The 288,358-nt window shown below is 41.2% G+C and overlaps 1 protein-coding gene across 5 annotated transcripts; it reads right to left on the minus strand.

Moving 5' to 3' along the window:
- Positions 1 to 14,674: 14,674 nt before the first annotated feature.
- On the minus strand, positions 14,675 to 135,966 carry LOC124722108 (AP-3 complex subunit sigma-1). Of its 5 annotated transcripts, none has more exons than XM_047247307.1 (6): positions 135,761 to 135,966; positions 76,959 to 77,050; positions 43,820 to 44,003; positions 43,628 to 43,735; positions 30,445 to 30,543; positions 14,675 to 15,367 (listed from the first exon to the last, which is right to left on the minus strand). In XM_047247307.1, exons 1-6 carry the CDS (start codon positions 135,827 to 135,829, stop codon positions 15,245 to 15,247), a joined length of 675 nt encoding a protein of 224 aa, XP_047103263.1. In that variant the 5' UTR covers positions 135,830 to 135,966; the 3' UTR covers positions 14,675 to 15,244. The 5 variants fall into 5 exon arrangements, with proteins under 5 accessions (XP_047103263.1, XP_047103265.1, XP_047103266.1 ...); XM_047247309.1 differs by having other exon boundaries at positions 135,787 to 135,930; XM_047247310.1 differs by lacking the exon at positions 135,761 to 135,966 and adding an exon at positions 103,634 to 103,897.
- Positions 135,967 to 288,358: the final 152,392 nt, after the last annotated feature.

Consider the following 288,358-nt stretch of genomic DNA (forward strand, 5'->3'; position numbering starts at 1 on the left):
CAGGGCAGGTAGTCAGCCATTGCTTTGGTGAAGAAACCATAATGGCATTTGTCTCAAAAGATTTCGGAAAACCTAAATCAGGATGGCAGGACAGAGCAAATGCCATACTCCCAAATTATGAGGTCAGTGTCTTCACAAAAGCACCACCTCATTCGGTGGTTGTAACCATGCCCAACCAGAGAGATCTAAGTCCAGCACTGCAAAAGCTGGTGATAAAGCATGTTGTTACAATCTGTAAGGGAAGTGCTCTCTTCCACTCAAGCTGTCCTCTTTGGTGCGTGCTCATCATCTAGTGACAAATAATTTGCACAAAAGATTAGGGTTTAATGTACTGAAGATCGTTAGAGATGGGGCACAAGCTCATACCATACAAAGATGTGATAGGAAATTAACTGTGTCCTTCTCAAAGGACCAATTCTGAGACTGATGTTAAACGATTTAAAGAAGTGAGAGAGCATCTAAATCCAAATGATTGACAAAATATTTGAACTTTGGTCCTCCTGAATACAATTTCAGTGTCATACCACTGGCCCACATCACTTAGTAAAAAGGCTTGCACTATATGTTCTAAGTCAAGTATTAGAATTCACTCACTGCAATTTTCTTTGTAGCACTTCATCTGGATGCTAAAAGTATTTGCCCACTGGAAGTACAATTATGTACACAAGTAGCACTACAAGAATACAATGAAAATATGGAAGGTAGGATAAGACATAAACAAATTGAATTAAATTGTTTGATATCACACATTATTCAATCAAATTAGTATTAAGAAAACTGAAAATCATGGAGGCTGATGTAGCATGAATAGGGATGAATAAATAAGAAATTCTTTAATTTCGTATGTTGTACCTCTAGATCTATAACAGACAAAGGAACTCATTTCTCTCTCCATACCCTCCATACATTTCCCCATGCTGAATAATACCTAAATGATTTAAAATATCAAATGCATGTGATTGACAGTTCTTAAGGCGCATTACGTGTAACTGTTTCAGCGTCATGATCAGCCTCATCTTAATGTGGCTGTTAGATGCATTAACATGGGGCTGGAGAGTGCACTGAAGTCAGAGGGCATGGGTCACATTTCAGTGGTGCCAGTTGAGTCTATCAGTACATCGAGTTTCACTAGGCATGGCTTGCACCTCAATAGATGTCATGAGGGGAGGCTGGCAAAGCTTATTCGTAACAGTGTAGTGGGTGGTGGTGGTGGTGGGGTCACTCATGGAAAAATTTCTGTAGTAGTTGGTGTTGGAGCTGCACCTTTTTTTGGACTGAAGTCTGCTCATAGGTATACTTGCTTAAAGGAAGTTGCTCTAACCGAGGGTGCACCTTCAGATGATGTCATGTTTCCAAGTAGAGAACAAATTAGTATATTTCATCAAAATATAAGAGGTATTTGAGATAAATTTAGTGAACTGCTTATAGATGTTGACTCTGAAATTACTGGTATGTCAGAACACCACTTAAATAATTTGACCATTCAGAGGCTTCCTTTACCAGGATACAGATTAGCTGGCTTCTAGAAGTTCCTTGCAGGGTGAGGGAGTGGCTATGTACATAAAAAACAGTATTCCATTTGAGTCCATTGCACTGCACTGCACTGAACAGATATTTGAATGTTGTGCAGGGTCAGTTGAATTTAGTGAAACTAAACATCTAATTGTTGTTGTTTATAGGTCCCCAAACTCTGACTTCAGAGCATTTCTGCTCAAGCTAGAGAGGGTTCCTTAATCACTTTGCAGGAAGTACCAGAAATTAGTTTATTTGCGAAGTGTTCTAGTAATCACGAAAAGTTCATTTGTTTACTTACTGCTGCTTACGCCAAATTTTTCGAGTGTGCATATTTAGCGTTATGTTGCAATTTTAAGTGCATTTGCCATAGTTTAACTGATTAATACGTTCATTAGGGTGCTTTTCAAGATCACCATTAAAGGTTTTTCTATTTGCGTTTCGTTCCAGTAATCGCGAAAAGTTCGTTTTGTTTATATTTCGCGGCTTTGCCTTACTTTCCGAGTGTGCATATTTTTTGCGTTATACCGCAATTAAATACGTTCATTAGTGTGCTCTTCAAGCTTGCCATTGAAGGTTTTTCTTTTGTTTGTGTATTCTTTCAGTAACTGCAAAAAGTTCGTTCTGGTTACATTCGGCTGTTTAGGCCTAATTTTTGATCATGCATATTTAGTGTTATACCACAAATTGAAATGCATTTGGTAATAGTTTACTTACATATTAGTTTCCAAAACATATTTAGTGTCCTTTTGCTTCTGTATTTAATATATTATTGTTATCACTTAGTAAATCTCTTAACTAATTTCCAAACTACCATGGATACTAAGTGTGTGAGCTGCCGTAGGAAAGTTAGTTCACGGGTTTTGTGCAGCTGTTGTGACAGGTGGTTTCATTGGGGAAATTGTAGCGGCATGGGAATTGGGGAAGCAAACCAGACTCTTCCATTCTTTTGCAGGGTTTGCTCAAGAGATAGGATTATAGCTGAACAGGAGGAGAAAATTAGAGCCCTTCAGGCTGATTTGGACAGAGTGGGGGAGGAACTGAAGAGGTTATGCTGGAAGGAGGGTAAGCAGCAGTGGGAAGTGGTAGCTGGGAACAGGGGCCACAGAAAGAGGACAGTGTGTGACAGTTTCCCAATTGGCACAACCAATAGATTTGCCTTGCTACCACAGTTAAGTAAGGAAGAGGCTCCAGTAGAAGTAGATGTAGTTAAGATGTATCAGAATCTCACTAGGAAACCAACTGTTCAAAAAAAAAAAAAAGGAGAAAGTAAGAAGAAAGTTCTGTTGCTAGGTAGCAGCCATGGAAGAGGTGTTGTCCAGATTTTGAAGGAAAAATTAGGTGACAGGTACCAGGTCACAAACTTTTTCACTTTTTCAAGCCAAGTGCATGTCTTAGCCAGGTGGTAGAGGATATAGTTTCCTTGTGCAAGGGTTTCTCAAAGCAGGATCATGTGACGATAGTGAGTGGAGTGGGAAACAGTATTGATAGGGATCAGGGCTACAGTATTGAGTGTGACCTGCTGAAAATAGCCTCTGCAACGACCCATACCAATGTTGGGCTGGTGCCTGCTTTCATGTGGCATGATCAGCCCCAGTTGAACCGCTCTGTCAGGAGGGTAAATACGGAGTTGTATCAGTTGCATAGGCCGGCCACTCTGTCAGACATTGGACTGGTTCCTGTCGAGGCTATTGATAGGGGGATTTCACAAGGCATGGCCTACACCTCAATAGGAAAAGGAAGGGTAAACTGGCAGGGTTGTTAGCAAAATCCATAAGGGGGGACACTAGTACTCATGGATGTATCTTTTTTAGACTAATATCAGTGTCCAATGAGAAGTTCAGGCACGCAGGTGCTAAAGAGGTCCAAAACTCACAAGATTCTCACAACAAGAGAGTAAATAATAATGTTACCGTATTTAACTAAAATATTTGTGGATTAAAGAAAAAAGGTAGATTCTCACAAAAGTACATTAAAAAATAATGTTACCATTTTTCACCAAAATATTCCGAGATTGAAGAATACAGTAGATGAGCTCCTGGTTTGTTTAGATGACATTGAATCTGATAATGTAATAGATATACTATGCCTGTCTGAGCATCACATTGTGTCTGATATGGAAAAGGTAAATATCGGTGGATATAAACTAGCTGCACATATGACTAGAGACAATAAGGTGAGTCAAAAGTTATCACTGTATAAAAAGCTTAGATACAAAAAAGTTTTGTCTAGAGCAACATATAGAAGCATGTGCCTGTCAACTTAAACTGAAGGAGGGCTCTTTTATAATTGTAACAGTTTATAGGTCCCCTTCAGGAAACTTCCATTTACTCCTGGAAAACTTGGATGCCTTGTTATGCTATCTGTCAGATAGGGGAAGGCAAATTATTATTTGTGGGGACTTCAATGTTGATTCACTGAAAGAGTGTAATAGGAAGAATGACCTGGAAGTCTTGCTTGGTTCTTTCAATTTTACATCTGTCATTAATTTTCCTACTCGTGTAGTAAAGGACAGCAGCACATTGATAGATAACACTTTTATAGACCAAGATAAGTTTAAAAAAATAAATTCTTGTCCTGTTGAGAATGGCCTTTCTGATCATGGTGCTCAGCTAGTTACAGTATATGACATAGCTCCATTCAGTAATTCTAAACTACCCTCCAAAGTTGGGCGTTCAATTAATGACTCAACAATTAGAAATTTCAGAGAAAATCTTCAGCAGTTAGACTGGGATGAGGAGTACAAGGAACCCAATGCTAATTTGAAATATAACTTATTTCATGATACACCTGTAAGAGAATTTGAAAACTGTTTTCCCAAGAAAGTAGTTAAATCTAATTATAAGAAACCATGGAAAAAACCTTGGCTTACTAAAGAAATAAAAATATCTTGCAACCACAAAAAGGAACTGCATCTAACAACAAGAAAGAGCAATGACCCAGAAACAGCCGAATATTATAAAAACTACTGTGCTACATTAAGAAAGGCTATTAAAAAGTCCAGAAGCATGTGCATCATGTCTGAGATCAATACCTCTAATAACAAAATCAAAACAATTTTGAATATTATTACAAGGGAGACAGGGCAACCAAGAGTACAGGATGACGGCATTGCCATCAAAATGAATGGAAACTTGACAAAAACAAGCTGGAAGTCGAAAACATTTTGAATAATCATTTTTTAAATGTTGCAGAGAAAATAGGATCTAAATATTCATTAGAAAAAGCAAAGGCAGTTAATGGAAGAGGCCTTACCCACACCATCTGATACAATTGAAATTCCACCCACCTCTCCTTCTGAAATTAGGAAGATAATAAACTCTCTCAAGAATAAAAGCTCACATGGAATTGATGGCATTTCCAGCAGGATAATAAAAGCTTGTTCCCAAGAGATAAGTGGGATTCTTAGCCACATACGTAATAGCTCTCTGGAGCAGGGTATTTTCCCAGACTGACTGTAGTATGCCATTGTTAAACCACTGCATAAAAAAGGGGACACATCTGATGTCAACAACTACCACCAGTCTCTCTTCTGACTGCCTTATCCAACATTCTTGAAAAAGTAATGTATTGTAGAGTAGCTTCACACCTTTGTAAAAATAAAGTTTTAACAAAATGTCAGTTTGATTTCCAGAAAGGTTTATCAATGGAAAATGCTATACATACTTTCACTAATGAAATATTAAATGCTCTGAGTAACCGGAAGTCACCCGTTGGGATTTTTTGTGATCTCTCAAAGGCTTTTGATTGTGTAAATCATGGAATACTTCTAGATAAGCCCTAAGTACTGTGGTATGAATGGGACAGCACTGAAATGGTTTGAATCATACCTAACTGGAAGAGTGCAGAAAGTTTAAATAAGCAGTTCACATAATATGCAAAAAACTGGCGATTTCTCAAACTGGGGAACAATCAAGAATGGGGTGCCGCAAGATTCGGTCTTGGGTCCTCTACTGTTCTTAATATATATTAATGACTTGCCATTCTATATGTTCACAAAGATAAAAAGCTGGTACTTTTTGCCGATGATACACCCAACAGACAAGAATTAACTGGTGAAATTGTAAATGATGATTTTCAGAAAATCATTAAGTGGTTCTCTGCAAATGGGCTCTCATTAAACTTTGACAACACACAGTACATACAGTTCCACACAGTAAATGGAATGACACCATTAATAAATATAGACTTCGATCAGAAATTGGTAGCTAAGGTAGAATATTCAAAATTTCTAGGTGCATGCATTGATGTGGGGTTGAACTGGAAAAAAACACGCTGAAGATCTGCTGAAACATTTGAGTTCAGCTACTTATGCTATTAGGGTCATTGCAAATTTTGGCAATATACATCTCAGTAAATTAGCTTACCAAGCCTATTTTCATTCTCTGCTTTCATATGGCATCATATTCTGGGGTAAATCATCATTGAGTAAAAGTGTGTTCATTGCACAAAAGCGTGTAATCAGAATAATAGCTGGAGCTCATCCAAGATCATCCTGCAGACACTTATTTAAAGAACTAGAGATCTTCACTGTAGCCTCACAATATATATTCACTTATGAAATTTGTTACTAGCAATCCAAACGAATTCAAAAGTAATAGCAGTGTACATGGCTACAACACTAGGAGAAAGGAGGATCTTCACTACTCAAGGTTAAATCTAACTTTGGTTCAGAAGGGGGTAAATTATGCTGCCACAAAAGTCTTTGGTCACTTACCTAGTAGCATCAGAAGTCTGACAGATAGCCATATAGCATTTAAAAGGAAATTAAAAAGAATTTCTTAATGGCAACTCCTTCGACTCATTAGATGAAGTTTTGGATATAATAAGTGGGTAATTTCCCCAATCCCCACTAAAATATATATAAGTGTCATGTAATATTTTGTATAATGTAATATCTTGTATAGACACCTTTTATTAACTTAACACTTTCCACATCATTGCGAAGTGTTGTACTAATGATCTATGGAACAAATACTAATCTAATCTAAGTTATATTTGGTGACTTCAATATAAATTTTGAATATGATGGTGTAAGAAAAAGGATGCTGGTAGATCTCCTAAATTCATATGATCTGATGCAGACTGTGTGGCTATGTACTAGGGTGCAGGGAAACAGTAGCACAGCCATAGACAATATTTTAATTCATTCTTCCTAGATGGGCATTCTGTTAGTAAAAGGGTAAATGGCCTTTCAGACCATGATGCACAAATTTTAACACTAAAAGGCTTTTGTACTCAAACAAATGTCACATATAATTATAAGCTATGTAGGAAAGTTAATCCAACAGCTGTAGAGAGATTTTTAAACCTTGTCAAGGAACAAGAAAATGGCTCTGAGCACTAGGGGACTTAACTTCTGAGGTCATCAGTCCCCTAGAACTTAGAACTACTTAAACCTAACTAACCTAAGGACATCACACATGTCCATGCCCGAGGCAGGATTCGAACCTGTGAGCGTAGCGGTCACGCGGTTCCAGACTGTAGCGCCTAGAACCGCTCGGCCATCCTGGCCGGCAAAGTGTTAGAAGTAGTCACAATCAAGCTACAATAGCCCATTACAAACAGTATTGAAGGCGCTTAAAAATGTTATTAGGAAGGCAAAGAGAATGTGGTATGCAAATAGAATAGCTAATTCACAGGATAAAATTAAAACTATATGGTCAGTTGGGAAGGAAGTGTCTGGTCAGCAGCATAAGGTCGACAATATAAAGTCTGTTCGTAGTAAAAATATTTCTGTTACTGATAAATCAGATATATGTATAGTATTTAAAAAACATTTTCTGAGCATTGCTGGTGAATTAACTAAAAATTTAGTTTCTACAGGGAATCATATAACTTTCTTGGCAAATGCATTTCCGAGATTGATGTCTGAAATACTCCTCTGTCAAATGTTTTTTACTCCAGCCTTTGACCACAATATCAATTCTTTTTACGATGATGGGTTTCAGTCAGTGATGACCATCCTCAGATCTAAAATATAAAAATATATACACCTAGTGAGCAGTGTGTCTTTCAACACAATACAGCATTATGTATCACAATATACTATCATACAACCGGGAAATGTACAGATAAAATACAGTAAATGTAACTTTGCTACACCATGTCCTAAAGTGATAAGACCATAATGGTGTCGCCAAATGATATAAATATACTCAGCACACCATCATCACATAGATCTAAAATAGGTGTACAATAGGCCACATCGTCCACGCAGTCATTTTTGCAACTGCTTACTGAAGTACAGTAGCTACCAGAAATATGTTTGCCTACATCCTACCTACATGTCGCTACTGTGGGCTTGGGTGTAGTAATCATTTACGTAAGAAACATAATCAGATAAAAACACATTAGGTAAAATACATGTAGCAGACTTTTAAATATTGATAACTATTATAGAAACCAATTGTGATACAGTAAAATACGAATACAGCTACCCATATAAAATTATTAAAAGGAAATATGTAAAGATAATAGAACTAACACTTTTATGATGAATTTAGTCAAAAATTACTATATGTAATACATTGCCTGTAACAACCTATAAATTACTTATGAAAGATAAAATGTCTATATGACAGCTGAAGAAAAGACAGATCAATGATCAGCGCACTGTGTTGGGTCAGTCACCAGGACGTTACGTAGGCGCGCACCGATTGGGAGAACTTAATCACTTGAGCGCTTTACATACATTGTGATATGTCTCCCACAGAAAACATTTAAACAACATATTAACAGTCAATAAATAAAATTATCTAGTCCAACCATATAATCCATGAATAGGTAGGACATAATCCATTACAGGATTAGAGCGACGAATGTGTGGAAGTAAGGCAAATACCTACTGTTCTCAACATAAATCATATAGCAATGCTAGGTACAAATACGGGAGGCATTATTTGATTATTGTAGTAAGTTATCAAACAAAGCAACACAGGCATTGGGCACAAAATCGCTTTATCCATTGAGTAACCTAGTGGGCTCATGCTTTTTGGCCTTGTAAATCTCCAACTCCTCCAATAAGACGAGAACGCGACCTTTCTCTGCCCTGTGTAGAATACACATACAACTCTCAATACTGCCTACAGTGAGTCCGGTTTCTGCCAAATGCATTCCAAATGCAGTTTTGTTATGTGCCTGCAGCAAATGCTGCATGAACCTTATTTTAAAAGAACAGCCAGTTTGACCGATATAAAATTGGTCACAACCACACAAACGTTCTTGTAAACACCAGAACTGTCAAATTTATTAGAATCATCACTCAAACTATGTTTTACACGGAGTTTCAGAGTGTTGTTATTTTTATATTTTAGATCTGAGGATGGTCAATACTGACTGAAACCGGTCATTGTCGTAAGAACTGATATTGTGATCAAAGACTTGGGTAAAAAACATTTGACAGTATTAGATCACTGTTCATATACGTGAATATGTCACAGCTGGTGATACTCCTTGGTGATACCGACAACAGGAAGATTGAGTTAATAATTAAATCACTGAAAACTAACGACTCTCAAGGATATGATGGAGTGCCTAGCAGAATATTAAAGTACTTTGCTGCACATGTTATCCCTGTATTTAGCCATATTTATAATTTTTCCTTTAGGAACGGTCAGTTTCTTGAACGATTAAAGTACTCAGTAGTAAAACCCCTTTATAAAAGGGAGAAAGGGATAATGTAGATAATTTTAGACCTATTTCTATGCCATCAATATTTCCGAAAGTTATTGAAAAGGATGTGTATGTAAGGATAATTGAACATTTTATATCCCACGATTTGCTATCATATATACAGTTCAGCTTTAGAAGTCACTTAACAACTGAAAATGCTATATTCTCTTTTCGGTCAAGTCGGGGGTGCCCCAGCAATCAGTGTTGGGGCCACTCCTGTTCCTTATTCCTATAAATGCTATGCCCTCTGGCATTATGGGTAACTCTAAAATATTTCTGTTTGCTGATGACACTAGGTTGGTAGTAAAGGATGTTTTGAGCAACATTGGCTCAGTTTCAAATAGTGCAGTTCATGACATAAATTTATGGCTTGTAGAAAATAAACTAATGCTAATGATGAATTCTTCTCGGGTTATCAGCCGAGTGGTGGCGTCGTCTTGTCGCAATGTTTCAATGAGTTTCGTACCAATCATCTTCTGGCGAAGTCAGAAAATGATGAGTACAACACTCATTGAAATGCTGCGACAATAAGACACCACCACTCGGCTGATAACCCGAGAAGAATTCATCAGTGGAATACCCCGAATAGACAGCAATCGCATATAACAAATGCTAAATCACAGTTTCTAACACACAATTCAACAAAACCTGACGTTTTAATTTCACAGAATGGGCATATGATTAGTGGAACTGAACAGTTCAAATTTACAGGTGTTCAGAAAGATAGTGAACTGTCATGGAAAGCCCACGCTCAGTGCCTTGTTCAAAGACTTACTGCTGCCATTTTCACTATTCAAACTGTATCTGAAGTGAGTGATTGTTCGACATGAAAATTAAGTCTACTTTGCTTATTTTTATTCGCTTATGTCATAAGGTATTACATTTTGGGGTAACTCTTCCCATTCTAAAAGGATATTTTTGGCTCAGAAACGGGTGGTTTTATGTTCCTTAAGCAGCTTTCAATGAGTTAATACTTGACAGAAATCAAACCTGCATTTGGATCGGACTTCCTTAACTCTTGTGCATAAAGGTGTGCAGAATACTGCTGCATCCATTTTCAACAAGCTACCACTCGAATTAAAATATCTTAGCAGTAATCCATGCACTTTCAAATAAAAACTGAGCAGTTTCCTCGGGAGTCACTCCTTCTGACGAGGAGCTCCTTGAAAAATTAAGCTGATTCTTATTGTGTTGTGATTGCGTTTACTTAAACTTATGGACTGACTTTTTTCGGGTACATAAACATTTAATTTTTATCTGTTGTTACTTTTAGATTGTAATTTCCTGTACTGACATGTTCCATGATCTTGGAGATTTGATCCTCAATTTGGTCCTATGGAACTTGACGTGTAAATAAAATAAAATTCAAATATTTTTGCACTATTCTCTTATGAGATAATGAATCAGTTAGAAAATTTGTGGTGTAGATGTAGTATTAAAATTGGTTAAAGAAGCTATATCAGAATTCCCTGCCCTCCTCCCCTCCCCCCTCTCTCTCACACACACACATTCACATACACGGGCACACGCACATGCGCACAGAGAGAGAGAGAGAGAGAGAGAGAGAGAGAGAGAGAGAGAGAGAGAGATTCTGAATAAGCTTGTATTGCAGTTTTATTTTCATTAAGCCTATAACTGTTGGGCAAAAACTAGTTTCAAAAATGGTCGGGCTGCATCTGTAGGACCCAATAAATAACACACTTATAACAAACAAGTGACAAAAACTATATTTACATCAAATGACGAATTTTTATTTTGTTCAGGTAGAACTAAATGCTATCGTGACATTATTTCAACTTTTTGAATTATACAATAATTGAGAAAAAAAATAGATTTCTTTGTAGAAGTGAATGTAATTAAACTGGAAATACAAGTAAATTTGATCGAAAGATGTATATAAATGAGAGTAAGTTGTAGAACTAAGAAACAAAAATGTTGAATTTACATTATATAAATAGAAATTGTGAATATAATGTATAGTTTGAGAGATATCATCCTCTAAAATCATCATTTTTCAAAACAGTCACCGCAAACATTTCAGCATGTGCCAAGCATAAGCACATTTTGCAAACTTGACAAAAGTATTTAGTTTTGCTGTCCTTGCATTTGTAGCATCTTCCCCTTTTCCCTGGTTGTGGATCTTTCCTCTTGCGTGCAGGAGAGGTTACAGGCAAGCCTACGGATTTCTCACCCATGATATGGCCTGGTTGCTCGCATTGTCAAATATGGTGATGTGAGGGACTTTCCTAGTGTTCTGAGGTATTCTCTTTTAACTGAGACACTTGTTTGCTTTGAATACAATGAGAGAGGGGCCATCATCTTGTCCCTCTAGTAACAGTATATTCACCACACACAGCATCAATGACATCCATGCTGCCCCCCCCCCCCCCCACACACACACACACACACACACACACACACACACACACACACACACACACACACACACACACACTTTTTTCGTAGTAGTACATAATAACACTTGGTTCTCTCTTTTTGCAGCTGTCACTGTCAACTTCATCATCTTGATGCACTGACAAAATAAGCAGTACTGATTTGTGCCGTTTTGGCAAATATGTAGTCTTCTTGAAATCCAAACATACTTGAGTAGCCTTTTTTAGATTTTTTTGGGTGAAAACTCAATTGGAATTTAAGGCTTATTTTTTAACTTACCAATAGTAATGTTCTTTTCTTGTACTACTTTTTTGATGAATGGATAAGAAGTAAACCAATTGTCTATTGTCAGATTTCTCCCAAACCCTTCTACTGGGTCTACAAGATGCAAATCACCATAATATACCTTATTACTGACTTTGTATGGTCCTTGTGGTTGTGCAACTGCATAGTCTTGCAAATGTTTCAAACAGTACATTTTAGAACAAGCCAGGATGAAAACCTTGATCCCATACTTGGCAGGTTTATTTGGTATATACATCCTGAACCTGCACCTGCCTCTGTAGGGAACAAGCATTTCGCACAAAGTAAAAGTTTTTTTGAGGGAGCAAAATATGCATGGCACCAGGATTATCTAGTGCTTTTCTTTCTTTATTTGTATGAATGATGTCAAACCTGATGCAATGAGTAAAAAATGTAAACCATTTCACTGACATACAAAGTCGAGAGGTTTCTATTCTGATCCCATATGTATTCCAAAAGTCTTCAGATTCATTTACCACCATGCAATGTCCCATTAAGTAAAGTAGGCCAAAATATGCCTTCAGTTCATCAAAACTTGTAGGCCTAGCTATATTTGGGTCACTTATATATTTGTCTCAAACTGAATCAAAATAGATATTGGTTGATTCAAGAAGTAAATGAATCAATGGATTGCTAAAAAATAACTGCCGTGATTCCAACAGTGAATTTACATCAGTCGCAGCTTGAATACTTCCCGACAAATGCATGGTTACTATGTTGTGACATGTTATTTGAATGCTTTGTGGGAAACAAGTTTTCGTCCATTTAGTTGCTCTACTCCTTCCTTCATAAAAGCACTTAGGGTGAGTACCTGAGTCAGTTACAGAAGTTGTACTTGAATCAATAACAGTAGGTGCATCAGTGCTGACAGAAGGCTCAACATCTTTTTTTTTTTTTTTTTTTTCCACTATTACTGTCATGATTACTGTTTATTTTGAAGTCTGTGTCCACGTCAGAATCATCTACTTCACTCTCATCATCATAAAGAATTCTGTAAATTTCACCATATGAAAGACTTTCTCTTGCCATTTTATATTGCAGACTACTGACAGTGAGAATTCGGTAGTAAGACATCACAATTGGTTTACAAAGTAACTCAATTATAGGCCTACACGGAAATAAAAATGAGATCGCACTGCCAGAAATTAGTTATGTAAAAGGTCAGGCTGGGTCTGACAGACCCATGCGCTTTTTGGAAGACTGCCAAACGATGATTAAACAAAGCAAAGCCTCATTCACAACACGAACAGTTTCCCTCGGATGTTTCAGGAAGCTAGCAGAGCACTCAAGTCAAATCACCAACTATAAAAATACAGATTCAGTGAAACAAAAACCAGTGGGTCTCTCAGATCCTGCCGGCTGTCGCAGGGTTAAAATAGTCTTCCGACATAATTTAATAATGATAAATGTGCAATTCATTCGCATCAGGTAAACTTTAACTGTAATAGTAGGTTATATATTTCAATATTCCTTATGTCACATGCTGCCTGAGAGGTGCCACACGAGTCATCAACATTAGCAACTGCTGAGTTTTTGGATCCTTCTGCACAATGCGGCTCCAAAAGTACACAGCTTTGGATAGGCTACAGATGAATAAAAATTGTACTATTTCCCATCTGTTCTTCACCACTCCATTCATTTACACCAAAATCTGTAGCCATTTAAATCGATGGGCACTGTGCCATATTCTCAGTGTAAAACAGACTGGAAACACATGCAACAATAAATAAGTTTCTGCTTGTCAAAGCGAAACCAGTAGTGGGCACCTTATAACATTGATGCTTGCTGCAGTGGGCAGGGAAGACCTGGGCAGTTGCTGTTTCAAGGGCAAACACTTGTGCACAAAATGTTTCAAGATAAACGGCCAGCCTACAACTCAAAAGTGGAAATATTTTTGAACTCTCCTGTCAGGTAGTGAAATGAATTGTGTTTGTGCTTCTATTAGACACTTACTTTAGGGATAGTGACAAAATATTGTATAAACACACATTATGTCTGGCCTCCTTGACTGATGGACCTTGTGTTTATACTGCAACCCACTTAACACTAAACCACAAGCACATTCTGAAAAGGAAAGCTTGAGAGGGAGAGAAAACTTCCTCTACAAAACTGTCATGCTCCCTTTCACTGGTTTCTGGTCACAGAACTGTGAGAGATGTCAAGTTTCTGTCAAGTTTAGACATCAGCTTGGACTGCACAGACTACCCAGTGGCCTCATAATTTTGCCAAAGCCTACAGTTTCATTTTTTTCCTGTTTAGTAACTGTAAGTGGAATACACATGATCCATAATATTTTCACTACAACAGTTATTTTTTAGTACCAAATGGTAGCCAACACAAGAGATTACAGTAAGTAAAGAGTTATCCAACAGAAATGCAGCCCCTCGGAGATATAACAACAAATAACAATTTAAACAGTGTCTGAAACAAAAGGGACATGGAAACAAATATAAATTATTAGCCTGTAGGAAATTACTGATAGAACAGTAGTTGAGACACTCAAGACAATAACAACACAAGAAGCTGATTCCAGACATTGCAATGTACTTCATCCATCTCAGTCATACTGCACATGTCAGAATGTAATGGAACAAACATATTTATCAGGTCTGTATGTAAGTAATATGCATCAGCACTTGTATTCTGACTGTTCATAACAGTCCCAATTGAACTATCACTGCTCATAAAAATTATATTTCTCACACAATATGACACATGACCTAAGATCTCAGATCCAGTGAACCTCTGAGTCAAGTTCAAGAAATGTATATTAATATTTTTACAAGTTCACTGCTGTGTACTATTTCTTTATTGCAAAAGAAATTTCACAACTTTTTACTCCAACAAAGTATAAAAATCCCTTTTAATGAATTTGCAAAAAGAGTTACAATATCATATATGAAACATTTGTAACATTTAATTGTGTGCACACACACACACACACACACACACACACACACTTGTTGTTCATACAGCTGAAGTTTGGACAAATTAGAATAAAAATAGTTATGGAATTTTACAGGAACTGGAAATTTTAACAGTTTTGTACTAAAAATTACAATCCATACTGGTTAGTCACTTTCTCCATGTATATGTAAGTTCGAGAACTAACTTTTGCTGTAAAAAAAGAACAAAACAATAGTAACAGTCATTTTGGACAAAGACTTTCCATGGCACTTTGTACAAATACATGTCATTTGAAACAAAACAGCATGTGAAGTTCACAGGTAAAAACTTTTTGATAGTGCTCAGAAACAGAAATAAGGGGCCATTATTGATAACTTCATTACTTTTTTTTGTCTTTTCACACATATTATATAAAAATAGCTGGTAACAAAATGTTTCGCACTATTTCTTCTAGTCAAAACTTGAGATCCTTTATCGCTTGAGGCAAATCTGGTAACTTAATGTCTTTGATTTGCTGTGGAATGTTCATGTTCTTCACAGCAGAAACTGCTCGCGCTGGTGCAGCAGCCAACCCAGCCTGAACATTGCGAGAAAATGTTTTAGTGACAAATAGCAATACAACATAAATTCAACCACCACAAAATTCTCTCTCTCTCTCTCTCTCTCTCTCTCTTTCTCTCTCTCTCTCTCTCTCTCTCTCTCTCTCTCTCTCTCTCTCTCTCTCACACACACACACACACACACACACACCACACACACACACACACACTTCCTTTACACCTTATACTCCTTAAGAATAACATGCAAATCTGATTCACATCTGAATATATCTCTCAATGCATGTTGAAAACACATTATTGAATGAAACTACTTATTCACAAAATGTCACTCACAACATTTCTGAATGTAAGACATATGCATGAAGAAAGACCACACTGTAGTACTGTCATCTACTGTATTATTCGGCTGTCTTACTATCTATTGTTAAGTGTCACTGAACTGGAAACATACAATATCAAATAATGTTCTGTTGTTCAAAAAGTCTTACACAAAGATGTTATTGCTGATAATACATTGCTGATAATGACTGTACATCTACATCAATACTCTGCAAGCCACCTGGCACTATGTGGTGGAGGGTGTTTCTGGTAGCATTAACCAGTCCCCCTTTCTGTGTTCCACTCATGAATTGTTCATGGGAAGAACTATTAGCAGCAAGCCCCTGTATGAGCTGCAATTTCTCGAATTTTTTCATCACGGTCATTTCATAAAATGTATGTGGGAAGAAATAATATGTTGTGCTGCTCTTCTCGAAATGTACTATTGAAATTTCAATAGGAAACCTCTCTGTGATGCACAACATGTCACTGTACTGCTGCACATCATTTCTATTCACTGTACTTAAGCATGAAACATTCCCTTTACTTGAAATGTAGATGAAGGAGGACACATTAAGAAGAAGAGAAAACAAGAGAAGTGTTGAAAGACTACAAAATGAGGATTTCAAAAATGCACGATCAACAGGAATCTTACTGGGAATATTTTATATCGAAGGAGACTATTTTCCAGGTAACCAGGAGAACTAAAATTTCAATTTTTAACTATTTCATGAACTTAGTTGAAGCACTTACTGAAGCAGCTATCAAACTAAAAGTTACAAAGATATTTCAATATCCAACAATGAAACTGTATAACTGTGGTTAACTATTAGAGACATTTTGTACCACAGAATCATTTACTTTGTCTGCACTGTGAACAGACCTCTTATTTCCCTAATGAAAGGAAGGATATTTATTCCCATAGCCAGTAACTTCCACAAAAAATGAAATATATACTTTCATTTTATTTATCTCAGCTTCTGTGGGACCACATAAGCCAAAGGTAAATGGTCATGGAACAAGTCACAACATAATTCACATAATACTGACATGAATTTGAAAGTTTAATTGACAATAGTGATACAAACAAACAACGTATTACAGCTAATGCCTTTAAATTAGAGCAAGGAAATCCTTTGCACAACAAAAGGATGTTCCTCAAGGAAGCCTTTCAAATTATATTTCAATATATGGTGCTTATCTTTCAAATTTTTTCATTTCTGCAGAAAGTCTGTTGGAAACAGAGCCTGCAGCATAGTGTAACTTTCTTCCAAAGTGGTTAAGGAGGTGTTCTTCAAGAGCATATTGGATTTCTGTTGTATGTTAACCAAATGACCACCACAGTTCCTTTTGAATGTATTTTCATCAATAATTACAAATCCCATAATAATAAAAGAACTAGAATTTTGAGGCATTCTGACAATGATGAATGTGGTTTTCAGTATCTGAGAACAGGCACTCTGATCACCCTCTTGTGGGCTAGAAATATTCTTTGTGGCAGCACACAGTTCTTCCAAAATATGATATTGTGGGAGACAATACTGGAAGAAGTCACATAAAGAAGGCAACATTTTCGAGTGCCAATGGTAATTATTCTAATAGTGGTGACAGAAGCTTCAGCATTAGCAACAGATTCTGAATGTAATATATCCAAGAAAATTTTACACCCTCTGTAGTCCAGAGATCTTAAAATTTTTAACTTAACTAATGTTTACATTTACAAGTGTTCCTCAGCAGAAACTATATGAGCTACGTTTTGTTACAGTTAAGTGACAATCAGTTTTCAGTACTCCACAAGTTGATTATGTTCCCTACCCGAATTTGCTAATCATTCTGTGTCTTTCACAATTACATCTTGTGAAGCAAAAAACAGACTTTGTGATGTTTAGTGGTGGGTTATGTATATTAACAAAAGCATTGGGCCATGACAAGAAGACTATGGTGTCTCCAATTTACACTCCCCTTAGATTCAAATCTGCTCATTTTGATTAAGTTACAGAAAGACTCTTTGTTTCCTATTTGTTAAATATAAAACTAACCATGAGGGGATTTCAAAAAGCAAGTTGTTACACATTATAATGGCAGACCAATTAACATTTATTGAATGTTGTGCTACACCTAAATGTGACACAGATATATGACACCAGTTTTCAAAAACAGCAGCCAGAAAGATGTACCAATCGTTTAGTTCCTCAATCACAGAAATCTGCTACTTGCTACCAGGGCCTTTAGAGGACCACTGCATGTACATCCTCATCACTGGGAAATATGCAATTGCAGCGTATCAGTTCCTCAATCATATGGACATCATCATCTGTGGCTGATGTCGATGGTTTTCCTTCCTGAATGGCATCACCCACATCTGTGTAGCCTTGGTTAAACATTTGGCACCGTTTCACTACAGCTGAATGTGACACTACATTTTACCCATATACTGCCAGAACTTTATAGTGAATCTGTGTGCAATTTAGATGTTTTGAATTGTATTTACCATGTACTTCAACTTATGGAGTACTTCTCCAGATGTCACACCATTTTACTTCTATATTGTGATGCACTGTCAAGCATGTTGCAGTAGAAATGTGTCTGTAGGAATCCCAGAACGTGCACTCTCTTCTGATAATATGTTCCTCTTGTTGCACAATTGTCTTAGCATAGGATGACATGTGTAATTTATTTTTTAAGTCCCCTTGTATTTGCTCCTGCAATGATTCACATAACCAAATACTTTTGTTAAATTAAGATATTCATACTCAGAAAATTACAACAAAATATATAGCAGTGGGCACTTTTTATTGTACAGTATCTTTTTGTTTCTTCCTGTTCAATTCAGGAACAGAGTGAGGGCAATATGATTGTGCATCTCTATGCAAGCTGTTACCTGATATTATTTTCAGGATCTCTGAGTGGTTATTCACATGGGGCTTGTGCATATTCCAACTTCACCCTAAAATACACTTCTTTTTATTTTCTAAGCAGGTTTTCACATGATTTAGTGTCTTTTTTTTTCTTTTTTTATGAGTGGCTGCATTTAAGATTTTCAATATTTCTGTTACTCCCTCTTGCCCATCAAACTAGCCTGTGATAATTAGCACCACCTTACTTCACACATGTTCAATATCTTCTGTTGGTCCAACATGATATGAATCCCACATACATGAACAGCATTTTAATATAATATGAATATGAGTTTATATGCAATTTCTTTTGCAGAAAAGCTTCATGAATTTAAGCAACTCATCTGCTTTACCTACAACTAAGCAGACCTGATACAGTATTAGGATATAACCTACGCATAAAAGCAATAGTTTATATCAATAACATCCTCAATAACAAATGATAACTTTCAAAGCCAAAATCTAAATCATTAAATAAATTGACTGAAGAACCCTCTTCACTTTGTTTTAGACTTTAAATGTGATACTCTTCTTTCAAGTAGAGGTGGGGGAAAATCCAGTCACATGAGAAGAAGAGTTTAGTAAACCTCCTTTTAACATAAATGTGCCAGAACACTGGCACTCAAGATAAGTGTTATAAGGCTATATCATTTGACATGTTTTAGTCAAATTGGGAAATTTGTAGGGAAACATTTAATTAAGGTACTCCTCTTATAACAGAGAAATGCGTACTTTATAGAAATTTGATGTCCTGAATGGGCTTGCAAGGGATTATCATTACAGTTAACTTTATGACCACTTTCACTAAAAGGGTCATGGGATCTGCCTAGTAGCTTGTCTGGGTAACCTGAGTAACAAGATACTTCCTGTTTTGGTAAATTCTATTGTACTATCACTATGATGGACAAGTGTGCCACATACAATAATAGCATCTGTTTCAAATACAAAAAAAAAAAACAATACATTACTACAAATAAGTTAGCACAAACAACAAGAATGGAAGGAATGTGGGTACTAATAGTCTGAAGAAAACTCAAATAATTAAAATAGCGAACTGGAAATTTGTTAAGTTTTCATTGAGATGCCAGACTTTTCTACAATAATTAAAATCTACCTTTTTTAAAGTAAATATCATAGGTTCACACACACAAAGTGGATCAATATTAAAGATTGGTGTACACTACTTTGCAGGGATGTGCGACAGTCTACAGCAGGTCTTTCAACTCAATAAAATTATTTCAATATGGTCGAGCACATCACAAATACTGCTAATATTCCCTCACACGAATATGTAGATATTGAAATGATATTATGTAGAGAAGCAACAAAATCAGTCATTCCATTCGTATGTTTGTAAAAAAATGTGCTGAAGTACCATGCATATGGGAAATTCTGAAGAAACCTGACAGTATTAGTTTGTTAATACAAAGTATGACTTTACTGGGTGATAAATTTGTAAAACTTTACACTTGTGAAAGGAAGTACCCAGAAATTCAATAAATAAATGACAAAACTTTACAAGCAAGTGTAATATTGAAGCAATAGCATTCCACTGAGTGTTACCTAAATGCTGAAGAAACATAAGGAAAGCACTGTTAAGTGCCTACTCAAAAAAAAGGTTTCCAAGAATATAAAGAGAGATGTTTCTCATTCTTAACAAAGTTAAAATGGCCTGTTAAAGTGCCTACTGAATGAGTTTTTACACAACCATTTCACAGGTTCACAAATACAGTACCCACTTCTAGCGAAGAAAGCAAAATGAAACATTTATGTACACAATGAAATAAATGAAAGAAGATAAACAGAAAGGAGCAATGAAGAGCCTATCAAATTTTACTGTTTGTAGGTTTGTAGGTAATCCATACAGTTTACTCTCAAAGGAATGTTATTACTTCATTTTGATGATAAGTTTCAATTAAAAATTACTATTGAAAGATTTTCTGCCTTTACCTCATTTACAGAAACTCTGAAATGTAGTGGCTGAAACATATTTTGGAGCTTAGACCATTCACTCATCCTGGCTTGATGATTCACTTCAGCAACATGAACTGGGAGTATATAAACAAGGAAACCACTCACGGAGGCAAGGTATTTTACAAACTTGGAAAACATAATTTACACTGAATTGTGTGTGAAATAGCACATGGGACACAGAAAATGCTTCAGATAAAAAGATAGTCCTTAGGAATCCAAATTTACAAGATAGCAGTGTGTGTGTGTGTGTGTGTGTGTGTGTGTGTGTGTGTGTGCGCGCGCCAAAAATGGCTACTGCCATTTCTCTGTTTTTCTGAATGGTAACCTTGAATTGTGAGCCACGTGAAGAAAAGAAGCATCAAACTTTGCATGAATAACATCCAGAAGCACAGTTGTGTTGCTGTACAGAAAAAGTTACAAAAATGACAAGGACACAATGTCAGTGTAAGTGATAAATTGCTCACTACTAAGCTCCTCAAGGTGTAAAAACAAAGCCAACAGCTGCTATTTCATCACTATGGTGCACTGCAGATGGCCTGAATTAAAGTATATGTGCTCGGCATAATTTGTTCAAGGCAAATGCTAGATTAACAGCGAGAGTAATACATAGTTCCAAAACAGTCCTACTTGACAATTTTAAGAAAATAGTCTCACCTGCCACTATCTCAAACTAGGCAATTCTCTACAGCATCCAAACATGTCAATGTTGTTTTGTTATATAGCCACCTGGGATAGGCCATATTACCTCATTAATAGTGGAGTATGAATCAGTAAATTACTATGAATGAGCGTATAAAATGGTTCGTTGCTTTCTCGTCATTCCATTTCCATTCTTTTAAGGATGGGAAACAATGTCTGGATCTAGAGAGACACAAGGGACAAATCAGTAGAGCCACATTATGAGCTACACCTTCTGAGGCCTGCTTGACCATGTAACTAATTTCAATGAACTATTATGTTGACAGAAGTGATCATTAGTGCTGAAAGACTTTCGTATGTTTGAAGACAGAATCTACAATAGCCTCATTGAACTAACTACATCAGTTGGGATAATTTAAGGGTGCTGTTTATCCATAACTGGGATAATCAATATTAAATTTACAGTTTTCCGAAAGACACAAAAGCCTCGAATTTCAAGATATTGTCATCTCATTTAGCAATGAAAACAACCACTACAGATTTTTTGTACATTTTATTTTATTTTTATTGTGATTATGCTAGTAATTTACACGTGACTGAATTTGTACTATAAACCAGACTCTGCGCCAGAGATCCCGCAATGAAATTACAGATTTCAAAATATGTGTCATTAAAGCATTTGTAATGACTTTTTAAGCTTCTAATACCATAATAAATTTTTGAAAGAATACTTCATATAGCAGGATTTTTCAGGGTTCTGCTAAATAGTGCACCTACCTACAATAAACACAAAATTACATTACTTATTAAGAAGAACATGGTTTTCATATAAAATCTCACTAGGGAAGTTGAAAGATAAATCAATAAACAGCAGTAGATAAAATCATTGTGAATAACACAAAATTTAGAACGTGATTTTTAATTGACAAAAACTTGTATCAAAGTTGTCAATGCATGTAAAGCCTTCTGAAACAAGATGGTCATCCTTAACTGGACAAATATCTGCCCTGTGCTTTCTAATCAAAGGAATCCTCATAACTTATGCTTTTTTTTTTTCAGAGCTAACTTTTCTACCTGCATTAATATCTCATATATCCTTCCCACTACTGATGAGAAAATATACAAAGCTTGAAATTCAGAATAATATGCTTTATGTTGGTGTCAGATGATCCATCAAAATCAATGCTCCTATATTGTTTTCAAACTTTGCACTATGCATGGCATCAAAGACTATTCACTTAAACTACATTTACTTATGCACTTACTAGAATCAATATCTACAGAATGTAAAAACAAAATACATTTTAGTCTCCAGCTCTGTGTTTGATCACTATCCTCCTGAACTTACATTTTTAATACTTAGGTAACGTGTGTGTACTTACACAATTCAGGCAATTCACTCTAAATGGTTCATGAAAGCCAAGAAACCTATTTTAAACATATTAACATATAGGGAATAAGTGATTTTTGACATTGATCATCTCCAGTGTGAACTAATGCATTTGTGACTCATGCTCAAGGAAAACAGTTATATCATGAATTATATTGTTGAGGCTTTCAGATGCAATAAATGACGGTCACATCATGGTTCAGGGGAAGAGATAAAGCCACTAGCATTTCCTCTATATTATCGTGCAACACCTAACAAAATACGACAACCACACCAGAAGTATGTCTTAAGTCTGATGTTCCCAACAATTTTGAAGATTCAGGAAATGTTACAATCAGTTAATGACAACATAGGTATTAAAGTGCCAGCTGTGTACCGTACTACTTGTGCATGTGGCGGTATCTATGAGGGACAAACAATTAACAGTGTGAATACATTCACCTACAAAACAAAGGGATCTAGGCAAATCACTGATGTTGAAACAATACCTAAAAAAATAGGCAGAAACTATAATTCAGAAAAATGAGAAGCTTGGCCCATGCAACAATGTCTTGGGGTTCAGTTATAAATAACAGCTGAAATTCAATTACAGTGCAACAATTTAGATCAACAGTATTTACTAGTAAGGCATGGACCAGCTCGGAACACCTGGAAAAAAACAACTATGCTCGAGCATTATAGGGTGAGGGTAATAATTTCAGAGATGGTGCCACATCCTCTCACTTTATCAACTCTCACTGTCACAGTGAGTCAGATTTACAGTGCACTGCTTGATGCTGCTCCTCCTCTTGTGTATATAATTTTGTCCCACCTCTGGAATGTTATGGACTATTTCACAGACCATTTACAGAGGACAATATGCTACTCCCAACAGTTAGTAATTTACATTCTGCAGAGAGGTGTGACAACTATTGAAATCTCGAGAATTTTATTTAAACGGATGTGGGTTGCAATCCAAGAGGATTTCACAACACACACTGGGAACAGAATGCTTAAGGTTTAGCTCCATTCTTATTTGTTCCTATAATTTTAGTACTGCTGGTATTATTTTTTAGTATACCATTATTTTAACTATAAATTTATACTTAGTTTCAAGTATTGGTATGCAAACATTGCTGTAGGGCTGCTACAAAATACAGCAGTTAAGATGCTGGACTCGTACACAATAAGCAGCACTGAAATTCCTGTTTTACAATACTAATTTAGATTATCCACAGTTTCTCTAACTCACTGCTGGAGATTGGTGGAATACTTCTTCCATACAGACAAACAGATTACTTACCTCAGCCTTCTACAATGGAGCAAGTATTCTACTTATTATGATCTAACAGTCAAGCATATTTAACTTCAGCCTTTATTAACACAATGCAGACACCTGTATCTGTATTTTGATAAAATTTGCCACTTATCCTTGGTGAGGTATCTCACTACGTCTACTTCATTTCTTGCATTCATTCTTACAACCACTTATTATTCTTGATACAATTAGGCAATAATGTGTGTATAATTAGATATCATTCTGAAAATTATACATTTAATCAGTGGTTGCATTTTTTTTATCGAGTGTATAGTGGATCGCCCTAATTGACAAACTGGATATTTTTGTCCACATTTTAAATTATAGTTGAGAGGTTCACTATCTAAGAACAGTTTACTACAAGACAAGTGTAAAAAAGTAACAGAAAAACATTATTATTATTATTACTGTTGTTGTTGTTTCAAGTGGCTCAACGGCCTGGTGCAAGTCTTCCTATTGTACATCACCTTAGTAACTTACATGTCCCTAACCTATTGCAGTTATCCAACCGGGGAATGGGGGCCTCCAGTTTCACGTGGAATCTGAACAAGTTGTTTCTGGCGACTCCTCACTTCATTGGGAAGAGAAGGCTAAGTTAAAACAACAACTGAAAAATCCATGGTACAACCAAGATTCAATCATGCAACCTCTCAGTTTGCTGGAATGTGCTTTACCACCACCCCCTTCCTTTTTTTATGGTATTTTCTCTTTGGTGAGATCAGCTCTGAGCAGACATCACATGACGTCTCTCAAAGTGTACTGAAGAAAACATAATTCACCTTTTATAGTTCTGCACCTCAGTTGGTAAAAACAGAACCGCTATATGATCACTCTGTTGTCTAGCTGTCTGTCTGTCAAGACCCTTTTCCTCAGGACAGGTAGAGGTATCAACAAGCTGACTTTTGGGTCAGAGACTAAGGTCTATGGTTCCTAAATTGTTTACACCACCAAGGAACATTACAACTTCATATTTGACATAAATCTGAACTTGGTATCTCTAATCATTCCTGACAAAAAGTTATTCTTAACAGTCAGATGTACAGACAATAAAGTGATCCAACAAGGCTTCCATTTTTACAGACTGATGTACAGAACCCTAAGAAAGGATCCTAACATCAAAACTGTTGCTAAACCTGTGATACAGGCCTTTTCAAGTATGAAAAAAGTATCACGAGTAACTACTAACATCACTAAAATTGAAGCAGAAATTTAAAATACTGAGCGAAAGTTCTTTCATTGTTAGAAAATCAACTGCAAATGCACATATCAAAAAGGTTTTTATTACTTGTATTCTTAAAATTACTTATCCTTATATCTGAAATCTATCAACAGATTGTTCCAATAATTTTACTGATTCAAGAAGATTTCTAAGCAGTTAAGCTTTGTATCTACACAATAGGATTTTATTCACAAAGGCGACATCATAAATTGGATTTTACCTATTCACCTGGGGGGGGGGGGGGGGGCGTATGCTAACAATTGCTTTAGAAAGTAAGCATTAAAAACTGACTGATTTGACAAATTACTGCAGGGAAGATGAAAGACTGAGTTGAGTTGCAGCTTGCATCTTATCCTGAATTTGATTAGAGTTTTTTAGTACCCAGAAGAATACAAAGATATATACAGAATTAATAAAAATTTAACCTATTGAAGGAAAAAAGCATGAGAAGATTATATACACTAAGTGATCAAAAGTATCTGGACACCTGGCTGAAAATGACTTAAAAGTTCATGGCACCCACCATCGGTAAATTTGGTGTTGGCCCACCCTTAGTCTTGATAGCTTTCACTCTCACAGGCATAAATTCAATCAGATGCTGGAAGGTTTCTTGGGGAATGGCAGCCCGTCTTCATGGGGTGTTGCACTGAGGAGAGGTATGAAGTCGGTGATCCAAAACATCCCTAAGGTGTTCTATAGGATTCAGGTCAGGTCTCTGTCCAGACCAACACATTACAGGGATGTTACTGTTGTGTAACCACTCGGCCACAGGCCGTGCATTATGAACAACTGCTCAATTGTGTTGAAAGATGCAGCTGCCATCCCCGAATTGCTCTTCAACAGTGGGAAGTAAGAAGGTGCTTAAAACATCAATGTAGGCCTGTGCTGTGATAGTGCCATGCAAAACAAAAAGGGGTGCAAGCCCCCTCCATGAAAAACACAACCGCAGGGCATTCGCCATACCCACACCCTGCCATCGGATCGCCACACTCTGTACCGTGATTTGTCGCTGCACACAATGCTTTTCCAGTGTTCAGTCGTCCAATGTTTATGCTCCTTACACCAAGCGAGGCGTCGTTTGGCATTTACTGGAATGATGTGTGTCTTATGAGCAGCAGCTTGAGCATTAAATCCAAGTTTTCTCACCTCCCGCCTAACTGTCATATTACCTGTAGTGGATCCTGATGCAGTTTGGAATTCCTGTGTGATGGTCTGGATAGATGTCTGCCTACTACACATTACAACCCTCTTCAACTGTTGGCAGACTCTGTCAGTCAACAGATGATGTTGGCCTGTGCACTTTTGTGCTCTACGTGTACCTTCAAGTTTCCACTTCACTGTCACATTGGAAACAGTGGACCTGGGAATGTTTAGGAGTGTGGAAATCTTGCGTACAGACGTATGAGACAAGTGAAACCCAATCACCTGACCACATTCGAAGTCCGTGAGTACTGCAGAGTGCCCCATTCTGCTCTCTCACAATGACTAATGACTATTGAGGTTGCTGACATGGAGTAGCTGGCAGTAGGTGGCAATACAATTCACCTAATATAAGAAACTTACGTTTTTGGGGGTGTACAGGTACTTTTGATCACATAGTGTATAGCAACAAGAAACTGAGTGCCAGATCAGGACTTGAGCCCAGACACCTGGCTAAAAATTGTGGACTGTCATATAATCAACATAGCATACACTGAAAAACTGAAGATGAGAATTCAATGCACCCAAATTTCCAGAAGTGCTAATTCCACAAAACTTCTACAAAATATAAAGTGAATGGGGGGGGGGGGGGAGACTTATGCAGGTTGAAGCTTTGAGTGAAGAACACACTAGCTGAGCAGATGGTTGAAACATATAAAGCCATTTGTACAGGAATAGCAGAACTGGTTTTCTGCCATCAATTACCCCAATACACTATGTGACTCCCACATCACAATATGTGACTCCCACATCACAATATGCAAACACCAATCCTGACATCACACTTACACTGGTGGTGACACTGACTTATCTCATGCCATTCAGTTGCATTTCAGTTATCGAAATCTGTCAGATAACACGTTATAGCCGGTCTCTGTAGGACTGATTCTGTACATAACAATATTGCACAACAAAGAATCACTTCTAACTTGATGGTTGCCTAGATTCATGGCCTAAAGACACAGGAGCTGACTTTGCTAAGTGAGTTCGGGTCCCCTAACAGTAATTACACACAGATACATTCCAACACTAACTGATGTTGAAATCTCTCAGCTGGCTTGAAATTGGCACTGATTTTTCTGTGGTTGCCCATGAATATAGTACTCCACTTCATATATTGGTAACATTACTGCACTAAACTACACTACATAATTATTCACATTGTGCAACACTATTTGAAGAAAGACAACATTACCCACATTATCATTTGTCAGAGTGTATGTAATCAAATTCCAACTGGAGAATGATAAAGGAATTCTGCTGTAGACTTTCGTAAAAGGCATTTAGTAAATAGGAATACTTTTGTTAGTACTACATTACTTTTTGTGTATCAGTTACACTCATTGATTAAACTTAATACCTCTCAAATCAGACTGCTTTACTAGGACATAACAGAATTCTGCAAATCTTATGAAATCCCAAAAATGAAGCCCTACTATAGTAATATGCACATTTATCACAATAAACCAACACTGACAGACAGAAGGCATATTTTTCATTGTGACCTTATGTCCGAATGTATTGTTTTGCTACGAAAAGCAGTACAGATTATGCAGAATTTGTGGCTCTGTTATTATGCAAAATGCTTTGTTTTCCCCCAGTAGTTTCAACAGGGTTTTTGCCATCTGACTGTTTTTATTTCTGAAACTACGGACACATATCTTTCCATATTTCCTCTGCTTTTAGAATTAAAAACCCATCGCTCAAGAAGTTGGTAAAAGTTGTGAAGTGTTCTACATTAAGTTGTTTTCTGCAGAAACTGGAGAAAATAAGGTGAAGAGCAAAATGTGTGGAATGACAATACATATCACTTCAACATTTTGTTTTGCTTTTGCTGTGCAGCTGTGAAATTATTACTGTCTATGCAAGGACACACACATACATACGTATTATGTATCAAGTGTGATTAACATAGTATGAAAATGTTTCTCAGATACCTTCATAATTAATTAATGTTTTATTTAGTTCATACTGCACACCAACTTTGTCCAAAACAGTTGCATAAATTATCATAACATCTTGGTGCCCTTGCAGGACGTATTTTATACCCAACAAAACTGTGTGTTTACAATGAACAGTACCCTGAGGGAGAACTTTCTAATACGATTAATTGCATCGAATACATTTTAGTGTGTGCCTGGTTTACTTCCTATTTGAAAAATGAAGTGCAGAAAAGTTGTTCAAACAATTCACAGGAGATACTATCTTCTTCTGTATGGGGAGAAATAACATTTCGTGCTACATATGATTCAATCATTGGTCATTTCTGTTCTTGGACTATGTTAATGATCTACCAGTTTATTTTATTAGGAGGCAAAATTAGTCTTTTTCAGACAATACAGTTATTACTGTAAAGTCAAGTCAAGTAGCATTGTGACAGGAAATAGTAATAATGTTTATGTGAAACTTATTCACCAATTCAGTACAAACGGAGTTTCTTAAATTTTGAAAAATCACAGCTTGCCCAATTTTGAATTGTCAAAAACACAGCCTACTTCCAAATAATTGACAGTATAAAAAAAGAAATAATGAACACTGCAGAAAGTTCTAAGTTTTTGGGTGTGCATACAGACAAAAAATAAATTGAAAAAACCACACACAGGCTAAAAAAAATTAGGTCCAGATACATTTTCACTAACAACAACAACTGTCAACATAAGGAACATTGAAATCACTAAGCTAACATGCTTTGGATATTTTCATTCACTCATGTCATTTGGTGTAACATTTTGGGTAACTCATTTATGATCTATGGGATATGTATAACTCAAACCAGCCCACCAACCAACCAACCAACCAGTCATTTTGACAATTCACGCACTGCTATTAATGATGAGAATGATGTAAGGTACATGACAGGAGGCCAGTTTCTTAGACAAAACACCACAGCCAATAAAGAAACGGTACCCACTCAGCAATTTTTGAAGAAAATACCTGCTTTATTGTCAAAGCTTTTTTTTAGTAAAGCAACAGCATCAGTGATGCCTTCAGAACGTAAATGCAAGTTAATTTTTAACAAAAGGTGAATGGTGAAATCTGTCTAAGGCTTAGCTAATGAATTATCCTTTCATTACATTGAAATAGTGTACTGAAACCACAGAAAATAGAAAGTTTTGAATCTGATTCTTCTAAATTATGGATCTTGTGTTTTAACACTGCATTTATTTTATCAGTTTACAAACACGCCTCTGAAAAAAGGTAACTTTATGGAAGTGTTACATGTGGTTAACTAACACTGACCTAGTAAATGGTTTCATGAGCCATGACAGTGCATAGTTCATAACAAGCTCAAACACAATTGCATTCACACTGGGGACACAAAAACTTGCTGCACACTTATTCTTACATGTAATGACATAACATTACTCTCAAATCACACATAGCAAATCCAGACAATACAAGTTGACTGTTTTTACGTTTAAAATATTATAACATTCAATGAGTTAAATCTTTGAGGTCAGCCTGTTATTCCACATCAATATCACTACAAAATATAGGTATTACCTCTTGACACAGTTTTCCATATGGCATAAAATAAGTTAAAACACCATTTCATCTCATACATTAAGCAGAGAGCACTGAACAGATCACAACAATCAGAGTAGTTGGCTGGAGTTTTTGAAAGTACTGACTCTTCCTCTGAAGCACTGCGAACAGAACACAGAGTTATGTGTGCTAACACAGCCACAAAACGGCTCATCAGAACAAATATTGAGAGTGGGGATCGTGTGTGATTAAGGATCTATGCGCCATTTGGGTGAAATTTATTGGGTACCTGCAGGTCCAGGATGAAAGTTGGGTGCCAGAGGGGAAACAAGTTAACCACAGGAGAAATTAAGAACCAAATTAAGGGAGAAACAAATATCTGTGAGCATGGCCGTTACCTGGAGAATATGTTGGGGATTTGAGATTGTGATCAAGAATAAGACGAAATGGGAAAGAATGATTCATCCTACACATATTTTGCATACTGGATTTTCCATGAATGCAATACTAATTGTTATGTACACTTCAACTGTTAGTTTTCTGACCGGGATTCTGTATTCTGGTTCAAAGTTCTAAATTGTGCTCCTATGAAACATAAAGCAAGAAATGGAGACTACTTTTAAAGCAAAATAAAATTAAACACATCATAGTTAACAATTCCTCTAATTTATTACCTGATTATCTACATGCAATGATTCAACAGCCCTCTTAGCTGCACTATAATCAGCAGAGTCCACTGTAAATAGGCCTCTTATTATCAATTTGGTGTGATCCTGTTGATATTAAACCAGCAGCAGAAGATAAATAGTTGCAATTTAATACAAATGACTGCAGCATTTGTGTTACATATACTGTGTTAAATTTAGCTTGCGTAACCACATATAAAGTGTAGAAGTTGAGAAATACTTAATTATTAATGCAGTTTAACAGTAGTTAACACAATTTATTGCAGCTGATTCTCTTGGTGCATAACTTGACTCATTTCACATTCCTGAAAGGAAGGTATCTACGGAACACCATTAATGAATGAGAGAGAATATGCTCAATAATTGTGTGACAGAAAGAGGTGAACGACATAATAGCAGGTATGTGGGTCATATATGGCGGCGGCGTTGTTGTTGTTGTTGTTGTTGTTGTTGTGTATGATATATTTGTCTTCCAGTCAGGGGGACCAGTTCTCTGTTCAAGGGATCTGCAGTAAATTATAGTCAAAAGTGGAGGTAATTCACTTGACTATTCTGTATACATCCTGACAGGAATTTTAATGGTCTCCCTGAATTGTTGCAATTTCAGCTACTTTCCAATGGCACTAATATTATTTACAATGTCACTCATCTCTGTAACCATACAGCAACTGAGTGGTGGCAAAATTGCCCCATTTTTCGCTGTGAATAAATACCATAAGACAGAATCGAGAATTTCAGCTTTCACTCTATCATCATGTATTTTGGTTTTCTCTTGAAAATAAGTCATGTAGACTAATTTTTAAGTCTGCTAACTTTACCAAATCATCAAAAATTTTTAGAATTTCAGGAGACGTCCTAAAACAATCTATCACTTAGGTGACTATTTAAAGGCTTTATTCACTGTCTTTCCAGTAGGCAAGTGTGTTCCATATAATAGCCGATCTGTGGATTTATGCTACACTTTGTACAGCTGACATCATAAATAATGGATGGGGCCAAAATATGAGCTTCTCACAAAGTTACAGAGAAGTCAATCACATAAAAGCATGTGTGACAACGTAAGTATATAACGTGACTTCATAGCATCAGGAGAAACACTCCAAAAACAAACAAGGAAACCCCCACAGAATAATTCCTAGTGTTCCAGATCTGGGAAAAAATTACTGTGGCAAGATGCAGTCAAACAAATGAATAACTGTGGTAAGAAATGCCTTACTATTAGCAAAACCTGTGTAATGTGTAAACAGCTTAGTGGGTCTGTTGAAATGGTGGAACACATCTATGTGTTATCACATGCAGTTCAATCCCCTCAATGGTTTTCTTACTATGTTGTATCTGCACAGAATTAAAGTGAAGAGACTAAAGTGAAGTGATTAAAGTTCCTATCAAAAATTTATAGGTCTTGAGGAGGACAGATCATGTGGTTTCCTTATCAGTTAATATACTGTGCTAAGGCATTCAACTTAAATAACAATCTGCATTCAGTAAGGAAAGGAGTCTATGAGGTGGGTAATAAATGTTCACATTTTCCCACCTACTCCTAGGACTGGGTGGCATTCTAGATATTCTCTTAGGCTCTAGGCATGGAGTCAGGTCAGGTTTCTTCCATCATAAGATTTATCAATTAAAACATTCTAATTCCTAACTTCCAGGAGCATCAGAATCCTTCGCTCACAGAGGCTGTAAAGTTATTTCTTTCTGACGTACCATCGAAAACGTGGAAATTGTGTTTTTATCCAACTGCAGCATTCTGTTTGCACTGTGGCTTAGCGTGGTCAACAGTTCAAATATTTGGATTATTTAGAGCTGTGTTCTACCTATGAAGAGACCAATCTATAATTTTAAAGTATATTTGCATGTATTCTCTTTAAATTTAGAAAACATCACTTGGATCAAAATACAGTGCCAAGGCATTATCTTTATTTCTTACTGCTGTATTACAATTTTTTGGTCAAATGTTTTAGCAGAATGAAAACAAGACTCCCTAGAAATTACACAATGCATTTTTGTCAGAATTTTCATAACAAAACAAAGAGCAGGAAATGGACAAAGAGGATAACAAATTGACTAGCTTGAGGTCTAATTTTGCAAAGAAAGATTTAATCGCTTCAAAGTAAAGAGAGTAACTAAGAAAACCTTAATTCATGATCTGAGGGAAAATTTACACATTTCACGAAGTCACTCTGTTAGTTATGTAAATGAAATGTCAAAACATTCATCTTTTCAAGGCCTAACCATTTTGTGCATAAATGTTATACTGGAGTAGAAATTGTGAATTTTTATTCAAATTGAAAAAGTAATATAATTACCAAATTAAATGATAAATTGAGTCTAGGCATGGAGTCAGGTCAGGTTTCTTCCATCATAAGATTTATCAATTAAAACATTCTAATTCCTAACTTCCAGGAGCATCAGAATTCTTAATAACAAGAGAATACCAATCGATATTTCTATATATAATACTTCATGTGTTCTGGAAAAAGACAAGTCCAATGTTTTGTGAAATGATTTGTCTAAAAGTAATAAATAAAATAAATTTAGAGAAACATTTGATGCATCTCAAACATTTGATGCATCTCATCTGTTGAACACGATTCTGAGTGTCATTCAAAGGAATGTGAAATATTTCCTTAATGTAATTTATTTCGTAGTTTTAGACAAATTATTTCACAGAGCATTTGACATTTCTCAAAATTTTTGATGTATCATCATTTTGCCAGTCTCCATATTTGGAGAAGCCTATGAGCATACCAAGGAAACTCACTCACTGTAGTTCTTCTAGGTTATAATCGCCTCACCACCACCACACAGCCTTTTAATTCCAGTTTTTCAAAATGTACAGCAGTTTTGTTCATTTAATGAGAAAACAGTTAGGTCATTTATTTCCAAGTTGTTTTTATGCATTATCAACCAGAAGTGATGCCTGCTATCTGAAATAAGATCCTATAGGAAAATGTTTTTGGTTTTTGCTTATTTCACTCTCCATCTCACACCAATACACTGCTTTGAATAGCATTATGTACTATTATAACTAATTTAAAATTAAGAAATAACTGCAGCTTCTGTGGATGTGCAAATTTGGGAACAAAGGTACACTACAGCCTACAATGAAATAAATCAAATAATTGTAGATGTGTACGGCTAAACAAAATGAACAATAATTTTAACATAAAATTATGTATGAAGCCAATAAAAAATTATTTTATGACTACTAAACATCAGTATTAAAATCTAGTATGATATTTCAAAATTTCATTGGTGATTGTCTTTTTCCATTCCATTCTCTTCCCCATGACCAGAGATCATGGATAACTTTACTAATTAATCACTAAATTATCGTGTTTCCTCCCAATCTTAATTCTATTTTGACAGATGCAGAGACCTCTGATATTTAGTCCATTTTATGACTGGTTTTCCTGCAACTATCTAGCTGTGCATTTATTTTGGAGGTCCACTTCTTCACCCATGTTCATGCATATATAGCCAAAACCGACTTCAGTAACATTTGAGCTAGTAACAATTTCTATTATGCCATATATTAAAAGATTATTATGTAACAAACAATTAGTGGTGGCAACAACATTTCTCTAGTACGATTTCTTCAAATACAAAAATTAAGCTTGAATTAAAATGATGGTACAATTTTAAGGTCAGAGGTTGAAGTGTGGCAAAATTTTATATCCTGTGAGAATTTTTTTCCGATTCTTCTCTTAACAGCGTGTTTTTATTATTATTATTATTAAGCATCTAGCTTTATCCTGCAATTTCATCTGCTTCGGATGACGAAAATGCATGAATTTTGAAGAATCCTAAAGCTTATTATCAGTGAGAAAAACAGATATAAAAAACTGAAGGTGAAGCTGTCCAAAGGCCACAACCGTAAAGAATTCATGCATTTGTGAGCACATATAAAGATATGTAAAGCATAAAATAACAACAGGGAAAAGCCTAGTGTTGTATTTAACGAAATTACAAAAACTGAAGAATCTGTGCTTACAAACACACCAATTCTTTACTGCTGTGCCCTTTGGACAGCATCAGGTTCAGTTTTTATATCAGTTTTTCTCACTGATAATAAGCTTCAGGATTTTTCGAACTTCATGATGGTTCACCATTCAAGTGGATGAAACAACAAACTTGTCAACGATAATAGTTTCACCATTTAATGAATGAATTCAAGAAAGAAAGAAGTTAAACAAATGAAGACATTAACACAAAATCTCAACAATTATATCACTTATATTGATAAGACACGATGAAAAAACCTCCTAAGAGACGTAGAAAACTGATTTTTAAAGTCAGCTCGACGAACTTATGATCGACAACAGTAGTGTCAACTTGACAAACTTATCAATAATAATAGTACACCAATTCAAGAATGTCTATAGATAATGGAATTAAACTGTTAACATTATTATTATTACGATAAGATGTTCGAAAGTATTACTTTTTGCAGAGTCTATCATTTCTATCCTGGTTTATTCAGTTTAGTTTTATAGAACTACTGCTGTCCCAATTTCTTTCTTCCAATATAATCAAATGATCCTTACACAAAACTAAGTTGATCAATATTTAAAAAGCTAATTTTACTCATTTTCATGGACAACTCACAGTTGACCAATAATCTGATTGTGGTACAACTGTTTTCACAAAAAAAGCAATTAAAGGTTCCTAAGACAGTTTCCCTGCACCTCCTATGGATTCGTATTTCCCCATACTGACCAATTAGGCTAAAGTAAACACACTATACATATACATAACTTGGTCTCCAGGCCGGTATCAAGGTAAAACACATACCAAATTTTAAGTTAGACCTCCAACAATACAACTGTGATAACCGCATACAATTTCGTGTGGTAGTTTTTGCGTGATGCACATACTGTGGTGTCACCGCCAGACACCACACTTGCTAGGTGGTAGCTTAAATCGGCCGCGGTCCATGTAGTACATGTCGGACCCGCGTGTCGCCACTGTGATCGCAGACCTAGCGCCACCACCAAGGCAGGTCTCGTGATACGAGAGTGGACTCGCCCCAGTTGTACGCGAACCTAGCTATCGCCCAGTTGTACGTGAACCTAGCTATCGCCCAGTTGTATGAAGCCTTTCTCTCTCATTAGCCGAGAGTCAGAATAGCCATCAGCTAAGTTAATGGCAACGAACTAGCAAGGCGCCAGTTGTATCAGTGCCTATAGCTTACAAGTATTCAAGAGAGATGTATTCCAAGGCCTCAATAAAAGATAAGTACTAAGCATCTACATACTTTTCTTCTTATTCATTTATAAGTTCTCATGTTCCAGACTTCACGCCCGTCTGCTTTATGCCGTGCGTGCACTATCGGCTACAGCGTTAGTCTAGCATTTTCAGCCATCAACTTCACGGTGTCGGCCCAGCTACCGACACAACATTTATTGGCGACGAAGATGGGATAAGTGAACTTTTTCTGATTGTTTACATTTAATTGTGTCATGGCTTCGCCACATTCTCCAGATGTACTGTCCGAATTTTATCGCTTGCAGAATCAGCAGACGCAGGCGTTACTGGATGCCCTTGGACAGCTCGTCCAGGGTCAACGTGCGCTGCACACCGATGCGGCCGCAGCCGCTTCACCGCTACCGCAGCCACAACCTGCCGTTGCACCGCCTTTTAGGCACTACGACCCGACCCAAGAGACCTGGCAAGAGTGGTCCCGCCAGTTTGCCTTCCACCTCGCTGCCTACAGAATTCAAGGTAATGAGCGGCAGCCGTTTTTGCTTTCTTGTGTCGGTGTGTCCACATACCGTGTGATAGTGAAATTGTTTCCCCGACGAGACGTAGCAACTCTGTCCTACGAGGAAATTTTGTCTGCATTAGATGCCTATTTCAAAGAAACAGTTAATGTGGTTGCAAAACGATATACGTTCTTTCGTACAAAACGTACGGCCGGTCAAACTAATAGGGAGTGGGTAGCAACATTGCAAGGACTTACTAGGGACTGTGCCTTTGAATGTGACTGTGGTCTTTCTTATTCCGATACCATGGTGCGTGATGCAATTGCACAGAACGTTTCTGATGTTCGAATACGGGAGCAAATTTTGAAACTAGTTAATCCCTCCCTTCAACAAGTAATAGACATATTGGATAGACAGGACACACTTGACTGTGCTCAGGAATCTTTTGAAACTTCGCCAGCCATGTCTAACATTAACCGGCCCGCTGGACGCGCTGCGCGGCCCGGTAACCGGGCCTTGCGCACGGCGACACAGCGACCGCCGCGTGCTAACCCAGGTGTGCCGCGCCAGCCCACAAATGCAGTGAAATCATGCCCGCGGTGTGCTACTAAACATTCGCGTGAACATTGCCCATCACGCCAAGCTATTTGCTTTTTCTGCAATAAGAAAGGACATGTTCAAAGTGTTTGCCATAAAAAGCTCAGATCAGACAATCACAATCATTCCAGGCCCTTTGCTTCGCGCCGGAATCGAACCAAGGACACTCAGGCTCGTGGACCTTCGCCTATGGACATTCATGTCGTTAATTCCGCTTCGTCCAGTGACACTTTCTCTAACAGTAACAGTGCTCGTCCCACAAAAACTGTGCGTCGACGTCGCCGGAAATCACGTCACTTAGCAAGTGATTCTGTACCAGTGTCTGTTCCAATTGCACAAAACAGTCGCTCTTGTCGTCAGCAGAACAATAAACTTTTTGTGGACTTAGAATTTGAAGGCAAAGTGATACCATTCCAGCTCGATACCGGAGCTGCAGTTTCATTGCTCAATCACGACACGTACAAACAACTGGGCGCACCTCCGTTGCGTGCCGCAAATGTTAAGCTAACTACATATTCCGGACAGACCATTCCTGTGTTAGGACAGTGCAGCCTTCTTGCAACATACAAGGGACAAACAAAACTTGTGTCATTTTACGTTCTTCGTTCTTCTACGCCAGTGAACTTGTTTGGTCTAGATTTATTTCAGTTGTTTAACATGTCTATTGTAAATCAGGTCCTATCAGTGAATCAGACTGTGCCTACAGACAGTGTTTCTCGGCTGTGTGACGAATTTGCAGACGTTTTTGCACCGGGCTTAGGTTGCGCTAAAAACTATGAAGCACATTTAGAACTGAAGGTAAACGCGCAACCGAAATTTTTCAGGGCGCGCAATGTTCCCCACGCATTGCGTGATGAGGTCGCAAGAACGTTACACGATCTCAAATCACAGGGTGTAATTGACCGTGTGCAAGCTTCTCTCTGGGCCTCACCCTTAGTCATTTTGCCAAAACCTTCCGGAAAATTGAGACTTTGCGTGGACTTCAAGGCCACAGTGAATCCACAGCTAGTGACTGCTACTTTTCCTTTGCCCCGCCCGGAAGATCTTTTTGCTAAACTGTGCCCGGGAAAATATTTTTCAAAGTTGGACCTAGCCGATGCGTACTTGCAAATACCGGTGGACGACGAATCCCAGCGCGTATTGGTGGTTAACACGCATCTTGGATTGTACCGCTTCAAAAGACTGCCTTTCGGGTGTGCATCCGCCCCTGCCTTGTTTCAGCAATATTTACAAACTATTTGTGCGTCGGTCCCTACTGCAGCAAACTATCTGGACGATATAGTGATCTCCGGACAGACAGAAGAAGATCATCTTGCGAATTTACGAACATTCTTTCAGGTCTTGCGGCAAAATGGTCTTCGCTTGAGGAAGGACAAATGTGTGTTTTTTGCTCGTGACTTACCATACCTGGGACATGTCATTAATGCCCAAGGCATACATCCAAGTCCAGAGCACCTCCGTGCCATACACGATTTGCCTTCCCCTCAAAATCTGAAACAGCTACAGAGTGTGTTGGGTAAAATTAACTATTATCATAAATATGTGCGCAATGCCTCTTCCATTTCAGCTCCGCTTCATCGCTTACGCCGTAAAGGTGTTCCATTCGTCTGGACGACGGAATGTGAACGCGCCTTTCGCCAGTTGAAATCGGCGTTGCTTTCTAATACTTGCCTTACGCCATTCGATCCCCAGAAACCCCTTTTGTTGATGGTAGATGCATCGGATTTCGGGATCGGTGCTGTACTTGCGCACAAAGTTGGCTCCCATGATCGCCCTATTGCCTTTGCGTCCAAATTGCTCTCGTCTGCGCAAAGAAATTATTCACAGATAGAGAAAGAAGCTTTGGCTCTCGTGTTTGGTGTTACTAAGTTCCATGATTTCTTGTATGGTCGTCACTTTACCATCATCACAGACCACAAACCTTTGACATCGCTTTTTCATCCGACCAAGCCTGTACCTCCACGTACAGCGCAGAAATTCATTCGCTGGTCTATTTTCCTCTCGCAGTACCGCTACGATATCTTGTATCGGTCCACTGCTAAGCACGGCAACGCCGATGCGTTGTCCCGTTTGCCTGTTGCTGAGGATAAAGCATTCGATTCTTCCGAACTTGCTTGCATGTTCATTGATTCGGAAACCGATGAAGTGGTCGAATCGTTTCCGATTGATTTTCGTCGTGTCGCTACAGCCACAGCTGCTGACCCTGTCCTTGCTACTGTTTTACGTTTTGTTGCTACGCAATGGCCTTTGTCAAAGTCTCGGATCGAGGATCCGTTGGTTCGCCGATTTTTTGCTCACAAGGAGACTTTTTGTTCGACGTGGTGTTTTGTTGTTGCGTTCTGATAATGATCAGTCCCGAGTCGTGGTCCCACGTTCGTTACAGTCCTCTGTTTTACGGCTTCTTCACCAAGGACATTGGGGTATAGTGCGAACGAAACAACTAGCTCGTCAGCACTGTACTTGGTTCGGAATCGATGCTGCGATTACGAATATGTGTTCTTCGTGCCCGGCGTGTGCCGAACAACAATCCGCACCGCCGCGGAAAGTCTTTGCATGGCCGAAAGCCACTTCCCCTTGGCAACGCTTGCACATTGATTTTGCTGGTCCATTCTGGAATGCTCGATGGTTGGTTCTGGTCGACGCCTTCAGTAATTTTCCTTTTGTTGTCCGGATGTCTTCCACGACGTCCTCCGCCACCATCCAAGCGTTGTCTGCTATCTTTTGCATTGAAGGTCTTCCGCAGACTATTGTTTCCGACAATGGCCCACAATTCATGTCCGCAGAATTTCAGTCATTCTGCCAGGCCAATGGTATTCAACATCTGACATCCGCGCCGTTTTCGCCTCAGTCCAATGGTACCGCTGAACGATTGGTCCGGACTTTCAAGTCACAGTTGTTGAAATTGAAAGAGTCGCATTCTCGGGAGGACGCATTGTTGCTCTTTTTGTCTTCGTATCGCTCTCAGTCCCGAGATGGTCGCTCGCCGGCTGAGTTGCTCCACGGTCGTCCTCATCGCACCTTGATGTCTTTGCTGCATCCGCCGCATCAGTTTCCTGTGCAGCGGCAGACTCCTGCTTTTGCTCCAGGCGACGTTGTATTTTATCGCAACTATCGCGGTTCACGGCGTTGGCTCGCAGGGCGCATTCTTCGCTGCCTCGGCCGCGCGATGTATTTGGTTTTGGGGGCCTCTGGTGAGGTGCGTCGGCATCTCAATCAGCTGCGCCTCTGTCGTCGCTCGGGTTCTGCCGCTCCCCGTCTGCTTTCAGCGACGGTGCCGTCCGGTCAGCGCCCTGGGGACCCATCTACTGGCTCGCCTCATCCCCAGGTGTTACCGACGATGCCTTCCATTTTGCCCGATGGCGACGCGCCGTCGCCGCAGCAGCAGCAGCAGCCGCCGCCGCCGACGCCGCTTGTTCTCCCGCCGGCGCCGACCGCATTCGACGCTTCGTTGCAGCCGCCAGGCGCCTCCCAGGGTCACGCGCCGCCGATCGCTTCCCGTGACCAGCTGTCCTCCGCCATGGAACTCCCGCCCGCTCCGGACCACATGACGTCATCGCGCGTCGGCAAACCCGACGCCATGGAAATCGACCCTTCGGTCCCTCCTGTCTCTTTACGGGCGCATACACCGCATGTTGACGTGCACCCTGGACTAGTTTTGCAGGCGTTTCCTAGCTCCCCTCGGACCGGATGGCCGGGTGCGGGTGGCACAGCCTCGCCTGTTGTTAGGCTCCCCACCTCATCGCATACGTCAACATGTGGTCCTCCCCACAGCGGGCGGAAGCCTTATGTCACGACCGTTCGCCGATTTGCGGGGGAGGAATGTGGTGTCACCGCCAGACACCACACTTGCTAGGTGGTAGCTTAAATCGGCCGCGGTCCATGTAGTACATGTCGGACCCGCGTGTCGCCACTGTGATCGCAGACCTAGCGCCACCACCAAGGCAGGTCTCGTGATACGAGAGTGGACTCGCCCCAGTTGTACGCGAACCTAGCTATCGCCCAGTTGTACGCGAACCTAGCTATCGCCCAGTTGTATGAAGCCTTTCTCTCTCATTAGCCGAGAGTCAGAATAGCCATCAGCTAAGTTAATGGCAACGAACTAGCAAGGCGCCAGTTGTATCAGTGCCTATAGCTTACAAGTATTCAAGAGAGATGTATTCCAAGGCCTCAATAAAAGATAAGTACTAAGCATCTACATACTTTTCTTCTTATTCATTTATAAGTTCTCATGTTCCAGACTTCACGCCCGTCTGCTTTATGCCGTGCGTGCACTATCGGCTACAGCGTTAGTCTAGCATTTTCAGCCATCAACTTCACGGTGTCGGCCCAGCTACCGACACAACACATACAACCATATGGACAGATGTATGGACAGACGGACAGACCGACAGACAACAATTTTTTAAATAATTGTTTTGGTTTCTATTACTGTTATGAGGACCCCTCATATTAATTTTTCTTACATATTTCCTATGTACAGATATCTGGCAGTTACAATTTTATTATATTTATAGATGATATTAATTCATTAAGGAGATTCAATGTTTGCTGGATAAGAATACAGTTTCAGACGTCAGTATTTATAAAACGTTATTAGTACTTCTGTTTGCATTTCAAATGTGTTTATAAGCAATTGTGTCACCCATTAAAGTGTTGTTCTTTCCCATTCCAAAATTATATTTCAAAAATGATTTCAAAGACCAGAACACACACAGTATAGTAAGTATAGTTTAAGACCTTTTTTTATTTTTCTCAATTTTTCAGACACTCAATTCTGATTGTCCAATGACTCTGAGATTACAGGTCATCTACAACCAGAACGATTTGCTGCCACCAATTTTACAAACAGTTTACCCTAACTTTTATTTCATATTTGCAACAAAAATTTGGAATCATAGCAGAAAGTGAAACACCTCAGACTCAGGTTCTTCAATTGTTGTTTTGAGTGAAAGATGACCATCATACAGAAAACCCAAGGACATTAACACACAAATATTCAAGTTTCAGACATTACATAAACACATTTTCAGGTGGTAATGTTACACACATGAATTCAACACAATCACATAAATATCTTTTTAAAATTTTTAACGACCACATACCATTGCAAGCAGGCAATTACAGATGACAGTACATAAAATTCTAATGAGAGCCCCTTGGGAACATTTCATTAATAACAAACGGATGGGGGGGAGTAGACAGCTATCAATGAAACGAGACTTAAGACCAGTCTCACAGTTCAAACACTCTTTTGGAATGTAAAAACACTGAAATAATTCGAAGATTTTTCTCCACAAAACCTCCAAGTATGTGATGAAAAAACACAAGTTTCATGTCATCATAAAATAATCTGGAGAACAACCAATGGCAAAAATAAAATGTTTACATTTTGTAACACCACAGCCTTTTACAAACCACGTACATAAGGAAGTAACCATCAGCTGCCTCTCAAAACAGCTACCAATGATCTTTCGTCTGAGCTATCTCTTCCCTTACATAGATTCAAATTTTAATTACAAACACAAAATGGAAGTTTTGGCAAATTTTCAAAAAAAAAGCAAGAAATTAAATTTGCAAGCAATATGCTGTAATACCAAAAGAAAAGGGGGGGGGGAGAGAAGGGAGATGGTCCTCCCAACCGAGTACTTTTAAACTATTATACATCTCAATGAAATGTGTGTCATGGAAAATATTGTTTAACCTTATGCTATAATGTGTCCAATTTCTACTTTTTTTTTTTTTTTTTTTTTTTTTTTTTAATAAAATGTCACATATTTAAATGAAGTGGCTCACACAATTGGGTTCAAACATGTCTGAGACATACAAAAGGTACTAATGATTATGTTTTGAAAACATGATCTGCTATCGAGTTATTTTCACTGTTGTTTAACTACCTCATTACAGCCTCCAAAGGAAGAACTATTAACAAGTTATTGTTTATCCACATGTTTGATGGTTCAAGGAGTACTTTCTAAACCAGGACACGTCAATCTAATTTATCAATTATGAAAATAATACACAATCTAATTTTTAAACCCCCCCCCCCCCCCGAATGGCAGTAATGAAGACAATTACTAGACCATCTCACTTACTAAAAACTATGACGAAAATTATGACCAAAGTTATCTTATTTATTGTTCTTCTACTAGTGTCTAACAAAACACTGAAAACTGTAATGAAACGTGACAAATAATCAACATGATTAAAATGGGGAGGGGAGGGGACAGGGAAGGTAGAGGGGCATGTGGACAGCCGGTGCAATGTAACAACTTACATGTGTGTGTGTGTGTGTGTGTGTGTGTGTGTGTGTGTGTTCTCTAGGTAATTAAAGATTTTGTCCAAAAGCTTGCAAAGTTTTCACTTTTTTTATGTGATTGTATATGACAACACTTCTACTGTCCAGTGAGTGGTCTCCTTTACATGCACTAAAAAGTAGGTCACTAAAAATAAATCCTGGGTTCTGTGACAAATATATAATCTGACAGAAGGCTGTGCAGACAGTAACTGAAGTAAAGCAGCATTACACTACAAGAATAGAATAACTTTCACTTATGCAAATTACCGATGTCTGCTTTCCTTAAAATATACAAGCCACATTCAACAAAACCAACAATATTTCAGAGCAGCTCATCCATGCGTGATTAGTTCCTTGTCATGTGGAAAATTTTCTCTTTATTACAAACAGTACAAATACAGGATTGGGACACCCAGCAATTATAACGTACACTTGAAATATTTACCTCATTTTGCATGCAGTCCTAATTTCATAAACTTCACATGACTTATCTCCCCTGTATTTTCTAAGAAAGTAAAATTACATTGATTACTGTTTTCAGTCAATGCATCAAGTAAAAATGAATACCCACCTCCTGTTTTTCTAGTTTGTTCTGCTCCTCAATCCTCGTTAAAATTTCAGTCATATTGGTCTCTAATACCATGCCGCCCATAACAAGTTCATTCAATATGTAATGAACCTAGATAAAAAAGAAGGCAATTTCAGAATTACATGGAGGTCTATTTCAAAACCACAACAAAGAATTAACATAAACTGTACTTACCTTATCAACATGAAAAATAAGATCAAGTTCACAAACATTTTCAAAACACTTATCCAGTGTTTCCACAAAGACTTGGATCAGATCTAAAATCCCAAGCTCTGACTCAGATGAATCTACACAAAATACAAAATACAACGTCGCATAATGTCGGTATATCAGCTTATAATCTGAGCCACCTATAAGACTGAAACAGAAAAAAGGATGCTTCAGAAATGTCATGCAATATTACTACATAAATTAATAGTTGTAGTCAAATTGCTGTGTAATAAACTAAAAATTTAATAAGAGGAAGAATTTAAGGTTTCTAACATGTCAATAAATAAGATGATTTCCAACTTGATTACACTAAACATTTTAGCAATTGTCAATTCCATGTGTTGCAGAGAAGACAGTGCTGTCTGCTAATTATCACTGGCAGTGATCAGAAAGCTATCAATACTTCAATGTATTTAAGAGTTCCATCAATTTGATTAATGTCATCTGCCAACTCACTGAGTGGTCTTAGAGTACATGTATATTAGTAATTAGTTTGGTCATAAGAACTGCCAAATTAGAAATAATTCAAAATGTTTTCTCACCTTTTCATTCACTTGAATGACCCAGAAGGGGAGGAGGGAACAAAATGAAATTTCACAGCTTGAGAGAGTATGTGATGTTATTTCAGTAATTACAAAACTGAGTCACATTTACAAAGAATTTGGCAACATGAGCCCACTTATCAATATAGCATTGCACCCTCTCTGACCTCGATGAACACCTTGTTTCATTTGGGAAGGGTGTCAAAGTGGCTGTATTCTTTTCCAGAGGCAAGTTGGCCCACAACTGTTGTAATCGGTTCTTAATATCCCAGATACTGACAATGGGATGGAGTTGATGTCAGAACTTGTCCCACACATGTTGGATATAGATCTGGGGAGCTTGCTGGCCTCAGGAGAAGCTCAATACCACACAAACAGTTCATAAACACAGTGTCATGTGTGGACAAGCTTTATCCTGTTGAAAAATGGCACCATTTTCCTGTCACCAGAGAGATAACTCATGAGGATGCAGGATATTCGTGACTTATTGCTGTGTTGTAAGAGTTTCCTCTATCATTACCAGCTATGACCTGAGGCACTTCACCCTATGGCACCAGGAGTAACACCGCTGTACCTCTCCTATACAACGTAATTATCGGATCTCTCCTACGTCCCCAAAATCTTGCTCACGATGGTCATCCTGGTTAATGCAGAACCGTGATTCCTCACTGAACATAATGTGACACCATTCATCAGCAGTCCATGTTTTCCAGTCAGAGAACCACTCCAAACACAGCCATTTGTGTTGTAGTGTTAACAACAGCCTACGCATGGCATGGTAATACCCTAGTCTGGCTCCTACTAGTTTTGGACCAAAGGCGGAAATGACACAGAATATTGCACAGATTCCATTACGGGTTCTCAGATGGAAAGTGCAGATGTGAAGGAGTTTCAATGTGATTTGAGCACAATATGGTAATCCTCCCTAAACACTTTGTCTAAATTTAAAACAAAAAAACCAACACAATGAAGATATCAAGATCTGTCTAGATGAGTTCATAGTAGAATACTCAAAACACACACAATTCCTTGGAATAAGAACCGATGAAATTTTAAATTGGGATAATCACACAGAACACCTAAATGGGAAACTCAGCTCAAGCCTATATGTACTGCACAGACTCAGCTACCTAAAAGACACAATTATTATGAAAATGATATACGTGCTAAGCACTAATCCACCTGACACTATGTTATGGCACAGTTTTGTGGGGAGACACCTCCAAAGAGAGAGAGAGAGAGAGAGAGAGAGAGAGAGAGAGAGAGAGAGCAATAAGAATGATAATCAAGTAGGCCAGCATTTAAGGCTCTTAAAATACTAACAGTACCCAGCGTATGTCTATACCAACTCTTATGCGGGCCAAAATTCAAATAGGCTCCTGATACTCAAGATAACAAGACACAATACAACCATAACACAAAAAGCGGAACATCTTCCACGAGCCCATGAAATAAAGATCAAAGGCATCACATGCAGGACTAAATGTCCTAGAAAAACTTTCTTCAAACTTGAGAGACGTAAACAAATATACTCAAAAAAGTTCTCAAAGCTTTGGTAGAAAATTATTACTGCAAGGTGTGATCAAAAAATTTATGTTCGAAGGCCATAAAGTCCAGAATCGATATGTCAATTGGGCAAAATCATTGTGAGCACTGAAGCAGTCACCCTAACAACACACCAGGTTAAAAATACCCATCTGGTAAAACACTGTATCTCGCTGTGTGAAGAAGGCCGTAACTGCATGCTGCACATACCCATACAACAGGAATCATTGACCCTTCAAGGTCTTTTATAAGGGACTGAAGGCACAACAGCCACCATGGGGAGAGATCAGAACTATAGGGTGGGTGCCTGAGTGTCTCCCACTAGAGTTGGCATAGCTTCTGCATTATGACATTTGCAATATGGGGATGTGCATTGTTATGAAGCAGCAGCAGCAGCAGCAGCAGCAGCAGCAGCAGTCCTTGGTTCACCATCCGCAATGGCTGTTTTTGACAGACATCTTGCCCGAATAACGTTGTCATAGTTCACATTTCTGCATTTACCACATACATGTTGGAAAGACACCTCCATGTCAGTGCTTATACACCTGCAACGAAGTTGTGCTACATTGCATGTATGTATGTATGTGGTTTTGTTTTCATTAAGAAAGTGTATCACTTTTGTAAACCAGTTGATATCACATAATTATGTGGAATGACTCATGAACATTAATATACCTCATTTTCAAATTTTACTGACACTTACTCAAAAATATTATTTATCCAAGCAGTCACTTTGCACGAAATAGAATACAAGAGAAACTGATTTTATTGGCAGTCCAACTTCCCATTTTTATGTTCTCAGATGTCAAATACTTGCCTAATTCTAATAATACTCATTCAAAATAAGAATTACACCTCACTTTAGTTTTCTATAGTCTGATTACAGATTAGTTAGTTCCTCTCTGGCACTGTGGACTGAGAATTTCAATATGTACCAAAAACTAAACACCTGTACCTGCAAATACAATAATAATAATAATAATAATAATAATAATAAAACTATTTTTATGTGAAAATTGAAGCTTAATGACTACCTCTCATATGTGGGAGGAAGAAACACGTTGCCTAACTCTTCTTCGAACATTCACTGAACAATAATGGACCGATATCACACCCTGAAGTTATTTTTTTATCTGACAATTCACCCCATTAAGAAAAACATCCTGGTTTCTATTTGCTAGGTAGTTAGAATTCAATCTCAAAGCTAGTCTGATATTCTGTAAGCTCTTATTTTCTTCACTAAGCGACAGTATGGACCTCTCCAGGGGACACCATGTCGTAGAAGCACTGTCTGTGTTGGTGGAGAGGCTTGTGTCTCCCCAGGACGCTGAGGGCTAAACCAGCAATAGCACAGCTACTGGCAGGGTCTCCCATGCCACAAGGGCCTCAGTGGATGAACCAGACAAAGAGTGCCCCACAATGCATTGTCTCTCCCATATCCAATCCCATAGTCTTTCCCCAATTCCCCAGATACCCATCCCAAGGTGTGATGCATTTCAACCATTTAAGTCACCAGACCCAGGGAGAATTTTTCCAGCTCTGCTGCAACAAGCTGGAGAGAGTTTAATTAGGCTCCTATACACGCTGATTAGGGTTACCCTAGTAGCAAGAATTATTCCTAATTCTAGTAGGACAATGAGGGTTGTTTTCATTCCAAAGCCACAGAGACTGATCAGTCTGTCCTCCTTCCTTTTAAAGACATCAGAAAAACACGTTAATATGCATATTCAGAAAAGGAGGTTAACAGAGGTTTCTCTACATGTAAACTAACATGCATATCAACCAAGCGAATCATTTGAAACAGCATTCCACCAACTTACTGGGAAAGTGGAAGAAGCACTACAATTTAAAGAAAGTGCTCTCTGCATCTTCCTGGGTATCCAATTGGCGTTTAGCAATGTGATCTTTGAATCCATGATTAGAGATGCAAAAGAACATGGTACTGAGACCTTTGTCTGTATGTGGATTGAGACCACATTCAGCAGAAGACAGGTAGAAGCAACCATGATGAATAAACAGTGATGATCAACACCACCACCAGAGGGTGTCTGCAAGGAGGGGTTTTGTCCCTACTGCTTTGGAACCTAGTGGTAAATGAACTTATTGAAGAGCTAAATATTGGAGGCTACTTTTGCCAAGGATAAACAAATGACTTGGTCATAGTAATACTTGACAAATTTGCTAGTACTCTTAGAACAATGGCACAATGTGCACCAAACTCTACTGCAAAACTGGTGCAGGAACTAACATCTAAGGGTCAGTCTCACAAAAACTATTACAATGCCATTCTCAAGGAAGCACATTCAGTACAGTTACTGGAGTCTTAAGCTTCTTGATGAAACTCTACCTGTAGAGGGGGTAGTGAAGAACCTAGGGATAACCCTGGATGCAAAACTATCATGGACCTGTCACATAAGGAATATATGTCCCAAGATGAAAGGTACTCTTATGAGCACTATAATAGCCTGTGGAAAAAAGTGATGTCTAAATCCCAGAAGTATGTACTGGATCTACACCACTGAAGTAAGATCTATGGTAATTCATGGTCTGACAGCATGGTGGAACAAAGTAGGACAGAAGATGGCTGCTAAGGAGCTTGGCAAGGTGTAGAGACTGCCCTGATTAGCCCTAACAGACAGAATTAGCAGCACATCCACTGCTGGGTTGGAGACCATGCTGGACATGCTCCCATTACACTTTTGAGTTATAATGAAGGCAGCGGCAGGTGCATACAGACTAAAAACTGGGAACAATGGTGTGATAAATACAGGAATAGTTGAGAAAATGCATTATGATCATTCCAGCAGCTTCAATAAATCTTTCAGCATAACAATCTGAAGTAGGGAGCAATGGAAGAATGAATCATGACACGGAGCAGGAGATGTAGTCTGGGTTACAGATGGGTTGAAAATAAATGAAGGTGCTGGGGTTGGGATTTATGGTGTACAACCTAGACCAAAGAGAGCAGTCTTGCTACGGAAGCTGGCCACAGTATTCCAGGTCAAAATATCCACCATCAAGCTGTGTGCTGAGGAGAATTTGCGCAGGTGCTACAAAGAGGGTAGCATCTACATATACTCCTACAATCAAGCAGCTCTGAAATCTCTATTAGCCTCTGCAATGAAATCAATGAGCATTGCAAAATGCCATAAAGCCTTTGTGAGACTAGGGGACAACAACAGGGTAAACCTGCTGTGGGTCCCTGATCACTAAGGAAGTAGTGGCAATGAACAAGTTGATACGATGGCTAGGACAGGTGTGATCACTCCATTTATTGGACTGGAACCTGTCCTAACCATCTCTAAGGATAATGGACTATGACCCAAAAACAAAAACATGAAAAGCTAACGATTCCAAAGCCATGTTTTCAGAGAAGTTCTGTAACCCTGCACTCAAACAGGAGACAGACTAAACCCAAGGTAGGACTGATGACAGGCCCTGGGAACTTCAAGGAACACCTAAGCACAGAGGGTATAAATAAAGAAGCCCCTAAGTGTAGGCTGTGTGGTGAGGGTGATAAACTGCACCACACCTAATCTTCCAGTACGAAGTGTTGAAGATCAAAGGACAGAAAATGTTTGGCTTATCAAGTCCTGAAGAGAGAGTGTCAAAGAACCAGGGTGTGAAACTGAACAATAAACCTTGTTTCACACACCTGGTGCCATTGTCTACTACCTTGTGGAACTTCACAGTATCTCTGTTTGCAGAATCCTTAGTGATTTGTACAGAGGAGATTTTCATTTTCCAAAAAGGTCATAATAAGCAAGCCTGCAATGTGTTCCATAATTCCATAACACAATGATATCAGCAACATTTGTCCACAACTATGAAAATGAGATTGACAATACTTTTTTGCAATAGGAATGACTTGCACCTTTTTCCATTTTCTTGGAACACTTGTTACTTCAGTGACCTACAATGAACTGCTGCTAGAAAGACAGCACGTTATTTCCTACATTCTGCTTAGAATCACACAAACATCCTTCCAGATCCTATTTCCTTTCTTCTGTTGTGTAGTTTTAAGTACTTCTCTATTCCGTAAACAGTCATCTCAATATCAGTCACTTTCATGTTCATGCAATCACTGAGTGGAGGACCTGAATGATGATCTTCACGTGTTTTGGAGAATCGAACTAACTATCTCAACAATGTCTGACATCTTCCATTTCCAAGACAGTAAGTTCACTGAGTGACTGATGTGATGATTTTCATTGATTAATGAACTCTATGTATGACATGGAAGAGGTCTGTAGACACTGGAAGGTTTCAGACATATTATATAATAGTAAGACAGCGATTTAGGAACCAGGTTTTAAATCTTAAGACATTTCCAGAGGTAGATATGGCCTCTGACCACAGTCTATTGGTTATGAACTGTAGATTAAAACTGAAGAAACTACAAAACGAGTGGGAATTTAAGAAGATGGGAGCTGGATAAACTGAAAGAACCAGAGGTTGTAGAGTGTCTCTGAGAGAGCATTCGGGAACGACTGACAAGAATGGGGCAAAGAAATACAGTAGAAGAAAAATGGGTAGCTTTGAGAGATGAAATAGTGAAGGCAGTAGAGGATCAAGGAGGTAAAAAGACGAGGGCTGGTAGAAACCCTTGGTAACAGACGAAATATTGAATTTAATTGATGAAAGGAGAAAATACAAAAAAATGCAGTAAATGAAGCAGGCAAAAAGGAATACAAATGTCTCAAAAATTAGATCAACAGAAAACCCAAAATGGCTAAGCAGGGATGGCTAGAGGACAAATGTAAGGATGTAGAGGCTTATCTCACTAGGGGTAAGATAGATACTGCCTGCAGGAAAATTAAAGAGACCTCTGGAGAAAAGAGAACCACTTGCATGAATATCAAGAGCTCAGATGGATGGAAACCCAGTTCTAAGCAAAGAAGGGAAAGCAGAAAAGTGGAAGGAGTATATGGAGGGTCTATACAAGGGTGATGTACTTGAGGACAATAAAATGGAAATGGAAGAGGACGTAGATGAAGATGAAATGGGAGATATGATACTGCGTGAAGAGTTTGACAGAGCGCTGAAAGACCTAAGTTGAAACAAGACCCCAGGAGTAGACAACATTCCATTAGAACAACTGATAGCCTTGGGAGAGCCAGCCCTGATAAAACTCTACCATCTGGTGAACAAGATGTATGAGACAGGCGAAATACCCTCAGATTTCAAGAAGAATATAATTCCAATCCCAAAGAAAGCAGGTGTTGACAGATGTAAAAACTACTGAACTATCAGTTTAATAAGTCTCGGCTACAAAATACCGACACGAATTCTTTACAGATGGATGAAAAAACTGGTAGAAGCCGACCTTGGGGAAGATCAGTTTGGATTCTGTAGAAATGATGGAACACGTGAAGCAATGCTGAGCCTGCGACTTATCTTAGATTAAGAAAAGGCAAACCTATGTTTCTAGCATTTGTAGACTTAGAGAAAGCGTTTAACATTGCTGACTGGAATACTCTCTTTCAAATTCTGAAGGTGGTAGGGGTAAAATACAGGGAGTGAAAGGCTATTTACAATTTGTACAGAAGCCAGATGGCAGTTATAAGAGTCGAGGGGCATGAAAGGGAAACAGCAGTTGGGAAGGGAGTGAGACATGGTTGTAGCCTATCCCCGAGGTTATTCTACCTGTATATTGAGCAAGCCGTAAAGGAAACAAAAGAAAAATTCGAAGTAGGAATTAAAATCCATGGCAAAGAAATAAAAACTTTGAGGTTTGCTGATGACATAATTCTGTCAGAGACAGCAAAGGACTTGGGAGAGCAGTTGAATGGAATGGACAGTGTCTTGAAAGGAGGGTATAAGATGAACATCAACAAAAGTAAAACAAGGATAATGGAATGTAGTCTAATTAAATAAGGTGATGCTGAGGGAATTAGATTAGGAAATGGGACACTTAAAGTAGTAAAGGAGTTTTGCTATTTGGGGTGCAAAATAACTGATGATGGTCACAGTAGAGATGATATAAAATGTAGACTGGCAATGGCAAGGAAAGCGTTCCTAAAGAAGAGAAATTTGTTAACATCGAGTATAGATTTAAGTGTCAGGAAGTCGTTTCTGAAAGTATTTGTATGGAGCGTAGCCATGTATGGAAGTGAAACATGGACGATAAATAGTTTGGACAAGAAGAAAATAGAAGCTTTCGAAATGTGATGCTACAGAAGAATGCTGAAGATTACATGGGTAGATCACATAACTAATGAGGAGGTACTGAATAGGATTGGGGAGAAGAGGAGTTTATGGCACAACTTGACAAGAAGAAGGGACCGATTGGTAGGACATGTTCAGAGGCCTCAAGGGATCACAAATTTAGCATTGGAGGGCAGGGTGGAGAGTAAAAATCATAGAGGGAGACCAAGAGATGAATTCACTAAGCAGATTCAGAAGGATGTAGGTTGCAGTAGGTACTGGGAGATGAAGAAGCTTGCACAGGATAGAGCAGCATGGAGAGCTGCATCAAACCAGTCTCTGGACCGAAGACAACAACAACAACAACAACAACAACAACATGTATGACAAAATCATTCTTGGGTTGTTTGCAACAGCTGTTAACAAAGTTTTATTTTTGAAATCACTTAATGCTTCTTAAGTTCATTTCGACTTATCTGAGCTTTTGTTTGTTGATGAAGGTTTGACTTCACTTAAATATGTGATCAAGTTCCCCCTTCTTCTGTAGCAACTTTCTAATACAGCTAATGGACAACAGTGAGTCTCCTCCAACCCTCACAATCTTTCAATCTTTCCCAGTATACAGATTTCTAAAGCATGTTGTACAAAATTTTTGAATAACCTATCGAGCGATGAATGGTGTTGACTCTTCAAACAACCTGAAATGAGCTTCCTGCCACACTTACTAAGCAATAATTTTTCCTATCACTCTTAGTATTCCTTTCAATACTTGTAGTCACTGGTGTGATTATTGATTATGGTCACCAATTCCCTTTTCTGCATTAACTGATTTTAAAATTTTTGAACTGTTACTAGGATATCATATGATGCCCTAATGAGTCAGCTCCCTAACTACTTGAAGTATCTCTCAGAAAAGATGTTCACGAAATCTTTCGCACATCACTGTTCCTCGCACCTTTTTTAATCGTGCGACACACTCTCTCTCTCTCTCTCTCTCTCTCTCTCTCTCTCTCTCTCTCTCTAGCTGATAAGACGATATCTTGCCTTATTACAACAGCATGAGTAGGTAATTCACAAGTGTTATTCTTTTAAGTTTTATGTGAAGTGTTCTTCCACTACAGCTCATGAAGCAGACAGTCTAAAAACAACATCAGATTATCAAGCTGGACTCACCACTGATGCTTACCATCACCCAGAATCTCTCTTATTTGGAATATCACTAGATATTATAGGGTTCTTTATAGCAATAAATATGGCACCACCATTTGTCACTAGCATACCCTTGTGATAAATATTCTGATCTAGACTTTATATTTCCCTGCTATTCACTTCTGGTTGAAGTCAGCTTTCTCTTCCTGCCTCTAAGTAGTTGCCTTTAATAAATGAGACTAGTTTGGAACATTACCATGTAGCTTTAGTAAGTTTCACCATCTGAAGTACTGAAAATTGCAAGAACACTTCCACTAATTTGTCATCAATCTGGAGTAATGAGACAAAATTTTTTAATGCTGGCCTCAATGAGTGGATATGATTGGATGTGAATGTATTCATATAACCACACCCCTTGAAGGACATACCACATGTACATCCGCCAAGTAATCCACACTGATTCAGAGCTTAGTGGGGGCTGTGTCTGTGTGAGTGGAGCAGTGCAAAGGGGACGATGGTACTCACAGCAGAGAAGCAGGTGTTTGTTGTGGAAAGTTATGTGGTCATTTGTTTGCTGGGAAGTTTAATGGTGTCAAAGTGCCAGCAAAGAGTGCTACGCAATATTTAGTCCAAAAATGGCATCAGGCAGGATCTGTTTTGAACAAGTCAAAAAAACATTCGGAACTGTGCCCACACACCAGAAAATGTGGCTGCAGTTCACCACAAAATGTGTCAGAGTCCTACCAAATCAACCCGACGCCTGTCGCAAGAGACCGCAATATCACATCGATCATGCAGATGAATACTTCACCTGGACCTGCACATGCACCCTATGATGTATCTGTTGTTCAATTAAACCCAGCAGATGCTCCTCAGCACTTCCAGTTTTTTGAGTGGATGTTCACTGAGATAACAATGAATGGCTTGGACATAGATCTGTTCTTTGTGTCTGATGAAGCCTGGTTTCACCTGAGTGATTATGTCAAATCACTGAATCACAGTTTCTGGGCAGCAGAGAATCTGCATAACTTCCACGAAACACCATTGCATGATCAGAAGTTTGGAGTTTGGTGTGCAGCAAAGGCACACCGCATTATTGGTCCCACCTTCTTGCATCAGACACTGACTTCTGTGCATTACACTGCCAACATTCTGAAACCACTGGTGGTAGCATTAATGAAAGAAGATAAGACCTACAGTTACTTCCAAGAGGATGGAGCAACTGCCCATACAGCCAGCTGAACTTTGGAGGACATTTACACAGTCTTCACGTCTAATAGGTTTGTTAGCAGATGTCAGTCTGGTCGCAGTCCTAGCAGGACACCCAGGTCATCTGATCTATCAGTGTGCAATTACTTTGTGTGGGAAGCCTTCAAGTCTAAGGTGAATTGCAACAACAGTCACACTCTTCAAGAACTGCAGCAGAACATTTCAGATGAGACTGCAGCAATTCCAGCTTCGATCTGCCTTCAGCAACTTGCTGACAAGAGCCCAAAAGTGCAAAGTGATGAATGTTGTCACTTTCAACATCTACTATGGTCAGGATAGTACTGTATTTCCTTTCTTCTGCTGTGTTTCTTTGTAACCTTGAACTCTTGTCCAGGCCACTTTTATTTGTGCACCCTGTACAAGTAACATCATCAGTTGCAACTCTCATGTCGTCATCCTTTATGGAACGATTATTCATCAATCTTTAATACTACACCATGAAGCACTGATGTTTTAAAAACTCCCATTGAAGACATAGTGAAATGATACAATACGTTTCTGTAACATGGTTTCACATTTAAATGAAGCCATTCAACAAGTGGAAATTTATCACTGACGAGACATTTCTATCCAATGATGCTGAAAAAAAAAAAAAAAATAGCTATGCTACACACAACATGTGTAAAACAACTTACAGCTGTTGTAATAAACTACTGTCATTTCACTGTCATCGGCACTGAATCTAATCATACCTTCCACCTCCCTAAGGTTTATGTATCTATGCTCTTTACTGATGCATTACAAATAGATCACTTACATAAGAGAACACTAGGTAAGGAAATTGCCAAGGTCTTTGTAAAATTACCCTGGCTCCCAGATGTAATCTGAGCAAAAATTACAGAAAACTTGCCATTATCATGTAGCACAAGCTAAAATTATTCACATGTCACCTCACCACATACTGACATTTTCCTGATACTCTATATCTTCATAAATCAGACAGATCTGCTGTCATTCACACAGTTATTAGTGAGGCCAATGAAGACTTGTCACTGTGGGACTGAACATATCTAATCTTTCCAGTTTACTTACAGTAGAATCTCAAAACACATGTAACAATGCTTGTTGTAGTTCAACAGCAGACTGCTGATCAACAAATTTCACCCAGATATTAACCAGACCTGAGTAAACTTCAACAAAGACCACCGACTGTAAACATTTATCTGAAGGGCAGACAGACTAAAAAATTTGCAATAAACAGTGTTACATTATCAGTGTTGTCCCCCCCCCCCCCCCCCCCCCAACTAGAAAAATTAAAAGGAACCAAAAATTATTGCAATATGTTTTCTACGTGTGATTAGAAGTCTTTCATTGATGTCTCATTAGGGGACAGAATTGTTAGAGAGCACTTCCTAATGGGATATCAGACACCGAGAAACTGGTCTTGATGTTGCGTGGTATTAAGACAGATCTAAGGAGTATGCATAATGCAGAAAATTTATAATCAGTAACTCACTTGAAGTAGAAATATTTATTCAACTTTTGCTGAACAACAGGTGATAAGAGAAGCATGATGCACAAGGATTGAGCAACATATACAATGTATTCAAATAAAGTTATTACATCTTACAAAACCTGTTTTCCAATCAGGTACAAGAAACATGATCCCATTACTGACAGTGAACTAATGTGGATAGCATAAGGCATCAAAATCTCACATCTCACATACAATAAAGTATGATTCTGCTAAGGCATACAGCACAATCAAAAGCTATCTTCAGTACCCCAACACAGCAAATGATATTGCTTTACTGTAGGAAACTGCTAAGTATTTGAAGAATATATATGTCTATGGTTTAAATTTACAAAATCAAATCTACAACTGAATAATATAGCAAATCATGCTCAGAGAAAAGAAGCAAGTCTCTCTCTCTCTCTCTCTCTCTCTCTCTCTCTCTCTCTCTCTCACACACACACACACACACACACACACACACACACACACACTTACTTTTACTTTTACTTTTATAATAATAATTCTATTTGAAAATTTTAGACCAATTAGTGAAGCAGAAGGCAACTTAGACTGAAGTTGGATGGGAATCTCTCATGGAAGGCATATATTCACCATTTCTTGCAGATGCTTAATGATTACAATATTGTTCATAATAACACCCACAATACTTTTCAACTTTGCCTACTTTCAATCCTTGATGTTGATAAGAAATAATACTGGGTACACTGAGTCTGGTCACAAATTTAGGCCAAATTATCACGTCCACAGCACCCCGCAAGCAGATCAGGGATAGAGCTGACAGACACTAATTCCCAGTTAGGAAGTAGGCCTCTCGAACTCCTAGTCCAGGTGCTTGAAATAACGAACTGGTATATTTTTAACTAGGAAACTCAGTGGAACTCTGACCAATAAATGAGACCAAACCAGATATGTAGGATAAGAAACTAACACGTAATTCTAGGAGGCACTAACACACTCCACTGTTGTGTAAACCAGCATCTAGCCTTTGCAAAGAAATGCAACAAGAAACTAAGACCCATTCCTTAGGCAGAGTAATGCAGGAACAGCATATGAGATAATCAATCATTGTAACCTCCAACAGCACTGACTGCACCAGTTATATGGACTCATGCTGTGACACCCATACACCACGCAAGCTTCTCTGTTACCAGCAACATAGCCACACTACCCTGACCAAAAACACACACACACCAATTTCTTAGCATCCTGATTGGCAATGTGTTACATATTTACATTGAAGTGCCAAAGAAAATGGTATATGCATGCATATTCATGTACAGAGATATGTAAACAGGCAGCTGGTGCTGCAATCAGCAACACCTATATAAGACAAGTGTCTGGCATTGTTGTTAGATAGGTTACTGCTGCTACAATGGCAGGTTATCAAGATTTAAGTCAGTTTGAACGTGGTGTTGTAGTCAGCACACGAGCTATGGGACACAGCATCTCCGAGGCAGTGATGATGTGGGGATTTTCCCATATGACCATTTCACGAGTGTACCATAAATATCAGGAATCTGATAAAACATCGAATCTCTGACATTGCTGCAACCGGAAAAATATCCTGCAAGAACAGGATATTTTTCTTGTGATTTTATTTTATTTTGTTGCAACCAGTTTCAATGCTTCAATGTGTTTATATTATATTTTATATATATCAGTCACCAACGTGTTACTGGATACGCACATAATGTGTCAGCACTCCAACTATTAACACCCAACTGGCAGTTGGCAGTTGATGGTTGGAGTGCTGAGACATTATCTGTGTATCCAGTAATGCTGGCAACTGATGTGATGTATATAGTAATCATACCAACCCGTACTGCATCAACAACAGCCTGAAGATAACACACTGAAGTGTTGAAACTGGTTACAACGAAATAAAATAAAATCATAAGGACGGCTGTAGGTGTTTTATTTTGTCACAATAGCAAACAATATGTTGCCTGCATTGTCACTAGTCCTGCTGGGTACTAACAGGGGAACCTCCCCATCGCACCCCCCTCAGATTTAGTTATAAGTTGGCACAGTGGATAGGCCTTGAAAAACTGAACACAGATCAATCGAGAAAACAGGAAAAAGTTGCATGCAACTGCGAAAAAAAATAAGCAAAATAAACAAACTGAGTAGTCCATGGGCAAGATAGGCAACATTAAGGACAATGTGAGCTCAGGAGCGCCTTGTTCCCATGGTTAATATGAGCAGCTGTGGAACGAGAGGTCCTTGGTTCAAGTCTTCCCTCGAGTGAAAAGTTTACTTTCTTTATTTTCGCTGTAATAAGTTTAGTGTGTGTGTTTTGCGACCGCACCACAAAACCGTGCGATTAATAGACGGAAGGACGTGCCTCTCCAATGGGAACCAAAAACATTTGCTCGCAAGGTCATAGGTCAACCAATTCCTCCACAGGAAAACCCGTCTGATATATTCTATACGACACTGGTGACGGGATGTGCGTCACATTACAGGAGTATGTTGTCGACCCACCTAACTTGTACACTTGCCAAATGGGTAAAAAGATTCTTCTACCTTGCCCAATTTAGGTTTTCTTGTGGATGTGATAATCACTCGCAAAAAAGTGATGAAAACATAAGAGTTTGTCACATAAACTGCAACAAATGAATGCAACAGTTTCACAATCGCACATTTTTTCCCTGTGCTCTGTCAAAACATATGTTTTTAATGTTTTCAAATTTTTCCGTGTGTAGACCGTCAAATCCTGCATATGTCCAAGCAAATCTGAAAATGTACTGGAATTTTTGAGAGCAAAGTTGATTATGTGTGAGTGCCTGAACTTTGATAACTGTCTGAAAATCAAAAATAAAACTTTTCACTTGAGGGAAGACTTGAACCAAGGACCTCTTGTTTCACAGCTGCTCACACTAACCACGGGACCACAGCGCCCCTGAGCTCATATTGTCCTTGATGTTGCCTATCTTGCACATGGACTACTCAGTTTGTATGTTTTGCTTATTTTTTTCATAGTTCCACACAACTTCTTCCTGTTTTCTCCATTGATCTGTGTTCAGTTTTTCAAGGCCTATCCACTGTGCCAACTTATAACTAAATCTGAGGGGGGTGTGATGGGGAGGTACCCTTGTAAGAGCCCACATGGAATGGAGTATGGCACTCCTGAACCCATTTTTGTGTATTTATTTACAACATGCCCCATTACAGTATTTGTAATACTAAATGTACGTCCTGTGTGTGTGTGAGCTTTGTGTTTGATGATGATGATGATGATGATGATGATGATGATGATAGGAGAGGGAGAGAGAGGGAGAGAAAGGGAGAGGGAGAGGGAGGGAGAGGGAGGGGGGGGAGGGAGAGAGAGAGAGAGAGAGAGAGAGAGAGAGAGAGAGAGAGAGAGAGAGAGAGAGAGACCCACTGCCTACTCCTTGTGAATAGCACCAAGGGAACTGCCAAGCTTAAAGTTCCCATCCAACATACGGATCACCATCAACAGTGTCCATGCCCTCACTCCATGAGACACTGTGGTGAGGTTTGGTATTTAAATCAGGACATTGGCAGAAAGTCCGGTGATCAGAAACCTTACACCACCACCTCCCCTCCCTTGCTGACCAATTACTGCCACTGAAAATTTTTTTCCACCACCAGGATTCGAACCGGCTTATTCCAGGCTCCTGCACCCATTGTTTCCATATCTGCATGACACTCATGGGATCCCAACCAATGTGAGCAGCACAATCAAGGAATGATAAACCAGAGTTTTGACAGGCCAGGATCCAACTGCTGTCAAATTCTGACACACACTGGTAGATATTTCCTGCTTATCACACAAGGCCTAACATAATCTCCTCACAAACAAACAACATTCAAATGTGACTTTTGAATTAGAAACCCACTGAGTAATCTTTGCTTATATCCACAACATAAATGGCAATACTCCTAGCTATTCTGAGCAGTTACACTGAAATGATCATCACTTGCATATCCGATCATGCTATTTAGCATGTTTCATACTAATTTGACATTTATTGCATGCTGTCTTCTCCGTGTTATTTTAATTGCCAGCAGTGTATTTTATTGTACTAAAATTGCTTTCAAACTCACTAATTTCTTTACATCCAGAAATGTGGCAAATACAGTGGACGTAATAAAAATTTGTTCTTCAAATCTTAGTAGGAAATTGCTGGAATACCTATGCCGAGAGATGTATCTTTCTGAAGAAACAGTGTTTTTTCCCCCTTTCACAACTTGGGCCACCTCTCACATATTTTTTCATTGATCCTTTCTCTCATATTTTTTTCATTCAGTTGTTGTAGAAGACTTTGTGGGTATTCCACAGTTACTGTTGCACCCTTCTCTCTGCCAATCTCTTTTGCATTTCAGAAAACACTAGCCATTTTTTTGACACACGAAATCATCTTCCTAGTTTTTGGCACAGGGTAGCTGACTGCCATCATTTATTTTACAGCTGGTGTATTTCTAATGTGATGTGGAAGATCGATGTCTCATTAACAGAAAATAAATCAGTGCAAAAATTCAGTTTCACACCCTGTACAACGGTCCAAACATTTACAAGAGATGTGACTTCGCATTTTCTTTTTGCCAGAACTCAACAAATGTGGCACTTATAATGCACAAAGCTTTAAGAACTGAATGCTGTTGTTGACATTATGCACTATTAAATACAAGTTGTAGAATTTTCTTTCAACAGATTCTAATTCTCTGCAGGAATGCTTCATACCTCCATATTCACATTACGGGAACATCATCAACTGAAAATAATACAACAGTAGAATATACTGTCCACATATGAGGACTTCATGTCTGCACGATTAAGTCATGGTGATTATAACTCACTATAAGGAATCATGAAGTATGAGAGACTGTTAATGTAAAAAGGATAAAAGTGTATTTTATGTAATTGATCCAGCCATTATGATTTGGAATTTTCCCCCCAGATAATTTTATGTAAATGCCATGCTAGTTCCCACCAGTAACACAGCCACAACTTCTTTTCTTTCTTCCATTATTAAGGCAAAATTACACAAATTCTTAAGTTACACGATTATGATTGTAGTAGTTATTTTGTTGTTGCCATTGTCATTTCTTTGCGCATATCTCGTGGCGTGTTTTCTCATTTTCTTTCAATGGTACAGAGATCTCTCTGAAGAAAAATATTAACCATAATCTTACTGGAATTTCTCTCAGCCGTCAAGAACAGGCATTTAAGCTTGTCACTTAAAAGAAAGAGAGAATATCTGTACTTAATTGCAAGAGATGACACAAGATACAGCATTTAAAAAAAGTAAAAACCAATAACAAGCTCCTGTGGTTCACTATGAAAGCTGTGCACTTTGCAATAAAAATTACCACAATAGTATTATGAAGGAAGTATGTAAGTGATTTAGTTAGTCTGTTTATAATTTAATACTGAGGATATTATACACTAAGCCCTATCCCAGTCAAACAAGGATGGGGTAGGAATTTTCTGTACTCTGTTAAAAAATCACTCGCAATTATTTGGGAAAACCACAGAAAATATGAACTGGTCATTGATGGGAACAACCAACTCACTCAGTTGCAATTTTACATATTCATTGAATTATTCATTCATTGTTTTGAGCAAAACCAGTCTATGGGAACAACTGAATGAAAATAACTGATACCATCCATTGCAGTTTTGCACACTGATTCAATAGCTCAGTCCTTATTAACATGTGACTTGATTAACTTGCTTCAGATGCAGATAACACACAACTAATCTACCTGATGTATAATTGGGATACAAGGTCGAGTGAGAAAGTTCCCTTAAGGGCACATGAAGAAGAAAGTAACACTGCCAAATTTTAGTGACAGTTTACATTTCATTTTACTGAAAATGGTCTCCATAAATTAAAAATCATTTTAATATAGCCCTTAAACACTCATTCCCTCACTCATTTGTTTGGGAGGCAAATATTTTGTACAGAAAATTATGTCACTGACTATGTAAGCACAAATTACACACAAGCATACAAACGTGTTTACATTTCACAGCCTGTGAAAAGTGGCTGGTATAGTAATTCACAGGTATGAAAAAGTAAGCTTGCACATATTGGTATTTCAGTTTCACAATTCATTTGGTCTCTAACAAACACTGTTTAATATAAACAGTCCGCAACAAAACTGGCACCCCTCAGGAATCCTAGGGGCAACAATTCGACTCGCCTGACCCCAGGTGCATTCAATTCTGAGTGGAAAATTGATTGTTTTGGTGTCATTCATTGCCCTCTATTATCGCTTATTGTCACTGTTATTGTCATTCAGATATTTGCTTTTTATCTTGTGCCAATAACTAGCTTTTAGTTCACTTTTTTGTCCACATTTCTGAATAGTGTGTTTGTTTACAGTGAGCTTTCTGTCTGGATAAAACTGTCAAAACACTCAAGTAGTGTGGGAATAGGAGAAATCATATGTCGGGATAAAAAGTGATGTTCGAAATAAATTCAATTTATATACAGTATCTTAAAGGATGATTCATATTCTGAAACTAGATTACTTAATGAAATTTGAAGAAAATTAACGACAGATAACGAACATTTTTTGAGAAAAAATACTTCCGACAAGTGACAGTATGTGCTTCAATATCCAGTGATTAAGTCACCAACAATTTTTAAAAAATTGTATACTATATGCTTTAAAAGCAAGACAGAGCAACAACAAATTTAAATTTAAAAAGTAGCTGTTCATTTACTTAAACATAGATGTATGATGTAGTGCCAGTTAGTAAAGTTATATAGCCAGACGAAAATTGATATATAATATCAGAACTACAAAAAATTTGTATTTAAATACATAAATACATACATTTTGAAAATACTTGACTTTTAGAAACGTACTTTTATTTACATTTTCTTGAAATGACATATGTCATTTGTCTCTAAAAAAGTTGGCAACCCTGGTTATAGTTCATATATAGTTGAAAAGGCTGAACTAGTACGTAAATGAAACTACTCAAACATGGAGACTGAGTGAAAACATACACATAACTGATCTGTCAGAGACTAGTGTCAGACAGTTGTTTAAAAACCCAACTGAAACAGAAAAAACATTTTGACTGGTACATTGGTTGTTAAAACCTGCTGACTGTTCCATCAGTAAAACTAATACTGGCATGATGTGAGATTTACATCTAACTCCTCACGACGGGATCTCTCTAGTTTCATTATAGCAACATACCGAAACATATCAATCATTCTGTCATGTGACAACGTATTGTCAGTTCTTACACACCCACCAACAGGAGATGTAAAAACTGAGCAGCAGAAAGCTTCATCTTTCCACAATTCAAGCAACAACATTGTAAGGTTGGTAACTTTTCCACTGATGAGTTGGAAAGTACATTAGGTATCACAAATTAAATTGGACATTTACATTCACGTCAGTTTTCAAGCTCTGTTAAATTTTCATTGAATGCTTAATTCAAAATAGTGATATGAATTTTATTAAGAGATTGCAAGCATGGCTGCATATTAGTAGGGGCTCCGACAGTTCTCACAGTGGCACACTACTGCATACAATGTTCACACTGCCACTACAGTTTCTGACCTGAGGGGTGGAGACGCTAAATCCTGTATGGACACTAAGCCACAAGTTGGAACAAGTAGAGAGAGGCACCTATGTGTAGGTGTCAAAGCTTTACACAATTACTTTTATATTTTAAAAAAGGTGGCAACAGCCAAAAGCACAGATTACAGATAAAACCTATGGATAAATTCTTTGAAACATGAAAAATTTCATAGCAACAAACAGTTTGTTATATACACTCACGCTCATAAATTAAGGATAATACTGATACATGGTGAAACAACACTCTGGTGGGCAGTTTGTGGGTTTAAATCACCTCAGGGTATGACCATGCGGTGCATTTGACCTGCAGTCATCGCACGGTGGCGCTGACAGCAGTCCACATATGGAGAGGTGTGGTGGTGCATGTCAGAGTACGGTGCAGTGAGTAAGTGTGCAGACGTTTTCAGACAGGCTTGTGTGTTGAAAATGGCTCAATGAACGCATATTGATGATGTTATGAGGGGTAGAATACTAGAGCGACTGGAGGCTGGTCAAACACAGCAAGTCGTAGCACGGGCCCTCCGTGTGCCACAAAGTGTCATCTCAAGATTATGGCATCAATTCCAACAGACAGGAAACGGGTCCGGGTGCTACAGTACGGGGTGTCCACAGTGTACAACACCACAAGGAGACCAATTTCTCACCATCAGTGCCCGCAGACGGCCACAGAGTACTGCAGGTAGCCTTGCTCGGGACCTTACCGCAGCCACTGGAACAGTTGTCTCCAGACACACAGTCTACAGACGACTGAACAGACATGGTTTATTCACCCAGAGCCCTACAAGGTGTGTTCCACTGACCTGTGGTCACAGGAGAGCACATAAAGCCACAGTACATGGTCACTGGAACAGTGGTCCCAGGTTATGTTCACGGACGAGTCCAGTTATAGTCTGAACAGTGATTCTCGCCGGGCTCTCATTTCGCGTGAAACAGGAACCAGGTATCAACCCCTTAATGTCCTTGAAAGGGACCTGTATGGAGGTCGTGGTTTGATGGTGTGGGGTGGGATTATGATTGGTGCATGTACACCCCTGCATGTCTTAGACAGAGGAACTGTAACAGGTCAGGTGTATCGGGACATCATTTTGCACAAATACGTCCGCCTTTTCAGGGATGCAATGGGTCCCACCTTCCTCCTGATGGATGATAACACACGGCCCCACAGAGCTGCCATGATGGAGGAGTACCTTGAAGCAGAAGGTATCAGGCTAATTGAGTGGCCTGCCTGTTCAGACCTAAACCCCATCAAGCATGTCTGGGATGCTCTCGGTCGACGTATCGCTGCACATCTTCAAACCCCTGGGTCGACGTATCACTGCACATCTTCAAACCCCTATGACACTTCAGGGTCTCCAACATGCACTGGTGCAAGAATGGGAGGCTACACCCCAGCAGCTGCTCGACCACCTGATCCAGAGTATGCCACCCGTTGTGCGGCCTGTGTACGTGCACATGGTGGTCATATCCCATATTGATGTTGGGGTACACGCACAGGAAACAGTGGTGTTTTGTAGCACATGTGCTTCGGGATGGTTTTCTGAACTTATCATCAATACCGTGGACTTATAGATCTGTGTTGTGTGTGTTCCCTATGTGCCTATGCTATTAGCGCCAGTTTTGTGAGTGTCACGTTATGTGGCACAACATTCTGCAATTATCCTTAATTTATGACCATGAGTGTAAATTACTGAACTATTGATGTGCAAGAACAGCCTAGTTCTACTGAACATAGATGATATTCTCGCACTGACTTTCTACATGCCCAATCTAGTCAATTGGCACAATCGTACTGTGTAGGCCACACCTCTGCATCAGAATGTAAGAAGAAAAAAACTTAGCAAAGTCAGAGTTTTCAGAGTTATAGTGATTTAACTGGATTACCAGTGCTGCTTTGTGAACGCATGTTGTCTACAAACAGCATATTTTGTGAGTGATAGACCGAGAATCATCAGCTCAAATTAACCAAGAAAACAGCAACCAGTTGATTTAATGAATTAACCTTCATTATCCAAATCCACAAAATAGACAACACTAAGAAGTACCAATTCAACAACTATTCTCTGCACAGTAAAGTAGTGATAAAATCCACCTTGGAAATCACCATTATTACTTTAGCACCTATTCATCATTTGCATATAGGGCTTATGCTTGGGTATTATTTGCCATTATATGAAAGTACAATGTATAAATAGGCAGAAGAAATTTTCTAATGAGATTTTAAAAGCAAATTGCAAAACCTGAACAGTAGTGTTCATAATTGGAATTAAACGAATGAAAAATCAGTTTCAGTCATCACCAAGTTGGTTTTAGATGGTTTATTTCCAAATGAGGTCAGGAAGCTTCTACGTAAAGGTTTTGTGACTATGAAGAGGCTTTCTTTTTTTCACGCAAGAAATATTCTTCAGCTTGTTATTTGTAATTTTCTTCCACATTCAACCTCCAACAGGTAGTAGCAATGCCAGAATGGAGAAGATTCTCCCTATAAATAAGGATAATAGTCAAAAACTAAAGTGACAGACCAACACTGTGTGTCACTCCAGAGATCTAATTGCCATATCATCGGCCACAAAAAAACATACTTCGGTTTCCACGGCACTGCTTTCCTCCACTACAAAAGAGTCCTGGAACTGTAAATTCTGCTACCAAGTCCAACAAATTTTCCCGATTTCTTTCCTTTTTTTTAAAAAATTGCTTACACTATAGCATAAAAAGCATATTACAATTTCTCAAAAAAATACAATTCATTTGTACTCTGAAGGATACAGTACTGTGTACAGTGGAGAATACCTGAATACCTGATGTACTTGTACCTGTATTCAGTATAAGCCATTAATGGCTGGTACGAAAACATAATAATTTAGGAAATGCTCTCCCTAACTCTACTGTCATGATCTTTACAAAACTTGCCTGTGAGAGGTGTTGTTTATGTTATCTTCACAATACTACACTGATGATGTTGGCTGGTTGATTGATTTGGGGGAAGGGACCAAACACTGAGGTCATCAGTCCCATGAGATTTCGGAAGTATGGGGAAGGAAGTTGGCCGTGTTCTTTCACAGAAACCATTCCAGCATATTCTGCACGCGATTTATGGAAACCAAGGGAAACCTACATCAAGTTGGTCGGACGTGGGTTTGAACCGTCAACCTCCCAAACGCGAGTCCAGGGTGCTAACCACTGTGCCACCTTGCTCGGTACTACACTAATGAGCCCAAAAATTATGACCATATGCTTTATAGCTCGTTCATCCACCTTTGGAACAAAATAATTTTCACAATACTACACTGATGAGCTAAAACATTATGACCACCTGCCTAATAGCTTGTTTGTCCATCTTTGGAACAAAATACATCACCGATTCTGCACATCAGGGATCCGAAAGTTTGTTGGTAGGTTTGTGGAGGTATGTGGCATTAAATGTCTACACACAGATCATGTAATTCGCGTAAATAAAGGGCCACTGAACTGTGTATGCGATGACAGTCCTTGGTAGTGCCCCATATGGGTTCCAGAGAATTTACATCAAGTGAATTTGGTTGCTAAGACATTAATGAGCATTCACTATAATGCTCCTCAAACCACTGTTGCACGGTTCTGGCTCCGAGACATGGACAATTTTACCGCCACTGTCATAAAGGGAGACACCAAGCATGATGAGATGCAGGTGGTTCACAGCTGTAAGTGTGTCTTAGATTACTACCACAGGTCCCACCTAAGCACAGGAGAATGTCTCCCATAGCATAGAATTGTTCCCACCAGTCTGTGTCCATGACACACTTCACGTTTCTATCCACTGTTCACCTCAGTTATGGCATTTGTGGAGATTACCATCAACCTAGTGTAGCAAAAATGTGATTCCCCAAAAAGCCGGCAGGTTTCCATTGATCAACGGCTGAATCCCAATGGTCCTGTGCCAACTGCAATAGTAACTGACGATGTCGTTGGGTCAACGTGAACATACGGTGGTGGTCAGCTGCAAAGCTCCACATTCAACACTATGATGAACGGTGTGCTCCAAAACACTTGTGCATTCACCAGCACTGCACTCTTTCGACAGAAATAAGACAAATCACTATCCATCCTGGTTTACAGAGCAGACAAGCTTCCAAACTGCACATTCTGTGTAGGGTCATGGACGTCCAACCATTTAGCGTCTTGTGGTAGATTCACTGCCTTCTACCTCTTTTCAGAGATGCTCATGACAGTAGCACATGAACATTCAACCAGCTTTCGCTGTTTTTGAGATACTGATTCACAGGCCCTGCGTAACAATAACCTGTCCTTTGTGAAAGTCACTGATCTCAATGGATTTCCTATTTGCAACACATATCTTTGCTAGGGTGATCCACCATGTTATTGTGTCACATGCATGCAACACCACGAGGTAGCACCGAACATTGTGGTGCGCAGTGGTCATAATGCTTTGGCTTATGAGTAATACTTGCTTCACTGATCTTTGATCAACTGCTCCAAAACGAGGCAAAAATTCAGACGTGCATTAAATATGCAAGCTTCTAAGAATCAAGAACAGCTTCAGGTCCAGTGATCTTGTGACACTCATGTTAATAATTGTTTTACATTTCTGCAAATACACTCCTGGAAATGGAAAAAAGAACACATTGACACCGGTGTGTCAGACCCACCATACTTGCTCCGGACACTGCGAGAGGGCTGTACAAGCAATGATCACACGCACGGCACAGCGGACACACCAGGAACCGCGGTGTTGGCCGTTGAATGGCGCTAGCTGCGCAGCATTTGTGCACCGCCGCCGTCAGTGTCAGCCAGTTTGCCGTGGCATACGGAGCTCCATCGCAGTCTTTAACACTGGTAGCATGCCACGACAGCGTGGACGTGAACCGTATGTGCAGTTGACGGACTTTGAGCGAGGGCGTATAGTGGGCATGCGGGAGGCCGGGTGGACGTACCGCCGAATTGCTCAACACGTGGGGCGTGAGGTCTCCACAGTACATCGATGTTGTCGCCAGTGGTCGGCGGAAGGTGCACGTGCCCGTCGACCTGGGACGGGACAGCAGCGACGCACGGATGCACGCCAAGACCGTAGGATCCCACGCAGTGCCGTAGGGGACCGCACCGCCACTTCCCAGCAAATTAGGGACACTGTTGCTCCTGGGGTATTGGCGAGGACCATTCGCAACCGTCTCCATGAAGCTGGGCTACGGTCCCGCACACCATTAGGCCGTCTTCCGCTCACGCCCCAACATCGTGCAGCCCGCCTCCAGTGGTGTCGCGACAGGCGTGAATGGAGGGACGAATGGAGACGTGTCGTCTTCAGCAATGAGAGTCGCTTCTGCCTTGGTGCCAATGATGGTCGTATGCGTGTTTGGCGCCGTGCAGGTGAGCGCCACAATCAGGACTGCATACGACCGAGGCACACAGGGCCAACACCCGGCATCATGGCGTGGGGAGCGATCTCCTACACTGGCCGTACACCACTGGTGATCGTCGAGGGGACACTGAATAGTGCACGGTACATCCAAACCGTCATCGAACCCATCGTTCTACCATTCCTAGACCGGCAAGGGAACTTGCTGTTCCAACAGGACAATGCACGTCCGCATGTATCCCGTGCCACCCAACGTGCTCTAGAAGGTGTAAGTCAACTACCCTGGCCAGCAAGATCTCCGGATCTGTCCCCCATTGAGCATGTTTGGGACTGGATGAAGCGTCGTCTCACGCGGTCTGCACGTCCAGCACGAACGCTGGTCCAACTGAGGCGCCAGGTGGAAATGGCATGGCAAGCTGTTCCACAGGACTACATCCAGCATCTCTACGATCGTCTCCATGGGAGAATAGCAGCCTGCATTGCTGCGAAAGGTGGATATACACTGTACTAGTGCCGACATTGTGCATGCTCTGTTGCCTGTGTCTATGTACCTGTGGTTCTGTCAGTGTGATCATGTGATGTATCTGACCCCAGGAATGTGTCAAAGTTTCCCCTTCCTGGGACAATGAATTCACGGTGTTCTTATTTCAATTTCCAGGAGTGTATTTACACCCAACTCTTACATATTTAAATCTGCATGAAAGACAACACAAGATAGTGTTTTTTATACAATGCTGTTAGTTAAAACTCAAATTGCAACTAAAAATATGAACACTGCAATGAGAAATATTAAAAGTTTCTAACACACCACCAGTAAACCAACCCTCACCTTCCTTTCACAAACTGACACCTTTCCACACAATGGACTAGAATACCTCTAACACATCGCAAACTGATCTGTTTATTAAAACATAATACTAATCAGATGCTTTGATGAAAATATACATAACTACACAGAGAACACAGCCCCCCCCCCCCCTCTCTCTCTCTCTCTCTCTCTCTCTCTCTAGTCTAGGCAATAGTTTGAGATCCTCGTAAAAGGAAACAAACTTTGAATCTGCACATTTTAACAGTGCAGTGCCAAAGCCTTCACAATAAAGCCCTGAATTTAATAACCTCTGTGGAAACTGTGGTGCTCAAATTGTATTCGGAAATAAGAGATGAATGAAACCCAAAATAGAAAGCTTCAAAACATTTAATGATGTGTGGAATGCATGTGAAAAAAGACAGATTACACTATAAGAGGGGGAGTGTTCACTGCCATCGACAAAAATATTATATCTATCAAGATAGAAATTGAGTCAGTCTGTGAAGTTATCTGGACGTGACTAACCAGCCCAGGTGAACTCAAGATGACACTCAGATGATGTTATAATCCACCCAGTTCAACTGTAACAGTTGTAGAATCATTCAAAGAAAGTACTCCAATCATGCAATACTAGTTGTGGGTGACTAACATTACGAGTATAGACTGGGAAGTTTATGGATTGATTGCAGGTGGTACAGGCAGACAGTCTCGAAGTATTTTTGAACACATTTTTCCGAAAACTGTTTTAACAGCTAGTTCAACAACCCATATGCAGTGGAAATATTTTAGACATATCATATACAAACAGGTCTGCCCTTATCAGTAATGTAAATACAGAGATAGGGATTAATGATAATGATACCATAACAACAATGGTTTTTAACCTACGTCAACACCCAGCAACCATCTGACAGAGCAGGAACTTCTGGAACTGGTAACTGATCCCATCCTCCCTTTTCCACTTACAAATTGCACATGAGAAGAATATTTGTTGGAAAACCTCTGTATTGACTCCAACTTCTCAAATTTTCTCACTGTGGTCAGTTCGCAAGACATACACACATCAAAAAAAGTTTTGCATCACCCTGGTTACCAGAACTCCTGAAGATAGACGTTGAATGTGGATATTGTATCACACACACAGTCCCTTTGACTATTCAGAGATGTCACTAAACCTGCCCAAATATGTAAACAACCATGCACGAGCAGTGCCTACTAGATGGAAGGGTCCACCAGCCGATCAGTTCCAGCCATTCCACCAGGAAGGAGGTACACAGCTTGTGTTATTGGTAATTCAACCATGTCTAGACCGTCAATACCACAGTTAAAATGTGTCTGCATTGTTACTTTGTGCCAGGAAGGGCTCTCAACAATGGAAGTGTCCAGGCATCTAAGAGTTAAAAAGTGATGATGTTCAGAAAAGTAGGAGATACAGAGAACTGTTGATGACATGCCTCGCTCAGGCCACCCAAGGGCTACTACTGCTGTGGATGACCGCTACCTATGGATTATGGCTTGGATGAACCCTGACAGCAATGCCACAATGTTGAATAGTGCTTTTCATGCAGCCACAGGACGTCGTGTTACGACTCAAACTGTGCGCAATAGGCTGCATGATGCGCAACTTCACTCCCGACGTCCCTGGTGAGGTCCATCTTTGCAACCACGATACCATGCAGCGTGTACAGATGGGCCCAACAACATGTCGAATGGACTGCTCAGGATTGGCATCACATTCTCTTCACTGATGAGTGTCACATATGCCTTAAACCAGACAATCGTCGGAGACATGTTTGGAAGCAACCATGTCAGGCTAAACGCCTTACACACACTGTCCAGTGAGTGCAGCAAGGTGGAGGTTCCCTACTGTTTTGGGGTCGCATTATGTGGGGCCAATGTACGCCGCTGGTGGTCCTGGAAGGCGGCATAATGGCTGTACAATACCTGAATGCCATCCTCCGACCAATAGTGCAACCATATCGGCAGCATATTGGCCAGGCATTCATCTCCATGGATGACTATTCACGCCCCCATTGTGCACATCTCATGAATGACATCCTTCAGGATAATGACATTGCTCGACTCGAGTGGACAGCATGTTTTCCAGATATGAACCCTATCGAAAATGCCTGGGATAAATTTAAAAGTGCTGTTTATGGACGACGTGACCCACCAACCACTCTGAGGGACCTACACTGAAGCACGAGTGAGGAGTGGGTCAATCTGGACCAACAGTGCGTTGATGAACTTATGGATAGTATGTCACGCCAAATTCAGGCATGCATCAATGCAAGAGGACGTGCTACTGGGTATTAGAGGTACTAGTGTGTACAGCAATCTGGACCACCAACTCTGAAGGTCTCTCTGTACGGTGGTACAACATGCAATGTGTGGTTTTCATGAGCAATAAAAAAGAGTGGAAATGATGTTTATGTTGATCTCTTTCCAATTTTCTGTACAGGCTCTGGAACTCTCAGAACCGAGGTGACGCAAAACTTTTTTTTTATGTGGGTATTTGGGAGGAAGCTATATGTTGCCTGACTCTCCTGGAATGTACTCTCTGGGAATTTCAAGAGTAAACCTCTCCACGATGCACAACACTTCTCTCATAGCATCTGTCACTGGATTTTGTTGAGCATCTCTGTAACACTCTCATGCTGAATAAGTGAGCCCGTGATGAAACTTGCCACTGTTCACTGGTCTTTTCTATCTCTTCTATTAATTCTACATGGTACAAGTCCCTGACTGAAGAGCAACACTCAAGAGTCAGACAAACATGTTTTGTAAGTCACTTCTTTCATGGATGCTATTTCCTTAAGATTCTTCCTATGGATCTTGTAACGCCTAATTTTGACCTATTTTGTATCTGTATCAATATTTCTTTGTCAATTGTCATATTGCTTATGTATAATTTTGCATCTGTTATGGAAATTCTTTCACTATGTGTACATGTTTCAGTTATGTGAAACTTTTGAATGATGTTGTTTAAATTATGCTTGTGGATTTAAATAACTAATGAAATTATTGTTATATAATGTACTATAAATGACTTGGTCCATAATTAGGGAATGTAGGGTTAAATGTAAAAGATGTGGGGAAGCTGCACAGTTATGAAAGAAGCCTCACAGAGTGGAAAAGGTGTCGCTGGCACACAAGTAGCTTCCTCATCCTATGTGACAGGTAAGGAGCCTGGGCTGAGCATACTGGTGTAGTTTTGTTAATGAGCATGGTTCTTCAAACCACGAAAGTTCAAAGGTGCTTATGTGTTAGGCTAGTTAGTTAATGAAGCAATGCAAAGGCTCCTTCACAGCCAGTGTAGTTAGATTTTCATTCTGTTTAGTTGCTTCAATGCAAGTTTAAGAAATAACAATTTACTGTGTTTTCAATTCTAATGCAAGTTGGTTAATACACAGGCATAGATACCCTGTACTAAGCAGTGAAGTAACGGAGTATGATCATTAACAGAGCCCCTGATTTAAATTCAGAATCATTTCATGCTTTTTCCTGTACAGTATTGCTACAAGTTTCATGTGTGTTGGTAATTGGCTTTGTAAACTGTTGCATCTAGTTCATTTAAGGTACGTGTTGTTGAGAGGCATGTTGATGTTTACTGTCTCATTGGTCATCTGTTTATCTGACTTACTAGTCAGTAGCACATTTATCTGCAAAGTTAGGTTATTGTGAACAGATATAAGGAAAGCGTCTAATGGTTGCTTTTGTGCTGGGAGAATGTCTGTTCTTGACCCACCGTTTACTATTGTTTATACTCTGCTGGAGTGTTTCTGAAACGATTCTCAGTCTGATTGTTCTGTTTCCATTGGGTTATCTCACGGTCAACTATTCAAAAATTCCTCGCAGAGGTATAACGTTAGCATCGATTTCCATTTAAGGTGGTCAGTGGTAGTGTTAGAATCTCAGTCTGACATCTGCTTTCCCTACTATTTGTTTTATGTGGTCATTCCACCTAATGTCATTCTGGATTGTTGCTCCTAGGTATTTTACAGTAGATACTGTTTCCAGAAACGTGTCATGAATAGTGTAGTTGTACAATTAGTTACATTTATTTATGTTTAGGGTCAACAGTGTGTCCCTGCATTCATCATTCCTGTGCAGGCCCTCCTATATATCGCTAATGTCTTCTGGTGCTGCTACCTTCTCACCGACAATTGCATCATCTGGGAACAGCCTTTCAGAGCTACCGACATTTTCTACTACATCATTTGCATATACTGTAAACAGTGATTGTCTTATCATACATCCCTGAGATTTTCCTGAAATTACCTTTATGTCTTTTGAGTTTTTTCTTGCCTTTAGATCTTTTGAGTTTGTTCTGTTAACAGCAAAGTCTCAAATCTGGTTCTATACTCAACAAGATTGTGTGTTCCCCCCCCCCCCCCCCCCTTCCAGTAAATGGCAGTGCAGTACCGTATCAAATGCCTTCCAGAAGTTGAGGATAAGGGCATCAACCTAAATGCTGAAGTCTACTGTGTTGTGGATCTGATGGAGGAACAGAGTGAGCAAAGTTTAGCGATATCGCCATTTGCAGAATCCAAGTTGATTTTTATGGGGAAGCCTTTCATTCTTCTCCAAAAGCGTCATAAAAAATGAGCATAAGGCATGTTCCATCATTCTACAACAGACAGATGACAGTAACATAGGCCTATAATTATATGCACCTGTCACATGACCCTTCTTGAAAATAGGAATGACCTGTACTTTTTTCCAGTCACTGGGTATCCTTCGTTGTTCCAATGACCTATGATAAACTGAATACTGCCAGAAGAGGAGCAAGTTCTTTCACATAATCTGTCTAGAATTTTACAGATATATCATCTGGTCCAGATGCCTTTCCCCTGTTAGGCGACTGAATCCCTGTCTCTGGTGGCAGTTTTGATCACATGGCTCTCCCGTTGTATACCTGACAAGCTGAAATCTCCCACACTTACAAGGTCATGATCAGGACACTTATTCACAAAACTTCACAAGTTCCCTGTGAAGCACTCTACCACTAAAGTTCTTGACACATGCTGTCTACAAAAGCATCGAATTACTTTGACCCATATCTGATACATAACTTCATGCAAATTAATTTATATTTGGGACCCTTGATAACCTCATTAGATATTATTGATTTTTTTTACTGCAATAAAGACACCCCCACTAAAACTCATGAATCAATCAAGACGGCTAGTAGAGTTTTTATGCTAAAAAAAAGCATATAAACAGTTGTTATCAACCCACTTAGATAATGAATATGCATAATTTAGTTCCAATATGATGGACATAGAGGACTTAACAGCAAAATTTTAATGGTTTATAAACAGCGTTCTGGAGAATTACATGCTGAATAAGTGGATTAAGGACAGAAAAGACCCGCTATGTAAGAATAACAAAATTCATAAAATGCTGAGGACACAAAGATTGTTGCATTTTCAGTTCAAAAAAGAATGTTGAACTATAGACTGGCAAAAATTAATAGAAATTCATGCATCTATAAACAGATTGATGGGCAAAGAATACAACTTCCACTGTTATTCCTTACCAAAAGATCTTGCCGAGAACCTGAGAAAATTCTGGTACTACATAAAATCACTAAATGGATTGAAGGCTTCTATTCACTCGCTCCTCAACCAGCCTGGTGTGGCTTTAGAAGGCAGAAAAAGGAGAGCTGGAGTTTTAAATTTCACGTTTAAAAACGCATTCATGCAAGAAGATCGTACAGACAATCCACTGATCTACCACTGCACAGACTCTTGTGACGAGGACATCCCTGAAGTTGAGAAGAAATTAGAAGAGTTGAACACAATTATGTCACCAGTTCTGGATGGAACCCCAATTCTGTTTTACAGATAGTACATTCAGCACTGGTCCCTTATTTAGTTTGTATTTATTGCAAATATCTTGCCCAGTGCAAAGCCCAAACTGACTGGAAAAAAGTGCAAGTGACTCCTATACATAAGAATGATAAAAGAATGGATCCACAAAATTACACGCCAACGGCCTTAACATCAACCTGTTGCACAATTCTTGAGTGTACCGTAAGTTTGTATACAATAAATTTCCATATTGACAGATTTTTGGAAAGCGTTTGACATGGTGCACCACTGCACACTGTTAATGAAGGTATGAGCATACAGAACAGTTCCCAGATATGCAAGTGGCTCAAAGACTTCTCAAGTAATAGAACACAGTCTGTTGTCCTGCACAGCAAGTGTTATTCAGAGAGAAGGGTATCATCTGGAGTGCCCCAGGCAAGTGTGATAGGACCGACCGACCGACCGTCCTACCTACCTACCTACCTACCTACCTACCTACTTCTCTCTCTCTCTCTCTCTCTCTCTCTCTCTCTCTAACACACACACACACACACACACACACACACAAATGATCTGATTGGATAGGGTCAGCAGAAAGCTGTGGCTGTTTGCTCATGATGCTGTAGTGTAAGGGCAAGAAGTGTCATTGTTTAGTGACAGTAGTTACAGGATGATTTAGGAAATTTTTATTTAGTGTGATGAATGCCAGCTTGCTTTAAATGGAGAAAAATGTAAGTTAATGAAGATGAGTAGGAAAAACAATCCTGAAATGATTGATAACCATATCTGTGCTGAACTGCTTGACATAGTCACATTGATTACATATCTATGTGTAACATTGCAAAGTGATGGAACAAGCACATAATGTCAACAGTAGGTACGGCGAATGGTCGACTTTAGTTTATTGGGAGAATTCTAGGAAACTGTAGCTCATCTGTAAAGGAGATCACATAAATAACACTAGTGTGACCTCTTGGGTTAAAGGACACTGACACAATTCAGACGCATGCTTCTAGATTTGTTACTGGTAGGTTCAATCAACAAGTGTGTATTAACGGAGATGTTTCATGAAGTCAAACGGGAATACCTGGTGGGAAGACATTCTTTTTGGGAAACAATACTGAGAATATTTAGAGAACCTGCATTTGCTGCTGACTGCAGTAGATTCTACTGCTGACAACACACATTTAGTGGTGACAAGATAATAGAAATTAGGGACTGTACTGTAGCATATAGACAGCCGTTTCTCCCTGGCTCCATTTGAAAGTGGAACAGGAAAGGGAATGACTAATAGTGGTACAAGGTACCTTCTGAAATGCACTGTATTGTGGCTTGCAGAGGAGGTATGTATAAATATACAAAATATAAACAATTAGGACCAATGTCATGCACAGTTAAACACTTCATTCTGGATATTGTATAACATACCTTCCACCTTCCAAAAAGTTGCAAACATTATCGTCTCTTTTAGAAACCAACTGGAAGGTCTCCTTTATAATTTGTTGCTGCATGTCCTCTGTCTGTAAAAAAATAATCTAAAATTAGAGACTATACTTAGTTTTTGCAGAATTATGAATAACAGAAGACCAACAATCATATGCTTAATGCACACAAAAAAGCAACAGAGGGCACATGATCACTACCTCTACAAAAATCTACATTTTGTCAATGAACCACAGCTGGAATTGATCAATTCACACAAATATCTGAATAGAGCAGTTTGCTGGGGTATGAAATGGAATGATTACACAGGCCCAGTTATAGATAAGGCAGGTGTTCAAAATGGTTCAAATGGCTCTGAGCGCTATGGGACTTAACATCTATGGTCATCAGTCCCCTAGAACTTAGAACTACTTAAACCTAACTAACCTAAGGACATCACACAACACCCAGTCATCACGAGGCAGAGAAAATCCCTGACCCCGCTGGGAATCGAACCCGGGAACCCGGGCGCGGGAAGCGAGAACGCTACCGCACGACCACGAGCTGCGGACTAAAGCAGGTGACTTCGGTCCATAGGGAAATGTAATCAGTCTACGAAGGAGCTTATGAAACACTTTTGTGACCCAACCTAGAATATTGATCCCGTGTAACTAACAAGAGACACTGAAGGTGTTCGAAGAAGGGCACAGCACAAATGGTCACACATCTGTTTGACCCATGGGAGAGCCTCATGGACATCCCAAAGAACTGAACTGACAAAACACTTGATAAACAGAAAGTACCCCCTGAAAGCCTACCTAGGAATTTTCAAGAACCAATGTTAAGTGATTAATCTGGGAACACACTAAAATCTCTTATTTATCATCTCCATAGGGATAACAAAGACCAAATTTGACTACCTGCTCTGTGTATAGAGGCATTTAAGCAATCATTCCTCCTGCATGCCATATGTGACTGGAATGGGAAAAAGCCATAATAACCGGTACAATGAGAAGTACCCTCTGTCATGCACTTCATAGGACTTCAGATGTTTTTATATGCTTTCCCTAGTGCTTTCTGTAACTACTCCCTCCACCTGGAAACCTGTAAAATTAGATTCACAGGACAAGAACCACTTTTCCATTGTTCAGCAGCAAAGGTTTTGTGCGCCTTATGCCACTGATGACTCTCCTATGCGTTCATGTACATGTGCATAATCCACTTTATAGTGTGTGGTGGAGGGTACTTTTGGCACTACTATCTTTTACACCCTTCTCCAATCCACTTACCTATGAGCTGTAATTTCTCTGATTTTCCCACAAGGTCATTTCCCAAGACATATGTGGAACAAAATAAGAAGTGGCCTTATCCTTCTTGGAACATACAGTTTTGAAATATCAACAGGAAGCACTCTGCGATGTGTATCTCTCTTGCAGCACCTGCCACTGTAGTTTGTTGAGCATCTCTAGCACTAACTAAATGATCCCATGATGAAACGTACCACTCTTCATTGTTTGTTTTGTCTTACATTTTCAGCCTTTTATAAAATATTAATAAATGCAATATATTGAGCATTATTTAGGTCTATTAGTGTGAGTGCTGTCTAAAGTGATAGTAAAAAAGAAATCATTTCTGTTTAAGGGCTTGAGCACACAACTCTGAGTACCATTCTGTGCTCTTTCCACTGCACCAACTATTGCCTGGAAACAAGGTTAAATGGCTCATACCCCCACACCAAAAATGGCTACACCCCCCCCCCTCCCCCAAAACACTTGCCTACCTGGAGCTCCAAATTCTGTACTTTCATTTCTGGCCAAGTCCTGCATGTAACACAAATTTAGACAAGGTCCATGATGGCAAGTAAGTGATGCCCCCTACTGAGTTCTCCTGACTGATCCATTCTGCTACTACTACTTCTGTACTGACAACATGATACTCCCCACCTCCTTTTATACTGGCAGGTCCACCTGTCATGACATTTAGTGGTCAGTTCCACTTTCTGTAGGAGTGTAAATAGCAGTAACCGACAGTCCAGTAGAAAGACTGCTTTCCACAAATAATAAATTGGCAGTATGAGTAATTCACAGATTATATTGGCACTATCTACACTAACAGAAAAAAATTGTAACACCAAAAAATAATCAATGTAGAGCTTCTGTTTAGAGTTTTGTCTAGGTAACACATTTAAATGATTAAGATTGCAAGATCACAGGTTAATGTACGCACGTGATAAGTCATTGCAAATGTGAAATGTCGGTACAACATTAATAACAAGTTTGACCACCAAAATGTTGAATGCAAGCATGTATACAGGCACGCGTGTATTGTATCGTACAGGTGCCGGATGTCAGTTTGTGGGAGAGAGTTCCATGCCTGTTGCACTTGGTCAGTCAATACAGGGATAGTAAAAAGCTGTTTTTATGTGACACTGGAGGTGTCATCTGATGATATCCCACATGTGCTCGACTACAGACACATCAGGTGACTAAGCAGACCAAGGCAATATGTCGACACACTGTAGAGCATGTTGGGTTACAACATGCTGTATTTGGTCAAGTGTTACCCCGCTGGAAAACACTCCCTGGAATGTTGTTAATTGCTGCTGCATCACAACACATCGACTCACCAGATTTACACAAAAATTTGGAGTCACGGTGCATGGGATAACGACGAGAGTGCTCCTTCTGTCATACAAAATCGCACCACAGACCTAACCACAGGTGTAGCACAGAGACAGGTTGGTTGCACACCCTCCACTGGCCTCTGCCTAACCAAATCCCTGGCACTGAGGCAGAGCCAGCTTTCATCAGAAAAGCCAATAGACCTCCTACCTGTGGTCCAATGAGCTCTTGCTTAACACCACTGAAGTCACAAGTGACAGTGGTTTGGGGTTAACGGAATGGATGCCACAGGGTGTCTGTCTCAGAGCTGTCCTTGAAGTAACTGATTTGAAACAGTTTGTTGTGTCACTGTGCTGTCAACTGCTGCTAAAATTGCTACTGCAGATGCAGTATGATGAACCAGAGCCATGTGCCAAACACAATGTTCTTCCCCCTTTGTAGAACCATATGGCCATCCAGAGCCTAGTCTTCTTGTGACAGCACATTCTTGTGACCACCACTGCCAGTAATCCTGAACAGTGGCTACATTCCTGCAAAGTCTTATCGTAGTATCACTCAAGGAATGTCAAGTTTCTCGTAACCCTATAACAAGGCCTCACTAAAACTCAATGAGGTGCTGATGCTGGTGTCTTTTACCTTAAAGGTATTCTTGACTGATCAACTCACCACGTCCAATACCAAAGGTAACTAACGATCACGACCGTTACAGCATATATTTAAAACAAACCTGAACTGCATCCTCATAGTGGCACTATTAACACAACTCTTAAGTGGCAGGTGGTAAATATGAATAGACATCATCTTTCAGATGTAGAAACACGCTTACCAACTTCTATTTATGTTGCACACTCCTTCTTGGTGTTGCAATTTTTTTGTTCTGTCAGTGTATCTGGTTGCAGCAACAAGGCACAGATGAAGAGGGTTGCACAGGACAGAAAAAATAGAGTGTTGCATCAAATCAGTTTTCAGACTAAGTGCCAGAACAATGATAGCAATTTATGAGGACATTATTGTGTAAGTATTATATCTTAATTAGCAGAAAAATGGAAAAATGCTACGTTTGTCTGCGAGCTGTTATGGGCAACAGACAATTTCCACTACTTTCTGTATAAACTGCCCCTATGCTCCAAGCCAAACAGGTGAATGCAACACTACTGAGTTCCCAGAAGCTTCTGCAAGAGTGTAATACTTGCTGGAGGTGGTAAATGTGCATGTCTGCACAGATTTAAATTACTTTCAAAAGAGGGAAGGCAGCTTCCCCTTGATTATGAAATGATGAATTTATCTGGAATTGGATTGCACCTAAAAGACTTACTGTGTAGTTACCAGTCCTACACTAATATGTGTTGCACTGTTCTCCATAGCCACTTGGATGGATTGGACTGGTGGGCTTAAAGGGACAAAACTACAATGTCATCAGTCCCTCCATCTTTTATGTGTCAGGTGGAGAAGAGTCCTCAGAGAGAATGAACACAGAAGACAAATCCTGATGAACCTGATTGTAACATGTAACAGAGAATCAATCAAACCAAGAGAGAGAAGCAAGAAGAAGTGAGAGAGGGGTAAGAGTGTGAAGGTGGGTGCGTTACTCCACCCAGAAAGCAGGTGGAAGCCTCCAGACATGTTATGTGGTGGGAAGCACACCCTCTGCATCTGACACCCCCCCCCCCCCCCCATTACCACAAAAAAACTTACAACATAGAAAAGTTTATAAAATCTGAGGAAAGAGAACAACAATAACAAGACAGTAAACCAGATGTAAAAGAATAAGAACTAAGAATGTGGAATGGGCACGAGCCAGGCCAGATCACCAAGCATGGTCAGCCAATTGTCCCCTGGATCGAAGCAGGGGACGGGGCATGTCTCCAATCCCTCAATCAACCGACAAAGCGAATGTGCCTTGCCTCACAAGGAGGAACAGAAACCACCTTCACACATAAAACCAGATCGGCTAACTTGATAGAGGGTTCGCTAAAAGTGGGCAGATCCAGTCGCAGGGGCTAAATACAAAACGAGGAAGTTAAAACACAGTGTAGAGACCATAAATGGGCAGGCCAAATCTAAAAACTGGAAAAACAGAGGGATAAAAGAGTGGTCTTTGCATGGGAGAGTTGTCATGGGTCCCAGACCTAGAAAACATGAACAGAGGCCTCAACCACAGCCACCCTGCCCTTGCTCCGGAAGTAAAGCAAAACCTTATAACTGAAAACAAAGACCACTTTCACAAAGAAAACTAAGGACCAGTTCAACTCAACTATCCATGAATTGTCTGCCAATATCAAAGGCAAGGAATCTGGAAGGCTATACTTGGTATGATGGTCCAATAGAAGAGGACATTCCGCCAATTATAGGTTACTGTCAGTCTGGCTTCACAGCCATATTATGGGGTTGGCTCATAACGCAAGAGAAAACAATGGATGGGCCTGATATGACACATGCATAGATGGCATAAGACAGTGGACTACTCCTGAGAGGAGCGGAAGGAAGAGCACCACACTGCAGTAGTCTCCTCGATTGTGCGGAGTTTATTACCGAGAGCGTCAGCACACCAGATGTCATTCCAAGACATATCTGCATGTGGAATCGTGAAGGGGAATGGAGGTAAGTATCTGCCTTTCTAGCCAAATGTCAGGTCATCATCTGGGATGCCCTCATGACTTGGGACACAGAGGAAGACAACAGAGTAGGTGGCATGGCTAAGGACAGAGAGGAGGTCATGGATAGCAGAGACCAAAGTGTGATGAGAATAGCTTTGGTCTGTTGCCTGTAAGCTGCTCATTGAGTTAGTACATAGTAAAACAATGGGGAGAGAGGCCTGAGTAACAAACTGAAGGACCCTGTTAATAGCTCGCAGCTCTGCTGTGAACACACTACATGGTCCCAGCAGTAAATGACGTTTCATGCCAGTATGAGATGTAAAAGCTTATCCCACCTTATCTATCATTTTAGAACAATCAGTGCAGAAGATGGTAGCACCCTGGAGCTCTTCAACGATGGAAGTACAAGACACTGGAATACCATAGGGGTGATGGAGACCTCAGGACCCTGGAATAGGCTGGTCCTAATCTGCAGTGGAATACACGGGACACGTTCCAGTGAGTGGAGATGGAGATGCCGACAGGGGAGAGGGGGATAATGAAATGCAGTCCAACTAGCAGGAGGGAGACATCTCTCATTTGCAAAGAGGACGGGGTACACGGGATGATCAGGAAATCATCGAATGGCCATTGCAGAAGGAACCAATAGTTGGCTCCATCGTATTTGTAAAGGGGGAATCCCCACTACTGCAAGGAGACTGTCAACAGGACTAGAGCGAAAGGCACTGACAGCCAGACACATCCCATAGTCATGAACAGGGCCAAGTAGTTCAGAGTGGAAGCAGCTGTTTAGCCACAAACCTGACAACTATAATCTAGTCTGGACAAAACCAGAGTGCAGTAAAGATGGAGGAGAGTAGCATAATGTGCACCCAATGACGTGTGGGCCAGGAGGTGGAGAGCATTAAGCTTCCACATGGAGGTAGTCTTCAGGTGGCGAATGTGGGGCAGCCATGTCAGCTTGTTATCAAAAGTAAGTACCAGGAAACAGGACTGGCGCTGGTTGCCTAAATAAAGTTCTGGATTGGGGTGTATGTGGGTCAACAGCAAAAATGCATGACCCACATTTTGGAGGGAGAAAACTGGAAGCCATGGGAGAGGGCCCACGCAGACACCTGTCAGATGGCGCCTTAGAGCTGGCATTCAGCAGATGCTACCAAGTGGGAGCTGCACCAGATGCAAAAATCATAGACATACAATGCCGGGGTAACCAGGGGTCCAACAGAGGTTACAAGCCCACTGATGGATATGAGGAAGAGTGTGACACTTAATACAGAACCCTGTGGGATACATTCTCCTGGATCCGAAGGGGTGCTGAGTGAAGTACCAACTTGAACCTGAAAGAGCCAGTGAGATAAAAACTCTTGAGTAAAAATCAAAAGGGGGCCACGAAAGCCCCTGCCATGGAGAGTAAGTAAAATAATATGGTACCAAGCCATGTTGTTTGCCTTCTGTAAGTCAAAGAAGACCACAACAAGGTGCCGGTGGTTAGTAAAAGCCTGTCGGATTGCTGTTTCCAATCTGAGTAAATGGTCAGTTGTAGATCATCTTCCCTAGAAGCTACACAGATATGTATGCATCCAACATAATCAGAAGCTAACCATCCTCTCGAGCAGTTTACAAAGTACGTTGGTTAGGCTAATCAAGCAGTAGCTGCAAGAGACGATGGGTTCTTCCCCGGTTTAAGGACGGGAATAACTACGCTGTCTTGCCATTGTGAGGGGAAGGCACCTACGAGCCAAATGCGGTTGAAGACTCTCAGTAGATGTTGCCCCTGGGTAATGTCCAAGTGTTGATCATCTGGTTGTGGATGGAATCTGGTCCAGGTCATGTGAAGAGGTAAGAGCCTGCAAGAATTCCCATCCAGTGAAGGGTGCGTTATTGAGTTCAGCTTGGTGGAGGTTGAAACAGAAGGGGGTTCTTCAACTCAGTGTTTCTGCCGGAGAAAAGTAGCAGGATAGGAACAGGACGCTGATGCCGTCTCAAAGTGTTTTTTTTCTGTTTTTGTTTTCGTTTTAGGGCGCAAAACTGCTATGGTCATTAGCGCCCGGTCCGTGACTTAGGAAACAGTAAAAAACCGAAATTGAAAACCAGCAGCAATGGGAACGAAAGTCATAAAATTGGAGAAACTAAAAGCAGAAGGAAGGCTTAAAAATCCACTACAGAAAGGGGTTGGTTGTCCCCAAAAAAAAGCTTCAAATGACTGACGTCATTTCACTGGCACTAATAAACTTGAGAACGCGGTCGGCTGAGCGTGTGTCATCTGCTAAAATCGACGATATATCAGGCGATAGCTGTAGACGGGAGCATAACGGATTAAAATAGGGGCACTCAATTAAAAGGTGTCTTACCGTTCACAGCTGAGAGCAGTGGGGACAGAGTGGGGGAGGATCGCCGCTTAAAAGATGTCGATGGCTAAAAGGACAGTGCCCTATCCGGAGTCTAGTTAAAATTACCTCCTCCCGACGACGCGTTCGGGAGGAAGAGGTCCAAGCACAAGGAAGAGCTTTCACGTCTCGCAATTTATTATGGGTAAGTGTCGACCAATGCGTGTGCCATAAATGAACAACACGTCGACATAAAACGCTCCATAGATCGGCGAAGGGAATCGATTGAATAGCTGGCCGAGGAAGAGAGACTGCAGCCTTGGCTGCAATATCGGCCGCCTCATTTCCACAGATACCAACGTGTCCCGGGAGCCAGAGGAACGCCACCGAGACGCCCCCCCAGGTGGAGCAAGCGCAGACAGTCCTGAATCCGGTGGACCAGAGGGTGCCCAGGATAAAGAGCTTGGAGACTGAGGAGAGAGCTGAGAGAATCTGAGCAGATAACGTACTGTATCTGCTGATGGCGGCGGATGTAGTGGACAGCCTGGAGAACAGCGTAAAGCTCCGCAGTATAAACCGAACACTGGTCAGGAAGCCGAAAGTGATTTGGGGTGTCGCCAACAATATAGACACTCCCTACACCTAACGATGTTTTCGAGCCGTCGGTGTAAATAAATGTGGCGTCCGTCATTTGTGCACATAGAGCAGCAAATGCTCGACGATAAACAAGTGAAGGGGTACCATCCTTGGGAAATCGACAAAGGTCACGGAGCAGGCAGATCCAGGGACGGAGCCAAGGCGGTGCTGTACCCCAAGTTGTCAAGAAGGTTTTAGGAAAGCGGAAGGAAAGAGAATGGAGCAGTTGACGGAAGCGAACTCCCGGTGGTAGTAGGGAGGAGGGGCGGCCTGCATACCCTACATCAAAGGAGGCGTCGAAAAAAAGGTCATGAGCTGGATTAGCAGGCATGGAAGACAGATGGCTACCATAACGACTCAGAAGGACTGCTCGCCGATTGGACAGCGGAGGTTCAGCAGTCTCAGCATTAAGGCTTTCCACAGGGCTGGTGTAAAAAGCTCCAGACACTAAACGTAATCCACGGTGGTGGATAGAGTCGAGACGCCGAAGAATAGATGGCCGAGCAGAGGAGTAGACTATGCTTCCATAATCCAATTTCGAGCGCACTAAGGCGCGATAGAGGCGGAGAAGGACCACTCGGTCCGCTCCCTAGGAGGTACCATTCAGGACACGGAGGGTGTTAAGGGATCGCAGACAGCGAGCCGAAAGATAGGAAACGTGGGAGGACCAGCACAGTTTTCTGTCAAACATAAGACCCAAGAATTTAGCGACGTTTGAAAACGGAAGGTTGACAGGACCTAGATGTAAGGAGGGCGGAAGAAACTCCTTACGTCGCCAAAAATTAACACAAACGGTCTTACTGGGAGAAAAACAGAAGCCGGTTTCGATGCTCCAAGAGTGGAGGCGATCGAGACATTCTTGAAGATGTCGTTCAAGAAGGCTGGTCCGTTGAGAGCTGTAGTAGATCGCAAAATCGTCCACAAAGAGGGAGCCCAAGACATCAGGAAGGAGACAATCCATAATTGGATTGATGGTAATGGCAAACAGTACAACACTCAGCACGGAGCCCTGGGGTACCCCGTTTTCTTGGGAGAAAGTACGGGAGAGAGTAGTGTTCGCCCGCACCCTAAATGTGCGCTCTGCCATAAATTCGCGAAGAAAAAGGGGCAGCCGACCTAGAAAGCCCCAAGAGAACAGTGTGCGGGGATGCCTGTCCTCCAACAGGTATCGTATGCTCTCTCCAGATCAAAAAATATTGCTACTGTTTGGCGTTTCCGGAGAAAATTGTTCATGATATAAGTGGAGAGAGCAACAAGATGGTCAACTGCAGAACGATGCTTTCGGAATCCGCGTTGGGCAGGTGTTAAAAAGACTGCGGGATTCCAGCCACCACACTAAACGGTAATTCACCATACGCTCCAAAACCTTACAGACACTACTCGTGAGAGAAATGGGGCGATAGCTAGAGGGGAGATGTTTGTCCTTTCCAGGTTTCGGAACAGGAACGACGATAGCTTCCCGCCATCGTCTGGGAAAAGTACTGTCGGTCCAAATTCGATTATAAAGGCGAAGGAGGTAACGCAGACTATGGGTTGATAAATGCAGCAACATTTGGACGTGGATACCATCCAGTCCTGGGGCGGAGGAGCGAGAAGAAGAGAGTGCATGTTGGAGTTCCCGCATGGAGAAAACAGTACTGTAGCTTCAGCGATTTTGAGAGGAGAAAGCAAGAGGTCGCACTTCCGCTGCACGTTTCTTCGGGAGAAGCGCTGGCGGGTAATTTGAAGAGCTCGAAATCTCAGCAAAGTGCTGACCCAACGAGTTAGAAATTGCGACGGGGTCCACTAATGTGTCATGCGCGACAGTGAGCCCAGAGACCGGGGAGAAACTAGGCGCGCCTGAGAACCGTCGAAGCCCACTCCAAACTTCCGAGGAGGGAGTGAAGGTGTTAAATGAGCTAATAAAGAATTTCCAGCTTGCCTTCTTGCTATCGCGGATGACACGACGGCATCGCGCTCGGAACTGCTTATAGCGGATACAGTTGGCCAAAGTAGGATGGTGGTGGAAAACGCGGAGAGCACGTCGCCGCTCACATATTGCATCACGGCATGCCTCGTTCCACCAAGGAATTGGGGGGCGCCGGGGCAATTCGGAGGTGCGTGGTATTGAATGTTCCGCAGCTGTAAGAATAACGTCGGTAATATGTGTGACCTCATCGTCGACGCTGGGAAAGTGACGGTCATCGAATGTCGCTAGAGACGAAAAAAGTGTCCAATCGGCTTGGGCAAACTTCCAGCGTCGCGGGCGCATGTAGGGCAGTTGAGGCTGCAGTCTAAGGACACACGGAAAGTGGTCACTCGAGTGTGTATCATCAAGGGCGAACCATTCGAAGCGCCGAGCTAGCGGAACAGTACCTACCGCAAGGTCCAAATGAGATAAACTTGTCGTGGAGGCAGACAAAAATGTAGGGACCCCAGTGTTGAGGCAAACTAGATCTGCTTGGTGAAAGACGTCTAGCAATAGTGAGCCACGTGGACAAGGATGTGGAGATCCCCAAAGCGGGTGGTGTGCATTGAAGTCCCCAACCAGCAAATATGGGGGTGGAAGCTGACCAAGAAGATGAAGGAGATCAGCTCGTGCCATTGGTGTGGACGATGGAATGTATACAGTACAAAGAGAGAATGTGTATCCGGAAAAGGAAAGACGGACGGCGACTGCTTGGAAGGAAGTGTTTAAATGGATTGGGTGATAATGGAGAGTTTCATGGAGAAGAATCATGAGTCCTCCATGTGCTGGAGTGCCTTCAACAGAGGGGAGATCATATCGGACGGACTGAAAATGAGGGAGAACAAAGCGGTCATGGGGGCGCAGCTTTGTTTCCTGAAGACAGAAGATGACCGGCGAGTAGGATCGTAAGAGGATCGACAATTCATCCCGATTGGCTCGAATACCGCGGATATTCCAGTGGATAATGGACATAGGGTGAACAGAAAATGGAGGAATGTGACCAAGGTCGCTGTCAACTCAACGACTGCTCAGAGCTTGCGACCGACAGCATGGAATGGCATTCAGCCAAAGGCAGAAGATCTTGATCCATAGGTTGGTCAGGAGCAGCTCCTGCCACCAGCGATCGGCCGGTTGATCGGCAGCCAGCAGTGCGCCTCGGCGACACAGAAGACGGCCGAGGGCGATTTCCGCCAGGTGGTGCTGTAGATGGGACACGCCTTGGCGAAGAAGGAGAGGAACTGGGTTTCTTTGTAGCCTTCTTGGAAGTATGATGTTTAGAGGAAGGAGGAACCAATGGTTGGGAAGTTGCGGTACGTAAAAACTCTTCACGAGTATGCTCTTTTTCCGAAGTCTTGGTGTCTGACTTTTGGGCTCGAGATTTAGCAGAACTCGACGAAGGGTGAGCCAGAGAGTGGGCAGGCAAAAGTGGTGAGGTTGAACGGGCGATCTTTGCGCTGGCCAATCTGACGACCGTGGCACTAAAGGTGAGGTCGCAAGTCTGCATGGCCGCCTCCTTTGTTGGCCGAGGAGAAGCAAGGACAGTGCTGTATTTTCCTGTCTGAGGCACGGTGGGCCGTCGACTGGCGAATAATTTTCGAGCAGCAAAGGTCGACACCTTTTCCTTTACTCTAATTTCCTGGATGAGCTTTTCGTCCTTAAAAATGGGACAATCTCGAGAGGAAGCATCGTGGTCACCCATACAGTTGATGCAGCGAGGGAATGGAGGTGGACAAGCACCCTCATGGGCATCCTTGTCACACGTAACACATTTGGCCGAATTGGAACAGGACTGGCTGGTGTGATTGAACCGCTGACACCGATAGCAACGCATAGGGTTTGGGACGTAAGGGCGAACGGAAATTATCTCATAGCCTGCTTTGATTTTCGATGGGAGTTGAACTTTGTCAAATGTCAAGAAGACAGTGCGGGTTGGAATGATGTTCGTGTCAACCCTTTTCATAACCCTATGAACAGCCGTTACGCCCTGGTCAGACAGGTAGAGCTGAATTTCTTCGTCAGACAATCCATTGAGGGAGCGTGTATATACGACTCCACGCGAGGAATTTAAAGTACGGTGCGGTTCCACCCGGACAGGGAAGGTGTGTAGTAGTGAGGTACGCAGCAATTTTTGTGCCTGGAGGGCACTGACTGGTTCTAACAACAGGGTGCCATTCCGTAATCTGGAACAAGACTTTACAGGACCTGCAATTGCGTCGACACCTTTCTGAATAATGAAAGGGTTGACCGTGGAGAAGTCGTGACCTTCGTCAGACCGAGAAACAACAAGGAACTGTGGCAACGATGGAAGAACTGTCTGTGGCTGAGACTCAGTGAACTTACGCTTGTGAGCAGACATAGTGGAAGGTGAGGAAACCATTGCGAAAGAATCCCCCATGATTACCGGTGTCTCCGATGGCGCGCTCCTCCCTTGTGGGGGCCCTCTCTGAGGGCACTCCCGCCTTAGGTGATTGTTCACACCTCAGGTCACACCTCCCGACAAACGGACGGAGGGACCAATCGGCACTTTCGGAAGGTATCAGCTCGGGTAATCACCCCTCCCTGGGCCTGGCCGTTACCAGGGGGTACGTACGTGTCCTACCTGTCTACCCGGGGCAGGGAATTACGCGTTACCCCGTCACCGGCTACGCATGGAAGTGCGTGGGTCGGCCTTCAGACACGCACAGGGAGGAAAAAAGAGAAAGGGAAAGGAAGGAAGAGGGGTCTCAAACGCCGCAGCAGAGAAAAGGGCAAAGAGAAGAGGGAAGGAAAAGAGAAGGACAGAGGAAGGACGAAGACTTGCAAGTGTAGAAGGCAAGGAATTTGTAACAGTTTCGAGCGTCCGTCTCCGGACATACGCACAAACCATACTCCCAGAGGGGGAGAAAGGGAAGGAAAGAGCCAGGGGTGAGGGGTGAGGGGTGAGGGGTGAGGGGTGAGGGGTGAGGGGTGAGGGGTGAGGGGGGGGGGGGCCAAGGGGAAGGATGCGGAAAGGGAGGGTATGCAGCCCGGAAAGGAAGGAGGGCCACATTAGCTCGGGGTCCCGTGCTCATTACGCACGTATCCACAAAAGAGTTGTGGACCCCCTGGGGGGTCTCAAAGTGTGTTGGAAGGTGCTCTTCAAGGACAGATGAATTAGTACATACCTGTAGGATAACACCCCGGACCGCTGACAGTCACCGGCAGCCCATTGGGCTACGGAGCTTGGACCAAACGTGTGATGAAAGGGCATACTTCCCCAGGGAGGAAACATAGCACTCCTTTTTACCCTGTTTAATAAGGCAGCAAGCCTTAGCACGGAGACACTTCAAAGCGGTAAGGCTGGTCTGTGAAGGGTGTCGTTTAAATCACTGCCATGCCCATACGTGCTCTTGGATAGCGACGGTGACATCCTTTGTTCATCACAGTATGGTCGATAATGAGGGGGACCTGTGGATAGTGGGATAGCAGTGCCAGCAGCATGAAGAACAGTGGCACAGACATCTTGCTCGACCACATCAATGCAATGTGAGAGAGAGGTGTCGAAGTGCACAGCAGAGACATATAAAGGCCAATTGGTTCTGTGGAACGTCCAACATTGGGGCCTTTCTGTCTAGTGGTGGCAGGGGAATGATGGAATCACTGGAAAACGGTCACTTTCACAAAGATCATCATGTTGGGAAACCACAAGAACAGGGGAGATCATGAGATCAACAGCAGAAAAGATGCCAAGAGCACCACTAGGTGGGTAAAGGAACCATCACTGAGGAGATACAAATAAAAGTATGTAATAAACAACCTGGTGAAGTGGCACTGTCCCACAGAGGGTGAGGTGCACACTGACATCCCTTAGGAGGAGATGCGGGGCAGAAGCTGCTGCATTAAGATAAGCAGATTAACATAAGGATGTGGCCTGCCTGGAGGTAGGTAGACAGTGCAAATAGTGATTGCTGAAGTTGTTCGCGCTCATACTGCTATGGCTTCCAGGTTGGTATGAAGGAGGATTCAGTCACTAATGACATCAGTGAAAACCAAAGTGCAGATCCCTCCAGACTCTTTTCTGGGGCCAGCATGGTTTCAACAGAATGCCCGATAACCACGAAACGTTGGGACGTGGGCACCATGGAAGTGCATTTCTTGAAGAGCAAGACAAAATGCAGAATGAGACGAAATAAGTTGTTATATTTCTGGTATGTGACGGTAATATCCGTTGCAAGACCAATGGATTAGCTTCTGCTGAGAGTCCAGGTTGCACATAAAGAAGCTGATACAAGGTCACGTCAGTGGGTCAGTGGTCGTCACTGATGAGGATCAGGTTACATCCATAAATAAGATCTCAGACTCAGGTTGCTAAGGGGGAGTTGGCACCCCCCCGGGGGCAACCGGAGGTGGTGGTGGGGGGGGGGGGGGGGGGCGCCTTGTCCTGGGACTTATGTTTCTCCTCCTCCTCTTTCGGAGATTGAGTAGGGCAGGGTATGGAGGGAGAGCAGGCTCCTGCAAGATCCATAACTGAAAGATGGCAGACAACCTTGGAGTGCACAGATGATGCATCCCATGGCCAAGTTGTGGTAGCATGCCTCTGGCTGAGACATACAGGGGGATGGTTCACACAGATGATGTGTCCCATGGCCAAGTTGTGGTAGCAGGCCTCTGGCTGAGTCATGCAGGGGGCAGTTCCTTAAGAGGGGAAGCAGGCTCGCCACCAGCAGGCACCAAAGAAGGGGGCACTTCTTTGGCTGGGAAGGAGGAGCAGCAACCAGAGGGGAGGGCATGGGAACTGTAGGGGAGGGGGAGACAAGAGGGGAATAGGGCTGGGATAAGGAAGAAGTAGGAAGTGGAAAGGCTATAACAGAGGCAAAAACAGAAGAAATTGACACTGCAAGGAGTCAGTCACATTTCTGGTGAGCCTCAGCATAATACAGACGATCCAGGGACTTATACTCTTGTATTTCTTTTCTTTCTTTTAAACTGGGCAATGGCAAGCATGGCAAGTGGTGGTCATGACAACTTACGCACACAGGTGGCAGAATACAAGGTCTTCCCTCAGAGAGTGAGTGGCCACAGCCACCACAGAGAGGGTCCGCCATACAGTGGTAAGATGTATGCCTAAACACAAGCACCGAAAGCACCTCATGGTGGTGGGACATACAGCTTCACGTCACATCGAGAACACATGACCTCTGGTAGGGCATCCCCCTCGAAAGTCAGATAAAGGTGTCGGTATCAGTGTGGTTGTCTTTACGATCCTTCTGCACACGTTGAACAAAATGAACGCCACACTGCTTCAGATTAGCCTCATCACTTTGCTGGATGAGGTCCCTATGAAAAATAACTCCCTGGACCATATTCAGAGACTGGTGAGGGGCAATTAAAAAACACTGGGATGTTGCCATGGCAATCACAAGCACAAAGAGCTGCAGATTAAATGGCAGAACTTTCGAACAACAGGGAGCCTGACTGCATGTTACTGAGAGACTCCACTTTGCCAAACTTGTCCTTGATAATCTCCACAAAAAACAACTTTGTGACTATGAATGTGTCCCTGCCCATCCTACTACAGACCAGGTAGTGGGAAAAGTGCTTCATCCCAAGATGGCGAGCCTGGCCCTCCTCCCAGGGTGTATCCAGGGAAGGGAAGGCTGTAGGGCAGGGCTTTGAGCGCGAGTACTCACATCTGCTCTGGCACGTGCTCGCGAGCAGGTGCAAGGTCGCGGAGAGGGGAGGGAGGGGAAATGCGCGCGCACACTTGAATAGGGCTGCAGCGTGCCTATTGAATTCGCGCCGACTGTGTAACGTTTAAAATACTACGATCAGCTCAGATAACAGTCACTTCGCTGGTTAAGAATCATGTCAAGTCACCGTTGTGTAACCCCAACCATGCTTTCGCAGTTCAACCCCCATTGGGATGAATTGTATCGGGTTACAGAAAAAGATGGTGTTGCAAAATGTTTAGTATGTCATAAAACGCTGAATTCTTTTAGGAAAATGTGATGGACCAGATCGTGCACAGGAAGTTATTAAACTTAAAAGGAAGCTATCCGAAGAAGATCTGGACGACGAAGAAAAATCAACCGAGGCAGCTCTCAGAGTGAGTTACAAAATTGCTTTGCTTTTAGCAAAATCCTTGCGCCCCTTCACTGATGGCGATTTAATAAAAGAATGTTTGGTAGTTGCAGCGGAACATTTGTGTCCATCTCAAGTTGAACAGTTTCGGATTGTGCCATTATCTAACATGACCATTATGTGTCGCATACAGGACATGGCAGACGACGTCCAGAGCCGGCTTGAAAATATCTGTAAAGATTTTATGGCGTATTCTCTAGCTCTGGACGAAAGTGCTTATATCACTGGAACAGCACAGCTTGCCATATTTATTAGAGGTGTTAATAGAAATCTTCAGGTGAGGGAGGAGCTCCTCGATGTAATAGCCATGAAGAACACTACAATCGGAGGTGATATTTTAAGCAGTGTTGAAGAAAGTGTTGAAAATATAGGATTGTCGTGGAATTCTTTAGTTTCAGTGTCTACAGACGGTGCACCAGCGATGACAGGGAAAAAAATCAGGTTTCGTTGCGCTGTTGAAGGAGAAAATGCACAAACTGACCGTGCCGAATGAAATAAGGGACGTTCACTGTGTGATCCACCAGAAAAAATTATGTGCAAAGAGTATCGCTCTAAAAAATGTGATGAGTGCTGTTGTTCGTACAACCAATTATATAAGGAAGCATGGGCTACAACACAGGCAATTTAAAAGCTTTCTTGAGGATGTAGAAAGCCAGTATGATAGCCTGCCTTAATACAGCGAGGTCCGCTGGCTTAGTCGTGGCGAATTATTAAATCGATTTTTTTGCCTATTAGATAAGATAAATATGTTCATGGAACTAAATAACATGGGTGTTCCTGAATTGAAAGAGCCTTCATGGAAATGTGATCTCGCGTTCTTAGCAGATTTAACTAGCCATCTGAATGCTTTGAACATTTCACTACAAGGTAAAGATCTGCTAAATACTCATTTCATAGATCGAATACGAGCTTTTAAAATGAAATTGACACTTTGGGTGAGTCAGTTGGAAACAGGAAATCTAGCTCATATTCCTAAATTATTATCCATGCAAGATGTTCACAAAGACTGTGAACGTTATTCACATAGTTTAGTACAACTGGTTCACCTCTTACTTTAGCAACAGAGCAAAAGGTCACTATTTACAATGTTGAGAATGATTGTGATATGGTGTCTGAGTGAGGTACAGTCAAGTGGGGAGTGCCTCAGGGATCAGTGTTGAGGCCACCACTGTTCCTCATTTATATAAATGATATGCCCTCTAGTATTACGGGTAACTCTAAAATATTTCTGTTTGCTGATGACACTAGCTTGGTAGTAAAGGATGTTGTGTGCAACATTGACTCGGTCTCAAATAGCATAGTTCATGACATAAGTTCATGGCTTGTAGAAAATAAACTAATGCTAAATCACAGTAAGACTCAGTTTTTACAGTTTCCAACATACAATTCAACAAAACGTGACGTTTTAATTTCACAGAATGGTCATATGATTAGTGAAACTGCAGTTCAAATTTCTAGGTGTTCAGAAAGATAGTAAACTGTCGTGGAAAGCCCATGTTCAGGATCTTGTTCAAAGACTTAATGCTGCCATTTTTACTATTCGAATGGTATCTGAAATGAGTGATTGTTCGACACAAAAATTAGTCTACTTTGCTTGTTTTCATTCGTTTATGTGGTATGGTATTATATTTTGGGGTCACTCTTCCCATTCTAAAAGGATATTTTTGGCTCAGAAATTGGGGGTTCGGGCAATAAGTGGTGTAAGTTCATAAACCTCTTGCTGACCCCTATTCATGAGTCTGCGTATTTTGAAAAGAGGGAAACATTCCACGTGGGAAAAATATATCTAAAAACAAAGATGATGAGACTTACCAAACAAAAGCGCTGGCAGGTCGATAGACACACAAACATACACACAAAATTCAAGGTTTCACAACAAATGGTTGCTTCATCAGGAAAGAGGGAAGGAGAGGGAAGACAAAAGGATGTGGGTTTTAAGGGAGAGGGTAAGGAGTCATTCCAATCCCGGGAGCGGAAAGACTTACCTTAGGGGGAAAAAAGGACAGGCACACACACACACACACACACACACACACACACACACACACACACACACCCATCCGCACATACACAGACACAAGCAGACATTTGTAAAGGCAAAGAGTGTATATATATATATATATATATATATATATATATATATATATATATTACAAATGATTGAAGCGATTTCATAAATTCACTGTAGTTCCATTCATTGACATATGGTCATGACACACTACAGATACATAGAAAAACTCAAAGTTTTGTTCGGCTGAAGCCGCACTTCAGGTTTCTGCCGCCAGAGCGCTCGAGAGCGCAGTGAGACAAAATGCGACAGGAGCCGAGAAAGTGTATGTCGTGCTTGAAATGCACTCACATCAGTCAGTCATAACAGTGCAACGACACCTCAGGACGAAGTTCAACAAAGATCCACCAACTGCTAACTCCATTCGGCGATGGCATGCGCAGTTTAAAGCTTCTGGATGCCTCTGTAAGGGGAAATCAACGGGTCGGCCTGCAGTGAACGAAGAAACGGTTGAACGCGTGCGGGCAAGTTTCACGCGTAGCCGTGGAAGTCGACGAATAAACCAAGCAGGGAGCTAAACGTACCACAGCGGACGGTTTGGAAAATCTTATGGAAAAGGCTAAAGCAGAAGCATTTCTTAAACAGGAGATTGGAAAACCAATGGATCGGTCGTGGTGGAGATCATGATCAACAATTCATGTCATGGCCTCCACGCTCTCCCGACTTAACCCCATGCGATTTCTTTCTGTGGGGTTACGTGAAAGATTCAGTGTTTAAACCTCCTCTACCAAGAAACGTGCCAGAACTGCGAAGTCGCATCAACGATGCTTTCGAACTCATTGATGGGGACATGCTGTGCCGAGTGTGGGAGGAACTTGATTATCGGCTTGATGTCTGCCGAATCACTAAAGGGGCACATATTGAACATTTGTGAATGCCTAAAAAAACGTTTTGAGTTTTTGTATGTGTGTGCAAAGCATTGTGAAAATATCTCAAATAATAAAGTTATTGTAGAGCTGTGAAATCGCTTCAATCATTTGTAATAACCATTATATATATCGCTCAGTTAATACTCGGCAGAAATCAAACCTGCATTTTTATTGGGCATCCTTAACTCTTGTGCAGAAAGGTGTGAAGTATACTGGTGCATCCATTTTCAATAAGCTACCGCTTGAATTCAAAAATCTTAGCAGTAATCCACACCCTTTCAAATCGAAACTGAAGACTTTCCTCATGGGTCACTCCTATTCTGTCGAGGAGTTCCTTGAAAAATCAAGCTGATTTTTGTTGCATAGTTGATTGAATTTACTTAAACTTATGGATTGACTTTTTTCAGGTTCATAAACATTTAATTAATACTATTATGTTTTAATTTCATGTACTGACACATTCCATGATCTTGGGGATTTGCTCCTCAATTTGGTCCTACGGAACTTGACATGTAAATAAAAGTAAATAAAAATTTTAAAAAATAGGAAGTTCCACACAAAAATCGGGAGTGTGCCCCTGGAGACCCCACTCATGTAGGGTAACAATGATCTGATGACACTTGTGGTGACATAAGACTTTTGCAAGTCGAGGAACGCAGTGATACAGTGTTGATGCCAGGCAAAAGCTGACCAGACAGCAGACTCCAGGCAGATCAAATTATCAGCACTAGAGTGACCTTGGCAAAAACTGCCTGGAATGGAGCGAAAGAGCCCTGAAACTCACGGTACCTACCCACCAGCTCGTCAATTGTTCGAGCAACTTTCAGGTAACAACAGTGAAACTAATTGGGTAATAGCTGTCCATCTCAAAGGAGTGTTTATCCAATTTCAGTACCAGGACCATCGCACTTTGTCACCACTGAGATGGGAACTCACCCTTGGTCCAGATACAGTTGAAAATGGAAAGGACATGAAACTGGAAGTCCACCAATAGGTGTGTTAGCTGTGGATGTGGTTTGGCCTTGGAGCCATGTCAGGGCCAACAGTAAGGGCACTGAGGAATTCCCACTCACTGAATGGAGCATTATACATGTAGTGTAAGCTGAGTGATTTTCCTCCACCCACTGTTTGAGGACATGGAACACGGGCTGATAATTCTCAGATGCAGACCTTCGAGCAGAATGCTGAGCAACATGTACAGCAAAAGCATCTGGATGTGTACAGACAACACCAGTCAGGGATACAACAGGTACATCTGTCAGATAATGGTGTCCATAGTGGCATTAAACCTTTGCCCAAACCTACAAAGAATGGGTACACAGTCCAATGGTAGTATCACACTGTTCTCGGCAGTTTTGTTTCTGCCATTTCATTAGATGACAGACCTGGGCACAGAGCCATTTAAAGGCGATCAGATGCTCATTGAAGGTTGTCATTTATGACATTGGAGAGCCCATTTGTGATCTCTGAAGTTCACTGCGATTTCTGTAGTCAATCAAGATACTGTCTTCTGGCAGGAGGATCTCAATGAATAGGGGACTGCTAAGTCTGCTGCCAATAGAATGGCTGTGGTTGAGCTATGGACAGCCGCACAATACTTCCAGGTGGCATGGTACTAAGGCCGATGGCAGAGGCAAAGGCATCCCCGTCAGCTTTGTGTGTGTGTGTGTGTGTGTGTGTGTGTGTGTGTGTGTGTGTATCACTAAACAGCAAGGTTATCAGTGCCCTCACACTAATTAAAACAAGCAAATGTGGATAAAATCTAAAATTGTTGCAGACTCATGCACTCACTTCCACCTCACTCGAATTGACCACAAACTCACTACCTCACATGCACTAAAACAACAGAGAAAGAGTAAAAGTAGCTATACATGAGATTAAAACACAAGTAAAACGACAAAGAAGCTAAAAGAAAGGCACAGGGAAATGTCACTGGCTGACCACTTTCAAAAAACATGGGTGAGTCAGTCGCCCTGTTAGCACATTAAAACCATCTCCCTAAAACCTTGGGAAAAATGTTGCGAAATTTAAAAAACATTAAAACTCAAACCACATTCATTTGAATGTTACTTAAAATAGATGGCAGATCTGTCAGCAACTCCGCCCCACTGGTCGAAAAATAAAACACAGCCCAATAAAATGTGGTACACAGTGATCTATATGCCACAAGCACCACACATTGGAGGGTCCTCTAGCCAGAGCAAGAAGCCACCCATCATAGGAATGTGGCCTATGTGAAGTCACGAAAGGAGAACCTCATGTCATCGACATGGCTGGAAGCAGGTATGCCACAGGGACATTGTGGGCTTTACTACACAGTGTGTATTGTACGTCACTTCCAACCACTCATCCTCTCACCAAAGCAAGACATCGAGACTACAGCATGCAGAGGATGGCACACTGAACTAGCTGAGGATCACCACAAGCCTCCTTGGTTGCTAGATCTGCCCTTTCATTCCCTGCAATAATCATGTGCCCTGGTACCCAGCAGAAAGACACCTCCTTCCCCAATCATAATAGTTCTAGGACGGCATCCTGGATACTCTGAACTATTTTATGTGCTGCGTAAAAACGTTGTAGAGAGTAAAGGACACTCGGAGAATCAGAACAGACAAGAAATTTAGCACTAGAAGAACGTCTCATCTGCTCCAGTGCCTGAAAGAGCACATATAACTCTGTGTCAAAGACAGTCAAGTCTTCAGGCAGTTAGACCTTGAGAACACGATTCATGAAAACAGAGCAACCAAAGGATTCCCATCCGTAAAGACAGCAACACAGTTGTCGCGCTCATATAAAATGTCAGAAAATATCTTACTAAAAACAGAAGCAGAAGTGAAATCTCTCCTGTACTGCACTAAATCCAAAACCACCATGGGTCTCTGCAGTAACCATGATGGTAGGCAGTTAAAACCCTGGGTTTGTGGCTGTATGTGCTCCACACCAAGCGACTTGGCACACATTGCACACAGATCACAAAAGGCAGTGTTGCTTGTGGATGTGGAGAAAAGGTATTCCAGGCATGAATGAGCATCAGTATGGTATGTTGATGAATTCAGAGCTGTGAGGAACTTACATGCCTGATGCGCCATGAAGAGCTGATGCCAGATGGTGAGTGATGGTTCCTCAGCCTCAGCACAGATACTGGTTATGGGGCTGGTCCTGGAAGTGCCTGCAGCTAGCCTAATTCCCTCATGGTGGATAGCATCAACAATCTTTAGGTAAGATGGCCTCACTAACCTGTATACTATGCAGTGATTCTCTAGCCATGAATGCAAAAATGCCCTATCAAACTGGATCAGACATGTCCTGTCTGCTCCCAAATACAAGTAGCTAAGGCACTCCATGATATCCCGTGCCTTCAGGGTTCTGGCTTTCAGGTCTCTCAGGTGTGGTAAGCATGACAGTTTGAAGTAAAAAATAAGGCCCAGAAACCTCACAGAGTCTTTAAAATGTAGAATGGTGTCCCTCATACGCAAGATTGGTCAATTCAAAATACGATGAGAACAATTAAAATGAACACACACAAATTTCTCTGCAAAAATCTCAAAACCCATCTTTGCAGACCACTCCTGCAACCAATGCACTGTAAGTTGCAACTTATGGGTCACCATTGCAACACCGGAGGAGGAACATAAAACAGCAATATTGTCCACAAATAAGGGGCACTGTACAGGACTCCTTGCTGTTGACATGATACTGTTTATGGCTATGGCAAAGAGAGTAACATTTAAAACACTGCCCTGATGGACACAATTGCCCTGATGGACACAATTCTACTGCTCAAAACAATCTGTCAGTGTGTCATCAACTCAGGTCTTAAAAAACCATTGAGATGGGAAAGATTGTATGAAGAAGGTGTGCTGGCTACAAAAGCTCCACTGATGCAGTTGCGCAAGAATACTGTCTCTCCAAGTAGTATTATATGCCTTACCGGTATCAAAGAATATTCCAATACAGTTATATTTATGTAGGAAAGACTGCTGAATAGCACCTCTAGCAGGGTCACATTGTCGACAGTGGACCAAAATCCCTAGAATCCACACTGAGGGCAGCTAAGGAGTTGCCTGGTCTGTAACAATCAGAGCAGATGATGGTTAACCATGTGCTCCATCGTCTTTCCCACACAGCTCATTAAGGCGATACTCCAGTAAATATTGCCTCTCTCCACAAGCTGGGGAAGTACTCTGTCCGTCACATCAAATTAAAACATTAGAGGAGGATTTCCTTTGACACTGCTGGCAAATGTCAAAGCATGCAGTACAGGATTTGGTTGTGACTAAGTGCAGTGTCCTGAGCCTCAGACAGGGCCGATTCCAAGTCCCACATGGAGAAAGGGGAGTTGTAGCACTCAGAACTGTTGGATCTGAAGTCCAACTGGCATCTCGCTACAGTCGTATGGTAGTGGCAAAATACTGAATCCTGGCTGGAATTGGCAGTAGCTTTTGCAAAATGCTCTGCCAGCGTCTGAGCGTTGTCTTTGGGTGTTGTTTGGACACACCCCTGTATCAGCACTGCAACTATTGGTAAATGGCTGTGTTTACAGGAAATCCTCTTTATGGCTTCCCATACTCTCATAGAACAAATGGAACACTTGATAAGAGTCCAGAAACACTTAACATAACATTTTCTTGCCCTCCTTAGTTATGCATCGAGCCTTGCCTTTCGCAACACTAAACTCTGTGAGGTGGCCTGCTGTTAGGCAGCATTTATATCATCAAAGAGCCGCATGGCTGTCCTGGATTGCTGAACAGCACTCATCTGTCCACCAAGGTACAGGTCGCCTCCAAAGATGACTTGAGGGCTTTGGGGTGGATAAGTCAGCGGCATGATTGATCACTTGTATGATGTAGTCACCCATTCCTGGACGCTGTTGCGGTGTTCAAACACAGTCAGCTGGTTGAACAGTGTCAGTTAGCCTTGCTGACCATTAGATTTTGTGGCTTCTCTTCAAGGAATATTACATCCCGTACATGAATGCACAACGGGAAGTGGCCAGAAGAATGAATGTCATCAATGATCTCTCATTGAACAGAGTTTGCGAGGACTGGAGAGCAGAAAGAGAGGTCGATGGCTGAGGATGACCCAGTAACAGTACAGAAATGAGTGTGATTACCTGTGGTGTTGATACACAGCTCGTGAGATGTGATGAGGCTCTTCAAAACCCAACCCCGAGGGCAAGTAAAGGTTGAGGACCACAAGAGGTCTCCCAGTACAAAAAATAGTTGCGGGAGTTTTCCCACAAGATCTATAAGAGCCTCAGAGTCTATTGCATCTCGAGGAGGTAGATACAGCTAGTAAACAGTGATCCTGACATACATGAATTTCGACAGCAATTGCTTGCAGGTCAGTAGGCAGGGGGAGAGCAAAGGAGTGATGTGTGTTACTGACAAACACAGCAACCCCTCCCTTGGCTCTGTCCCCAGTAAGGTCATCCTTTTGGTGAAGGGTCTAGCCTGTAGCACAGGGCATCAGTGGCTTCAAAATATGTTTCTTGCAAACATAGCAACAGGGTGCATTCCCGTGCAAGCAGTTTTAGTCTCTCCTTCCCCCCTCCACTGTAAGATGGTAGCTGTCTATCATGGGGTTGCATTTCACCCAGTCTTCCCTACTTCCTTCCAACAGTGAGGTTGACATGAAGTCCACCGTGCGTATGTGGCCGACTTGAGTGAAGGCAGCTCGTTTCCTGCCATCTGCAACCATTCAGTCTCCCACTGATGCACGATGCATCTGTCAGAAAACGAGATTACGACATGCAATAGGATGGACATCTACAGACAGCACCATCCCGACATGCATCCTTGGTGGCTTTGTTGGCCGTATCGCTTCCCTGTATCCCGGTGTGGCCAGGTACCCAGCAAAAGATCACCTCCTTGCCATGGTGTTGGAGCCACTGTAAGCAGTCATGGATGAGCTGAATCACCTAGTGTACTGGATACATTTGGTGAAGTGCTTGTAGTGCACTAAGCGAGTTGTACGGTGATGTCTGTGAATCCTCTCCAGTGCCATCAGAATGCCATATAATTCCACATGATAATTTGTAAATTGTTCTGGAAGGTGCAATTTAAAAATTCTATCAGGGAAAACAGCAGAACAGCCAAGGACATTCTCTTGCTGGGATCCATCTGTATAAAGAACAATAAAACTGTGGTACTTACTTAAAATGGATGAAAACACAGTTGTAGAAACATAATCTGGAGTATATGCTTTCTTATACTGTGTCAAGCTTAAAATCATTTTGGGCCTCAGAAGATGCCAAGGCAGCAACACATTCCATCCCTGGCTGTGTATTTGGAGGTCTGATATATCCAGATTTTTCAGACAGTCTGTAGCACATATCCCAAATGGCTTGGTCACATGGAGTAGTCATCAAAAAGGTGGGTTGAATCATTGCACTAAACGCTAATGACTGAGGAGACGCTGAGATTTTCAGCTTCTGTTGAGCCAAAAGGATACGTCGCCAAAACCAGAGTGGTAGTTCACCAGCCTCTCCACACACTCGAAACTGGGCTGGTCCAAAAGGCTCCAGTTGATATCCAAATGTCCTCAGGGTGGACAGTATCTAACATCTCAAGGTAGGAAGGATGGGCTGGTCCTTAGACCATGCTGGCATAATCTAAACATGATTGAACATATGCCCTATAAAACTGCACGAGGTGGCACCTGTCAGTTCCTCATGTTTTTCTGCTAAGGCATTTCAAAATATTCAATGACTGGAAGCTCTCTGTTCGTAGGTCTTTCAGGTGTGGGAGCCAAGTTAATTTCAAGTCAAATAATAAACCCAAAAGTGCACAGTTTCTTGAAAACGTTAAAATATTGTCGCCCATTGTGAGCACTGGTTGGTTAAAACTTGCATCAAGCACAGTTAGAATTGACACATTTAGTCTGCTCGGGTAAGAACCAAAAACCAGTTGTCATGGCCCAGGTTTCCATCCTCCTAATGGTCAGCTGTAGCTGCCTCGTTGTTGTCAAGATCAGAGGAAGAGTAGAAAAGTGCAAAGTCATCTACAAACAAAAAGCATTTGACAGGACTCCTGACTGCAGAGGAAACACCACTGATAGTGATGGAAAACAATGTGACACTGCCTTGGGGGATCCCATTCTCTTCAACACAGCAGTCAGACAAGGCATCGCCAACATGATATCGAAAACACTAGTCCTTGAGAAAGGATTGGATAATAAGTGACAGGTGTCCACGTAGTCCCCATCCATGAAGTTGGTGAAGGATGATGTACTGCCAAGTAGTGTCATATGATTTTTCAAGGTTTTTTTAAAAAAAACACACACACACAAACCAAATGGTTCCAGCATAAGGACGACTCCTGTATCGCCGTCTCCAGTAGAATTAAGTTGTCCAAGGTGGAATGATAATGCCTGAAACCGAACTGGGAGTGGCTCAGGTGACCTCAGGATTCAAGCAGCCAGACCAGGTGGCAGCTGATCATGAGTTCAAGAGTCTTACCCATACAACTGGTAAGGGCTACACTCCGGTAACTGTTAGTGGCACTACGGTCCTTACCTGGTTTCCAGAATGGAATTAATATTGCTGCCTTCCAAGTCTAGAGGTACTGTCCATCAAACCAAATCCGATTGAAACAAGAGAGGAGCTGTTCTTTCGATTCTGGGCACAGATGACGAAGCATGGCATAATGGATCACATCAGATCCTGGAGCAGTGTCTCTGGCTGCAGACAAAGCTGATTCCTGTTCCCACATGGAGAATGGATGGTGGCTGACTTCCTCATTATGCGAGAAGAAATTGAGCTTCATCTCTGCAGTCCTAAGGAACACCTGAAAAGCAGGAGCTTGTCTGGATGACGCAGTAACAGTGAGGAAGTGTTCAGCTAAAACCTGACCCATGTCTTCTGGCATATCCATCAAGACCCCATTACTTAAAAAGGCCATGAGGGGATGTGTACCAACCTTGTCTGAAATTGGTCTTATTGATTCCCAAACTTGCGCAGTGGAAGTGGACCTATTAATGGATGTCGTGGATTGCCTCCAGGAAGCCCACCTCTGTTCTTTTATCATTCACCTCGCATGTCCTCTCGCAAATCTGAAGGCATGAAGGTTTTTTGTAGTTGGACAGTGTCTGAAGTTCCACAGAGCTGTTCGTCTGGCCTCGATTGCCAATCAACAGCCATCATTCCACCAAGGTACAGGCAGGCCGCCATATGAGGTGGTTACTAGATCGGTGGATGGACTCTGTGGCAGCCCACTGGATCTCACAAGTGATATGGGCCACTGTCCTGTGCACAATGCTTTTGTTCAAATATAGCCTGTTGACTGTACTGCAACCAATTTGCCCTTTGTATCATCCATCTGCGTGGTTGGCTGTCAGTCACTGTCCTAGTCAGCAGACAAATCCACACAGGGAAGTTATCACTATAATGTAAACCTGGAGCTACTTCCCACTGAACTGAGTCTGCAATAACGGGGGGGGGGGGGGGGGGGGGGGGGGGAGCGGGGGCAACAAAGGTCAATGGCTGAAAAAGACCCTGTAGCAGTGGAAAAGTGTGTCATCTGGCCCACATTCAGAAGGTAGATATTCTCAAAATGGACAAGTTGCTTGCTCATCCGACCCCTAGAGCAGGTGGTAGCCGAGCCCCACAGCACATTAAGTCCCCCAAAAGGAGGAATGGGCATGGGAGTGCCAGGAAGAGTTCTGCCAGTGTGCCTGCATCCAGAGCATCATTAGGCAGAAGGTACGAAGAACACATTGTGATGGTAAAAGGTGCAACAAATTTCACAGCAATTGCTTTCATGGCTGTGGTAAGAGGGACAGGAGAGGAATGGCATCTGTCATCAGTAAAAACAGCCACTCTACCTTTAGTCTTGTCTCCAGTAGTGTCATCCTTCCTGTATGGATGGTAATCCTACAATGCAGGTGTGTCAGTGACTTCAAGATGTGTTTCTCGTAAGTAGATGCAGAACGGTTTCTCCTCGACCAGGAGCTGTAATTCTTCCAAATGTGAGCAATATCAATTTAAATTCCACTGCAATACAGAATTCCCTGTCGAAGCCATTGTTTAGCGATGATTGTCCTTTTCTTTCTCCGTTGGAGGTGGTGATTTACTGGGGAGGTCAGGGGGAACATTGGCCAGTTCCCAGCTCTCTGGTTCCTCTGATTGGAAGTCCATACACCCAAAGCATAGTCCCCGTCAGACAGGGAGAGAGCTTGCCGATCTGAAGGTTTAACAACCACTTTTTTGGACTTGGAACTACTTTTCAAAAGATGTTTTTCTTTACTGATGGGAGGAGGTGGATGCCTGGGTTGCGAGGAGGGCTTGGTTGGCTTCTGATAGTGGGTAGTGGTATGTAGATTAGGTGGTAAACCCATTGCCAACGGCTTGCAAACAACTTCAGTTTCAAGTGGAGCGTTTCATCCACAGGTACACCGGCAAGTGCATGTGCTCGTACTTGAATCTGTGGTCTGATTTTGTGTGGAGGCATTGCACTTGGCAATTGACATCTTAAGGGGTGATGCAAAAGAAGTAGCAAAAACTGGAGACTGCATAGCTTTGAAAGCTAGCTTCACCATAGAGTATGAATCTCTTTATTTTCAACTCCTGAATTTTCCTTTCCTCGTATATCTCACACTTTCTGCAAGGTGTGAGCAAAAATCTTAAGTACTAACATCAACATCTTGTGTAATGAAAGCACTTTATGAGAGGGGCAACACAGGGTTGGTTAGCTGGTTGGTTGGAGGGGAGGTAAGGGACCAAAGAACAAGGTCATCAGTCCCGCAATCTAAGAGTGGTGCATCCAGAAGTAGAGAGATCCATTGAGAATGTGTTCTGACCTAGACAGTATATTCAGAAAAGTAAAAGCAAGAAGGCTAAAAATGTAATGGATATCTTTTTTATCGCAATAATAAAAGCAAGATGAAGGAGATACGGAAGTCAGTAGGTGGCCATCCCCAGGAAGACAGCAAACGTCCCACCTACTTCTGTCCAAACCAATCCAGTACAATCAAAAGCACCCACTATTCAACAGCATGCGATACCTAGAATAAAAATTGGGTGCAGAAGAAAGAAGGCAAACTGAACTTGAGTCAGCACATATTAAAACATGGTCAAGGGAGGCCTGTTTAAGAAAATGGAAGGTTCTGCTAAAGGCTGTCAGCTCTACTGTAAACACACTACATGCTCTCAGCAGCGAATGGTGTTCCATACTGGCAGGAGATGTAAATGCATATCCCATCTGATCCACAGAGAGCCATTGGTGAAAGATGGTAACACCCTGGAGCTCTTTAAGAACTGGATGTACAAGATGCCAAACTGTCATGTGGGCAACCTAGAATTTAGGACCTTCGAAGAGACTGGTCCTAATCCATGATGGTCTAGGCACCATCCATGAGGGAGTGTGTGAGAGAACACAGTCAAGGGAGAGGATATAGGTGCATTCCCGCACCTGGTAATCCCGCCGGAGGGTGGAAATCGGGACAATGACATCCCTGGTGTGTAAAGAGAATGGGATATGTGGGATGATTAGGAAACTGTTAAATGGCGATTGCATAGGAGAACAAGAGATAATACCATCAAATCTGAAGGTATAGATCACCACTTCCTCTAGGAAACTGTCTACAAGGCTAGTCTGAAAGGCATCATTCCACAGACACACGCCATGATGGTGCACTGGATCTAACACTTTTAAAGCTGAAGGACCCACCAAGCCATAAACCCGGCAACCATAGTCCAGCTGGGATGAAACCAGGGCCCAGTAAATATGGATAAGAGTGACACGATCCACAGCCGAAGAAGTGTGGACAATGATGCAGAGACTGTTAATGCTACCACCTGAAGATAGTCTTGAGGTGATGAATATGGGGAGCCAGGTCAGCTTTATATCAAAAGGGAGTCCCAAAAAATGGGACTGTGCTACAATGTACAGGTGCTGGGAGTCTAAGTAGAGTTCCAGGACAGGATAGTTCATGGTACAATGGCAGAAACACATTATACTCATATTTTTGTGGGAGAGAAGTGGAAACCATGGGAAAGAGCCCATGCAGAGTCCACCAGATAGCACCTTGGAGCTTGCGTTAAGCAGAGGCTACTGAGTGGGAGCTGTACCTAATCCAACAATCGTCGACATACAATGCAGGAGTGACCAGCAGCCCAACAGAGGTAACTAGCTGAGTGATGTTAATGAGGAAGAGAGTGACACTCAACACAGACCCCTGTGGGAAGCTGTTCTCTTGGCCCATGGGAAGCTGGCTGATATGTCAAATCTATCCTGGAACAACTGGTGGGACAAAAACTGCCAAATAAAAATCAGCAGTGGGCCTCAAAAGCCCCAGTAAAGGAGGGTGGGTAAAATGTTATGATGCCAAGCACTGTCATACATTTTATGCAGGTCACAAAAGACTGCAACAAGGTGCTGGCAGTTAGAAAAAGCCTGTCAGACTGCTGTTTCCAGCCTAAGCAGATGTTCGGCTGTGAATCATCCCTCCCTCAGACCATACTGATAGGGGATAAAAGGCTCCCAAGTTTTGCGAGCCCAGCATAAACAACTGGTAACCTTCCTTTTAAGCAGCTTACATTCTTTGCCTGGTTTAAGAACTGGGACCACTATGCTATCTCACCTTTGCAAGGGGAGGGCACATAGGAACCAAAGATAGTTGAAGACCCTGTGGAGATGTTGCCTCTGACGAATCTTCAGGTGTTGGATCATCTGACTGTGAATTGAATGAATAAGGGCCTGGGCTGAGTCGTGGTATGAGTTAAGAACTTCAAGTAGTTCCCGGTCAGGGAAGGGTTCATTGTACAGTTCAGATTGGTGGGAAGTGAAACATAGGGGAGATCTTCAACTTCTTGTTTCTGCAGTAAAAAGGTAAGCGGATAGGAAGAGAACTCCAATGTTGTCACAAAGTGTTCTGCAAGAACCAATAAATCGGTGCAAAGATCACCCTGTAGGACAAGACCTGGAACAGATGTTGAACTTTGGTAGCTGATAAGAGCACAGAGCTTGACCTTCGCCTGAGACGAAGAGGCATAAATCCCCATGGAGGAGAGACAGGGCTCCCAGCATTCCTTCTTACTGCATTTGATTAAATAGCAAGCCTTAGCACGAACTCACTCAGAAGTGATAAAGTTGGTCTGTGAATGTCATCGTTCGAATCATTGCAGGGCTTGTCGGTGATCACGAATAGCTACTGCAATGTCTTTTTGTCCACCATGGCATCGACTGAGTGTGTGTGTGTGTGTGTGTGTGTGTGTGTGTGTGTGTGTGTGGGGGGGGGGGGGGGGGGGGGGGAGCGGGGGCAACAAAGGTCAATGGCTGAAAAAGACCCTGTAGCAGTGGAAAAGTGTGTCATCTGGCCCACATTCAGAAGGTAGATATTCTCAAAATGGACAAGTTGCTTGCTCATCCGACCCCTAGAGCAGGTGGTAGCCGAGCCCCACAGCACATTAAGTCCCCCAAAAGGAGGAATGGGCATGGGAGTGCCAGGAAGAGTTCTGCCAGTGTGCCTGCATCCAGAGCATCATTAGGCAGAAGGTACGAAGAACACATTGTGATGGTAAAAGGTGCAACAAATTTCACAGCAATTGCTTTCATGGCTGTGGTAAGAGGGACAGGAGAGGAATGGCATCTGTCATCAGTAAAAACAGCCACTCTACCTTTAGTCTTGTCTCCAGTAGTGTCATCCTTCCTGTATGGATGGTAATCCTACAATGCAGGTGTGTCAGTGACTTCAAGATGTGTTTCTCGTAAGTAGATGCAGAACGGTTTCTCCTCGACCAGGAGCTGTAATTCTTCCAAATGTGAGCAATATCAATTTAAATTCCACTGCAATACAGAATTCCCTGTCGAAGCCATTGTTTAGCGATGATTGTCCTTTTCTTTCTCCGTTGGAGGTGGTGATTTACTGGGGAGGTCAGGGGGAACATTGGCCAGTTCCCAGCTCTCTGGTTCCTCTGATTGGAAGTCCATACACCCAAAGCATAGTCCCCGTCAGACAGGGAGAGAGCTTGCCGATCTGAAGGTTTAACAACCACTTTTTTGGACTTGGAACTACTTTTCAAAAGATGTTTTTCTTTACTGATGGGAGGAGGTGGATGCCTGGGTTGCGAGGAGGGCTTGGTTGGCTTCTGATAGTGGGTAGTGGTATGTAGATTAGGTGGTAAACCCATTGCCAACGGCTTGCAAACAACTTCAGTTTCAAGTGGAGCGTTTCATCCACAGGTACACCGGCAAGTGCATGTGCTCGTACTTGAATCTGTGGTCTGATTTTGTGTGGAGGCATTGCACTTGGCAATTGACATCTTAAGGGGTGATGCAAAAGAAGTAGCAAAAACTGGAGACTGCATAGCTTTGAAAGCTAGCTTCACCATAGAGTATGAATCTCTTTATTTTCAACTCCTGAATTTTCCTTTCCTCGTATATCTCACACTTTCTGCAAGGTGTGAGCAAAAATCTTAAGTACTAACATCAACATCTTGTGTAATGAAATGTTTTTCGATGGAGAAAGCAAGCCAAATGGTATGTATGTTTCATTAAAATCATTAATGTTATTTTATTTAAATAAAGCGAAACACATTTGGTGACAAGAATATGCATTTTGTTGGAGTCACAAGACATATTTAAAATACCTCTGCTGCTTTCAGAAATAACCTCAGAAAAAGTAGGCCCCCTGAAACAAATATATAGGTGGGGGGAAGAGCTGTGTAAACCAACACTATAGGTGACCGCGAATAAAAAGTTGGTTCTACTATGTTCGTTATTGTCGGTTATTACTCACTGTGTTATGTCTATTATTCTACAGGTATTGTGTGATTTTTCTTTCAAGAAATACATGAGTGCATGGTGTACAAACTTCCAGCGCCTGCCACAATTTTCTTCTTCTTATCGTCCATACTTTCTAATATATAAACTACTTTCGAAGTGCTAAAATGCACAAAAATAAATACAATGTCTATAAAATGCCACACCGCACAATGTACTTGTGGTAAGACAGTCGCAATTCCTGAAATCCATCACCTGTGGACTCTGGCCTGCCGAGGGGCACCACAGTCCTGGGTTCATGGATAAACCATGAAAATCCGCCGCATTATGCCACACACAGACAAAACCAGCCTGCTGGCAGATCAGTGAGACTAGATCCGACAAGCAAGACCAGCACGTTAGTGGGAAACTATGGGCTTCAGATTGGCAGGCCCGATCCGTTCGAGATATCCACAGAAATGGAATGCAGTTTTGGCCCATCGTGGAAGTTCACTCGTGGCCAACTATTCACGTGACACAGACACCATGTTGACGTGAGACTGTGGTGATCAACTACACAACAGATAACTTGCGCAAACACTCTGAGAATCAATACTAATGAAGATATGTAACAGCTCACCGTAAAGATGATTGCTGGGCCACAGACAGGCACATTGAAAAGACAATCACACTCTCACAACTAAAGTTTTGGCCACAGCCTTTGTCAGAAAACGAATGCGCACACACATTCACACAAAACTCAGACAACTCATGCACACATGACCATTCTCTCTGGCTGCTGAGTCAACAAACTCTGAAAATCACATCCATGCAAACCACTCCTCATGCTGCCCTGCCTCTCATCGGCAGCTGCTAGGGTAGCAGTAAGTAGTGGTGGCAGCACTGACTGCAAGCTGAGGCGAGGGGTGGGAAGGGGGGAAGCTTTAAGAATGAGAGAGTTGGGAAGCGGCGCATGTACCCTGCTGCGCCCAACCAGCGACGAAGCATGACATGTCGGCAAACTAACAATTTCAGGCTACTGAGACAAAAACGAGATTTTTCCGTTTTTCTTTCAAATTTCCCCGATATTTCCATGGAATGTTAGAATTTCCCTGATTTCCAGAAGTTGTGGCAACCCTGGAACCTTAAGACAGTTATAGCCTGCAAGGATATGTTTAGGTAATTCCAGAGTACTAAACATTACAGTAAATGTTGCTGATTTTTCCAATTTGCCATTGACTTTCCTCATACAGTTCTCCACTTCCGTGATGCCCATATTTTTCCATTCTTCACGTAACACCGCAAGGTTCTCCTCCACCATATCGGAACAAGTAACCACATCCTTACTAAAGTTAAGGGTGTTACACAACTCAGCCTCAAATGGATAGTCACCTAAGGCCTTACATCACAGAAGCTTAGATATTTTGGTTGAATTAGCAGTTTAAACTAGAAGTGTTCCATAACGAAGTCGTTTGACACTTTTTAGTGACCCAGCAATACCTTCCAATGCCTTGGGAATACAGAATGGGGACACCTTCTCAAAGGTTCCTCCCATTTCCTCGATTACAATGAAAGTGTTATGGCACACTAATGTCCTGTTAGTATGATTCTGAGACTTCTTTTTGGGAAGACTGACCAACTGAGCTCTTGATCAGTGGATATAGGCACTACCTGACAGTATACCATCAGGAGTAGTAGTTTGGTAAGACTATTCCATAGGGATCCCACAGGACAGTAGGGAAACAAGCATCAACCCAGAAAGAGCCCTGCATGCCTGAGCAAGCCTTATACAACTGGGGGGGTGGAAGGTGCCCCAGAAGTTGCCCGCTAGAGACTGTTTAACCTCAACAGCCATTCACTTCATCAGCATGTAGCACACCTTGAGGTTGAGGGCTTTCTTATACAGTTGTGTACCTTCCTCACAGTCCAGGCGGTGAAGCCACGACACTCGTTCTCCAAAACAGACAACATTCTACTGCTGCACTGCACGGTGGTCATGGAAGCATGCCAAGAGCTTACTGTGACAGAGGGGTGGTGGCGTTTACCAGACCCCAGCTCACGAACCCCGGGATCGCCATTCCCGTTACTCAGCAAACGAATGCTGAGCCCCTGAGGGGTTCACACACTTTGGAGGAAAGGAACACCCAAATCCTTAATGGGCACCCTTACCACATTTGCCACAAGTGGCTCCTAGCTTATTTCCAAGAGTGTTTTTCCCAACGCACTGGCACATTGGGCTGGGGACATAGGGCGCAACGTTAAGTGAAGAGCACCCAGCTTATTATGTTCTGGGAGTTTTGGGCTATCAAAAGTGAGACTGAACGAGTCAGATTTAATCAGATCATCTTCCACCCTTTTCATAATATTCTGCACATCTACAATGCCTTCTTGGGCCCATTCAACTTTCAGGTCTTTTTTGGGGATGTTCACCAGGTCCCTGCATGTCACAACACGTTTACTGCAGTCTAACGTGGTGTGGAGCTCAGACTCCATGGCATATTCCCCAAGGGGGAATCTTGTTGGCAACTTGATGTTTCCACCAACAGTCTCCCATTTTGTAAATACATAACAAATTTTGAAGTACCTGCAGTCCCCTCTAAAACCTTTCTGAATGTAAAAAGTGACACTTTTTCAAAATTTCTCTCTATCCTTTTAACCAATAAAAACACACACTGACCAGCAGCAAGCATTCTGTTACTAAAGACACTAGAAGTCTTAAATATCCCGAGTCTACAGGACTGTCTACACGAGTCCTCTTATTTGATTTGGTGTTGGTACCTATCCATCTCTTATCACGAGCAGCTAGGGAAATAAAACTCCACCTACACAGAGCTCCGAGTGGCTAGGTAAGCCTTACACAACTGAGGTGTGGCAGGTTCCCCAGAAGTTGCCCGCTAACAACCGTCCCACCTCAATAGCCATTCATCTCATCAGTGCACTGAGGGCTTTTCTTTACTGTCCTCATGATCCAGGAAGTCAAGCCAAGATACCCGTACAATGTGACACACTGTCTACACGAGTCCTCTTATTTGATTTGGTGTTGGTACCTATCCATCTCTTATCACGAGCAGCTAGGGAAATAAAACTCCACCTACACAGAGCTCCGAGTGGCTAGGTAAGCCTTACTCAACTCACTTAAGTATGCCCAGAGCTTACAGTGACAGGGGACTGGCGGCACATACCAGTCACCAGCTCAGGTACCCCAAGGTCGCCAAGGCCATTTTCAGCAAATGAATGCTGAGCCCCTGAGGGCAGCATTTTGAGAGCCCACATGGGTGGTTGGTTGGTTGGTTTGGAGGATTAAAGGGACCAGACTGCTACGGTCATCAGTCCCTTGTTCCAAAACTTAAAATCACCCACACAGAATAAAATCAACAATGGGAAAGACGACAGACGACACAGGACAAGAAAGACGTAGACAGAGACCAGACAAAAGGAATTAAAAGCACACAGAGTGTGACAATGGTTGGCCGACCATAGAAACAAAAAAGGAAAAGCCAACCACCGAGAAACACACTAAAAACTAAGACTAAAATCGTAGGCCAAAGGCCAGAATCAATAGAATAAGGAAAAACACTTAGATGGAATGATAAAAGCCCCCTGCCCGAATAAAACACAGAACTAAGCCTGTCATAGCAGTGTCATCTGTTAAAAGGGCAGGGAGCGTATCAGGCAGCGCAAATGTCTGCCTGAGCACAGTTAAAAGGAGACAGGTCAACAAAATATGGACCACCCTTAAAGCCGACCCGCAGCGACATAGAGGCGGGTCCTCATGGCACAGTAAATGGCTGTGGGTCACGCGGGTATGACCAATGCTGAACCGACAAAGGACTACTGAGTCCCTTCGAGTGGCTCGCATGGATGACTGCCACACACCCGTCGACTCCTTGATAGGACGGAGTTTATTGGGCGTGGTCAGATCGCGTCATTCAGCGGCCCAAAGCGCAAAAACTTTGCAGCGGATGACTGCTCGCAAATCAGGCTCCGGGAGGCCAATGTCGAGAGTCAGTTCACTGGTGGCCTGTTTGGCCAGGCGCTCAACGTGTTCATTGCCAGGTATCCCAACATGGCCTGGAGTCCACACAAAGACCACAGAGCGGCTGCAACAGGCAAGAGCATGGAGGGACTCCTGGACAGCCATCACCAGACGAGAGTGAGGGAAACACGAAAGATGGCGACCAGCTCAGCAGTGAAAACGCTGCAGCCAGCCGACAAGGATCGTTGTTCGTGATGGTCCCCTAGAGTTAGAGCATAACCGACACAACCAGCAACCATCGAACCGTCAGTGTAAAACATGCCAGAGCCCCGATACGTGGCTAGGATGGAAAAAAGCGGCAGCAGAAGGCCTCCGGAGGGACTGAGTCCTTCAGGCCCTGTGCCAATTCAAGCAGAAGGCAAGGGCGGGACACACACCACAGGGGTGTACACAGAGGGGCCCGCAAAGGAGGTGGAAGAGGGAAAACACCAAGCCCAGAGAGAAGCTTTCTGACGCGGACCGCAATCATACAACCCAACAGGGGCCAACATTCTGGGAGATGGACGACTGACTGCTGGAACAGGAGATGATAATTAGGATGCCCAGGCAAGCTACAAACATGCACAGCATAAGCGGCCAGTAAATGTTGGCGTCGTAACCACAGTGGAGGGACACCTGCCTCCACGAGTATGCTGTCCACAGGGCTGGTCCGGAAAGCACCAGTGGAAAGTCGGATCCCACTGTGAAGAATTGGGTCCAGCACATGCAACGCAAATGGGGATTCTGAACCATAAGCCAGGCTCCCATAATCAAGACGGGACTGGATTAATGCCTGGTAGAGCCGTAAGGGGGTAGAGCGGTTGGCACCCCACCTGGTGTGCCTCAAGCATCGCAGAGCATTAAGATGCCGCCAACACATCTGCTTAAGCTGCCGAATATGTGGGAGCCAAGTCAACAGGGCATCAAAAACTACACCCAAAAAGCGATGTGTCTCCACCACAGCAAGAAGTTCGCCGGCAAGATAAAGCTGCAGCTCAGGGTGAACTGTTCATTGCCGGCAGAAATGCAAAACGCAGGTCTTGGCAGCCAAAAACTGGAAGCCATGTGCAACAGCCCAAGACTGCGCCTTACGGATAGCGCCCTGGAGCTGACGTTCAGCAGCTGCAATGCCAATAGAGCTATAGTAGAGGCAGAAGTCGTCAGCATACAAGGACGCTGAGACAGACGTTCCCACTGCCGCAGCGAGCCCGTTAATTGCAATTAAAAACAGGCAGACACTTAAAACACATCCCTGTGGCACCCCATTCTCCTGAACTCGGGAGGAACTATGGGAGGCCGTGACTTGCACGCAGAAGGTTTGATGCGACAGAAAATTGTGGAGGAAAATCGGCAGTGGACCCCGAAGACCCCAACCATGAAGCGTAGAGAGGATGTGATGGCGCCATGTCGTATCATACGCCTTCCACATGTCGAAAAAGACAGCGACGAGGTGCTGACAGCGGGCAAAGGCCGTACGGATGGCTGACTCCAGGCTCACCAGATTGTCGGCGCCAGAGTGGCCTTTACGGAACCCACCCTGAGACGGAGCTAGAAGGCCCCAAGACTCGAGTACCCAACTCAACCGCTGGCTCACCATGCGTTCGAGCAACTTGCAAAGAACGTTGAAGAGGCTAATGTCCACCTCCAATGGGTTCTTGCCAGGTTTCAAAACGGGGATAACAATACTTTCTCGCCATTGCGACGGAAAATCCCCCTCAACCCAAATACGGTTGTAAAGGTCGAGGAGGCATCGCTGGCAGTCCACTGAGAGGTGTTTCAGCATCTGACAGTGGATGCGATCTGGCCCGGGAGCTGTATCAGGGCAAGCGGCTAGGGCACTGTGGAATTCCCACTCAGTTAATGGGACATTGTAGGATTCAGGATGGCGCGTGTGAAATGAAAGGCTCCGATGTTCCACCTAGGTGACCCCCAAGGTGAATGATGATGAGGAGGGGTCAGGATGACTGGAAAATGATTACTTTTGCACAATTCATCATGGACTCTCCAATGGATGGAGGGAGCAGGGTACCAAATGGAAATATCAACTCTGTGAGCGAAGTTTTGATAGCTTTACTGAGGCCATTAGTTTTATTTCAACCCTACAAATAGTTGTGGGCACTGAAGTAACACAAAATCAGGAAAGGGGGGGGGGGGGGGGGGAGCGAGCTAAGAAATCAGTGCAGACAACACATTCTGAGGCAATTCCCTATCGAGAAGGAGACACATGTTACAGATTTTAAAATACAGAGACGTCCTCACACAAACAGCCACAGCCTCCAAAGTCATACTGAGTAGCACATGTTTGCTGTAGAGTCCAGAATAACTCCACCCAATGCTCTGTCATAATCAGCTACATTATTAAAATAGCCCCAATAACAATGGAGGGTAGGGGTTTGCAATGCTGGGAAGCAACTTCATGGAGGTCAATGCAGAAATCAGGGGAAATGCATAAGCAACCTTGTATCTCAGCCAGGTGGTTGAAAAAAACTGCATAAGTTCCACTGGAGGATCACACTATCGGTATCCTGTGGGGGCAAGAAGAGAACAACGGGCAGGTCATGCTCCAAGGTCACCTGCTGTCACCAGTTGCTGGGATATGGCATTAACACACATTAGTTCAGGTTCTGTGGGGGATCTGGTGCCACAGGGGTCACCAGGGATTCTGCCTCAGGTACAGAGTTGGAATACATGGAGTCTGGTGGCAAGGGGACCACCTGAACCTCCATCTTCTGTCTTCTTTTTGTCCATCTTCTGCTTGGATGATTTCAATGTTTCTGAGGGCTTGTCTACCCTAGTTTCAGAAACAGATGAGTAATATGAAGCCCTATGACCAGCTACTTGTGGCTCCTTCAACCACAGGCTGATATCCAGTTGAAGATTAGTAGAATCCTGGAAGGGGAGCATCCTGAGGGACCTCTTTCTGGTAAGGTTGTCGCTTCTTCGGCTGGGGTTGGGGATTGATGTTCCTGGTGGTTGGAGTTTCAATGCTCTCGATGTGGGTGCAGGGCAACAGTAGGAGGGGGTCGGGGCTGGTCCCCAACCACCAGTGGAGCAGGTGTAATCAAATGGTCCAAAGAGCTAACATAGAAGGCACAACAACTGAGGGCATTGTGACAGGAGAGGCTGATGTTACAATGCCATAGCAAATGTCATCATGAGAGTCACTCAATAGTCCTTTATTAGCAGAATTTCTTTTCTCTTGGAAGACTGTGCAGTCTAGTGAACAGGGGGAATGGTGCTCCCCACACTTTACATAGATGGGAGGATGTGTCCAAGGAGCAGTTGCGTGTAACTGACATCCCCAATTCCTGCGTGTAACTGACAGCCCCAATTCCTACAGACAGGGCTGGCATTACAAATTGAACACATACCCGAATCTCATGAACATCAAGCACTTTATGAGAGGGGCAACACAGGGTTGGTTAGCTGGTTGGTTGGAGGGGAGGTAAGGGACCAAAGAACAAGGTCATCAGTCCCGCAATCTAAGAGTGGTGCATCCAGAAGTAGAGAGATCCATTGAGAATGTGTTCTGACCTAGACAGTATATTCAGAAAAGTAAAAGCAAGAAGGCTAAAAATGTAATGGATATCTTTTTTATCGCAATAATAAAAGCAAGATGAAGGAGATACGGAAGTCAGTAGGTGGCCATCCCCAGGAAGACAGCAAACGTCCCACCTACTTCTGTCCAAACCAATCCAGTACAATCAAAAGCACCCACTATTCAACAGCATGCGATACCTAGAATAAAAATTGGGTGCAGAAGAAAGAAGGCAAACTGAACTTGAGTCAGCACATATTAAACCATGGTCAAGGGAGGCCTGTTTAAGAAAATGGAAGGTTCTGCTAAAGGCTGTCAGCTCTACTGTAAACACACTACATGCTCTCAGCAGCGAATGGTGTTCCATACTGGCAGGAGATGTAAATGCATATCCCATCTGATCCACAGAGAGCCATTGGTGAAAGATGGTAACACCCTGGAGCTCTTTAAGAACTGGATGTACAAGATGCCAAACTGTCATGTGGGCAACCTAGAATTTAGGACCTTCGAAGAGACTGGTCCTAATCCATGATGGTCTAGGCACCATCCATGAGGGAGTGTGTGAGAGAACACAGTCAAGGGAGAGGATATAGGTGCATTCCCGCACCTGGTAATCCCGCCGGAGGGTGGAAATCGGGACAATGACATCCCTGGTGTGTAAAGAGAATGGGATATGTGGGATGATTAGGAAACTGTTAAATGGCGATTGCATAGGAGAACAAGAGATAATACCATCAAATCTGAAGGTATAGATCACCACTTCCTCTAGGAAACTGTCTACAAGGCTAGTCTGAAAGGCATCATTCCACAGACACACGCCATGATGGTGCACTGGATCTAACACTTTTAAAGCTGAAGGACCCACCAAGCCATAAACCCGGCAACCATAGTCCAGCTGGGATGAAACCAGGGCCCAGTAAATATGGATAAGAGTGACACGATCCACAGCCGAAGAAGTGTGGACAATGATGCAGAGACTGTTAATGCTACCACCTGAAGATAGTCTTGAGGTGATGAATATGGGGAGCCAGGTCAGCTTTATATCAAAAGGGAGTCCCAAAAAATGGGACTGTGCTACAATGTACAGGTGCTGGGAGTCTAAGTAGAGTTCCAGGACAGGATAGTTCATGGTACAATGGCAGAAACACATTATACTCATATTTTTGTGGGAGAGAAGTGGAAACCATGGGAAAGAGCCCATGCAGAGTCCACCAGATAGCACCTTGGAGCTTGCGTTAAGCAGAGGCTACTGAGTGGGAGCTGTACCTAATCCAACAATCGTCGACATACAATGCAGGAGTGACCAGCAGCCCAACAGAGGTAACTAGCTGAGTGATGTTAATGAGGAAGAGAGTGACACTCAACACAGACCCCTGTGGGAAGCTGTTCTCTTGGCCCATGGGAAGCTGGCTGATATGTCAAATCTATCCTGGAACAACTGGTGGGACAAAAACTGCCAAATAAAAATCAGCAGTGGGCCTCAAAAGCCCCAGTAAAGGAGGGTGGGTAAAATGTTATGATGCCAAGCACTGTCATACATTTTATGCAGGTCACAAAAGACTGCAACAAGGTGCTGGCAGTTAGAAAAAGCCTGTCAGACTGCTGTTTCCAGCCTAAGCAGATGTTCGGCTGTGAATCATCCCTCCCTCAGACCATACTGATAGGGGATAAAAGGCTCCCAAGTTTTGCGAGCCCAGCATAAACAACTGGTAACCTTCCTTTTAAGCAGCTTACATTCTTTGCCTGGTTTAAGAACTGGGACCACTATGCTATCTCACCTTTGCAAGGGGAGGGCACATAGGAACCAAAGATAGTTGAAGACCCTGTGGAGATGTTGCCTCTGACGAATCTTCAGGTGTTGGATCATCTGACTGTGAATTGAATGAATAAGGGCCTGGGCTGAGTCGTGGTATGAGTTAAGAACTTCAAGTAGTTCCCAGTCAGGGAAGGGTTCATTGTACAGTTCAGATTGGTGGGAAGTGAAACATAGGGGAGATCTTCAACTTCTTGTTTCTGCAGTAAAAAGGTAAGCGGATAGGAAGAGAACTCCAATGTTGTCACAAAGTGTTCTGCAAGAACCAATAAATCGGTGCAAAGATCACCCTGTAGGACAAGACCTGGAACAGATGTTGAACTTTGGTAGCTGATAAGAGCACAGAGCTTGACCTTCGCCTGAGACGAAGAGGCATAAATCCCCATGGAGGAGAGACAGGGCTCCCAGCATTCCTTCTTACTGCATTTGATTAAATAGCAAGCCTTAGCACGAACTCACTCAGAAGTGATAAAGTTGGTCTGTGAATGTCATCGTTCGAATCATTGCAGGGCTTGTCGGTGATCACGAATAGCTACTGCAATGTCTTTTTGTCCACCATGGCATCGACTGAGTGTGTGTGTGTGTGTGTGTGTGTGTGTGTGTGTGTGTGTGTGTGTGTGTGTGGGGGGGGGGGGGGGGGGGGGGGGGGCAAGAGCCTGTAGGAAAGGGGAACAGCAGGTCCAACGGCATGGATGATAGCGTCTAAGACGCACTGCACAAGCTCATCAACATAATTCGACTGATAGGCATTGAATGGTGAAGTGCCCAATAGGATATTTGGCCTGTCTGATGGTAACAAGGTAATGACAGGATCACTGTAAACTGGTCAATGTCTCAAAGGTCTTAGTGTAGTGACCAGTGTAGCAAAGCCACAAGATTAGGGGGGAGAGATCTTTAGATTGAAGCTGAAAAGCTGTCATAAGCAGCACTGAAGTGGGTAGGAGAACCATCATTGAAGAGGCACAGATCATGGTCTGCGAGAAGCTGGTCAATTAGAAGTCCGCTACCAGACAAAGACAATGAGATAGGAAGGGGTAACCATTCACCAATGAAATCTGTACAAACCAAAATACAGATCTCTCTAGATGCTCCCATGGAGCCAGCGCACTTCCAATAGAGCACACAATAAACGCAGAAAGCATTTCTTGGAGAGCAATGAAAACTGCAGAATAAGAGAAAATAAGATGTACATTTACTCCTAGAGTGATAACCCGCAAACTACGGCACAGCATGTGGTGGAGGGTACCCTGTATCACTACTAGTCATTTCCTCTCCCGTTCCACTCGCAAATAAAGTGAGGGAAAAGTGACTGTCTATACTCCTCTGTAGGAGCCCTATTTCTTGTATTTTATCTTTGTTATTCTTATGTGCAATGTATATTAGCGACAGCAGAATCATTGAACAGTAAGTGTCAAATGACAGTTCTCTACATTTTCTCAATAGTGTTTCTCAATATATTGTCCCCTTCCCTCCAGGAATTCCCATTTGAGTTCCCAAAGCATCTCCATAACACTTACACGTTGTTCGAACCTACCAGTAACAAATCTAGCGGCTGGCCTCTGAATTGCTTCAGTGTCTTCCTTCAATACAACCTGATACAGATCCCAAACACATAATCAGTGCTCAAGAATAGGTTGCAACAGCCTCATGCATGCCATCTCCTTTGCACAAGAACTAAATTTTCCTAAAATTCTCGCAATAAACCAAAGTCAACCATTTGCTTTCCTTATCACAGTCCTCACATGCTCGTTCCACTTCATATCACTTTGCAATTTACGGCCAGATATTTAAACACTGTGACTAACTCAGGCAGGACACTGTAATGCTATATCTTACAGGTTTGTTTTCCCTGCTGATCTGTATTAACTTACAGTTTTCCACATTTAGAGCTAGCTGCTATTCATCCCAGGAACTAGAAACTTCATCTAAGTTGTCTCGTATATTCCTACAGTCACTCAACTTTGACACCTTACCGTACGCCACAGCATCATCAGAATGCTGTCCACCCTGTCCGCCAAATCGTTTATGTATACAGAGAACAACAATGGTCCTATCACACTTCTCTTGGGCTTTCCTGGCAATACCGTTGTCTCTGATGAACACTCACCATGGAGGACAATATATTGGGTTCTCCTACTCAAGAAGTCTGCAAGCCATTCACCTATCTGTGAACTTATTGCATATGCTCATAACTTCATTATAAGTCTGCAATGGAGCACAGTGTCAAATGCTTTCTGGAAGTCTTGAAATATGGAATCTGTCTGTTGCAATTCATGTATAGTTAGTAGTTTATCATGTCACTTTTACTTTCCATAACACCCTGCAGTGGGGTACCATGTCAAATGCTTTCCGGAAATCTACAAATATGGAATCTGTCTGTTACCCCTCATCCATAGTTCACAGTTTATCATGTGAGAAAAGGGCAAGCTGAATTTTGCAAAAGTGATTCTTTCTAAAACCATGCTGATCTGTGGACACAAGTGCCTCAGTCTCAAGAAAGTTTATTATATTTAAACTGAGTATATGTTCGAGGATTCTGCAACGAACTGAAGTTAGGGATATTGGTCTGTAATTTTGCGAGTCCATTCTTTTACCATTCTTATATAATGGAGTCATCTGTGCTTCTTTCCAATAACTTGGGACTTTGTGCTGTGCGAGATGTTCACGATAAATGTGCCATAAAGTACTCTTTATAAAACCAGATTGGGATTCCATCTGGAACTGGTGATTTATTTGCTTTCAAATCTTTTAGTTGTTTCTCTACACCAGGGATGCTTATTATTATGTCATATATAGGGGAGTCAGTCTGATGGTCAAATGACGGTATGTGGGCACAATTCTCCTGTGTCAATGATTTATTGAATGTGAGATTTAAAACTTCAGCTTCTGTTTTGCTATCTTCAACTGCCAACTGCCACACCACATTCATCAAGGGACAGAGAGGAAGCCTTAGAGCTGCTTAGCGATTTTACATGGGACCAGGTACTTAATTTCTCTTTCATTTTTATATTTGTATCTGTATTACATTGATCATTATTTTTATTCAGTTAATAGATTTAAATGTAATGTTTTATTTCTATTCCTTTGTCACTTTTTAATCATATCATATTACCTTCATTTGCTATTTTTTCTTTCTTCCACTGTTTTTCCTCTTTAAATCTTTGTTTGAGTGTTCAATTAATTTTATGTATTATTTTGATTTAATTTCTTTTGTTTTATAAACCTGTTTATTCATTCACATTACTATATTCATTATTTGTGTTCCCCATTTTGCTTGACTTGCATTTGACTTATAATCCTTTCTGTAATATAAATCTTAAACTGAATTATTTTGTCCATAGTGCAAGTTTATATGCCAACTAGCTATGCAGATGACGAAGAAATTGATGAAATGTATGAGGAGATAAAAGAAATTATTCAGGTAGTGAAGGGAGACGAAAATTTAAGTCATGGGTGACTGGAATTCGAGAGTAGGAAAAGGGAGAGAGGAAAACATAGTAGGTGAATATGGATTGGGGCCAATAAATGAAAAAGGAAGCCACCTGGTAGAATTTTGCGCAGAGCATAACTTAATCATAGCTAACACTTGGTTCAAGAATCTTGAAAGAAGGTTGTATACATGGAAGAACCCTGGAGATACTAAAAGGTATCAAAGGTATCAGACAGATTATATAATGGTAAGACAGAGATTTAGGAACCAGGTTTTAAATTGTAAGACATTTCCAGGGGCAGATATGGACTCTGACCACAATCTATTGGTTATGAACTGTAGATTAAAACTGAAGAAACTGCAAAAAGATGGGAATTTAAGGAGATGGGACCTTGATAAACTGAAAGAACCAGAGGTTGTACAGAGTTTAGGGAGAGCATAAGGGAACAATTGTCAGGAATGGGGGAAAGAAATACAGTAGAAGAAGAATGGGTAGCTTTGAGGGATGAAATAGTGAAGGCAGCAGAGGATCAAATAGGTAAAAAGACGAGGGCTAGTAGAAACCCGTGGGTAACAGAAGAAATATTGAATTTAATTGAAGAAGGAGAAAATATAAAAATGCAGTAAATGAAGCAGGCAAAAAGGAATACAAACGTCTCAAAAATGAGATGTCAGTTTCACAATTACCATTAACAAAGTACACTTTGTAATGAAAAACACATTTTTGACACCATTACACAGTCAATATAAATATATTATTTCATCTTTTGTTTTCACCAAATTAACTTAGCATTTTGAAATATTTAAATATGATAACAGATAACTGTACTTAAATTCACAGTCACAAGAATTTGAAGTAGAAAAAGAGTGGTATAAAGGAAAAAAATGAGAAACGAAAAATTCATACGATGATTAAAATGATGTGGCAGAGCAACAGAAGCAAAAAATTACATTTAAATCAATTAACTGAATAAGACTAATTATCAGTCATTTCAATAAGGATTTAAAGCACCTGACGAGACTCGAACCCACTGCCTTCAGCAGAAAGCCTTACCCTATCCAGTACACCATGCTATCAGTCTACAAAATTCTCTTTTAGTGCTACTGTAAAATTCCCATTTTTTTTCATCAAATACTTGCAAATGAGGGACTACTAGGGTGAATGGCTGCAAGATGTGATACCTGGGATCTTAACCTCCATCACCACATAGATGGTTTCAAAGAGCCAATCACCCTGCTGGTGACCTCTCCTTGTAAGTCTTGCAAAGAACTGGTACGTATCAAAATAGTAAGAGAACGGGAGAGGGAAATTTTTTTAAAGTCCCTACATCTTGTCATTGCTCACACACGCGGAAGTATCAACACAATGGTGGAATATTGTGTTTGAGGCCTTTCTTTGATTGCTTGAATGGTCTCCATCATCTTGATTTTGTGTGTTCTAAATGCATTGACAGTTTGTGATGCCTTGTTAGGCAACATTAAATGTATTTTATCCATAACGGATGCAGTTGAACTCTGTGAATGTTCCTTTATTGGGTGTAGAACAATAACCACTACCAGTTACAATAGAAGGTGATTTTATGTAACACAGGACTGGTTTTGGGCTTGTGTCCATCTTCAGGTGGTTTACATTCACAGGTGCATATACAGTGTTGAAGATCACCATTTAAATCAAATTTAACAAAAACTGCCTTTTGTGTAAAGTAATCCTAATTACATTAAAATTAATATAAGGAGCCACACTCAGTCAGCCAAAACAACAAAGTTATCAGTCAGCCAAAACAACAAAGTAAAAGTGAAATTATCTGGTAAAACAACGAGATCAAATCATTATGTAAAGATATACTTAACATGTAAATGGTCAAACTACAATAGGCACTAAGCAAATCGTTGACTCCTATGCAATTCATGAACATTTGAGATAAAATCAGAGACCAAGTCAACAAAGAACAATTACTTGTGCCAACTAGACATAATCAGAAATTAATTGCTCTTAATTCTAACAAAACACAACAACTAGAATCTCCTCCCACAAGAGAACAAATGTTTATGACAGGGTGATAAAATCCACCACTACCATATTTGACGAAGATTAAAGTGAGTTAGGTTACTTAAAAAAGGCTTCGAACATAATATTCCACCTTTGCTCAATAATAACAATATCAAGGATTTAATGCTTTGCTCTAAAATTGCATGTGACTCAAATAAAATGAACAGTATCGAACAGATATTAGTATTGGGCTTAAAGTTAAGAATACCATGCACAAAAAACAATAACATTGAAAAACAGACAATTATGCAAATACTCAGTATTATTAATAGAAAACTGTATGAAAACAAAGCTCTGGTAGTGAAATCTGACAAAGGCAACTCAGCCAGTGTTATGTATGAATCAACAAAACCTGGCAATTTTTTCATAAGAACAACATACATAAAATACAGTGACCCCCACACCCAAATTTTTAACCCTGTTAAGGAAACTACTGAAATCTTCTAATTTCCTATTATCTTACTTTGATGTCTAAAATACCTTATCATGAACCCATCAGCACCAAAGCCATGTTCACAACCAAACATTCATAAACCTGGTTTTCCTACACATCCTACAGTTAACTGCAGAAATAGTCCACCATAATCAATCACAGGAAGCTAAATGACATTCTCAGCAATATTTATACTTATGAAAAGAATTTCTCAATTAAAAATAGCTATGATCTTACAGAAGATATAAAAATATACCATTACTAGAGGGTGCTAAATTTGCCTCAATCGACATAGGAAACCTTTACATGAGCATACCTATTCATGACACAATCCAGATAATCAATAACAGCTTATTAAAACACAAAAAGTTACCTAAGGCTGAAATGTATGAACTTTAAATTTTATTTATTTATTCATTCATTCATTCATTCTTCACAAATACAACCTATTATCTAAAAAAAAAAAAAAAAAAAAAAAAAAAACTAAAATAGGCCACACAAATCACATTTCCTGGGATAGTAATAAATTTATATAGTAACTATTTATTTCTCATGGCCTTTTTTAAATACACTACTACTCCTACAACTATAAGACTACAATAAAACCCTTACCCAGTCACCCAACTAATACTACTGTAAGCCCTGCAGAATCTGTTCTCACTGGAACTAATGCTGTCAAATAATTATTTCACTTTTAACAACAACAAAAAAATTAGAAGCAGGAAGATGGTCTTGCAACAGGCAGCAGTTCAGAAGGAACCCTTGCAGATATTTACATTAATCACATAGAATCACATCAAGTACATAACGTAATCAGTTTTCTTTATCTTACAATCTCTATCATAAACAAAAAAATATGCCTTTTAAATTTATTGAAAACCCATCACCAGCAATGTTGCCATAAACAACTCCTGCTATTGCCCAATACAATACAAAATGGCAGTCCTCAGATCTACGCACACTTAATTGTACACACAGAGTCCCACTCAGTCCTCTTGATGAATGAAAAGAAGCAAGTTTGTTTGGTTTTTTTTTTTTAATTAATGTTATATCTCTTCTGTATCTGCACATTTAACATCTCTCTATTTCTTTGATTTAAGCTCTTTGACTAGTGATGGTCCAACTCAGGTTCACACCAAACTGAGTTAACAGAGTTGAAATTTTGTGTAAACCAAGTCCAAAGCAAGTGAGAAAAAATTCAGCGCCGTTCTCTCTTTTGCATCTGCGCGGATTACAATTCACCTAACCAACCCGAGCTTTATAGTTTCCTAATCTGCAATTATATATAATGTCATGAGTGTGATGGATACCACATAGCGTGCAATTTTTGGTCTTTCGGCTTGAAATTTGGAAGATAAACTTGCGAAAAACCTGAGATATGCTGTATAGATTTTGACAATTATTGGGTAATCTTTAAGTAGCCAAATCCCTGTTCACGGTTATGACTGCATACTACACTACAGGCCACAATATTGGGTCTTTTGGTCTGAAACTTCAAAAATAGACTTGCAAAACATCCAAAATTCACAGTATAAATTTTGACAAACATTGGTCAGTTGTAAGGTAGCCAAAAGTTCTGTTCGTGAGCATGACTGCATACCTCACTACAAGCAGCAGTTTTGGTTCATTTGTTTTGAAATTTGGAAAATACACTTGTGAACCATCCGAAACACGCTGTGACGATTTTGACAACTATCAGCCAATCATAAGATAGCCAAATTCATGTTCACGACTGTGAATTGCACTAAAACGCACAATTCCAAGTCTTTTGACATGAAATTTTGAAGATGGTGATATTTATGCGAAACTTGCTATAATGGTAAGGTAACAAGATGCCTCATCATGAGAATAAATAGATGCCACATTACAGACTGAAATTTGAAAATACACTCATCAGACACCCTGAATTTGCTGTATGATTTGTACGATGATCGGGCCATCTTAAGGTAGCGAAATACTTCATCATGCGCATGAATGGCTGCCGTGCTATAGGCTAAAATTTGGAAATACACTCATGAGGCCCCCCTCCCTTCCCTCTCCCCTTAGTCCCCCTCCCAGGACTTGCTGTAAGGATTTCGATGATGATTGGATGATCTTAAGATTGCCAAATACCACTGCTGAAGTATGACTGGCGTAAAGTTCCCTCAGTCACTTTGTATTCAAAATTTAATTTCCCAGTTGCCATGGCACTATTGTTCTGTAACAAAATAAATCGTAATATGCTACTCCTTTCTTAAAGACCACAGTGAGTGACGTCCCGTTCTGTAGACATAGACGCAACTAGGGTTTGATCGCCATGACCTATCTCACGTGAAACCGTCACCAATAGCATCAGCTGCCATGCAGCACATGAACACAACTCGAGTTAGTAACCATCGAACTCAGCTTGATTTGACTTCCTATCAGCCTGAATTAACCCAGTTTGGTAATGCGAGCTGACCCATCTTTATCCCTAACCAAACCTCTGCTTTTCAAATGTAAACATTTTGTGAGTGCAATTGTATCTGAAGTTACCAACAGCTAAAATGCCAATACTTTATCAAAGACATAATATGGAAGTACCAATAATTTTTCCAACAATGAAATATTTTTGTACAAAAATGTGACAAATGTAATGTGAAAATAATACGGCTGCACCAACTTTATATAAGTACTACTATATTTTGCAACACGTCACTTAGCCACTTCCCACTGTTGCATTTGTGTGTATTTAGTCATCATCACATTATTTGTTTTTGATTTAAACAGTTATCTCTAAGATTGAGTAGGGAAACATGTACCTCCATGTGAACCACCTGAAGATGAGCACAAGCCTGAAACCAGTCATGTGTTACATAAAATTACCCTCTATTGTGACTGGTAACAGTTACTTCACACCCCAAAATTGAGATGTTTGCACAAGGGTGTTGATATTCTATACAGTCCTTGTCCTTGAGAAAATGACCAACTTAGTGCCACTGGCTATAAATAACTGCACACAACTTGTTAACTAGTTCCAAAAACCATTCCACAGTGAGATGTAATGGCAAATGCAAGAAAGATTTCATACCACATTATCATTACAAGACCACCACCTGCCAGAAGATTGCTCTGCCAGCAAAATGCCCTTCCCTCCATGCTGACATCAATAGTTAGATTTCTTGAGTCAAAGGCAATCTCCTTTCCTGTGACATACTGTTAATCTGGGTTGGTCGCACATGTCTCTCATAACAAGGATGCAGATCTAGAAGGTGTGATGTGGGGACTTCAATGGGGCTACAAGGACTGTGATTGGGAACATCCAGTACCCAGTTGCAAACGTGCTCTACAGAATGACTCAAGGGCCTGAATGCTTCCACCATAACATGGGTTATTTGGTTTCTCCCACCCAATACTAGTTTCCAGGAAAACCAGTTGGGAATTTGCCCTTCAACATGTTCTTGCAACCCAACACCCTTGGAACTTAATTTGCATTCTCTTTTCATTTTAGTTTTTATATAAATGATGATGACTTTTTCATCCCAATTCTGAACTGCACTAGTCCCTCATTCTTCCCCTTAATCTACCATATCTTTTCACTGTGCCTTTATCTCTGGACTGGAGCAGCGCAGTGCTTACCGAATTACCATTTCTGACAAACTCTCGCATTCATGTGTCTATCAGCAGCATTACACATTTTGACACCTGACTGAACAGCAATTCTATTTCATAATTTGTTAGTTCTCTCAATTTCATAAAATTAGCACAATGCCTGTGTGTTGCTCCTTTTCTTTATGAGTGAAACAAAATGAGTGGGGTCCTTGACCAGCAAGTCTATGAGATCCACCAGAAGACGCAGTTTTCATGAGAAGATGAATCACCGACTATGAGGTGATCAACTTCTTTGTGTACCTATGGTACACCATATACAAGGTGTGTCTACAAAGTATCCGACCTTTGATTTTCCTGCACAAAATAGAAACGATAGCACGGCGCCAATGTACACAGTATAGGAAGAGACCTTTATCCACAAGGGTGAATTTTGTCCCCATCTTCCAGCGCGTCAGTGGCTGCCTGTTGGTCATCGAGTGAGGTGTTACACAATGTGTTCGTCGGATTACCAATTCTCTCAAGATGACTGAACGTGTTGAGCAAAGATACTGCATCAAATTTTGTCAAAAGTTTGGCGATTCTCAAAGCAAAACAATACGTAAGATTCAGCATGTGTTTGGAGAAGATGCAATGAGTGTAACACAAATTAAGGAGTAGTTCAACCGATTCAAAAATGGCTGCACATCAGGGGAGAGTGACCAGCATTCTGGCAGGTCCCAAACTGCTCAGAGTGCAGCTGTTGTTGAGAGGGTGCAAAATTTGGTGATAGTAGATCATCATTTGAGCGTGTGGGAGATTGCCCAAGAGGTTGGAGTGAGTAAAGATTCTGCACATGCAATTTTGCGTGATGATTTGAACATGCACCGAGGGGCTGCGAAATTCATGCACAAGTTGTTGTCATCAGAACAAAAAGACCTCTGTTTTGACGTTGCACAGGACCTTCCAGACACTACCAACACTGATCCTTTCTGAACACCATAATGACTGGAGACGAGTCATGGGTGTATGAGTACTACCCAGGAACAAAAAGACAGTAGTCGCAGTGGAAGCATCCTTAGTCTCTAAGACCGAAGAAAGTGAGGCAGGTGCGAAGCAAAATCAAGGTGATGCGAACTGTCTTCTTTGATGACCGTGGAATTGTGCATCACGAATACACACCAGAAGGACAAACAGTGACAAAGAAGCACTATCAAGATGTTCTCCGGCAGCTCCGTGACACAGTTCAGCGCAAAAGACCAGACATGTGGACAGCGAAAAACTGGCAACTGCATCACCACAATGCCCTCGGACATTCATTCCACTTGATCCAAAATTTCTTGGCCAAACATGGAAATACAGCCGTTTGCCAACCTTCCTACTCTCCAGACATAGCTCCTTGCAACTTCTGGTTGTTTTCAAAATAGAAGACACCACTGAAAGGATCCGTTTTGAGAGTACAGAAGACAGAATGCAGAACACTACGACGGAGCTTAACACCATTCCAAAAGAAGACTTCCAAAGGTGTTTCCGGCAGTGGAAGAGTTAGTGGGCTAAGTGTGTGTGCAAGCACAAGGGGCCTACTTTGAAGGAGATTAGGGTCCAAACCCTGTCACGTATTCGAAATATTTTCTCTGGCTAAAGGTCAGATACTTTTTAGACAGGCCTCGCATTCAGGCTGCAGTTGGTATCACTGAAACATCTTCTCACTGTGTGCAAGTGTTGGTTGGTTGGCTTGGGGTACAAATGGACCAAACTACAGTGTCATCAGTCCCTTTTCCTGACTCATGCAAGGCTCAAGGTACAAAAACACCCAACACCACACCTAAATGAAAACGAATGGAACGAACAAAAAATGGGGAAAACATACACCACAAGGGAAAGTAGAAGAAGGTATTAAAACTATAGAGCATATGGTCTGGGCTGGCTGATCACAATAATAAAAGAGGATGAGCCAGCTACTCTGCAACACATTAAAATCTCCACCCCAAAAAGACAGGCAAGATGAACACATGTAGGGAAAAGACGACCACCAAGACAGACAAATGCAAAGAAAGTGCGACAGAGTTATAATGGGGGGAGGGTGGTGACCTCAGTGAGAAGGCTAAATGCCCACCCTTAGATGGTATGATAAACACTCCCCTCATGAATAAAGCGTAAAATTAAATCTGCTGTTGAGGCATTGTCGCCCAACTCCGAAGGTAGGGTGCTGGGAAGGTTAAAGAGAAGAAACGACTCACCAGGGCATGAGTGGATGCACTCAAGAGCACAAGAAATGGCCGCCAGCTCTACAGTGAAAGCACTGCAGCAATATGGCACGGAGTGCTGTTCCATATGTCCTCCATGAACATACACGAAGCCAACGTGACCATCAGCCATCGAGCCATCAGTGTAAACCACTTCATGGTTCCAGTACTTGAAAGGTCCAGGCAAAACTTTAGCCTAGGTGTACACCATGGAGGCGAACGTGACTGGATCTCAAGTACAGGTGGTAAAGGCAAGGACTCCATTTAAGACAGAAGAGATCGGATGTGAACCACAATCATAAGCCCTGACCTGGTCCTCCAATGCGGGTGATGAACTGCCGTGGCTGGAAAAAGAGGATTGTAATTCGGATGCTTAGGAGAACTACAAATGTGTGCAATGTAACTGGTGAGCAGTACAAAATGCAGAAGTCATGTGCTTACAGAGAGGGGGAGACGGACAGCCCTAAAGCTGCTGCTAGACCATTAATGGCCAAAAAAATAGAGATACATACAATACAGAGCTCTGCGGGACCCCATTCTCCTGGATATAGGGGGAACTATGGGAGGCACCAACTTGGACATGGAAAGTATGAAGTGACAGGAAATTCTCAATAAAAATCGGGAGTGGGCCTTGGAGACCCCACTCGCATAATGTGGCAAGGATATGATGTCGCCAGGTGGTGTCATACACTTTCCGTAAATCAAAAAAGACGGCAACAAGGTGTTGGCACCTGGAAAAGGTTGTTCGTATGGCAGACTCCAGGGACACAAGATTATCAGTGGTAGAGCGACCCACGTGTAAACCGCCCTGGCATGGAGCCAGTAGGCCACGTGACTCCAGGACCCAACCCAACTGCTGACACACCACATGTTCCAGCAGCTTACAAAGAACATTGGTGAGGCTGATGGGCCAATAGCTATCCACATTAAGCGGGTTTTTACTGGGTTTGAGCACTGGAATGATGCTCTCCCGCCGTTGTGATGGAAAGACACCATTGCACCAGATCCGGTTGAAGATCACGAGGAGACGTCACTTGTAGCCAGACGAGAGATATTTGATCATCTGACTGTGGACCCGATGTGGCCCAGGAGCTGTGTCGGGGCAGTGTGCAACGACGCTGAGCAGCTCCCACTCTGTAGGGGTACACTGTGACGTTCAGTGAACAAGAGGGCTTTCCTTTCCATCTACTGTTTAAGGGTGCAAAATGCCGGGGGGATAATTCTCTGATGCGAAGTCTCGAGCATAGTGATCAGCAATTGCGTTTGCGTTGGTAGATAACACGCCACTGATGTTAATGCCAGTAACACCTGTCGGGGTGTGGTACCCACAAACACATCTGAACCTACTGCTTTCGTTTTATTGGTCAATTGAAATATTCCACGTGTTACTTATGTTTGTTTGTGAGCATTATGATCTGTCTTGTGGTCACTATCTCGAAAACGCTTAAAAAAAAAGGGTGGCTGTCATGTTGTTGCACCATTGTTCATAATGGCCAAATTGATCATGTGGAGATGGTTGCATGCTGTCTGGGTCACCAATCTTCACAGTTGCCTACCAAACAATCAGTTTACAGTTGTTTTTACATCTCTTCAGCATCAGCTGTTATTGATGGTCATTTGCTGTCGACAGTCATGAGCTGCTCCTGCTGCCGGACATCGGCTGCTGTGTTGCATATTTGAACAATGTCAACGGGGTGTATGCCCGGCAGGCAACTTACTGTGCTGACAAGCCTTCTCGCCATAAAACGACAGTTCATATATGTCTAGGGTTGCAGTGTCCCTCAGAAGCACGTTGACAGACAATACTGTAAACAAGCCACATTATCCCACTCACAGGCACACAGTGCACTCTGTTGAACTGCTATGAGAATGCTGCTTTAGTTTTACCTACATACATACATGGCAGAGCACAGCGATTTCTGATGGTTAAGAGTAGTGAGAAAGACATTCGCAACCAAAACAACAAAATTTACAAAAGCATGATGGAAGTGAAAAACTTTTCTGCTACAGTTTATATGCCTGCAAACCGGTTTAATATAACTACAGTGGAACTGCAACTTTACTGAGTTTCACTTGTTCTTCCCTTTATGAAACTACTACAGTGTTACATGATTCCCTGACAACTTACCCGTAGGTGGCCCATCAGAGCCTTGCTACTAGCCACCATTTTTTTCCTCATAGGTTACCCTCTCCATGGAAAGCTGACATAACAGTAAAATCTTATCCTTTAAAATAAATCTGTATGATTACATCAAATTAATAATACAAGTACGGTATTTACTTTGCCAAAATGTGAAATCTCAATGTTCATTTCAACAATACCATTTTTGTACAGTTTATATATTTTCAGGATATTAATGTGAGCCAACTTCTACAAGAAGCCTTGCTAAACTGTGTGTTGACAATTTCCATCCTTCACAAGCCAAAAAGTTTTCTACATAAAGCCTCGCCATCCAAGTATGCTGTACCTGTCCTGAAAAGCAGTTAATTTTCCAACACACAAAATCTTGCCAAGGCCTTCACCGTGTTACCACAGTCAAAAATATATCTTACTACCTTAATATCTTACCCTAATGGAAACCCAATATTCCTTACATACCTGCTGACTGTTCACATAAGTGTCCCCCCCACCCCACCTACCATAAACAAAACCCTATGGAAAGTGCGAACAAAGCAACCGAAATATGTACTGTGCACAGCTCAATGCAAGCTTCTCTGAATTTTGCACGTGAAAACAATCTTGCCAGGCTATCCTTTATTTCAGCAACTGTCAAACTCTGATAGTCCCAGCCTACCACCTATCTCTAATGCACTAACATTCCCACCCAATTCTTCCACACTCCTTCCCCCTCACCAGTCTCACACAAGTCATAGTACCTGTCTACCTTACTCTAACTGTACTGTATCTTCATTCCCTAATCTCCTTCCCTCAATACAGAACCCTTACCTTACATTGTGCTATTATTTTAGCATTCCTCTGTGGTGCCTCACTCTGCCCCCCGTCAAGGTATCAACAACTTTGCTAACCACTGCTGCTGAACTTTCACATCTAGAAATCTTCAAATCCATCCAATGTTCTTTCTCTGTACCCTATTCATGTCTGTTCCATGTACTCATCAAGCCCCACTTTACCTAAACAGGACTACAGTGACAGGACAGTGAATGTCAATACAGAAGGCAAGATGAAACATCAAACCCAAAGGTCTTTACAGATGAAGCATTAAATCACGAACAAGAAAAGACAGGAATGAACCCATGACATTGTTTAAGGGATCATCCCAATATTAAGCTGAAGTGATGTCAATTTGGAAGTCGATTCATCAAACTGCTTACTCAATGCACTGGTTTGTTTAGTAGGTCATTACACTAACTGAGCATGATCTCAGACTCACAACACTGAGGAATCAAATCAGGCACAGCTTTGTTGGGATTAATCAGCTCAACATTTGCCTCAATTTGGTGAAACTGCAGAAAACCCAAACCAATAAAGCCAGGACAAAATTTTACTCATCCTTCTCCTTAAGTTCAGTGTACACCATCTCATTCAGTAAAATTCCCAAGAGGGCTATCTGAAGTTCTCTCTTTAGGCTAATTTTACACGATGAACAACCAAGATGAGATAGACTAGGTGCACCACAAATGTCACTACCCTTCTGCTTGCCTGCTGGTCAATTTACAAAATGGTTCAAATGGCTCTGAGCACTATGGGACTTAACATCTGTGGTCATCAGTCCCCTAGAACTCAGAACTAATTAAACCTAACTAACCTAAGGACATGACACACATCCATGCCCGTGGCAGGATTCGAACCTGCGACCGTAGCAGTCGCGCGGTTGGTCAATTTACATGTCAGAAACAACTCACTTTGTCAAGACGATTGTTCATTTGTCTCTTCAGAGTTTAATACATGTTTAATCACAATTTGCAGAGTTTTTCTCAGTAACTAGTAAAAATACTTGACAAAAGCAATATAAATTTTCGTGGGATCAAAATACATTCTAATCAATATTGCAACCTTAGGTTTTGGAACACAGATTAGTTTGAGTATCGAAAGAAAGATAATACTCGAAAACATAGACATGACAAGCAAATATAACACTCAATGAAATGTTACATGGTATGTTACAAGGAGGAAAACCAACAGGAGTACGAAAAGTAAACACAAAGTATTTCTGCATCTAATACCAGGAGACTCATTTTCACTCAATTTTCCAACTGTTTTTAAATCATAAGACAACAGCATTGCCACTGAGGCAAATAACGTTCTCTTTACTTCGCACCAAAGTGCAATACACAGGGGCTATAGTCATAACTGTCATTAGTAATGCTATTAATACATAATCTGAAACTTGCTATTTACATAATTGAAATTGCCCATTTATATACAGGCTAATGTTTTACGTATTTCCTGTAGTTAACACACAATAATTTACAAACATCTACATAAACAACAAGCTGTCATACACAGCTAGACTGTAAATAACACAGGCATTCGTTAAATACAGCAGTGTGCTAAATCCTGCATCCAACAGTAAAACTTTAGAACTGGTACATGGTATTAAGATTTGTAATATTCCCTACCATATGCAACTACAAGTAATTAACGCAAACTACGTATGTTAAACACATGTCCAATTTTCCGAATATGCAAATACTACATCCTAAGTTACTTCATCGGAATCGACGAGAAATAATAAACCACCATACCTACCACGTCCTACACCGCAATATTTAGAAAAAAAATACTGTAAATTTACAAATATACCAATACAAGCTTAATGCATGCCACTGCATTTAGCACCAAATGAGTGACGTTTCACAGAAGGCAACACTGCTGAAATTACAGATCTATGAATAATACACGATACTTACAAAATGCTGATAAAATTTAGACATACGTGGTTTCCCATGATTATTAAACACTAATATTGCTTTAATCATCTCTTATGCAAACGATTTTAAACGCAGATTTAACAAACACAAATGAGCAGCGTTTATTTCGCTGCTACACCAAATCAAAAATTTATTTACACACTACACTCCTCACGTCAATCGCACACTACATCTCTACTGCACTAAGCTGCATGGAACCAAAGATGATGTAGCAAGGTGCCCAAAGAAGTTTAGAGACACGCCACTAAGTTTTCACTTACACTTCCAGTAAATGAGACTGGCGCCCCAGAAGTGTTTCCACGTAATGGGTTACCGTTCTGCCCGTAAATTTTCTCTTGTGTCAAATTAAAATTATCTGGTGAGCTAGGAGTCACTATTCAGTAGACTTTGGACGAATATGAAATAGCATTTGTGATAACAAAGTTTTTATAGTTGATTTCAGAAACGCTGAGGGGTGGTTAGAGATGGGGACGTTTAGTTAGTTGTTTATTCAGAGACGAGTTATTTTTACAATGATATTAGACATATTAGCTGAACACTAGTAATAAATGCTTTAAGTTCCTCCTAAACTGTACTTTTTTGGATAACCTTTTAATGATTGTTGGCAAGTTACTGAGAATGTGTGTTACTGAAAAATAAATACCTTTCTTGTTAAACTTAATGATTTTAAGTCCGATGTAGCTTTCACTAGAAATAAGAATAAGTTACATAAACACTTAGAATCACTGACTTCAGTCCAGAATGTTGTCCATTTTTAAGATATCATGAGTCTTGATGGGATGTTGTCTACATTGGAAGCGCCAATAAATTCATACACATTAGACACACGCGTTTATATATATATATATATATATATATATATATATATATATATATATATATATATATAGTTCTGGTTGTTGTTGTTGTGGTCTTCAGTCCTGAGGCTGGTTTGATGCAGCTCTCCATGCTACTCTATCCTGTGCAAGCTTTTTCATCTCCCAGTACCTACTGCAACCTACATCCTTCTGAATCTGCTTAGTGTATTCATCTCTTGGTCTCCCTCTACGATTTTTACCCTCCACGCTGCCCTCCAATACTAAATTGGTGATCCCTTGATGCCTCAGAACATGTCCTACCAACCGATCCCTTCTTCTGGTCAAGTTGTGCCACTTAAAGTAGTAAAGGAGTTTTGCTATTTGGGGAGCAAAATAACTGATGATGGTCGAAGTAGAGAGGATATAAAACGTAGGCTGGCAATGGCAAGGAAAGCGTTTCTGAAGAAGAGAAATTTGTTAACATCCAGTATTGATTTAAGTGTCAGGAAGTCATTTCTGAAAGTATTTGTATGGAGTGTAGCCATGTATGGAAGTGAAACATGGACGATAAATAGTTTGGACAAGAAGAGAATAGAAGCTGCGATGATCTTATGTAAATAGATGCTTTTAAACAATGTAATTGATACTGCTGGAAGAACTGTTACATTATTCATTTATATATATACCAAAAGTAACTGCATACATGGGGTGTAAATCAAAGACAATTATCATACCCTGTTGGGTAACGTTGAGTCCATGGAGACACCATCACATTGATACTGTATATCCTTCATGCCTTTCCAAATGTCTGCCATTTAATTTAGCATATCCTACCTAGTGAGTGAAATACAGAAATCATTAAAATCGTGTTTTTTTATTAACATATCAAATATTTACTGCTGATGTATGCTACCTGAACATTAAACTCATACTTGTTCTGCTTCTGATCTATAGTGGCCATGACCAACTTACTGTGTTGATTGTTTCTTTCCGCAGCATAACAGCTATGTCATCACCTCTGTCTTTTGTCACCTGGGCTGTGCTAGCGTGAACTTAAGACAAATTTAAATTTCTTCCCTTTTTCTCCTCTGTGGCATAACACTATCAATTGGGCACAACTCTAAGGGCATAACATGTTGTTGATATTCTGTTTGCTAGTATATTTCTGTATGCATTTCAGTTTTATTGGCTATCAATATTGATCCAAAAAACATCCTTATTTTACTATATGTAGAACTGTCATCCAACATTGAATAGTAAACCACAATTTTCTTTCTCTAATAAAATCAGAGACTGTTTCATTTGCTTTCTCTTTGAACAGTTCTGGGTTTTATCTACGTAGATAATGTTGTTGCTGTTAAGGAAGATAATTCAAAATGCAATTCCATAAGGCTCTGCTGTATATCGTTTATACTTGATAAATGTTTAGCTCAAAAATTTCACTTTATTTCACACCTTGGTATCTTCAAGTGTATCCTTCCCCAAGATATGATTGGAATTATTCATTTTTACTCTTAGTAGCACTAATGCTTCCCACTGCTTTAGTAGAATTTTATAGTCTAGAACATCAAACCCTTTAGAGCAATCTAAAATAGCTTGTGTGACACTCAACACTGTCTGTTTCAACAAGTGTCACTTAAGTAAATAGTACTATGGCCATTACAGAGACAGGCCTGAGTTTCATTCAGGGCATTACATTTATTCAAGCAAAATTAAGTACCCCATTTGTCATAACAGTCTATTTCTAAGAAGATGAAAGCAAAGATACAGGTTTTCAATTTTCTGTAAGTTCTCTATTCCCTTTTTCCAATTAAGATATAATAGTTGCCTATTTCAGATCCTCTAGAATGTTATCTGATCTGCAAAAACGTATTTACTGTGTTATGGAAGAAAGCTCTACACTCTCTCCTAGTACACAGACTGGCACTGCATTATGCTACCAACTAAGTGTTCTTAAAAATTAGTACTGATTTCCCAGTTTCACATACTGTAGTCGGTAAGAACGTAACTGACCTTCCTGCATGATTTTTCAAATAAATTACGCCTCTTTCAGAAATATTTGTTCCAATGTCTTTGAAATACTTGAAGAGTTCTCATTAAAAATGTTTACAGTACCTGTGAATGATTCATTGGCTCACCCCTTTCTTTACCAATTAATTCTTATATTTCTACACGTTTTCGTCCGTTCCTCGTCACACGATCTTTCCGAACAATCGGCTTTTACTCTCATATTAGTGTGGTATTTGATGCCATTTCGCCGTCAGCAGCACTATAATTGTGACTATAATGTATATTTAGGAGCTTTAGGTGACTACTGTTCTTTTTTATGTAACTAATATGTTCTGGGGTAGATTTTAATACTTACAGTTACAAGCCTCTACCAGGCACTTAAATGTGATTTGCAAAGTATGCATGTAGATGTAGATCTATTAGTTTTTGCTGGACAGCCCTACTGAGGCCTGTAGTTTTGTAAACGTTGGTTTAAAATGCAGTTTAAAAAATGCAAGAAGGGCAGCTCGTTTTTTACTATCGCAAAGTGTGAGAGAGAATGTCATGGACATGATATATGAGTTGGGGTGACAGTCATTAAAACAAAGGTGTGCTTCTTTGTTGTGAAATATTTTCACGAAATTTCAGTCATCAACTTTCTCCTCTGAATACAAAAATATTTAGTTGACACCAACCTAAATAGGGAGAAATGATCATCATAATAAAATAAGATAAATCAGAGCTCAGACATAAGAATATAGATGTTCAGTTTTCCTGCACATTGTTTAAGAGTGGAATGGTAGAGAAATAGTTGAAAGATGATTTAATGAGCCCTCTATCAGACACTTATGTGTGAACTGCAGAGTAGTCGTCCAAATATATCTACCTAGAGAATTTTACACTACATTATGTTCATTACATACTTCCCCTGAACTTGAATAAGTCCTGTATTTTGGGCTTTCAAAAGAGAGTTTTGTCAGTTTGTAGTTTGGTGTGCTTTCAACTTTTTGTAATCTACAAATATTTTCAGATTCCCAATACATTTAAAGATTCATAACAGTGTTCTCTGCTATAATTGCTGCACACTTGGTTGATCACTGTTGGTGAATATTTAGTTAGCCCTGCAGCAGTTTGTGATAACTCTGACATAATGTAACTGTTGTGTGTGTTTATGAGTGTGTTACTGTTTCAGCTATGATATTTGTGTTTGTATTTACGTCTCCACATAACATTATCTTATACATGGGAAGTGGGATTTTTGTTCAGGACTTCAATTAATTTATTAAGAAAACACACACACACATACATTTGTTTTGTTTGATGGTTGATGTTTCAAACCATATATCACCATCAACTTTTGTGAACTTGGAGAAGTTTCTAAACCGACAGAGACCTGAAACTTCCTGGTAGGGAGAAATGATCATCATAATAAAATAAGAGAAATCAGAGCTCAGACATAAGGATATAGATGCTCAGTTTTCCTGCACATTGTTCAAGAGTGGAATGGTAGAGAAATAGTTAAAAGGTGATTTAATGAAAGACAAAGGTCCCGAGTTATAGTCTCGGTCTGGCACACAGTTTTAATCTGCCAGGAAGTTTCATATCAGCGCACACTCCGCTGCAGAGTGAAAATTTCATTCTGGAAACATTCCCCAGGCTGTGGCAAGGCCATGTCTCCGCAATATCCTTTCTTCCAGGAGCGCTAGTTCTGCAAGGTTCGAAGGAGAGCTTCTGTGAAGTTTGGAAGGTAGGAGACGAGGTACTGGCGGGATTAAAGCTGTGAGGACAGGTCGTGAGTCGTGCTTGGGTAGCTTAGTTGGTAGAGCACTTGCCCGAAAAAAGGCAAAAGTCCTCAGTCCGAGTCTCAGTCTGGCACACAGTTTTAATCTGGCAGGAAGTTTCATATCAGCACACACTCCGCTGCAGAGTGATAATTTCATTCTTGACAGAGACCTTTTAAGCAGTGATGCCTGTTGTTAACTTGGTTGTGTACTAACAATTACATAATTTTATTTCCAATGTAATTCTGTTCATTGACTGGTGTCAGCATAACATACCCCAAGTCAGCCATCAACAGTGCCATCCCCAGCCTTCCATCAATTTACTCCACCACACCATTAAAATGAGTCCAGACATGACTCCATAACAAATGGTTCAAATGGCTCTGAGCACTATGGGACTTAACTTCTGAGGTCATCAGTCCCCTAGAACATCACACACATCCATGCCCGAGGCAGGATTCGAACCTGCGACCGTAGCGGTCTAGCGGTTACAGACTGTAGCGCCTAGAACCGCTCGGTCACTCCAGCCGGCTGACTCCATAACAGCGCAGCAAAATGTACATATGTGTAACAACTCAGTGAGTCGCATTTATTTCAAAAAGAAAGATTAAAGTTCATAATCTCATCAACTAAGTGACCATTACAGTCACAATACAAAGACGAGTGACAGCCTTGGATGCTTTTTTCTCGATCTGCCCTATCAGAAAGAGATTGGTCAGCTGTGCATCACACAAAGGAAGCAGCTACACGCGTAGCAGAGAGCACACGGTGTGCATTTGGTGTCATTTAGGCTAGAGGACCTCTTCCTGAGAGTTAGTACTTAATTACCTGCTGACTTTGAAGATGGATCAAGCACATTAATCTCAGAGAACTTTCATACTTGCAGACTGTGTTATTAGTAAACAACTGGAGCATCCATGGTATGATCCTAAAATTAGTACTGCTTATTAAAGGTAAGAATGCCCACTTAGTAATGGGAACAAATAACTGGCTGAAACCAGAATCGAACAGTAGTGATATTCTCAATTCAGACTGCAATATACAGATTGATTCAAAAGTAAGTGTACATACTTCATGGGTAAAATATGCAATAAGAGTAAAATGTTAAATAAAGTTTTGCCTGAAATTGCTATATTTCTGGCTTTTGACACATAACGTCATTTCTGGTAGGCATAACATTACGGGCCAGCACAGGCTTTTGTTGTGTTGTGTTAGCCCACATATCGACTGATATTGTTGTGTTCACCCCTCTACACTGCTTGGGTAATTCTGGCACGAAATGCTTTTATTTACTTGATTTCATGGGCTCCATTGTACTCTATGACACTGCTGTAGTGTAGCAGCAGCAGATGCACTATGTACGCTCCTTGATGGTGTAGCAGAAGGCAATGCACAAGCAGCAAGATGATGTTATATGGAAATGCTTCCAAGCAGAAGAGTACCACACCAGCAGACTTTCTCAGCTGTGAACTGGTGGTTAGGTGAATATGGCATTATTGGTGCGCGATGGGTAGGTTACCCTAAACTAGATGCAGTGGGAGGAAAATGGTAGATGAAAATCCAACCATAAGTATTCGTCACAGAAGTGCCAGTGTAGGGGTTCCTCAATCAACTGTATGGCACATGCTTCAGAGACAGGAATTCAGCCGTTTCACCAGCAGAATGTGCAGAACTTGATGTCCACAGCCTACCCTAGACATCAGAATTCCTGTCAGTGGTTATTCAAGCGCCATGTTGCTGATCAGTGGTTCAGTTGCCTTGAGCACTCATAACATGCATGTGTGGGCATATACAAATCCTTGCATAACAACAGTATGGGGATATTGACATAGTTTTGCAGTGAACATTTCGTACAGTATAGTTACTTCGATGGCATCTAACTCCACAGTGCCTGACTGGCAGATTGTATCAACAATTTTTTGAACATGAATTGGGTGGTCTGCTTCATGATATTCCACTCATTACACACACCAAGTTTTGATTTCTGCAATACAGTGCCCATGCACATTTCAATCGGTAGGCAAGAGAGTATCTCAATGTTGCTTATCCCCTGGACAACTTGTACAGGACCGGTTGTTTGGTTTGCCAGATCTCCAAATCTTAACCTACTGGATTTTTATCTTTGGGCCCATCTCAAGGAGCTTGTGTATGGTGTTGCAACTGAGAACGTAGCACAATTACTGGAAAAGGCTGTGCAACTGTGCAGAATGAAGTGAATGGAGTCTGCAACATTCTGAGAGTGCTAAGACATCGAGCACATCATTGTCTTCATCTACATGGACATCATTCTGACCATGTTCTGGGGTAAATGTAAAGTATGTAGTTGCACTGAATTTCGGATCCTTTTGTGTCACTGATGTCTCAAAAAAATTAATTTTATGTTGTTTGTGTTACATTTGTGATCTCTTTTCTACTGCATAGCAGTGAAATGTCAATTGCAATTGAAAAGTTATTTCATATTTTACATGTATTTTGATGCAAACATTACACTGATGAAGTGTTTACAGTTACTTTTGAATCGCCAAGAATTAATTTTGTGTTGCATGTAGTGCATTTGTGGTCTATTCTATGGCATATTTCGGAAAAAAGCAATTTCAGACAAAACTTTATTAAACATTTTACTGTTAGTCAGATGCGTACATTACACACGCAAAGAGTTTACAGTTACTTTTGAACCAGCCTGTGTATCAGAAGGACAGATTGGAATGCCAGTGGTGGAGGTGTATTTATTATCATAAAGAACTCTATAATCTCTACTGCAGTTGTTAGAGACTATATGTGTGATATATTTTGGGTGATGTTAAGCATCAAAGAAGGGTCCAACATGGTCATCAGATGTTTTTATAGATCACTTGCATCATGGGCCATAGTAGCCGAGCGCTTCAGACATAATTTGGATGATTTTGCGAGTAAGTTTCCTAATTATATTATTGCAATTTGGTAACTGTAAAGTAGCAGAGTTCTACAATTAAAAACAGTTCCAGGAAAAAGGTTTCATATGAGTTTGTTCTGAACATGTTGGCTGTAAATTATTTTCAGCAGATAGTCATGGGACCGAAATAGGAGTATAACAACTTGGACTACATAGCAACCAACATACCAGAACTCTGAATCAGTTACGTAGAGGACCACACCGGTCTGTGTCGATGAATGTTGAGAATGTAGAAAAATATTTTTGCTTAGCAAGAGTGACAGAATACAAATTGCAGAGCATATGAGTAGTCCACATCAAGTATTCAGCCTTGAAGATGAAGATGTGGAGCACTAATGGATAAAACTCAAAAGCACTGTACCATATCCTTAAAACAGGTATGTGACAAGTAGGATTGTGAAAGACAGAAAAGACCCAATGTGGCTCAACAGGCATTTTAAATACACTATTGGAAAACATTGTAGCATCAAAAAATATATAATGTGGAGCAATGAAATTTTGGGAATACATTTGTCTAGATAATATATTAAATGATTAACATTGCAAGACCACAGGATAGTATAAGCTTGGGATAAGACATGGCAGGTGTGAAATGCTGGTACACTACTAACAGGTGTATTTAGCGAGTATCAGACAGGATTTGTGACCGGACTCAGGACTTTCTTGCAGATAGGGCTCTATATGTTGTTCTTAAAGGAACAAAACGATAGATGTGAGCGTAATTTCTGGATAGGGCTATTTCTGTTTAATAAACACATATCAAAAAGTTTTGCATCACTTCGGTTCCGAGAGTTCCGGAACCTGTACAGGAAATTGGAATAGAGATCAACATAAACACCATTTCCACCCTTTTTATTGCTCATCAGAACCACACATTGCATGTTGGACCACCATACAGAGAGACTTTCAGAGATGGTGGTCCAGATTACTGTACACACTGGTACCTCTAATACCCAGTAGCACGTCCTCTTGCATTGATGCATGCCTGTATTCGTCGTGGCATACTATCCACAAGTTCATCAAGGCATTGTTGATACAGATTGTCTTACTCATCAATGGCGATTCAGTGTAGATCCCTCAGAGTGGTTGGTGGGTCACGTCGTCCATAAACAGCCCTTTTCAGTCTAACCCAGGCATGTTCGATAGGGTTCATATCTGGAGAACATGCTGGCCACTCGAGTCGAGCGATGCCGTTATCCTGAAGGAAGTCATTCACGAGATGTGCACGATGGAGGAGCGAATTGTCGTCCATGAAGATGAATGCCTCGCCAATATGCTGTCGATATGGTTGCACTATCTGTTGGAAGATGGCATTTACGTATCGTACAACCGCCTTTTATGACCACCAGCGGCGTATGTCGACCCCACATAATGCCACCCCAAAACATCAGGGAACCTCCACCTTGCTGCACTTATTGGGCAGTGTGTCTAAGGTGTTCAGCCTGACTGGGTTGCCTCCAAACACGTCCCTCACGACTGTATGATTGAAGGTATGTGCGACACTCATTGGTGAAGAGAATGTGATTCCAATCCTGAGCGGTCCATTCGGCATGTTGTCGACCCCATCTGTACATGCTGCATGGCGTCGTGGTTGCAAAGATGGACCTCGCCATGGATGTCGGGAGTGAAGTTGCGCATCATACAGCCTACTGTGGGTAGTTTGAGTTGTAACACAACAATCTGTAGCTGCACAAAAAGCGTTATTCAACATAGTGGCGTTGTTGTTAGGTTTCCTCCAAGCCATAATCTGTAGGTACCGGTCATCCACTGCAGTAGTAGCCCTTGGGAGGTCTGAGTGAGGCGTGTCATAGACAGTTCTCTGTACCTCCTACTTGTCTGAACAACATCACTTTGGCTCACTCTGAGATACTTGGACACTTCCCTTGTTGAGAGTCCTTCCTGGCACGAAGTGACAATGCGGACGCGATCTAACCGCGGTATTGAACATCTAGGCATGGTTGAACTACAGACAACACGAGCTGTGTACCTCCTTCCCGGTGGAGTGACTGGAACTGATCGGCTGTTGGAACCCCCTCAGTTTAATAGGTGCTGCTCATAAATGGTTATTTACACCTTTGGGCGAGTTTAGTGACATCTGTAAACATTCAAAGGGACTATGTCTGTAGTTCAATATCCACAGTCAACGTCTATATTCAAGAGTTCTGGGAACCGGGGTGATGCAGAACTTTTTTTGATGTATGTATATGATCTTGTTCACTGTAGCAAAATGCCAGAAGCCCTCCTAGAAGCAAGCAGATGTGAATGTATGGAACCAATTAACGTAGAGGAAGATATCAGTGATTGTCAGGCTGTTATAGTTACTATCACCATGGGTTTTACAAGGAATGGTAAGAAAGTAGGAAGATATTTTTCTTAGCGAGAATGACAGGATACAAATTGCAGAGTATCTGACTAGTCAGCATCAAATAAACAGTGATAAGGACGAAAATGTGGAGCACAAAAAAAAATCAATACAACACTCAATATGAATCAGGTAAGTATGTTCCAAGCATAGTTTTATGGGATAGGAAAGACCCACCATGGTTTAATAGCAATGTTAGAAAACTGTTCCGCAAAGAAATAGAGTTACATCACAGATTCAAGAGAAGTCACAACAAAGCTTATAAACTAAAGCCGATTGAAGCAAAACCGAGTGTAAGGAGAGTTATGAGAAGAGCGTTCAATGAGTTTGAAAGTAGAATTTTGTCAACCGATCTGAGTAAAAACCCTAAGAGATTTTGATGTACATGTACATATACATCTTATGTAAAACCAGTAAGTGGTTCAAAAGCATCTATTCATTCAGACAGAGACCATACTGGCACCGAAACGGAAGATATCAGAGAGAAAGTCAAGATACCCAACTTGGTCTTACGAAACTGTTTCACCAAGGAAGATCAGAACACAGTCCCTCCTATCAATCATCGTACAAACGTCGAAATGGCAGATGTTGAGATACCCGGTAACTGAGAAGAAAGGCAACTACAATCGCTTGGTAGTGGAAAGGCATCAGAACCAGATGAGATACCTGTAAGATTCTACAAAGATCACGCGAAAGAACTTGCTCATCTTCTAGCAGCAGTTTATCATAGATCGCATAGCAACGAAGGGTACATGGCGACTGGAAAAAAGTGTAAGTCATTCCATTTCTAAGTAAGGCTGTAGGACAGATGCGCACCATTATAGACCTATATCAATGACGTCCATATGTTGTAGAATTACGGAACATTTTTTATATTCAAGAATGATGCTGTTTTTGAAGGACAAAAATCTTCCTCATAAAAATCATCATTCCTTCTGCAAACAGAGGTCTTGCGAATCTCTGCTTGCTCTATTCCTTCATGAGAAGCATTGCCCTCTAGACAAAGCTGCTCAGGTTGATGCCGTGTTCCTTGACTTAGCTGGCCACACACGAGCGGGTTTCTGTGAAGGACCATGGATGTTTCAGGCGGATCCTTGAATATCTGCAGAACACGCCCGTGGGTTAGTGGAGACACGATCTCCTTCAGACCGTCCCCACAGTTCTAGAAATCGGCGATCCGGCCTCTTCAACAGGGTACACAGATGGACAGATTTATGGGGTGGGCCCAGTTCAACCAAGCCCATGAGTCTACAGCGAACCGGTGGCTGACTCGCTAGCCCTGCAGGATGGCATGCTCACGTTGCCGCCCCCCTCCCCCCCCCCCCCCCTCAATCTTCCTCAACCGATTTTAAAGCAACTACTTGATTAGCTATAGGTTTATATGTCAGTTTCATGATGAAGTGTCTACCATTTCGCTAGTGGTCATAGTTATTATGATATTTCACATATACTAGGAGGAGGGCTCTATCACCGATCTCGAGCAAACTGGCGTTATGTATCTCACTCATATGCGATCACGTGCACCAGCAATAAAGCTAGAATGAAATACTCATAAAACCCCTCATTTCACAGAAATGGTATGTGATATCGAAACAATATTTTCGGAAATGACATACACAAATAGAAGAGTACTTTACTATATGGTAAACAAGTGAAACTTTCTTATCTATCGCAATATACGAGTGTCTGCAGACTTTTGCAATGGAATGATATAATTATTTAAGAGTAATCGGTAGCTTTTGAAATGATAATTAGGGTGACTTTGCAACAAAACAAATCAAGAAACTACACGTTTGCATTTATCGCGAGAGTGTGCTTTTCCATAAGTTTTTGACCTGATTTGTCCTCAGTTCCTCGTTTAATGAACCACTGTTTCAGGACTCTGTCACATTTACAGATTCATTAGGATGTTAGCGAGGCAGCAGTGAGTAGACCCCATTTTGTTCTGACTAAAGAAGCAAATTTTAGTGTGGCAACAAGAGAAATGTAGGCGACACTCGAAATTCGCCGCTGATGAATGAGTGGTTTTCAGTTTACAACAAGTTTTAATTGCAACAGATGTAGTAAAGACTGTGGACTGCTGACCACATCAAAACACTTGCATACTTGTACCGTGAAATACCTTCTTTGTGAAAATTGACACATGAACATTACACAAACAAGAATGTAAAAAATATAGCTTACAAATACATGGTCAAAACTTTTTTAGACCGTATTCCAACCGTGTAACAATGTGTTATAAAATTTAACAACATTACCAAATGTGAGAATACCTCAAAAACATGCAGGTAGATACTATTTCCAGATGTGGGCGAAAATCGGACATAATTTATGCTAAGTAACATCAAGAACTTTTGTAACAAACTGTTTTTAGAAGCCAAACGCGAGCCAGATTATAAATATGTTTCATTACAGACCATTGATGATGCTTTATTTCAACAAAACTAAAAACATTTGGTGATAAAAATACGCATTTTCTTGTAGTTGCAAAAACGTATTTAACATACCTTCAATAATTTCTCAAATAATCTCAGAAAAGCGTAGGTCTCTTGACAGAGGCGTGAAAGGGTGCCGGGGATGTGTTGCATAAACCAACACTATATTGAGTGCCAATAAAATGTTGTTTTTACTATGTTTATTATTATAGGTTATTGCCCATAACTATGATATTTCCGTTATTAAACGGGTCTTAGGAATTACTGCACTTTTCAAAGGTTCAAACAGCCAGCTACTACCACAATTTTCTTCCTAGCATCGTCCACACTTTCTCCCGAATATACGGTGTGTTCAAGAAGTCTCTCTGCAGTGACGTATGATTGTTAGCCGCATATGTCATATGACTGTTCGTCTGCCTGGGTTTTTCAACAAAACAATAAACGCACAACGATAATACTGTGACATTCTGTACCCATTCATAGGATAACTTGTGTTAAGTGAAATACTGAATGGTTATTTTCAACAAGATGGCGCAACCACGCATACAGCTCGCGTTTCAATGTCACTGCTTGCTGATGTTTTTGGTGATCGCATAATTTCACAGGGGCTTTGGCCACCCCAATCGCCTGATCTACCACCACCTGACTTTTCCTTCTGGGGTGCATTGAAAGCAACTGTCTGTAAAAACCGTTCAAAATCCATCGATGAATTGAAAACCGCAATATCCACTTTCACTGCTTCTGTTACAGAAGAAATGTTACAGCTTGTGTTTGGAAACATGATTAGCCGAAATGAATTGCGTATTCAACAACACGGGTACACTTTCAACATTAAATGCGAAAATTTGTAACTAAAAATGAATATTCAATAAATTAATAACTTGTATTTCACTGAGTTTCATTTCGGTATATACACTGCGGCATACGGCACGCGCGGCTAAAAATCATACGGCATTACGGAGAGACTCTTGAACACCCCGTATAAACTACTTTCAGAGTGCAAAAACGTACTACAATACATAAAATGCCTATAAAATGTAACACTGTGCAAGGTACTTGCGGTGAGATACACCTGCAACTCGTGAAAACTGTCGCCCATGGCCACTCGTCTGTTGTGCATGTTTGGCAGTCCTAGGTCCATTGATAAATCACGAAAACCCGCCGATTTGCCTACATACACGAACGGACCAAGCCTATGGGCAAATCTGACAGCTAGATCCGATGGGCAGGGACTGTATGATAGTGGGAAACGACAGACCTGAGATCGGTGGGCCAGGTTCGTCAGAGATATCTGCAGAACTGACCTGCATTTCTGGCCTGTCGCAGGAAACGTGCACGTATCTGGCCAGCTAAAAATAGGAACGTATAGAGAGTCGAAGCAGATCTGCGATTGGATTCAAGACTGTCTTGCAGACAGAACTCAACACATTGCTTCTAATGGAACAAAATCGACAGATTCAAAGATGATTTCTGGATTACCCCTAGAAAGTGTGACAAGACCATTACTGTTCATAGTGTATACAAACGATCTAGTAGAAAGTGTTGGATGCCCTTTAAGACTGTTCGAATATGATGCTGTTGTTTATAACAAAGTAGCAACGCCAGAAGACACTGTCGATTTGTAGAATGTCCTGCTCATTATCGATGAATGGTGCAGTCTCTAGCAGGTGAACCTGCACGTAAATAAATGTAACATACTTGGGCGTAAGCAGAAAAAGAAAGCCGTTACTGTACAACCACACTACTGATGAGAAACTGCTGGAAACAGTATCTACTGTAAAATACCTAGGAGCAACTATTCACAACGACTTTAAGGGCCACATAAAACAAACAGTAAGAAAATCAAATGCCAGACTGAGATCCATAGCAAGAATCTTAAGGAAATGTAACTCATCCATGAAGGAAGTGGCGTATAAGACTTTTGTTCGGCTGATTCTTCAGTACTGTAAGTCAATATGGGTACTTAGCAGATAGGACTGATAGAAGAGATAGAGAAGATCCAACGAAGAGCTGCGCATTGCGTCATGGGATCGTTTAGTCGGCGCGAGAGCGTTACAGAGATGCTCAACAGACTCCAATGGCACACTTTACAGGAGAGGTGTTGTACATCATAGAGAGGTTTGTTACTGAAACTTCGATAAAGCACTATCCAGGAAGAGGTGGACAACATATTACTTCCTTCCATATACATCTTGCGAAATAATCATTATGATAAAATTCGAGAAGTTAGAGTCAATTCAGAAGCTTACTGGCATTCTTCCCATGCACCGTTCGCAAGTGGAACAGTGAAGGGGGAATCAGTGGTACTAGAAGAACCCTCCGCCACACAGCATTAGGTGGCGTTCAGAGCAAGATGCAGATGTAGATGAAGACTTGCAGTGGGTCAACGATTGGTGCAGGGCCTGACAGTTGAATCTGAACGTAAATAAATATGAAGTACTTTGTATAAATGGGTGAAGACATCCACTACTGTCTGATTATAAAATTGATCAGAAATTGGTAGTAGATGTAGTTTGTATTTTCTAGCGCCACTTACATGATACTGAAAATATCATGAAATTTCAAATAAGTATCACCTAATTTCATTGATATTACTACAAAAATCACGAAAAACACTTTTTTCTCAATGTATCAGAAAATCACAACAAAAAATGGTCAGAGGACTTTATTCATTTTTCTGGCATTTCTATCATTTATCGAGAATTTTCATCATTTTCCGAATATTTTCACCATGCTTCAAGCTTTTTTACCACTTTTTTCAGAGACTATTTTTGTTTAACGATCATTTCTCCATTATTTCTTCAAGATTTCAACCAATTTCCATCATAGTTACTTGAAATTTCACAATATTTTCATTATCTAGGGAACTGAAGTAGAAAATGCAAATTACATCTACTGGCGATAAATTATTTAGAAGAAGGCTTCGAAAATATTTCAAGCAAAATAATTTTCTAATTACAATGAACCACGGACCTTGGTGTTAGTGGGGAGGCTTGCGTGCCTCATTGATACATATAGCCATACCGTAGGTGAAACCACAACGGAGGGGTATCTGTTGAGAGGCGAGACAAACGTGTGGTTCCTGAAGAGGGGCAGCAGCATTTTCAGTAGTTGCAGGGGCAACAGTCTGGATGATTGACTGATCTGGCCTTGTAACACTAGCCAAAACGGCCTTGCTGTGCTGGTACTGCGAACGGCTGAAAGCAAGGGGAAACTACAGCCATAATTTTTCCCAAGGGCATGCAACTTTACTGTATGATTAAATGACGATGGCGTCCTCTTGGGTAAAATATTCCGGAGGTAAAATAGTCCCCCATTCGGATCTCCGGGCGGGGACTACTCAGGAGGATGTCGTTATCAGGAGAAAGAAAACTGGCGTTCTACGGATCGGAGCGTGGAATGTCAGATCCCTTAATCGAGCAGGTACGTCAGAAAATTTAAAAAGGGAAATGGATAGGTTAAAGTTAGATATAGTGGGAATTTGTGAAGTTCGGTGGCAGGAGCAAAAAGACTTTTGGTCAGGTGAATACAGGGTTATAAATACAAAATCAAATAGGGGTAATGCAGGAGTAGGTTTAATAATGAATAAAAAAATAGGAGTAATGGTAAGCTACTACAAACAGCATAGTGAACACATTATTGTGGCCAAGATAGACACGAAGCCCTTGCTTACTACAGTAGTACACGTTTATATGCCAACTAGCTATGCAGATGACGAAGAAATTGATGAAATGTATGAGGAGATAAAAGAAATTATTCAGGTAGTGAAGGGAGACGAAAATTTAAGTCATGGGTGACTGGAATTCGAGAGTAGGAAAAGGGAGAGAAGAAAACATAGTAGGTGAATATGGATTGGGGCCAATAAATGAAAGAGGAAGCCACCTGGTAGAATTTTGTCCAGAGCATAATTTAATCATAGCTAACACTTGGTTCAAGAATCACGAAAGAAGGTTGTATACATGGAAGAACCCTGGAGATACTAAAAGGTATCAAAGGTATCAGATAGACAGATATTTAGGAACCAGGTTTTAAATTGTAAGACATTTCCAGGGGAAGATGTGGACTCTGACCACAATCTATTGGTTATGAACTGTAGATTAACACTGAAGAAACTGCAAAAAGGTGGGAATTTAAGGAGATGGGACCTGGATAAACTGAAAGAACCAGAGGCTGTACAGAGTTTCCGGGAAAGCATAGGGGAACAACTGACAGGAATGGGGGAAAGAAATCCAGTAGAAGAAGAATGGGTAACTTTGAGGGATAAAATAGTGAAGGCAGCAGAGGATCAATAGGTAAAAAGACGAGGGCTAGTAGAAACCCTTGGGTAACAGAAGAAATATTGAGTTTAATTGATGAAAGGAGAAAATATAAAAATGCAGTAAATGAAGCAGGCAAAAAGGAATACAAACGTCTCAAAAATGAGATCGACGGAAAGTGCAAAATGGCTAAGCAGGGATGGCTAGAGGACAAATGTAAGGATGTAGAAGCTTATCTCACTAGGGGTAAGATAGATACTGCCTACAGGAAAATTAAAGAGACCTTTGGAGAAAAGAGAACCACTTGCATGAATATCTAGAGCTCAGATGGAAACCCAGTTCTAAGCAAAAGAAGGGAAAGCAGAAAGGTGGAAGGAGTATATAGATGGTCTATACAAGAGCGATGTATTTGAGTACAATATTATTGAAATGGAAGAGGATGTAGATGAAGATGAAATGGGAGATATGATACTGCGTGAAGAGTTTGACAGAGCACTGAAAGACCTGAGTCGAAACAAGGCCCCCGGAGTAGACAACATTCCATTAGAACTACTGACAGCCTTGGGAGAGCCAGTCCTGACAAAACTCTACCATCTGGTGAGCAAGATGTATGAGACAGGCGAAATACCCTCAGACTTCAAGAAGAATATAATAATTCCAATCCCAAAGAAAGCAGGTGTTGACAGATGTGAAAATTACCGAACTATCAGTTTTATAATTCGCAGCTGCAAAATACTAACACGAATTCCTTACAGACGAATGGAAAAACTGATAGAAGCCGACCTCGGGGAAGATCGGTTTGGATTCCGTAGAAATGTTGGAACACGTGAGGCAATACTGACCCTACGACTTATCTTAGAAGAAAGATTAAGGAAAGGCAAACCTACGTTTCTAGCATTTCTAGACTTAGAGAAAGCTTTTGACCATGTTGATTGGAATACTCTCTTTCAAATTCTGAAGGTGTCAGGGGTAAAATACAGGGAGCGAAAGGCTATTTACAATTTGTACAGAAACCAGATGGCAGTTATAAGAGTCGAGGGGCATGAAAGGGAAGCAGTGGTTGGGAAGGGAGTGAGACAGGCTTGTAGCCTCTCCCCGATGTTATTCAATCTGTATATTGAGCAAGCAATAAAGGAAACAAAAGAAAAGTTCGGAGGAGGAATTGAAATCCATGGACAAGAAATAAAAACTTTGAGGTTCGCCGATGACATTGTAATTCTGTCAGAGACAGCAAAGGACTTGGAAGAGCAGTTGAACGGAATGGACAGTGTCTTGAAAGGAGGGTATAAGATGAACATCTACAAAAGCAAAACTAGGATAATGGAATGTAGTCTAATTAAGTCGGGTGATGCTGAGGGAATTAGATTAGGAAATGAGACACTTAAAGTAGTAAAGGAGTTTTGCTATTTGGGGAGCAAAATAACTGATGATGGTCAAAGTAGAGAGGATATAAAATGTAGACTCGGCAATGGCAAGGAAAGCGTTTCTGAAGAAGAAAAATTTATTAACATCGAGTATAGATTTAAGTGTCAGGAAGTCGTTTCTGAAAGTATTTGTATGGAGTGTAGCCATGTATGGAAGTGAAACGTGGCAGTGTGAAGGGTAAAAATCGTAGAGGGAGACCAAGAGATGAATACACTAAGCAGATTCAGAAGGATGTAGGCTGCAGTAGGTACTGGGAGATGAAGAGGCTTGCACGGGATAGAGTGGCGTGGAGAGCTGCATCAAACCAGTCTCAGGACTGAAGACCACAACAACAACAACAATTACAAATTAAGTATCATGAAATTCACTATAATCATCTTGTTCCTTCCTTCCTTTGTATCTCATTTTAATATTTCAATGTTTAAAAAATTGAAAATCAAATCCGCTAATTATATTGAAATATTTGTTTTGCACAATAATTTTAAATTCATTATTGACCTCCACATGAATTTTTTCCCCATAGTTTGTATGTAGGTAATCACATCGAGTAATGTTATATAAAACCTCTACTTCTAGCTCATTAATCTTCTTAAGCAAGTTTGCATTGTTTACACAGTTGAGCTTTTTGAGAAGGTGTCTATTACATAGAAAAAACTTAATAAGACAAAAAATAATGTGAAATATTCGTTTAAAATAAATATAATTTTTTTCAATAGTGTGGTATCTTCAGCTCCATTTGAAGGAAATCACAGAGATTATTTCATATTCTCTCTTCTTCTTCTCATTTTTATCCCTCTTGCATTTGATTTTGCTCCATTTCGATATCCAGGTCCATTGCCACGATGACCTGATGATTTACTGACCTGGTGTTAGCTGTCATCTAGCATCTGTCATTTGTCTTCTTTAATTTGAAGGAGTAGAGCTGCGACAGCTGTGACATAATGATTAATCAGCTCCACTGCTTTGGGTGGCTTGAACTTCTCTGGGCACTGAGCCACCACCAGCAGCAGAAATAATTGTTTGGATTCTGCTTATATGTCATTATATAGTATAAAACTTCAAGTATAAAACTTCATTAATATCGATATATATTCGCCAATGATCATGGCAAATGATAATAAATAGTTTAACTAATTTAAGGTCAAAGTTTAACTCATTAAAACCTGTTAACAGATTAGTATAAAATGTTTAAATTTGTCTTATCAATTGTGAAGATTCTCGAAGTATGCAGAATCTTTATTTAATCGTTAAAATTCATTTTGACCGTTAAGAAACGATATGAATCCCCTTAAATGACGTTAGTTCAAAATTTTAAGCATGAAAATCGGTCAACAAATATTTAAGAAACGTTAAAATCATCGAAATAAGTTTTCCTTTCTCAATGCCATCTGTGGACGTGTTTATCAACTGCCTCATAATGAGCCAAAGCTTGTGACTGAGACAGAGATAGCTGCTGAGCTAGACAGAAATAAGGTGAAGCCTCAGTGAAGTAAAAGAACCTAAAAATACAGCTAAGGTGAAGCCTCACAGAACTAAAAGGAAAAACACAGATAACATTGGTAGCAGGTTTAATATTTTCTTGCGTCTCCTGCTTTCGTCAGTTGAGCTATTTCTCTCAGAGAACCAAGACTTGTACTAATTTCGGCTGCTACAACCAAAATACATGGATAAACCAAGCATAAATGATTTAAAAGTTCTCAGATAATATTCTATGTCACATATTATATGTCAAATTTTTCTTCTCACATATAATCCTGTAGGCAAGTGCGTCAGCTGGTGTATTAGCCTTAATACTGGCTCATAATTTCGTTGGCATTTTTTGTGTCACCACAAAATTTTTGTGTCATGTTTATGACATGGATAAGATAATTTGTTATGAAATTATATGGGTTTATTTCACCATCTCATTTTAGTTGTGCATTTCATTTAACAGCTTGAAATGAATCACAAGCTTTGAAAAAATTATTTGGTGGCTCTAAATTTCACATTTCCTGAGGAAATAATTCGTTTCTTCCCTTTTTTTGTATATAATGTATGTAGTTTAACATGATCATATAATGATGAATCAATCAGCTGATTATTTTTATGATTAGTCTGAAACACAACAAATATAAAAGAAGGCTGATCAAACAGCATTGAGTTATAGTAATTTGTTATATACATCTCAGAATTTTCCATATCACTTAATCCTGCTACCTCTGTAATCTGTATTGCATAAAAAGAAGTAGATATCTTAGGATTTGTCAATATAGTTTCTTTCTGTTCAAGCTCATAATTAGATTCATATTTGACAGTTAGCACTCGAATTCCCATATTCTTTACTAAAATTTTATCTTATTTTGATAATCAATCTTTTATTTTGTCTCCAGCTTCATTACAGTTAAACCACCTAAAAATAATAATTTCCAATGGAGCTCCAAGTAAAACAAACAGTAAGATCACCTTCCCATATTACTTCTTTATAACCATTAAAAAATCCTCCACATATTTCCAGTACAGATAGTACTTCATTTTTCTGCTCATTATTTTACTATTATTTAGTATGTATCCTCCCACACACACTATATCAGGAAGAAATGAAGTTGAACATAATAAAACTGATAAAATAAAAGGATTTTCGGTTGTAGATTAGATATTATCTCCTTTCTTTATGGTTACAGAACCAAATATTTTTGGTTCATGGTTATCAATTAATTTTGAATTAGATTTTCGTCATATGCTGGAGCATTTGTTCCATCAGCTGTAACAGTTTTAAAACTCTAGTACAACTGAGCACAATTTGGATGTATATAGTTGTCAGCAATATAACTGTTAATTTCTACATGGTTATTGGGAATATTTAGACTATTTTTACTTGTTTTGCTCACAGGAAAAGAATAAAACTGATAGCTCTCAATCTCATTCATGTATAAAAAAGACTGTATGTATAAAAAATAACTGTTGCAGTAGCACCATTGCAATCAATTATATTATCATTACCATCAACACTAATTATTTCTAAATCCTGAAATGGAATAAATAAAAGATAATAAAATTCATAAATTACAGGTGCACCAAATTCGACATTAGGCTTAAATGAAGTGATAATAGGTTCATGACGAAAATAATCATCATGCTTTAGAAACATTCCATCAAATAAATGAAAAGTAACATTAATTAATTAAAATGGTACAATTTGGTAAACTTTACCTGATTCAGTCCTTTGCACAATAATAGAACCAAGTGGGTGTGTAAAACAACATCAATGATCGATAATCATATTTTAGCTTCGGGATAGTTAAACTGGCATCAAATCAATACTTTATATGTTTATTCTAAAAATTTTGATCTTCCATAATATTAATGAAAATATATAAGAAGACTGCAGAAAATATTGTTATTTCTATTGAAAATAGTACTGAAATCATACCATTAGATGAGTGTGAAGATAATTCAGTTATATTGTTTGGTAATTTCAGTCTTAAAAATCTGTATATCGTTAGAGAATATTTAACTAGATGTAGACATAAAAGAATACATCGTTTCTATCTGCCGCAAAGATATTCTAAAATACCTTAACAATTACTGAGAAATAATTAATTTTTAAAAATATCTTTAGGCAAGGCAACACAAAAATATTTCATATTTAACATGAGTTTTTTGGTGGAGATGTAAACTGTAATGTTTTTAAATAAGAAAATAGTATTTGTTGGAATTAGGATCAGTTCAGATTCTTTTGCAATAGACTTGACAAGACAAACTAATGATTTGCAATACCAAAATGACCTTAAAATTTTTTTAACAAAATGAACAAGTTATGTTTTTATCTTAATTAAATGGACAGTAATACATTTTTATTAAAGGATATATTAAAAATCTATTCATAAACCACATTGACGACATTACAAATGAATTAAAGAAAAATTTAAAGACCCTCTTGATTATCTAGAACAACATGAAAGACTGTGAAAAATGATCAATGTCATATAATTTGCCCAAGGTCTAATAATGAAGCTAAATGTGTGATAGATACATGTGGTTGTTATTATTTTGCACAGTTGTAAAGGAACTTATATAATTTTTTCTTATTGATAAATAGATATATAGTTATTCGACTCTCATACGAAAGATTAATGTGAAAAGTATTTAACACTGATGGACAAAACAAGTTTTACACTCTTCATTTATTAGTTTTAGTATTAGTTACATTTCGTTGTTCTCCTGTCCTGGTGATGAGACGTATTGTGTAATTTTAAAGTGAATTCGTATTTTGAACCACTCACTCAGGAATGTATTGCGCTCTTATTTTCTGTACTCAGTCTGGAGTATTCTTTAATAACATTTCTTTTAATATTCAGTGGCTTTGTTTCTACAGTTGACCTTTGCCTGTGTTGCAATGGCGCTTCAAGCAAAATACTTATTACGCGACCACCATAACAACTTTCATTTCAAAATTACGATACTGGTTGACTAAGCTTCGAACAATTTAACAGGGTGGTTACAATGGCGACTGAGTGCCATGACCTTCGGTTCAGAAAAAAAATAGTACAAACTTCGAAGTTGAAATATTTAAGTAATTTTTCCATCCATTACTACGACTACAACCAATTGTTTCTGTTGCATGTTACGCCAACTGCGTAGCAGATAAAAAAAATTATTACCAAAATCAGTCCATAAAATTCACATATATTTATTCAAAAAAATTTTGGAAAAGAAGGAACTTTTGGAACGTTACACTTAAAACCGGCTACCAAGAAAACCGACCGGTAAAATAAAATACGTAAGGTAAGAGCAACAGCACTACTATGCTTTTGGTTGATCATAAATGTGGTACTGAATACCATTTTTCCGACACCCACTGCGTGGCATGCAGTTTTTTCAAAATTTCTTTTTTCAATAGTTTTTTAGATTGTGTAAATACATTATACGTGAATGTATCACAAGATGGCGGATCATTCCCATTGACTGTGCGTGTAGAAGCACTTATCAATCCACAGTTTCACCAGAGACATATTTTACTACACTGAATTTCACGAACGAGCGCGACGTCATCTGTGATTTGTTTACGTGTAGTACGAGCCGCAATAGTAGTGAAGATCTGCTGCATGATGGTTTAGCGTTACATACAGCTATGGTGAAATTAAGATCACAAACCAAAACGATGGATAATTCATCCGATAAGGAATCAGTTGCTCAACCTATACGTAACACGGAGGTAGGAAACGTTGCAGATAGTGATAAAGCAGTTGCAGCGACTAGTGGTACTCAGTCGCAAGCGACAGACATTATTTGTCAACTTGGGAAACTGTTCGGTTTCCGCAAATGTACAAGGTCCAGTAGAGCCAGACATTATGCAGATGTTTAGAGTAATGCAGATAGATCTGATGTCGCAATTTGTAACTCAGATAACAATCCAAATTAATGCACAGAAAGAAAATGTCACAACACAGATAGGGAATACAACAGCCGAAATGAACAAAATGGTTCAAATGGCTCTGAGCACTATGCGACTTAACTTCTGAGGTCATCAGTCGCCTAGAACTTAGAACTAATTAAACCTAACTAACCTGAGGACATCACACACATCCGTGCCAGAGGCAGGATTCGAACCTGCGACCATAGCTGTCCCGCGGTTCTGGACTGAGCGCCTAGAACCGCTAGACCACCGCGGCCGGCCCGAAATGAACACACAGATAGAAAATGTCACAGCACAAATAAGCAATGTCACTCTGCAGGCAGAAAATGTCACAGCACAGACAGGGAATGTAACAGCCCAAATGAACACACACATAGAAAATGTCACAGCAGAAATAAGCAAGATCACTACGCAGGTAGACAATGTCACAACACAGATACGGAATGTAACAGCTCAACTGAACGAGCTACACAGAGATGTAAAAAACCTTACTGATATGCACAATAATATGACGACACAACTGACACAACTAAAAAGAGAGCTAGCGGATCAGGTAATAGAAGTGGTGCATGAAGGTCTAAATTCCATGAATCAGGATATTAAAAATTTGAAAATCACAGTTAAGGATGTGCCAGATCAGATACGTAAGTTAACTGAAAAATTCAATGCTATGAGTGTACAGCAAACTGAGCTCAATACAAAAATACAGGAAACTGTAAATCAAGTTGAGGAAATGACAAAACAGTAAAAAAAATTTGAGGACTTTTTAGAAGAAAAAGACACACACATAAACCATATTCTAAAAATAGAGCTACAAAAAGCTATAAGTAACACAATGGAACAAGTATACTCTACACAAAACACATCTGTAGCTAAACTGCGAACTAACATAGGCCAGATACAGAAAACTTTGACACAGGACTTACCAGGCTGGCAGAATCAAATAGTGGAGCAACTAAATAGGAAACTTAGTACAATGAAAGAACGAGACCAACACGCAGGAGAAGAACTTGACAACATACCCACAGGTAACAGCGATCGTGCAGTTAATGACTATCCTACCCCGAATGTACATGTGTATTCACCAAATTATGAGATGTACAGTAACCATCGACACTGTGACGAAAAAAAGAAACAGCAGATAGCTGAACCCACTTTGTCATCAGTTTTGTTAGAAGAGAGTCTTGTTAGATGAGGGTCATTCAAAAATATATTGCCGAAAACATGGTTGGAACACCAAAAGATACAATATGTTACGGGCTATATCCAAGGCGATGGAGTGTTATGGGCGATGGAAATGTCAGAAACTTGTCAGACAATAGAACAGTTTGAAAGCGCGTTTCTTTCAAAGTACTGGACACATGGCGCTCAAGAGAGATTAAGAAAAGTCCTATTCAAAATTTGGATCATTGTGAAAGTATTTTGAGAAATACTTAAATAAGACAATGTTCTTGGGTGAGCCAGTGACACACACTACCATCCTACGCATTCTGAATGCTAACCTACCGGTAAATGTTGAGAAAAAGCTAGTACAAGTACCCAAAAGCAATCTCGAGTATTTTCTATCAGTCTTGAACTCTATTGATTTAATTAATGTAGATGCAAGACAGAGCCACACCAACCAACATAATTTCCGTAGCAGTGGTGGCAACCAGCCTACACAGTGCCAGCCGCGGTACGGCATCAACAATGTAGTGTGTGCGGCTGAGTCATGACCAGCTTTTGTTGATTCAGCCATGGCAGCGCATATGCCAGGCCCAAGATTGGGAGGCAATTTTAGTAATAACTATAATCAAAATTTTAACCAAGGGTATAAAAGAACAATAAAAAAATTGTGATAGAAACTGCTCTAGCTACTCTGGTAACAGGAAACGAAATTGGAATAGGAATGATAACGGGAATCAATGGGGTAACATTTATAGTAATTTTCAGTCTCCATTTAGCAACAACACGGATGACCCACGAAATGGGTAGTGGCAGAACCTGTTTAGTAATCAACCCTATCAGATCCAGGCTCAAAGTAACATTACGCCTATAAACTCAGGGCAGAATCATGATCGGAATGCACAACTGAGGAACACGACGGGGGTCAATATTCTAGAACTGACAAATGAAACACCTAAAAACAGTAATAATGGGGTGTTAAACTAAATGTGGCCTCATTATGCTCCCCAATGTTGACCAGGGATAGGCGTGGGGGCGATCGAGGATAAGACAGGTATTGATCGCTATTACAGAAGAAGCTGAACGCCGTATGAAACATTTTGACAGACAGCTTCATGGTGTCACCACATTTGTGGTTGGAGAAAAAGTATTACTTAAGACATGCGAAATCTTCTCTGTTAGCTGAGAAAAACGCTAAGTGGAAAATAAGGTATACTGGTCCATACATTATTGTACATATTCCGCATGACAGACGTTATTTACTTGTGTATCCTCACAATGGTAAAATCAAAGGTCTCTATGCACATAGAGATTTGAGGAAATTCTCAAATGTTTAAATATCATACTTTACATCTATCTATGCACACGAGCGAATTAAGTAACCTATGGTACAAAAAATAGGAATACGACTAGGGTAAAGTAAATATATCTTATGCAGCTACGTGAATCAGAGCATTTCACTACTTCTGTTTACATTTGTCAGTGACTGCAGACACAATACACAAGCAAACTCGGACATACACATCAATTGATGACTAGCAATGTTAGCACAGGGTGTACTTGCAAGGTTTGACTGAATTTTTAGTTTTAAGTTTATGTATGAAGAATTCTGGAACAAACAATTAGCACAGACCTTGGAACAAACTAGGTGATTTTTTATACCACTTTCGCATCAAGATTGTAAGGTACAGGTTAAATTACAGAAAATATTGGACTCCCTAAGGTACAGTCATGCAAGTACATGCCATGTTGCAGAGAGAATTATTTTCTTTTTTTTTTTTTTTTGACGTATCCACACCACAAGGCTTTATCTATGAATACATCGAGCAAAACGGTATTAATATTTTTGTATGCTGCTATGATTATATGATTTCTGGCTCATAATGAAAGTTTAGTGTGCTATATACCATACCACGACAAACTAATCTAAGTAAAGTGCATCTAAATATATAACTTTTGTACAAAAACCAATGTGATCTTAGTGAAATATAAATAATTTTTCAACTTTATACACACATTTGAGTGCTAGTACACTGCTGAGGTACGATTTGTAAACGTTATCCGAGGCAAACTTAAAACCGTTTCTTATAAAATAAAATTTAAAAAAAGAAATATGTGCGAGATAAGTTACAGTAAACTGACCGGCAGAGAAATTAGGTAACGCCGAAAAAAACATAATTCCTTACAGGCAGTGTTCCTCGAGATGCTACAACACTTCAATTGGCGAAGAGAAACAACTAAGTTACTCTTATTTCAGTATGATTTACGATCTACATTATAAAATATTACCAAGATCACTGAGAAGTACAATACTTGATACTCAGTAACACCAGAGAACTTTAATAATTTGTTTTTTCTTTGGAATGAAAGTACCAAGGATCTATGCTGACTTTAGAGGAATGAGTACACTGATTTTCTCTTATGTTTATAATATTTTATCCAATCTGAGTTGAAAATATTTTCTGAAAGAATTAGAGTAAGGAATGACTAAGATCACGTTCGATTAAAGAAAAAAAAATTGTGCACATAGCATTGATACAATGATGCACACAAGAAAACATGAACAAACACAGACACAGACTTAGAAAGCAGTATAGCATACAGCAGCCAAGCTTCATTATCAATATGTTGTTCGTACTACCTAACATTTTAATTTTCTATTTATGTGTGAATTTTAGTATAGTGATTTACTTTTTTATGTTTTTTTATTTCTTTCTACTTGTTTTTGATGTGTGTACTATGTGTTGTTACAATCATGGGTGACATAAAGATGAAATTCCCCCCCCCCCCCCACAGTAACTCACAGGTGGTTAATGACCAGGTTTTGCCTCATTTGGAGACAATTTCCATAAGCACTGCACTTTTTATGCATTCATTTTTTTGTATTGTCGTTTCAATGTATAAGTGCATCTCAAGCATGATCCTAAGTTAGGGAAGTGCTGTTGTTCTCAAAAACGTGTTCTCTTCTGCCCCGTGAGATGAAAGATAGTATCTAGATCGTGAATTGTAGTACTAGAGGCACGGATTTTCTGTGAACACATTCACCTACCAACTTGTGTAATGAAACATTTTGAGCAATATGTACCCCAATAACGTTTTGAAAGAGAATACAGGAGCAAATAACGAACGTGGGCATAAACTAATAAAAACTAGCCAGTGGTCTCATCAGCTACAGTTTTTTTGAATGGAAAGAAAATGAACGGGGCAGTGTATAGTTACCCAACGACAGTGAGTTATTCAGTGTCAGTGACATGTGATTTATACGCATAGAGATAAGTGAGAATACGTTTTATACCGCAAGCCTTCTACTTCGAAATAAAGGAGACTTGGTAAATCGAGGAAGCCTGCTACGGTACGGCTGTTTGTGCAAATTATAGGACAGTGTGCCGTTGCAAAGCTAAATAATAAAGTGCAGTATTTACCATCGTGCAGTGAACGTAGGAGGTGCCCTGTAGTCCCTTCTCACAGCCAAGGTGTACAACGAGCTGAAGCAGGTGCAGTAGCTTCGCAAACGCTGAGAACGCTGCACAAAACACTTCATACAGATATATTGACTGGTATGCGCGGCAAGGGTATCCGGCACTATATGCACGGCTACTGGACCCCAAATTGTGCATGACATGCTGCTGGACTATTTATTACTTGGGCAATTACCTGTAACTGACACATTATTGAATGACGGCGTCATGCAGGAGGTCAATTTGAATGGGAAGCAAGATCTATGTCCAAATGGACACTCACCATAGTGCAAAGAGATGTAGAGACAAGATTTCCTGACTCACTAAATAAACTCTTACAACTACAGCTCATGATATACGTCCAACATTACAAAATAAAAACGACACCCATGTTCACTGAATAGCACCTATGTTCCTGTTAAGTTAGACTAAGTACTAATCTCGGTGAATTTCATTTGTTACATGTGTATCTTGCCCATGATGAGACAACTATAAAACCCAGAATGGACGTTATCAAACAGATCCTGGTATAAAAGAGGGAGGCAGTAGGGAGCATAAGCAACTATAAGTAAGAATTTATCCCACTTACTACTCCAGATACCCTTGTTAACCCTACAGCCTGGATCGATACACCAAAATATACGACGTTCTTGTGAAACTCTTATTTTCAGCAAAAATGAAATTGTAGAATCATAGAAAAGACTTGTGAAACGTAATTTTATTTTCAATGTGCAATTGCATATGTTATTTCTACATAGAAAAAATGACACTGCAACCATCATAAAGAACTGAATTCTGGACTTGCATAAAATGTAATGTCATATCTATGTATTTGATGTAAAGGATGATGTAGTCATTTTTGTGTGTAGTATGTAAGTAAATGTATATCTTGTGTATACGTTTTGTTTTCACTGCTAAGTGCCAGGGCCAGCACCAGAACTATATAAGCAAAGTGGTGAAGAGAAATCCCTGAAAGAGATGAACAGTGCAATCCAAGTACATGTGTAAAGGAGTCAAGGACGACCAGTGTGTAAAGTGGTTGGGCTCATTGCCAGAAATTTGACATTTCTGCGGACAATTCGCCCAATGGAGCGATGTAAAGGAACATAATAATTTTTTCTTCTTGATAAATAGATAGATAGTTATTTGACTGTCATACCAAAGATTAATGTGAAAAGTATTTAACACTGCTGGACAAAAGAAGGTTAACGCTCTTCGTTTATTAGTTTTAGTATTAGTTACCTTTCATTGTTCTCCTGTCTTGGTGATAAGACATGTTGTGTAATTTTAAAGTGAAGTGGTGTTATACAAAGAAAGCAATTCATGGTCAATATGATTTTCTGATTTATGGTACCACAGATCCCAGCTCCTGTAACTCTGGGAGATTATTATTATTATTTTAATTTTATATTGGGAATTTAGATGGAGGTGACAATATTCACGATGGCACTGTTCAACAATAGAGGTATGTCAATGTGTTCATTTCTTTCCCTTCGTGGCCGCCAATGTCAATTTCAATGTATTTTGCACGACATTTAGTACCTGCAGTCTTTCGTTTCATTTAATTTGGAAGTGCGATAATTTTCCTTCTTAGATGATTAAATGCAATTTAATCACAATTCTTTTTATCCAGGCCACAGGGTATGATAGTACTTAGAACGTACGTGCCTCTATCCCGATCGTATGTTCATATACAACTGAGTGTGTGCCAACAGAACTATATTTATGACCCATTTCCTTTATGGTATTAATTCTTATTTTGAACCACTCACTCGCAAATGTATGTGCCCTCTTATTGTGTGTAGTCAGTTGGGTATATTCTTTAATAACATTACTTTTAATATCCAGTGGCTTAGTATCCACAATTGACCTTTGCCTGTGTTGCAATGGCGCTTCACGCGAAAAACTTAATACACGACCACCATAACAACTCTCATTTCAAAATTACAACACCGGCTGAGTAAGCTTCCAACAATTTACCAGGGCAGTTACAAAGTGTATAGGGAAACGCAATTTTTAAAATCTAAAAATATAATTTAGACACATAATTGTTTTAAATTGTCCAAACATTACATATAAACATAAAGTAAATATAAACAATATAAAAATTAAATATGAAACTTAAAACTTAATCATTACCAATGGTTTTTATCTTAATGAAATACTATCAGGATATGATCCAGAACGTGTTAAGAGACTAAACGAAACAGAAAAAAGTTTAAGAGTTAAAAGAAGTTCTTCGAACATGGAAAGATCAATTGAGAAGGGAATATGAGAAAAGCTGTTATCGATGCAGTGAAACAAGTTAAACCAAGGAACTGAAGGTTTAGATGATAACGTTCTGAAAAATATTGAATAAAATAGAGAAGTCGAAAAAATGGTTCCTTATCATAACCACCAATCAGAGAAAATGGATGATATACCATGAATTAAACAATTTGATTACACATTAAGTGAATCAGAATTACAAGATATCTGAAATAAATATGAAGAAGGTAGTAAAAAAAGAGTTAGAAATCAAATATAGGATGATTTTTTTCACTGTGTAAAAACTCTAGGGATTGATCGATTAGAGGATATGGAATACAAAATGTCTGATGAACTTATGTCCAGAAACGCATGGTTTCCTTATTAGAGACCAGTTATTCAATTGTACTTTCTTACAGAGATTGCAGGGTAATATGTGCTATACTACACAGCCACAGTTACAGTATGCATGGTTTCCTCCTAGTGGGTGGTAACATTCCTCATTCATCATGCCCTACTGCCCTCTCCTGCCATAGTAATTGGTCATGTCAAGTCCGATTCACTTCTCTTGCTGACTCACCTTGTAGTGAATGTGAGGCAGTGTACATAATGGCTCCATATTCGAATCAAGAGCTTGCCGACATGGTATTTACTTATGGAAAGGCAAATGGCAATGGGCAGCGGGGAGCAAGGTTGTATCAGGAGACCTGTCCCCACCATAACATTCAATGTTTGCAACAGTGTTTCACTATATGTCTGAGACAGGGTTGTTTCAGGAAGTAGGAAATCATGAACGATATATCCAAAATGTTCGGACACCAGACTTGGAGGAAAAGTGATTAACATTGTGGAAGCTGACCATTGTGTTCATACTAAGCAGCTGGCCTGCCAGTACAGGGTCAGCCAGACGATCGTGTGGAACATTCTCCATGACAATTGTTACTGCCCTTATCACTTACAGCGAGTGCAGGGCATACTAGCGATAGACTTTCGACAACGGGAGCAGTTTTGTCACTGGTTTCTTGACAAGGCAACCACGTTTCTGAGATTTGTGTCTTCCATCCCATTTACAGATGGGATATTATGCCCTCCATGGTATGGTAACAGCAAATCATCAGCATCGGTGCAGCTGGAATGTGTGCGCCGGGATAATTGGCGACCATATTTTGGGACCAGTCTATCCTCGATGTTGCCTAACAGACTGGAACTATTGGTGTTTCTTGTGGGTGACTTTGCTGCTGGAAGAAGTGTGACTGATGATTTGAAGGGTTATGTGGTTGCTACATGTTGGCGCTCCAGCCCACTTTGCCGTTAATGTCTGGATGCATCACAATTGTGTCTTCCCTGGTAGATGGATTGGACGAGGGGGTCCAGTTGCATGACCTGTTCGTTCACCAGATCTCAACCTGTGCGATTTCTGTTATGGAACCATCTCAGAAGTATCATGTATGCAGAGCCCATTGAACATGTGGAGACAAAGGAGCAGTGTATTCATGCCATCTTTGACACTGTTCAGATGCAGCCTGGCTGATGTGAACATGTGTGACAAAACATGCTACATCATGTACACGCATGTATTGAGGCACATGGAAACCCTTTTCAACACATACTGTTACTGTGGCTGCATTGTGTGGCACATATTAGACTGCAGTCTTTGTAACAATGTATGATTGAATAAATGGTCTTTAGCGTGGAAACCATGCATTTTCAGACATGAGTTCATTAGACCTTTTTTGTTCCATACCCCCCTCATCAATCACTCCCTAGAATTTATACGCAGTGAAAAAAACCTATTGCTATGTTTAAATATGATGGTAATTTGCCAGTAGGATTCAGTGGAGATAATTTAAAGATTGGTAAAGTAACATATGAAGGTACAGATGAATTGATGAATCTTTTAACCAAAAAAATATTACGGTACAAGATATAAATACAGAATTTGATTCTACTTGTTTCTCAAACTGTGCAAATATATTATTCGATTCACAACTGCTACATTCTGATAAAAATTCAATTAAAGTCTCAATTACAATAATTTTGCAAAGAAAACTGTTGACATTTATTTGCCAAAATTAACAGCAGGAGTGCCATAATGAAGGTCAGGTTATTCAGAAAGTGAGAAAACAGGTCAAGGATTAATAAAAAGTATTAATACGTTTGGGTGAATTATGTAAGAGATGTAACCACCAGGTTAATGATAATTCACGGAGAAGAATCAGGTGGAAATAAAAAATATTATAAAATGATAACTAGTAAGTTCAATGATTTTATTATCAAAACTACAGAAGGCATACCTTGTTTACTTAGATTTTTGAATAATGTACCAGAAACATTTTGGAAATCTGAAAAATATGGTAAACATTTAGTAAATGCATAAATTAAAAACCTACCATCTGAAATGCATCTACCAGGCTGTAATTTTTGTGGTCTGGGAACAAAATTAGAAGATATCAAGGTATAAATTTGTTAGATGAAGCTTGTAAAAAATACATGATATTACCTATAGAGATCAAAAAGATATTGAATCTAGACGCAAAACAGATTAACAGCTTCAAGAAATAGGAAAAGAATGAATGTATGCTGAAGATGCATCATTTAGAGAAATGGAAATGAGCGTTTGGCGTCATTGGCCGGGAGGCCCCTCGCGGGGCAGGTCCGGCCGCCATATCGCAGGTCTTATTACATTCGGCGCCACATTGGGCGACCTGCACGCCGGATGGGGATGAAATGATGATGAACACAACACAACACTCAGTCCCTGAGCGGAGAAAATCTCCGACCCAGCCGGGAATCGAACCCAGGCCCAGAGGACGGCAAACCGTCACGCTGACCACTCAGCTACTGGGGCGGACATTTAGAGAAAAATTAGCTTCAACAGCAGTTAGAGGAATAATGTTTGGATAAAGAGAATTAGGAATGGGGTAGACATTGATGAAAATGGGTAGGGATTATGAATTTTTTTTATTATTTTCTTAATTCATATAAATGAATAACTACAGCACTGATTATACTACACTACCAAGTAGCGAGAGTAGAGCTGAAGCATTTAAAATTAAACTCAATAATGAAAATTACACAGCATTGATGATTGTTTAACTTATTCTCAAAAAAGAGTGATAAGAAAAATGGTGAAATTTTAGTTATAATATTAGGTACGCGTGTTCTGAAAAAGTATTGAATAATTAACGAAAAAAAAGGAGGAATGAGTTTAACAAAATATGAGGATATTGTTTACCTATTTTATTACCAATATTAGGAGCCATTGGTTATTTGCTGGCAGAGCAACAGCTATAATAAAATCAGAGTTCATGATAAACAAAAAAGATGTAGAATTAGAACAAATAAGAAATAATTTAGTAATAGAGAAGAAAGGGAAAGGAAAAAGAAATTTCGAAGAAATAATTAAAAATATGATGGACTACTATAAAAATCGACTTAAGAATTTTAGTTATATAATTGAAAATGCAACACTTTCGTTGCATTTAGATGATTGACAACTTTGTGAACCAAATATTTTTAAATGTGGAATAGTAAATTTAGATATTTATGATAATGTTAGCACACACTGGATATGTCATTATAGAGACAAAAATATAAAATTTCTGTTTGATTCTTTTTGTGGCAACATACCAAAGGAATTAATTAGCTCTCTGGGAAATTGTAATGTACATTATTATGTTGTGGAGAGTACAGCATTATGAGGAATTAATGTGTGGTGAGATGTGTATATCTGTGTTAAAGCTGTTGTCAGATGTTCATAAATTCTATATTATTTTAAAATTTATAAATGAACCTTATTGAAAATAAGATAATACTACAAGACACTGGAAAAATATAATTTAGAGATTAGAAAAAACAAGAAATAAGAAAAAAGGATTTGATCCGAAAATTTAAAAAATTGTTTAACAGTTTGTTAGTGAAGTGAATAACAGTTTTCAAGAAACTGAAAGTTATATTGGTTTTAATAGGGGAATGATTAGTAGCTACATGATTCACTTGATAAAAAAAGATATAGTTAACAAAAGATTTTTAAAAATTAAATAAATAATCTTGTTACAAGTGCTGAATTTGCATATATTCTAACACAGCTCAATAATGATGTCACTAATACACGTCTTAATGAAAATATTAAAGAACTTGAAAATAATTCTTATGTCACTGTAACACACTTTAGTGAAGATATCATACACCTTCATCATGAATTAAAAAAAAGTGTGTATGATAAATAATTGAATTTTTCATTTATGGCTGGAAATGAGCAACTAATGTATAAATCTGGATATGATATTACAATGAAAAGATAAAGTCATTAGTGAAATATTAACAAAAATTAAACATTTAGTGATTTTGATATGATACTAAGTATACATGATAATCTACATGAAACAATTAATAATAATAATAATAAATTAATAACAGAGTGTAATCCTAATTTTCTAACTATGAGACGAAAGGTTACAAAAAATTTGTAGCAGCTCAGTTAAATAAAATTTTGTTTGGTGAAAATAATTAAATCTATATAAATGAATGATCACATATGGTGTTTGATGTACAGTAAATTTATTGAAACTTGTCACCCTCAAAGAACAATAACTAAAATCGGACAACAGAGGACTGAAGGTATTTGAACAACATGTAAAAAACGTAAATTCGTTATAAATAACTTATAAATATTTTCGAACAAACTACTAATGACTACATAACTCAATGAGAAATTTTTTTAAAGAAGAAATGTCCTTTCACTTGTCCCAGATGATTTATGACAAGTAGATATAGTACAAATGGTTCTAGGAACTTTAACTGAATTTGAAAAATATATAACGTATATAAATAAACCCAAAACTGATATTTTTCTAAATTTTTTGGGCTATTCTAGTTAAAGACTAAAAGATGAAAATGTTTGAGATGGTTTTGAAAAAATTTTGATGTTGAGAACTCTGAGAAATTTACAAACAGATAACAGAAATTATTTTGCAACAAAGGTTTTCAAAAACGTATGAATAAATATACCAGTAACATTTACTCACCTTTTAGGGAATTAACAGCATTACGTGTTGAAAGATTTAACAAAATACTGAACGTAAAAGTGTGGAAGGAATTTGCTCTTCAAGATAGTTACAAGTGGTGGGTTGATTTAATTATAAAACTGGTTAATGAGTAAAGTAATACAAAACATAGAACTACAAATAAGGACAATCTTCAGCAAACTGTTTATATGACAAATGTTGTAGGTACTGACCCTAAATATAAAGTAGGTGAAAAAGTTAGAATCAGTAAACTGAAGGGAACTGTTAGAAAAAGGTTATCCTGAAACTGCTCAACAGAAATTTTTGAAATTGAAGATGTTATTTTTTTCTAATACAATTAGATAAGTATTAAGAACTTTAAATTTTGAGGAAGTGAAAGAAAATTTTTATGAACATGAATTACAAAAAAACTAATTATCCAGATATATATATTCTTGAGAAAGATTAGAGAAAAAAAGGAGATAAAGTTCATTTTAAAGGGTTAGGAACCAATAATTCACATAATAGGAGGGTAAACAAGGATAATTTTTATACTATAAAAAACAGGCTTAATCACAATTTATTTACTATGGAGACCGGTTTCGACCACTACTGTGGTCATCTTCAGACCAATGAGTAAGAACCTCCTTCTTTTGGTAAACCGCTGGCCCTAACACTATGTAAGTTTTCAATAAATAAAACTACAAGAGTTTTTGCCGCCTTGGTTAGCCTCACTCAGCTTCACATTACATTACTACTCTAGAATTCAGACTAAAGTGCCTGGCAGATGGTTCATCGAACCACCTCCAAACTATTTCTTGGTTGTTCCACTCTCTGACAGCACATGGGAAAAATTAACACTTAAATCTTTCCATAGAAGTTCTGGTTTCTGTTATTCTATTACAATGACCATTTCTCTCTATGAAGGTTGGAATCAATAAAATATTTTCATATTCAGAGGAGAGAGCTGGTGATTGAAATTTCGAGAAAATATTTCACTACAATGAAAAACGTCTTTGTTTTAATGGTACTATTCCAACTTGCTGATCGTATATGTACAATTTCTCTCTTATTTCACAATAATATAAAATGAATTGACTTTCTTTGGACTTTTTATGTCCTCCAGCAACCCTATCTGGAAAGGATCCCATACTGCAAAGCAATACTCTACCAGAGGGCAGACAAGCATACTGCAGGCAGCCGCTTTAGTAGCTTTGTGGCATCTTCTAAATATTCTGCCAACAAAATTCTGTCTTGAGTTTGCCTTCCCCACAACATTATCTATATGTCATTTTTCAAATTAAATTTTTCTTAATTGAACTTCCTGAGTGTCATAATTTTGTCTAGTTAGTGCAGTGGTTAGCATTTGAATTCAGCACAGTTTCCAGAAGACTTGGAAGCCGGAGGGATTTCTGGTATATGTTTCGATCTTTGGGCAGGTGTGTAGTTCCCACCAAAACATCTTTGTGTAAATACTGTAATGTGACAGCAGTGCCATTCAGTATGGTATATGATGGTGTTTATCTGGAATACACTTATTAACTGTCATGATGTGCATGTTGTAATTTCAAACACCTATCCTTATCCACACCTCAATACAAGTCATGCACTTTAAAATTGCAGCTGGCTATGGGATGCGTGTATGAGTGTGGTGAGTATCTTTGAAGTCGATGAAAATAAAGAACCTAAGTGTAAGATAGTTCAAATGGCTCTGAGCACTATGGGACTTAACATCTGAGGTCATCAGCCCCCAGAACTTAGTACTACTTGATCTAACTAAACTACGGACATCACACACATATATGCCCGAGGCAGGATTCGAACCTGTGACTGTTGCAGTCGTGCGGTTCCGGACTGAAGCGCCTAGAACCGCTCGGCCACCGCGGCCGGCTAAGTGTGAGAACTGATGAAGGTGACATATCTGACACTCTACAATAGTCGATGAAGAAAACAATTCAGAGTGATGGAACAATGTGTGAAGACTGATCGCCTGCACAGCAGTAACTATTCTTCACAGTCTATCTAAGTTCATTCACCAATACAGCACAGCGAGGCATGGGATGCTATAGAATCCAGCTTTGAAATCAATGTTATGATCAGCTGTATATGGAGAAAAAGAAGAAAAATGAAAGGGTCTTGTCCATCACTCTAATGCTTATCAAAGACCGCTACCTAGAGGCATTGGTACTCTTAAACTAGCAAAGGATTCATGGGAGAAGCTTACTGGAAGAATGGCGTACTTAAAACTACATATAATATGAGAGATTTTGTAAATATCAAGAAAGAAAACGTTATGACTATGGACGACTATATAATGAAGACAATGGCTGCCAATAGATCAGTGTAGTACGGGGGATTCACATTTGGTGACATAACAGTTGCAGGCTTCCTGCCTCTTGTGCTTACTCTGGAGAAGTATGAAGGCCTTATTAGAAGTTTCGAAATAGACAAAGACAGACTGACCACAAACATTGTCACCTGCAGATAAGAATTAGAAGAGAGGTGTGTGAAACCAGATTCCAAATCCACCAAGAGCCAAAAAGAAGCCAAAGTATATGAAGCACAAGGCGCAGGTCAGAAATAAAACAAGTGTGTCTAAAGCCACCACAAATATTATAAACAAAATTAAGAAGGTGTAAGGAACGCATCCAGCAGAAACAGACTGTTTCTCCTGCAGTGAAGCAGACCACATCATCAGGGAGAGTCCATATTTCCATGAAAAGCAAGCAGGTGGTGAGTGAAGCAAAAAGAATGTTCCCAAGAAATCAGCATACAGGGCAAGTGGGCGCAAGTTCAGCAGTGCGAAAAATGATAGAAACAGAAAAGACGCATCAAGTGTAGTTGCAAAGGAAGATGATGAAATAATGTCTATGACAGCGACCAAAGGTGGTGGAGGTGCTGATGGAAGATAGACACAAGACTTAGATATAGATAACTTTAAAGAATGGAAATCGACGGATGGGAAAGTTAGTAATGTGACTGGTGAGTGAAGTATTACCAAGAAAGCAATAAAATCATGTAGTTTTAGGTCAGTCCAGTTAACAGAAATGCTTCTGGTGAAAGACCTGGATGGGGGTCTTGTTGTCTGTTAAGCAAATGGACAAGAAAGGAATGTGCATTAGATTCAAAAACAGTGTTGCTAGTGTGTTTACTGGAGAGAAGGAAGTGCTGAGTGCAGTGATGCCTATTTAGTGCACTGTGAATATTACAAAGTACGTGACACTACAATGCTGCCCCACAGTGACAAAATACATCAACAAGTGGAAAATGAGGCACTGGTAGTCAGGCAAAAATTTTGTGGCACCAAAGACTTGAACATTGGGAAGCTTTATCTAAAGTATATGGAACTACTAAGTACAAAGAAGAATATGAAGATGGAGCGCGGGGGGGGGGGGGGGGGGGGAGAGATGGGGAGGGATGGAGGGAGAGAGACAGAGAGAGAGAGAATATGTGTGTGTGTGTGTGTGTGTGTGTGTGTGTGTGTGTGCGTGCGTGCCCACGTGCAACAAAAAATGAAAAGACAGCTTTTCAAACCAAGCCAAACTACTACTGAAAATGTTCTAGAACTGGTACACAGTGATGTGAGCCATATTAGACAGACCACCTTGGGTGAAGCACATTACTGCGCCGCTTACCTGAGTGATCAGTCAAGATATCCAGTAGCAAAAGCGCTAAAGCAGAAGTTTGACATGTCTGAGTCTTTTGCAAGGATGTTTGTCCAACAGCTTTTGGGGGGAAGCCCTGATGTTGGCCTGCTACGTGCGAAATAGATGCCCAACAAGAAATTCTTGGTGGGGAAATCCCATACGAAGACTGGAAGCAGAAGGAACTTGTAAAAAACATTCGAAAATGATCACAGTATTTGACTGCAAATCTTGGACAAGCACATTGACCTCTGACAAACTCGGGAATGATCAGAAGAATGTATTTATCTTGTAGCGGCAGCAGGATCAAAAGGGTATTATCTCTGGAGCCTCGGCCACACAAAAATCCTTTTGAGAAGAGATGTCATCTTTGACCACACAGTATTCCCTCTGAAGGTTATGGTAAACAAGAAACTGTGTCTTACAGGGGAAGTAAATATGAAGCAGACGACAACAGCTGATCAGCACAGCCATGAGGTGACAGCAGACGATACCAATACAGTACAGCTGAGCTTCCTAGATCCATCAACAGATGGGGACAGCACACCACCGATCAACACTGAACCAGCTGCAGATGATGCAGTTCAGACAACAACTGTTTGAGGAGAGGGGAGCCGATCCAATGTCAGAGAAGAAGATAGAAACTATACAGAAGACTGTAATTACCAGCAGTGATGATAGTGATGTGTTTGAGAAGTGTGATACACTGTTGGAAAGTGGAATTTCCAGTGCAAATAGCGAATTGTTGTGGTGATGGAAATTATGTCTAGTGAAAACGAAAAAGTGTGCTCTGTATCTCTTTGTATCACTTCTAGCTCCCATGTGTCAAGTGAATCTGTCCAATCCAACATCAGTAGAAGAGGCTTTAGCCTCAGGTCACAGGCATGAATGGTGCAGGGCTATGGAGTCAGAAACGAGTACTTGTGGGCAGGTCAAAAGTTGATCATGTTATAAGAAGTACGTGGGTGTTTACAACGCAGCAAAAGAAAGGTGATGTCACTAAATTTAATTCAAGGTTAATAGGTTTAGGTTATAGCCAGATATTTGTTCAAAGAATGTAGCTGTAGTCCTAGTGAGGCTGCCATCAATCTAGCTTTGCTCTCAGCCCAATTTCTCTCCTCAAGGCATCAGCACCGTTTCGTCCATGTACACGCCTTGCAATGGACAAAGCATATGGTGACATTCTTGATATCAAGCAGTTCACCATTGAGTTTAAGATTCACCCATGCTGTGCTATCTCTACACCTGCAATGGAGCTCGTGAGTAATTGAAAGTTTACGCTGCAAACATTCCAACCAGAGTGCATTTCATGCCCATATGGGCACTGCCTGTGTCTGCCAGTCACAGGTGTGATATCCTTGTGACCTTGATTCCTGATCTTGACCATCAATAGTTCCTGAGAGATGATTAACCCGACACCTCACATCAGTAGAAATTCAGTATTGCACTGGTGGATACCATGGGATGAGGAAGTGGCTTTGTGCAATGACTTCTCCTCTTACTGTGCACTCCTTTATTTAACACTGTAAAAACCTGCAAGTGACTTTTTCCGTAGACCATTAATTCTTTTTAGGCTAAGCCATGTTCGTTTTGTCTAGCAATTCAGTGTTTCAATAAAATTGTTGTTCTGTATAATCATGTAGACACTCTTCCTTATTTTGCTACCTTGTTTTCGTTTTAGTAAATTAGGTAGAGGAAAATAACCACACTGATGACCCAACAATAAAACCTAGTGACTCAGTTTCCAAATCTGGCATGTCATTGGCAACCTCATCCTGTTGGGCACACTTTCCCACTCGCACCCACCCCACCAGCAGCTTGCATTATTGTGCCATGGAAATTACTGTGCTTTGTACCACTTTCCCCTCATGTATGTCCTATGTGTTCACCCCCTGTGCAACCTAGCAACCATAGCTTCTGCCACTGGTCCAACCAATGCCTCGTCACATATGACCACCATTCTATCACTTCACAACATCATTGCTGACGTGACTGTGTGTCTCGCAGAACTGGAACATTGCAACACCAAACTGTGTGAGCAACTTCCGGCAATGTGAGTGCCAGAAAACTGCAGGGATCCCAGCTCTTGACACCCAAATACAAGCAGCTGCTGGTACTAGATATGACCAGCTGCTTCTCAGTCTGTCAGTATCTGTTTGTACATGATACTCGCTCCACCACAGCTTTCCTAAACAAATCCAGCTCCAAGCTGTCTATCTTTCTGTAGCATCTTACATGGGAATCTGGCGCCACTACAGCCATCCTCCTGATGGTAGCTAATAACTCTACCTTCGCCATCTAATATGTAATAGCACCCTTGACCTCAGTGTGTACCAGGACCTCCCCTGGACCTTCATTGTCTCTGATATCACCGACCTGATTATTGGAGAGGACTTCATCGGGTACCACAACCACCACCACCACCACTTACTAAAGAGAAGGCCGCAGTGTGCTCTTGTGACTTCACTCAGAGTGGGCCACAACTGGCACTGGCACTGACGGAATTGAAGTGCACTGCCTACAATCTTTGTCAAATGATTTTACAGAATCTATTTGGCACAAAAATTTAATTTCAACGTGATTTTTAGCTTTGTATGTCAGCTTCATGGTGAAATGCCCTTCATTTCGTTAATGGTCATGGCTATTTTGATACCTGACGTGTAAGTGTAGGGACACAAGCTCTATGGATCTCAGTCCCCAAGAATATCGCTGTAAAAACATTATCTCTGGACCTTTGGCAGTATGTTCTGAGATGCCAAGTATTTAAGCTGTATCTGTCTGTATGATGTATATTAATAAATATTGTGTATGTGAATCGGTAACATTAACAGCCATTAGACATCATGAACATTGTGTTTGTTACCCAAATCCTACATTGGTGACCCAGAGTTTTTTGACAACTGCTCCACGACATTTTTGTGTGACACGTTGCTCCACCTCCACCCAACATTAGAATCCAACACCTTGCTGGCGTGCATCCTACACACACTGACTGTCAGCCAGCTACAGCCAACGATAGCATGTGTTGCAAGTGTTTCTCTAACGACTTTTCACCACTACATGACGGAAATTGCAATACTTCGATGTTTAATACCTGCTCAACACTTCAACCATTATCACATCAGTGCACACATAAGGACCACGATATTGAACTTCCATTGACCACAACACCTTTAACGAACACTGAAGATAGTGCTACGAGTGCTTATCTGGACACTAACCTCGTCAGACTACATAACAAAGGGACAACGACGATCAGTAGTAATGAACAATAGCGCTACACTGCCGCCCCCACCATTCTCAGTGCAATATTCCAATTGATATACATTCAGCTAGTACTAATGCTACTAACAAGTTTCCCTATCAGTCGAGTAACTCTACCATTATTGAGATGTCAGGTATTGACAGGCAAATTATTGACGCCAACCACAGTGATGTAAATAAAGCCGACCAATCAGTGACAACATACAAACATGTAGGTCACTGTATTTGCTGGTCTCAGGGACAGATAGTGCCAGTTAACAGTGATTTTGAACAGAATAGAATATTTCTGCAAACGGCTTTCACTCTCAAATGTCATGAGGGTGACGTCACAGCAGCTGCACTGTTTACCACGGTACACCTCGGGCGTGACGTCACGGTCACACCGGCTGCACGACTCCCCACACCCCAGCTTGCACCGAGATATGCTGATGCCCACCATGTGCTGGTACGGACACATGACGCGACTACCCATCAACAGCTATCAGGATGCCACAATAGATGCATCAACAGCACTACAACCACAAGATAGATATTATAATTACAGCCTGACTGCTACACCACCTGCATTGACGATAAAGGGCATCAAGTTCGAGCCAGACATCACCACCACGCCGACAATGAACCCCATACCACGTGGGCCAACGATCTACCGCGAATTTATCCAGCTGACGATGATTACATGACACACTGCTGACCATATGGGCACACCACACGAACCTCTCAGGCTGCGATGGCCTCCGACCGACCGTGACTTCACCCCACCTACTGCGACGTGCGTTACGACTGAGGGGTGTTACGTCATTAATACGGACTTACTTGCTACACCACCCGTGCCGCGCACTATGTTTCATTACACCGATGCCACCATAGCAACCAGCCATGCTGCATGCCGGACCACAGATCCCACTGGAATATCACACCACACCATGCTGACAGTGGCCATACCTTATCACGCCACCACAGTCAGTCCTAGCAACGCCATGCAACTATTGCACAGCGACAACTCAGTGGGACCAACACAAAACAACCACTACAGGAACCATCCACCTTCTACCAAACTCCAACTGCCACTGATAAATACTTTGACTGCGCACAAGTATGACATGGTGAAGTCACTAATATTGCAATGATGATCACACATGCTAGAGCAACAACTGCACCTCGCCATAGATGAGACCATGCTGGGCGACGACTCACCATTGGCGTTATAGTGGAAAATGCGCCTGAAAATTCATAAAAACCTACTATCAGACTGGGCTTATGGTCATTATGGTTACAGAAGATCCCTGAGCAAATACAGACAGCACTCCTAGTATATGTGGCACACCATTGGAAATAAACCTATAACTGGTCTATGGGATGCTGGCGCTCGCACGCACCATACACTCATCAGTGCCAGGACACCTGTCTAAGACTGCCATGCCAGCGACGGATATGGTGCACAACAGCAGCAGACAAAGCACAAAACACTGTGCGCAGACCCTGGGCAACCCTCTCCTCCCCCTGCAACTGGACCCCAGCTGTCTTGCAGGCCGCGACCACTGCAGTACCTCAACAAGCACAGCACATGGACCCAGCTCATACAGGAAATAAACCAACACAGGGGATGACCGACACCCAGGCCGCCACAACAGAGTCCAGCCCAAACAAAATGTCAAGCAGCTACTACTGGTTTCACGCACGATTCGGCGCCAACACATGCCACTGCCAACAGCCATGTGGCTACTCAAACTACACCAGCATACTGGCATAGGTGAACCAGTCTACCTCCCTACAACAAGCCGCATTTCTACTGGAGCTACCAAAGCACATAGCACGCCACACGCACGGGCAGATGGCATACGACTGCCAGTCAATATGGGTGGCGATATCAGCATGTAACCCCCACATCTCACCACAGGACATTACAAGCCCTCAACCATACAACTCCAATTCGGTAAGACTGGTAATGGGGACAACCTCCGTGATGCTCTGGCTAGACGACCACACACCACGTCCATGGACTTCCTTTGTAGCCGAAACAGTGGAACAAGTGCTCGGAGCGGACTTCCCCCATCATTACCACCTCATCCCGAATCTCAGAAGGGCTCTGTTATTACAGAGGGGGCGTCTGCAGTGACAGTCTGTCGTCCGCCACAGACCCTCCCCCTCCACCGTTAGACATGGAGACAACACAAATCTTGCATTACAATGTACACCACTGTGTGTTGAACTCCATGAAAAGATCATGGCCTATGAGAACATCTGCAAATAGAACAAGAAAACATGTACAGAGAGTGAGCAGCTACACAGCCGCCATCTCGTACTGAACATCCATCTGCAACGAATTCGGCAGCAACTACAGACAGCCCGGTGTACCCAAGAGGCACAGGATACTGTGCAACCACTAGCATGGATACACAGGTTAGTACAGTGCCTATTATATACGGTGACATTGTTCTTGTGAATGGGTTGAGCTGGTCGGAGTTGCCGTGCGGTTCTAGGCGCTACAGTCTGGAGCCGCAATACCCCTACGGTTGCAGGTTCGAATCCTGCATCGGGCATGGATGTGTGTGATGTCCTTAGGTTAGTTAGATTTAAGCACTTATAAGTTCTAGGGGACTGATGACCTCAGCAGTTGAGTCCCATACTGCTCAGAGCCATTTGAACCATTTTGAATGGGTTGAACAGTGACAGTGTTTACGCTCTTGAATAGCGACAGTGTTTCTGCTCTCAAGAGTGGGTTACCCACAGGCAAGGCTACCACCCCTGCAGACAGATCAGACAACAGGATTTCGCCCCATGGACCACCCCTACCAAACAAAACAGTTAGCATACTTCTGGACAAGACTGTCCAGAGAATTAATACGGCTCTGGGACCGCCTGTAGGCAACCGCCCCCACTGCCTAGCCTCCCACAAACTCAAGGTGGCCAAGGCAGCCATTGAAGAATTTCTCCAGGATGGTATAATCAGACCTTCAGACAGTGCATGGGCATCACCTGTCTGTCACTATGCAGCCAAAGAAAGACGGTACATGGCGCCTCTGCGGGACTACCAGTACCTAAATGCCAGAATGATTATAGATACCTACCCAGTCCTGAATATCCAAGACTTCGCATATCGGTTGGCAGGGGCAACAATCTTTAGTGTAGTGGAATGTAAAAGAGTTTACTCTCAAATACCCATGGCCCGGGAGGACGTTCACAAAACGGCCATTGTCACTGCATTCGGCTTACACGAATTCTTATTCATGCTGTTTGGGTTGGCCACACAGATGTGGCAAAGGCTCATTGATGATTTGTTTCTCAGTGTGCCACAAGGTTACTGCTATTTAGTCGATTTAATTATATTCTCAAAATCAACAGAGGAACACAAACGACACCTGCGTGGAGTATACGACTAGCTATAACAACACAGGGTAGAAATTAATACTGAAAAATACCAATTGCGACAGCCTTGCATCATGTTCGTCGGCCACCTAGTCAACACAGCATGCATACGGCCCGCACAGGACAAAATTGAACAGATTACTAATTGGCCCCCTGCCACAAATTACCAAGAACTACATATTTATAAATTTATAAATTATAGAGCGCAGCAATCAGTCATCCTTTTTTTTCAGGTTTTATTTGGCAAGTCCAGATTTCAGCTAGTGCCTAGCCATTATCAGTGCACTATTTTTTAGTCTCAATGCATGTCATTTCCCTGTTGTTTGGGCTTCAATAGGAGTGACGCCTGAACAACAGGGAACTGACAGGACTGATGGCTGAACATGACATGCATTGAGACTAGAAAATAGTGCATTGATAACGGCTTGGCACTAGCCGAAATCTGGATTTGCCAAATAAGACTTCCAAAAAAAGGACGACTGACTGCTGCGCTCTAAAATTTATAAATCATATCACAGTTGTTGAGTGCACCCACGTTCCTAATGGAAGGTAATCTGACTACGTAAATTTCTCAGTGTTGTCAGTTTCTACCAATGACAACTACCCCATGCAGCTGGAACTCTACTTCCCATCACAGAAGGTCTATTGGGGAAAAATACATCAAGAAAGAGAAAGCTAACATGGATAGCCAAGATGCAAAATGCTTTCGGAAAGATTAAAGCTCAATTAGCCCACACCGTCACACTCGCATTACCTTCACCAGATGCTTATCTTATCATTATATCAGATGCGAACGACCTAGCCATAGGAGCTGTATTGCAGCAGGAGTTGCCAGGGATGACACAACATCTCCATTTTTTCTCAAGCAAACTGACAAACTTTCAAAGGAAGTGATCGACCTTTGGGTGCAAACTGCTGGCCATGTACCAAGCAGTGCGCTACTACCGTGACAAAATTGAAGGGAACCACTTACTATCTATACAGACCATCTACCATTAGCTGATGCAGTAAGGAATCTGTCTGCCAACGCCACACCATACAGTTTTAGGCACTTGGACCACATCTCACATTCACCATATGCGCGGAGCGGAAAATATAGTTGACAACTACCTGTCCCGCCTAGCAGCAGTGACCATGCAACTAGATTTCGATAACATCGTGGACGCACAGGCAGCAGATACGAACCTGGAATGATTCATGTCAGGCAGCGACATGGGATTACAACTATGACAATGCCCAGTGCCTGGAACCAACAAACTAGTTTGGTGCGACGTGTCAATGTGGAGGCAATGACCTTTCGTCCCTGCCAATTATCGCCAAACAATATTCCACTTGTTCCATAACTTAGCTCACCACAGAGCGATCACCATGACGAAACTAGTTACAGAGCGTTGTGTGTGACTGAATCTGAAGAGGCATTCATTCCTTGCCAGAGGGACAGGAAGACACAACCAGCCGCCGTTAGGGAGCTTCCCTGTCCAAAAAGGCCGTTTTTGTCATGCACATATAGGTTTATTGGGGCCACTACCTGAATCTAATGGATTTCGTTATATCCTATGGGTCATCGACCAACGACTCAGTGGATGGAGGATGCTCCGTTCAGGAAGATATCAGCAGAGATAGTGGCGAGATCGTTCATTGACCCGTGAATAGTGAGATTTAGCTGCCCTGAGTCGCTAACAACAGATCAGGGCAGACAATTCGAATCGACAGTGTTTGTGGAACTGTGCCGCCTCTGCAGCTGCCACTGATTCCATACGACAGCCTACCGTCCACAGTCAAACGGCCTAGTGGAATGGTAGCACCACACGCTGAAAACAGCACTGGTGTGCCACGATAACTAATGGTCAGAGTCCCTACCCTGGGTGTTGCTGGTTATCAGTGCAGCCCACAAAGAGGACATGGACGCCTCACTAGTGGAGATCCTCTATGGTGAAGCGATTAGCCTCCCGAGGAATTTATCATTCAAGCAACAGATGAAGGCAATTAGGACCTCCCAGACCTCGTACAACAGGTCGGAGAATGGATACACAGCATCAGAGTCCCACCTCCGTTGCAGAACACAACACCCAATGTGCTTGTGCACAAAAACGTACAGACTTGCACTCATGTAATGCTATGCAGAGACGCCATCCAGCCAGCGCTACCCCCAGCGTACAGTGGACCGTATAAAGTACTTAGATGGGGACCCAACACATTGGAAATCATGCTAGCTGGCAAACCCACCACTGTATCCTTCAATAGGCTTTGGCGGAGACGTTGGGGAAAAATAACACCCCTTTGACTTCACGCCATGGCACAACCCCCTTTTCCGTCACAGTCGATGTCAGGCTGTACCGTCCAGAAGATATCACAGTGTGTCTGCATGACACGATGATTGTAATATCTGCCATGAACGAAAACCTATAGATCAACAGCAGAATGGTATCACGATCACTGTACCACTCCACGCCGATTCCACAGTCGGTCGAGACAACTCTACTGTTATCTATACTATCCAGGGACAGCATCCTACATGCGTCAGCCCCAGACCACAACACAGAAAATTGGACACAGGATCAACCTACACCCCCACAACAAGATCACATACAATCACTGGTGGACGACCTAACGATGACACCTCCAGTACCATCTACTAAGCATGCACTGACAGGCAGACCACTGCGCTGACCAAGACATCTAGACGAGTACGAGCTAGATAACATCTACAGAGACGACCTGCACCACACCGAACACAACTACACTACTCCAAGCCTTTGGGGGGGGGGGGGGGAGCTCGGAGGAGGGGGGGGGGGACACAAGCTCTATGGACAACCGTCCCCAAGAATATCGCTGCAAAAACAGTATCTCTGGACCTTAAGCAGTGTGTTCTGAGACGCCAAGTGTTTACGTTGTATCTGTCAGTATAATGTTTATAAATAAATATTGTGTATGTGAATCGGTAACGTTGACAATTATTACACATCATGAACATTGTGTTCGTTACCCAAATCCTACATAAGTAACTCACTGCACGGAATTCGAATACATTGCAATGAAAAATAGGGCTCACTATGAATTTACATTTGGTGCATACTAGAATAAATGTAGCTAATATCTTGATTATTTTCTTTAAACTTGAGAGGGGACCAATATCTGCATCTAGTCGCAAGGAGATGGATATGTTGTGGAATAATAAAAACATCCCACATATCTCTTATACTATGAAATACCGAACCGAGATTTTGGTAAATGATAGCACGCAAAGAGGAGAGTATTTTGGCATATGTTCAACATACGTAACTTTCTTATCAATAGTGATATAGCAGAAGCTACAGTTCATTTAAAAAAAACCAGTACTGTAATTTCTTAAGCCATCGACACCTAGTGAAAAGAAGGGATACACACGCACGCGCACAGACACACACGCCACGTGGGACACACACACACACACACACACACACACACTAACGCCCTGTTATTTGCACTCGCTTGAAAAACTCTGCACTAATAGGATGTATTATATCAAATTGCTTTTTCGTCAGTATACACTGATGAGCCACGACATTATGAGCACTCACTTAGAAGCATGTTCGTCCACTTCAGGGACGCAATTCAGCATTGAATCTGCATGCCATGGATTCGACAAGTACTTGATAGGTTTCTCAAGGTTTGTGGCATCAGATGCCTATGCACACGTCATGCTCTTCCTGAAATTTACAGCCGTCTGGTTTGTGGACACAGAGCTGGAGCCCGGTGGTGTCCCATTTGAGTTCCATCGGATTCGAATAAGCCGAATTTAATGGCCAAGACATCACCATGAGTTCACTATTCTTGCTCCTCAAACCACAGCAGCATGATCCTGGCCTTCTGGAAGATGCCATCACTGTTGAGAAAGACATCAAACACAAGCGGTTGCAGGTGGTCCCTAGTAATCTTCACGCTGTCCACAGATGTCATAGCCCCTTCGATTACTGCCGCAGGTCCCATGGAAGCCAAGGTGAATGTCCCCTTTAACATAATACTGCTCCCACCAGCCTGCATTTTCCCCAGATGCTCCCTCCCAGGCACTAGGCCACAACACACTGGCTTTTGTCAAAGTCGCTGAAGTAGGCTGATTTCCGCATTTGAAACTCTTATCGTCACTAGAATGATTCCACATTCGTCTGTGCTCTGCTCATACACTTCTCTGACCACGTAACATGCCCTCAACGCTATCAGACAACATACAACCTCACAGTGGGCAGTGATTCTAATGTTTTGGCTCATCGGCTTAAGGTAAGAATTTGTTTCACTCTGCACGTTTCCATTTGTAAGTTTAGTATTAGTTACAAGTCTATAGACTGAAATATTATACTGATCAACAGTTTGAGGATTGTTTCATTGAATTCCTTGTTCACACGCTATCTATTTATGTGCTGTCTAGTTAACTCCCTCAGGAAAGCTGAGTATATGCCTCAAGCAAAGAGAATCACTTTTAACGCACCTGTTCCCTGAAACAAAGGAAATAATCATGCTTTGTTGTTGTAATGTATATTTTCTTACCTGTAATAATATGGTAGATTCTGAGAATGTAATGAGTTGAGTGCAGCTGTTAACTTTCTCAAAGAATGACAAAGAACTTCTCAAGTCTGACTGAGACTACTTCGTAGATAATAAAAGAATTGGCAATATGTGCGTAACATAAATTTTAAATAGGCTTTCTGATGAGCAGCTGTTGAAAATGCATGATATAAGTCCTGCTAAAAACAGTAGTTTTATCACTAGATCCTTTAGAATAATCAAAAGTGAAAATATACAAACCTTCAGCAGACATTTGCAGCAGTAGTGATGGGATAGTGTATCAAGCTAAATATATCAATCACAAATTTACCTTATTCCTGGATGAATTTGTTACCTTGTTTGAAGCTGTATATCCTAAGATAATTGTATGAAGTATCAACCTAAGTGATTGCAGCAGACACTGGCTCACTAAGGGAATCAAAATATCCTACCAAACAAAGTGAATGCATTATACTATACTCAGATTTCTAATAAACTTCAGGGCAAGGAATGCTACAAATTATACTGTTGCAAAATAAAGAACTGGTTAAAAATTAATCCTGAAATTCGTGGTTCACATAATACAAACAATTTGCAAGGTGGTAAAAAGGGAAAAAAGAAAACGTTCAGAGGACTCAGACAGTATCAAAGTGTGCCATGATGGCAGTATGCTAGATGAAGGTCACATAGTTGCCAATATCTTTAACAACCATTTTTGAAAAAAACTGATTAAGGGTGTATGGCTGAACCTTCTACATAAATCAGCGCCAAACAAAATTAGCTAGATTAATGTACCTTATTTCAATACAGATGAGATTGAGAAGGTGATCAAAAGAAAAAGGTAAATGCCACTGGTATGGACAATGTATCATTCAAAGTACTGAAGTACTTCTGTAAATTTATTCTTAAAATTCTATCACGTATTGAATGAGTCTCTAAATCAAGATACTGACCCTAATATACCCAAATATGCAGTTGCAAATTAGGTAATAAACGTTAGATTTCCAACTACTGGCCAGTTTTATTACTAACAAGTATTTCTAAATCCTTCTAGAGCTTATGTACAAGAAGATTATGGAACATTTTAATAAACACAATATCCTCAGTAAAAGTCAGTTTGAATTCCAAAAGAGAATATCAATTTAACAGGCCATTTTCTCATTTTATAATCAGCCCCTCAAATCCATAAGCAATAAAACTACACCAGTTGGAATCTTTTGTGATCTGGCTAAAGCATTCGACTGTTTAGATCACAAAATACTACTTAGGAATGCTGAGCATGATGTCTTAAACAGTAAAGCAGGGATGTAGCTGCATTTATACCTAGATGACAGAAAACATACGAGGCCTGTTCAGAAAGTAAGCTCCGATTGATTGCCAAATTGAAACCACAGTGAACATCAGAAATGTTTTACTTGTAACAATTAGCTACACCTTTCAGCTACTTCTCTACGTAGTCGCCGTTCTGACTTAGACTTTTGTCATAGCGTTGTACCAACTTTTCAATAGCCTCATCATAGAAGGCAGCCGCCAGTGCTTTCCGCCAATTCTCCACGCTGGCCTACACTTCGTTGTCTGTGTCAAAATGTTGTCTTCAAAGACAGCGGTTCATGTGACCAGAGATGAAACTCAGGGGGAGACAATTGCGGACTGTATTGTGGGTAATCTCACATTTCCATTTGAAAACGATGCAGGAGCATCTTCATTGCCCCTGCAGAATGCGGCTGAGAATTGTCTTGAAGAAGAAACAGCACGACAGTTATGTAATGTTAGCTGCATAGCTTCAGGCGAAATTTCTCACCAGGCCCTCGTACTTGGCGGCAGACACTATTTTCTAGACATCTTTACGCACTCACTGCGAGCTCAGAAATGAGAAGAGCGACGTGATGCTAACTGGGGTTATACTAGAGACACTACCCAACACATCTGTGCAAAGCTTTATCGGATTTTCATAGTCGTTTCCATTTCGCGACCGATCGGAGCTTACTTTCTGAACGCCCCTCGTATAATTGTGTTGAATAATGCTGCAGTGGTGCCTACCTATTCTGACTGGAGCACAGTAAACTCTGGAGTACTGAAGGGCTCAGTGTTTGTTCCCCTAGTATTCTCAATCTTCATCAATGACCTTCCACGATGTGTGAGTCAAACCACGCACTTCATCCTGTTTGCAGATAACAAAACCACTATACTCAAAGCAACTCTAGACTGGTTCACTCCATATAGTATGTCACTCATTGTCAGAAAGACTCATTTCATTCTGTTTCACTAGCACATGAACAGTCTGATGAAATAAAATTCAGTGAGAAAGAAACATTCAGAGCTGAGTTTTCTAAATACCTGGGATTACACGTTAGTATCAACCTAACAGGTTATTCATCTTTGGTTTATGTAAAAATCAGAATGAGGCAGCATTTGTCACTGGCTGGATTGCATTTGTTTGTGACTTCAGAACGATCACAGCTGCATACCTTGGATGTTTCTCTTCACGTATGGCACCATTTATCTGAGCACTCAGATCTCACTTTTAAAGAATCCATTTATACACTCCTGGAAATTGAAATAAGAACACCGTGAATTCATTGTCCCAGGAAGGGGAAACTTTATTGACACATTCCTGGGGTCAGATACATCACATGATCACACTGACAGAACCACAGGCACATAGACACAGGCAACAGAGCATGCACAATGTCGGCACTAGTACAGTGTATATCCACCTTTCGCAGCAATGCAGGCTGCTATTCTCCCATGGAGACGATCGTAGAGATGCTGGATGTAGTCCTGTGGAACGGCTTGCCATGCCATTTCCACCTGGCGCCTCAGTTGGACCAGCGTTCGTGCTGGACGTGCAGACCGCGTGAGACGACGCTTCATCCAGTCCCAAACATGCTCAATGGGGGACAGATCCGGAGATCTTGCTGGCCAGGGTAGTTGACTTACACCTTCTAGAGCACGTTGGGTGGCACGGGATACATGCGGACGTGCATTGTCCTGTTGGAACAGCAAGTTCCCTTGCCGGTCTAGGAATGGTAGAACGATGGGTTCGATGACGGTTTGGATGTACCGTGCACTATTCAGTATCCCCTCGACGATCACCAGTGGTGTACGGCCTGTGTAGGAGATCGCTCCCCACACCGTGATGCCGGGTGTTGGCCCTGTGTGCCTCGGTCGTATGCAGTCCTGATTGTGGCGCTCACCTGCACGGCGCCAAACACGCATACGACCATCATTGGCACCAAGGCAGAAGCGACTCTCATCGCTGAAGACGACACGTCTCCATTCGTCCCTCCATTCACGCCTGTCGCGACACCACTGGAGGCGGGCTGCACGATGTTGGGGCGTGAGCGGAAGACGGCCTAACGGTGTGCAGGACCGTAGCCCAGCTTCATGGAGACGGTTGCGAATGGTCCTCGCGGATACCCCAGGAGCAACAGTGTCCCTAATTTGCTGGGAAGTGGCGGTGCGGTCCCCTACGGCACTGCGTAGGATCCTACGGTCTTGGCGTGCATCCGTGCGTCGCAGCGGTCCGGTCCCAGGTCGACGGGCACGTGCACCTTCCGCCGACCACTGGCGACAACATCGATGTACTGTGGAGACCTCACGCCCCACGTGTTGAGCAATTCGGCGGTACGTCCACCCGGCCTCCCGCATGCCCACTATACGCCCTCGCTCAAAGTCCGTCAACTGCACATACGGTTCACGTCCACGCTGTCGCGGCATGCTACCAGTGTTAAAGACTGCGATGGAGCTCCGTATGCCACGGCAAACTGGCTGACACTGACGGCGGCGGTGCACAAATGCTGCGCAGCTAGCGCCATTCGACGGCCAACACCGCGGTTCCTGGTGTGTCCGCTGTGCCGTGCGTGTGATCATTGCTTGTACAGCCCTCTCGCAGTGTCCGGAGCAAGTATGGTGGGTCTGACACACCGGTGTCAATGTGTTCTTTTTTCCATTTCCAGGAGTGTATTTGATTTAAACTGTAAACTTTATGACACTTTACATATGATTTTTACTGTTACATACATTCTCAGATAATTTTATATCATACACTCATTTCAAGAATCCATGGACCTCAAAAGTAAACACACAATAAAAATAAATAACCAATTAGCAGTTTGGTAATTCCAGAGATAGTTCAGAAATCACTACAGCTGACTAAAGTAAGTTTAATTCTTTGTAATATGAAGATAAAGTGCAGTAATATGAGTTTTTTTCGTTCTCAGCATACTTAAAACAAGATAATTATTAACAGTTTATATTAATGTGGGATGGATAAAATGCTAAACGCAAGGAACAATAATTTATTTAAGACAGACATGTACATATAATTCCTACAAAAGTTGTTACATAATCCTGAACAGAACTTTGTACATTTATGAAATTACAACTGTCATGATTTCCTTGTCACAATTTCCAGCTTAAAAATGCAGCAAGCCTCTTCTATATATTACACAAAATGATTTATTTATAGTGCACATGACAACTGACAACAGTTGAAAAACATGTCAGAAGTATATAACAACTTGCATGACCTGTCTTATTGCCTACAAAATTTAATAACTCTGACTAAAGATATTTTATGTTGCTGACAAAGATGATACTTAACGCAAAGGAATAAAGCAGCAAACATCTGTTGGGGCGCATGTACTATGATGTAAAGGGGTCACTGGGATGATGCACTACTCAAGAACATCCAGCAAAGTGAAAATGTAGATAGTAATGGGGAACTCATAAGTACTGGTAGTACTGAATGTGATGGCACATTGGAGCAACCTTACATCACACCTGAACCGAAACTGAAACACCTCTTTCGTATCATTACTGCACAGCCATGCAACATATCATGAAAAACCAACGATGAGCCTAGTTTCCCTGTAATGAACTTCTGTATAAACAGAATAAATCAGAGGAACTAATTATAGGATTAATTAAGGATTTAGTACATAAATCATGCAGATTCCAAATTAAACTGAATGGTATACTTTTATAATATCCAAGAGCATCGAAATAAAATGCAGAAACATGATACTGAAACTTTGTGACAATACTATGCATGTAAATAGATCGGATGAACCCTACCTTAATTACCATATAAACAGCATCTTAAGAACAGAAACACTAGCACCCTTCCATTTTATTCCTGCCACACTATTTTGGTAACACATAACTGATGCACATCTATCTGCATTCTATACAGGCTGTGATATCATACATAGTCAACCACAAGGAAGACAACAAGCAGAAAACATCACTGATTTCGATTTCTAGTCATCCATTGCTGCCCTCCCCCCCCCCCCCAAATGCCACACTAGCCGCTACAGTAACAAACAATGGACAAAGAGTTCTAGATTAATCCAATTTAAGACTGTTTATTTTTACGTAATATTTCTCTGTATGTATGTATAAACGCCTGAAGATGAACAGAACATGTTTGAAACATGTTGTATTATGTTAGATTAAACATAAAACAATAAAGTGATTGGTAGCAGAAATTAGAAATAAACAATTATCCCACACAGTCACGGTTCACAAACATAGCTATTATGGCCGAGAATAATTATGATTCAACCACCCAAGTTGTAAAAGTATTTTGTATATACAGAAACATTAGATTAAAGTTACTTAAAACATGTCTTGATATAAAATTCAACAAAACCTGTCTATATGAAAACATAGTACCTAAATATGTGAACATTAAGACTAACTGTAAAGCTATCTCAGCAAAACTAGCTAAAGCTAGAGGTGAGCAGTTCTGGCTAAGATGTGAAGTAAAACAGTTATATAAAAAGAAAGAAGACCTCAATCGATTAGCTTCCACCACCTATCTGGAATTAATGTTATTAGCACATCCAGCACAGATCCCATTACTCCATGACAATATAATAACACATAATAAAAAAACACATATAATAAAATAAACAGCACTCATCAAAAGTAGCTTGTGGTGACTATCGACCAAGTCGAGTGTAATATCTTTGTTTTGCTAAGCTCTTTGTGGCAATCTGTGGCCGCGCGCGAAAGTGTACACATGTAGACAGATAATCAAGAATGTATATAACTTTACATGTGTGCTTCTGAGTAATAAAATCGTGCTTATTACATCTGGTATAGTGTGCATCATTGTATTCGGTAATCCTACAGCACTAAAACCCATATGGGTGACCTCGAATATTGTTCACGAGTGCTACAACAAACTTTGGTGCCATCGAGCAATACACAATGGATCGCTTGCCGCCCGCTACACTGCACACGTGTCAACTAAGTTTCCCAACGGACGCTTCAGCATGATATTCCAATTATCCACCTTGTGTTCACAATAGTTCGACGCAGTTCCCGAACACACCTACTAGCTGTACCCAATAGGGCAGTGCTTCCGCAGTCCCACAGCCAAGTGTGCCGGCACCAGGTATGAACAATAACTTTCAGTTATCGTACATGAGTCAGCAGTCATGTGGGAGTGTTCCGTACCAACAGAACTTTTTCGGGCACAAAACTTTGAATGTGAACTTTCTATGTCGAATATGAACTTTCCACATGTTCCGTGTGATCAACAACAGCCGACACAATGTGCTCAAATCCTAGTGACGACGTTTACGGGTTTACCAAGTGCCAGTGTGAACTTTCCACCCGAATCAGTGGCGGTACAAATCGAGCCGGACGCTCAAGATGGGAAATTTCTTGTTTATCCCGGGACTCCACACCTTGCACCAGCCCTCCTTACCCCGTCCACACTACCAGCATCTGCTTTACGATTGTTTCCTACAGCACATGCCATTCCTGCCACATCTACCGCATGTGTCCCACAAACATTAGGCGATTTTAACCATTTTAATGCACCTGTAGGGGGAGGGGCCCAGAAACTGTACTCCATCGTTCTCCGCACATCGTTCGACTATGGTCGACTCTACCACGCCAGTCCATCCTACGCCTGTTGGCGTTACTCCACTGAACACAGGATTCATTGATTTCTCGACCAAGGTCGAGCCAGTTGCGCCTACCATGCCGCATGCCACTGACAGTGTTGGAAGCTGGTGCACTGCCCTGCACCCAAGCCAATTACACTGCAGAACTATGGATGGGAAGTGACAGTTTCTGATAAACAATTGGGTCAAGACTTCTCCATCTGTTGGCTGAAGCTACCACCCCTTCGCAAGGACCACCCATGCACATGGTTTGCCTTGTTCGACCACATCCTGCACGGCGTCGCCGATGAAAATTTGAAGTTCCTTTGCTTACTATGTCACCTTCATGATGAACTGGACTTGATCTGCGATATTGTGGCTTCGCCCCCCATTACAGACAAATATACTTTCGCCCGATGTACCATCCTCGAGTGACTATACACATCAACAGGAAAGCCATCCGCCTCATCAGTCATGAGTCACTGGGTTCCAGATCCCCGTCACAGCTCTGGCGTCATCTCTGCGCCATGATAGACACACATTACATTCCAGATGTTACACTTTGGTCCATCTGGTTGATCAAACTTCCTCTGGAAGTTCAAATTCAACTTCTCCATGTGACTTCAGCCCCACTAGACGCCAAACTGAAGATTGCAGACCAGGTTTACAACATTCTGCCCGCCCCCCATACTCCCCCAGGCGGCCCTCAGGTCTCAGGGGTTGGCACACCTGCGCGGCAGCTTCCATCATGTGGTACAGAGTGCACACGACTCACTCCGCGCATGCGCGAGGACCCAACGCAGCCTGGCAGCCGCCGCCGTAACTCCCCTCACACCAGCACTACTGCAACGCCGCTGCTCAAGGAACCCACAAACAAGACCCTCTCCACTGCCACTTCGACCTCAGCCAGCGCGATGGACGACGCCACGCGCCATCCCAGTTGGTGTTGTTTCCATTCCCACTTTGGTGATGCGGCTAAGAAATGTCGTTCTCCATGCAAGTTCCCAAACTAATAACGTGACCCAATTCAGGGGCTATGGGCAGTGTTGCACCGCACGGACGCCTATCACTTAATACTTCTTCACCTCATGTACCAGGATGCTTGTATGTAAAAGATGCAGTGTCTTGCCCTTCAATGCTAGTCGACATGGGGGCCGAGGTTAGTGTGATACCTTTGTCTGCAGGTATTAAATTCAAGTGTCAGCCTTGTCAACCCGCTTCGAGCCGCCAATAAGTTCCTGATCCAATCTCATGGAATAGCTAATTTAAGCTTTAAACTGCAGGACATTAATACCCCCTTACAATGGACTTTCGTTATCGTGGAGGTGTATGAACCCGTGGTTGGGGTTGATTTCCAACCTACAACGAGGTACACTAACCTTTAACTCGATAGCCCATACTACCTGTTCAGGTATCTCTTCCCTCTCATCCGAGAGTGCTATTCTATTGTGTGAGCTGGCTGAAACTACTGTTGCAGTGCTCTCTCTTAGATCACAGAACGACGAACTTTGGGACAGCAATGAAGCCCTCCACTTACGCATTGCTGCCATGCAAGCCAAGATCACGGACGCTCGTAAGCAGGTCACCAGCTGTCACACACAGCCACGACCCCAATCCCTGAACTGCTTCCTCGCACATGCCGCCAGCGCCGCGTGACGTTTCCACTGCCAGACAAAAGCTGTGCCCGCAACACTACCAAGTACCCCACCGAGCTCTACAAGGACTACCAGTGGATCACTGCCACTGCTGCTGACCCATTGGCCTGGGACACACAAGTGCATGCATTACAGGTTAGTCACAGTGCGTCGTGTGTGGGTCCATAATCCCAATCAGTGTTCACGATCAACAATGGTACTGTCCACAGAATCAATACCACAGAAGGCCCACCGGTACGTGCAAAGGCTAGGCGTTTAAATCCGGAAAAACTTAAACACGCCAAAGCTATTATTCAGGAACTTTTAGACAGTAAAACTATTCGCCCTTCTAGTAGTTGGTTGTCACCCATTCATTTGGTGCCCAAGAAAGATAACACTTTCTGTCTCTGCAGTGATTACTGGGTGCTTAACATCAGAGCAACTCTAGATAATTATCCAATCCCAAATATTCAAGACTTTTCTTTCCAACTCCACAGGGCACAAATTTTCAGTGTAATTGACTGTCACAAGGCGTATCATCAACTGCCAATGGCACCAAAGGACGTTGAAAACACCGCTATCATCACCCCATTCGGGTTGTTCGAGTATTTGTTTATGCCATTTGGCCTCAAAAATGCTGCATAGACGTGGCAACGGTTCATCGACTCGTTGGTCAGAAAACTGGACTTTGCATATGCCTACCTGGACGACTTGTTAATTCTTTCTTCCTTCCTCGAGGAACATGAACTCCATTTAAATACAGTGTAACAGCTGTTAAAAGCAAACGGTGTCACAGTGAACAATGCTGTCAGAACTCTGCCGCACTAGTGTCACTTTTCTGGGCCACAGGGTTTCTGCCGATGGCATCCGCCACTTACCCGAACGGGTCGAGGCTTTTAGTATAGTGCCTTTGCCCAAAGATTTTCAGGGCCTCTGCCACTTCCTTGGAATGGTAAATTACTACCGCAAACACATCCCCCATACAAGCTCCACTGATGGATGCTTTCACAGGAAACACTTCAGGGTCTCAGGCAGTCACGTGGACTCCAGATATGTGTTGCGCATTTGATAACCTAAAGTCAGCATTACAGATAGCCATTACGCTCGCTCACCCTATTCCTGATGCTCCCATCTCACTTACTACAGGTGCGAGAGATACAGCAGTGGGGGTGGTACTTCAGCAGTCCATGGGTTCTGTTGTAGAACTGCTCAGATTTTTCTCCCACAAATTGTCCGCTTCCCAACGTAAATGGTCGACCTCCGACTGGAACTGTTTGCTATTTACGCTGCTATCAAATATTTCCAAGATGATATTGAAGGTCGCTATCTTGTGGTATTTACCAACCATGAGCCATTGGTATACGCTTTCCATAACCTAGGCAAGGACTCATCCCCAAGACGTTTTCGGCATATGGACCTCATATGTCAGTTTATGAACGACATACGTTACGTCAGAGGGGCAGAAAATGTCGTCGTTGATTTTCTATCTCATGTGTCGGTTTTATCTTCACAGCTGCACCTCAGTGAACTTCCTAAATTGCAGACAGAGGATACTGAACTCGCCGCATTGCACTCCAATGTTAAATCAGCACTCAAACTAGAGTTACGGACACTTCCTGGGTTTTCTTCACCCATCTGGTGTGATATTTCAACAGGACGCATATGTCTGGTGATTCCTGCGCCTCTCCGCCGTGACATTTTTAATAGTATCCACGACTTGGCACACCCTGGCATTTGCGCCACCACATGTCTGGTATGTGAACGTTTTGTTTGGCCTGGGGTTATAAAACAATATCGCAGTTGGGCGCTAGTGTGAGTGGCCTGTCACTGTGCAAAAGTAGGATGTCATGCACAGCCCCCCATGGGTACGTTTGATGTGGCAAAAAGAAGATTCCAGCACATACACATTGATGTTGTCGGAAGCTTACCCCCTCGGGCCCCATCCGTTACATACTGTCCGCTATTGACAGGTTTACCCGCTGGGTAGATGTAATTCCTCGCAATACTATCACAGCCAACACTGTGACCCGAGCCCTTTTATTAATGTGGATCTCGCACTTCAGCTGCCGGGTTTCTATCACCACTCACCAGGCCCGCCAGTTCGAGTCTGCCCTCTACCAACAGCTCTGTGAACTGTGTGGTGTGAAACGATTTAGGAATACAGCATACCATCCCCTGAGCAATGGGCTTGTCGAACGCTGGCACCGGACGCTTAAAGTTTCCCTGATGTGCCACAGAGGTGAGTGGGTCAATGCCTTACCATGGGTAATGTTAGGCGTTCAGGCCGCAAACAAAGAGGGCCCTGGCATATCCCTGGCAAAAGTACTGTACGGAGAACCCCTCACACTCCCAGCAGAGCTAGTCGAGCTTTCACTTCCTCCAGATCAAATCTGCGACTTGACAATAGTTGGGCATGTTAAGAAGTTAATCGCTAACATTCGCATGCCTCCACCTCGACCGCAGTCGCCCCCCCCCCCCCCCCCCCCGTATTTCTGCATAAGGACTTAGCGCCGTGCACTCACGTCATGCTGTGAGATGACACTGTCCAACCGGCACCCAGGCCTCCATACTCGGGCCCGCACAGAGCCATATTGTGGTGTACCAACACGTTCGAAGTACTCATTAACGGCACAGCTCAAACAGTATCTGTCTGCAGCCTCAAACCAGCATGGTCTCTGGGAGAACTGCTAGATACCCTACCCATTCAGCCCCAAGGCCCTGCTACACCCGCCTTGCACGAGGCATCTACCGGCAGTCCACGGATGAGTGATGCCCATTCCCGCACTGGTGATGTTACCCAGTCGCAGTCATGTGACAGTGCTACAGGTGCATGTGACAGTCCCATACAGAGTGATGTGTGTGATGACTCCCCCTCCTACAGGCAGCCCCCTGCCTCTCCCCAGTTAGGATTCAGTGATGTATCAGGGGCCAACCTAGGAACATGTGATGTTGCTGACAATGACTCGTGTGGAGATTCTGTCAACCCGTATACAGAAATGGTAGTGAATGTCAACACAGATTTTATTTGAAGCTCTAAAGTGTTTTTTGTTATGCAGCGAGATAATGTGTGTATTTTCTACGAACGAGCCAGCTCCCCCAATGACAACTTAACCCACATTCATCTTCTCTAGTCTGTCCCCTTTCCTGTTGGTACTGACCCATCAATGGTAAAAGTACTGCATACCGTAACAGTCATTCAGGTCCACTACCAAGGATCCTCACAACCCACCGTCCCCTCCCTGGATCCCTCAACTGCTGTACGAGGATTCACCTGGTCAGACAGGACCATCTGCCCCTCTTGCTGGCTCAAAGACTTCAATTACTAATGTAATGCAAGGTATGGTTTCGGTTTAAACAGCCTCTCCTTCCCCTCTGAGTGTTTCCTTTACATGTATGCTCCCATATTTATGTTTTGTGCCCCACACTCCGGGGGGGAGGGGGGGGGGGGGGAGCAATGTGGCGACTATCGACCAAGTCACGTGTAATGTCTTTGTTTTGACAAGCTCTTTGTGGCAGTCTGTGGCCGCGTGCAAAAGTGCACACACGAGGACAGATCATCAAGAATGTATATAACTATATGTGTGCTTCCAAGTAATAAAATCGTGCTTATTACAGGTTGTATAATGTGCATCATTGGATTCAGCAATCCTACAACACTAAAACCCTTAAGCTTGACAATTTGAGGAAGAGAAACAAGCTGCCTGTCAATAAATATGTAAATAAGAATAGCAACCCCCACAAATTTTTCCCAAGAGTCGTAAATTCAAGTAACATTGAATTCAGTCAGACAGAAATGACACTACCAAATAAGGGTTTGAAGCATAATATAAATCCAAGCATCAATCACAACAACATAAAAGACACCATATGCTCACTAAAGATAGCCAGTGATTTTGCAAAACTTAATGACACTGAACAAAGAGTACTAGGCCACAAGGCTAATAAAATTATACAAAAACACATAACCACAAAAGCATCAAAACCAAAAAACTATGAAATAAATGTACTCCAATCAATCAATAATAAACTACAAAACCATAATGCCCTGGCAGTAAAATTTAATTAAGGTCCCACAACAGTTATTATGATTAAAGATGATAATATACATAAAGCACTCGATTTCTTTACAGACAACCTCATACTTGAAGTCCAAGTTGACCCCACACCAAAGTTTCAAGTTAAAATAAGGAAATGCCTCAACAACAGTAATTTCCTTTTCACTAAGAATGAAGTATGAGACGTTAGTGTGATGAACCCAACAGCCCCCAAACTCAGAGCACAACCAAAAGTGCATAAAATCAACACACCTATCAGGCCTGTTGTGAACCCAATTAATAGCCCAGCCTACAAATTAATGAGAGAACTAAATGACATACTCTATAGAAAAATACACATTTAAAAAATCATATTCCGTAAAGAACAGCTGTCAACTTATTGTTGTTGTTGTTGTGGTCTTCAGTCCTGAGACTGGTTTGATGCAGCTCTCCATACTACCGTATCCTGTGCAAGCTTCTTCATCTCCCAGTACTTACTGCAACCCACATCCTTCTGAATCTGCTTAGTGTATTCATTTCTTGGTCTCCCTCTACGATTTTTATCCTCCACGCTGCCCTCCAATGCTAAATTTGTGATCCCTTGAGGCCTCAGAACATGTCCTACGAACCGGTCCCTTCTTTTTGTCAAGTTGTGCCACATACTCCTCTTCTCCCCTATTCTATTCAATACTTCATCATTAGTTATGTGGTCACCCATCTAATCTTCAGCATTCTTCTGTAGCACCACATTTCGAAAGCTTCTATTCTCTTCTTGTCCAAACTATTTATCGTCCATGTTTCACTTCCATACAGGGTTACACTCCATACAAATACTTTCAGAAACGACTCCCTGACGCTTAAATCTATACTCGATGTTAACAAATTTCTCTTCTTCAGAAACGCTTTCCTTGCCATTGCCAGTCTACATTTTATATCTTCTCTACTTCGACCATCATCAGTTATTTTGCTCCCCAAATAGCAAAACTCCTTTACTACTTTAAGTGTCCCATTTCCTAATCTAATTCCCTCAGCATCACCCAACTTAATTCGACTACATTCCATTATCCTCGTTTTGCTTTTGTTGATGTTCATCTTATATCCTCCTTTCAAGACACTGTCCATTCCGTTCAGCTCCTCTTCCAATTCCTTTGCAGTCTCTGATAGAATTACAATGTCATCGGCGAACCTCAAAGTTTTTATTTCTTCTCCATGGATTTTAATACCTACTCCGAATTTTTCTTTTGTTTCCAGTACTGCATGCTCAATATACAGATTGAATAACATCGGGGAGAGGCTACAACCCTGTTTCACTCCCTTCACAACCACTGCTTCACTTTCATGCCCCTCAACTCTTATAACTGGCATCTGGTTTCTGTACAAATTGTAAATAGCCTTTCGTTCCCTGTATTTTACCCCTGCCACCTTTAGAATTTGAAATAGAGTATTCCAGTCAACATTGTCAAAAGCTTTCTATAAGTCTAGAAATGCTAGAAACGTAGGTTTGCCTTTCCTTAATCTTTCTTCTAAGATAAGTCGTAAGGTCAGTATTGCCTCACGTGTTCCAATATTTCTACGGAATCCAAACTGATCTTCCCCGAGGTCAGCTTCTACTAGTTTTTCCATTCGTCTGTAAAGAATTCGTGTTAGTATTTTTCAACTGTGACTTATTAAACTCATAGTTCGGTTATTTTCACATCTGTCAACACCTGCTTTCTTTGGGATTGGAATTATTATATTCTTCTTGAAGTCTGAGGGTATTTCGCCTGTCTCATACATCTTGCTCACCAGATGGCAGAGTTTTGTCAGGACTGGCTCTCCCAAGGCCATCAGTAGTTCTAATGGAATGTTGTCTACTCCCGGGGCCTTGTTTCGACTCAGGTCTTTCAGTGCTCTGTCAAACTCTTCACGCAGTATCGTATCTCCCATTTCATCTTCATCTACATCCTCTTCCATTTCTATAATATTGTCCTCAAGTACATCGCCCTTGTATAGACCCTCTATATACTCCTTCCACCTTTCTGCTTTCCCCTCTTTGCTTAGAACTGGGTTTCCATTTGAGCTCTTGATATTCATACAAGTGGTTCTCTTTTCTCCAAAGGTCTCTTTAATTTTCCTGTAGGCAGTATCTATCTTACCCCTTGTAAGATAAGCCTCTACATCCTTACATTTGTCCTCTAGCCATCCCTTCTTTGCCATTTTGCACTTCCTGTCGATCTCATTTTTGAGACGTCTCTATTACTTTTTGCTTGCTTCATTTACTGCATTTTTATATTTGCTCCTTTCGTCAATTAACTTCAATACTTCTTCTGTTACCCAAGGATTTCTACTAGCCCTCGTCTTTTTACCTCCTTGATCCTCTGCTGCCTTGACTACTTCATCCCTCAGAGCTACCCATTCTTCTTCTACTGTACTTCTTTCCCCCATTCCTGTTAATTGTTCCCTTATGCTCTCCCTGAAACTCTGTACAACCTCTGGTTCTTTCAGTTTATCCAGGTCCTATCTCCTTAAATTCCCATCTTTTTGCAGTTTCTTCACTTTTAATCTACAGTTCATAATCAATAGATTGTGGTCAGAGTCCACATCTTCCCCTGGAAATATCTTACAATTTAAAACCTGGTTCCTAAATCTCTGTCTTACCATTATATAATCTATCTGATACCTTCTAGTATCTCCAGGATTCTTCCATGTATACAACCTTCTTTCATGATTCTTGAACCAAGTGTTAGCTATGACTAAGTTATGCTCTGTGCAAAACTCTACCAGGCGGCTTCCTCTTTCATTTGTTAGCCCCAATCCATATTCACCTACTATGTTTTCTTCTCTCCCTTTTCCTACTCTCGAATTCCAGTCACCCATGACTTAAATTTTCGTGTCCCTTCACTACCTGAATAATTTCTTTTATCTCATCATACATCTTTAATTTCTTTATCATCTGCAGAGCGAGTTGGCATATAAACTTGTACTACTGTGGTAGGTGTAGGCTTCGTGTCTATCTTGGCCACAATAATTTGTTCGCTGTGCTGTTTGTAGTAGCTTACCCGCACTCCTATTTTTTTATTCATTATTAAACCTACTCCTGCATTACCCCTATTTGATTTTGTATTTATAACCCTGTATTCACCTGACCACAGATCACACACTGTCAGGTGGCTTGCGGAGTATGGATGTAGATGTAGATGTAGACCAAAATTCTTGTTCCTTCTGCCACCGAACTTCACTAATTCCCACTGCATCTAACTTTAACCTATCCATTTCCCTTTTTAAATATTCTAATCTACCTGCCCGGTTAAGGGATCTGGCATTCCACGCTCCGATCTGTAGAATGCCAGTTTTCTTTTTCCTGATAACGACGTCCTCTTGAGTAGTCCCCGCCCGGAGATCCGAATGGGGGACTATTTTACCTCCAGAATATTTTATCCAAGAGGACGCCATCATCATTTATCCATACAGTAAAGCTGCATGCCCTCGGGAAAAATTACGGCCATTAGTTTCCCCTTGCTTTCAGCCGTTCGCAGTACGAGAACAGCAAGGCCGTTTTGGTTAATGTTGCAAGGCCAGGTCAGTCAATCATCCAGATTGTTGCCCCTGCAACTACTGAAAAGGCTGCTGCCCCTCTTCAGGAACCACACGTTTGTCTGGCCTCTCAGCAGATACCCCTTCGTTGTGGTTGCACCTACGGTACGGCCATCTGTATTGCTGAGGCACGCAAGCCTCTCCACCAATGGCAAGGTCCATGGGGAAGGCGTCAACTTATTAACAGTTTAAAAAATTTGACAGTACCACCTCAAGCCAAGGTTCTGTCCCTAGATATCGTAAATCTTTACAGCAGTATACCTGTAGATGAAACAGTTGAGATAATAAGAATGAACCTATTGAGAAACAAGACAATGAGCAAACCAGAAATCATAGAACTTGTAGATGTACTTAATTTAGTGCTCACACATAATTACTTCTCTTTGAACAATAAAATTTACAGGCAGGACCAAGGACTAGCAATGGAAAGCCCTCTCAGTGGCCTAATAGCTGAAATATTTATCAACCATATAGAAAGTAAAATTCTAACACTAAATCATAACATCACAAGCAAAATTAAATTCTGTAAGAGATATGTAGGTGAAACCCTCATTCTATTTGATAGCACAGAGGATGAAGTGACAAACCTTTTTAACAAATTCAATAGCCTACATAAAAATATTCAGTTAACACTTGAACAGGAAGAAAACAACACCATACACTTTCTTGACATAAAAGTATCAAAACAGAACCAAAAGGTAGCTTTCAATGTTTACAGAAAACCTACTGGCACTAACATCACTATACCAAACTCCTCTACACATCCCTCCTCCCACAAAAAAGCTGCTTATAGATCAATGCTGTACAGAGCACACAAATTTCCACTTCAACATACAGAACTCCAACGAGAAATAGAAACCATAACAAATACCACAATAAACAATGGATATGATCCTTCTCTAATTAATACCATGTCACAACAGATAAAAAAATAAACTGAAAAACAACATCAAACTACACTCACAACTGACAGTGCCCCAGCAATCAAATATGTAAAAATGCTGTATCTTGGAATAGTACCTGACAAATTAGCAAGACTATTCAAAAACACAGAGGTAAAAATCAGCTGAAGGACCAACAATAACCTAAGTAGGAAGCTTATTCACAATATAAAACCACCAGATACAAGTCTTGAAGCATCTGACATTTACAAAATGACCTGCAGCCAATGTAATAAATATTATACTGGCCCAACAGGCAGAAATTTCTGAACTGATTCAAAGAACATTTAGACTGCTACAGGCTTGATAAATGTAACAAATCAGCAGTAGCAACTCACATTAAAGACACAGGCCACCCTTTGAAAATCGAAGACCACTTTGAAATTTTACACAAAACAGGAAAAAGTACAAGAATGTATATCATTGAAGAAATGGAAATTTTCATATGTAATACAAAGCATGGAGATGACATTCTTAATGAGATAACCGAATTCAAAAACTCAAAATTGTTCAACAGTCTTAAGCCACTTCCAACGCAATAGATTCAAGATGTGTTAACGTAAATAATTGATTAAAAATCTGTCATTTCTTTGTCTAAGATAAAGGTATTTACTATACACATTACTCTTCTGTCTTTTCAATACATTATGAACACGGTATCCTGCTACATATGTTAATATTGGAAAGTATGGTTTTGTCTGCCTGAAATCTTCCTCCATATATCCTTTCTAAGCGCTGTAGAAATGCTTCAAAAGTAGAAAATAAGTTTATCAAATCATTCTGTGTTATTCTTATTAACCTATTAGTAATTGCTTTCTGGAGACGTTCATTGCCTCACGTAGCTTATCTTTCCTCTGCAGTTTTTTGAGAGCTGGTGGATGGAGCAGACAAGTAGCTTGGCGAGCCTGCTAACAATGATCACTGAAGGAACAGTACCCCCTCGAAGTCTTGGTCTTCAAAGCTTGAAAGTAAGCTTTGTGTCTTCCACTTCATAACATTCCGTATGCTGTATGCTGGCAGAGGTCAGATTTGGAGAAATGAAGTTCACAAACCTACAACAAAATATTTTGAGTCAGTACAGTGCACAGCATGATATATAGATGATGTGTGTCTACATGTGGAAGTAACGATCACTGGATACTCATTCATCTTCCACCAATATGAACTTGAAAGGTCACATCACAGTGGAAGTACATAAATCACTTAACAATAATAAACCATGATTTACAACAAAATGTATGTTGATTTGTAATATTTATTTTATTAATAATAAGGAGTATGTCTCAACATGCATCACTACAACATGAATATATGTGTGAACTGCTTTTGTTACAGCAGTACTTTGATTTTTATGGAACTATGGGAGTGCAGATCCTACAACAGATCCATTCTCTATAAATTTCAGTGTCCTGTAGCATTCTGCATATTAATATAAGATTTATTTTTTAAATTTTGAATTCGGTTTCTTGGTTATCATGCTATATAAAAGACATCAACCAATGCAGGACAATATTTCACTATGGGTATTATTATGCCAGCACCTATTAAATCAGACAGTCATAACAGTAACAATAAATTGGGGTCTTGATAGAGTACAACAGAAGAACAACTGCACAACAAATGTATATCACACAAAATAAAGTAGAATAGATGTCAACATAAGTGATACATCACAATAACGCAGACATTACTATTCAACTGGAAGCTTGTTGAGACGATACCAAATAAACACTCTGTACCTAGTTATGCTGTGTAAACTAAATGTCATTTGACATGTAAATTAAGCAACATGAGCATTTAACATAAGGTTAAGTCACTGTATATTTGGACTTTAAAGAAAGATTTCATTATTAAGGTGAATATCGTTATATGAGGTGGCTCAGTCAACGATAATGCCTAATAAGGGGAAAATCTAACACACAGAAAAACCGCATCAATATGCTTCTGCAGAGAGATGGTTATTAAACATGAAAACATCAGTTTCAAGAATCTTTAGCACTCACGTTAACCACAGTGAGGCAGAAAAGTGAGAACACCTACTAACACACTGAGGAAAAAACCTGTCAGTAATATGTGCTTACCAGTGATGCTGTCTGCAACTGTGACTGTAGACACAACTTCACTGTTACAGTAGTCTACGGAGATCAGTTCAGAGATGTGGCCACTGATGGGATTGTGTATGCAATTGGAGTTCACCCCCTCAGTGCCAGTTAAGGTCTGAAGATGGTGTACTGAATCACCAAAACTGGTAGCTATATAATAAATAATAACAAAAGGACGGCTGCAGATGTTCCATTTTATTACATACATTATTTTTGATCCAGTTCTGTAATTCCCACGACACACTGATACACAAAATTTGTAAACCATGGTCACAGTAGATTCACTAAAAGTAAAAACTGTAACCACTAGTTTTAAGCATGAATGCAGCATTAGAATCCAACACATATGTAAGGGTATCACAACTTCTAAACACAAAATGGTGGCCCACTATGAGTGACATTATGGCCTGCTACAAATTTCTTGCTGCAACCTTCCCTTCACGTAGTGGTGGCACTGCTGCCTGCTTCCTGACATTGCAAACTGGTGCCTCACTGACAGTGACACCAGGAGATCAACGAAACGCACCACCGACTTTGCTGATTTCTTCAGCGTGAAGTATGTGGTATATTCCAGCCCATAGGTTGACCTCCTGACTCAATTTCCTGCTCTCACATGCCCGTCAAGTGCGCCTCAGGAGGTCCCCATTTAACTGTCAACTATATTGACACCACAACCAGACACCCGTCTTCTCCTAGCTGCAACCCCTACCACCATAGAAACTCAAGATTACCGAGGTCGAATTCGACAAGCTGCTCCATAAGTGAGCTGCATCCTTCCAAGAGCCCATGTGCATCTGCCCTTCACCTTGCCAAGAAGAAGGCTGGCTTTTGGCACCCATGCAGTGATTACTGGAAGCTAAATGCCTGTACCATACCTGAATGGTACAAGGTGCTGCTCCTACAAAGGTACGACAACACATTGGTTAAGGCTACAATTTTCAGCACAATAGACTCCGCCAAGGCTTTCAATCAGATTCCATTCACACCCACCATTCACACCCAAGGCCATCCAGACGACAGAACCTTCATGCCCTTCAGCCTCCATACTACTGCCCAAATGTCGCAGCATTTCTTGGGTAGTGTCTTGCAAGCATTGCCCTGCTGTTTTGGCTACTTAGACGACATACTTGCTTTTTCTGCGATGCCTGAAGAACACCATGAGCACCTCTGCAGTAATTTTGAGCACGTCCAAGAAGCTGTCATCATCATCAATACAGTAAAGTGCGATCTCGGTGTCGGTGAGGTGACACTCCTGAGCCACGTCATCTCTGCTCCTCAAATTCCTACACCCAGAGAGAGTCAAGCAGCTCTACCACTTCCTTGGCATGTTAAATTTCTTCCGCCACCATCTGAGGAATCCCACTGCTACACAGGACCCACTCACTGCCACCCTTCACTGGTCAAAACAAAGGGCAACAGACTGTTGCCCTCTGCCATAAATGGAAGACATCTTCTATGACACCAAGCGAGATTTGGTGGATGCTATCCTGCTCGTCCATACCCACCCCACTGTCCCGCTTGCCGTCATAGTTGTCAAAAGCCAGCCAGCCATCAGTGCAGTCTTGCAGCAGCATGCCTGGCAGCTGCTCGCTTTCTTTTCCCACAAGCTCTCTGCCACTCAATGGCACTGGAGAGCATAAGACAGAGAGATCCTCGCTATCTATGAGACAATCAAATACTTTTGGTTGTTGGTGGAGGCTCGTCACTTCATGGTCTTCACCAACCACAAGCCTATAACGTTTTCCCTCGGAAAATACTTTGACCAGTGCTACCCACGCCAATTCTGGCAGCTGTCGTTCATTTCTGCATGTACTAATAACATGTCATGTCACCAGAGTTTTCAAAGTCCCTGCTGACTGCCTCATCTGCACCTTTGCCATCACCTCTTCCCTGCACTATGATCCACTGAGTACATTGCAGGAGCACGACCTGCAACTCTCCTGCCTAAACCTTCAAGCAGCTTCCAGACTCTGCCTTCAAAGTATGTCAGCTCCTAGCTCAAACAGCAGTATCTGATGCGATGTATCCACCAGCTCACTGCAACCATTCCTGCCTGTTACCTTCCATAAGGCTGCATTCGCTGGTTACATAACCTGCCACACCCTAGGGTGCGGGTGTCCACGGCACTGATGATGCCTGATGATGCAGCGTTTTGTTGGCCAGGTATTCAAGAGGGATAGCAGGACCTAAGCCCATACCTGTCCCACCTGTCACCTTGGCAAGGTCGGTTTCCACATATGCACTCCTGCTGCTGCCTTCCCAGATATCGGGCAGTGTTTTGTCCACGTTCACATGGATATCCGTGGACCTCTACTGCCCTCTGATGGCTGCTGCTACCTCCTCATCACAGTGGAAAGATTCACCCACTGGCATGAGGCAACGCCAATACTCGATATCACTGTCGCCATTGTAGCCGTAGCTTTCATCTCCTCATAAATTGCCTGTTTCAGCTGCCCACACCTCATCACAATGGGCTGCAGGCGCCAATTTACATTGGCTCTTTTCCAGCACTGACACATCTCACCTGCCACAATAGCTGCTGGACCACTGTCCTGTCACTGACACTTCTTGGCCTCTGCACCACTCACAAGACTAACGTCAAGATGTCAGCCAACCTTGTTCATGGTGAGCCACTCACCACAATGAGCGACTTCCTAGAGCCCACTGACCTGCCCACACATGAGGTCCGACCTGAAATCGTCACAGGCTTGCAGAACTGCATAGGACACCTGCAGCTGACCCCTCCCAAGCACCACGACTAACACAGGACATTCATCAATGGTGATCTTGCATCATGCACCCATGTTATACTGTGCAACAACTTTCACCAACCTCTGCTATACTTGCACTACCAGCCCTCACTGGGTCCTGAAGTGGGACTTGAAGACATTTACCCTGCATGAAAACGGCATCCATACCAGCGTTTCCATTGCTAGGTTGAAGCCCATTTATATACTGCCCAGTTTTGCTCTACCCAGTCTGACTACAACGTTCATCAACACACCCAAGTGCATGCCACCACTAGCACCAGTGTCACTAACAGTGTCGGCACCAACTCTGCCAACATCCAACCAAGAGCCTCCATAACTGAAGCCCCCAAGGCTGCCTACCACCCCATGACCAGGGACACTGTGGAAAATCCATCCTTGGTACACAAGCACCCCCTCTGACTCATCAGCCATCGACAACACGGACGCCTGTATCAGTGATGCCCAGGACAATCATTCCCGCCCCTCTTCCTCTCCTGCAGCCTACCTGTGATGCAGTGATTCTACCTCTGCCACCACCACCAGCCAATTGCACATCTGATACCACATCATTTCCCCCACCTCTCCCACAGAAACGTCATTTCATGTGCTGACAGTGCTGTGCCCCACATCTGCCACTGCTGTCCTCATGCCAGAGGCACTAATGGTGCACACTGGAACTACCCAGTGTGTGTATTTTCAGCTGTCAAATGCAGCCACCCAGCAGTCAACCCCTACTTGCAGACACAAGGCAACACTGCCACAACTCTGTCTCTGCTGCCCCACACTGACAACAGTTCCCAGCGCCCACACCGCCGATGCTGCCAACTTAATGCTGTTGGTAAACATAACAAGTTGTTCCAAGTGATTTTGCACTCTCAGGCACACTAATAGCAGCTGTCGTCTTTATTTGGCTCACAAAGCATAAGTTTGTTCACGAAAATTGACATGCATAGAAGCCCTATGTTAGCTCCATTAAAATGCACATTTCCTTTTGCAACCATATGCTGCTCAAATTGTTGTATCTGTACTGTACATCAATAAAAACTTCAATATCTGTGGACATGTAAAAACACAAAAAATTAAAGATACATGTCCACTCAGAAAGGACATAAGTTTATAAAGGTTCACCGAATCACACAAACTCATTCCTCACAGAGAGCTCACATATATTTACATGACATCAAACATCACAAAATTATTTCTATTAATTTCATAGGAAATTCCCATAACCTTTCAGAAAACACTAATATAGGAAAAAGAAATTGGCCACAGAGGGACACGAACCATCCTCTAAGTCACTCTCAGTTCAGGATAGTAGAAAGGCAACAGGGGTGCTGGCACATATTGCGGGTTGCCTACTATGAGGGGCAACCTTATTGTTCTCTTTTTATTGATAGGTCCTTAACTTATTGTTCTGCTAAGTGGATTATGAACTCCTGGTGATAATCCTTCCTTCTGATTGATGGGTCCTTAATCTATTGTCACCCTACCCCTATCCCTCCTCCTTCCCCTCCCTGCTCCCTCTGACTGATACAGGTACACTTTCAGGCCTAAGTTATTCGAATAGCTCTCTCTCACTCTATCAATTTGATTGACTACTTAATTAAATTGATCAATTAATTAATCCTTCCCCCTCTAGTAAACTCCCCAACCAACCTCCCCTCACCTCTCCTATCTAGAAATTGGCGGTTCTTTGGTGGAGAGAAAGGAACTCACGACAGGAAATTCAATTAAAATGCGGAAGGTATGTTGTTTATTTACATAAAATTTCAGTTTTCAGGGGTTTGATCTCTCTTGCTCATCATTCTGTGCTGTTTGGGAAGATGCAGGTCTTGTAAAGAAGTAATTAAATCGATCGCTTTTCTTTTTATCCCAATTGCGCAAGGAATATCATCACAAAACACCCATCACACGTAATTATACTCTTAAAAATTTTTCGATCGTAAAGCACGCACCATATGCTGTACCTTGTCTGCTGGCCCACACCCAATGCTGGCTCATGCCACCACACACGCAGCTCTCTCAGGGTTCTGTAAAGGAAAGCGGTTGACAGTGGTCACATCATGCAATTGTCCAGGAGTGTCCACTTGGGCCCTGCGACTGCGACCCTGAACAAAAACATCCGGCGGCAGCATCCCTTTCATACTTGACACCTGAGAAATTCCTGTCAAAACACGTGCTCTCCATTTCTCTGCATGTCCTGACAGGCCTGCACGCACCATCAGTTGTGGTCGGAAACACAAACAAAGCAGCATTTACCCACTAAACCTCTGTGGAATACTGACGCATGAGAGAACTCCTTCCAAGGCAAATGCTTGACTAAGAATAGATCCATAAATTCTGTTGAAGTTAATAAATTATTCATTTCCGGTCACATGGTGGTGATGCGGCACATATATTGCGGATGTAGTAGCTATCTCGCACACACAAATTGACAATATGATAAAACTAGTAGCCGGCTGACTCCAAATACACGTTTTAAAAAAGGATCGTTACACACACACACACACACACACACAGAGAGAGAGAGAGAGAGAGAGAGAGAGAGAGAGAGAGAGACAGAGCTGTAGTTTGCTTTGCAGATGACATAGGAAGTAGCTTGAGATATTTCATCCCACCATGGACTCTAAACTGCCCCAGCCTTCCTGTGCACTTTTCTTGTGCTGCATTTCACGAACTGCTTACAGAGTTATTAAATCTGGTGTGGAGTATCACATCTTGAAGATGTCACAAATGATGCTTCAGAAGATGCACCACGGGAAATATTAATTAAATCGTTAATAAAGCGTCGAAACAATCTCCTTCAGACAGTTTAAAACTACTCGAAATAAAAAAAAGGTCGGCACTGCACAGTAGTTGCCTGCATAAACATCAGTGTACGTTCTTCACGAGAAATTTCATACAATAATCCAGACCTATTATTATTTGATGTCACAATTGGAAGAGATGATGTATGAAATGATAAATGGAATTTCAAATTTCGACGTGAATTTATACTGTCACGGTTATAGAGTTCCTGACCACTACAGCCTGCTGAGTGTATTTTCTTTTTTTAAAGAGCTATAAAATTACTAAGTTGACTGGTTGTTTCAGCTACACCACAATGAAGAAGGGAGGAAAAGGGTCTACTGTGTGATAGGATAGTAACAACAAGCCGGCCAGTGTGGCCGGGCGGTTCTAGGCGCTTCAGTCTGGAACCGCGCGACCGCTATGGTCGCAGGTTCGAATCCTGCCTCGGGCATGGATATGTGTGATGTCCTTAGGTTAGTTAGGTTTAAGTAGTTCCAAGTTCTAGGGGACTGAAGACCTCAGATGTCAAGTCCCATAATGCTCAGAGCCAGTTGAACCATTTAGTAACAACAACAAATAACACCGCGATGTATTGAGAAACATGATCCATTCACGGCTAGATGACTGAGATCGTTGAAAACATTCTTACATCCCAGGTACTCATCTCAGACGCTTACGCGCACTGTGCTGCAGTGCAGCACTAACGGAGTAAACTGCTGCCGTAAACGTGGCACATGACTACAGCCGCGGAAGCGCGTGTCGGCCAGAGAGAGAGGCCCACCAGCCGTGCACGACCTCAGTGGTAGGAGTTCGAATGCTATCACTACATCCAGCGCAAACACTCGTCATATCGAATCTTCGCAGATTTTCACTGAGTACACACGCAGTCCTGAAGGCGGCTCAACACAAAATGAGTATTAAGTCACATTCCTCATCCAGAGGGAGCAGCTAACCAAATCGTCATAAGCTGGAAGCTCTCTCGGAACCTCTGAACTGGTGTACAAAGGATGGGCAAGATCCAGTCCGGAACAAAGGTGTCTGCTGAGATGCTCTTTCTGGCCCAGACATGCTTGTTTGCTGCTAAGCTTTCTACGGCCATCGCCAGACTCGCAAGGATGTTGGGAACCAGGCACATATTTATCAGTTTAACTATAATTAAATATCTAGATTGTTGCTGCATTGTACTGTAATCTACGTCGGAGTCGATAGTACAACAAGGAAAACGCGAGGATACGCTTAGGACTGCCGATAAGGTGACGTTTTGCTACAGCCGTATTGCCCGTCCTGTTTGCACACTATAGTGAAACCAGTTAAACCCTCGCATTGTTATATTGTACAGCTGTTGACGAAATGCATTCGGATGTACCCCTCAATGTGTAGCAGCCTGATTACTTCCCACAAACGTCTGGTCATATGTCGGGACATAAGCTGCTGTACTTTTACGTTCAAGCAACAGCGTAACATTCCTGACAATGAATTATAGGTGAAAAAAAAAATTATAAGATGTCCACCGCTCGGCTAATCCCGCGCGGTCTAAAGCGCTGCAGCCATGGACTGTGCGGCTGGTCCCGGCGGAGGTTCGAGTCCTCCCTCGGACATGGGTGTGTGTGTTTGTCCTTACGATAATTTAGATTAAGTAGTGTGTAAGCTTAGGGACTGATGACCTTAGCAGTTAAGTCCCATAAGATTTCACACACTTTTTTTTTTTGGTCCACACTCGCACCAGCTGAGTGTCGTTTTCACACTGCAGAAAAGCCTCCCGCCATCATATATTTGTCGATTATTAAAGGATGTAACTACAATTTAAAAAAGCCCTAGCGCCTTTTTTATTTTATCGATTTCATCACTTCCACCAGACCTTTTCGTAATTTTCGATACTTGTAGACCCAGCCAACACACTGAGGCGTCTCCCCTAAGAAATCATTGCATGTGCAATACATACTAGGGTACGTCTATTCAGAGTTAATTTTCGGGGGCCAAGTGAATGGGCTGAGAAACCGTAAAACTGTTCTAGTCTAAGCACATTCTTAAGTTCCTATTGCTAAGCACCGTACTTGTTTGACACTTTGGAGCAGGAAGAGGATCTCCGCGAGGCAGATCTGTTGTTGCAGCTGACAAAATGGAGTTTACTACGAAAAAACAAAAGAGCCTGTTAGTGCGCCATACAAAGATATTGTTTGTTACACGTGCAAGAAACGACGACTTATTGATACAGACCTGTTTAGATCCTAATACAGTAGACTTCTGTTTTTCCTTTCCCCGCCCCAGCTGTGTGTAACTGAATAATCACTAAGAATCCATCGTCATTCAGTTATTCAACTTCAAATGTGTGCAGGGTCTCTGTGAAAAAGGTAATACCGTAATTCTGATAGTGAATTTGAGGAGTTGTAGCGAGCGTATTGTGCAAAGTATGGTCATGCTTTAGTTACCGCTATTAAAGAGGGATAGTGACCGCACAACTCTGCTTGTTCAAGAACAGAGCTGTAGCCATACATTAGAAAAAATACCCTGGAGTTCTTACTTCCTCACTATGTTACGACATTTAACCCTGAGTATTACGGATGCGCCGGGAAAAGAGAATGTTACTGTTTACAACGTGTTTGAGTGGGTGAAGTGAAGAAAGGAGTGTAATATGCTCTCGGATATTTATATGAAAGTGATTAAGAGTCGTCGCCACGTGAACGCTTTTGATTACATGTTCCCGACACATCTTGTACCATTGCTATGTGATGTATATTTTATTTGCTACCTGACGTATTTAAAAGGGATGTGCCTGGCTTTAAGCACTATGACTCGAATGCGCGAAATTCATGAAAAATTCATGGACCACCACCAGTGTCACTTTATTTTAAACTTTACAGCAACATGATTCTCTGTTTGTCTGCGTCGTATGGCGGTTATTTTGTTAATAAGTTGTTTGATTGGTTCAAGTAAACTCTAAGCACCGAAGAGGACGTGTCCATTCCAAGAAAAGTATTCAGACGAATGGTTCTTCATAAAAGGAGCGAGGCGTGACCATGAAGCATTATGTGTAATTTGTGTTATGTTATTTGTTTGTTGATGGAGGGAAGAGCAGATATTAAGGATCATTTAGCTGCCGTAAAGTACAAATCAAACGTGCACTCTGGAAGCAATTAAAGAAATGGACAGTAACTTTGTTTCAAATTCATTCAAACAGGGGCAATTAGTAACAGTAGCGGAATTAGCAAATTGCTGTCATATCGTTAAACATCATCATGTCCTTGAAATCAGTGAACTATACTTTCACGCTAAGCTCAAATGAGTTTAATGTTTCCGAAGCCGCAGAAAGCGTGACATTGGGCATAACAAAATCAACATCAATCGTGAAATAATTGTTAGCCCCTAACACTGTCAAACAAATATATAGTGACCTTTCAAAGTTCCGTCTTCTTTTTCAGCATAGCTACAGATGTTCGCAACTAAAACAGCGACTGCTTCAATCTTTCACTTTTTTTTAAACTTAACAAAAGTAGTCTGCTTTGCCCTTATTTCTCCTTCCCAAATTACGTGCATTTTTAATGAATTTGATACAAATGTTCTGGTTTGTCAGACAGAAATTATGCCAATCCTAGATGCATAGAAAGCTGAACGTAAAGTTATCGCGAAATGGAGGCGAGCACTACTTACATTTAATCTTCCGGTCGGTTTAGTCGAATAGCAGAAATCCCCCAACCAGCAGGTCACAAGCAGTGCTTGTAGACCGGCACTGACTTGTCCAGCGTGGTCAGACCGGCACCTATTCAGTGCGCTCAGACCTGGTGGGGTAGGATACTGTTGTCCTATTGGCTCCATGGGGGAAGTGGTGGGGACAGAGGGTATAATCCACGCACAGTCGCTCTCATTCTGTCCTCAGCCACCCAAGTGTGAGGTCCATAGTTTGCTCTCTCTCGTGCTCGTCAGTTTGCTCGTTTTTTGCGTGCCTGTTACAAGTTTAGGTGAGCGTTAGAGCAGGATGGGGAAGTACCTGGTAAGTACAGATTCAAATCGGTAACTGTAACTCTTCTCTTCCACTAAGAGTTTCGTAGTATTGAATACATTTCTTTGTATTGTTTCAGTACATACCCACCAACACCTAAGTGTGGATGAAATGAATCCTGTGGTGCAACAGCAGATATAGTAGCAGCAGCTGCTGCATCAGCAGCAGCAACAGCAGCAGCATTGTAAATATATATTCCATCTTTGTAGCACTGTGTGACTAGCGAGTCTGTAGATGGTTTCGAGGGATCAAAATTGATGACTGTAACTTTTTATCACTAAGAATTTCGTATTGAATACATGCCACATTGTTACAGCATATATCCAGGGGGTAATTGACGAGGCCGAGAGGCAACAGCAACAGCAGTGGCAGAAACAACAGTGGTTGCAGCTGCACCACCAGCAGCAGCAGCAGCAGTATAATCGTAAGTAGTATAAACATCTTTCATCGAATACATAATATATTGCGACCAACGAGTGAGATTGTTGTAGATGATCTGGAGGGACCAAAATCGATAAATGTTACTTTTTCGCTAAGAATTTCGTATTGTTGCAGTACACGTCGTGTATAAGTAATTTCTTTCTAAAAAATTTCATCGTTTATGTAATATGTTGTCGCTGTTGTTGTACATGAGTTGGAGGATCAAATCGATAAACTTTACTTCTTTTTTCATTTCACTAAACATTTCGTATTGTTTGAGTACATATAACCATTAATTTTTTCTCAGCTCCATAGTAGTGTGTATACGTAATTAAATTTCATCATACATGTAATATGATGTATATTCTTTGTTGCTGTAAATGATTTCCTGGCAGATGAACGAGTGGGACAGGGAGGGGTATGTGCTGAAGGTATGCAGGAGCCATGGCAGATCTCATGTGCGTGTATATTCTAAAAAAATATATTTTTGTTTTTTATAGATTCTGTTTGTGTATTTTTTATTATTGGATCATTATGTAGCAGGTGATATAGGGGTGATGAATCAATGCTCTCTCTCCAATTCAGGTGAGGGCGAAATGCCACAGTTGGTGGAGGAGATGGAGGAAGACCTTCATCGTCATGAGCCGATGAGGGAGATGCCAAGGAGCCAGAGTGTAATAGGTTATACATGCTCATTCTGGTTACAAATAATCAGTATACTTTTTTTACTTGCAGCAGCAGTGGCAACAAGCAATGTTTATAATGTTTTACTAATTTTTTTCATTATTCTACAGCAGCTGTGTCAGGGGTATAAGTGTACAGCGTGGCTCAGGTACCGGCGCCAGCGAAGCCTATAACATCGAAACAAGGCCCGGTGTAGCATGCTCCGCTAGCAAGGGCGCCCCTAGTTGCAGTCCTCACCTCCAATGCACCCCGCAGTTGCCAACACAGCATCACTCTTGCGTCCATCAACTGCACTGCCTCAGGGTAGTGGGTCAGCGCTGCAGCACCAGTCTGCTCGCAATGGCCGAATTCCGCAGCATCTAGTTCTCCTCCTCCATCTCCTCCACCATAACGTCGTCACCAATTTGATGAGGTGCAGCACATACCCCGCAACATATCACCACAAGCAGCTTCATTGACTAGATGTAGTTATAGTATTAGCAATTGCAACGATCATGTGGCTAGTGGCAGTTGCCTTTTCCCATCCTTTTAGTGGACATCAGGTTAGTGACACCATATGACACCATACCACACTTAGAATACTTGGTGTTTGCAGATGCCTTTGAGGAGTGAATCTCAATCACGAGGATTGAGAACCCGGCAGGAGGGTACCATGACCCTGTTGGTTTTCTAAGGGTGAGCCTTCCTGTCATGGACAAGGAGCTCCTCAAGGTAGTCAATGATCTACGGTATCCCGCCATTAAATGCATTGCGGTGCTCTGCGTCAAACTGTCACACCCACCCAAAGTTGATTTTGGCATTGAAGAGACATGTCTTCACTATCTTTGGGGGAAGATGGCGTGATAACACGGAGAACGTCAATCACAGAGTGGTTTCGTAAATTCACCTTGAGTGCTATAATGGGCCAGTTTTCCGAAATGGAAGTGAGAGAGTCAGATAAAGCACTCGGCTGAATACTACACCTGGACATCTGTACACATGTCTATGATCCGGTAAATGGAGGATCTAGCTATACCGAGCTACCTAAAGATATAGCTAAAAAGCATGCATGCATTAATGTCGAAACTAGAAAGGATCAGACTCCTTTAGCATGGTCAATCCTTGCTTGCGAGAGAAATTATGAGAAAAATCCAAAGTGCACATCTCATTACAGTAGAGCCCTTGACATTCTTAAGTTTTATAGCTTTGATGGTATCGAGTTCCCCATCAAGATCCAGGACATACCTCAATTTGAGATGCAGAATACCGGAATATCAGTTCATGTTTATGTCAAGTCAGATGAGCAGGACAAGCATATTGTCATTGACTCTCTCCATTTCTCAAGATTTGCTGGTTAGCGTCAGTTGCAGGTAAATATGCTGTCATTCTTCGATGAGAAAAGTAAGGAGAAAGGCAATTATCAGTATGTTTGGATAAAAGACATGTCCCAGCTTCAGTTCTCTCAATTGAATAACTACAAGTGTAAAAAGCATATGTGCTTAAAGTGCCTGAATTATTTTTCCTCAGACAATTTATTAGCACCACTTCTACTAGAGTGTACTTCCAAGGACCCAGTAAGTGTTATTATGACTACAGAGAAAAATAAATTCATAAAGTTTAAAATTCCTCACCATGAGAAGCGATGCCCATTTGTAGTGCACACTGACTTTGAATGCCTCCTCGCCCATGTGACCCACTGTGAAGGTGACCCCATGACCTCACACTCCACCTTCACAGGAATACACATACCATATGTGGTAGTGTACCAAACTGTATCATCCTGTGACTCGAGTCTTAACTGTGACAGATCGTATATTGGGGATAACCCTGCGGTTTGGCTGCTCACTGAGCTCGAAAATCTTTCATGGGAGGTTGACAAGCTTTACAGCAACAACATTCCCATGACCAAATCGAAGGAGAATGAAGATTTGTACAATAACGCGGTTGATTGCCATATTTGTGGGCTGCCCTTAGACAGAAAAGCAGAAACTTATCGTAGAGACAAGTGTCATCTTACGGGAAAGTTATGTGGTGCAGCTCACAATACGTGCAATTTGAAATACCAGCTACCAAGACACATACCTGTTTTCTTCCATAATTTAAGAGGGTATGACACTCAATTTCTAGTTGAGCACTTGGTTGATTTAGGTTGGGAGAAAAATCAGGTCAGTGTCCTACCTGAGAGCATCGAGAAATTAATTTCATTATCCAAACGAATTACGCCAAGAATTACGCTCCACTTCCTTGATACGCTGTTTTATGCAGGCATCACTTCAGAAAGTCGTTGCTCCTCTACGTCAGGAGGATATGCATATTACTCAAGCTGCATTTCACAGTATGGAAAAGTTTCAACTTGTGACTAGGAAGGGGGTTTTCCTATACGAGTATGTGGATAGTATGGCGAAACTCAATGAAACCAGACTATCTGACATAACTGCATTCTCCAGCAACATTACAGGTGATGCCATCACAAATGCAGAGTATGAGCACGCCATGAATGTTTGATGGGAATTCAATATCTCCACCTTAGGAAAGTATGCATGACTTTACATGGACACAGATATGTGCTTGCTTTTAGATGTTTTCGACAAATTACAGAGTCTATGCATGTCCACATACTCTCTGGATCCCGCGTTTTATTACACAGGACGTGGGTTGTCTTGGGAAACACTGCTCAAGAAAACGAAGTGCAGCATCGAATTATGACTGGTGCTGGCATGCTTCCTTTCTCTGAGCGAGGGATCTGTAGTGGACTTTGCCAATGTGTCCATGGGCATGTTAAGGCAAATAACCCACGGTTGGGCGACAGGTTCAATGCATCCCTTGATGTGGGTTACATATGTACCTGGATGTAAATAAGTTATACGGGCACACCATACAGCAATCACTGCCGATTGACGAGTTTCAACGGGTGCCCAAAGACGAATGCAAGGGATTAGGTGGGAAAATCATGGGGGTATAGTGGCTGATTTTAATGTAGGGTATGTGGCAGAATTCACATGTCCTATTAGTTTGCATGATACGCACGCTGATTTACCACTGTGTCCAGAGCACCTAGTTCTGCAAGAAGGCTCCAATCCAAAAGCGATGACAACACTGGGGAATTAACGGAGCTATGTTATTCGTTATCATGATCCCCAGCAGTGTCTCAGGTTGGGGGTGGAGTTGGATAGAATCACCCGGGCTATCTCCTGCAAGCAGTCTCCCTGGCTGAACGAGTATGTGTGACTTTGAGAACGATTTTTACAAATTAATGAATAATTCAATTTTCGGTAAAACAATGCAGAATTTGACGGAACGACGTGAAATTTTGATTACAACCGAATGGGATGGGTGTTATGGCGCAAGAAAATGCGTTGCCAGACCAAATTTTAAGCGAGTCACAAAATTCAATAAGAACTTTGTTGCTATGGAGATGGCGAAGACTGCAGTAGAGTTTACGAAACCTATTTATGTAGGGATGTGCATACTAGAACTATCCAAGCTCCACATGTATTATTATGAGTCTGCGAAAACTCATTTCACAGATCCTTAATTACTTTGTATGGATGCAGATAGCTTCATCTATTGGGTGAAGAACTGCAATCTATACAAAGCATTGAGGTACTATGGTGATGAATTTGACACCTCCTCATATACGGCAGATAATCCTTATTGTATTGTTCCACAGAAGAAGAAGGTTATCAGCCTTATGAAGGACAGGGCGAACGGATTGTTGTTTGCAGAGTTTGTAAGTCTGCGTTCAAAAATGTATGCATATCGCACACTGGAAGGTGCCAAGCACAGGCGGGCTAAGGGTGTGCGTCGTATTGTATCGAGAGCCCTCTCTATTGAAGACTATTTGCGGTGCTTTTACAGCTGGTTTCGTGGTGCTGCACCGCAGCCACCGCATATGGTACGGCAAACTAGTATTTGATCGAGAGGACACAAGGTATACACCGTGTTGCAGTCTAAAACCGGCCTGTCACCTCATGATGATACAAGGGTCATTTGTGATGGGATTGAAACTCTCCTGTACTCATAATACTCGCTTGTAGCGTGAGAAAGGGGGGGGGGGGACACTCCGATCAAGAGAGAGAGAGGGAGAGAAGACAGAGAGGAGGGGAGGGGGAGGGTTTGTATGCAGAGTAGTAGTATGACCCTTTTACCATAGTGTAAGTGATATTTTGTGTGTGTGTGTGTCAAATAGAAAAAAATTAAAAAAGCATAAATAAAAAAAATTGCACAAAAGCATAAACATAAAAAAGATATTTGCTTATATTTATTTATTCATACGTAATGTATGTGCAGCCTGTAAATATATATATCTATGCACCACGTGCATCTTGTAAATAGAATAGTTTTCAAGTTTTTCACCTGCCACTAGCCATCCAAGTAAGATTAGTTTTTAAGTCCCAGCAGTCCATCACAATTATTATTGTAAAAACCTTTGCTATTGGGGCTGTTGAAAGTAGATTCTAAGTGTACACAGTCCATCAGAATTATTGTAAAAGCTATGGTACTGGGATTGTGGAATTTGTTTCTAGTAAAGAATTATCTCCACATTAGTTTTTAGCAGAGATTTATAAAAAATATTTCAGTGCTACTGGAAAGAATTTGTAAAAAATACTCTCGACCTGTTACTGTTGTAGCATGTAAGTTAAAAGTATTTCTGCACTGGAACAACAGAGTCAAATTGTACCTGAAGAATACTATATTGCCATCGCAAGATCTGAATGTATTTGTGCGAACTGAATAAACGAAAAATATCGTTACCTTATGTCTTTGTTGTTATTATTTACAAAATAACATATCCCCTATTGCATTACATATGTATATACATAACGGCTGTGCAGGTCACAAATGACATTAGTTTTTCTGAAGATGAGTGCTATTAAGGAGGTGGAGTTGCATGGAATTACGCCTATTGTGCAGCACAAATTGGGTTATGGGAGGAAGAAGCATGTGACTGCATGTACTTCCAAAGACATATAGCAAACATATCTACAACTATGTCTCGGAAAACCACAGGCATTGTATCTGTATACTGTCAAAGTGGGAACAGGGTTGAAAACAGAACCCAGATGTTTTGAAGTAAAAATTCATTTATTTCTCATCCAACTTAAAAGTAATTTTACATTTTCATAAGCATACACAGCAACACTGTTTTCACACATCTTCTTCTTCCTGAGTCGATGGAGAGCTAGACACCTGTGGAATTGTAAGTCTTGAATAGCAGAAGACTTGAAGATTCGATGCAGCCATGAGACGAAGGCTTTCCCCTTCCCATAGATGATGGAATCAGTATGGTTGAATAATCGAAGCGACATCACCATATCCTTATAGGGTATGCTGGGATCATCCCAATATATTCCATGGTAGAAATATGTTAGTCACTTTGCACTCTGCCGTGTTTCAGCACACTTCACATCCTTGAAAGACCTCAGTGATGCAATGTTTGCTGAGAATGTCTATATTGTCCCTGCATCTTCTGTGTACCCTAGGAATGCAACATCTTTAAATATGAACTGTCTACGTTCACCATCATAGAAACCATGCGGCAAAGCAATAGGTCACTAAAAATGTAATAGCATCTTACTTGACTACAGAACAGAAATTCTTCTTCTCTTCAGCTATATATCCAGAACAACACATTTTAATTGATGGTTGTCCATCGTGCATTCGAGTCATAGTGCTTAAAGCGGAGCTCATCCCTTTTAAATAGGTCAGGTAGTAAATGAAATATATATCACATAGTAATGCTAAAAATGGTTCAAATGGCTCTGAGCACTATGGGACTCAACAGCTTAGGTCATAAGTCCCCTAGAACTTAGAACTACTTAAACCTAACTAACCTAAGGACATTACACACACCCATGCCCGAGGCAGGATTCGAACCTGCGACCGTAGCAGTCCCGCGGTTCCGGACTGCAGCGCCAGAACATAGTAATGCTACAAGATGTATCGGGAACATGTAGCAAACAAAAGCATTCACGTGGAGACGACTTGTAATCACTTTCATATAAATATCCAAGAGCACCTTACACTCCTTTCTTCATTTCACCCACTCAAACACGTTGTAAACAGTAACATTCTCCTTTCACGGCGAATCCGTAGTCCTCTTGGCTAATTGTCGCAACATATTGAGGAAGTAAGAGCTCTAGGATATTCTATCTAATGTGTGGCTTGAGCTCTGCTATTGAACAAGCAGAGTTGTGCAGTCACCATACCCCATTAATACCGGTAACTGAAGCATAACCATACTTTGCACAATGCACTCACTACAACTCCTCAAATTCACTATCACAATTAAGGCATTACCTTACTCACATACATTTTGCACACACTTGAAGTTGAATAATTGAATAGCGATAGATTGATAGTGATTATTCTGCTACATACAGCAGGTGCGCTGTAAGGAACAAACAGAAGTCCGCTGTATGCTTCGAATATAGCACTCTTTGCATTAAAGCTTATAGGACGTTTCTACATACACTCCTGGAAATGGAAAAAAGAACACATTGACACCGGTGTGTCAGACCCACCATACTTGCTCCGGACACTGCGAGAGGGCTGTACAAGCAATGATCACACGCACGGCACAGCGGACACACCAGGAACCGCGGTGTTGGCCGTCGAATGGTGCTAGCTGCGCAGCATTTGTGCACCGCCGCCGTCAGTGTCAGCCAGTTTGCCGTGGCATACGGAGCTCCATCGCAGTCTTTAACACTGGTAGCATGCCGCGACAGCGTGGACGTGAACCGTATGTGCAGTTGACGGACTTTGAGCGAGGGCGTATAGTGGGCATGCGGGAGGCCGGGTGGACGTACCGCCGAATTGCTCAACACGTGGGGCGTGAGGTCTCCACAGTACATCGATGTTGTCGCCAGTGGTCGGCGGAAGGTGCACGTGCCCGTCGACCTGGGACCGGACCGCAGCGACGCACGGATGCACGCCAAGACCGTAGGATCCTACGCAGTGCCGTAGGGGACCGCACCGCCACTTCCCAGCAAATTAGGGACACTGTTGCTCCTGGGGTATCGGCGAGGACCATTCGCAACCGTCTCCATGAAGCTGGGCTACGGTCCCGCACACCGTTAGGCCGTCTTCCGCTCACGCCCCAACATCGTGCAGCCCGCCTCCAGTGGTGTCGCGACGGGCGTGAATGGAGGGACGAATGGAGACGTGTCGTCTTCAGCGATGAGAGTCGCTTCTGCCTTGGTGCCAATGATGGTCGTATGCGTGTTTGGCGCCGTGCAGGTGAGCGCCACAATCAGGACTGCATACGACCGAGGCACACAGGGCCAACACCCGGCATCATGGTGTGGGGAGCGATCTCCTACACTGGCCGTACACCACTGGTGATCGTCGAGGGGACACTGAATAGTGCACGGTACATCCAAACCGTCATCGAACCCATCGTTCTACCATTCCTAGACCGGCAAGGGAACTTGCTGTTCCAACAGGACAATGCACGTCCGCATGTATCCCGTGCCACCCAACGTGCTCTAGAAGGTGTAAGTCAACTACCCTGGCCAGCAAGATCTCCGGATCTGTCCCCCATTGAGCATGTTTGGGACTGGATGAAGCGTCGTCTCACGCGGTCTGCACGTCCAGCACGAACGCTGGTCCAACTGAGGCGCCAGGTGGAAATGGCATGGCAAGCCGTTCCACAGGACTACATCCAGCATCTCTACGATCGTCTCCATGGGAGAATAGCAGCCTGCATTGCTGCGAAATGTGGATATACACTGTACTAGTGCCGACATTGTGCATGCTCTGTTGCCTGTGTCTATGTGCCTGTGGTTCTGTCAGTGTGATCATGTGATGTATCTGACCCCAGGAATGTGTCAATAAAGTTTCCCCTTCCTGGGACAATGAATTCACGGTGTTCTTATTTCAATTTCCAGGAGTGTAACATGGTATTACTTTTTGAAAATTCAGCTTCCGCACACACGTTATAGGATCTAAACAGGTCTGTATCAATAAGGCGTCGTTTCTCGGACGTGTAACATATAAAATCTTTGTATGGCGCTCTAACAGGCTCTTTTGTTTTTTTCGTAACAAACTCCATTTTGTCAGCTGCGACAACAGATCCGTCTTGCGGAGATCCGCTTCCTGCTCCAAAGTGTCAAACAGGTACGGTGCTTAGCAATAGGAACTTAAGAATGTGCTTAGACTAGAACAGTTTTGCGGTTTCTCAGCCCATTCACTTGGCCCTGAAAATTAACTCTGAATAGACGTACCCTAGTATGTATTGCACATGCAATGATTTCTTATTCAGAGGAGACGCCTCAGTGTGTTGGCTGGGTCTACAAGTATCGAAAATTACGTAAAGGTCTGGTGGAAGTGATGAATCGATAAAATAAAAAAAAGACGCTAGGGCTTTTTTCAATTGTAATTACATCCTTTAATCATCGACAAACATATGATGGCGGGAGGCTTTTCTGCAGTGTGAGAACGACACACAGCTGGTGCGAGTGTGGACATCTTATAATTTTTTTATTCACCTATAATTGATTGTCAGAAATGTTACGCTGTTGCTTGAACGTAGAAGTACTGCGGCTTATGTTCTTGGCAGGATGCAACATCTTCTAGAAGCGCTGACTGGAAAACTTCAACGTCTAATAATTTCCTAGAACTGAGGAGAATCGAGACACACAGCCAGTATGAATGTGGGCATGAAATAATTTTTTAGGGTGCTTTACATGTATAAACGATTAAGTGCACTGCTTGAGTGAAATGTGTGTATATTGCAGCGTGAAGTTACTGTGCCTTATGTTGCGGCATGTCCAGAGAAAACGACTGTGTCCTATTGTTATGGAAGCATAGATTCAGTGGATCGATAGCCGTAAGCGTATGAGAGAGATTTGACATGTAAAATTATGTGCGCTATATACTCACACCAAAAAAAGATTTGCATCACCCTGGTTCCCAGAACTCCTGAACATAGACGTTGACTGTGGATATTGTATCACAGACACAGTCCCTTTGACTGTTCAGAGATGTCACTAAACCCGCCCAAAGACGTAAACAACCATGCATGAGTAGCGCCTATTAGACGGAAGGGGTCCGACAGCCAGCCGGCCGGAGCGGCCGTGCGGTTCTGGGCGCTACAGTCTGGAACCTAGCGACCGCTACGATCGCAGGTTCGAATCCTGCCTCGGGCATGGATGTGTGTGATGTCCTTAGGTTAGTTAGGTTTAATTAATTCTAAGTTCTAGGCTACCGATGACCTCAGAAGTTAAGTCCCATAGTGCTCAGAGCCATTTTTTTGGTCCGACAGCCGATCAGTTCCAGTCATTCCACCAGGAAGGAGGTACACGGCTCGTGTTGTCTGTAGTTCAGCCATGCCTAGACGGTCAATACCGAGGTTCGATCGTGTCCGCATTGTCACTTTGTGCCAGGAAGGGCTCACGACAAGGGAAGAACCAGGCATCTCAGAGTGAACCAAAGCGATGTTTTTCGGACATGGAGGAGATACACAGAGACAGGAACTATCGGTGACGTGCCTCGCTCAGGCCGCCCAAGAGCTGCTGCTGCAGTGGATGACCGCTACCTACGTATTATGGCTCGGAGGAACCCTGACAGCAAATCCGTCATGTTGAATAATGCTTTTGGTGCAGCTAAAGGACTTCGTATTACCACTCAAACTGTGCGTAAAAGGCTGCACGATGCGCCACTCCCGACGTCCATGGCGAGGTCCACCTCTGCAACAACGACACCATGCAGTGCGGTACAGACGGGCCCAACAACATACCGAATGGACTGCTTAGGATTGCCATCACGTTCGCTTCACCGATGAGTGTCGCATATGCCTTCAACTAGACAACCGTCGGAGACGTGTTTGGAGGTATCCCGCTCAGGCTGAATGCCTTAGATACTGTGTCCAGCGAGTGCAGCAAGATGGAGGTTCCCTGCTGTTTTGGGGTAGCATTATGTGGGGCCGACATACGCATCTGGTAGTCATGGAAGGTGCCATAATGGCTGTACGTTACGTGAATACCATCCTCCAACTGATAGTGCAACCATATCGGCAGCATTCTGGCGAGGCATTCATCTTCATGGACGACAATTCGCGTCCCCATCGTGCACATCTTGTGAATGACTTCCTTCAGGATAACGGCAACGCTCGACTCGAGTGGTCAGCATGTTCTCCAGACATGAACCCTATCAAACATGGTCGGGATGGATTGAAAAGAGCTGTTAATTGATGACGTGACCCACCAACCACTTTGGGGGTCCACGCCGAACCGTCATTGAGGAGTGGGACAATCTGGACCAACAGTGCATTGATGAACACAACGAATACAGGCATGCATCAATGCAAGAGGACGCGCTACTGAGTATTAGAGGTAATGGTGTGTACAGCAGTCTGGACCACCACCTCTGAAGGTCTCACTGTGTGGTGGTACAACAGGCAATGTGTGGTTTTCATGCGCAATGAAAAGTTCGAAATTATGTTTATGTTGATCTCTATTCCAATTTTCTGTACACGTTCCGGAAATTTTGGAACCGAGGTGATGCAAAACTTTTTTTGATGTGTGTATATTGAAAACTTCAACATGAGGTTTCTTCTAGAACCACAGCCATCAAGTGGAGACATTTCCAGTACATCAATCAGTGTCAGACTGCAGCAACAATCATAATATTTAACTGTAGTTACACTGATAAGTACGTGCCTGGTTTTCAATATCCTTCTGAGTCTGGAGATGCCCGTAGAAAGCTTAGCACCGAGCAAGCAGGCCGGGGCCGGAAAGAGCATCTCAGCAGATACCTTTGTTCTGGGCTGGGGCTTGCCCACATTTGTATACCAGTTCAGAGAGTCCGAGAGAGCTTTTGGTTTACGACGATTTAACTCGCAGCTCCCTCTGGACAGGTGAATATGAACTAAAAACCAGTTTTTGTTGAGCTGCTTTCAGTACCGCGTGTGTTACATGTATACTCCGTGAAAATTTGAGAAGATTGTACTGATAGCATTTGAACTCTTGCCACTCAGGTCATCCACAACCGGCGGGCATCTCTCTGGCTGACACGCGCTTCCGTGGCTGCAGTCATGGGCCACGTTTATGGCAGCAGTTTCCTCCGTTGGCGCTGCACTGCAGCACGGTGCGTGTGGGCGTCTGGAAAGTGAGTTCATGGGCTGTAAGAGTATTTCATCGATCTCAGTCATCTTGCCGTGAATGGATCATGTTTCTCAATAGATCGCGGCGGTATTTGTTGTTGTTACTATCCTATCACGCTCTAGACCCTTTTTCTCACTCCTTCTTCGTCGAGGTGTAGCTGAGATAATCAGTCAGCTTAGTAATTCTATTGAGTTTTAGAAAAAAAATGCACTTGGCAAGCTGTAGTGGTCAGGAGCTCTATAACCGTGACAGTATAAATTCACGTCAAAATTTGAAATTCCACATGTCCTTTCGTACATCACCTCTTCCAATTGTGACGTCAAATAATAATAGGTCTGGATTTTTTAATGAAATTGTTCGTCAAATCGTAACACTGTTGTTTATGCAGGCAAGCTTCTGTGCAGTGTCGATCTTTTTTTATTTCGAGTGGTTTTAAACTGTCTGAAGGAAATTGTTTAAATGCTATATTAACGATTTAATTAATATGGCGCGTCTTCTGAAGCAACACTTGTGACATCTTCAAGATGTGATACTCCACACCAGATTCAATAACTCCTGAAGCAGTTCGTGAAATGCAGCACAAGAAAAGTGCACAGAAAGCCTGGGGCAGTTTAAAGTTGATAGCAGAATGAAACATCTCATGCTAGTTCCTATGTCATTTCCAAAAGAAAGTACAGCTCCCTCCCCCTTCCCTCCCCCCTCTCCATCTCTCTCTCTCTCTTTCTCTCTCTCTCCTCCCCCTCTCTTTGTATAGTATACTTTTTTTTTGTATATTTCAAGTTAGCCAGCTACTGCCTTTCTGAAAGTGGTCCAAATGGCTCCGAGCACTACGGGACTTGACATCTGAGGTCACCGAGCGAGGTGGCGCAGTGGTTAGCACACTGGACTCGCATTCGGGAGGACGACGGTTCAATCCCGTCTCCAGCCATCCTGATTTAGGTTTTCTGTGATTTCCCTAAATCGTTTCAGGCAAATGCCGGGATGGTTCCTTTGAAAGGGCACGGCCGATTTCCTTCCCCATCCTTCCCTAACCTGAGCTTGCGTTCCGTCTCTAATGACCTCGTTGTCGACGGGACGTTAAACAACACTAACCTAACCTAACCTAACTTAACATCTGAGGTCATCAGTCCCCTAGAACTTACAACTACTTAAACCTAACTAACCTAAGGACATCACACACATCCATGCCCGAGGCAGGATTCGTACCTACGACCGGAGCGGTCACGTGGTTCCAGAGTGCAGCGCCTAGAACCGATCGGCCACACCGGCCGACTGCCTTTCTGACATCGGGACTTTGTGTATGTGAGACAAGGGATGGCAAATGGTGCGTACTCTGCAATCGAAAGATGTTTAAGAGTGTAATTAAGTGCAATGGGTGTTTCATGACGCTATTCCTTGTGCGACTGAAATAAAAAGGAAAGAGATGAATCTAATTCCTTCTTTACAAGACCTGCATCTTCCCAAAAAGCAGACAATGATGGTCAAAAGGGGTTCAACCCCTGCAAACTGAATTTTTTTTATAAATAAACAACACACCTTCTGCTTTCTTGCTGAATTTATTCTCATTAGATTCTTTCTCTCCACCAAAGAGCCACCGATTTCTAGGTAGGGGAGGGGGAGAGGGAAGGCTGGGTGGTTGTGGGGTTTACCAGAGGGGGGAATGGTTAATTAATTGATCAATTTAATTAAGTAGTCAATTAAACTAATAGAGTGAGAGAGGGCTATTCGAATCAATCAGGCCTGTATGTGTACCTGTATCAGCGAGGCGGTGTGGGGAGGTGTAGGAGGGTCATAATCCACTTAGCAGAACAATAGGTTAAGTACCTGTCAATCAAAGGAGGACAATAGGTGTGGCCCTGAATTTATGCTTCCTCTGATGTAGGCAACCCGTAACGTGTGCTTTACTACACAGGATCATAGCACCTTGACCAAATACGATTCATTGAAATTCAGCTATTATGAGCCTCGTATTTTGTGTTACAGTGCTTGAAAGGCTTTAATAGCCGAAATTTTATTGACATTTAACTGTAACAAATCCTAACAAGAACTACAGGTTTTCATGAATCTTCACTGGGTCAGTGCCTTAAAATGGCTTGCTCTCGTAAGTCGCGAGCTATAATGCGAATATAAATAGATACTAAAATCCTTTAAGCACTAATATGACGTTTCCTGTTTAACGATTCATTGGAGACATTCAGTGAGCTGGTGTTTAGAAACAGCATAACATTAGCCATAACATTACGATCACTGCCCTCCGAGACATTGGATGTCACCTGGTGGTTGTTCTGTAGGCACATGACGCGGTAACAAACGTATATAAGTTGGGCAGACACAGACAGGGATCACGTTAGCGAAGATGTGTGCTGCATATGGGAAAATCCTTTGAGATAAGCGGCTTTACAAAGGGCAAATTATTATTACGCAATGCCTGTGAACGAGTATCTCGAAAATGGCGAAGCCGGTCGAATGCTCACATGCCACTGTTGTGAGCATCATGGAAAGAGACAGAAGGACAGTAAAAGTGCCACTAGGCGCTAATTGGTTGGATGTCTACGACTCTTTAGAGAATGTGGGGTTCAGAGGTTTGTCTGCTCTGTAAAGTAGGATAGCTGCAAACCACCTGCATCCCTTAATGCTTCATGTCTTCACTGACAGTGATGCCATCTCTCAGCAGTATTATTGTCCATGTCACGGAGCCAGAACCGTGCAACATCGGTTTGAGAAGCATTATAGTGAACACATGTTGATGTCTCAGTGACCAAATTCGCATTATGTAGACCTTATGGAACCCATTTGGGTCGCTACAGGGCGCCATCACCGCGTACGCAAAATCAGCAGCCCATTATTCACGTGAATTACCTGTCCTATGTGTAGACATCTAATGCCACATACCTCCACAAACCTACCAACAAACTGTCGGATTCTCGATGCATGGAATCTGTGATGTATTTGATTCCACAAACAAGCAAACAAAGCATTAAGCAGGTGGTCATAATGTTTTGGCTCATCAGTGTATATTCATAGGGTATAACGTATAAAATAAAATCCACTGAATATGGGCTTCTACTGAACACAAGAAGTGCAGTATGGTACCTTGCTATCTGCCTGTGGCGTAGGAGCGTTCTAGTTTCCTATTGCTTCTACTTTATGTGGCATGTTGCCGAAATATCGCAAAGCTTATTTTGTATTTCACTTAACGAAATGATTCCTCAACGAGAAATAGCAGGAAGTGACGTCACGAAATTCGTAGAGTGCACGTCAATGTTAGCTAACTCGTCTCGCGTGCAGTCGCTGAGGAGCCATTTCATCACGTTAAACATTAAATAAGTTCTGCAATATTTCTGCAACGTGCCATCTAAGATGGAACCAATAGGAAACAAGAACGCTCACGACGGCACAGGCAGAAAGAAAGACATCATACTGTATTTGTCGTGTTCAGTAGAAGCCCACATTCGGTCGTTTTATTTTATACGTTACACGTTATGAATACATGCTGTTTCTAAGCACCAGCACATTCAATGTTAGTAGTGAGTCGTTATTTGTTCGATTTGTTGTAATAAAATAATGGGAAACATCATATTTGTGGTGAAAGTATTTAGTTATTTTCGCATTGTAACTCGCATGTTTTGAGAGTAAGCCATTTTAAAGCAATGAAAAATTGTCGTTCTCGTTAGAATTTGTCATAGTTAAATGTCAATAATATTTCAGCGATTAAAGCCTTTAGAATACTGTAACACAAAATACAAGGCTGATAAGCCGAGTTTCAACGTAGTTTAATCGGTTAAGGTACTACGATCCCAAACTAAGAGTGACTCGGATGAGGTTTCACGTCACCCTGTGTCCAATTTTTTTTCTAAAAACGTTATGGGAGTTTCCTACGAAATTGATAGCAATAATTCTGTAATACGTGATGTCGTGAAAATATAAGTGTACTCTCTGTCAGGAGTGAGTTTGTGCGATTCAGTGGACTTTCATACGCTGATGTCCTTCCTTGTGGCTCAAATGGCTCTGAGCACTATGCGACTTAACTTCTGAGGTCATCAGTCGCCTAGAACTTAGAACTAATTAAACCTAACTAACCTAAGGACATCACACACATCCGTGCCCGAGGCAGGATTCGAACCTGCGACCGTAGCGGTCGCTCGGCTCCAGACTGTAGCGCCCAGAACCGCACGGCCACTCCGGCCGGCCCTCCCTTGTGGTCATGTATCTTTCATGTTTGTCTTATTACATGTCCATGGATAATGAAGTTTTGTTTTATGTATACCACAGACAGAACAATATGACTGGCATATGATCAAGAAAAGAAATGTGCGTTTTAATAGAGCTAATGTAGGAATTCCACATGCATCCACTTTCGTGAATGAATTGTATGGGTTACGAGCCAAATAAAGACAACTGCCACTGGAGTGTACTAGGAGCGTAGAATCACGTTGACCAGTTTTGTGACATGTGCCGACGGCACTGTGTCTTGTGACGTGGGATATCCTATCTGTATACACATCAATGTTAGCCGACTCGTCCCGTGCGCCGATGGCTTAACTCATCGCTTGTGCTCACCTCCAGCACCATGCCAGAGCCCATCGTCACACAGTAGGTCAGCACTACTGAAAGCTGAAAATCCCACCCCGCACCAACGTCCAATGCTTGTCCCTGTCGCGTGACTGTCACCTGCAGCATCGACGCCACCGCCCTTGGCCTCACCGCTGGAACATGCCACTTCAGTGGTACCAACTTTCGTCGTCTCCACCTCGCTCATCATCTGAGCTCCCCTCTTGTGAGGAGGAACTGTGTGATGGCCCTTAACCACACACCAACCTTAGCAGTCCCAGATTCCTAGATCTCCATGACTATCTGCTACGGCAGCGTTTTTTTTTTCCTTTGCACACCAACTTCCACCACAAGCTATCAATTCTGCTGCCACACCTGGCTACTATGGTCATTGGCTACCGGTTCAAAGAAGATAGCGCTAGTTCTAATGAGGCTTCCACAACATAGCTTCACTCTCAGTCCAGTTATTGTTGTGGCGTCAGCACCAGTTTGACCCACGCCCGTGTCATGACGAACACGCCATGTGGTGACACGCTTGATATTGAAACACTCACTGTTGAATTTAAAGATTCGCCCGTGCCATCTCCATGCCCCACTAAGCAGCCCAGTGAGTAACTGAAAGTTCACACCGCAAACATTCCAACCAATGTCCGTTTCGTGACTATGTGGGTTCTGGCACGAGTCTGCACATCAAGGCCGTCAATGCACATGACACCCATATCACTTTTGTTCCTGATCTTGGTCGGTGATAATTCCCACAAGAGACAATTAATCCCGCTCCTAGCATTGGTAGAAATTAAGTGCTGTGCTGGTGGATACCATGGTGCAAGGTGGCGACTTTGTGCAGTGACTCCTACTCTTACCATGCACTCCTTTATTTAGTGTCATAAAAATAAACAAGCGACGTTCTCCAAGGACTGTTAATATTTTAGACTAATTCATGGTCCTCTTGTCTAACCATGTGTAGACACTCTTTCTTACACCGCACCTATAATGCCTCATTTCACTATGTTGTATTCAATTTTGATAAATTAGGTAGGAAAACATCCCCACAGCGCCATTAAGTGGCACCGTCTTCATGGAGCAGCCAATATTGTTTAGTGTGGGGAATACAGTGTGTTTATTAAATAAGAGTTTGTATGGGCTTCACCTGGAACGTAATAACTGGAATGATTTTTCTGCTCTTTGATAACAAAGTTAGTTTTGAGACAGTGTGAAAAAGATCCTTGTTTATTCTTCTCTAAAAATATTATCATTGGTATTCATGATGATGTTGCTGTAATAGGCGAGGACGAGAGGATTTTAACAACAAGAATATTTTGAGATCTCAAATTAACATTCAAGAAATGGTTGACATGTTGATTATTCTAGGACTTGAGACTGAATAGTGTCAAGGGCAGGCGAAATGAAACCAAACTAGTTACATTCAGTAGACGCTAAGAGCATTAAAATGCATGACTGCAAGAGCATTAGCTGTATCATGTAATGATAACCTTTTGGTGAAGTCGTTAATGACAGGCCATTTCACCAAAAACTGAACGAAAAGGCGGTGGGTTGTTTACTATGTATCTCCTCATGTACTCTGGTGTTTCCCACTGGGCCAGAGTAAAAAGGTCTTGTAGCTATCTGCAGCAGACTAAAGATGTGAGTTTACATTTCAGAGGCAATTGTTCTGATACAAGTGCACCCAGTGATGCTGACTGGGCACATGACCCGGCTGATAGTAAATCTGTGTTTGTTAGCTGGAGAAGCAATCATCTAGAAGAGTAAAAAGCAGTCCATTGTAGTGCTCTGAATTTGTTAGACTGCCCCTGCAGGTCAACGCTGACAACACAGGTGCCACTGTGATTACGTCAGAAAGGACATAACATTTAAGGATGCGTTATAATAAAGTCAGGTAGACTGTACTGGTTGGTTTTCATGAGTTTAAGTATGTGACAACAGATGAAGATGCGATACATATTTTAACTAAAGGTCTCAATGGTGTTAAAACTGAGACATGTTAGGATTAAAATTGGTATTATTTCTTATTGGACTACCTGCAAGGTCAGTTTTGTGTCGTTCGTTTTCTTATTTTTAATACTGGAATTTTGTAGTCTGAAACTATTACGTTACTTTCTTATAACGTCTACAGAGGGTACGTGTTTTAGTCCTGTCTAGTCAATGCTGTGGTCATCATTGAATTCAGCGCAGTTTCCAGTGTACTCAGAACACAATGGGATTTCTATCTTATGTTTCTCTCTTCTGCGTGTGCTCTGTGGAGCAGCTGTGTAGTTTGCGCCACTGTATCTCTGTGTAAATACTATAATGTGCTGGTGGTGCCATTCTGTACAGTGAAGGAGTGCGATTATCTGGAATAACAAATCAACAGTGACGATCGTATTATAATTTCAAATACATATGCTCATTTACATGTCAATGCATGTCTAGCATTTTAAAATTACCACACTTCGTATTTAATTGGATTCGAAGCCTTTATATTTGTGTGATTTATTAACTTTATTTTAATATTCATTTGAATGACCTCACACTTATTTAGATGTTTAGTCCCCCTTACACATCCTCAACTTATTTAGAGTCAACTGCCACTTTTCGTACCATACAGATATCGTGTCCAAGCCGATTTGTTCAAAAACTGTGTGTGAATTTCTAAGGGACCAAACTGCTGAGGTCAGCGGTCCCTAGACTTACACACTACTTAAACTAACTTGTGCTAAGAACAACACCCACACCCATGCTCGAGGGAGGACTCGAACCTCCAGCGGAAGGGGCCGCAAGCCGTTTTGCAGCTGGTGTTGATTTTCTGATGACTTTACTAGATGGCAAATGACGGCATCATCTGCAAAAACTGTTAGAGGGCTGCTAAAATTATCTCGTAAATTGTCTATATAGATTAATAACAGTGGAGGGCCAATATAACTTCCTTGGGGAACGTCTGATACCACACTTGTTTTACTCCATGACTTTCTGTCTGTTTCGATGAATCCCATTGCGCAACTAAGATGATACTCCATAAGCACGAAATCTGATTAGAAATCTCTTGTGAGGAACTATGTAAAAACCTTCTGAAAATCTAAAAAAGTGTGTGTGTGTGTGTGTGTGTGTGTGTGTGTGTGTGCGTGCGTGCGTGCGTGCGTGTTTTTTCTTTATGGGCGCTCAGTAGCAATGTTATCAGCACCCTGATACATTTTAAAAGGAACGAATGTGGATAAAATTACTGAAATTACTGCACACAGTGAGAATGAAACCTACTAAACTACACTCCATACACTCACTCTCACCTCACTCACACACTCGCCCTATCTCACACGCGTTAAGACAATGGAGAAAGCATAAAATGTGCTACACAAGGGATTGAAACAGAAGTAAAACGACAGAGGAGCTAAAACACGGCACAGGGATATGTAGCCACCTGACGACTTACAAAAAATCATGGCTGAGTCACTCATCCTGGTAACAGATTAACGACGCCTCCCTAAAAATTTTGGAAACATGTGCAAATCACAAAACCTTAAAAGTCTCACCACACTCGTTTGAACGTCACTTAAATCAGAGGACAGATCTGACGGCAAATCTGCCGTTGCCCTCTTGTCCAGAAATAAAACACTGCCTAGTAAAATGTGGTAGACAGTGATCTGTACACAAGCACCACATATTGGAGGGTCATCGCACCGTAGCAAGAAGCAAGGCATCAGAGGGCAGTAGCCTATGTAAAGAGGAGTAAAAAGGATCCTATCCCATCTAAGTAGCTGCAATGAGGTATGGCAAAGCTGCGCAGTCAGCTGTACTAGGTGTAGTTTATTATCTGTCTGTTCCAGCCACATGTATTCTCATCGCCACGTGACTCTGCGCCTCAAAAGCGAGGTGATAGCATGCAGGGGCATGGCACACTGAAATAACTGAGCAGCACATCCTCCCTGGCTGCTACAACTGCTCTTTCGTTCACCACAACGCTCATGTTGACCTTGTACCCGGCAGAAAGACACCTCCTTCCCACCCACTGTAGTTGGAGGAGGGTGTCCTGGGTATTGTGGACTACGTTATCTGCTGGGTACAAGTATTCTAGAGAGTGAAGTCCACTCAGAGAATCGGAACAAACAAGAAATTTAGCATTTAAAGCACATCTAATCTGCTGCAGTGCCCACAAGATCGCATATAAGTCTGCGTCACAGACAGTAAAGTCTCAAGGCATTCAGACATCGAGGACACAATCACGGAAACAGAGCAACTGACGGAGTCCCTGTTTCGACCTAGCCATAAAGACAGAAGCAGAGTATTGGCACTCAGATAAATTTTCATAAAATAACGCATTAAAACACATGCAGGAGTGTCGTCTCTCTTGTTTTTACTTTTTATTTTTATTTTCACGTCTAGTTCCACAGGACCAAATTGAGGAGCAAATCTCCAAGGTCATGGAACGTGTCAGTACGTGAAATTACAACATAAAAGTAATAACAGATCAAAATTAAATGTTCATGAACCCGAAAAAAGTCAATCCATAAGTTTAAGTAAACGCAATCGACAATACAAGAATCAACTTAATTTTTCAAGGCACTCCTCGACATAACAGAAAGAGTGACCCATGAGGAAACGCTTCAGTTTCGATTTGAAAGCGCATGGATTACTGCTAAGATTTTTGAATTCGAGTGGTAGCTTATTGAAAATGGATGCAGCAGTATACGGCACACCTTTCTGCACAAGAGTTAAGGAAGTCCGATCCAAATGCAGGTTTGATTTCTGCCGAGTATTAACTGAGTGAAAGCTGCTTATTCTTGGGAATAAGCTAATATTGTTAACAATAAATCACATGGAGGAATATATCTATTGAGAGGTCAATGTCAAAATACCCTGACTCGTGAGCAGGAGTCGACAAGAGGTTCGTCGATTTACACCACTTATTGCCCAAACCGCCCGTTTCTGAGCCAAAAATATCCTTTTAGAATGAGAAGAATTACCCCAGAATATAATACCATACGGCATAAGCGAATGAAAATAAGCAAAATAGAGTAATTTTCGTGTCGAACGATCATTCACTTTAGATACCGTTCGAATAGTAAAAATGGCAGCATTCAGTCAAGATCCTGAATGTGGGCTTTTTGTCACAATCAAGCTGCAGTAGCCCATTACAAATAGTACCGAAAGGTGCTTAAAAACGTTTCTAGAATGGCAAAGAGTATGTAGTATGCAAATAGAATAGCTACCTAATTCACAGGATAAAATTAAAACCATATGGTCAGTTGGGAAGGAAGTTTCTGGTCACCATCACAAGGTCGACGATATGAAATCAGAATCAGTTCGTAGTAAAAATATTTCTGTTACTGATAAATCAGATATATGTACAATACTTAACAATCATTTTCTGAGCATTGCTGGTGAATTAATAAAAATTTAGCTTCTACAGGGAATCATAACTCTCTTGGCAAATGACTTTCTGAGACTGATGTCTGAAATACTCCTCTGTGATACAGACAAGGGGAGATTGAGTCAGTAATTAAATCACTGAAAACTAAGAACTCTCATGGATATGATGGAGTGCCTAGCAGAATATTAAAGTACTTTGCTGCACATGTTAGTCCTGTATTTAGCCATATTTGTAATTTTATCTCTAGGAAAGGTCAGTTTCCTGAACGATTAAAGTATTCAGTAGTAAAGACCCTTTATAAAAAGGGAGAAAGGGATAATGAAGATAATTTTAGACTTATTTCTACGCCATCAGTGTTTGCTAAATTATTTAAAAGGCTGTGCATGTAAGGATAATTGATCATTTTGTATCACACGATCTGCTATCATATGTACAGTTCAGCTTTAGAAGTCATTTAACAACTGAAAATGCTATATTCTCTTTTCTCTGTGAGGTACTGGATGGGTTAAACAAAAGGTTTCGAATGCTAGGCATATTTTTTGATTTAACTAAGGCATTTGATTGTGTTGATCACAAAATATTGCTCCAGAAGCTGGACCATTATGGAATACAGGGAGTAGCTCACAATTGGTTCACCTCGTACTTTAGCAACAGAGAGCAAAAGGTCATTATTCACAATGTTGAGAATGGCTGTGATGTGGGGTGCCCCAGGGATCAGTGTTGGAGCCACTCCCGTTCCTTATTTATTTTAGGTATATGATATGCCCTCTAGTATTACAGGTAACTCTGAAATATTTCTGTTACTGTTGGCACTAGTTTGGTAATAAAGGATGTTGTGTGCAACATTGGCTCAGTTTCAGATAGTGCAATTCATAATATACCTCATGGCTTGTAGAAAATAATCTAACGCTCAATCACAGTAAGATTCAGTTTTTACAGTTTGTAACACACAATTGAACAAAACCTGACGTTTTAATTTCACAGAATGGGCATATGATTAGTGAAACTGAACAGTTCAAATTTCTAGGTGTGCAGTTAGATAGTAACCTTCACCAAATCTATATTACCCTTGCCCTATCCAGTAGCCATGGTGGCAGGCATTTAAAACCCTGGATTTGGGGTTGTATGTACTCCACCCCCAGGTGACTACAGCACATGTAGCACACTGACCCAGAACGGCACTGTTGATCGTGGACAATTGGAGAAAAGGGACTCTAGAGGTGGACAAGCAAAAGTATGGTATGCAGCAATAGAAGTCAGAGTTGTAAGGAACTTAAATGCCTAATGTGCCATGAGGAGCTGCTGCTGGATGGTGAGCGGCAGTTCCGCAGCCTCAGCACAGATCCTGGATACAGTGCTCAGCCTGTAAGCCCCTGTGGCCACCCTAATCCCCTCATGGTGGGTAGCATCAATAATCTTCAAGTAAGATGGCCTCGCTGACCCATACATTGTGCATCCATAGTCTAGCTGTGAATGCACAGACGCCCTATGAAACTGGAGCAGACGTGCCCTGACTGCTCCCCAAGACAAGTGGCTAAGGCGCTTTATGATATTCAGTTCCTTCTGGGTTCTGGCTTTCATATCTCTCATGTGTGGTAACCACGAAAGTTTAGAGTCAAAAGTGAGGAGCAGCATGTCGCTGAATCTTCTGAACGTAGAATGGTTTCCCTCATATGCAAGTAAGGTAATTTAAAAATATGATGAGAACAATTAAAATGAGCGCCTACATACTTATCTGCAGAGCACTGAAAACCTGTCCTTGCAGCCCTCTCCTCTAACCTGTACACTGACAAGTCACTGTTCAACAATGGAGGAGGGAAAAAAACAGTAAAACTGTCCACAAATACGGAGCACTCTCCAGGACTCCTTACCATAGATGTGGTACAGCTTATAGCTATGGCAAAGAGGGTAACACTTAAAACACTGCACTGAAGAACGCCGTTCTCCTGCTCAAAACAATCCTATAGCACATGACCATCTCGAGACCTCAAGAAGTGCTTAGACAGGAAGGACCGTATGAAGATGGGGAGGTGGCCACGAAAGCCCTACTGGTGGAGTTGCATGAGAATATTGTTTCTCCAAGTAGTGTTGTGCACCTTACTGATATCAAAGAATATACCAAGAAAGTGATGTTTACATAGGAAAGCCTGCTCAGTAGCAGGCTTTAACAGGTTCAGGTTGTCGACAGTGACCGAAATCTGCGGAGTCCACACTGAGAGCGGCTAAGAAGTTGCCTGGTCTGTAACAACCAGACCAGACGATGGATAACCATTTGCTTCAGGGTCTTTCCTACGCAGCTCGTTAAAGCGACGCTCCAGCAGCTACTGAGACACGTGCACTCTTTCCCTGGTTTGAGGAGAGGTACCATAATCACCTCTCTCCACGGGTTGGGAAAGTCGCCTGTCTGTTGGCAAATGTCGAAGCATGCAGTAACAGATCTGGTTGTGACCGGGTGTGGTATCACAGGTCCGATTCCACCTCTCACATGGAGAAAGTGTAGTTGTAAGACTCAGAATTCTGGGATCTGAAAGTCAACTTGCCCATCTCTGCAATCGCACAGTAGCACCGAAACGCCAGACCCTAATTGACATTAGCCATAGTTACCACAAAATGCTCTGCCATCGTCTGAGTGATATCTCCGTCCATTTTTTGAAGACACCCCTGTTTCAGCACTGCTGCTGTTGGTAAATGCTGTGTTTACTGGAAATCCACCAGATGGCTTCACATAATTTTGTAGAACAAGTGGAATGATTGGTAGAGTCCAGGAACGCTTGTAATGAACTTTTCTTTCTTTCCTTAACTATGTATTGAGCCTTGGCTCTCCTGACTCGAAGAGCTGTGAGGTGGTTTGCTGTTGGGTGGTATTTAAATCATCAAATAGCTGCATGCTTGTATCGTATTAGTGAATGGCATTCATCAGCTCAACAAGGTACAGGTTGCCTCCCAAGATGATCGGAAGACTTTGGGATGGATAAGTCAGAAGCATGACCGCTCACTTACGTGATGTGGTCCACCCATTCCTGGACGCTGTAGTGATGTTTAGAAACAGCCAGCTGGCTGAGCAGCCTTCAGTTAGTCCTGCTGACCATCCATTTTAGTGGCTTCTATTCAAAGAATCCTCCATCCAGTAGGTAGATCCACAATGGGAAGTGGTCACTGGGATGAAGGGCATCAGCTGCTCCCTGCTGTGCTGAGTCTGAAAGGGCTGGAGAGCAGAGAGAGAGAGAGAGGTGAATTTCTGATGACGACCCAGTAGCAGCCGAGAAATGAGTAGGATTGCCTGTGTTAAGGATACCCAACTTCACGAGGTTCTCCAAGACTCGAGCCCTGTGACAAGTATAGTTTAAGCCCCATAATATATTATGGGCATTGAAATCAACAAGTAGGAGAAATGGAGGACAAATGGGCGGGGGAGTTGTGCAATGAGGTTTGTGAGAGCCTAAGAGTTTATCACATTGCGTGGAGGTAAATACAAGCAAGGTAGTGTGCCTGTACCAGGAGTTTCAGTTCCTCCACATTAGTCCTGAACCCATTTATGTTCCATAGCAGTATGGGAGCCATTTATCATGGGGGTTGCACTTTCTCCCTCTCTGTCCACCAGAGACGGGAACCTGTAAGGAGTAGAAGCTCAGTCTTGGAACGAGATGATTGCCCCAGTCTGATATCAAGGTCAATTAGCTCTATGGAAGAATCATGAGAGACATCGGAGAGGATGATGTCGATATCATCAGACTGTTTATTTCCTTACTGTGTTGATGGTGGACGCTTGACCTTCCAATTTTTTGCCCTGGGTAGGCTTCAGAGCTGCAACTGCAGCAATCGTAATCGCAGTGTGGGACGGTGGATCAGAGTGAACCATTGTAAGGGAAGGGAGCTCCGCAACATAGCCTACCATGACCTTGTCTGATGTTCTGGTAGGAAGTATAGGCTTTGAAGTAACTGCACTAGGACACGTGCACTGACAAACGCTTGTACTAGCTGAGTTGGTGACGCTTCACTCTCAACTTCAGGCTGTGTTGGTTTCAGTTAAACTGCTTGAAACTGTAATGGATGGGCATCACTGTTGTGGGCCAGCCATGTAGAGCCAATGCATGTCCAGCATGCCTGAGTCTACTGATCGGCCTGTACTGGTGGCCAGCCCTGGTTACTGCTCAAACTCAGGTTGACCACTCACCTGTGTTCGATTGGGAGGTAGCCTTGGGGGCAGCAGGCGGCGAAAGACTACCTAGGGGGCTGCACATAAGGTCTCCCTGGTTAGTCTGACAAACAGGTACAAAGTGCTGTCTGTGGCTGACACTACAGTCGATTGTCCTGTTTCAGAGGGAACCTCTCAAATGCAAGATCTGGATAGTCATAGAGGGTGGGATTAGTAGTAGTTGGGAGCTGAAGTGTTAGGCACTTTGTGGGACCCCTTAGGCACATGGCTGCCAAGGAGGGGAAGAAAGCCAATGTGCATCCCGTGTTCACACCGGGTGGAGTCATTCCAGACATGGAAAGGGTCCTTCCAGATGCCATGAAGAGCACAACGTGTACCAAACCGCAGGTGGTGGCTCACGTTGGTCCCAGTGATGTGTGTCACTTTGGATCGGAAGAGATTCTCTTTGGTTTCAGGCAGATAACAGAAGTAGTAAAGGCTGCCAGTCTTTTTTAGGAGATGAAAGTAGAGCTCACCATTTGCAGCATAGCCGACAAGACCGATTGCGGACCTTTGGTACAGAGCCGAGTGGAGAGTCTGAATCAGAGGCTCTGATAGTTCTGCGACCGTGTAGGCTGCAGAGTCCGCAACTAGCGCCATAGGGTGGTTGGGTTTTGGGTTTCACTGAACAAGTAAGGAGTCCACTACACGCAGCAGGCGGATACAAGGGCAGCAGGGGCTGTGTGGTATGGACTTGGCGGTCTTTTAGGTTAGAAGGTCTCAGGGAAATACTGAAAGGTCTTAAATCTCAAAGGGCGCAGGTGGAACATAGGAAGAACGTAGATACAGGAACCCTCGTTATAACAGTTACAAACTGTCGTAGCCGTGTTGGGAAGTACCAGAGCTCCAACCGCTAATACGAAGCACTGATGGTCAAATAGTTACAGGCATTGAAGCCTGGCTAAAGCAAGAGATGAGTTCAGCCGAAATTTTTGCGAAGGACCTAACTGTGTTCGTAACGGTTAGGCTAAACACAGTTGACGGTGGCGTCTTTTTTGCTGTTAAAAATAGTTTATCTCGCAGCAAAATTGAAGTAGATAGTTCCTGTGAGTTAGTATAAGTAGAGGTCGTTCTTGGCAACCGGAATAAAATAATAACTGGATCCTTTTAGCGACCTCCCAGTTCAGATGATACAATTGCTGAACAGTTCAAAGAAAACTTGAGTCTAATTTCAAATACGTACCCGACTCATACAATTGCAGTTGGTGGTGACTTCAGTTTACCCTCGATATGGTGACGAAAATACATGTTTAAATCCGGAGGTACGCATGAAACATCGCTCGAAATTATGCTAAACGCATTTTCTGAAAATTATATCATGCAGTTGTTTCATGAGCCCACTCAAATAGTAAATGGCTGTGAAAACACCCTTGACCCCATAGCAAAAAATAATCCTGAGCTAATAGCGAGTATCATAACGAATCCAGGGATTAGTGAACACAGGGCTGTCGTAGTAAGACTGAGTATTTTAACTCCCAAATCCTTCGAAATTAAACTAAAAATATACCTATTCAAAAAAGTAGATAAAAATTCACTTGACGCTTTCCTGAGAGACAATCTTCACTCGTTCCAGATTAACAACGTAAGTGTAGACGAGATGTGGCTTGAATTCAAAGAAATAGTATCGTCAGCAGTTGAGAGATTTATACCAAATAAAGTAACAAACGACGGAGCTGATCCTCCTTGGTACACAAAACGGATCATAACACTGTTGCAGAAACAATGAAAAAAGCATGCCAAATTTAAACGAACGCAAAATCTCCAAGATTGGAGATCTCTCACAGAAGCTCGAAATTTAGCACGGACATCAATGCGAGATGCTTCTAATAGTTTTCACAACGAAACTTTATCTCGAAACCTGGCAGAAAATCCAAAGAGATTGTGGTCGCGTGTGAAGTATGACAGCAGTAAGGCGCAGTCAGGGCCTTCTCTGCGTGATAGGAATGGAAATACTGTCGTCGACAGTGTTGCCAAAGCAGAGCTACCAAACACAGTCTTTCGAAATTCCTTCACCAAAGAGGACGAAGTAAATAGTCTAGAACTAGAATCAAGAACAGTTGGCAACATGATTAACTTAGAAGTAAATATCCTCGGAGTAGTGAAGCAACTTAAATCATTTAATAGAGACAATTCTTCTGGTCCAGACTTATACCAATTAGCTTCCTTTCCGAGTATGCTGATGCAATAGCTCCATACTTAACAATCATATACAACTGCTCCGTCGAAGAGAGATCCGTACCCAAAGACTGGAAAGTTGCACAGGTCACACCAAATTTCAAGAAAGGTAGTAGGAGTAATCCACTAATTTGTGATGTTTACAACTTGGTTTTAAATGTTCCATTTTGAAATCACGTTGTCTAACGCCTCACTAATATTTAGCGCTGTATGCTTTTCTGGGAAACAGAACGTCTCGAGAGCTAAAGCTTTCAGGCACCAATTAGTGTTAATGAAATGACCAGTTACAGCAATATATACCTCACTATTGAGGTCCAAATAGGATAGTATAGGTTTGAATTTGGGGTATGTTGTATGTTATCGGAGTACGATTAAAAAATCAATGTTTTTTTATGCGTGGCGGACCGCTTCGGACACTATCCGAACTTTTGCACGGAATTCACCTTTTGTACCATACGTACCTGGATATTTTGTCTGCCTCGCACTATTGGAAGAATGAGCCTCTGTATCCGCGGACGTCGCTGTTTTATTGCTCGATAAATTGTGCAGTTTAAGATGTCTAATCATGCCCGTTGTATTTTTTGATACATTACGGAGATTTTTACGATAAATGTTGCAAGTAACGTTATCTCCATTCTCCGTAAAGTTCAAATGGTTCAAATTGCTCTGAGCACTATGGGACTTAACTTCTAAGGTCATCAGTCCCCTAGAACTTAGAACTACTTAAACCTAACTAACCTAAGAACATCACACACATCCATACCCGAGGCAGGATTCGAACCTGCGACCGTAGTGGTCGCGCGGTTCCAGACTGTAGCGCCTTTAACCGCTTGGCCACCCCGGCCGGCTGTCCGTAAAGTATTGCCAGCACCATGATGTTCGTTTTCGAGTGTCCATATTGATTTGAATAACAACTTTACCTGAGTGAAACCTGAGACATATTAGTTACGAGCACAGCGAGCAGCGAGCGTGTTTGTCTAGCGGCGGCATTCAAATTCATAAAACAACAGCGGCGCGGCGTATGTTGTCGCAGCCAACTGGCGCGCAGCGGCACACGCCGCCGAGCCGTTTCTCGTGAGCTTCTCGAGAATTGCTTGAGAACTAGAGGCTCGAGGAATTCTCGGTGCGCTCGAGTCGCCGAGCCTCGCCATCTCATCACTGTCATTAACATCGATATGCAGCAGGACTTTGGAACACATATTGTGTTTGAGCATTATGAATTACCTCGAACAGAATGGTCTATTGACACACAGTCAAAAATCATTCTTGTGAAACACAACTAGCTCTTTACTCACACAAAGTGTTGAGTGCTATTGACAAGGGATTTCAAATTGATTCCGTATTTCTAGATTTCCGAAAGGCTTTTGGTATTGTACCACACTAGCGGCTTGTAATGAAGTTGCGTGTTATGGAATATTGTCTCAGTTACGCGACTGGATTCGTGATTTCCCGTCAGAGAGATCACAGTTCGCAGTAATTGACGGAAAGTCATCGTGTAAAACAGAAGTGATTTCTGCATTTCCCTAAGGCGGTGTTATGGGCCCTATGCTGATCCTTATCTGTATAAACGATTTAGGAGACAATTCTGAGCAGTCATCTTAGCTTGTTCGCAGATGATTCTGTCGTTTATCGTCTAGTAAATACATCAGAAGATTAAAACAAACTGCAATAGATTTAGGAAAGATATCTGAATGGTGCGAAAATTGGCGATTGACCCTAAATAACGAAAAGTGTGAGGTCATCCATATGAGTGCTAAAAGGGATCTGCTAAACTTCGGTTTCACGATAAATCAGTCACATCTAAAGGCCGTAAATTCAACTAAATATCCAGGAATTACAATTACGAAAAACTTAATTTGAAGGAACACACAGAAAACGTTGTGGTGAAGGCAAACCAAAGACTGCGTTTTATTGGCAGAACACTTAGAAGACGCAACAGATGTACTGACAAGTCTGCCTGCACTGCACTTGTCTGTCCTCTTTTGGAGTACTGCTGTGCGGTGTGCGATCGTCACCAGATAGAATTAACGTAGTACATCGAGTTAGTTGAAAGAAGGGCAGCACGTTTTGTATTATCCCCCGAAATAGGGGAGAGAGTGTCACGGACATGATACAGGATTTGGGTTCAAATGGCTCTGAGCACTATGGACTTAACATTTGAGGTCATCAGTCCCCTAGAACTTAGAACTACTTAAACCTAACTAACCTAAGGACATCACACACATCCATGCCCGAGTGAGGATTCAAACCTCCGACCGTATCGGTCGCACGGTTCCAGACTGAAGCGCCTAGAGCCCCTCGGTCACACCGGCCGGCCAGGATTTGGGATGGACACCATTAAAACGAAGGCGTACTTCGTTGCAGCTGAATCTTCTCACGAAATTTCAATCACCAACTTTCTCCTCCGATGGGAAAATATTTCGCCGTCGCCGACCTACATAGGGAGAAACGATCATCATAATAAAATAAGGGAAATCAGAGCTTGCACAGAAAGATATAGGTGTTCCCTTTTTCCACACACTTTTCAAGCGTGGAATAATGAGAATTATTTTGAAGGTGGTTCGTTGAATCCGTTGCCAGGCACTTAAGTGTGATTTCCAGAGTACCCACGTAGATACAGATGTAGACACTAGCAACCTCTGAGTAGCAGCATCAGTCTTCTGAATTGGCTGTTTAACACCTAATGCAAAGATTGTACCGAATGTAGGGTGCTGCATGGCCTTCTAAATCTTTTCGGCCTCGCCATAGGGGATATATTTTGTCGTTTTGATCTCTTGTATCTTTCGTTCTACAAGGAAGACACAGCAATCCCTACTCCAGACAGGGTGAGCCCCAGGGAAGTTCACACACTTTGGAGGAGATGAAGAAACGACTCCTTCACGGGCTGCCTTACCCCATTTGCCACAAGTGGCTTCTCTCTTACATCCAAGCGTGGCGTGCCTAAGACGCTTGCATTTACAACAGCGCGTTAGTTTGGGGCATGGGTTCGCACGGTCAAGTGAACACAATCTGTCTTAATTCGCTTTTGGAGTTTCGTGCTATTAAAGGAGAGGATAAATAGTCGGATTTGATCAGATCGCCTTTCAGCCTTTTCAAGATATCCTGCACGTCTACAATGCCTTCTTGGGCTGACTCAGCTTATAGTTCTTCTTTGGCGATGTTCACCAGGCCTCTGCATGTCACAACACCTGTACTGTACTTCAAGGTGGTATGGATCTCAGTCTCCATGCCTTATTTCCCAAGGCTTTCGGCCTTCTACAGGTTGGTCACTTGGGAACTTGAGGTTTCAACCAACAGCGTCCCATTCCACAGCCACTTAACATTTTTTGATGTACCTACGATCTCCTCCAAACCCTTCTGGAATAAAAAAGGTGAGACTTTTTCAAAACATCCCTCTTTTCTTTTAACCAATAAAAACACATTGACTAGCAGCATACATTCTATTACTAAAAACAGTAGAATTCTGAAACATCCCCGGGGACTGGCTGCAGAAACCCTCTTATTCGATTGGGTGTTGTTACCTACCAGTGACCCACTCATTCCGCTGGGAGGTGGAAAAGAAAATTTCGAAGGGTTCATCTCGGTCCCACAACCAGATAGGGAAATAGAAGTTCACCTAGGCAGAGCTCGGCGTGCCTAGGTAAGCCTTTTACAACCAAGGTGTGGGAGGTTTCCGAGAGGTCACCCGCAAATAGTAACTGTTTCACCTCAACAGCTATGCATCTCTTCAGCACACAGTACACGTTGTGACTGAGGGGGTTTTGTAAAAGGTTTTGCCATTCTTGCAATCCGGGCAGTCAAGCCAAGATCTTCATTCCCTATGACACAAAAAGTTCCACCACCGCACTACACGGTGGTCACTGAAGCATGCCCAGAGCTTTCGGTGACAGTGGACTGGTGGGCCATACCATTCCCCAGCTCAGGAACCCTGGAGTTACCAAGCCCATACCCCACTGCTTCATGCGAATAAAGCGCTAGTTGTGTTTCACAAGAATGTATTTTCTCAATCCATAGTATGTGTCAATAGACAATTTTCTTCAAGCTAATTCATAATATTTGAACACATACGCGTATATGTTCCAAAACTGTGGCAAAAATCGATGTCAGCAATATGTCTCTGTAATTCGTTGCATAAAATTTATTTCCTTTCTTGAGTATTCGTGTAAGCTGTACAACTTTCCAGTCTTCAGATACACATCTTTCATGAAGCAAGTGCCTGTAGGTGATCGACAACTATGGAACTGTTACCAGCATACTCTGGAAGGTACCTAACTGGTATATAGTCTGGACCAGAAGATTTGACTTTATTAGCCTATTTGATTTAAGCTGCTTCACTACACCAAGGATATCTACTTCTAAGCTGCTCTCATGTTAGTAGTTGCTCTTGATTCAAATTACGGAATATTTACTTCGTCTTCTTTGGTGAAGGAATTTTGGAAAACTTTGCTCAGTATCGCCACTTAAGTAGCACAGTCACCTCTAACATTAATCAATAAAGCATCAGGTTACCTATTCTAAACTGTTCTGATGCCTTATGAGTGATTTAAATCCTGTGGCCAGCCGCGGTGGTCTAGCGGTTCTAGGCGCGCAGTCCGGAACCGCGCGACTGCTACGGTCGCAGGTTCGAATCCTGCCTCGGGCATGGATGTGTGTGATGTCCTTAGGTTAGTTAGGTTTAAGTAGTTCTAAGTTCTAGGGGACTGAAGACCACAGATGTTAAGTCTCATAGTGCTCAGAGCCATTTGAACCATAAATCCTGTGTACAATTTTTTGTCCTTCAGTTTGCAATAACTTTGATTTTTAAGAATTTTAAATACGGTTTACTCAGAAATTTCTATAGTCGGATTAAAATAACTTGACAATTGACATCTGACCCTTGTCGCTACGTCATTTCACAAATGCTGTTAACTGGTAACACCGAGCAATGATGGAAGTGGCCGCCACAAGGTATTTCGGAAAAGCGAGATGCTCTGTCGACAGCTGATTTTAAGTGATCCATGACTGATCTGTAGCAGACAAAGCGTTTTGTAACCCTGAATTTAAAATCATGTCCTAAGCTAATCACAACCTCATGAAAACGGCGGTCAACAATATGCAGCAGAACTAAAATCACAATTTCTTTGTTAACGGCATTTAAAGCTAATCTCTACGAGCAAACTCAAGACAGAAAAAATTCAATTTCAGCGCTAATAGCAAACTGTGATTTCTCGCTATCATTTTTTACCTGGTACTCTCCTCACATTGGCTACATGTGTTGCAGCGTTATTAGCTGATCATCAGCTCTCGCTGGCACTTGGCTGCAGATTATAGGCGACACAGACAGATTCCAGACTAAGAAAAAGATAGTAAAAAAATAAGAGCAAATAAAAAAATCAATACAATGACTAAAAGACGCAGCAAAGCAGTAGAAACAAAAAAATACATTTAAAACAATTATGAAACTCTTTTCATTAGACTTAGAAATAAAAGAATGTTCGCTACATTTGACAGTTTTCGAACCCATCACCTTCTACACTTCGTTCATCATAAGAACATGCCTCTGGATTACGGGGTCCCGGGTGCGATTCCCGACCGTGTTGGGGTTTTCTCTGCCAGGGGATTGGGTGTTTGTGTTGTCCTCATCATTTCATCATCATCATTTGTGACTATAGCTGGACTGGACTGTGTAAAAAAAAAATGGACTGTGTAAAAACTGGGACTTTGTACGGGCGCTGATGACCGCGCAGTTGAGCGCCCCCACAAACCCATCATCATCATCAACAACATCATAAGAATAAACCAAATGTAAACAAACGCAAAAGCGATGATCGGTCAGCTTCCATAGCTCTCGTACGTTGGTGTTTTCTGCTCTTGGAAATGGGTCCAACTTACGTATTAGACATTTTATCACTTTGTCACTGTAAATGAAACCTTAAGATATTCTGATGTATTAACAGCCATCAACGTTTTTCTTAATCGTACTTTAGCTACGTAATTTTTATTTAAAAAATCGTGTACAGTCACAGTCTCTGTAAGCGCTATTTGTTAGCTTATTCCCACTGTTCTATGGGACAGATGTGGTCTCGCAAGAGCCAGAGTGACAAGCGTCGTAGAAACTCGGAAAACAATTTTCATGGGGTCGAGCACACTGTACAAATTTTGCATTTTTACAGTTGTCACTGTACCAACGCTACCTGAACCCAATAGAACTGATCTGAAGCCAAGTTAAGGGATTTGTCTCGAGAAATAACAAGACATTTAAGCTGCAAAACTTACTGGAACTAATGCACAAAGCTTTGTGACACGTCACTGCCGAACGATGACGAAATGGTTCAAATGGCTCTGAGCACTATGGGACTTCACTTCTGAGGTCATCAGTCCCCTAGAACTTAGAACTACTGAAACCTAACTAACCTAAGGACACCACACACACCCATGCCCGATGCAGGATTCGAACCTGCGACCGTAGCGGTCGCTCGGTTCCAGACTGTAGCGCCTAGAACCGCTCGGCCACCCCGGCCTGCGATGACGAAATGCAGAACAGCAGACCATAAAAGAGGAGGAAGAGGAAAGGTGGACTTTGTGGTGGCTTGGGATTCTGTTGTTGATCGCCTCGTTATCTGCGTCGCAGTACTGGAATGTACCGCTTTCCTCGGAATCCGATACGGAAGACGTTCAGAGATCACCAGACAACTGACTGCAATACCTTCAGTGGCTTCAATATTTAATTACATAGTGAAATCCCGGCAGTGCGCTTTTACGCCGCGCATACCTCATGCAGAAAAATTACCCTTGTTAAAGTCAGGAATTTTCATCACTATCGTTCTTAATTACAGTACTCTGTTAGCTAAGACTGAGAGCCTGTTTTCCTTCAAATCGCCTAAGAAGCGTATCGCCCGAGTTTTACCATTATTTCCTTCTGTTCAAAAATTAAATGTCATTTACATCTTTACTGAGCACTGGTGTAAAGACACAGACATGAATGAAAGGGCAAACTATTACTGCAGAATTACTTCAAGGGGTGGAGGATCATGCATTTATATCAGGAAAGGAACACAGTTCAAATCAAGACATGACCTCAGTACCGTAAGTGAAGAGAAACACTTTGAAATATCACTTATTGAATTAAAAGGGCTTGATATCACCAAGAAATTAATAATTTTGTGTCTATATAGACCACCCAGTGGTAGTGTGGAAACGTTTTTCATTAAGTTAACAGAAGTTCAAGATAAAGTCTCAAGTACAAAGGTCAACATAATTCTGTGTGGGGACATTTACATTACCACTAACATCATAAATGAATCCAGCAACACCTTCATAAACATCCTTCAAAGTTTTGACATGTCCCTATTGGTCAATAGTGCAACAAGGGTTACCACAACGACTTCATCAGTAATTGACCATGTGGCCACAAATATGGACAGGGAAAAATGTGATGTAGTTGTAAAAGATCTCGGACTATCAGACCATCTCTGTCAAATAACAACGGTAAAATCAGGCATCGAATCATTCCTAAACTACAAGCTTACAAACGACATCTATCAGAAATAAAATAAAAGATTTTTCAAAAGAACTAGAAAAACAAAGCTGGGATGAAGTGTATAAGGAAACCAACGTGAATATGAAGTTCTCTAAATTCTCCACATTGTTTAAATTGAATGTTGAAAAGGCATTTCCAAAAGTATGTATGCCTGTATCAACATCTCACAAAAACAGATGAATAACAGCAGGTATTAAGAAGTCCTCCCAAACACTTAAACACCTCAGTTCCATGAAAAAGATTCGCAATGATATAGAATTTTTAAACTTCTATCATAGATACAAAAAGATCTACAGGGAGGTGCTGATGGCTGCAAAAAAGTCATTTAATGACAAAATTATATATAACGCAGAGAATAAAAGCAAAGCAGTCCGAGATGTTATAAAAAAAGGCAACAGGGAGAGGCCAACAAATGCAGAATAACATACTGCTAAGGGAGGGGGATAAAGTAATAAATGATCCACAGCACTTAGCAAACTACATAAACGAGCATTTTTCAAGTACTGCAGAGAAGTTACAGCAAAAATTCCCCCAAACCAATATAACACCTGTAAATAATGTTACACTGAATACAATGATGCTACTACCAAACACAGAGAATGAAGTCTGTAAAACAATTCAAAAACTAAAAAGTAAAAAGTCAATAGGCTTAGATGAAGTACCACTGTGTGTACTGAAACAATGCATAGTGATTATACAAGGCCCCTTAACAAATATAATAAATGAATCCTTCACATCAGGGACATTTCCAGAGCAGTTAAAACAGGCAAGAGTTGTACCTTTTCTTAAGAAAGGTAATGCAGAAGACATAGAAAATTACTGGCCCATTTCCCTGCTGTCAGCATTCTCAAAAATAATAGAAGCAACTATGAGAGATAGATTAATGAATTACCTGAATAAATACAAACTTTTAAGGGAATCACAGCTTGGTTTCTGAAGCGTCAAAAATAACAAGTCAGCCATACTAGAATTCACAAAAGTTGTACTTAATGCTCTTGATAAAGATGAGTGTGTCACAGGCATATTTTTGGATCTTTCTAAGGCCTTTGATACAGTCAACCACAAGATTCTATTAAATACATTAGAAGCATTAGGAATAACAGTGGTAGCTAATGACTGGTTTCGATCATACCTAACAGATAGGGTACAAAGAGTAGAGATAACACATACTTCAAATAGATCTAAACATTTAGTAAAACACTTATCCGAAACAAAATACATTAATTAGGGGTTCCACAAGGTAGCATATTAGGACCAATACTGTTCCTGATATACATCAATGACTATCCCAGTAGTGTTACTTATGGTGAAAAAATCCTCTTCGCTGATGACAGCAATATTATAGTCACTGAGAAAACAAGAGATTTTCTTGCCTAGAAAGCAAATGAAACTCTCAAGGAAGTTTATGACTGGTCAATGAGTAATAAATTAACATTGAAAATAAAGAAAACTAATGCCATGAATTTCATTTGAAGAGGAAACATGACAATGTTAAATTAAATGTAGATGGCACCTCTATAGACTTTGTAACAAATGCAAAATTTCTAGGAATGAATATTGATTCTCAGTTGAAGTGGTGTGAACACACAAAGGTACTTGCAAACAGAACGTCATCAGCATGTTATGCCCTTAGAATCCTATCATCAGTGTGTAACATGTAGTGTCTTTTAGTTACATATTATTCATATGTACACTCAATTCTTAGCTATGGCATTCTTTTTTGAGGAACAAATGCACATAATATGAACACAATTTTCAAATTCCAGAAAAGAGCCGTAACAATATAACCAAAAATACTAGTCAAGCTCATTGTAAAGATCTGTTCAGAACAGTGGGGATTTTAACTGCTCCATGTGAATACATTTACCAGTCAGTTGTACACATCAAAAATAACATTGGTAATTACTGCGCAAACAGCTCTGTCCATGACCATGCAACAACAGAGAGTCTCAACTTACATTCACCAAGATAAAATAAACATAAAAATCAAAACAGCCTTTTGTACCAAGGAATAAAACTCTACAATAAATTACCAAAAAAGATTAAAGAAATTGCAAAAATACACTTATTTAAAAAGGCAGCTAAAACATATATATTGCACAATACATTTTATACATTCAAGGATTACTTAGCTGAAACAGAGTAGGGGTTTGATAAAAAGTGTTATACAAATAAAAATAATAATAACAACAATTATAAAATATCCAACATTGCACTTAACACCTTCATTTAATGTTTTTTCCTTCTTTTTTTCCTTTCTAGAAATACTTACCCCCAAGCTATGCATAGCACAATACTAACACCACTTCCTCTTTCTGAGCTCATTTTGGAGGGATGCTGACTCAGTTTTTCAGGATAGCAAATGGGAAGTTGTGGTCCAGAGATCACCAGTGGGTGGGTGTCTTTGTGTGTGTGTGTGTGTGTGTGTGTGTGTGTGTGTGTGTGTGTGTGTTGTGAGTGAAGTGTTATGAAACAATGTGTTATAGTGTGTGCAGTGACTGATAGAGAGATATGAGTGAACAATGTGGCATTACATTATTTAATAAGTTATTTGTAAAAAAGTATTGTATACCAGGAGTAAATCTAATGATTGTCTCTAACTAGAAGTCTTTAAACATATGTGTATACGAATTATCTTATTTTAAACTGACCTACATTTGTGCTCCCTGCCGCTGTTGGATAAGCAGCTGCCAGCAGCAAGTCGTATACTCTTAGCTTACTTACTTGTTATGTAGTTTAATTCTTAATTTCTTTGCGTGTTTTTGGGTACTTGCATTGTGTAATTCATAAATTTCGGGCGTATTATAGTATTTGAGAGTTGAAGCATCGCGCTTTAGTGTTTACTTCGTAGATTCTTACTTAAATTGCGTGTGAGTTTCGTATAGGAGGTGTAATTTCGAGTTTTAGTTACTGTAATCGTAAATTCAGGCATATTGTAGCGCAGTCGTTAGGCATTTGTACAGGTTTAGTTCATACATTCTTTGCGTGTTTCCCTTGCATTATCTAGGCTCAAATGGTTCAAATGGCTCTGAGCACTATGGGACTTAACATCTGTGGTCATCAGTCCCCTAGAACTTAGAACTACTTAAACCTAACTAACCTAAGGACACCACACACATCCATGCCCAAGGCAGGATTCGAACCTGCGACCGTAGAAGTCGCGCGGTTCCGGACTGAGCGCCCAGAACCGCTAGACCACCGCGGCCGGCATTATCTAGGCACGGACTCGTGTTTCAGTAACTGTTGTTCAACATCGATTAGAATGGACAGGGACTGTGATTGCTGTGTTCGGATGAGGGCTGAGTTGGCACCCCTTCGCTCACAGCTGCAAGCGGCGCTGACTTCGGTCGTGCAGCTTGAGGCTGTTGCCAATGGGCACCACTGTGGGGAGCCGGACTAGGGTATCACGGGGATGTCAACCTTATCCTGTCTGTCCCCAGGTCGGTCTGCCGCTCTGGTTGCCCCTGTTGCTGCCCGCAGTGGGGCTGAGCCTTTGCCTGTGGTTGATTGGGAGGTCGTTCCAAGGCGTGGCAGGCAGCGAAAGACGTCCCCGGAGGCTGATCAGAAAGCCTCCCTGGAGCGTCTGACAAACAGGTTTCAGGCACTGTCTCTGGCTGAGCCAGATGCAGCTGCCTGCCCTGTTTCAGAGGATGATTCTCAGCCTTCAAGGTCCGGGCATTCGCAGATGGTGGGCTTATTGGTAGTTGGGAGCTCCAATGTTAGGCGCGTAATGGGGCCCCTTAGGGATACGGCGGCTAAGGAGGGGAAGAAATCCAGTGTGCACTCCGTGTGCGTTCCGGGTGGAGTCATTCCTGGTGTGGAAAGGGTCCTTCCAGATTCCATGAAGAGCACAGGGTGCAGCCAGCTGCAGGTGGTGGCACACGTCGGCACTAATGACGTGTGTCGCTTTGGATTTGAGGAAATTCTCTCTGGATTCCAGCGGCTATCTGATTTGGTGAAAGCTGCCGGTCTTGCTTACGAGATGAAGGCAGAGCTCACCATCTGCAGCATCGTTGACAGAACCGACTGTGGACCTTTGGTGCAGAGCCGGGTGGAGGGTCTGAATCAGAGGCTCAGATGGTTTTGCGACCATGTTGGCTGCAGATTCCTTGACTTGCGCCATAGGGTGGTGGGGTTTCGGGTTCCGCTGAATAGGTCAGGAGTTCACTACACTCAGCTGGCGGCTACACGGGTAGCGGAGGCTGTGTGGCGTGGACTGGGCGGTTTTTTAGGTTAGAAGGCCTCGGGAGAGTACGGGGTGGGCTGCAATCTCAAAGGGTGCATGGCAAATACAGGACGTGCTTGTATCAGGGAGCAGTCGGAATTGTAGTTGTAAACTGTTGTAGTTGTGCTGGGAAAGTTCCTGAACTTCAAGCGCTAATAGAAAGCACAGAAGCTGAAATCGTTATAGGTACAGAAAGCTGGCTAAAGCCTGAAATAAGTTCTGCAGAAATTTTTACGAAGTCTCAGACGGTGTTCAGGAAAGATAGATTAAGCAGAATTGGTGGTGGAGTGTTTGTGTCTGTCAATAGTGGTTTATTTTGTAGTGAAGTCGAAGTAGATACTCCGTGCGAATTGGTATGGGTGGAGGTATTATTTAACAGGCGAACTAAGTTAATAATTGGATCCCTCTACCGACCCCCAGACTCCGATGATATAGTTGCTGAACAGTTCAGAGAAAATTTGAGTCTTGTAACAAATAAATACCCCACCCATACGGTTATAGTTGGTGGGGACTTCAACCTTCCCTCGATATGTTGGCAAAAATACTTGTTCAAAACCGGTGGTAGGCAGAAAACATATTCCGAGATTGTCCTAAATGCGTTCTCCGAAAATTATTTCGAGCAGTTAGTCCACGAACCCAACGACTTGTAAATGGTTACGAAAACATACTTGACCTGTTAGCCACTAACAATCCAGAGCTAATAGAGAGCATCATGACTGATACAGGGATTAGTGATCACAAGGTCGTTGTAGCTAGGCTCAATACCGTTTCTTCCAAATCCAGCAGAAACAAACGTAAAATAATTTTATTTAAAGAAGAGGATAAAGTGTCACTAGAAGCCTTCCTAAGAGACAATCTCCATTCCTTCCGAACTGACTATGCAAATTTAAACGAGATGTGGCTCAAATTCAAAGATATAGTAGCAACAGTAATTGAGAGATTCATAGCTCATAAATTGGTAAGAGATGGAACTGATCCCCCATGGTACACAAAACAGGTCCGAACGCTGTTGCAGAGGCAACGGAAAAAGCATGCGAAGCTCAGCAGAACGCGAAATCCCGAAGATTGGCTAAAATTTACAAACGCGCGAAATTTGGCACGGACTTCAATGCGAGATGCCTTTAATAGGTTCCACAACGAAACATTGTCTCGAAATTTGGTAGAAAATCCGAAGAAATTCTGGTCGTATGTAAAGTACACAAGCGGCAAGACGCAGTCAATACCTTCGCTACGCAGTGCCGATGGTACTGTTACCGACGACTGTGCCGCTAAAGCGGAGTGATTGAACGCAGTTTTCCGAAATTCCTTCACCAGGGAAGACGAATGGAATATTCCAGAATTTGAAACACGAACAGCTGCTAGCATGAGTCTCTTAGAAGTAGATACCTTAGGGGTTGCGAAGCAACTCAAATCGCTTGATACGGGCAAGTCTTCAGATCCAGATTGTATACCGATTAGGTTCCTTTCAGATTACGCTGATACAATAGCTCCCTACTTAGCAATCATATACAACCGCTCGCTCACCGATAGATCTGTACATACAGATTGGGAAATTGCGCAGGTCGCACCAGTGTTTAAGAATGTAGTAGGAGTAATCCATCGAACTACAGACCTATAACATTGGCGGTTTGCAATAGGGTTTTGGAGCATATACTATATTCAAACATTATGAATCACCTCGAAGGGAACGATCTATTGATACGTAATCAGCATGGTTTCAGAAAACATCGTTCTTGTGCAACGCAGCTAGCTCTTTATTCGCACGAAGTAATGGCCGCTATCGACACGGGATCTCAAGTTGATTCCGTATTTCTAGATTTCCGGAAAGCTTTTGACACCGTTCCTCACAATCGGCTTCTAATCAAGCTGCGGGCCTATGGGGTATCGTCTCAGTTGTGCGACTGGATTCGTGATTTCCTGTCAGGAAGGTCGCAGTTCGTAGTAATAGACGGCAAATCATCGAGTAAAACTGAAGTGATATCAGGTGTTCCCCAGGGAAGCGTCCTGGGACCTCTGCTGTTCCTGATCTATATAAATGACCTGGGTGACAATCTGAGCAGTTCTCTTAGGTTGATCACAGATGATGCTGTAATTTACCGTCTAGTAAGGTCATCCGAAGATCAGTATCAGTTGCAAAGCGATTTAGAAAAGATTGCTGTATGGTGCGGCAGGTGGCAGTTGACGCTAAATAACTAAAAGTGTGAGGTGATCCACATGAGTTCCAAAAGAAATCCGTTGGAATTCGATTACTCGATAAATAGTACAATTCTCAAGGCTGTCAATTCAACTAAGTACCTGGGTGTTACGAACAACTTCAGTTGAAAAGACCACATAGATAATATTGTGGGGAAGGCGAGCCAAAGGTTGCGTTTCATTGGCAGGACACTTAGAAGATGCAACAAGTCCACTAAAGAGACAGCTTACACTACACTCGTTCGTCCTCTGTTAGAATATTGCTGCGCGGTGTGGGATCCTTACCAGGTGGGATTGACAGAGGACATCGAAAGGGTGCAAAATAGGGCAGCTCGCTTTGTATTATCACGTAATAGGGGAGAGAGTGTGGCAGATATGATACGCGAGTTGGGATTGAAGTCATTAAAGCAAAGACGTTTTTCGTCGCGGCGGGATCTATTTACGACATTTCAGTCACCAACTTTCTCTTCCGAATACGAAAATATTTTGTTGAGCCCAACCTAAACACGTAGGAATGATCATCAATATAAAATAAGAGAAATCTGAGCTCGAACAGAAAGGTTTAGGCGTTCGTTTATCCCGCGTGCTGTTCGGGAGTGGAACGGTAGAGAGATAGTATGACTGTGGTTCGATGAACCCTCTGCCACGCACTTAAATGTGAATTGCAGAGTAGTCATGTAGATGTAGATGTAGAACATGTCCTATATCCTCGTAAAAAGAGGTCACGGATGAATAAAGCTGCTACTGCTGCTGCTGCTACTACTACTACTACTACTACTACTACTACTACTGTTCACATCACTGCAGGTTAGTTGCACCAGATGGTTGGCCAGTGCTTTCCAAGATAAATGCGCTGGTAAAGCTGTTGTCCAATATTATCGCTGAGTCGATGTACGCGTAACGCACAGCATAAAACGTATCCTCATTATCATGCTTGACTGTACTCGATACAGATTGGCTTCTGCTCCACGTGAAACGAAATCCAATGAGATTCCAGCAAACGCGGAAGAATACATAGTGTAATGTTTTCATGATCAACGGAGTATACAGGGTGAGTCATTACTATTGCCACTTGGAATAACTTCGGAAGTATGATAGTAGCTGAAACGTTTGTGGGACAAATGTTGCATGGGACAGTGGGGGCCATAATATGACGTTGTGTTTTGTTGCTAGGTGGGGTCGCGTCAGAGATATGAAGGTCAACTTTGTTTTTTTTTTTTTAAAAAAATAAGATGTTATAGTTTGGTACTTATTTTCTGATAGCGGCTATCGAGTCGAATCCAATGATATGTAACAGTAGGGTCTTTGAAGGTCAACGAAGGCCAAAAAGGTGGCATGAACGTCCATTTACAGACGTTGTTCGAAGTGATGACCTTTGGTATCAATGCAGTGCTGCAATCTTCCTATCATGTATTGAGTGGTATTACTTATTACTTTGGCACTTATCGAAGCACGTGCTCTGACAATTCTCTCTCGTATATCGTGCAAATAGTAAATTTTTGCCGAATACGGTGTATCCATCTAATATGCCATTGACATGTAAACACCAGTGGACGGTTTCGCAATACAACACTAATAGGAACGAACGGTAAGACTAATATCGTCGAATCAAGCGAATGGTAATTATGTATTCCTTCGAAGAACAAGTCGATATGCTTCTCATTTACAGACAATGCCAACGAAATTCAGTGAGAGCTAGAGACTTACACGCTGAAAGGTATCCGCAACGTACTCACCCTACACGTCGTACATTTAAATATGTGTATGATAAATTGAGAACAACTGGATTTTTAACGCATTGGAAACATATCCGACAAAGGAAAGTTACTAACGAGGAAACGGAAATTGGTACTCTTGCCACTGTGGTTCGAGATCCTTGTGTTAGTTCACGTCAAATCGCAAGGGAATCTGGCATGAGCCTGAGTAGTGTTGTTCGTGTTCTGCATCGCCATAAATATCATGCTTACCATCTCAGTATCTACCAAGAATTAACTGATAAGAACTGCATGCATCAAATTGAATTCTGCCGATGGGCTCAACTTCAGATTCAGAGGGATGACACATTTATTAATTTGATTTTATTTACTGACAAACCTACAGTCAAGAACCATTAAAATGTTAATTTGCATAACATGCATTATTAGTCGATTGAAAATCCATGTTGGCTGCAGCAACTTGCACACCAAAAACTGTGGTCGGTGAATGTATGGTGTGGGATTCTGCACGACAGAATTATAGGCCCCTATTTCATCGAAGGAAATCTTAATAGCAGGAAGTACACTACATTCCTGCAAGAAACATTCATCTACATCTACATCCACACTCCACAAGCCATCTGACGGTGTGTGGTGGAGGGTACCTTAAGTACCTCTATCGGTTCTTCCTTCTATTCCAGTCTCTTATTGTTCGTGGAAAGAAACATTGTCAGTATGCCTCTGTGTGGGCTCTAATCTCTCTGATTTTATCCTCAGGGTCTCTTCGCGAGATATACGTGGGAGGGAGCAATATACTGCTTGACTACTCGGTGAAGGTATGTTCTCTATGTTCTCGAAACTTCAACAAAAGCCCGTACCGAGCTACTGAGCGTCTCTTGCAGAGTCTTCCACTGGAGTTTATCTATCACCTCCCTAAAGCTTTCGCGATTTACTAAATGATCCTGTAACGAAGCGCGCTGCTCTCCGTTGGATCTTCTCTATCTCTTCTATCAACCCTATCTGGTACGGATCCCACTCCGGTGAGCAGTATTCAAGCAGTGGGCGAACAAGTGTACTGTAACCTATTTCCTTTGTTTTCGGACTGCATTTCCTTAGGATTTTTCCAATGAATCTCAGTCTGGCATCTGCTTTACCGACGATTAATTTCATGTGGTCATTCCATTTTAAATCACTCCTAATGCCTACTCCCAGATAATTTATGGAATTAAATGCTTCCAGTTGCTGACCCGCTATATTGTAGCTAAATGATATGGGATCTTTCTTTCTATGTATTCGCAGCACATTACACGTCTCTAGATTGGGATTCGATTGCCATTCCCTGCACCACGCGTAAAATCTCTGCAGATCCTCCTGCAATTCAGTACAATTTTCCATTGTTATAACCTCTCGATATAGTACAGCATCATCCGCAAAAAGGTTCAGTGAACTTCCGATGTTGTCCCCAAGTTCATTTATATATATTGTGAATAGACCTATGACACTCCCCTGCGGCACACCTGAAATCACTCTTACTTCGGAAGACTTCTCTCCATTGATAATGACATGCTGCGCGTTCTGTTATCTAGAAACTCTTCAACCCAATCACACAATTGGCCTGATGGTCCATATGCTCTTACTTTGTTCATTAAACGGCTGTGGGGAACTGAATCAAACTCCTTGCACAAGTCAAGAAACACGGCATCTACCTGGGAACCAGTGTCTATGGCCCTCTGAGTCTCGTGGACGAATAGCGCGGGCTGGGTTTCACACGATCGTCTTTTTCGAAACCCATGCTGATTCCTACAGAGTAGATTTCTAGTCTCCAGGAAAGTCATTAAATTCGGACATAATACGTGTTCCAAAATTCTACAACTGATCGGCGTTAGAGATGTAGGTCTATAGTTCTGCACATCTGTTCGACGTCCCTTCTTGAAAACGGGGATGACCTGTGGCCTTTTCCAATCTTTTGGAATGCTACGCTCTTCTAGAGACCTACGGTACACCACTGCAAGAATAGGGGCAAGTTCTTTCGCTTACTCTGTGGTAAAATCGATCTGGTATCCCATCAGTTCCAGCGGCCTTTTCTCTTTTGAGCGATTTTAATTGTTTTTCTATCCCTCTGTCATCTATTTCGATTCCACCGTTTTGCCGTCTGTGCCACAATCTAGAGAAAGAACTACAGTGCAGTCTTACTCTGTGAAACAGCTTAAGAAGAAGACATTTAGTATTTCGGCCTTTAGTCTGTCATCCTCTGTTTCAGTACCATTTTGGTCACAGAGTGTCTGGACATTTTGGTTTGATCCACCTACCGCTTTGACATCAGACCAAAATTTCCTAGGATTTTCTGCCAAGTCAGTAGATAGAACTTCACTTTCGAATTCGTTGAACGCCTCTCGCATAGCCCTCCTCACACTACATTTCACTTAGTGTAATTTTAGTTTGTCTGCAAGGGTTTGGCTATGTTTATGTTTGCTGTGAAGTTCCCTTTGCTTCCATAGAAGTTTTCTAACTCGGTTGTTGTACCACGGTGGCTCTTTTCCATCTCTTACGATCTTGCTTGGCACATACTCATCTAACGCATACTGTACGATGGTTTTGAACTCTGTCCACCGATCCTCATCACTATCTGTACTTGAGATAAAACTTTTGTGTTGAGCCGTCAAGTACTCTGAAATCCGCTTTTTGTCACTTTTGCTAAACAGAAAAATCTTCCCACCTTTTTTAAAATTTCTATTTACGGCTGAAATCACCGATCCTGTAACCGCTTTGTGATCGCTGATTCCCTGTTCTACGTTAACTGTTTCAAATATTTCGGGTCTATTTGTCACCAGAAGGTCTAATATGTTATCTCCTCGTGTCGGTTTTCTGTTTAACTGCTCAACGTAGTTTTCAGATAATGCACTTAAAAATTTTCACTGGATTCTTTGCCCCTGCCACACGTTATAAACGTTTGAGTCTCCCATTCTATATCTGGTAAATTAAAATCTCCACCCATAACTATAACATGGTCGGGAAATCTGCTTGAAATATTTTCCAAATTATCCTTCAGGTGTTCTGCCACAACAGCTACTGAGGCAGGGGGCCTAAAGAGACATCCAGTTACCATGTTTGAGCCTGCTTTAACCGTAACCTTCACCCAAATTATTTCACATTTCGGATCTCCGTCAATTTCCTTCGATACTATTGCACTTCTTATCGCTATAAACACGCCTCCCCCTTCACTGTCGAGCCTGTCTCTGCGGTATAATTCCAATCTGAGTTTAGAATTTCATTACTGTTTACATCTGGTTTCAGCCAACTTTCTGTCCCTAGTACTATGTGGGCATTGTGACCGTTTATTAATGAGAGCAATTCTGGGACCTTTCTATAGACGCTCCTGCAGTTTACTATTACCACATTAATATTGTCATTCCCTGTTGCGTTTTGCCTACTGCTACCTTGTTGCGTCTCAGGAGGTGTCTTGTCGGGCCTAGGGAGGGAATTCTCTAACCTAAAAAACCCACATGTGCACTCCATGCGTACTCCGCTACCCTTGTAGCCTCTTCCTGCATGTAGTGCACGCCTGACCTATTAAGGGGGACCCTACATTTCTCCATCCGATAGCGGAGGTCGAGAAATTTGCACTCCAGATCTCCGTAGAATTGTCTGAGGCTCTGGTTGAAGCTTTCCACTTGGCTGCAAACCAGAGGACCGCGATCGGTTTTGGGAACGACACTACAAATAGTTAGCTCAGATTCCTCCCCGCGACCGAGGCTTTTCGCCTTCACCAACTCCGCCAACCGTCTGTATGAACTGAGTATGACCTCTGAACGCAGACGGCAGGAGTCATTGGTGCCGACATGAGCGTCAATTTGCAGTCGGGTGCACCCAGTGTCTCTATCGCCGCCGGCAGGGCCTCCTCCACATCTCGGATGAGACCCCCCGGCAAGCAGATAGAGTGAACACTGACCTTCTTCCCTGATCTTTCCACTATTTCCCTAAGGGAACATTGGAGCTCCCAATCACTAATAAACCGCTCCCCCCGTGTGCCTGCTCGGATCTTGCTGAAGGAGCGGTCAGATGTACACCCACAGGCACAGCGGGCGACGCCACACGGTTTGCCTCCACATCGACTCTCCGCCTCGTGTGACGCGAACGCCGTTGAATCCGCCACTCTCCTTGGGGAGAGGGTGGCCCAACCGCGCCCGGTACCCGCGAAGATGTCTCGACAGCAGGGACCGTGGGTGAAGCATGTAACACCTGGGGTGTACCATGCGACGCACCGGACTCCCCACTGCCGCCACACTCCGAGGCAGCAGCCTGAAGACGGCTGACCGCAGCCATCAGCACGTTCAGCTGTTCGCGAACAGTGGCCAACTCCACCTGTGTCCGTACACAGCAGTCACACATTCTATCCATCCCAAGAAATAAACAATTTACTGTGGAGAGTTAAGTAATCAACTTTTAACTAGACTGCTAATTCACTAAAGGCGGCTGATAGCTGACTAAACTGTGGTTACTACACACTCCTTGTTGGAAACAATGAAAATAAGCACTAACTGTCTCTGGACTGTATTCAAAACAAACTTATGGAACACTATTACTATTAATCGAAAATTAAAGCTTCCTGAAAGCAAAAACACATGGTAAAAGAAGTGACAATTAAGAAAAACACAGTTAATACTTAAATTTACGTAACTTGCTGCACAGGAGATGTGAAGCAGACGGCAGTTACATTAGGTCTGTTATTGGAAGAAATACCTTTAGGAACAAGGAACAGAATGTGGTATGAACACGATAGGTACCCGGCACATTTTTTCGCTGATCGCTAGAAATGAGTTGCAGAGACAATTCCCAAATCGTTGAATTAGACGCGAAGGAGATGTGTCATGGCTGGCTCCTTCGCCAGACTTGATGCCTCTGGATTTTTTCTTGTGGCGATTCGTAAAAGACATTGTTTATAAAGACGTTCCAACAACACCTGAAGATATATGAGAGAGAATTGTCAGAGCATGTGCTTCGATAAGAGCCAATGTGATAAGGAATGCCACTCAATCCATGATAAGAAGATTGCAGCACTGTATTGATACCAATAGTCATCACTTCGAACAACTTATGTAAATGCACGTTCATGCCACCTTTGTGACCTCCGTTGACATTCAAAGACCTTACTGTTACACATCATTGGATTTGTGTCGATAGCCAATATCAGAAAGTAAGTACCAAACTATAGTACCCCATTAAAAAAAAAAAGAAGTTGACCTTCATATTTCTGAAGTGACCCCACATAGCAACAAAATGCCAACGTCACATTATGGCCCCAATTATCCCATGCAACTTTTGTCCCACAAACGTTTCAGCTGCTATCATACTTTCGGAGTTATTGTGGGTGGCAATAGTTAGCCACTCACCCTGTAAATGTCAGGTCAATACGCCAACCATAGCACTACGCCATAACAATGGGTTGAATAGTTCTATTTATGACTGTGGTGACCTAGTCGCTGTGACGAATTGCAGCCTTCAAAAATTCAGCTTCATGTAATGTGTGCGAAGCTTATCTAATGTAAGCCGATGTCTGGAATTATAATTACTGTGCCTGTGGCGCTGAATCACATCTTGTGCATAAATATTCATTAGTGTTTGGTTATTGCTGTGTCTGAAATGTATTTCATCAGCATCATTGTATGTGTAAGTTGTGTTTGGTGTGGTTCTCATGTGTCATGAAACACGAAATGAAATTGCTGGAGCCGGCCGGTGTGGCCGAGCGGTTCTAGGCGCAACATTCTAGAACTGCGCGACCGCTACGGCCGCAGGTTCGAATCCTGCCTCGGGCATGGATGTGTGTGATGTCCTTAGGTTAGTTAGGTTTAAGTAGTTCTAAGTTCTAGGGGACTGATGACCTCAGAAGTTAAGTCCCATAGTGCTCGGAGCCATTTTTTTTTTAATTTGCTAGACCCATGAATCAGGAGCTAAACACATCAAGAAAGAATGTCAGACAAGGAACTGGAAGTGAACTGACCAACTGTTGTAGCAGTTCAGGCATGATGCTGAGTGCTCTGATTGGAGGAAACCAGTTCCAACACGTGAAATGTCAACTATCAATTAACTTTAATTAGACTATAGTAATAGAGAACTAGAAACTGGTGTAGCACTTTATCCACTGTTAACTATTCTTTGTACTCAGGTACAGCTCTGATGTAGTTTATTACAAGGAATACAGCACAATATTAACAAACAAGTACTGTAGGTATGTGGGCAGATGTAGTTAGATTCATGTTCCATGGATAATTTTGCACAAAAAACAGTAATGATGTTGAACGAATCTTTTTACATTCACACTGCAGACTAATTTGGGAATATGGCAACATATTTATTTTATTTCTTATTTTTTTAAAATTTTCAGATGTAATTCCTACTAACCACCTTCTGCACATTACACTAACAGAAATAATTCTATGGAATAGGAGTTGTCAAGAAAAAACTTCTTCAGTTTGTTTTATAATTTTAATTTGCTGTCTGTCAGACATTTTATATCACTGGGTAAGTTGCTCAAAAATTTTTGTTGCAGCAATGTGCACCCCTTTTTGTGCTAAAAAAACCTTAACATAAACTAATGAATGTCATTTTCTCTTCTGGTATTGTAACTATGTACATCACTGTTCCTTTTCAACTGAAGATTACTTACAGAAAACTTCATGAAGGACTAAATATGGCCGGCCGGATTGGCCGTGCGGTTCTGGGCGCTGCAGTCTGGAGCCGAGCGACCACTACAGTCGCAGGTTCGAATCCTGCCTCGGGCATGGATGTGTGTGATGTCCTTAGGTTAGTTAGGTTTAATTAGTTCTAGGTTCTAGGCGACTGATGACCACAGAAGTTAAGTCGCATAGTGCTCAGAGCCATTTTGACTAAATATACTGTGAAACAGCAGTCCGAATGCCTAGCTCCTTGAAAAAATGTCTACAAGATGATCATGGGTGAACACCACATATTATTCTTACAGCATGTTTTTGGGCAATGAAGACTTCTTTTCTTAAAGATGAGGTACCTCCAGAACATTATTCCATATTTCATTATTGAATGAAAATATACAAAATATGTCAATTTACTGATTTGTCTCCTCAAGATTTGCAATGATTCTCAGTGCAAATGTAGCAGTACTAAGTTGTTTTGGGAGGTCCAAAATGTCCTTTTTTCCAGTTTAAATTATCATCAATATGGACACCTAATAATTTTGAAGTTTCAAACCTATTTATTATTTCCTCGCCATTTGTTATATTTATCACTGGTGCAGTGATCCTAGATACGTGGAACTGAATATGTTGTGCGTTTTTAAAATTGAGGATGAGACCATTTGCAGTCAATGATACCTTTAACAACATTGTTTACCATTTCTTCTGTTTCTTTGTGTATGCTTGAGTTGATTACAATACTACTGCCATATGAAAAAAGAACTTATTCTGCTTGTTGTGTATTAGTCAGATGATAACTTAGATTTATGAAATAGAATATTGGACCTAAGACTGAGATTTGGGGAACCGCATACATGATTTCTCCCCAGTCAGAATTACACCCCCAGACAATACTGACTGAATTACTAAGTATAACTTTCTGCATTCTTCTGGTCATATAAGACAATATCCACTGGTTAGCTATACCAATCAATGCTATAAAACCTCAATTCATCTAGGACAATACCGTGATGCACACATTTAAATACCTTAAATAGGTCGCAGAAAATAACAAGTGGCACTATTTTATTACTTAATGCTTGTAAAATTTTATGAGTGAACTTGTAAATGGCATTCTTAGTAGAGCAACTATTCTGAAATCCAAACTGTGGTTCGCTAAGATGAGATGCTATTATAGAATACACCATCTTCTGAAATATTTTGGAACATGATGTCAATAGTGATACAGATAGGTAGTTCTTGACATGCCTCTTACCTTTCTTAAAGAGAAGTTTACCAACAACATATGTCGTCTCTCTGGAAAGTGGCCATGAGTTACTGATGCATTACATATTTTAGATAAGACCAGACTTATTATGTGGGAAAAAATTTTCAGTACCCTCTTAGAAACACTGTCAAAACCAGATGCGTTTTTATTTTTGAGAGTCTGTACAATTTTCTTAATCTCAGATTGAATTTTATGATACTTACTTTTTCCACATAGTGCTGTAACTTTTCTCTTGAGTTATTGGTCCCTGTGTTTTCTACTATATTAAAGGAATGAGTATTAACTATATTTGCTACCTGTAACTAATCATTTACAGCTCATCAATTCAGTTCAATACTGGTGTTATCCTTTTCTGTGACTGGTTGTCCTATTATTTCACTACATTCCATGAAGCCTGAAGTTCGTTGTTAAAATTACTGATTTCTGACCTTACGTACATGTTCCTTGATTTTTTTAATAATCTTTCTTACTAACTCAAGTAGTTTTTGTAGTTTGCATCTACTGCAAGGCCTCTATGTATTCTTGCCAACATACACATTTCACTTTTCTTTCACAAGATACTTTAATACGCCTTGTGATCCAGGAGTTTTTCCATGGCTGCTTAATGTCCTTTCTGACTAGCTTATGCAGAAAGCTATTTTCAAATAATTATATGAATTTATCTTGAAACAGATTAAATTTTGTCTTAGCATTTGGTTCAATATAAATTTCATCCCAGGTCATCTATTCTATACTATTCTTATAACCATTTGTCCTGGAGTTATCAATTATTCTAGCTGATTTCCATTGAGTAGTAGCCAAACTGTAAGGCACTATGTTATTTATCCTTACTGTCTTGCTCTGGGCTTCACCAAGAAAAACATTATCATTTAGAGTCCTATTGTCTCCTATCAAATAATATTGGAACGTTAATTACTGAGGTCAAATTAGAGGATCCAAATATGGTATCTAGATCATTTTTCATATCAGAATCTCTTAGAAAATCTACAAGAGGTCACCACAGACTTAACCTCTTGCCGCTGTTTGACAGGTAGCACAGTAAGGAATCCTGTTTCTTCACTAACAGTACGTATCTGTGTCCAGTTGCAATTAAAATGGATTACTTTACAGTATTAATTCACAAGCATACACTTCTGTGTACTGAACACTATAAAATCTACTTGTCTTAATGTTTATGAACTTGTGTTCTGTGTTAATATATTTAACAAATCATTTTGCCGTACTAGTGCTGCACAAGTAAACTCCTGGAGTGTACTATTTTGTATGTGACTTTTCTAATCCTGTGGTTACTTGTTGCTCAGGCAGGCACAGCATGTCTATCTTTTCACATCTCTTTAAATTTTCAGAACGGACAGGAAGCTCTTCTGTCTTATTATTCCTTTTTCTAATATGTTCATGAAAGAAGCTGACCTTAGTTTTCTGTCCATACTTTCGCATTTTGTGGAGCTCTTCTGTTATTTTTGCTTGTTTCAAAACCAGGTGCCTGAATCCTGATTCTAACTTAAAAAAGACGCCCGTCTGAAACCAGTAACCACAAGGATCTTGCTTTTTGTGATGGTGGCCCTCCATATATTGTGTGCAAGAAGCTCATGTAAACTATATTTTCCCTCCCCTATTCAGTTGTAAGCGAAGTCTAGTGTAACCGCATCTTCCACCTGTAGCAACAGGCACTGCACTGAAATGAGATTTCATTTCAGTCAGCATCCTGCTCAGCTCAGTGTTCACACGCCTCACAGCAGTGTTTAACCAGAGCTGGTCATGGCACTGCAGGACCTACACAAAACTCATTTTTGTGTGTGTAGTTGCTACTTCTATTTCATTCAGGTCACACCTAATGCTGTAATTTCTATGCTTAACAATGTCGGCGCCAAGGGTGGGCCGGTAACTACCTAAAATATTCTTGGCCCAGCCTCTGGCCGACCCAAATAAGACGGACAAATTTCAGAATCAAATTCCAAAGTCAAACTTCGCTTTATAAAATTAAAATAACTTGTATACAGTAATAGACATATGGAAAACCACTCTGTTCATTTGTTAAACGATTTTGTTTTGTTCCATATTAAAACCATGTTTTAATATATATTCTAAATAGATTATGTGGTGACAGAGTTAATATCGACCTATACATTGGTCCGTACCTGCTGAACAACGAGCGAACAAACTAGTCGATCGATTTATCAAATGAACTGTTCTTCCCCACTGTCTGTTTTGTGTTTGTGCACGTGTTCTATCGTTTGCACTAACACTAAATACCGAAAGCATATTTGGTTTCATTGTGATCTGTTTTGTTTTTGGTAGTGAATTGTACACATTGTGAAGAGTTAACGTAGTCACATGGTAAAATGACTTAGCATATCAGATTTCTTCAGTCGGCAACAGAAAGTATTGAAACAAAATTAAGAGATTACAACGTCTCCATCAGTACCTGCAGAGGCTCGTTTTCGTGATCCAGAAGGCGACACAGAAAAACTCGTGTTTGACAATGATGAATAAATAGATGCAGGAGAATTAAACAGTTGGAAAATGAAAACTCTGTGAAAATAAAGATAAAAATCTAGTCTCTACTCCTCGCAGTGCCACCAGCTGCAGTAATCCGTCGACTTCAGTCTCTGATATATTTGTAAAACCTACCGACAAACCAAAACAGGCTCTATTAATGCATTAACCTATTCACACGTTTGGAGATAGTAAAAGGAAATTTCCAGACAGACTGGTACAACATTTGTCCATGGCTAGAATATAGTATTGTACATGATGCTGCATATTGTTTTGCATCTCACTTTTTCTGTCGCCAAACTCAAAGCACAAAATGCGATTTCTTTTAGTTTTGTAACTACGGCTTTCTGTAATTAGGAATGAGCAGCAAATTCAAGCTTTAAGCAGCATGAGAATAGCTTCAAACGCACAGAAACTCTGTAGCTGCTTAGGGGTCTTTCAAAAATTGAAAAAGTATGTTTGGAGGCACTGCATCAGCTGCTTCTGTGATAGATGAAACGTCTACTCTATAAGTTCAAGAAAACAGAGGATACATTCAATCTCTGCCTCGTGATGACTGGGTGTTGTGTGATGTCCTTAGGTTAGTTAGGTTAAGTGCTTCTAAGTTCTAGGGGACTAATGACCGTAGATGTTAAGTCCCATAGTGCCCAGAGCCATTTGAACCATTTTTTTTTATACATTCAAACAAATGCCGATGTACTTCGACTGACAGCCCATCAACGAACAGCTCAGTGAGGTCATCATGAATCGGAAGATAGAGCAAATAACGGAAATTTTTTACAATTAATGGCACCTATAGGGAAAAGATATCTGAGTTTTAGGAAAAAACTTGAATCTACTAGAGAAAAATGGTACGTCATTATACACAAAACGTAATTTTTAGGACTGTTAGCAACATTGTGTTAGAACATCTCCGATGAAGCGAAAAAGGGCCAGTATTCTGCTGTAGTGGCTGATGAGTCAAAAGACTGTTCAAAAACTAAGAAACTATCAATTGTCATTTGGTACTATTTCGATGGTAACATATAAAAAAGGTTTCTAGGCTTTGAACCTGCAGGAAAATTGGATGCTGCTCCTTTGTTAGTCTGCATTAAAAAAACTAACAGACTGTTGAATTAATTTAAATTATTGTACTGCACAAACCTATGATGGAGCTGCGGTTATGAGTGGTTCTTGTGCAGGTATCCAAGTTCTTCCAATCTGGGAAGTGGCACAAGCCGCCTACATGCACATTGTATGAACCATATGTTGAATCTTGTCATAGTAGCAACGCGCACAGGAATCAAATCGGCTACAAATTTTTTTATGACTCTACAGGGACTATCGTTTTATGAGTGGGTCAGCAGTCCATCAAATGTTTATTGATACACAAATAACAATGAACATTGGAAAAGTGGACTAAAAACGTTAAGTGACACTAGATGGGCCTGTTAATATGCTTTACGTCTGGCTGTGAAGAAGACAGTTGAAATTATTGTCGTAACACTAGTAAACATTCAGGCAGAAAATTCAAAACAAGCTGCAAAAGCAGTGGTGGCTGTTGAGTAAGACACCTTGCAGATTTGCTCGTTTTTCATTGACTGCTCTTGAACATAATGCAGATGCATTAATCTGAAATACATGGCATTATATCTACTGCGATATTCTATATTGCTACTCGTACACCCATACCTTGCAGATTTACTCGTTTTTTTCTTTAAATGCTCTTTAACATAATGTAGACGCGGTAATCTGAAATACATTGGCATTAAATCTACCGCGCTATGCTACATTGCTACCCCTCTAGACCCCGTGAAACTTGGCGTCAGGGTCGTTAGCATTCCTTCGGTTGTGCGCGATTGACAACTCCTTCTATACCATAGATGAATTCTTGAATATGAGTAAATAAATCTGGAGATATAATATGCATTTTGTGCCATTTAAGGGAATGGGACAGATAATAGAAATATTTAGGTATAACACTATAATGTAAAAAAACCTTGTTTCCTGTGCGAATTTCTTGTACATTTGACACGTTCCACATCATAACGGGTTTTCCGTGCTATTAATCAGTGGATCACGTAACTAACTAACTAACTTTTGCGCATCTGCAAATGACCCTTTGTAATCTTACCCTCCCACAGATCACCATTAAATTTACCTGTCTCTAAAAGTTTCGAAAGCTTCAAGAACCATAAGATACACAAAAGAAAAACTTTTTATTTATCTTCATTTTCTCTTCTTGTTGTTGGCTGCAGTTGTTGCGTCTGGGATACATTCTTGCAGTTGAAATTTTCATTTTGTAGGTTCTTCTTGAACTGAATAACTGATTAAATTGTTTCTGTCGCTATGAATATCTTTTTAATTTATCCCATTCTTCTATACCACACTGACTTCACAATCTCCATTTTCATAAAACCATCAACCACATTATAGTAGGAATTTTAAGTGTGCCATAAATTCCGTAATTTCAAATATTTCTAAAAGAAGAATAACTTTAACCATACATACAGAGTATAACAAATTAATTTCTTTTTTATACATTTTAGTCTGAAATTTAATACATGGTATGCAAAATCAAATGAAATTCTTTCAGTGAAACAGCCAAGGATGTTCACCTGCACCAGATTCGGGCTGGTATCAGCTACTTTTTTTAAAAAAAATGTTATGTTAGAAACAGGTGTCCCATTACACCCTCACCACTCAACTAGAAGTTAATGTCAACGCCACCAGGTGGTAGGACACTGCAGCAGACTCATCTCTGTTCGCTTGACATAAATATAGCAAGACAGCAGCGCACACATCAGATATGTCAATTCACACACTATATAGCTAAATTACATCAGACATCAGTATATGTTATACTGACAGAAAAAACTGTTTTGTGGGATTCTGAATGAGAGATAGTATATTAAGTTTTGCATTTTATGATACAGAAGTCCATTCAAGGCGCTGAGAACCATAAAGCCTGTCATCTTCAATTGTGAGACTAGCATTTATTCATGGTGGGTGAGGTTTATTTGTGCTGTATATCCACACTGTATATATGAACATTCACGAAAACCTGTTACATTGGTTTCTCTCACATTCAGTTGTGCGGGACCAGTGACGATATGCTTTTGACCCTCATGGTTCTCAGTGCCTCATTTATCTTCTAGCCAAGTGACCATGTTATAAAGCAGTACTACGTGAACTTAATCGTTTCCATCAACAGTGGTTTGTGTTTGGAGTTGGTTGCTTACTATGCATGAATTGGCTTTCATGCCCAGTGTAAACATGAACAGTGTTGAACCTGTCTTAAGCGCTAACAGAAATGAAAATTACCAGAGTCGTTGGCTGCCAAGGAACTAGGGCCTCCTAGACCAGACCTGCTGACTGAGAAAGTCATAAAATTAAATAAGCACGACTACAAGCGGACATTTAACAAAGAAGTGTACAGTTAAGAGGAAATTATTGTGTGGGTGCAGCATAACAACGTCCGATTTTAAGTCCGGAAGCTAATTTGCTAACTAATACATGTGTTAGGGATCCTGTGCATTCGCAAAAAAAAAGAGATAGGAAAATTCCCACTTACACACAAACGTGGAATGGAGAGTAGCGAAAGCTTACACATTATTTTGTTCTTACCTAAAACTGTACTTAATTATATACAAAATTCCATAAAAAATTCTTTCTTCTTCAGACAAGTTGTTATTGTTATTATTTCTTTCTTGTCTCAGACGTTATGTCTGGTTAAAACTGGAAGGTGACGTGGACCATGATCAAGCGTGACTTCCTTTTAACTGTACGGTATATGTTACATTGCATTTAGGAACTTTCAGGTAATTGAACAAGTGTCAGTAATTACAGATTTCTGTAGTTGTATATATAAGTTTGGATGTAGCTGTATTGCGTTGATGTACTGGTGGATATTGTGTGGTATGGCTCCTGTAGTTGGTAGTATAATTGGTATAATGTCAACTTTATCCTGATGCCACATGTCCTTGACTTCCTCAGCCAGTTGGATGTATTTTTCAATTTTTTCTCCTGTTTTCTTTTGTGTATTTGTTGTATTGGGTATGGATATTTCGATTAGTTGGGTTAATTTCTTCTTTTTATTGGTGAGTATGATGTCAGGTTTGTTATGTGGTGTTGTATCTGTCATAATGGTTCTGTTCCAGTATAATTTGTATTCATTGTTCTCCAGTACATTTTGTGGTGCATACGTGTATGTGGGAACATGTTGTTTTATAAGTTTATGTTGTAAGGCAAGCTGTTGATGTATTATTTTTGCTACATTGTCATGTCTTCTGGGGTATTCTGTATTTGCTAGTATTGTACATCCACTTGTGATGTGATCTACTGTTTCTATTTGTTGTTTGCAAAGTCTCCATTTATCTGTTGTGGTATTGGGATCTTTAATAATATGCTTGCTGTAATATCTGGTGTTTATTGTTTGACCCTGTATTGCAATCATGAATCCTTCCATCTCACTGTATATATTGCCTTTTCTTAGCCATGTGTTGGATGTGTCTTGATCGATGTGTGGCTGTGTTAGATGAAACGGGTGCTTGCCATGTAGTGTTTTCTTTTTCCAATTTACTTTCTTCGTATCTGTTGATGCTATGTGATCTAAAGGGTTGTAGAAGTGCTTATGAAATTGTAGTGGTGTAGCCGATGTATTTATATGAGTGATTGCTTTGTGTATTTTGCTAGTTTCTGCTTGTTCTATAAAGAATTTTCTAAAATTGTCTACCTGTCCATAATGTAGGTTTTTTATGTCGATAAATCCCCTTCCTCCTTCCTTTCTGCTTAATGTGAAACTTTCAGTTGCTGAATGTATGTGATGTACTCTATATTTGTGGTATTGTGATCGTGTAAGTGTATTGAGTGCTTCTAGGTCTGTGTTACTCCATTTCACTACTCCAAATGAGTAGGTCAATATTGGTATAGCATAAGTATTTATAGCGTTTGTCTTGTTTCTTGCTGTCAGTTCTGTTTTCAGTATTTTTGTTAGTCTTTGTCTATATTTTTCTTTTAGTTCTTCTTTAATATTGTCCGAGGCTTTTTAGTTCTGTCCTGAACCAAGTAATCACACTAAAAGGGGGGTTAGCCCTATTAGTGGTTTGTTCTTTTCGTAGCCTTTTACGACTGGCAGAACATACCGGAGGCCTATTCTTTTCTTATTATTATTATTATTATTGACAGTGGCTGCATAAGCAGAACTGTTATATTGAATGTAAAAATTTGTGAACACCCAGAAAGTATACTCACATGCCACCACAGTGCAGAAGCATCAGGATTTAGTCCAAAGTTAAATTTTCCTTTTGTTTCCCATTTATGCCTGTTCACAAGTTTGCTAGAAAAGTGCTCGTAACTATTCGATTTAGTTCAGGGCAAAGACTGTGATATTTTTGTTGCAATCAACTTCGCTGAAGCTACAAGGGATCAGTTCAATGAAATGCATGAATCAGATTCAGGTTTCATTTGTGTGTGGAACTAAAGTACAGATGTGGCAACAAAAATGGTTGCTGATATTCCCACAGATTCCTCTTCTCTTGGCAGAATTCGAAAATTGGCAAAACTTCTTGGGGAATATGTTTATGATTTGAGGAATAAAGACAGACCGGAACCTGTACAAGCAACTGATTTGAAATCTTTAGCAATTGATAAAGTTATATATATAACAGACGAAATTCGGAGATGTTTTATTTCAAACTCTAGAATAATTAAAGGTATTACTTGTCTAAATCCAAAAAGTGAATATTTTATGCATAAACGAATGCTGCAGCCGTTGGCACACACTTATTATGCAATATTGAATTGTTGGAGGCAGAAATTAAAACTTTAAAAATCTTATCATGAGACATGAACAGCAAACTGAAGTGAAGACTGACAGCTTACTTGCATTGCTCAAGTTAGAACAATATAAACCTGCATTACATGATTTGCACAAATTAAATGACATCAGTGACTACTCCAGCTTCTTCTGCATAATGTGAAAGATTATTTTCATCTATGTGATGTAAGGGATTCAATGTCTGATGAATGCCTAAGTTACTTGTCTGTTCTTGCAATAGAAAGTGAATTGTGGATCGTAGTTTATTTGTCTCATAATGTACAAACTCTGATTCAGGTACAGGAGACGTGTCAAACTGTAACAAAATTTCACCATAAACAAAGAACAGCTGATGTTAACACACAGCATAATAATAATAATAATAATAATAATAATAATAATAATAATAATAATAATAATACAATTTTGTTATACATACATATAATAAAATGTAACAATTACCACTTGCTCAAATGATCACTGCATCCTCTGTGAATTCTTCTACTGAATAGTAGCATTCCACCAGGAAGGAGGTACACGGTTCATGTTGTCTGTAGTTCAACCATGCCTAGATGGTCAATACCATGGTTGATCACGTTCGTATTGTTACTTTCTGCCAGGAAGGGCTCCCAACAAGGGAAGTGTCCAGGTGTCTCAGAGTGAACCAAAGGGGTGTTGTTCGGACATGGAGGAAATAAAGAGAGAGAGGGCCTGTCGATGACATGCCTCGCTCAGGCCGTCGAAGGCCTACTACTGCAGTAGATGATAGCTACCTACAGATTGTGACTTGGAGGAATCCTGACAGCAACGCCACCATGTTGAATAATGCTTTTTGTGCAGCCACAGGATGTCGTGTTATGACTCAAAGTGCATGATGCGTAACTTTACTCCCAACGTTCATGGAGAGGTCCATCTTTGCAATCACGACACCCTGTAGCGCCGTACAGATGGGCCCAACAACATGCTGAATGGACTGCTCAAGATTGGCATCAAGTTCTGTTCCCCAATGGGTGTCGCATATGCCTTCAACCAGACAATCGTCGGAAACGTAGACGTGTTTGGGGGCAACCCGGTCAGGCTGAACGCCTTAGACACGGTGTCCAACGAGTGCAGCAAGTTCCTGATGTTTTGGGGTGGCATTATGTGGGGCCGACGGTGGTCATGGAAGGTGCCGTAAAAGCTGTACGACACGTGAATGCCATCCTCCGACTGATAGTGCAACCATATTGCCAGCATACTGGCCAGCCATACGTCTTCATGGACGACAATTTGCGCCCCCATCGTGCATATCTTGTGAATGACTTCCTTCAGGATAACAGCATCGCTCGACTAGAGTGGCCAGCATGTTCTGCAGACATGAACCCTATCGAAAATGCTTGGGATAGATTGAAAAGGGCTGTTAATTGATGACGTGACCCACCAATCACTCTGAGGGATCTACGCCGAATCGCCGTTGAGTAGTGGGACGATCTGGACCAACAGTGCCTTTATGAACTTGTGGATAGCATGCCACGACGAATACAGGCATGCATCAATGCAAGACGACGTGCTACTGGGTATAGAGGTATCGTTGTCTACAGCCATCTGGACCACCACCTCTTAAGGTCTCGCTGTATGGTGGTACAATACACAATGTGTGGTTTTCATGAGCATAAAGAGGGCGGAAATGATTTTTATGTTTATCTCTATTCCAATTTTCTGTACTGGTTTCGGAACCGAGGGTATGCAAAACTTTTTTTGATGTGTGTATGATATGCAAATTTTCTTGTACTCCAGTCAGTGGAATTTGCTAGTATCTGCATTGCAAATTCAAAACTGCTTAGTTTATTTGATAGGAAGTCAATCTGCGTATTCCAGATTGAGTTGTTGTCAACATTTAGTCCCAGGAATTTGATTATGTCAACTTCTTTCAGACGTTGATTCTTATATTGTATTTTAAGTTCCATACATTTTGAATGTTTGGTTCTGAAATGCAGCATATGGGTTTTTGCAATGTTAAGTTTAAACATATTTAACTGGAGCCAGTTTTCTAAGGCATCCAGTGTGCTTACAATTTTTTCTGCATCATCACCATCTTCAATTAAAACAGAAAATACGTCTGCAAACAAATGGGTAATTTATATTTACAGGTAAGTCATTTACATACAATAGGAACAGGATTGGCCCCAAAATGGTGCCTAAAACTTGACACTTTACTCCATTTAGAATAATAATTCACTGCATCCGAGGTGATAGTTACCCTTTGTTTTCTGTTGAGTAAGTATGATGTTAGCCAATTTAAGGAATTGTCTTTAATCCCGTATTTGTCTAATTTGTGGAAAACCAAGTCGTGGCTCACATAGTCAAATGCTTTTGTGAGATCACAAAAGATACCTGCAACTTTACTCCTCTGATCCAATGATTTGCTTATCTTTTCAATGAAGTTATTCGCCGCATCCAGAGTCCTGGTTGGAATCCAAATTGATTACTTATAATAATATCATTTTTTACAATAAAGTTGCAGCAACTTTCTCTAACACTTTTGACAGGACTCTAAGAACGGAAATAGGCCAGTGGTTTCCCATGTCTTTCCTCGATCCTTTCTGAGCAGGGGCGTGACTACAGTATACTTCAAAACATTGGGAAAGCATCCCTGCTCATAAGACGGGTTTAATACTTTAGTTAGGGGAGGTGCTATTACGCCACACACTCTTTTAATCACGTTAGTGGATATTCAATCCCATCCAGCAGAGTTGTATTTTTTATGATGATATAACATTTTCCACATTCTTTATTGTGATATTTTGAAAATTCTTAGAATACTCACCTTCTTGGTGGATTCCAAAGGGATTTCCTTTACTCTGAAACTATGCTACATTAACATCTGACTTTGCCAGAGTTATGAAGAATTCATTTAAACACACTGATATTTGAGCCAGGTTTCCAATAAAGGTATCACCTACTTTAATCCTATATACATCGTTACTACTAGCTGTAACACACAACTCTGATTTGACAACAGACCACACTGCTTTTGGTTTACTTTTACGTTGTACAATGAATTTCTTGTTTGCCATCTGTTCGGCTGTGTTCACAGCTTTTTTAATTATAGCTTTGTAATGACGAACATACTCAGTAAAACGTCTGTTTTTATTATATTTCAGTTCATTGTCGAGTTTCCTCTTCCTGGCACTAGAAATTTTTATACCCTTGGTTACCCATTTAAGTTTATTAGTCGTTTTGTTGCATGTGGTTCTAAGTGGAAAAGTTTCATTAAATATCTGAAGAAAGCTACTTAAAAAATTGTTAAAGTTATTATTACTAGAAATACAGCTGTTGTAAGGCCATTCAACCTTTCTTAATGTCTTTCTAAATGTGAATGAATTTTTTTCATTACAGTTCCTTTTCGTATGGATTTTGTTATATGAAATTTGTTTCTTAATTTTTGGTTGTTCAATGAATAATGCAGAGTGGTAACAGCAGCTTCCAAATATTTACTCTTCATTCAAATGATTAAAATCATTTCTTATATCATATTTTATATTAGAATGAGTAAGTATGCAAGATCTTCCATGTAATTTCTCGAATCTACGAAAGCTGTTGGCTAATTCGAAATGTTCAATTTTATAAAAAATTTTAATAATGTCAGGTATAAACCAATGTTCATTGAGGCAAATGACTGTAATATTTCTACATTCAGATAGAATAATTTGTAATTCGTCCAGTTTATGACTTTTGTTTGAAAAGTAAGAACTTGGACCATTTACATCCAACTGCATACTCTTTCTTGAGTACCGTTTCACTTTTGCCGATTTCGTTACCAAACACCGTTTCTCATCCCCATTTCTTAAAAGTTTCTCCTATTTTGCAGAATTTTACTTGTATCAGCAAACATTTTACTAAAAATTTTGGATCCTAACCTATTTAAATGTAGACATCTTTACCCAAACATTTATCGCTTAAGAATTTATTCGGATTTATGAACACAGCTCCTCGATCGTTACAGTTTTCGTTTAAATCACAGTTTATTCTCTCAATATACCGATCACTGACTGGTCTTACGTAGATAATGCCATTCACCGAGATTCTAGACGTTTTGTAGAGGTTTCTGGCAGATCTAATTAAATTTCTTGTTTCACTTACAATTTCCTCCTCAGTACTGCTTCTGAGAGAATTTGCACCCGCATGGATGAAGACTGCTTTGTAATTCTTTTGAGATGCCTCTGCTGAACCATCCTGCGAACTATATGTCGCTCAAGTGTTTCGTCAACTGGTGGGTCTTGATTCCTGGACGAACGTCTATTGTGGAATTCGGCACAACCACATTTTTCAGCAGAGAATCGCCTATAACAACGAATTCATTTTCTTTTTTGCTCTGATTTTCATTACTGAGACGTGTCGAAATCTTTTTCCTGTGAGTTACACTCGTCCACTTGTATTTACTTTCGGTTCTTACGACTTCCGCACGAGTTTCTTCCCTAGGTGCAGCAGCCTCGATCGACTCTGCTGTTTTGGAAAACATTTTATCCCGCGTTTCAGGTCACAGTTTTTCTTGCTTCTGCACTGACAATGCTGCTTTTACAGCGTCAATGACGCTACGAAGCAATTTAACAATTTCTTCCTGTGAACTCACTGTGGAAGCTAGTTGTGTGTCTTCGTCCTGCAAACAGTTAAGACATGACCAGTGAATGTCGTCGCTACTATATTTTAGGCTTGTTTTCTCACACCTTTCATGCAGCCACATGTTGCACTTCACACACGGATTTCCTTTTACAACCGATTTCACTTTCAACACGATGCACTATTTAACTTTTGCCTATTAACGAGCGTTGTTTCACTGCACTTTTTAGTGGGCGTAATAGGAAGAGACTGTAGCGAGGACAATTGACTTGCAAAGAGTGGTTGATGATTTCGCCATCAGTCACAACAGTAGGATTATCTCTGTTGGTCCATCATAGACAGGGGACATCGGCTGGTTAAGTAATGGTCAATGTCAATGAAATTCACCAAGAGCCGTGTAACTTTTGATTCTGAGGGCTACTAGTTTCATCATTTCGTTATGCCATCTTCACGTCCCATATGCATCTCTCCACATAAACGAAAATATCATGTAGAGCCATAAATCTCTGGATGTCGGAAGTCACGACATCCAGAGATTTATGGCTCTATACGACTCTTTCGTTTATTTGGAAAGATGCATATGGGGCCTGAAGATGGCATAATGAAATGCTGAAGCTGGTAGCCTTCAAAATAGTATAAAATAAAATGACATCTCAAGTTAGGTGGCTGTTCGTCAATTTCATTGACATTGACAGTACAATTAGGCCTAATCTGTTTTAAAAGTAAGGGCGTGTCTGTTTTATTTGTATTTCACAGGTTTTCCTCTTTTTTCTCATGGCATTAATTTTTCTTTTTTCCACCTGAACATAAGGTGAATGTACTTTCGAAAATGGTTGTTTTGGGGCACAAATAGTTTTTGTTGCGTGGCACGTCGAGAAAGGGGAGTCATTCGTATCGGAGAATGTTAAAAATCGGACACTATATCTTGACAGTTTCAGGTAGATGGCGTTTTGGTCTATGGTTCCAAAAGGTACTGGCAGAGGTCAGGCCCGAAATTACGTTTATGATACTGCCAAGCCACGAGGGATCATCCAAGGCGCTGCAGTCATGGACTGTGCGGCTGGTCCCGGCGGAAGTTCGAGTCCTCCCTCGGGCATGCGTCTGTGTGTTTGTCTTAGGATAATTTAGGTTAAGTAGTTTGTAAGCTTAGGGACTGGTGACCTTAGCAGTTAAGTCTCATAAGATTTCACACACATTTCAACATTTTTGATACTGCCAAACTCAGCAAACAGTTGCTCTGTAGCCGTTGCCGAAAGGTTTGTGTACACTGCTTTGCTTTGTGTTGTGTTGATCGTTGCTTTCTTTTCTTAGGTGAAAATGAATAGAGAGACTAAATATGGTCCATCGTGGGAGTCGAGTACCGGCTTCACAACACCAGAAGGCAATGGCGATTCCTTATGAGCATTTCTTTTAGTTCTGCTTACGCAGGTGCACAGAATACGAACGTTGACTGCCACTCCTGCGAGAGGGGGGCGGGGCTTGTTCCCCCACTCCAGTCCTTACCCCTCGGGTTGTCCATGTTCTCGTTTGTTTATGCAGCAGCCGACTACCACTATATAGTGCCCGGATATACCCTTCAAAACTTCTCTGTTAATAGCGTATACATATACCGCAAAATATAAATGGTTCAAATGGCTCTGAGCACTACGGGACTTAACATCTAAGGTCATCAGTCCCCTAGAACTTAGAACTACTTAAACCTAACTAACCTAAGGACATCACACACATCCATGCCCGAGGCAGGATTCGAACCTGAGACCGTATCGGCCGCGCGGTTCCAGCTCGGCTACTCCGGCCGGCAGACAGAATCACTCACTGGCTTTATTGCATGCATTTCGATGGTTACTCCATAATCTTCAGGTGGTATATGCTCCAATTACAATGATTTACATTCTGTTTGCCAACAACAAGTCAACATAATATTTTGATTCTTTTTTCCAAATTTTTTTCTGCATCAGACAGGTTATCCATAACTATATTACTGTATGACTAACCTGGGGCATGGTACCCAGTCCCACTGGCTAGTTGCCCATCAAATGGCCTCCTGGGACGACAAAAATTTGATTTTCAATATTTCGCATAATTGCTGACCAACCATCACAAAATACTCGTTAAGAGGTATAATCTTATGTTAGAAGTTTAACACAATAAGGCAACTACTAGGGTTACAAACTCAGCATTTGTCAAGACAATGTAACTGATGTAGTGCAAACGCTTGGACTTTATTCATCCAGTATTTGAGAATGAGAGCACGCAAGGACTTTCAGCGAACTTTACATGGAAGTTCAAATCTTTTCGAAAGTTTTATAGCTGAAAACACCCATAAAATGACGAAAGGAAGAATGTTATTGCTTGCTACATTTCCACTGTCCATGCAGTAAAACAACAGCATCAGGCATGACTTTTTATCTATTACTTCTTTCCTACTAAATCTATTAACAACACTCTTTGCAGGCAGTATCTACACATATCACTGACTGTACCTGCAAACTTACGTGATTGTATGAGACACAGTTCAAGCGACATAGTGTCATATACATTTAGATGCTTTAAAAACCATCATTTACTTGAAATGTTGTTCGACAAAATCTCATCATGTGTGGCGTTTTAATTTATTAATTATTTACTAATAATTCTATTCACGATACACTTTGTACTCTGTATCCACATAAACCATTGAATGTACCTGCAAAAATCATGGTACGACACATACAGTTTACTGGAACCAAGGTTGCTTGTTTCTTTAGATTATACTCATTCATTCAGCAGCTGATAATGAGAGTATTTAAAGACTTCCAACAAATTTTAAACATAATTTCAAACCTTCTCTAAACATTTTCTCTAGTACATTCTTGAAGTCAAACACATTAACTATGTTGTTAAGTGATCAGATGCTTGAAGCTGTTTTATACATGGGAGTTTGATTCTTTCACTGGTTTTTACTAGAACTTTGTTACTGCCTGTGTACACGGACATCAACATTGCTTATTGCTTCTCAAGGAAAAGTAATGCTAGCATCAGAGCTATTTCAAGTTAGTGAAAATCAATTGGGGGGGGGGGGGGGGGATGACAAACCAGATGATACCCTTAACTAAAACTGACAAACAGCAGTTCAGTATGCTGCAAATACATACAGCCACTCAGTAAAATTTCATCTCATTGATGAAGGTACATAAATGCATACAATAACTACAAGTATACAGTGACTATAAATACACAGCACACAGACCTAAATTTAATCTGCACTACAAACGAAACATGGCATTTTATGATTTGTTATGAGGAAATTATTGGCAGAATTATGTAAGGTCCATAAATTAATGTTTTTGACTATATTTTGTCCTCCATATTTATTCATGTGAATGCAAGGCTAAGCCCACCCATTTTATAATCTGGCCCACCTGGTCTGCCCATGTGATATATGCTAGAGCTACCACTGGTCCTTAGCCAGACTATCCCCTGCTCCACCTACTACAATAACCTGGTCCTCTCTGTCAAAACCTTTGCAGGAATTCCTTGTGTCCTCTGTCACTTGGCTTCACAATACTTGTAACATGGGTAACCTGTTCCTAATTCGTCCTATACAATCTGGCCTACATCCCTCCAATGGCTGCCACCTAGCAGGATCACTCTTCTTCCTAATTTTTATTTATTTATTTTTTCTTTTTTACCGACCTACACTGTGTTCTTTGCTAGAAGTCTGCTGCAACTTACTGCGACCTACAGCTGGATGAGGCACTTACCCTCCTACTTCAGGTAGCAAATCAAACTTATTTGGTACTTTAACCTTACATGTAGATGAAGTTTAAGAGCTGTTCCCCTTCTGTGTACTGCTTGTTACCTTTACCCAGTCCCTATAGTCTTCCCCCCCCCCCTTTCAACCTAGCTAGCTCAAATTTTACGTGTTCCAATTCAGCCTGAAGGGCACAAAAATCTTTGCCCCTGCTCAGCGATTCTCTTGTCCATTTATCAGAGCCTACATTTCTAGGGGAGAGTCATATTGAGTTCTAGAGGAACTACAAAGGAGTAGCAGCAGCATCAGACAGTTTTATGAGCACATAACACATGCATCACTATATATATATATATATATATATATATATATATATATATATATATAAAGACTGTTCTTGTGACTTTAGTAGCACCATAAGTTATTTTGTAACCAGTCACTTATCACTGGAACACTTCCTGAGTAAGTGGCCTAAACAAAGATAAACATCGTTAAACAATGGCCCAGCTTCACTTTGGTCTTTTAGTACATGTAACTACAGTATTGACTCCAATAGACGTCACACCTTTCTTAAAATTTGGTCATAAAAATTAAGAGTGTGGTTTAGCTGCGCAACCCTACAAATACCACTATATTTTCACATAACACAAACTTCAACTGTATTGCTTGTTCACTGGTTCGAAATAGAGCAACGATATTGCATGTGTTTGGAAACAAATCACTGAATTTGTCCTAATGCTGTAAATGTCTAACTACTGGAATTTCCCTTAGACAATGGCTATTATTATACTCACATTTCTATTATTTTACACGCCAGGACAAACACAGTTTTGCTCTGACTAAAGAACAAAATTTTGTCTTCACCAACAAGTGGCTACATCAAAAGAAAATCATTTACAAACTTTGGAATTCAGTGCTTATTGTGCAAATTTTAAACTCTCTGTTATTCACTGCGCAAACTGTAGTGGACAAAAAGTATGGCTTGTAGGAAACTAAATTGTGACGTTGGATCACACTGGAGAATGAACTGTAAACTGCCATTTCATCAAGAGAATGCTACAGAGAGTCAAAAGCTGGGAAATATTTTGAACCTGAATCTAGGATTTTTTCCTTTGTATGAGATAAAAGAAAAGATGCGACACCCATTTAAAAAAAGTTAATGACCTTGGAAATTCCGAGGACCTTAAATATGTCGCACACAATTCCATAGGAGTATCTGTGTTGCCCCAGGTTTATCTATAGAAATGTTCCCTCTATTTGACAAAGTAATTTGCTAGAACAGAGGCATGTAGAGAGAAACGCAAACTTCCAGAGGTATGTAATCGAAATGCAACAGCACCCGCACAGCAGCTCTCTTAAGGTCTACACCAGATTGGCAATGCTGACAGACAAGATGCCTGTCATTTGGGACATGCTGGACAATAAGACAATGGATTCCAAAGGCGCAAAAATTGTCTTGTTATGAACATCTGGAGTGATTTTAATAGCTACTGCAGAGGGAGATAAGCTACCTCCTATGTTATTATAAAGCGTAAAGCTTAATCCAAGGAAAATTTTCTGAAAGGGTTAGTGATTTGTAGCCAAGAAAAAGACTGGATGACAACCGCACTAATGATCGACTTGCTAGCTATTATTAATTTATCGATGTGAATGGTGGTTCAGCTTCATGGCTGTGGATTGAATTACGTGAAGAAAAACAACAAATATCCCGATTTTGTATTTATGCCAAGTTGCTATAATTCAAAACAGGCTGATTGTTGTATTTCTTAAGGTAAATGCTAGCTATTGTTTGAATTTCAGAATTGGTGCGCTGCTAATTAGGAACCTGTTAGTGTTGGCTGTCTTCAAAGGTTACCTCATACATAAGTAAAGAATGAAGTTGCTGCACTGAAGACAACTAGGTCTGTCATACCACAAGATATGACTTCAAAACTGCAGGCGCTGGATGTCCTTATAAACAGGTCATTTAAAGATGGTCTGCAAAAAGAGTATTCCAACAGCCTTTTAAAACCGGATCATGCATGCACTCCATCTAGCAAGATTGAAAAGCCTTATATGAGACAGGATTTTGGTTTCATGGCACATAATATCACAAGACTATCATCAATGGAGTCAGGAAGTGCTGTAATATAATTTAGGAAGTCAGTGATGAAAATACTGACAGTGATGAAACGAATACAGGCAGTGAAGTTAGCAGCGGTATCAGTAAGGCTGTCGATTATGAGAGACTTATTTCTGTGCAGTTTAGCTACATTACAACAGAGAAGTGATCATGTTGTGATTAGTTGTTTTATATAGGCAACATGACAAATTTTAATACGATTAGTTTGTCCATTTTTCCTCCTCTTCAAAATTAACATACTGCTTATATTCGGGCCAACACAGTATTTAACCATTCCACTACATATGTTTTCCAAGTCACAGCTTGTATTTTTGAAATGCTCTAATATCAAAAAAGCTATTTACATGTACAATAAGAATGGACTGGCTGCTTGTATTTTCTGTGACTTTGGAAAAAAAGTTGACAATATGTAATGCTCACAAATGGTCCATGCCTGTAGCTTACAGAGAACAAATGGTGTCAAGATGCAAGACCTATGATGTCAGGCATTAATCATCGGGATGAGAAGGAATTACACATCGTGTTCTTCAAGGTTCCACGTTAGGCCCACTGCTCATCAGAAACTGTTGTCAAAAATTACATATCTAGTATTCTACGCTTATTTCAGTTCCATCATGACCAGTGGTACATTTCTGGGCAACTGTTTATGCCAAACTCAAGTTTTCACAAAACCAAAATCCCTCTTGCATGAATTCAAGAATGTCTAGAAGGCAGCTGTTCATAGAATGGTGTATGCGAATTACTACTACTCAGTACATTATTCCTTAATGAAATGCCTTTCTCCAGCTAACAATTCAGTTAACAAAATCAATACTAACAAGAAAAATCTACTTGAACCCTGAATTCACTTAGCTTCAAAATCGTAGCTGCTATTCAAGGATATATTTTAAATAACTGGTCAGCAAACTTGCAGATTAACTCCTAATTTAAGTAAATTCAAGAGGATCCCGAAGTACTTATTGGTAATTTACTACTTTTTACTCTACTGACGAACTTCTGAACTGAATCAGTTAACAATAGTACCACAGTAGATGCTACCTTTAGGGCCACAATAATACAAGTACATCTAGAAAATTTATTTCATTTCATAAATTCTTGTTACATAACCTAGTAATCATTTTACACACTTAAATGTAAATATATTCACGTGACAAGAAAAACTGGTTTCTTGTTTCAGTCATCAACCATTCGGTTGGTCTGATACTCATGTGTAAGTGAGAATTGGTTAATTTTTCAAATTTCTACACTATTTCAGGACCACATTAATAAGGAGCTGTGAAATGAACTTTAAAAAAGTAAGTATATTCTTGTGTAAAATACGAATCCTACCTCCTTTGTCTTACATGTTCCATATGAATAAGCAGGGTTTATGTATTACAGGTCTATCTCAAATCTATTCAGCAAAAATATGTACAGCAGTGTAGCTTTTCACTATGCACAGAGGAAGTGAAGTGTGAACAGGAGTTACCAAGATCCATCGTAGTCTTTATCTGAAAGTTCCAGATGGGGAACATTTATTGATCTATGCAGCAAACAGATATCTAGAAATCTACAAGGCTTTGACACAAAAAACATACATAACCCCCTTAAATTATTTCACATAAATAAGAATAGAATAATATTTGTCTGCACAGGAAGGATTGTAGGAGGTGGAGGGTAAAGCCCAGTTTCTCAGTCTCAGCAATTATCTAAGATGGTGGCTCATTTGAGTGTCATTCCCAAGCAGTTTCAATGCCACACAATATTAAAAACTTCTGGAGGAAGGCCCTTACATAACTTGCCTACCTCCCACAAAGGTTAGTACCCCTCACAATCCAAATTCCTTAACATACACGTATATCTGTGCTCCACATTGTGTGTTGAAGAGTACTTCATGTACAACATCATTCCGATTTCCCATTCCATTTGCAAGTAATGAGAGTGAAGAGCAACTACTGTTAAGGTACCACGTGAGCTCTAATTTCTCTTCACCATATTGTTGTAGATACACTATATGTTGGAGAAAGCAGTATGTTGCACATTTTTTTCCACTGTCAGGAGCCATGGTGGCCATTAAAAAGGTGAAAAAATACAGGATGATTATAATTAAAGTGAAACTTTCAAAACGCTGTAGAAATAACACCATTGGTCAGAATGACGTCAAATTACAACGGAATGTTGTCGGAGGAGGGGGGAAAACGTATGACAGAAGAAAAAAAAAAGTCTGAAAATTTATTAACAGATGAAGCTGTATGTGTCAGAATAGGTAAATGATAACACCTGTCATGCGCATAACCCATTGAAGTTAGTATAAAACACGCCAGGTACACGGCTTTTCCTCATTTCGCGTCTCCAACATTCGCCATAACTGTCTCAATGCAGGATTGTGCTCTGCTTGTAAAGCTGTATTACAAGAATGTTGACTGTGCACACGTCGTTCTGAAGAAGTTCCAGACAATGAAGGGTTTGAAAAAAGGCGTTGGTCCAATGACTGCCATGGGTTTGGAGAAAATGATTCGGAAATTCGAAAAGATGGGTTCTTTTGGTGTGCAACCTGGTAGAGGGAGGAATGAATTGATTCAACATCAGTGGAAGCGGTGGCGACAGAAATGCAGGAGACGAGTGGTGGTATGCAAACATGTAGTGCACAGACAATTGCCCGAACACTGGACATACCCTTGAACACTGTAAAATCTTACTAAACATTCTTCTTTGCTGTCCATTCAAAATTACCCATATGCATGAGTTGCTTCCTGTTGACCTACCAGCAAGAGAGACCTTTGCTTTAAAATTTCTTGCTCACATGGGAGTGGACAATGATTGGCCATGGCAGATTTTGTGGTCAGACGAAGCCCACTTCCATCTGACTCGATATATCAACACACACACTTGTGAAAAATGGGCAACGGAAAATCCACACACAGATCAACCAGTAACACTTCATCCTGAAAAGGTCACTATGTGGTGCGGGTTTACGGCATCATTTATGATAGGACCCTATTTTTTTCCGAACGGACAGGTGTTTCCGGTCCTATAACCTGTACCG

The sequence above is a fragment of the Schistocerca piceifrons genome, chromosome X, assembly GCF_021461385.2.
Source record: "Schistocerca piceifrons isolate TAMUIC-IGC-003096 chromosome X, iqSchPice1.1, whole genome shotgun sequence".
NCBI lineage: Eukaryota > Metazoa > Arthropoda > Insecta > Orthoptera > Acrididae > Schistocerca > Schistocerca piceifrons.

Bases quoted from the DNA above. Each gene is read 5' to 3' on its own strand.
- LOC124722108 (XM_047247307.1), bottom strand. From the start codon at position 135,829: ATGATTAAAGCAATATTAGTGTTTAATAATCATGGGAAACCACGTATG. The intron at 30,544-43,627 runs GTGGGTATTCAT...TAATATCAACAG, and splicing joins ACAAACTAGAAAAACAGGAG to GATCACACCAAATTGATAAT. The intron at 15,368-30,444 runs GTAATAAATTAG...CGCAATGTTCAG, and splicing joins CATTGCATGTAGATAATCAG to GCTGGGTTGGCTGCTGCACC.